The sequence below is a fragment of the Ictidomys tridecemlineatus genome, chromosome X (assembly GCF_052094955.1).
Source record: "Ictidomys tridecemlineatus isolate mIctTri1 chromosome X, mIctTri1.hap1, whole genome shotgun sequence".
NCBI lineage: Eukaryota > Metazoa > Chordata > Mammalia > Rodentia > Sciuridae > Ictidomys > Ictidomys tridecemlineatus.
The window spans coordinates 44,039,721-44,303,589 of NC_135493.1; the positions used below are offsets into that span (position 1 = coordinate 44,039,721).

The window sequence follows — 263,869 nt, forward strand, 5'->3', positions numbered from 1 at the left end:
AAGAACTGCAGCAGTATTCTCACCATAAACCATGCACACAAGAAAAGAGTAGAGTGAAATATTTAAAGAGTTGAAAGAAAATAAACTAACCTAAAATTCTATATCTGGCAAAATATCCTTCAAAAATGAAGAGGAAATAAAGACTTCCCCAGCCAAACAAAAACTGATAAAATTCAACACCAACAAAGTTGCCCTTCAAGAAATGTTAAAAATTTTTTTCTTTGGGCAGAAGAAAAAGAATATTGGTCAATGATTAGATGAACATAAAGAATGGAAGAATACTGGAAATGGAGTAAATGAAAGCAAAGTAACATTTTGTTATTCTTATTCTTAATTGATATAAAAGATAACTGTCTAAAGAAATAATAGCAACAATGAATTGAATGATTATAGAGTATGAAAAGAATGACATGATAAGTACTCTATATTAAGTCAACTGAACTACAAGCAGATTAAACAGAAGAGTATTATTAGAGAAATCACTAAAACATTTTTAAAGGAATAAAATTGAGATATCAAGAGAGGAGACAAAACAGAATCATGACAATACTCAATTAAGCTGGACACAATGGCACAATCCTGTAACCCCAGTGGCTTGGTGGGCTGAGGAAGGAGAATCATGAGTTTAAAGCTAGCTCCAGCAAAAGCAAGGTGCTAAGCAACTCAGTGAGATTTTGTCTCTAAATAAAATATAAAATTGGGCTGGATGGGAATCAACTTAATGAAAGAGGTGAAATATCTATACAATGAAAACTACAGAACCCTAAAGAAAGAAATCAAAGAAGACCTTAGAAGATGGAAAGATCTACCTTACTCTTGGATAGGCAGAATTAATATTATCAAAATGAACATAGTACCAAAAGCACTGTACAGATTTAATGCAATTCCCATCAAAATCCCAATGGCATTTCTCATAGAAATAGAAAAAGTAATCATGAAATTTATCTGGAAAAATAAGAGACCCAGAATAGCTAGAACAATCCTTAGCAGGAAGAGTGAAGCAGGTGGCATCAGTATACCAGGCCTTAAACTATACTACAGAGCAATAGTAACAAAACCAGCATGGTATTGGCACCAAAACAGACTGGTAGACCAATGGTACAGAATAGAGGATACAGAATTACAATTATCTTATATTAGACAAAGGTGCCAAAAACATACATTGGAGAAAAGATAGCATCTTCAACAAATGGTGCTGGGAAAACTGGAAATCCATATGCAACAAAATGAAATTAAACTCATATCTCTTACCATGCACAAAACTCAACTCAAAGTAGACAAAAGACCTAGGAATTAAACAAGAGACCCTTCATCTAATAGAAGAAAAAGTAGGCCCTAATCTTCATCATGTGGGATTAGGCCCCAAGTGCCTTAACAAGACTCTTGTGGAGCAAGAATTAAAATCAAGAATCAATAAATGGTATGGACTCAAACTAAAAAGTTTCTTCTCAGCAAAAGAAACAATCTGTGAGGTGAATAGAGAGCCTACATCTTGGGAGCAAATCTTTACCCCTCACACATCAGATAGAGCACTAATATCTAGGGTATATAAAGAACTCAAAAAGCTAAACACCAAAAACAAAACAAAACAAAAAAAAAACAAAAACAAACCACATAACCTAAACAATAAATGGGCCAAAGACCTGAACAGCTACACAGACACTTCTCAGAAGAGGATATACAATCAATCAGCAAATAGATGAAAAAATGTTCATCATCTTGGGGCTGGAGCTGTGGCTCAGCGGTAGAATGCTTGCCTAGCACATGTGAGGTGCTGGATTTGATCCTCAGCACCACATAAAAAAATAAATGAGTAAATAAAATAAAGGTATCATGTCCAACTACAAATAAAAATATTTTAAAAATGCGTATCATCTCTAGCAATTAAAGAAATGCAAATCAAAACTACTTTAAGATTTCATCTCACTCCTGTCAGAATGGCAGCTATTAAGAACACAAACAACAATAAGTGTTGGCAAGGATGTGGGAAAAAAGATACATTCATACATTGCTGGTGGGACTGCAAATTTGTGTAGCCAATTGTGAAAGCAGTATGAAGATTCCTTGGAAAACTGGGAATGGAACCACCCTTTGACCCAGCTATCCCTATCCCTGGTCTATACCCACAGGACTTAAAAACAGCATACTACAGGGACACAGCCACATCAATGTTTATAGCAGCACAATTCACAATAGCTAAACTGTGGAACAAACCTAGACGCCCTTCAGTAGATGAATGGATAAAAAAAATGTGGCATACACAATGTAATATTACTCAGCAATAAAAGAGAATAAAATCATGGAATTTGCAGGTAAATGGATGGCATTGGAGAAGATAATACTAAGTGAAGTTAGCCAATCCCCCAAAAAACAAATGCTGAATGTTTTCTCTGATGTAAGGAGGCTGATTCATAGTGGGGTACGGACAGGAGGCATAGGAGGAATAGACGAACTCTAGATAGGGCAGAGGGGTGGGAGGGGAAAAGAGGGGCTACGGGGTTAGAAATGATGGTAGAATGTGATGGACATCACAATCCAAAATACATGTATGAAGACACATATTGGTGTGAATATACTTTATATACAACCAGAGATATGAAAAAATGTACTCTATATGTGCAATATGAATTATAATGCATTCCACTGTCATATATTAAAAAATAAATAAAAATAAATTAATTAACAAATAAAATATTTTTAAAAATTGGGCTGGGGATGTGGCTGAATGGTCAAGTACCCCTGAGTTCAATCCCAGGTACTCCAAAAAATAAATTAAAACCAGAGAAGATAGATGAAGAAATGTCTGGTAACAGAAAACATTTATAAACATGGTTGATATTAATCCAGATATATTAAGAATAACTTTGAATGAGAATGTCTAGATATACAAATTAAAACCAGAAATAGTCAATGTAGAAAAAAATAAACAAGACCCAAGGGCTGGTGTGGTGTGTAGCTCACTGGTAATAAAGCACATTCCTAATATGTTCAAGGCTCTGGATTTGATCACAGTACTAAAAACAAAGAGCAACAAGTTGTCTATAAGAAGCCCACTTTAACTATAATACCTTGGGAGGTTAAACATAAAGTAATGGAGAAAGATATATCATACTATACCATTCAAAAGAAAACCGGAGTACCTATATAATATTTGAATGAGAAGATATCAGAACAAAAAGTATTAGGGTTAAAAAGGGACACTACATAATAATGAGATTAATTCTCCAACAACACATCATAATCCCAAACATGTATACACCTAACAGAGTATCAAAATATGTGAGGCAAAACCTGATACAACTGAAAAGATATACACAAATCCATTATTAGAGTAGACAACTTCAACACCCCCCTGTCAGTAGCTGATAGATTAAGTAGGCAGAAAATCAATAAGGATATAGTTGATCTGAACAACACTATCAATCAACTTGATCTAATTGACCCTTGGCCTAATTTATAGGATAGTCCATCCAACAGAAGAACACTATTCCCCCCACCAAGCTTACATAGAACATTTGCCACCAAGAGAGACCATGTTCTAGGCCCTAAAATACACCATAAGAAATTAAAAAGAAAGGAAATCAAGAAAGTATGCTCTCAATGTTACTAAAAATCAGTAATATTTAATGTCTGAAAATGAAACAAACTTCTTCATAGTATGAGTGAAAGAAGAATTCCCAAGAGAAATGTAAAAGCATTCTGAACTAAATTAAAACATATCAAATTTGTGGGATATAACAAAAGCAGTGCTTACAGGATAATTTCTAGCTTAAATGGATATACAAGAAAAGAAGAAGGATCTAAAATCAATAACCAAAGCTTTCACCTCAGGAAAGTAAAGTTCAAAGAGTAATATAAGATATAATGACAATTAGAGAAATCAATGAAATTGCAAATAGAAAAACAATAGAGGAAAGCAATGAAACAAAAAACTCGTTCTTTAAAAAGATTAGTAAAATTGATACATCTCTTCCCAGGCAATCCAAGAAAAAAGAAGACAATCTAAATAACTATATCAGAAAGAAAAATTGGGGGTTATCACTACTGATTCCATGGACATTAAGAGGATAATGAAGGAATACTATGAACAATTCTATGCTTATACATTTTTTAACACATATTAAGTTCACCAATTCCTTGAAAGACACAGATTACCAAAACTCACAAAAGGATAAGTAAACCACCTGAATAGACTATTATCTATCAAATAAATTTAATCAATAATTAATAACCTTCCAAAATAGAAATTGCTGGGACCATAAGTTTCAACAATGAAAACTACCAAACATTTAAGAATTAAATAATGCCAATTCTCCACAGTTTCTTACATAAAATAGAAGCAGAAAGAGCCATTCTTTGAGGCAAGCAGATAAAACATTACAAAAAAGGAAAACTACAGATGAATCTGTCTCATGAAAACAGATGTAAAATCCTCAACAAAATACTGACAACTCAAATGTATAAGAATTATGCTAGGCATTTGGAAATCAAACAATATGATCATAGAATAAAAGATGAAAAAGATATGACCACATCACTTGATGAAGACAGAGCATTTGACAAAATTCAATACAAAATTCATGATAATAACACTCAAAAAAATAGAATTAGAAAGGAGGTTCCTCAATGTGATAAAAACATCTCCAAAAAACTATGGCTAACATCAAAATTAATGGTGAGAAAGTGATCCTCTTCAACTTAAAATTAGGTATAAGGGAAACATTGGTGTCCTTTTTCATTGCTCCAATTAAACATAATACTGTAATTCCTAGCTAGTATAATAAGAAAATTGGAAATAAAACATATATAAATAGATCAGAAGGAAATAGAACTGTTTCTATGAAGATGATGGGAAATGCCAAAGAACTGACAAACTCCTGGCTTCAAGTTTCCAGGATAAAGGTTAATATACAAGTCAATTGCTTTCCTATATACAACCCCCCCAAAAAAACAGTTGGAATTTGAAATTTTAAAATACCATTTATGAGTGTGGGGCTCACATCTGTAATCACAGCTACTTAGGAAGCTGAGGTGGGAAGATCCCAAATTTGAGGTCAGACTGGGCAACTTGGAAAAATTCTGCCTCAAAATAATAAAAAATAAAAGGGCTGGGATGTATATTTCAGTAGAGATTTCCTAGCATGTCTGAGGCCCTGGATTCAATCCCCAATACTGCAATGAACAAATAAAGATCATTTATAATAGGAACCCCCAAATGTAGAATGTGACAAAAGAATCTAAACATCTTACAAATGTATGCAACAATCTCACTGAAAGGAATTGGGGAATAATGTACTGACATGTAAATTTGGAAATGAGTAGCATCTGTAAGACTAAAGGCAAAAGAAACAACACATAACATTTTATTCTAGGTGGTAAAGTTGTTTCCACAAGGGAAACAATTTGGAAACTGTTATGCATGAATACTGAAATTGAATAATTAACAAAAAACATGATGGAGAGTAGGAGACAGGTTTCTTTAAGTGGAAGGTTAAAGATAAAGGAGCTTAGTATGATCCATGTAGTAATGGATTGCTGTAGAAATACTATTATAAACTTATATTTAGATGGTTATATAGAGAAATATTTAAAATTTTCTGTATGTTTTCTGTGTAAACATAAAGGTATACACACACACACACACACACACACACACACATATAGGTTACTATATACATATATATTTGCTTGTTCTGTTAACATAAACAGCCTAGAAGCAATGATATCCCTACAGCAATGGTTATGCCAAGTACTCATACCTTGCTTTTATTTTTCTTCTGCAATGGGGATTGAACCCAAGGGTACTTTATCACTGAATTACATCCCCAGTTCTTGCTATTCTTTATTTTGAGATGGGGGAGTCTCCTTAAGTTGGCCAGGCTGGCCTTGAACTTGTGATTCTCCTGCCTCAGCTTTCTGAGTAGCTGGGATTACAAGCATGCATCATGGTGCCTAGTTTAGATGTTGCTTCTTTTTTTTTTTTTTAAAGAGAGAGTGAGAGAGAGGGGGGGACAGAGAGAGAGAGAGAGAATTTTAACATTTATTTATTTTTTCTTAGTTCTTGGCGGACACAACATCTTCGTTTGTATGTGGTGCTGAGGATCGAACCCAGGCCGCACGCATGCCAGGCGAGCGCGCTACCGCTTGAGCCACATCCCCAGCCCACTAGATGTTGCTTTTAAAATACCATTTTCTAACAAAAGTTACCAGGGCTTCTTGAAGAAATGGCTGATTCCAGGAACAGGGCATAAAATATGCAAGATAAGGCTGGAATATCTTTTAGTGCCAGAAAGTACTAAAAACAAAAACCCCACACAATACAATGATGGAAATATGTCAAATTAATACAGGAGCCAACTGATAAAGCTCCCAATTGTCAAAGCAGGAACTATTTGAGCAACAAAATGTGAAATAGTACTGCATCATAATTCAAATGATATAATAAATATTTATGCATCTATACTGATATAAATAAACTGAATAGACAAATAAAGGAGCGTAAAATATCCTATGTGTTAGAATTAGTCATGATTTTTGTAGCTACTATTATCAAGGAGGTGGAGCATAAGTGTGTGATGCCAATAGTGACTATTCCAAAGAGTAGTTTGGAAAGGGAGAAATGATATAGCAACTTTTCCAAGGAGAAAACTGACAAGTACTACCTCAGCCAGGTGAACAAGTTTAACATCAACAGTGGTAAATAATATTGAATAGTTTGTACCCTTTATATGATGGAATGAGAATGACATTTTTCCTTTGTGATTTTTTTCCCCAAAACATGTAACATCTGTATAACCACAAGAAGAAAATTTAGCAAATCCAACCTGTGGCATTAAATACATGATCATTGTTCTCAAAAGTGTGAAGGTCATCAAAAACAAGTAAAGTCTAAGAAATTCTCACAGCCAAGAGGAGCCTATGGGAGAGATGATGACTAAATATAATGTGGTAACCTGAATGGGATTCTAGGATAGAAAAAAGACATCAGGGGAAATCTTAATGAAGAATACACTTCAGTTAATAATAATTTGTCAATATTGGTTCATTATGACAAATGCAAAACACTAATGTAGGTTGTTAAGAATAGGGATACTGGGTATATGGAATATATAGAAGCTCTATATTATCACTGCAATAATTCTCTAAATCTGTAACTGTCTTAAAATAAAGGTCATTTCAAAAACACTGTAAGCAAATAAAAGGCTAACGAAAATCCAGGGGGCAAAAAATTACATAGGCAGAACAGTCTGTTGAAATAGTAAGGTAGGGCTTAACAGGAATTTCCTGGGAGACAATTCCTAAGGGAAAAATAATGTCAGCAGATCGGAGATTACCAGGTGAGAATAGCACAGCATCTGCTCTCTCAGATTTGTTTTCCTGGCTCAATCTCCAGTATCTAAATCCTGAGGAGATAACTAAATCAACAAAAAGTATGGAAAGGAGTGTTTTATATGAACTTTATAAAGTATCAAGACCCAAATGACAATTGGGTACCCATCTGGGTTAAGGTGACTCTGTTGTAGGTAAAGAAGAATTCTCCACCCTGTTGTTGGGACACCGTGTTGCTTTAGTTAATCATTTCCAGCCCACCACCAGCAGAAGGGACTTCAGGGAGGTTTAAGTTTCCATGAGAAGAGGTACAAACCCAGGAGACATGACACTACCCAGGGGACACTGGTACTCACCTTTCAGTTGTCTGGATTTATTCTGGACATGAATGAGACCTGTGAGACCTCCCTCAGTTCTCCACCAAGTATCTGTTAGTATTGGTTCTGTTAGTGCAGCAGAAAAGGTAGGAGCCAGCCCAACATACTCAATACCTCATTTAATTTTGTACACAAGCCTGGAAGACAAGTTTTATTCCCATTTCATAGATGACAATCCAGTCCTTTACAACAATGGACATGTAGTAACCATTAGATTGCTCCAGAATGGAGTCCCAGAGGTAACACAATTTTTGTCTGTTATTTTACATCCTGATAACAGAATTTTAATGTCGTCACTGCCTTTATAAGTTTACTGGACAGTTTTTTTATTAGTTATGTATTATTTCCCTGATTTTATCTTTTATTAATTTTATGACAACATTAATCTCTTTTGGGAGACAGTGGACAGATGAACAAACAAAAAAGAACAGAAAATCACCACAAATAACCAGTTAATTGTTCAGTGAATACAACTTTAAAGTTGTTTTCTCTACGTAGTTTACTATGTAAATATCTTTGTAGATTTACATAAGTGGGTTGATGCCATATATATAGGGTTCTGCAAGGTTTTTTTTTTTTTAGATTTACAAAGGAACTATAAACATTTTTCCATGCAGTGAATGAAAATCTGCTACTGACACATAGAATGTTGCAGGTGGGTCAAAGGGCTGCTGGTAACAGGAGGGATGCCTAAAGGAAAGTATTAGTAAAAGATTAAAGCACAGGACCTGGAAAATGTTTGCTAGGGATGCTACACATAAGGAATGTCTTCAAGGTCCCTTCGTGGGGCCCTGCAGCCACCCCTGAATTCCCTTGGGCCCCTTGGGTAGAAGGGGTCCTCTAAATTTCTTTGCATCCACAAAAGCCTCCCTAATTTCTGTCTGCTTTTTCTCATGTCATCCTCCACCTTAGCCATACTGTCAAATTCTCTTATCATATCCTCATTGCTGAAATTCATATCATGTATGGACTCTTTATACTCTTTAAGGTAATGAGCCAGCCCCTTGTTGGTTTTTCTTTTGGCTTTCCTGGGTATGTCATCCTCAGCGGGGCGCTTTCCTGCAGCCCTTGTTTCACTCTCTGGCTTTCTCTCCTCTTGTGGTTTTCTCTTGCTTTCTGGCTTTCCTTCCTCTTTTGCTGTTCTCTCACTCTCTGGCTTTTCCTTGTCATTCAGCATTTCCTCATCTGCAGTCTTTTCCTCGTTTTCTAACATTTCCTTGTCTTTCAGAGTACAGGCTTCTTCTGGCTTTTCCTCATCCTGTGGCTCTTCATCTTCCCTCTTTCCTTTGTTGGAAGGTGTTCCTTCATTTTCACTGTAAAGTTCTTCCATGACACGATTCCCTCTCCCTCTCCTGTCCTGGGAGTGGAGGTAGAGAGAAGAGAAGACAAAGAGGATACTTGGGAGACTGAAGGATGGGGATGGGGGTGGGACGACGATGCAGGTCCATAAGGCATTGCATCTTGCCCTTCTGAGGGTTCCCCTAAACTGGCCCGGCCCTCCAAGTGTGCCTGTGAAGACCGCTTACCCTAGATTCCTCCCTCAACACTCCCTGGCAAGCCCTGCCACCTTCTCCACGCATCAAGGTGCGTGTTTTCCATGTGGTGGGGGCGGGCGGTGAGGCTCCACACTCTGCCTGAGGCCATGTCCTCTGCACTCTCACCCCTTCTGGGTCCAAGTCCGTGCTGCCCCCGCCCCCACCCCAGCAATCACCTGCAAGGATCCTGGGCGGGTTGCTCCTCTCTTCAGGCCACACCGAGCGCTGGGAACAACAGACGCACAGACCTGCAGAGGAGACGCGAAGGCGGAGAAGGCGGTCTCAGTGAATTGACAGGTCCCTATCCTGAATCTAGGCCCTCCTCACCCAACCTTCCCCTCTACTACCCGCTCCCGCACCCCAGCCGCCATTTCTTTTCAAGCCTCGGGCGCCAGACTACGATGTTTTCCAAACTACATTTGGGTCTGCGTGTCCTCCTGCCTTGGACACAACTTGCATTCCCACCTTCGCGATCAATATTCTCCTCTACGTACGGAATGGTAGAGGGGGGTTATTTCCACTATCTCACTGCTGGGGCGCTTCACCGGCCCACCATCTCAGACTCCAAAATGGACGGAGGGCAGAGGAGGTGCCTAGAAATCCGGCAAGAATACTTGGGGTATTCCTCTTTTCTACCCTCTGCCCACAGGCTGCAAGCTCCCCTTCAGCCAACGTTTTCCCACTGCCATCTCTATCTACACTCGGGCCAATTTCCCGTCACCCAAACCCCACCTCCACCCTTCCCCTCGTCGGTACCCACCCTGGGGTCCCGTTAGCAGGGTGCAACGCCCTCACTCTGACCTGAAAGAAGCTGAAGCAACAATTAGGAGACCAGAACGGAGCGGATGGCTCCCGGGCAACACCGAAAGGAAGAAGGGCGGGCACCACAACTGGCAGGTCACGTGAACTTCCCAGCCCCAGAGTTGGAGCTCGACACACCCCGCCTACTAACTGACGTCTGCTCGCCACCCACTTTTCTTGAGCAGGTATCCCCTCACCTCTCTGAACTCCTTTGTCATTTTCCTCTTGTTGAGAAGTTGGTAAAAAAAGAATTTTAATGAAAACCACAAGGGTTTATTTTGTGTGTTTGTGTGTGTGGGGGTGGGTTTGGGCGGTCTGAGGGAGGAGACTTGACAATGTTGCTTTTAAATACCGTTGCAAGAATGTAAACCCAGCCAACTGAATGGAATGAATGCTTAAATATTGTATGGAGGGTTGACTACAGCATTTTAGAAAAAAATTAGGACATTTTCCCCAAATAATGGAAACTTCTCCTTTTTCTGACACACAGAAATATTTTCTCATGAATAAAAAAATGAAACTATATTTGAAGCTGAATAAAAGAATGATTAATTTATCTTCCTGAGAAACTGAATGTATAAGGGATAATGGGCAGACCATATGACAATAGAACTTTAACCCATAACCTTTGCAGCAAGCAGTCCAGACAGCCAAATCACAGCCTCTGTAGCAATCTTTAGGATTTAAATACTGATGAACTTCCAGACTTCCCATTCCTTGTCACTGACGAACAAGAAAAATAACAAATGTGTACCGTTAACACAGGATGCCCCACTTGTAATTGGCCTTCCTCTTGCTTCTCCATGAAACAAACTCAGGTCAGATCATTCCTGAAGTCTTCCTTCTTTGTTGTTTTGTTTTTATTTTCAATGCATTAAAAGATAAATGAATAAATTACTGCTACAAACAATGAGATAAATATAACACTTAATACTTTCATTGTAATCCATCTACCTCCCCCCTGCCCATCAAAATTAGATTGGTTTGAGAACACAAGAAAGAATTCAGGCAGAGAGAAAAGCAGAAGCAGCCCTCAAAACTCAACCTCATGGCTGACACCTCTAGCTGTTGGAGTTTGTTAGGAGAACAAAAATGTACTTATATTTATCATTTGAATTAATCACTCAAGTAGAGATTAAGGTAACTTATGCAAATGAATAGTACATTTGAATTTATTTTAACTTATTTCTTATCAAGGAGGTTAATGCATAAAAACACAGTTTCTATGATCATCTAACAGGTTCAAACACCTAAAAGCTAATGCTGTGTCTGATGGATCAGACACTGAAGTGAGATTTAGATCAACCTGGGTCTTAGTGTTCAATTTAGCCCAGTAGTGATATAACATTGGGTAAGTCCCTTCACTTTTCTGAGAGGATTCCATCTGTGAAAGGACTTTCAGTTCCTAGAAGGAATAGAATTCATTATGCCAGGCCAACTATTTTCAACAAGCACAATAATTATGTATCTTATTTGTTTTTAAGACAAAATTCCCAGTGGTATGTGACAAAATACCTGGTCAGGTATCAGGTCTGCCTGTTACTAACTCTGAGGGTTCTGGTGTTCTCTATCAGATGAATCAGGTAAAAAGGCACATTGGCACAGACACAAGGCTTTTTATTTTTACGCTTGAGCATAAGGGAGGTGGCATATGGGGGACAGTCATCCCAGGCTGACTCCAACAAAAAAATGAAGGTTTACAGCTTTTATGGGATCTGCAGGATAGGCAGAGACCCAGTCTCTTAATGTCATTATACATATAAATAGGAGTTTTAGCTGTGCCTGGGGTTTTCTTTAACATGCTTCCTCAATCAGTGTGTGTCTTACTACCACTTTAAGTCTCTACTTCAGCATGTGATTTTTACTAGGCTAAGAAAATAAGGGTAAATGTAGGTTATTCTAATGAGTAATTTATGTATGGATTTATCCCTACATAAATTTGGCCCTTACCTGGGAAAGTTTCTAATTGGATCTCAGAGGAGGGCAGATCATTTCCCTGCCTCAGTGTGTTTCATTTTAATGATCTTGTTTTTCTTGGTTTTGTCTTCTTTAAATCTATTACGATCACATAGTCTTTGAAGGCTGAACTGACTTCCCATCCTCCTATCTCCTGGTGTGTTGTCTTAATTTTATAGCATTAAAGACAAGTCTACTTTTTAAAAAAAATTTAGTTGTAGTTGGACACAATGTCTTTATTTATTTTCATATGGTGCTCAGGCTCGAACCCAGTGCCTCACACATGCAAAGCAGGCACTCTACAGCCCCAGCCCCAAGACAGGTCTACTTTTAAACTCCCAATTTTATGGTATGTTTGTCAACCTTGGAAGCCTTAGAACTATCTTATCTGTCTCATACCCCAAATCATATGTTCTCTGCCTAATTTCATTTACTGGGAGACACTGTTATCCATACTCACCTCTGCATGGGAAAATCTTGGAATCAAAGGCAGTTAAATTCTGATTTGGGGGGCTGGGTTTGTGGCTTAGCGGTAGAGCACTCACCTAGCATGTGTGAGATGCTGGGTTTGATCCTCAGCACCACATAAAAATAAATAAAATAAAGATATTGTGTCCAACTACAACTAAAAAAAATATTTTGAAAAAGAATTTCATGGTTACAGTAGAGGCCATGATGGACAAAACTTGTCTGTTTCAACCTTTATTTGGATGCAAGGGCAGGATTGATGACCCAATAAGCAGGAGTCTTCATGTTTTCATGTTCCATTAATGTCCTCCTCAGGGGTTGGTCAGAAATTGAGAGTGATTTGAGATTTATATTTAAATTCCTTCCTAACAAGAAAAAAGGGTAAGCCACGTACAGTGGTGTGTACCTGTAGTCTCAGGTACTTGGAGGCTGAAGTGGGAGGACTGCTTAACTGCAGGAACTGGAAACCTCAGTAATATAGCAAGACCTGGACACACACACACACACACACACACACACACACACACACACACACACACACACACACATACACACACACAAAAGAAGGAAGGAAGTGTATGTGGGTGAATGGCATTTTTCATGCTTCCTCCTCCCTATACCACACTCCTTCTGGACACCATCCTCATTCTTCTCATATCCAGGAATAACTGACCACAATCAATCTGGAATAACCCTACTTTATTGACCACTAAACTGGTGTCTGGCATTTCATCTTGCCAAAATAACATGGTAAGTTTTATTTTTAGACAAAAATGCTCAAAAATGAAAAAAAATCCAAATCCAAATAGCTTGAATGCAGGGGAGGATAAGTCACCTGGTCCACCCCCACTGCTCTTGTGCTGGGGATCAAACCTAGGGCCCCAAAGCACACCAAGCAAATGCTCTACCAATGAGTTACATACCCAGATTTCTTCTTGTTCTTAGTTGGTTATTATGTGCTACAGTTTTAATTGTATCTTCTCAAAAATTCATGTTTAGACAGTCCCCAATGCAGTCATGTTAAGGAGCTTCTAGGAGGTGATTAGTCCACAAGGGCTCTGGCTTCATGAATGTTGTGAATAACATGATAAAAGAACTAGGTCCTTTTTGCCCTCTGTCAAATGAGGATACAGCAAAGACTGGGATCTCACCAGACACAAAAAACTGCCGGCACCATGATCATGCACTTCCAGCCTTCGTAACTGTAAGAATTAATTTTTGTTCTTTAAAAATCACCCAGTGTTAAGTATTTTGCTATAACAGCATGAATGGACTAAGACATCCAATTCTCTTAATTAAGATGTAAGACAAGAGATGTCTACTACGTTGCCCATTTGCCCTGGATTCATATGCTTAAATTACCATTATTGGAAGCAAAGGTTTTCACAATTAAGCAATAATCTAATGACAGGTAATGACACACCAATTTTCTCTACCAAAGGTTGAACATTCCCATGAAAGCTCTTATTGGATCATCCTGGGTCACCTCCTCACACTTTGGGCAATGTCTGTGGCTCAGGGGCTGCAAGTCCTTCATTGACTGAACCAGAGGGAAGTGGAACATGAACTACTGTAATTGGCTTCTCCCCTTGTTCAGTCATGCACAGTTTCAAGTTGCAGGTCATAAAGATTTGTGTGTGCACGTGTGCGCATGTGCACATTGGGGATTGAACCTGGGGGTGCTTTATCATTGAGCTAAATCCCCAGCCCTCTCTATTTTTATTTATTTTGAGACAGGGTCTTGCTAAGTTGCTTAGGGACTTGCTAAATTGCTGAGGCTGGCTTTAAACTTGTGATCCTCCTGCTTCAGCCTCCCCAGTCACTGGGTTTACAGGTATGTGCTACTGTGCCCAGCCAAAAATTGTAAGATTTGTGTTTTTAGAATTGATCTATTATAGACTGGAAAAGAATAGAATTTAATAAGTCTGAATGAAATAGAATAGTAATTTCAAAGTCAAGGGAGCTTGGTAATTTTTTTGACATTTTAAAATTTATGTTTCTGTACTATTTGTTTCCATTATATAGTGTGTGTGTGTATATATATATATATATATATATATATATATATATATATATATATATATACACACAAGTTTATGGTCTTTTTATTCCAAGACACTATTTTTGCCAGGTTTCTGTTTTCAATATATTACTTGCATCCATTAAAGCTGTTTCTCTTAATGTTTTTCATAAAACAGAAAATTAAAGCATGACTGCTTGCTTAGTCTCTTTGTTCCTCATTTTCCCACCAGGTTAATAATCAGATGTATCAATTGGCCCTTTTGGTCTTTTAGCATCAAACCTTATGTTTTTCTCTACTTAAAAGATTCATCTGTCTTAATTACCCCTGCACTTTCAGCCAAACTATGGTGCATTTTTAATTTCTTTTGCTAATGGCCAAAAATGGCCAAAATACTATGACTATCCTAATGGATTTGATATATTAAAATACCTTTTCACATAATATAATCTGTATAAGACCAATATGTTAGAATAACTTTAGTAAAATATTTGTTAGCATACTGACACATTGGCACTTTGAAGCACCAACAATTAGTATGATATAAATTAAATGACTTAATGAATTATTGTTTCCTCCAAGCATGTGGCAGCTCTTTATCTAGACACATACAAGGCTCTGAAAAAAGCCTTTGATTTCACAAAATTTTATTACAAATGTGTGAGTCAGTCATGTGATACTCCCTTAGGGGATTTACTTGCAAATGATTTTGTGATAGTTTTCTTTAGTTCTTCTTTGCAATAAAATCATTTTCAAGGCCTTTTATTAAAAAAAACTAATATACCAGTTAATGATAAATAATAGTCCTGATGATAGGGCTCATTATCACTTAGTCCTGATTCCGTTGATGGTAATGCTACAATTTCACCATGAAACAAACATTATCCATTTCATCATATTAACAAAGGAATTTAAAGTGTGTACTGAGAGTAACTGAAGACTTTTCGTTGTCCTTTAACATTCATCAGATGAATTCTATTTGTATTTTACTAATACATATTTGCATTCTTTGATGGATCTTGATTTGTCCTTTTTGGTTAATCTTTTATTGTGACTCCAGACATAATTGTTAATATTTTAAATAGGACTTTAATATCTTTATTTATGAATGTGAGTGCTCAGGATTCTTCTTGCATGCTTTCTTCACATTTTATTTTCTTCAAATAAAAGTGAGATTTTTTTCCCTCATAATCTGACATCATCTAATTAACAGGAAAAAAACCACCTCTTCTTTAATGATATGACATGTAGTACTTTTCGAAGCCTGGCCATTTAAGATAGTAACTCAATGATTACCTCAATTTTTCCCATTTTCTTTGTCTTTAAGTCCCTTTTTAGGGGAGAAGGTGAGTTTAATTTCTCTGGTTAATTTTCCCCACAAATTCATATATTTTAATCAATATTTTCAGACATACTATCATAGACATTTGAAACAGATCATTGTTACATTGAATATTTCCCATGTTGTCCCCTTTTTCTCCCTAAGGAGACTACTTAGATGTGTCATTTAATATTTGTTTTTAGCCAAGAGCTCTTATACTCTAACATTTGTTCACAAATTATATGGTTTAGGGTTTTTTATTCCCTAGGACCTAAGATTGTTGTGAAGGAAACAATTTTAAACTCTTAATGTTTAAGGATATTTTACATTTTAATAAACCTATTTTGTTTGTGTTCTGTGTTCAGAGACTGATTTCACCATTTTTCCCTTTTTCTGATGACTGAGGTTTTTCAAGGCCTTTTATTAAAAAAAAAAAACAAAACTAATATACCAGAATTGGAAGCAGTGGCCAGTCAGCCAAGCCTCTTGTTTTCCAGGAGTTCCTCCTCCATATCAGAGAGTTCCTGGTTAAGCCAGAGTGGCTTAACCCTGGATGACATTAGAGTCTCTATTGTTCGACAAATACCCAAATGTTGCCAGTGTCATTTCTCTGGGCCTCATGGACCATGGTTAAGGAGGTCAGATTCTCTCAAGGAGTTGCAGCTAAAATTTCTGCAATTTAAGTACTGTAGATGGCATCTTCAAAGTGCTCATGATAGAGCCTACAGGAAGCTTTCAGTATGCTTGAATACTCCATGCCTTCTAATTGGATAATGGCTTCATTGCATTTCATGCAATCAGACATTGTATGCAAGACTTCGATTGACTACAGGGCCTATAAATGAGCAACACTCTTTCACCAATCAGCATCCCCTTTAATTCCAAGCTACTGAAAAATATGTCCATCATGGCTGACCATTCTTCTAAATCTGTCTTTATCAAGAAGTGCTTTAAGGGCTGGGGCTGTGGTTCAGCAGTAGAGCTCTTGCCTAGCACGTGCAAGGCCCTAGGTTTGATCCTCAGGACCACATAAAAATATATAAATAAAATAAAGGTATTGTGTCCAACTACAACTAAAAAATAAATATTTAAAGAAAAAGAAATGCTTTAAGAGCTGGGCACAGTGGCACATGCCTGTAATCCCAGTGGCTCAGGAGACTGAGGCAAGAGGATCAACAGTTCAAAGCCACCTTCAGCAACCTAGAAATGCCCTAAGCAACATAGTGAGACATTGTCTCAAAACTAAAAAAAATAAAAATAAAAATAAATGGCTGGGGATGTTGCTTTGTGGTTAAGCACCCCCGGATTAAATATCCAGTATCAAAAAGGGGGAGATTAAGAAAGGCATTAGACAATTAGACATTAAAAAACAAACAAACAAAAAAACGGAAGGGGAGGATGTGAAAAGATGCTGCCAAGACAAGTTACTCCATCTATGTCTAAAAGTTTCTGATGCAGGTATACCCTCATTTTGCATTTCATTAGATGTCATGTATATCATGAACTATTTTCTTATTGACATCTTCAGTGCATCGCCAACAAGGGTAGCCACCTGACCCACCAGACCAAGTGCTCAACCATCATCTCCAGAAATACAGACAGCCTGTATTTCTGGAGATCCTGCTGCCCAGGGAGAGCATGCTGTGTCCAAACCAATGACTCTTTTCCAAGCCACATAGTTTTTCTGAAAAAAAAAATTATTCCAGTAAAATTGACGAAATTTAGTTATTGAATTGTGGTCTCCTGATAATTTTAAAATATTTGTATAACAAACTAAATAATATCAAATTTAGTAGAGCTATAAACCCATTTGCTTAAAAATTAGGTTTTGCTTGATAATGTTACATTATACTACTTTACTAAAGAGTAATTTCTTTTGGTTATTTTTCTAGGTGAATTTTCATGGGATCTGTAAGACAATGTCAAATTTACCTTTTCTACTCTAATTAATTCACAGCTGTATGGTGAAATTTGCCAGACACATATTATGTATGGTATGGCAACAGATTAAGTGCACGAACTGATATAAGAATCCAACAAACTTCTATTAGGATAGATATGAAAGATATTTTCAATTTTAAAAAAATATCATGACTGTTTTTGAAAATATATTTTTCATGTGAATGTGTTATACAGTTTTATGTGATGAAATGAATATTGTGTTGTAGGCTTTAAATGAACTAAAATAATAAATATATCAAAATTTCTCAGTTTTGATATCTAGTATAGTAAACATTGGCAGATAAGACCACATAAAAATTTAAAACTCCATTGTTTTTAAACTGAAAATAATTAGCCCCTTTCTTAGAGTTGTTTTTCCCCAGCAGAAGGGAGGGGCATCCCTTTCTCTTGTTGACAAACAATATTTATTCGAATTTTTATAGACAAGGGTTATTTCCAATGCTCTAATTTACCTCTTACAGAGTTATAAGATAGTCCTCATTGAATCAGAATCCTACATCTAGGAGGGTGTTCTATAAATAACACATAATTTTCCATTGAAAAACACTTTTAATCTATAGTCTCCTTTTTTTTAAATACTGGGGATTGAACCCATGAGTGCTGTACCACTGAGCTATATCCCCAACTCTTTTTAGTTTTTATTTTGAGATGCAGTCTTACTAAGTTTCTGAGAGTCTCACTAAGTTGCTAAAGCTGGGATCCTCCTGCCTCACCCTACCTTGTCACTGGGATTACAGGCATGCACCATCGTGCCTGGCTTAGTCTCTCCATTTAAAAAAAATTTAGTTGTAGATAGACACATACCTTTATTTTATTTGTTTATTTTTATGTGGTGCCAGGGATTGAACCCAGTGCCTCATGCATGCTTGACAAGTGCTCTACCACTGAGCCATAACCCCAGCCCCAGTCTCTCCATTTAAAAAAAGTTTTTAAAAGTATTTTTTAGTTGTAGATGGACACAATACCTTTATTTTATTTATTTTTATGTAGTGTTGAGAATCAAACCCAGTGCCTCCTCCATGTGAGATGAGCACTCTACCACTGAGCCACAACCTCAGTCCCTAGTCTCCATTTCTTTAAAAAATATTTTTAATTGCAGATGGACACAATACCTTTATTTTTATATATGGTGCTGAGGATCAAACCTAATGTCTTATACATGCTAGGCAAGCACTCCATCACTGAGCTACAACCCCATACCTCTCCATTTCTGATAAACATTAATTTCAAAGAACAGTTATTCCTGACCACAAAATAAGGTTGAACCCATTAGATTTGCATTGATTATTTACATAAATGAATTGGAAATGCTAATTTACTATGTAGCTCTTCTTAATTTTCTTTGCAGAGAGTTTTCATTACAATCATACTTCTTATTGTGATAAAATATACATGATTTAAAATTGGCCATGTAAGCCAATTTTTGGTGTACAGTATAGTGACATTAAATATATTAGCACTGTTGTGCAAACATTACCAACACCTATCTCCAGATTTTTAATCTTCCCAAACTGAAACTCTACCCATTAAACAATAACTTCCCAAACTCCCTCTCTCCAGCTCCTGATAACCACAGTTATACTTCATTAATTTGACTACTCTACATATCTCATATAAATGGAGTCAAACATGACTGCTTTTTCTATTTCTATGAGGAATGTCATTGAGATTTTAATTGTAACTGCATAATATCTGTATAGTATTTTTGGTAGTATGATCATTTTGATAATATTAATTCTTCCTATCCAAGAGCAAGGTAGATCTTTCCATCTTCTAAGGTCTCCTTTGATTTCTTTCTTTAGGAGATTCCTGGGAAAGCTGGGAATGGAACCACCATTTGACCCAGCTATTGCCCTTCTCGGGTTCTGTAATTTTCATCATATAGATATTTCACCTTTTTCATTGATTCCCAAGTATTTTATTTTATTGTTTTGAGGCTATTGTAAATGGAGTAGTTTTCCTCATTTTCCTTTCTGAGGATTTGTCACTGATATACAGAAATGCATTTGATTTGTGGGTGTTGATTTTATATCCTGCTACTTTGCTGAATTCATTTACTAGTTCTAGAAGTTTTCTAGTGGAACTTTTAGGGTCTTCTAGGTATAGAACCATATCATCAGCAAATAGTGACAATTTGAGTTCTTCTTTTCCTATGTATATCCCTTTAATTTCTTTTGTCTGTCTAATTGCTTTGGCCAGTGTTTCAAGAACTATATTAAATAGAAGTGGTGAAAGAGGGCCTCCCTGTCTTGTTCCAGTTTTTAGAAGGAATGCCTTCAGTTTTTCTCCATTTAGAATGATGTTGGCCTGGGGCTTAGCATAGATAGCCTTATTGATTTTGAGACATGTTCCTGTTATTCCTATTTTTTTCTAGCATTTTGAACATGAAGGGGTGTTGTATTTTGTCAAATGCTTTTTCTGTGTCTATTGAGATGATCATTTGATTCTTATCTTTAAGTCTATTGATGTGAACAATAGAGTACTTATCCTTTTGTGTCTGGTGTTTTTTATTTAGCATAGTATTATTAAATTTCATCCAAGTTGTAGCATGTATCAGAATTTTATTCCCTTTTAAAAAGCTGAATAATACTCCATTATATGTATATACTACATTTTGTTTATCCATTTTATCCCTTTATATGCACGTGGGTTATTTCCACAGTTTGGTTGTTGAGAATAATGCTGCTGTGAATATTGGCATACAATATCTATTCAAGCCCCTGCTTTTAATACTTTAATATATGTATTTAGAAGTAGACTTGGTGGATCCTATATTATTTGTATGTTTATTTTTCTTTGAAATTTTCATGTGGTTTTCTATAGTTGTTGCACCATTTTACATTCCCATCAATAATGTGCTAGGGTTCTAATTTTGCTACATCCTTCCAACATATATAATTTTCTGGGTTTTTTTTTATATTAGCCATTCTAATGGGTATGATCTGGTATCTCATTGTGGTTTTGATTTGCATTTCCCTAATGATTATTGATGTTGAACATCTTTATATGTGCTTATTGGCTATATTTGTATATTCTTGAATAGCCATTCATGTTTTTTTTTACCTATTTGTGTGTGTGTGTGTGTGTGTGTGTGTGTGTGTGTGTGTGCGTGTGTGTGTTGTACAGGTGATTGAACCCAGGAACACTAAGCTACATCCCCACCACTTTTTTGAAAATTTTATTTTGAGACAGGGTCTTGCTAAGTTGCTGAGGCTAACCTTGACTTGTGATCCTCCTTCCTCAGCCTCCTGATAACTTGGATTAGAAGCATGCATCATTGTTCCAAGAATGAGTTGTTTTTTCACTCAGCTAATAGTGTCCTTTGATGAACAAAAGTTTTTCATTTAGATGAAGTCCAATTTATCTATTTTACCTTTCATTGCCTATGTTTTTGGTATCATACCCAAGAATTCATTGCCAAATTCAATGTCATGAATCTTCTCTCCTAGGTTTTCTTTTTTAATATAATTTAATTTAATATTTTTATTAGCTACACATGACATTACAATGATCTTGGCAATTCATACACTTAATTCATTGGGGTATAATTTCTCATTTTTCTAATTATACAGATTGCAGGATCACACTGGTCATAGAGTCACCTTAGACACACAGCAATCATAATGTCTATTCTATTCTGCTGCCCTTCCTATCCCCCCTTCTCCTAGGTTTTCTTCTAAGAGCTTTATAGTCTTAGCTTTTACATTTCGGTCTTTGATCTATTTTGAATTCATTTTTGCATATCCTGTAAGGGAAAGTTCTAACTTTATTCTTCAGCATGTGGATATCCAGTTTTCCAAACACATTTGTTAAAAATACTGTCCTTAATCCATTGAATAATCTTGGCATCCTCATCAAAAATAAATTGATCATATGTGTGAAAGCTTATATCTGGATGGTCTATTCTATTCCACTTATCTATATTTCTGTTTTTTATGCCAGTACCACATTATTTTGATAACTAGATTTGTAAAAAGTTTTGAAACCAGGAAGAATGAGACCTCTAATTTTTTCTCAACATTATTTTGGTTTTTGAGGATCCCTTGAGATTCCATATGAATTTTAGGATGAATTTTCCTTTTTCTGAAAAATGTCTTTGAGATTTTGATAGGAATTGCATTGAATCTATGTATCCTGTTGGTTTGTACTAATATCTTTATATTATCTTCCAATTTGTAATTATGGGATGTCTTCAATTTCTTTCTGTTTCTTCCAAAACATTTCTTCCAAGAACATTTAAAATAAATGTAAAATAGTTTCTTCCAAAACATTTTGTAGTTTTTAGTGTAGATGTACATTGTCACCTTGGTTAAGTGTATTCCTAACTATTTTATTCTTTCTGATGCTATTGTAAGTGGAAATGTTGTCTTAATATCCTTTTCAAATTTTATATTGTTAGTGTATATAAATACAACTCATGTTTATGTGTTTATTTTGTATCTTTAATTTCTTTAATTTATTAGTCCCAACGTTTTTGGGGGGAGATATTGCAGATTGAACCCAAGGACACTGTGCTACTGATCCACATTCCAAGTCCATTTTATTTTTTTATTTTGAGATGGAGTCTTGGTAAAATTGCTTACACTGGTCTCAAACCTGGCCATCCTCCTAGTTCAGCCTCCCAAATAGTTTGTGTGTGCTCCACCACACCCATCCAGCATTTCTTTTATGGGATATTTTCTGTGTGTGTGTGTGTGTGTGTGTGTGTGTGTGTGTGTGTGTCCCCACCCCCACCCCCACCCCCGCGAGCGCGCACTGGAGACCAGACTCAGGGGCCTCATGCATGCTAAGCTTCTGTCTTGCCACTGAGCTACACTCCCAGCCCACCTTTAATGGAATCCTTAGATTTTTCTCATTATTAGATTAGATCATTTTGCCTGAAAACAGAGATAATTTTACATCTTCATTTCCAATTTGGACGCATTTTAATTTCTGTCTCTTCTCTAATTGTTCTGGATGTAGTTTCCAATACAAATTTGAATGCAAATGTCTTCTTTCTGATCTTAAAGGGAAAAAAATCAGGCTTTCTCCATTGATTATTATGTTAGCTGTAGGTTTTTCACATTGGATTTTTGAAAGCCTCTTATTATTTGCTTATCTCAGGGCTACAAAGGAAAGCCAAGAAACTGTCCCACCGTAATTCACTGCAATATATGTAATTTGGTCAATTGTTTCTTCTTAAGGTTTCCAAACTATCTCAGTGTTCCTATCCTGTCAACAATGACCATACTTTCTTGCCTATATGTGGGGACCATGTAAACCTAGTACCAAGCCAGTTTTCCTCAGTGGGTCCTCTAATGTCAACTTTAATTCTCTAACTGTAGCTGACTATGCCTGTTTTAATGAGTATCATTCTCAAATATGACATTGTGGGGAAGATCTTAGTTGCATAAACAAGTTTGCCAATTAATCCTGGTAGAATGGAGGACAGATTATTATGGAATCTGTACAGATAATTATATTTCCATGAAAAATAAAAATACCCAATTCAATTTTTTTTGAATTTTACATAGGGTGGAAAGGCAATGAGAACAAGTCTAATTTTCAAATTTTTCATTTCAGTTTACAGATGTCAAGTTTACTAAAGTCTTATGGGTTCAATATAGTATAAGAAAGACAGAGCTGCATTTTATATCCAGAATATAGAAGATTAAAACATCAACAATATTCCCCAAACCACCATACAGTAATTCTTCATCAGGTTGTTCAATCCTGTGGAGTTAATTCTTGCTCTGCTGGATTTTGGGTTAGCAATTTCCCAAGTGCATCTGCTTCTCAACTAAAAAGAATTCTGCAAGTCTGTGGTCCATTAGTGACTTCAGAAGCTAATACTCATGAATTTATCCTTTCAAGTGTCTGTGAGCTGACATGAGTAGCATAGTTCCTTTGGGGGGAAATAACTGCTTTTCAGCACTCTAACAACTTTGCATGTATCAGCATAGGCCATCCAGCCAAGGCTTGAACCACTGCTCATTCAAATCTTGGAAGAGTGCCTCTTGGTCCTCCTAGAGCACGAGAGCATGGCATTTTTCTGTGCAGCTATCACCACACCATTTCTTACTTGATTCAGTCATGAGAGTTTCTAATTGCCTCTTGAGTTCTGATGAGGTGTGATTTTTTTTTTGCCTCATTCATTTGGGGTACAGATGCAGGTTATAAAACTCTAGGTGAGGGACAAACTTGACTAGTCAGAAACAGAATATTCTATCATCCATGTTGCGGTTATTTGGCCTCTTTTGTTTTGCCCAATGCAAAGGACAAGAGTATTTGGCATTTGAGCCAAAGGGTATTACCTTTGGCTACTTATCCTTTTATTTTTATTCTGTATTTTTATGGCACTACTGAGGATTAAACCCAGGGACCTTGCATATGCTAATGAAGCATCTTACCACAGAGCTATTGTCTATAAAAGTAAAACACTCTCTGAATCCAAAAGAAACCCATTGTTTCTTTACTGGCCAAATCTATCAACCTGTAATTTGTGTGACATCCATTTCCACAGGGCTCTAAGACAGTCCTAGCTTATTGAAGGCACAAATTTGCCTGTTGCTGATTGTGGAGTCTTCAGGCAAGCATTAGAGTAAAGCAAAAACTATTTGTAAGGTGACAGAGAGTTAAAAATGACTGTGGTTAATTTATTGATAGTAATTTTCTAAATTAAAATTACTGATGATTTTATATAAGAAGAATAAAGCAAATGACAGGAAATTTGTTTCTGCAGCAATAAAGGCAATAAAACCAATCCACAAAATTTAAGACAAAATGTGTATAAATGATAATTATTATGCCTAATTTTGGTAACAGTGAATGTTATGTATTTTTACAAAAAATAGATTAACATTTTATAAAGGAAATATCTTGAGATATAATAATTCAGGAACATAACTTACCATGAGTATATTTAACATTCAGTAATAATATATAGCAAGAGAATATCAAGTGAAAAGATTATGTAAGTCTGGAATAGATTCTAAATATTTATGTATTAATAACACTTCATTAAAAAGTCTACAAGTATATGTAAACCTATTTAAATCGATGATACTGTGTAACTTGTAGTTTTTTAAAATATTTATTTTTTAGATGTAGATTTTGTTTCTAAGATTTATCTATATTTTAATAGCTGTAGCTTTAGTTTATTCATTTTTACAGATATATTGTATTCAACTGCATGATTGGAGTATGATTTATTTATCCAGAATAATCTGTTTGTGGGTATTTCAGTTGTCTTCAAATTTGTGATTTTTAAAAAGGTGGTGCAGAGGTCTTTCTTATACAGATCTTGTGCACATCTGTTCTGGATATATAACTGTGGATCCATTTGAGGCGTTACCAGATAAACATAACCAAAATTCTTTGCAAAGTTGATGTACCAGATCATATTCAATCATTTGTGTATAGGAGGTCCTATTGTTCCACTTTTTATATTGAAACAGGAGGCTCTGTGCTTGGTTCCATACACAGGTCTTTGAGTCAAACACATGGCAATTATGATAGCAGCTGTTTCTTTTAGTAACTGTGTGACTTTGAAACCCATAATTAGTCTCTTAGTGCCTTGTTCTTATAATCTGCAAAAAAATGATACTAACTAAATAGAATATCTAGAACACATAGGCAGTATATGTTTGTTTTCTCTTTATTCTTTCTAAGAGAAATATTATTTATTTTTTTTAAAGAGAGAGAGAGAGGGAGAGAGAATTTTTAATATTTATTTTTTAGATTTCAGCGGACACAACATCTTTGTTTGTATGTGGTGCTGAGGATGGAACCCAGGCCACACACATGCCAGGCGAGCGCGCTACTGCTTGAGCCACATCCCCAGCCCTATTTTTAAAAAAATTTTTATAAATGTTTTAAGTCATAGATGGACACAATACCTTTATTTGATATTTTTAAATTTTTATGTGATGCAGAGGATCAAACTCAGTGCCTCACATGTGTGAGGCAGGCACTCCACCACTGAGCTACAACCCCAGCCCGAGAAATATTATTTTAACCTCAAGATCATCACTGTGTCTTAGCATTTTGGGAAAGTTGAAAGAAGCAGGAAAATAAACACAATAATACATATTATATGACAGGTTCAAGGTCATTTCTGTGATAAAGAATGCTGTGGAAAGTGACCAATTAGTTCAATGTTCTGGAGTTCTGTTGTGTAATATACTGCATATCTGTAAATAGCAAAAAGAGAGGATTTTGAATGTTCTCACAAGGGAATGATAAAATTGAGTTGGTGAATATGACAATTATTCTGATCTGATCAAGACACATTGTATAGTTGTATGGAAATATTACATTATATTCCACAATTATTATCTGCCAAGTAAAAATAAAACAGAACTTAAAAAAGAATGCTTTAGAATGAGTTTTATGATGGAGAGGAGAAAGAGAAAAAAGATTAGTCTTTCCTGTTGAGTGCTTGTATCTTCTTTGTCGCTTTCTTGGGTTCAGTAATTCAGGTGGGTCCATAACCTAAGAGTCAGTATCTTCTTGGAGCTCCAGAAAAATGAGGCACTTGATGACTGTGGGTCTTTGGGAAGGAACACTGAAAGAAGATTCAGAAACTCTGACCAAATCTTAGTGCCTGAGCCCTCACTGTTGACAGCATCTTGAATGAATCATTTCCTCTTTCCTTTCCTCACCTACTAAGGTGGATTACACCAGGGAGCCAGGTTAATGGGAGCATGGTATCTAGACTGAATATTTACTATGCTACTCTGCCATTTTCTTTACTTGATTTCTCCTTTTTTGTCAAGCACTTTTGCTCAAATGGATTATATGGAGTGGAGTCAAGCATCCTAGAGAACAACATTTGGAGATATAGATGGGAGGAGGGCCCAGAAATCCCCTTTGAGAAATTACATTTTAATGGCAAGAGGAGAAAGCAATGCAGGCATTGGGGAGAGCATGTTCAGAATTTCTGTGGTTTGATGTAGCTTGGCCCATTTGGGATGGAAGAAGGCCACTGGAGCAGAGTGAATGCTAGAAGAATGGCTCCAGATGAGAGTAGTAAGGAAAGCAGGGTCCAGAGCACACAGGGCCCAGCAGGTTAAGGTCCATAGTTTGCATTTTACCTTCTGACCTCTAGCAAGGCACTGGAGAGTTTGTAAACAGATGTGATCCTGCTTGTTTTTGGCAACCTAAAAAAACTTTGGACTCTGATGGTAAAAATGCTATACCCAGAGTGGAATGGAGTGGAGCATCCATGTGAAGTGGCCTGAAGTAACAGAACATTAGATTTTCATTATAGAAACTTAATATGGGCCTGGTGACAGTGGTGATGAGGACACACGACAGGGCTTGGGGCTGGATGATGGGACTCTCTTAATTATTCTCCCAAGTGAATGTATTGCCTGAGGTGAAGAAGGATGAGGGATAAGTTATCCTTCCTGGTGTTCCAGTTAAGCAATCAGTCCCACTAAAGGAGGGCAAAAGTCACTGAGACATATGGCCCCAGTATCCTTGTATGGTTCTGAAACAAGCTAAAATATTTAGAAATCCTGGTTCTCTTTGTGACAAAAACTCCATATTTCCCCATGCCATTTTCCCTCTTACAATCATACCCATCAATCCATGATTCCTGACCATTTGCATGTTATTCAAGATATATTATTATTCACCAGAGCATAATGTTTTCCCTTGATGAGCTATAGTTTGGAAGGAACATAGATCACATTTATTTAAATTTTTAAGCTGTATCCCACTAACCATGATTTTATTTTTTTGCATTTTTACATCATAAACCATATGGAGCTAATTAACATTTCTATATCAGTTTTAATAGAACAAAGAATTAGATAAATGTGTTATGAGTGGATATTGAATATAAATTTTATTCTCTTCTGTACTTTACTGCTTGTTAGAATATCTTCCACACATGATTTTTTGAAATGGTTATAAATTTATAAATTTATGTGTCTTTAATGCCTCACAGCTAGTAAAAATCAAAACTCTTCCTGACCACCATTCCTCCATTCTATTCCCTGGAGGTAATCCCTGCTAACATTTGGTCCATACTTGAGTTTTTGGTCTGTACTTGGCATACAATTTTTCTATGCATGTGGAAATGCACATGCATGCAATAGATATATTGGCTTATTTGTTTATCATCATCATCATCATTATTATTATTATGATACCAGGAATTGAACCCAGGGGTACTTAACCACTGAGCAATATCCCCAGCCCTTTTTAATTTTTTTTTTTTTTTGAGAGAAGGTCTTACTAAGTTGCATAGGGCCTCGCTAAGTTGTTGAGGTCAGCCTCGAACTTGCAATCCTCCGAGTCGCACAACCGGACCAGAATTCCACCAACTTCCCGCATCCCAGACTAGTTTGTCTAATTGGCAGTCTCTTAGATGGTGGCCTGCAGGAGGAAGGATTTTGTTTGTTTGTTTTCTGAGAAGGTGAGGGAAGGACTTTGTGTAGGCATTTCCGGTGTGGGGGAAACAGCTTGCGTTTCGCCGTTACCACAGTAACCTGACGTCATCATGGCGACCAAGGCGACCAAGACGACTTTTTAAGACTAGGAGGTGATCTGGTGAGAGAAGAGCACGGCCCCGCCTCCAGGTGTTTGGACTCAGCTGAGGGTGTGGGTGCCCTGCGGGGGGGGGGGGGGAATTGAACTCCGCTGAGATGGGGAGATGAAGGGATCTCAGACCCAAGTCGCCTCATTCCCGCTCTAGGACTTGGTGCCCTGCTTAATGGAGAGGGAGAGAGACGTGGGACCCTCCTGGCACCAGGCAGCATGATGTTCTCTCCAAGGTGTCCTGGACCTACCTCTCATATAAAGGCGGGGCACAGGAGGGTAACACGGGGAATGGCCCTCTGTAGCCTAGCTACTCCTCTGTAAAATGGGGTTAGGAATGCTCTCTCACAGGCCCACCCTGCAAGCACATAGCTCTGTGGATTTTGTGGAATCATGAATGCCTGTATGAATTCAGGCCACTTATTCCTTTTCAAATTTGTTGTTAGGGGGCCTGGGATTGTGGCTCAGTGGTAGAGCATTCCCTAGCATGTGTGAGGCACTGGGTTCGACCCTCAGCACCACATAAAGATAAATAAATAAAGGTATTGTCCATCTACAACTATTTTTTTAAATTTATTGTTAGGGAATAGAGGAGGAAAGGAGAAGGAAAAGGCGTGGTGAGAATCCCATTGTACCCTCTGGTTGTTATGATCACTACCGAATTGTATCAATGTCATTGTTCAATGATCCAGTGCCTAACATGGTGCCAGGCATAGTTACTCTTGTAAGACAAGGTCATTTTTGGATTCTGTTTCTTTCCTGGAAGCTCCTCATATGGCTCATATCAGGTGTCTAAAGAAGACAGTTTTCTGAGGATGTGGGTCATGATTGCTGCTGAAGATCTGAAGGGCAACAGTGCTCAGGACACTCCCAACACTTCCATCCCTGGTAAGATATAATGCCTGGCTCAAGTGAGTTCATAGATCTGAATAAGAGTATATGGCAGAATAGCATACACAAGGTTCACAAAATAGTCTGAAAGTAGAGAAGCTACTTTGATCTCATCCTTGAAGAGGTTTTGCTGGTGGGATTTCATTCTTTCAGTAGTATGTGGTTTGTAGTAGTACTTAGGGCCCATGTTAGGAATGCCTTCTTTGTCACAAAGCAATGAATAGTTCAGTTGGGGGAAAATGATGGTTAATACGCATTTGCAAAACAATTTTTTTGAGGTGCTGGGGATTGAACCCAAGGCCTTACACATGCTAGGAAAGCACTCTGCCACTGAGCTACATCTCCTGCCCTTATTTATTTTGAAATAGCATCTCATTAAGTTGCTGAGGCTGGCCTTGATCATCTTGCATCAGCCTCCCTAATAGCTGGGATTACAGGCATGCACCACCATGCCTGCCTGCCGTTTTCAGCTGGCCATAAAGAAATTCTTTGACTTATCTTGTCTGATAATAGGTATTCTGACCCTCATGCCACTATGAGCCCTGCCCCATATCATTGAGAAAGGAATGCTTTAAAGAGAGGCCAAGAAAAATCTCAACAGACCTTGCTAGGTTTCCCCACCCAGACTAGTAGCATGAGATCATATTCTTTTGTTCAGTTGTTCATGCTTTGATTGTGCTTATATTATAAAGCCTCTATAAAAAACCCAAAGGGGCTGGGTTCAGAGAGCTTCTGGATAGCTGAACAGAGGGAGATTCCTGGAGTGTGGCACCTGGTGAGGGGATGGAAGCTCCAGGTCTCTTCCCCCATACTTGTCTTACATATTTCTACATTTGTGTCCTTTGTAATATCCTTAATAATAAAATGGTAAATGTGTTTCCCTCAGTTTTATGAGCTGCTCAAGCAAGTTAATCAAACCTAAGAAGGGGATCATGCAAACCCTGGTTTATAGCTGGCCAGTCAGAAGCACAGGCAAAACAACCTGGGCTTGTGATTGGCATCTAAAGTGTGGGAGGTATGGTCTTCAAGATTAAACCCTCATCCTTTGGGCTAAGAACTGAACTGTGTGTAAGAATTGAAGTAAATTAGAGAATACCCATCTAGTATCAACAACTGCAGCATTGCTTGCTTGGTGGATGGGATTTAAAAAAAAACTCAGGCTGAAGTTGTGGTTTCAGTGGTAGAGCACTTGCCTAGCATGTGTGAAGCACTGGGTTCGATTCTCAGCACCACATATAAACAAATAAATAAATAAATATTCATTAAAAAAAAACAACTCTGCATTCCTGGTTGAGAAGTCTATTGTTGAGTAAAAGTTTGGGAGGAAATTCATCTGCACAGATCATGTATTGTTCTAGTGGGTGTGGAAATATGCAATTTTAGGTCTTTCTAGCAATCTGAGATTATAATACTTCATTCCTGGTGACTGCATTTTTTTCTACTTTTTAATGAAGTTTTTAAAGCAAGAAGTATTCCAAATGTTAGTTAAAATGTTAGTTACTAGAAACTAATATTTGCAAAAATAAAAATTACTCTAAGTAGAGTGTGTTGTATTATAATGACACTAGGTCACATTCCCTAAGATAACCAGTTACTCTGAAGTATCATGATTATTTTCCTAGGATGCAATATTTTTATTCTTATACTTCAGAAGGAAGTGGGCATTAACTTTATTATCATATGATAACAAATGATCATTTCTATTGTGGTTATATGTAGCATGGACCAATTTGATCATAGTGCAGATCCATTAATATAACAAGAGAATAATAATAGAAGGAACCATCAGGCTGATTTATTTAATTACATCAAAGATTACTGTACATACTTAAAATATATGCTTTAGTAAGTTTTAACATACATGTGTACTGATAAATTCAGTATTAAAGTCAAGATAATAAAAATACTCATCACCTCAGAAATCTTCCTTATACCCCTTTATAATTCGCTCCACCTACCTGACTCTAGATTCCCTCTCTATATCACTTTGCCCCATTCTTAGGCAAACAGTGATCTTTTGTCACTGTAAATTAGTTTTCATTTTATATAAATGGAATCATACATTCCTTATTTTCTTTTTTGTCTGCCTTCTTTCATTTGACCTAATTACTTTAAAATTTATCCTTATTGTTGCATGTATGAATAGTTCTTATTTTTTATTATTGGATAAAATTCCATGACCTGGATATACTACATTTTGTATTATAATTGACTTTTTCCTATTTTGAGTCTTTTTAATTAATTAAGAATTTTGTTTTATTTTATTTATTTATTTCTGTAGTGCTGAGAATCAGTATCAGGGCTTCGCACATGCTAGGCCAAACACTCTATTACTGAGCTTCAAAACCAGCCCTTGAGTCTTTTTTTTAAATGAAAGCTGATGGGAACGTTTTTTAAAATGTTTTTTCATGAGCAATGATTTCTTTCTCTAGGGAAAATATTTTGGAATACAATCAATGACTAGAAAACTTGGTAAATGTAAGCTTAACATTGTAAAAATCTGTCAAATTGTTTTCCAAAGCGGTTATACCATTTTCCCCACACCAACACTGTGTGAGAGTTCCTTTGTCCATTACCTAGAGAGCACCAGCCATTTTTAGAGGGATATAGTGGTATCTTATTGTTGTTTTAATTTACATTTCCTAATTATTTTAAGCATATCTTCTTTTTTCCCCCCTCTTTTATTCTTTCTCTCTTTTTTTCTAGTATTGGGGGTTAAACCCAGTGGTTCTCTACTACTGAACTGCATTCTCAGCCCTTTTTATTTTGTTTTGAGTCAGGGTCTCACTAAGTTACCCAGACTGGCCTCAAATTCATGATCTTCACAGCTTCTTGTGTTGGCAAGTCTAAATTTCTGAGACCAATAGACTTCAGACTCTGGAAGGAGTTGAAGTTTGAGTTCAAAGGTAGTCTCCTACTTACTGACTAGGAAGATCCTATATTGCAGATGAAATCTGAAAAGTAAGCCAACAGAATTCCTTCTTCCTCCAGGAATATCAGTTTTTTGTTCTGTTGAGGCTACCAGATGAAGGTTGAGGCCCACTCACATTGTGGAAGGCAGTCTGCTTTACTGAGTCCACTAATTTAATGTAAATCTCATCCAAAAACACTGTCATAGAAACATCTAGAAGAATGCTTGACTGAACATCTGGGCACTGTGGCTTAGCCAGTTGAGACATATAATCAACCATCATGACATCCATTTGCCTGAATTTTTGTTATCAACTTTTAGACATCATTGGTAATATACTGAAATTAAGAAGAAAATATCCTTGACACAATTCTACAAGTCATCTCCAGAGAAATCAATCACTAAAATAAAATACTTTAGTAGCTATCAATATTTAGAATTACATTGTGGACTTTTCCTTTTTTATCCTTAAACAAATCTGCCTTGATGAATTCCTGGATTCTTGGGTGGTAAGAAAAAAAAAGGGAAGGAACATATATGTATGTATGTATGTAGACATGTATATATGCATAAAATATATATTTTGTGTATATTGCTGAAGCTGTGAGGTGTATTTATTGTGAGAAATTTTTGAGGTTAATTATTGCATGTTATGTCAGTTACATTCAATTCCTAGCACATATTAGAAAAAAAATAGAAGATTTTGGTTTTCTGATTTTTCTGCTTGGCCAGCATGGTTACCATGGTGATTCAGTGACTGCTGTGGGATTTGGTGCAAACTGAGCATCCATTTTTGATTCTTTCTTGAATCATTTCTTACTTTGATAATTGTGAAGCATTGGTTTTATAATTCTGTCATTCCTTCTGGATTTATTAATTGACTTTTGGCTATTAGAATTGCATTTTATTAATGACTCATAGATTGCTATTTTTATCAGAGTTAGCATTTATTATTATAGTTACATATTTTTTTTAAAGAGAGAGAATTTTTTAATATTTATTTTTTAGTTTTCAGTGGATACAACATCTCCATTTTATTTTTATGTAGTGCTGAGGATCGAACCCAGCGCCCCACGCCCGCCAGGCCAGCGCTCTGCCTCTTGAGCCACATCCCCAGCCCATAGTTACATATTTTGATGTTCAGGTTGTCCCAGTGTTTGCTAGTAGATATGCCTTCAATCTCAGTGTCTATTTGATGCCTCTCTGGAAGTCCTTGAGCATGTGCTTTGTTCTCTGAGCCTGACCATCTCCTTATCTGCAGAGAGGAATAAATGTCTGCCTACTTCATAGAATCACTTTAAAGATTTGAATAATGCAAGTCTGGAAATAACAAGTTACTCCATGTGGTATCTAGTAGGTCTTCAACAAGTGTTAGTTCTCTAGTTCAAATTTGCTTCGTTCTGTCATTGCAGTACCTCTAACTTTAACATAATATGTTTATTAGAGAGAATACTTAGAAATGTAATATCAAACAGAGATAAAATTATGAAACATTATGTTTTAAATACTTAATTGAGAAAGCTGGGATTACGGGCACATGCCACCATGCCCGGATGGATCTTTTTTGATGTAGGCATTGACTCCTATACATTTTCTTCTTAGAAATACTTCTGCATCCTATAAATTTTGGTATATTATATTTCCACTTTTCTTTGTCTTGATATATTTAAATTTTTTTCTTTTAATTTCTTCTTTGACTCATTGGTATTTGAGCATGTTTAATTTTCATCTATTTGTGAATTTTCTGAAATTTCTCCTGTTATTAATTTCTACTTTTATAACAGTGTGGTCAGGAAGGATACTTGATATAATTCAATCTTTATAATTTTGGGGGACTTGTCTTGAAGCCTAACATGTGATCCCTCCTGGAGAATGTTCTATATGTGCTTGAGAAGAGTGTTTATTCTGCTGCTATTAGATGGATTCCTCTTCACACTGGGTTTGGCTTGTGATTGGTGTCTGATGACTAGTGTCGGTGGAGCTTCCACGAAGCTGAAGCCTAAAGTACAAGCATACACAGAGGGGCTATATCTCTGAGATCCAGGGTGGTAATGGTCCTGACACCTGTTGCACAAGCACCCCCACTGCTGCACTGGTGGAAGTACAGAATGTGCAGATATTTGTGAAATAATCAGGGAGCAAAGAATGGAAGCACAGTGTGAACAAAGTGAGTGGCTCTATTATCAGGGCAGGGCCTTGCCCTCTGTGGTGGCTGAGCTCATACCTGGAACATGGTAATGCATTGCAAAGGCTTGACTATGGGGCCAAGATTATGGACTTAATCACTGTGGCAATGGCTCTGGTATCTGAGTTATGGGTGGGTACAATGTAGCCACAGAGCCTGGGTCTAGATTATTAGTAGTCATCGAATGACTATGGCCTTGGGTTTGGGACTGCTTGGGGTTGAGAAAGGTAATGGTTCTTTTCTCAATATAGCTCAACAGTGGATGCTTCTTGTGTGGCAAGGAGGGGCATGTATCTGTGTCTTATCTCAGGATTTCTCTTAAAAAGAATGATTGATACCTTAGTGGTGAGCAAGATTCTGGAGTTCTCAGTGGAGCTGGCCTCTGACAGTGATAACCTCTGACTTTCTTCTTTGCTCTTAGCTATCTTCAGGCATCTGAGGTATGCTAGTCTCGCCAGAGACCCTTTTTGATGTGAATATTCTTTTTTTTTCCTTTTTTTGCTCCACTTTGTTACTGACTGCAGATTCTTTAATGGACTTCTGAGCCCTCTCTGGGATGTTTTGGTTTGTGAATGGCTGTCTATATACTTTCATTGGGAGATGAAGGATGGTATCTCTTAATCTGCTATCTTGGTAGGCTTTTTATTCTTTAGACCTTTTTTATTGTTTCTCCTTAAATGAAATATTGTTTTGTTTCATGGTTTTGTCTGTAGATCCCCTACTGCCTCATAGAAAACCAGAGAGGAGGTAACATGAGGAGAACAAATGGACATTTTCATCTCAACAGTGGCAGAGTAAAGTGAGAATATGTTGTGAAACAACTTTCGTCTGATGACCTTCACTAAAATCCTGGGAAGTGGAGACGTGCTCTTGCCCTTTCCCTGTACATCTATAATTTCCCAACTGTACCCAACTGTGGCTGTCAGTGTAGGTAGATTTATATGTTAGTTCTGTGATGACCCTATTAGCTAATTCCCTTGATTTAGGGATGTTCTCCATTTGGAAACAGCCATTTTCCTAGGGGAAGAACTGGAGGTGTTTATTTTTTTCTCACTTCCAAAACCAAGACATTTTTGTTATGGATAAAAATGGAATTACATGAAAGGAAAAAACATCATTTAAAAAAACCTTAAAATTCAATTACTCATGAATAAACATGGATAAATTTTGAATATATGTATATTCAAAAGAGTTTGTCTCTCAAATGAACTTTTTGAATATATGTATTCAAACTTTTTTCACAAGTTTTTCTGTGCAAATGTAACTATATTTAAGAACAGGAATTTGATAACATACTACTTATACCCTTGTTAACTGCTTTTTTTGTGACAGACATCGAAGGGCAATCCATGTCCATCACTCTGAATACACATGACAATAAAAAAGGCCACTGAGACATTAGTAGTCAAATTAGATATAAAAACAGTGATTAAAATGGTTAATATTCATTGTTGACTTCCTATAGTTCCAGATACTATTATCAGTGTTAAGCCTGTCATTGTTCATTTAACCTTCACTACAACTGAGGAGGAGGGCCTATTGATGTTCCACTTTAACATAATGGAACTGAGGCACAGTTAGGGCAGGGATGTTGAGTGGAGAGGCTTAGATTTGAAAGTAGGCCATGTAGCATCCAAGCAAAGATACCTAACCAGTATGTGCTACTGCCTCTCATCAGACCAGATTTATTGTTAATTGGGCACATCAAAATGAATGAAGCGGAGGTAACTTGTTTTTTCTCAGTTGACTAGGCAGAGATTTAAAATATATATAAAAAAATCTTTGTGGTTTGGAATTTGGGGAAATGTGTCCTGTTATACTGCAAACAGTGCTGCTTGGCTCCTGTCTCCCTTCCTATGTTTTAGGGATGTTCCCCTTTTGCACCAAGTGACTTTCCTATAGGTGGGACAGCAAATGCTTATTTCCTAATTATTTTATTATTTTGTATATTTACAAGAGAAATAGATATGTATTATAGGTAAAAGTAGAAAATATAGGAAGTAATATAAAATAACAATCCCCAAACATAAAACCCAAGGTAAATCCTGCTAATGCTTTCATCTAATTATATTATTTCATAAGTTTTCTTATGCATGTGTTTATTTATACATGTATGGCTGACTTTTGGTATTTGTTTACATAACATAGGAACTTATTTTAGTTTTTTAACCTGCTTGTATTATTGTAGTGGGTTGAATGAATTACATCTCCCAACAAGATTTGTCCCAGACTTAGCTCCTAGTACCTGTGAAAGCAGCCCTATTGGGGAATAGGGTTTGTGCACATGTAATTTAGACTCTTGAGATGAGATCATCCTGAATTTAGGGTGAGCTCTAAATCCAATGACCTTTTTTTAAAAAAAAATATTTTTAATTGTAGTTGGACATAATAACTTTATTTTATTTATTTATTTTTATGTGGTACTGAAGATCAAACCCAGTGCTTCACACATGGTAGACAAGCACTCTACCACTGAGCCACAACCCCAGCCCCTGACCTCTGTTTTTGTATAAGAAATGACAGAGAACTTTGACACCTTCCCAGGCAGGAGGTCATGTGATTGAGACAGACATTAGAGTTCTGCTGCCACAAACCTAGGGAAATGGAAGCCACCACAAGCTGGAAGAGGTAAAGAAGGATCTTCCTCTTTAAGTCTTCAGAGAGGGTGAGACCCTGTCAACACACTGATTTTAAACTTCCAGTTTTCAGAACTGTACAAGAATAAATTTCTCTTTTTTTGCCATGAAGTTTATGGTAATTTGTTATGGCAGCCCTAGGAGATGAATATGCTCAGTAACAATTTATCTCCATGTTTTTGGTACTGGGAGTTGAACCCAGGAGTTCTTAACAATGGAACCACATCCCTAACCCTTTTTATTTTTTTATTTCAAAACAGGGTCTCACTAAGTTGCTTAGGGCCTTGCTAAATTGCCGAGATCGGTTTTGAACTTTTGATCCTCCTGCCTCAGCTCTTGAGTAGCTAGGATTACAGACATGTGCCACCATGCCCTGCAGTAACAACGTGTTACAAATGTCATTATGAATAAACACCAATCTGTACCCTATTTTATCATGACTGTAAAGAAAGTAAGATCAATAATGATTTGTAAAAACAAATTTTAAAATTGCCTAAAATTTCTTATGTATCATATCCTCTTTATGTATTGAGGCATTCAGTGCTTAGAGCACACTTACAAGATGGGTACTATTGTTAATCCTCGTTATATAGATGACAAACTGAAGGATAGAGACAATAAGGACTTGCCCAAGACTGCACAGTTGGGAAGTGAGACAGTTTGCATTTGTACTCAGTAGTCATGCTCAAGAGCCTGGTAAGTTATCAAAAGTTTATTGTTAAGAGGGCTGAGGTTGTGGCTCAGTGGTAGAGCACTTGCCTAGCATGTATGAGGCACTGGGTTTAATTCTCAGCACCCCATATAAATAAATGAACAAAATAAAGGTTCATCAACATCTAAAAAATATTAGAAAAATTCATTGTTAAGAGAGAGAAGCAGTTGATTCAAACGTGTATTTTAGGACATCATTAAAAATAATAGTCACTGTGTTAATATATTTATACGAACAATTGTATCTAGTGACAAGAAGGTGGTTTGTGACCTTGGAAAAATGTTCATTGCAGTTATGGGAATGGAAGCCAAATACAATGGGATAAGGAGTGAATGGAAAATGAAATTTATAAACAGGGAATGTAGAAATCCTTTTTGGACCTTTGATTTGAAGGAGTGGGGAGAGAAAGGAAGTTAGATATTGAACCTGTCACTGAATGGGTAATGAGATGCCCAGGAGGGATTATTGGATAGCTTTAATTTTTTGAAACTTACTTGACCAAGTTTATAAGTTAACGTTGAAGAATTACCTCATCTCAGATTTAAACCATCTCAGATTTTGACCTTAAAGTCGCCCATATATTTATTTCTCTTCTCACACTTTCATTTCCACTAAGGAGTTAATGAGATACCTCTAATGGAATAGTATAGGTTATGAGTACAATACATATTTAGTTATTAGCAAATGAAAGAATGGACAAATGTGTGAGAGAATTGCTAGTGAGTCTTGGATTTCTGTCTCTCCAGAAATGGCTGAAATCTTGGTGTCATGTGGTTGGATAATGCATCATCTGAGGACCTTGCACTGATGAGTTGCAGGATGGGTCTAGAAGTTTCCTATAAATACACGAACTGAGCAGTTCAGTAACAACCATTAGGCAAACACCATACCTTTCTTCCCACTGTGATCTGTCACTGAGCTCACCATATTAGGTCACAGATACTTCTATTTTCCTAGTGTGATGAACTAGATTTGGGTTTGCTCAGAGTTGTGTTGTGAAACAGCTCTTATCACATTATGAAATACCCAAGAAGGTAGATAAGCTCTGTCTCTAAAACTTTGAACTCAAGGCATATCAGAGCGAGATTTGCATTCTTATCTAGCTGCCGGTGTTCTCAGTAGGGGAAAGATGAGGAATGGTTTCACAATACCTACCTTAGTCCTACCTTAGGCTCAGCCAGATCCTGTTTTGTGTCTCAACTTTAAAGTCCTGTTCTATGTCATATTCTCTGGGAAGGTTTTCCTCAGGTCAACTGTAAAAACATACATTGTATATTTTTACAGTATTTACAGTAAGGATGGAATGGTCAGGCCCATTTCACAGATTACCAAGCCAAGCTTAGGCTCACAAAGCCTAAATCACTTCTTTAGGTAAAATGTAAGGACTGGTAGGAGGTTCTCTTTCTCACCCTCCCTAGAGGACTCTGAGCATCAAAGCTGAATTTTTCTCTCAGATCAGATGGGAGGCTGGAGCCAATCTCAGTTTTACATATCCTAGATAATGATGGATGCAGGATGATTCCTTCTGTTAGTTAAATAATTCCAGAAAACACTGGAATTAGGACCAAGCTCCCAACATGCATCACTTCCTTCCCCTTTTTGAGTCACTCAAAGTTACAATCTCCCTCATGCTATCAGATAATACCCATCTTTCTTTTCCTTCTCTTTTTCGAAATACTGATAATTGAACCCAGGGCCTAGCACATTCTTGGCAAGCTCAAACAAAAGCAAAAGGACTGAGCTACATTCCCAGTCCTTTTATTTTGAGATAGGATATTGCTAAGGGCAAGTTGCTTAGGGCCTCACTAAGTTGCTGAGGCTGACTTTGAAGTTTCCATCTTCCTGCCTCAGCCTTTTGAGTTCTAGAATTACAGGCATGTGCCACCACTTCCAGTCTTATGATAAACTCATATTTGTTACCCTGCAACATATACCTTTTCATGAAAAAAATGATTCTAGTTCTGTTTGGAAAATTCACATGTATATCAAAACAGTTCCATTTGCTGTTGACCCCCAATGTACATGGCATTAACTGATTTATCTCTTTCCCCTTGGTGTAGATTGAAGTGTCAACACTATAGAGGGTCCCCCAGTGACCAGGATCCTCACCATCCATTACCCCACCCCTGAACATGCTTCCCAGACCTTCTGACACCCACTCTCAGTCATCCCCTTTTGGTCACTTCTTGTTAGGTCTGTGCTGCCCTATGCTCACTGGTGAATGCCAAGGCATGCTAGAGCTATTTGGAATTTCATTGTATGTTTTTACAGTATTCTTTTACACTTATCAGTTTTGGGAAAGAAAAAGAATCATTCTATACAAGCTGGTTTCAATGGCGGTATCATTTTTTCTGCTCGTTGTGTAAACTGCTTTGTGGAGATATTTGATAATGGTGGTACGCTATTGCCACCTCGTGACAGAATTCTAAACTGCAGCTTTAAATTGCTATTCAGGAAAGTAGGAGGGTGTGGCTTGCCCAAACCCACTCTGCAAAGCTTTATGGAAAACTGGGTGAAAAAGGGGGCACTTCCAGTGTATGGGTATACTGATGATTCCAGACAAAAAGTGAAGACTCTCATTATTATGAAGAGAAATTCTATGTGAGAGAAACAAGTGATATCTTATTTTTATGGCTAAAATTCTCTGGATAAATAGAGACATATATGAGAAAATATAAATTCAGGTCACTGTGATCTTTGTAACCTGCCTTTACCTTCATTATGACAATATTTATATGTAAATACATTTCTGTGAAAATATTTTAAATTGCAATTTAGTTTTTGATTTACATCAAATGATCGATTCATCATATAGATGCTGCCAAGTATTTTACTTGTATTGTTGCATAAAAATTTACTTCCTTTACCATTTGTATTAGAGACTATAGTTTAATATCCTCAGACACAATATCTTTATTTTGACACAATATCTTTATTTTTATGTGGTGCTGGGCATCGAACCCGGTGCCTCACAAATGCTGGGCTAGCACTCTACCACCGAGCCACAACCCCAGCCCTGATGTATATTCTTTTAAAATATTTTTAGTTGTAGATGAACACAATACTTTATTTTATTTATTTATTTTTATGTGGTGCTGAGGATCGAATCCAGTACCTCATAAGTACTAGGCAAGCGCTCTACCACTTACAGTCCCAGCCCACTAATGTATATTCTTAACAATGTGGTATGAAAGTATCTGTTTCTTTACACATTGGAAATAATATGAATTATTGCTAATCTGATAGGTAACATACCACCTCTCACTATTGTTTTCATTATAACTTATTTTTTATTGCCCTCTAGAATTCTATCTTATGGATGTGATATTCACTTTTCATAATACTGTGTTAATTGGGGTGTTCTGATATTCCTCATTATCAACCCTGTGGGATGGCATTACACCACTTGAAGGGCACAGTGTGAGGCAGAGTTCACATGGCTGTTTGCAAGATGAGATGAATATGCTCTGTTTGAGCCCAGCAAACTGTCGTGGGAGAATTCTAGTCATACCAGAACCTGGTTTGTATGTGTCTGCATGCTGACAATCATGCTTCCCTCTGCTTTCTTCTGCCTCTTTGTGGCTTTGCCTCCTATTTAGCCTATCTTTCTAAATTCAGGCCCAGAAGAGAAGTAGAGGAAGGGAGTTCTCAGGATGGCAGTGTTTGTTATTTTTTTCTTGTTTTTGTTTTTTTTTTTTAGGTGTAGATGGACACAATACCTTTATTTATTTATATGTGATGCTGAGGATCAAACCCAGTGCCTCACACGTGTTAGGTAAGCATTTAACCACTGTGCTGTAACTGCAGCCCTTCCTTCTGCTGCCTTTTTTTTTTTTTTTTTTTTTTTGTAGCAGGGATTGAACTCAGGCCACTCAACCACTGTGGCACATCCCCAGCCCTTTTTGTATTTAATTTAGAAACAGGGTCTCACTGAGTTCTCAGGGCCTTGCGAAATTGCTGAGGCTGGCTTTGAACTCATGACCCTTCTGTCTCACCCTCCAGAGCTGCTGGGATTACAGGCGTGTGCCACTGCACCTGGCTTCCATTTATTAATATATAGTTTTGGGTTGTAGATAGACACAAGACACTTATTTTATTTATTTATTTTTATGCATTGCTGAGTATCAAATTCAGTGCCTCACATGTGCTAGGCAAACTCTCTACCACTGAACTGCAACCCCAGCTCTAGGATGGCAGCGTTTATAACCAGATTCTTATTCATGGCCCTTACTAGGTCCTGAAGATAGACTTCTAAAAGGGAAATTGTTGGTGCAAAGGGTGTGCACCTATGTGGCCCTTTGATTAGTACTGCTATCCTGACATTCATGAAGGAAGTTCTAATTTAGTCTCCCTAAAATGGAAGCATATGGAAAATAAAAGTATGGAGAGGCATGAGGAAAGTAATAATGCTGACTTCCTGTCATAGAGGGCGGGCCTTAGACTCTATTTTGGACCGATTCTTAAGTTATCATCATAGTTGGAAGATATGAAAGAGATCAGAGATAAATCAGGTTTTCACTACAAGGGCAACCTCAGGAAATTTTTTATTATTCTTGGGGTATAACAGAAGACCAGGGGATTGGGGTGTAGATCAGTGGTAGGGTGAATGCTTGGCACATGTGAAGCCAAGAGCTTAATCCCCATACCAAAAACAAAACAAAACGAAACAAAACAAAACCCTAGGCCAAAAATCACCTTTTAAAAGCTTTCTCGCAAATATAAAGACAATTAAAATCACACATTTTAAAGTTGGTAATTTTTAGTAAATAGATTGAGTTGTGTAACTATATCCATAATGGACTTTTGGATGTTTCTTTACCTGAGAAATTCCCATTGTGTTTCAGTGCAGTTAAATCTGCACCCACTCCCAGCCACATGAACTACAGTTATGCTTTTTGTCTTTATGGATTTTCCTGTTCTTAGCATTTCATGTAAATGGAATTATGATATTTGATCTTTTGCATCTGGCTTCGTTTACTTCAGATAATATTTTCAAGGTTCATCCATATTCTAGCATGTAGAATTCATTTCTTTTTATGGCTGAATAACATTCTCTTTTAAGGATGTACTGTGTTTTGTTTATCCATTAATCTTTGCATAATTTCCACTTTTTATTAATTGTGATTGATGATGCTGTGTACACTTATTAAAGTTTTGATGAAGACATGTTTTTATTTCTCTTGAGTATATACTTAGGAGTGGAATTGCTGGGCATATGGTGATTCCATGTTTATCTATTTGAGGAACTGCTAGAATACTTTCATGGCCCTGACAATCATGAGGCTTAGTCAGTTTTTCTCCATGTTAGATCATTCTATGAGTTTTGAGAAACAATACCACAGAGTTGGAGCACCCTTCTTACTACATCATATCTGGTACTACGTGATGCTCACATGACATAGTTTTCACTTGGTTAAGGCATTGTTTTCTTAAGTTTCTTCTAGCGTACAGTAACAATTTTCCATTTGCCTAGAGAGCATGTAGAGACAAGAAAGAAAATCCTGACATGTTTCTCTTTTCACTGTGAATCCATGTCATTTCTATGTGGTGGAATGAGTGCCCTAATAGGGAAGGGGGTAGGGAAGAAGGGAATTGATTATATCATAACCATTCATCTGAAGTCACTGTCTACCCCATTTCTTTATGTTTCCCAAATTTTCCTGTCTCCCCCTTTTATCCCCCTGTTTTACATGAGAAAAGCATATTTCCTTGAGCTCCTGAAGGGAGAGAGCAAATCTTCTTGCTGTGTATTCTGGAAATGATGCTGGAGCAAGACAGACAGATCTCCCTGGGCAAGCATTATATCCAAACCAGAAACTCTGGAACATTCTTGACTTGGGGGTAAGTCTCGTCACTCTCTTATCCTCACCTGGGAACACATGTATCTATTGTTTGTGAGCGTCTTTGCTTTGTGGTAGAGTGGTGACAAAGAAAATAGACAGGTGGGGACTAAGTGCTTGGTGAATGAATCAATACCCAGGGCATAGGCTCCAGTTCCTCTGTTTTGGATCCTATTCTCATGTTGAGCATGTTGAGCATTTATCATCTTTCTGTCCCTTCCCAGGGGTGACCTAGATGCCTACATTCTCTCTATGTCGCCTACTGTCACAAAGGGGTAGGAAAAATAGCAACAACAGAGAGAGAGAGAGAGAGAGAGAGAGAGAGAGAGAGAGAGAGAGAGAGAGATGGCCACTGGAGGACCTGCTGTTCTCCTGTGTCCTGGAGAAGTTGGGAAAAAAAGAAGAAAATCAGCATCCTGTTTCCTCTTGTTGTAGATACTATCATGTTCCCAATTTTTCAGTACACTTAAACTCATAGACCAGCCAACCCACTTGACACTATAGTTAGGCCTCATGGCACAAAGATTTCATCACTGCCACCATCTTTAACATGGGGGATTGTCGAGTGAGTACTTACATATAGGGCATAGTACTGGGAAAGTTGAAAATGACCATTTTCCAAATGGGAAGCTGCTTGTTCTTTTTCGGGGAGAGCAAGAAATGGAACCTCATTTTTATCCTGCCACGTATCTGGAGAGAGTCTTAGACTTTGTGAGGCTGAGCTTGGTCACATGCGAAATGGCACTCACCATTCCTTCACACTGACATCTGATGGTAAATAAGAAATGCTGAAAAGTACCCATGGGATACAGTGTGAGTCCTGTTTCCACTGCCTCCTCCCTCCCAGGGGGAGATGTCATTGGCCAAAGCTCAAAAGTGTAAATGCATAGAGAGCCTGTGCAAAGGGAGCAGCAAGCATTGAAATAGACCCCAGAATGTGTAAGCTTTGGGCCAGTGTGAAGCTGTAGTTTGTGTTACCTGATGGTTGGGACAGAGGAATAAATTATGACACCATTTCCTATTATTACATATGCTTGCTGTCCCCTTACTTTGCCATACTGTTTGATACCAGAGGAACAGTTTCCCATTGATTCTGAGGTAGAGCAGACAACATGGATGCTGGACCAAAGATGAGAGTCAAGACACTGGACTGGACACCTCCCTGACTGCAGATTCTTGGGCGAGTCACTTCCCCTGTGCTGGCCTCACCCTAGCACAGTGATGCCCTATAATAGTGGCCTGAGCTCTGGGTCAAAAACCAGTTTCAGTCTGGACACCACTGATGAAGTTGGAGTGATTTTTTAAAAAAATTTGTCTTGAATCTCCATGTGGTAGGCAGAATTCTAAGATGATATTCAATGACCTTCACCCTTGTATAATCTCCTCCTCTTTGAGCATGATTTGAATCTGTGAATATGATATGTGGGGCTGGGGATGTGGCTCAAGCGGTAGCGCGCTCGCCTGGCATGCATGTGGCCCGGGTTCGAACCTCAGCACCACATACAAACAAAGATGTTGTGTCTGCCAAAAACTAAAAATAAATATTAAAAAATTCTCTCTCTCTCAAAAAAAATATGATATGTGTTCCATGATTATGTTCTGTTATGTAGCAAAAGAGAGACTATTTGGGTAGGCCTGACCTACTCAGTTAAGCTCTTTTTTTTTTTTTTTTGGTACCGGGTATTGAACTCAGGGGCACTTGGCCACTGAGCCACATCCCCAGTCCTATTTTGTATTTTATTTAGAGACAGGGTCTCACTTAGCGCCTCGCTTTTGCTGAGGTGGGCTTTGAACTTGCAATCCTCCTGTCAGCCTCCTGAGCCACTGGGATTATAGGCATGTGCCACCGCACTTGGCCTCAGTCAAGTTCTTTAAAAGTAATTTTTCTGGCTGTTCTAAGTAGGGGAAGTCAGAGATTCACAACCCAGGAAGCATTCAATGTACCATCACTGGCTGGAAGATGAAGGTGGCTATACAGCAGAAAATTGGACTAGTCCCTAGGAGCAAGGAACCTTCATAGATGACAGCCATAAGGAAAATGAGGACTTCAGTCCAATAGTCACAAGTAGATTATTTCTGTAGCAACAAGCATGATTGATATTGGAATTAGATTACTCCCCAGAGGCTTCAGTTGAGACCTCAGTGGGACCTACACCAATACCTGGATTTTTCCCTAAGCACATAATAAGGTCATGCTGTGCCAGACCTCTGACCTATAGGTCTGTGATCTATTGAATGGGTGTAGATGTTAGTCCCTACACATGTGGGTACACAACTGCAGAAAATTCATCCATTCCAGTTAAACTGGATTCATACTCATTGCATATAGAGTGTATATGTGTGCAGATGATACTTGGAGAGAATATAACACATGATAACTTTTACTAGTGCACGGTGAAGCTGATGGTTATGGATATATTCATAGTGGTATCTGAATTCATTTTCCACATTTCCCAAGAGGATGATGGGCTACCTGTTAATCAGAGATAAATACAACCCAATAGAGTTTTCTTAATGTAAACATATTAGAATTCAGACATTTGAAAAGGTATAATAAATACCATAATAACCAGATATGTCCAAAACCAAGACTATAAAATTAAACATCATAGTAAATACACCTGGATGACTTTTCTGATGCCTCACCCCCAAAAGGACCCATTATCCAAAATCTGTTTTTGACATTCTCCTGCTTTGCTTCACGTTTTACCCCTGTGACTATATCCCTAAACAAAACCCATGGTTGCTTTACTTATTTTAAGCCCTTACATAAGTAGTATATTTATATTTATATACTACTTATTGATTTTTTCTTCACTGAACATAGTGTTTTTGAGATCTCTCTAATAATGCAGCTTTGGGGTTTTGATATTTTAGCTATGCTTGGTGACCTGCTTGCATATTTGTCTGAGGCACTGAGTATTCCAGTATTCCAACCACTAACAGGGCCTCACTTGGTGATTTACCCTTAAATGTTGACAAGTGTCTGCAAAGAAATTATATCAACTTGTCCTTTCCCAGGTGTATATGTAGTTCTCATGACTCCAGAATTTAGATTTAAACAGGACACAGTCTGAATACAAATTTAGTGGCCATATTTGTTTTTATTTGTTGTTTTTTTTTTTTATTTTTGGCTTTTTTGTTTTTTGTTTGTTTGTTTTGCCAAATACTACAATTATTCCAGGATATATTCTGAGGCATAAAGAGGGAATACTATCTTTGTTGTTAGAAATGCACATAAGTGAAGATTTGGGCCTGCTGTTTCTTCTTTTAGGCGCAGGGACTCTGTTCTAGTGCCTAAGTCTCTGATCCACTTTGAGTTGAATTGGGAAACACATTATTGCACAGATCTACAGAAACAGGTGTTTTCATCATGTAGTTTTTGGGATATACATTAGTGAAGAGATACTAAATTTTAACTAGATAGCAAATACTAAAAAGGCAAAGTGATCATTGTCTTTGACAAAATGTGATCATTGTCAGGACTTTTCTTCCTGATATGGACTGAGGAGCCCTCTTATTCATCACATTGCTTAGGGCTGAGCTGAGCGTTTTGCTAGCTAACTTGTTGCCTTGAGGTCCCCTGAACCTACTCCATCTACCCAAGCAGGAAAATTTGCCTCATGGCTGAGATAGACCATCCACAACCACCACTAGTGTTGATATGGGGCAGTACTTAGGTCCCTCCTTCTGGAAGGACCTGTAGATCTCCTCCCTCATCCATGTGTGGGAGAAATCTCCTTTCTTCTCCCTTCTCTGTATCCTTAGAGGCTGCTCTCCCCTCTCTGCCATGTACAAGCAGCCCAATTCTTTCCATGAGCTTAAGTTTTCATAAAAGAAGAAATCCTGACTTCAGACAGCTTCTGTTTCCATCTTGCCATAAACCTCCCCTAGAGCAAAAGGAAGGGGCACCAAGTCTGTCACTCTGTGGAAATGCAGCAAGTGTGATGATTTTAAAAATTTACTCTGTTTGGTTTATAGATTAAATTTGGGAAATCAACTATTTTGGGTGCCCCTTAAAAATACAAGCCTTTTGAAATAAAAACTTAGGAATAGGTGACAGTGTTTGTCTATATTATATTGACCATGGATTCTAGTTTTACCTTCCTAAAATAACTCAGATTCCCTGAATAAAATTTGTTTGGTAATCCTAGGTCATAGATTTGACCAATTAAGGATAGTCTCTTACTTTTCTACCAGATGGCTAACTGCTTAGAATGGTGTATTTTACATGGCTCAGCCATCTCCAAGACTCCTTGGAGCTATTGCTGGGTTTCTGTGTGCTGGGACTAGTCCCCTAGTGCCACTTTCAAAGCAAACACAATTCCTGATAACAGGGGCATGTGTTTTTCCATAAAACTGGGCAGAGTTCCCCAAAATGCCTGAGCCCCAGACTAGTCCCTCTAATTATTATATTTTCTCAGGTAGTGTCCTGAAGAGTGGAGACATTTTTTTCCTTAGTGTGAAAAGCAAGAAGACAAAGAGCCAAGAAGAAGCATTTCCAGTTTGATGGAACAGTCCGTGCTGGCGGTTGCTATAGTAACCTGACGTCATCATTGTGATCATGACAATTTTTCACTAGAGACTTCCATGGCCTGGCAGTAAAAGCAGGGCCTGTCTTCAGGTATTTGGACTCATAGAGGGTATGAACAGAGTTCTTCCCATTGCCTGAATCTGAACCTTGTTCCTCTAATTAGTGCACTTTTTCAGGTGGCCTGAAGGGTGAAGGTGTTTTTGATTTCAGAGAAAGACAAGGGGACTGAGAGGAGGCCTGTACAGAGGCATTTCTAGTGCTGAGGACAAATCTGTGTATTGTGGTTGCCATAGAAACCAGATGTCATTATGGCCACTATGGTGACTGTGATGACATTTTAAAGGAGACCCACTTGCTATGGTTGGAGAGCAATGTCCCACCTCCAGGTGTTTGGACTCAGCAGAGGGTGTGGGTGCCCCACAGTGGGGACTGAGGCATGGAGAGACAAAGGCATCTGAGACCCAAATCACCTTGTTCCCACACTGGGTCTTGGTGCCCTGCTGACTTAAGAGGGAGAGAAATATGGAACCCTCCTGGCTCCAGGCAGTGTGATGTACTGTGTGGATATTATAGGATCATAGATGCCTGTATAAATTAGACCACTTCTTATTCCTTTTCAAATTTGTTTTTAGCAGATGAGAGATAAGTAACAGAGAATAAAAAGGTCCTGGTGAGAAGCCCATTGTACCTCTGGTTGTTATAATCACTACCCAGTTGTACTAGTGCCTAGCATGGTACTAGGTACACAGTTCCTCTTATGAGGCACAGTGATTCTTGGGTTCTCTTTTTTCCTGAGAAATTCCTCTTTGGGCTTATTATATCAAGTGTCTGAAGGAGGCAGTTTCCGAGGATCTGAGTGGTGATGGCTGCTGAACTTCTACCCCACATGTAAATGCTGCAGTGCTCAGGAGACCCCTGGTGTGATATGAGTCTTGGTTCATGTGAGTTCATAGAGCTAAACTTAGTCATGTTGTTGAATATTGTCTACAAGGTTCACAAAATCATATAAAAGTAGACAAGCTCTTTTAACATCATCATTTGAAGAAGAAAATGGAGTTTTGTCCCATTGGCAACTTATATGCTTTGTTGTAGCCCTTGAGGCTCATTTATCCTAGAGATGGCTTCTTAGTCTGAAAGCAATGAATCCTTCAGCTTGTGGTAGGAACTTGATATTTAACAGGTATGTTCAGTAAATTTCATTTACTTTTGGATTATATGCATAAAAACTGATTCCTATCAAAATCTTCAAATGAGTATTGAAATATATAGTTGGTTAGAAGGCATTGTGAAATTGTAATATGGAATCGAATCATCCTTGGTAGCCAAGTTTTATGCATTCTTAAATTTTTGTAGAAACCAACAATTATCTAAGTATTAGTTTAATATAATAATTTTTATTATTTTCAAAACTATTAATTAAAATAGAATTTATCCTATTGTAATTCAGAGCTATGTTGTTTAAAATAACCAAATACACTGAATATCAGTATGATTATTTTATCAGGTTGTACCATTTCAGTTTTAGACTTCAGAAAGAAATGTGCATCACCTTTCCCTAAATATTGAGATAGACCTCATTGCAAATGATTGCTTCTATTTTGGTCATATGTTGTATGAAAAACTCAAAAAGACCTAGTGATTATCTGTTAATATGACAGGATTATCTTAGTGGAAATTATTCTATTTAAATGTATTTCACTAAATCTCTGAAGAATACAAGTATATTTCCAATGCTTTATTGATGTATGATTCATGTGTAATTCACTGTGCATATTTAAAGTCTTTGCTGAAGTATTGACATCTATATGCACCAATGAAGCCAACACTACAGCAAAGGAAATATATATCCATCCCCCCAAAAAGTGTTTTACTGCCCCTTTGCCATCCTGATATCCACATATCTCCTTCCAGCCTCCCTGCCTCTCCCACCCCTCCCCATTTTCAAGCAACTACTGTTCCCTCACTGTTGATTATTTTGCATTTCTTATAATTTTATGTAAACAGATTCATATATGTATTCACTTTTGTCTGGCTTCTTATATTCAACCTATTAATTTTAGATTTATCCATATTGTTGCATGATTAACTACTTCTATTTTAATTGCTGAGCACTACTCCATTATATAGATATGCCACAATTTGGTTTTATCTATCCATCTTATTATGGATGATGAGCTTTCATTGTGTATAAATTCTTTATATATATATATATATATGATTTCTTTGTCTAGAGTACATAACTAGGAGTGCAGTGGCTGGAGCCTATGATAGACATAAAATAATTATCGTCAGAAACTGCTAAAATCTTTTCCAAAGTGGTTGTATCATTTTTCATTCTCGTGAGCAATATATGAGAGTTCATTCTCCACAACTTTGTCAACAATTGGTATGGTCAGTCTTTTTTAATTTTAGCCATGTTCATGGGAGTGTAGTGGTATCTCATTGTAATTTTAATTTATATTTCTAAAACAATGATGTTGAACATCTTTTCATATGATTACTTGCTATTTATATATATTCTTTGGTGAAGTTCACATTGCTTTCCTATTTATTTATTGTGTCTTTTTTCTTTTTATTGATTTCTAATTTTCTGGATATGTTACTAGTCAGACATATTACTTTCATACACTTTTTTTTTCAAAGTCATTTTATTTCTTTATTTAATTTTGGTACTAGGTATTGAACCCATGGATGCTTTACCATTGAGCTACATCTCCAACCATTTTTTTTTTAACATTTTGAGACAGGGTCTTTATAAGAGGCCTAGGTTAGCCTCCAGCTTGCAATCCTCCTGCTTCAGCCTCCCGAATCATGGGGTTACAGACATGCATCACTGTACCCAGCTTTTTCACAATCATTGTTTCTCTTTTCATTATCTCAATCATGTTTTTGGAAGAGTAAAACTGTTTAATTTTGAGGAGGACCATTTATAATTTTCTTTCCTTAAAGTTAAGATGCTTCTATTGGTCTTATCTAAGTTTTACCTAACCCATGTTTATAAGGATTTTCTCCTGTGTTTCTTTACAGCAGCTTACACATTTAGGTTTTATCTTTAATTGTCAGATTCAGTTTGAGTTGTTTTTTATGTGGTATAGTATATGTACCATAATTCATTTTTGGATATCCATTTGTGCTAGAACCATTTGTTGAAAAGGCCTTCCTTTCTCCCTTCAATTCCTTTTGCTCCTTTGCTGAAAATTAGTTGTCCATCCAGGAGTGAGTCTATTTCTGGATTCTTTATTCTGTTCCTTTGATGTAACAGGATTCCACTTCATGCTTTGAGTGTAAACCTTGCTGCTGCCCCACCACCACAGGTGGATCACTTTAAAACTGGCATATTTTTTTTCTTATTTTTCCATTTTCTTCTTCTTTATCTTCTCCACATCCCTAATGGCAGGGGAAACAAGACCAACATTTTTCCCAGCCCACACTAAGCTATCATGTCCTTCACACCATGAACAATATCACTGCCCACAAGAATAAAGCAACTCCAAACCTGGGAGCTGGAGCAACAGCTCTCTCAAGGACATCCACTGGACACTAATTACTTAAATCTACTGATAATGTTTGTATCCCAGTTCTTGTGTTCCTCCCTTAAAATTCTGTGTTCCCACAGGCAGGGAGAATCAGCCTCTGGAACAGGAGTCCCCAGTGTTTCTACTTTGCTAACAAATCAATAAAATTTCTTCCTTTTTCTCAAAACCTGTCCTCATTATTAAATCATCAATGGAGACAAGGACCAAGCTTTGGTATCATACTTACCTACCTTGATGCCAAAACCACAGTTTGATTACTGTAGGTTTATAAGGAATCTTGAAATCAGGTAGTGTTTATCCTCTAACTTGGTTCTTTTTCTAAGTCATTTGTTATAGTCTAGGTCCTTTTTATTTCTACATGATTTTAACATCAGTTTATAAATTTCTTTTAATTTTTTGTAGGACTTTTATTGAGATTGTACTGAATCTGTATATTAATTTGAGGAGAAGAGACATCTTAATAATTCTGAGTCCCATGAATACCGTTTGTCTTCCACTTCTTTGAGTCTTCCTTAATTTTCTTGGCAATATTTTATAGTGGTATGTGTACAAATATTTTACACATGTGGATAGAGTATCCATAAATATTTCATACTTTGGTACTGCTATAAATGACATTATTTCTTAAATAGCACTTATAATTCTTATATGTTCACTGAACCATCAAAACAAATATTTAAAAATAGATATTGAGGAATCTTTTTGTTTGAAAGTATATACTATTGTAGGATACTGTTTGATACTTAATAGGCATGGACATGTATTTCCATACCATCTTCAGAAATCATTAGCCATACATTGAAATAGACAGAAAAATGTCCCAGAGACAATACTGCAAATCATTTTCTGAAATATTGACCACTAAAATAATATAGTTTAGTAGTTTTCAACTTTATATGTGCTATATTTGAATCTGTGAAAAATGTGAAGTTGTAACTTTTTCCCCCAGTAAATTAACCTCAGAAAAATTCTTGGAATCATGGATGATGAGGAGGCTGAGTCTATGTATTTGTGTATGTGTGTATATATAACTTTGTATATTGCTGAATCTTCTAGGAATGTGTATTGTAAGGTGTCCTTAAAGTTAATTACTGAGCAGTATGTCTGCCCTATATAGTTCCTAGCACATTTTAGGATCAAGATGAGGGTGTTGTTTCCTTTTTCTTGTACTTCTTATCTTTGGATACTTAGGTTTCTTTTATTCTTTTGCAATAAAAATAACATCACAGTGAATATATATTACATATATATATTCATATTTGTATCTATACCACAATTTTCTGTTATTGACAGTACACATACATGCACATTTTTTTTTAATTTCTGGAAATTGGTTTAGTGAGTCAAAGAATAAAAGCATATATAATTTTGGGAGATATTATCAAATTTCCCTTCATGGCAGTTACATTAGTTTCCTGTGTCTACTGTAACAAATCACCACAAACTTAGTTGTTTGAAGCAAGATAAATTAATTTTCTCAGAGATCTGGAAAGAGAAGAAGTTAGAAATTTGTTTTATTGGCCAAAATCAAGGTGTTAGCAGAGCCATGCTCCTGGGGGCTCCATGGAAGAATCTGCACTGTGCCTTTTCCAGCTTCTCATATCTGCCAGCATTCCTTGGCCTATTGCTGCCCCCTTACCAATTTCTGCCTGCATAGTCATACTGTCTTCTTTTCTACGAATGTCAAGCCTCCCTCTCTCCTCTCTCTTAAGGACACTTGTGACTATTTATAAGACCCACCCAACAATCTCATATGAGCTTCCTATTTCATCATGTTTAGCTTAATCACATTTTGAAGATCTTTTATCAGGTAAGGTAAGACTTACAGGTTCAACAAATTGTAATTGATAGCAATGGGAGCCATTATTAATCCTTTTATGGTAATCATATCATTTTGATCTCAATAGGCAGTGTAGAAAGTACTTTTTTAATTTCACATCCTCACCAACTGAATGTATTGACAGACTTTTCAATCTTTGTCAATTTAATATTGAAAAATCATATCTTACTGCAGTTTTAGTTGTATCTCTCTTATTTAAAGAAAGTTTGAGGGGCCAGGGATGTAGCTCCAAGGTAGTGTGTTTGCCTTGCATGCATGAGGCCCTGGGTTTGATGCCCCAGCACCCCCCAAAAAAGAAAGTTAGTTTGTGCCTCCTTTTGTAATTTTAAAGATAATTTAAATTTCTTGCTATTTATACCTTTTAAATATTGTTGATGGTAGTTTGGGATTTTTAATGTCTCTGTATCAGCTTTTATATAGATAGGAAATCAACACATTTTGGAGGTGTTAGCTGTCAATTTTCCCCCATTGTCTTTCTAGTGGCTATCATATTTTTGCTATGCAGTATTGTTATTTTTATTTTATATAGTCAATTGTATCAATATTTTTACTTATAGTCTTGGGTTTCAAGTCATAGTTAGGAAAGTTCTCCCCACCTCCAACTAATAGATGCCAACAGGGCTGGGCTCTCTATAGAGGCTTTAGGGGAGAATCTCTTCTTTGCCCCTTCTAGTTTCCAGATTATTCTAACAATTGTAAGAGTTTTAGTTTTGATATTTATATCTATACCATTTGGAATTTATCCTAATTAAAAACTTAGAAATTGGGCTGGGGATGTGGCGCAAGCGGTAGCGCGCTCGCCTAGCATGCGTGCGGCCTGGGTTCGATCCTCAGCACCACATACAAACAAAGATGTTGTGTCCACCGATAACTAAAAATAAATGTTAAAAAAATTCTCTCTCTCTCTCTTAAAAAAAACTTAGAAATTGGTCTACTTTTGCTTCTTTTAACCTTATAGCTATCTAGGTATCACCATAGCACACACTGCCACTGATTTGAAATGCTATTTGGATCATATTCTAAATTTCCAAATATAATTTAGCCCTTTGAAATTGACCACATATTCATTTCTTGTTGCCCATAGAACTCCTGAAACAACTCTAGTGGAATAGTATGTGTTATAAGTTCAGATATATATATATTTTCCAGGGCTTGAGACAAGCTCAGATTACACTGTTCTGCTATCGTGGCCTCATGAGCCCTACTCAGCAACCAATGAGGAGGAGATAGGAGAAGAAATCCTGCCCTTTTTGCCAAGATACCTGGGTGTAGGGCCACATGCCATGGTTGATCCCTGAAGCATGAGTGGGATCAGGAAGCAGCTCAGCTGTTGCCCTTGGGACCAGTAAGCTATAAAGAAGGAAAGTATGTAAACTAAACTGCTTAAAACAAATACTCTATTTCATCTCCTTTAATCTTAACTGCTACAGAGGTTTCCTGTTATTATTATCATTGTTCACATCAGGGTACTGGCTTCAGGAGAGCTTAAGTAAATTAGGAAAACCCTTTGTGATCTTCCTTTGGGCAGGTTCTCCTGTATTGTCATAAAGTCTTCCCATTTGGTCTTCATGCCCTCTGGGCTCTGAATGATTTAATCTTCCTGGGGGTGGACATTACATGTTCCTGGGATGTTCAACCATATTTAAAAAGTATGGTCTGTTACATTTTTAAGTCACAATATTATTGAAATTGTATAAAAAATATCTTCCTTAGCAAACATTATATGAAAACTTGGGAGAAACTGGTAAACTACACCTCAGATACTGGGTTAGTGTTCATGGTTTGTAAAATATACTCACAGATTTGCAAGCAAGTTCAACAGATAATTCGCATAAAAATATACATGAATGGGATCTATCTCCATTTTGCCTTTTCTTTTATAATGAAAGGAGTATATTTTGCAAAGAATTACATGTCTTAAAACAATTTGTTTAATATGATATGGGTTCTTCTTGAAAAGTTCATATGTATGTTAAAATAGTTTCATCTGCTGTTGACCCCAATCTACATGTCATTCACTGATTTCTCTGGAAGAAGGATCTTTCAGTGTATGTTAAGGTGTTCACACTGTAGAGGGGTCCCTCTCAGAGAACAGGGCCATCACTCTCCATTACCCTACCCCTACATAGGCTTCCCAGTCCTTCTTCTTTCATGCTCTCATAGTCATCCCCACTCCAGGACATTATGTACACAACTGCCCAGATGTGATGCAGGTAGTTCATCCTTTCTGCCACTTTATTATAGCCCCACCACTGCTTCCTGGTGTTTCAAGTTATAGATGCCCCTGAGCATGTCTTCACAGTCTTCTTTTTTTTAAAGAAGAGAGAGAGAGAGAGAGAGAGAGAGAGAGAGAGAGAGAGAGAGAGAGAGAGAGAGAGAGAATGAGAATTTTTTAATATTTACTTTTTAGTTTTCGGCGGACACAACATCTTTGTTTGTATGTGTGTTGAGGATCGAACCCGGGCTGCATGCATGCCAGGTGAGCGTGCTACCGCTTGAGCCACATCCCCAGCCCTTCACAGTCTTCTTTTACACCTACTAGGTTTCTGTGGCAGAATTAGAATCAGTCTGTACATAGATTCATAAGGTGATTTTTTCCAAGTTTTTTTTTTTTTTTAAATTGGTGCATTATAGTTGTTCAGATGGTGGAATTTGTTATGTACTCTTACTGGCACACATATAATAGTATAATTTGGGCAATATCATTCCCCAGTATTTTCCCTTTCTCTCCTTTCCACTATCCCCCTGTTCCCTTTCTGCTACCGATCTCCCTTGGATTTACATTCTGTCTTCATTGAACTTTTTGTATTTGTTTTTCCTTGCACCCACAGCTTTGTATAGAGGTTTGATGATGGAGGAACATTGATGCCACCTGGTGACAGAATCCTGAACTGCAACTTGAACACCCTTAAGCAGGTAGAAGGGAGGGAGAGGCTGTGGCCCAAGACTCTACCTACAGAACTTTCTGGAAGTTTATGTGGAAAGGGGGACATTCCCAGGATGCAAGTATACAGACAGCCTTCAGATGGAAAGTGCTGAAGAGAAAGCTCTATGTGAGAGGAACAAAAAGATCATTTAAAGTTCTATGCTTTGAGATCCTTTCATGAATAGCTAGAGATTTATATAAGAATAAATAGAACCAGGACATTTATTACCTTAGTAACCTTTACTCTTTTTAACATTTATTTTTTTAGTTGTAGTTGGACACAATACCTTTATTTATTTATTTTTATATGGTGCTGAGGATCACATCTAGGGCCTCTCATATGCTAGGCAAGTGTTCTACCTCTGAGCCACAACCCCAGCCCCTTCCTTTACTCTTATTATGACCATTTTTCCCCATTTCAGGGATGTTATACCGTACCCAGCTCTTTTGTAAGCATTTTTATACATAGTTCCTGAAAGTATCCTTTCAAACCACAGGCAAATATAAAATTTTGTACTAATATAAAGAATTCAAGATATGATTAATTTATATTCCTTATATTACAGTGAATAAATACCTGTATCTCTATGTTATCAAACTTTATATAAAGATGTGGATGCAAGGAGAAAAAAACTACTAAAACTCTCATAGAAGTCAGCAAATGAATTGCAGGGAGATTAGTAGTGTGTTTTAGTAGCACATTTCTATGGTAAAATGTGAAATTGCAAGATAATTTCAACATTTTCATATAAACCAGTGTTTCCTAATAGCATGCCCCAAATTTTATTTCATCAGTACCTGTACTGATGCACACTAATAAAAATTGATCAATCTTATTAAATAGTGTATATTAATGGTGTTAAATTTCCATGGTCTTTGATTAAGCCATCTCAACTGTGGAATTTACCTTCCTTATGTGGTAGGAAGAGTCCCCTGTCTTCACTTATCCCTGAAGTAGGTGGATACTTACAACCCCTTGGGGGAAAAAGGAAACTGTGGACTCTGACCTTTTGCAACTTCCTTAATCTGACAAAGTTCCCCTGTCTGCCAAAAGTAAGCCTGCCAAAAATATCTGACAAACTCTTCCCATGATGAGGCCCCGATAAAACCTATAAAACTCAGACTCTTGTTGTAGCCAGTCACCATTTTCCTCTTGAAAATGTGCCCCTCCACTACTTAATAAAGAATTGCTAGTCCATTGAGGTCTGTCTTTGTTTCTTTTCCTTTTTGCTTTCTCTTTCATTTGCTTTCAGTTCCATCCTGATAAGGGCAGAGAAGGCCACTTCCCTGGCTAACTCAGAGTCTTCAAGCCCCCTATACCTCAGGCATTGTTTTATAATGTAGTTTTTTAAAAGTAATTATTTAGGTATGGCAAGCCTAGGAGATCAGAAGACCTCTGCTGTGGAGAAGAGTTTGCTTCTCACAGTTGAGAGAATCTTCAAGCCACACAGGGAACATAAGTCCACATAGGGAAGCACTAGTTTAAGTCAGGAGGCAGAGGGAACAGGAGATAAGGACATTATTATGTTAAGTTCATTAGGAAGGGACTGAAATCAAAGTATACAAGTTTAGGGCTGGCTACATTTAATTTCTTTTGGCTGTGGGGTGGGGAGCTGTCATGATTTTTCTGTTTTAGTCACTAGGGTGATTAGGACAGGAAATTATTGGCCTGCAGTTTAAAAGCTCAATACCATATATATGCTTGAGGGAAGGCCTGTTTGTGTTGGTTTATATATGAAAGGCACACTCCCATGTGAGTTATGTTCTAGCTCCAGGAATTAGCTAACTCAGAAGGGCTTTCCTTCTCTTGTAAGCAAGGACTCAGATGCCATATCATCAAGTATGCAGTAAATAAGGAGAAATAGTTAATACATCCAGCCATCCCTTCAGTCAAACAGGAAAATCTGCCTCATGATTGAGATGGACCATCCACAGAGTCACCACAAGTGTTGATATGGGGCAGTGCTCAGGTACATACTCCTGAAGAGACCTTCAGACCTCCCCACTCATCCCTGTCTGGGAGAAATTTCCCCTTTCTCTCCCTTATCTGTGTCTTCTGAGGCCCTACCCCTCTCCACCACATACCAGTAGCTCATTATTTCCTTTAAGTTCATGTTTCTTTCAAGGGTGGAAGAAACATTGCCTTCAGACAGCTTCTGTCTCCAGCCCTGCCATAAACCTCCACTGAGGAAAAGGGAAGGGGCACCATGCTTGGTTCTCTGCTGCGGGGAAAGGAAACACAGGGGTAACAGAGATTAACCTCTTCTACAATGTGAGTCCTGACACATTTGCTGCAGACCTGCCACCAGCAACTCAAGGTGCCCAGGCTGGCAGGTTCTCTCCCTGAATCTGGGTAGTAGGCCTCTACCAGAGATGAACAACCTCTTTGTCATCTACTCTTGTTAGGAGTATATTCTTTGTATTCACACACGTCCCTAAAGAGGGTGCTACCCGTCACGAGGATTACATGCATCCATATACCCTAAGAGTGTAGCATTGGGCTCAGTTAAAAATCTGCTCCTAAGCTCTAGCTTATTTTCTCTCTAGAGCTAGAAACTCATATGGCTCCTTGAGTCCCGTCATGCAAATCCTCTTGACCAAGTGGCAGGTCTCAATCACATTGGCATGCCCTTCCCAATCCTCCCCTGTTGGTAAAGCTAATACTTCTTTATTTAAGGCTATTTAATAAATGACATCATAACAATATGGGCCTTAGAGAACTGATATACCCATTTGCCACCAGTAGTGTATCCATTGCCTCTTTATTCCACCAAGAAAAAGTGCTACCAGCTTTTGATTTTTGTGCCAATCCGATCTGCTTGTTTTCCCCTGTCCTGCCAGATTGCAAGAGTGCTCTCAGAAGGTTAATAAACTTGCATATTCACAGGCTTTATCCACTATAGTTGCCAGATTTAGCACATAAAAATAAAAGATACCTAGTTGAATTTGAATTTCAGATAAAATCACATTTCATTCCGCATTCACTAAAATTATTCCTTCTTTATCCAGAATTCATATTTAACTGTGTTTCCTCTTTTTCATCAGGCAACCCTCCATAGGGAGAGCTCTTTGTTTAACCAATGTGCTCCATGCAACCAGTAGCCCTAGATGGATTCAAAGCAGATGCCAGGACCAGCCATCATCCACATCAGGGAGCTCTCTGGATGTAACAGATGAGTGGAGCCTCCAGATGCCAGCAGCACTAGATGACAGACACCACATGTAGCAGAAAATGCCCAGTTGAGCCCAGCCACCAGAAACAAGCCACTTATAAGGAGAAAGAGGTGAATTAGCTCACAGTTTTGGAAGTTGAATGCACAACACTTGTAGTAGATTAGAACTGGTGAAGGTCCCATGGCAGATGGCAGTGGCAGGAGCATGTGCAGGAGCAAGATTACACCTGGAACAAGGAAGCAGAGAGCTGCATGGGCTGGGCTTGCTCCTTTATAGCAATCCTCTCCTAAGAACTCAAGGACTCGCACCTATGAGAAGGCACAGTTAAACCATGGCAGTTGGTGGAAAGCTCAGACTTGACAAGGAGAGTATTTAGTGGCCCCTTAAAGACCTGAGCCTTTAAAAGCAACACCATAGGAATAGTTAGGGAGTCGGCAGACACAGAAAGAGAGGAGTTGTGGGCCTGCCACCCCTGAAGAGCAGAACAGAAACATGCTCTTAAAGGGGCTGCTTACTAACAATGTTGCAGGGATGGGGTCTCTGGGAAAGCAAGGCAGTTCAAAGACCTCCCCTAAACCCAATACTTGCATAAAAGCCAGGATTATTTCAGACATGTCCCTCATATTAACAGGCATCAGTTTATTAGAATAGATGGGAAAGGGGATAAGGGAGCGAGCAGGTCCTCTTAATAAATGGATATCATGCCTCTTTTGCATTCCAGTTTTATTGAGGGATCACAAAGAAGTTTCCAGAGAGTCCCACCAAGGTTCACCTTTTGACTTTTGACTGACAGTAGAATAATATCAGACTTTCAAGTCTCTGCTGCCATGACAACAAGAGGTCATTTTGGCCCATGCTGCCTGGTTCCAACTGGATTCACCTTATCTCCCTGAGTTCCAGAATCTGGTGTTATAAAGATCACAGAAGTCCCCCCACTTCAGATTAGCTTGCATTCTTCTCATGGACATCATTTCAGACCTGCATTTCTTCTGCAGATAATAAGTAGTTTGCTAAGGAATGTGACATATCCTGTCCACTTAAGCCAGGCAGGGCTACAGGTAAATTGCTTCTGCGAAAATAAAGCATATGGGGGTCAAGCACATTAGACCCATTTTATAGAATTAGTCTCTTAACCTCATGTTCCCAGCACACACATCTGTCTGTCCCTATCATCAAGAGACTTAAAGGGATGGCCTGGATTGTGGGCTCCCTGTTTCTCTTTATAGTCTCAGCCATCATGTGAATCATTCTTGCCATACAACAGGAGTGGATGTGTACAGAGTTTAGATGTGTTTTAGTCATGGATGCTCCTCCACGTGGAAGAAAATATCAGGAATGGAGGATAAGAATTCCCCAGAATAAACTATTGTATGGTTGATTGCCGCAGCTTGCTGGCAGCTGGAAGTTTGCTGGCAGCTGGAAGTTTTCTGGGGCCCCTTCGGCTGTGGCTCTCAACAGTTGATTTGACTAGGATTCTGCCCGATAAATGCATATATCATTATAGATCTGCATCCCAGATATAACTTGAATGTCATTTTTGGTGTCCCTAGTTCATTTAGACCCATGACTATGGACAGCCTCTGAGTTTCTGCCACAGATGGCAAACTACATAGGATGGTATGTGAGTTTTATATGTTCCTCTCAGAAGGCTAGCTCAATTGCAAGAGCACTAGGAGACATCCATCCCTGTTTGTGTGTACTAATGATACTCTTCTAAGATAATTTTTAAAGCCAGTACAATTCCACAATTCTCTCATTATTATGTTTTCTCAGGAGTCCTAAATTGTGAAGGGAAGGACAAGGGAACAGAAGGAAGACTGACTGGAAGGAAGACAAGGAAACAGAAGGAAGACTGCTCTGATTCCAGAGCAGCGTCCTGGCTCCAGGTGTTTGGATTCAGCGGAGGGTGTGGGTGCCCTGCAGTGGTGGGTGATCCTCCCTGGGGTGTGGGAATTAAAGGGATCCCAGACCCAAGTCGCCTCGTTCCTGCTCTGGGACTCGGAGCCCCGCTGACTTGAGGGGGAGAGAGATGTGGGACTCTCTTGGCCAAAGGAAGCATGTGTGATAACTGAGGGATCTTAAATGTCTGTATGAATTTAGGCCACTTCTTATTCCTTTTTCAAATTTGTACTTAGAGTGGACCAGGGTGTCCTGTACCTCCTTAAGGAGTTGAATTCCTCTGAAAGAGTGGACAGAGTTTTTCCCATTGCCTGAGACTGAGTCTGAGCCTAGTTCCTCTAATTATTACAGTTTCTCAGGAGGCGACCGGAAGAGTTAAGGTGTTTTGCTTTTAGATAAGGGCAAGGGGACAAAGAAGAGGCCTGCCCAGAGGATTTCTGGTGCGCAGGACCCTCCTGCGCAGGTTCTGTGCACTGTGGTTGCCATAGAAACGTGATGTCATTGTGGCGACAGTGACAACATTCTGAAGGAGACGGAGTTGCTTTCTTGAGAAAATGCCTGACCCGCCTTCAGGAGTGGTCAGCAGAGGGTGTAGGTTCCTGGCGGTGGGGGCTGACCCTCCCTGGGCGGTGTGGGAAGACTAAGGTACCTCACACCCCAGTTGCCTAGTTCGCGCTCTGGGATTTGGTGCCCAGCTGCTGGAGGGGAGCGGGATGAGAGACATACCTGGCCTCAGGCAGCAGTGATGTCCTGCTACTTGTGCCCTAGACCTACTTTCTGTGAAAGGCGGGGTGCAGAAGGATAATACAGGGAATGGCTCTCTGAACCCAGTTTGCCCTGGGTAAATCGGGAGCAAGAATGCTCAGCTACAGGATTGCTGGGACCTTTAGTGATAACACACATGTAAGCCCCATTGCTCTGTGGTTATTTTGGGATCAGTAATGCTCACTTCAGTGCCTAGCATGGTTCCACGGATATAATTATTCCAATAAAGCATAGTAATTTCTGGATTCTGTATCTTCCTGGACAGCTCTTCATCTGGTGTTTGAGCTCATATCAGATGTCTAAAGAAGATAGTTTCTGAGGTTGTGGGTCATGATGGCTGCTGAAGCTTCTACTCCAGATCTGAAGGGTAGCAGTGCTCAGGAGACCCCAGACACTTACATCCCTGGTAAGATATAATGCCTAGCTCAAGTTAGTTCATAGATTTGAACAGTAGTATATGGTGGACTAGCACACATGAGGTTCACAGAATGGCCAGAAAGTAGAGAAGCTACTTTGATCTTATCCTTGAAGAGGTTTAGCAGGTAGAATTTGCCTTCAGCAGGTACCATACTTTGTAGTAGTCCCTGAGGCCCATCTTAGAGATACTTTTCTCTGTCAGAAAGTAATGAATAGTTCCCTAAGGTACACACTGTTTAACACACATATAAATATATTTTCTGGCTATTATAATCAACAAATCTCATATATCTCTCATATGGGTGTGGAAATATGTAATTGATTACAAGGAAGCTCTTTCTAGCAATTTGAGATTGTAACATGAATGCTTCCCAAGTAGCTACAGTTTTAACTATTGTCTAATGATTATTTTTAAGTCAGAAATATTCTAAGTATTAGCTTAAAATGTCACTTTTAAGAATTTTAAAAACATTTAAATAATTACTTGTGTATTTGTTCTGTCATAGTGAAACCCAGTAACATTTCAAATGACCAGATGCTTTTAAGTACTACTATAATTATATTCCCAGAACATCACATTTTCAGAACATTCTCTCCTTACCATGCTCTATCCCCAGCAACAACTTAATATTTTATTAACAGATTAGTTTTGATTTTTATACCTCCACATGAATGGAATCAGATTGCTTTTACTTTTTTGATCTGGATTATTTTATTCAGCTTATATATTTGTTTTAGTTTTTAAAATTATCTTAGCCATGAATATATGAATCAGCAGAAGCATTATTTCTGAATATGTGAGAAAGAATTTCTTGAGTATTCAGTATGTACTATCCACTAGAGGAAGACTTATGTATGGGAAACAGGGAAACAGGGGATTACCAGTTCTTTTGTCAAACACCTAAATATCCATTTTATATACACTGAAGGAAAAGCACTTAATAGGTTTATATTCAAATTTAAGATAATAATAAATATTTTACAAATGAATAAAACAATTTGGAGTTATTAAACTCCCCCCCCCCAAGGATACTATATGGAGGGAATAAATTTGTCTCCACCCTCTGAATTGATATGTTGAAGCCCTACTGCAGAGTTGGATATTATTTGTATGTATAAACTTTTTAAGAGATAATTAGGTTTACATGAGGTCATGAGGGTAGCCTTATAAGAACAGAGATGTGAAATATCTGTCATTCACTCAGCCATGTGAGGATGCCACAAGAAGACAGTATATGCAGACTAGGAAGTGGGCCTTTGCTAAATAAAAATACTGCGTCCACCTTGAACTCCAACTATCCAGCCTCCAGAACTATTAAAATAAATGTTTGTTCTTTAAAACAACCAGTTATGGTATTCTGTGATAGCAGCCCTGACTAAACCAAGGGATGATAACATAGTAATATTTTTCCCTATTATAAAGCAAGCTTTTGGGCTTTGATAATGATAAAAACCAAACCACAGTAATGGCTTGGGTCCTAGGTATTTTTTTTGTACCTACATATTTAATGTCAATAATGAGAAAGAAAGTGAATAAGTAAATAGTAATCACATGAATATTTTTATTTCAGTAATTAAAAGAGGTATTCCATATACACTAGTCTTCAGATATAATTTCTTCATTCTTATTTACTAACAATGTAAATTTCTATCCTACTTGCTGAAGAATTTAACAAATAGATCATTTTTTATCCCAAGGTAATGGCATCCAGGAGAATCTTTTGCTAGCTACTGTAGACTCCTTTTCTCAGATTTTAAGGGGTGGTTAGAATTCACAAAATATATTTTACAGTGTGACTTTGTACCATTATACAAGTCTGAGTTTTCTGTCTCAGATGACTAACTGCATAACACGGTATATGAGTTTTTCATGTTACCCTTAGAAAGCTGGCTCAACTCCAAGAGCCCCTAGGAGACATCCATCCTTGGGTCTCTATGTACTGATGATACTTCTTTTTTTTTTTTTAATTGTAGTTGTACATGGACAGAATGCCTTTATTTTATTTGAATATAGTGCTAAGGATCAAACCCAGTGCCTTGCACATGCTAGGCCAGCTCTCTTCCGCTGAACCCCAGCCCCAGCCCCTGATGATACTTCTTTGAGGTCATTTTTAAAGCCAATACAATACATACTTTGTTACAACAACCTGGGAGGAATGCTCACAATTTCCTGTATTCCTGCCTAGATTCTCTCATTAGTATATTGTTTTGGGTTCCCTGAAGGGTGAAGGCATTTTGACTGAAGAGAGAGATAAGGGGACAGAAGGGAATGTCTGCATGGAAGGCTTTTTCCTAGAATAGGAACATTTGATGCATTGTGGTTGCTACTGTGACAACATTCCAAAGGAGACACAACCAACTTGGAAAGCAGCCTACCACCTCTGGGTGTTTGGACTTAATGGAGGGTGTGGGTGCCCTTGTGGTGAGGGCTGAGCCTCTCTGGGGTGTGGGGAGATGAAGGGATCCCAGACGCAAGTTGTCTCATTCCTGATCTGGGACTCATAGCTTTGCTGACTTGAGAGGAGAGAGATGGGGGACCCTCTTGTCCTCAGACAGTGTGATGTCCTGCTCCGGGTGTCCTGGACCTACTTTCCATGTGAAGGGGTACAGGTGGATAAGACACGGAATTGCTCTCTGCAGCCAAGCTTCTCTGTAAAATGGGGCAAGAACGCTCAGCAACAGAATTAATGAGTTCTTCAATGATGATACATGGGAGAATCCCATAGCTCTGTGCTTTTTGTGGGATCATAAATGCCTATATCAGCCATGTGTGGTGGTGCATGCCTGTAATCCCAGTGGCTCAGGAGGCTGAGGTAGGAAGATGTCAAGTTCAAAGCCAGCCTCAGCAAAAATGAGGCACTAAGCAACTCAGTGAGACCCTTTCTCTAAATAAAATACAAAATAGGCCTGGGGATGCAGCTCAATGATTGAATGCCCCTGAGTTCAATACCCAGTACCAAAAAATTAAAAAAAAAATAATAAATGACTGTATCAATTTAGGCCCTTTTTATTCCTTTTCAATTTTATTTTTTTAAAATATTTTTTTAGTTGTCAAGGGACTTCATTTACTTATATGTGGTGTTGAGAATTGAACCCAGTGCCTAACACATGCTAGGCAAGTGCTCTACCACTGAGCCACAACCCCAGCCTTTAATTTTATTTTTATGAGATGATAAATGAGGAAAGAAGAAGAAAAAAGCCTAGGTGAAAAATTCATTTTCTGTTTTTTATGATCCCTACCCAAATGTACCAGTGCCATTGGTCATTGACCAGTGCTAGTGTGGTGCCTGGCAAATATTTACACCATAAAGCATAGTAATTCCTGAATTCTGGATAGCTCTTCATCTGGTAACTAAGCTCATATCAAGTGTCTCAAGAAGACAGTTTCTCTGGATGTGGGTCATGATGGCTGCTGAAGCAGTACTCAGGAAACTCCTGACACTTCCATGCTGGTAAAATATAATGCCTGGCTCAAGTAATTCTTAGATCAGGACCAGAGTACATGGTGGAAGAGTGTACATGAGGTTCATAATTTAGTCTGAAAGTAGAGAGACTACTTTTATCTCATTATTAATATGTGGATTTTCCTTCTATCACCTCTGCACTTTGTAGTAACCATTGAGGCCCATCTAGAAAGTTTCTCTTAGTCTGAAAACAATGATTTGTCCTGCTTAAAGAAGGTTGATCTTTCATGAACTTGTAGTAAATATATATATATTTTCTCTGCATGGAGTATAATAAGCAGTGGCTCCCAAGTATCTCTTTAGATCAGTGTTGAAGTGGCAGTTGCTTAGAGTCTTCCTTAGCAATTTGAGATTTTTAACATGGATTCTTCCCTTGTAACCACAGTTTTATTACAGAGTGAAATTTTTTTAAAGCCAGGAATTTTCCAAGTGCTATATCAATAAGTTACTTACAAGAATTTAAAATGTTAAAATGTTAATTAACCTATATATTTGCTTTCTTTTAGTGATAATCCAAAAGGTCCTTTATATTAACCAGATACTATTAAATATTATTAGTACTACATTCCCAGGACATCATATTTTTAGTTCTTTGTTCCCCACCCACCCTTCCCTTACCATGCCTGTTCCCAGGCATCCACTGATCTACTGTCAATAAATTAGTTTTTTTTCCTATAGTTTTCTATATATGGAATCATACAGATTGTCTCTTGGGATGGATAGGAGAAGGTCTTGCTTGTTTCATTCAGCATAATTTTTAAATTTAATTTTATTGTTTGTTTTATCATTTTAGACATAAATATATGAACAAATGACTAATTTCTGAACACTTAGCAAACTCTCAAGTACTTAATATATACTATCTGCTATAAGCAAACTTGTGTTTGGGAAATATGAAGTTTACTAATTCTTTTGTGAGTCAACAAATATCCATTTAATATACTCCAAAGAAGAAAAAACTACATATTCACTTTCAGGTTTAAGACTTTATTTTTGTTTAAGTCCACCCAATGTATGGTATTCTGTTATAACAGCTGTAACCACTAAGCCAAGGGACAGTAGAAATATTAATATTTTTTTCCATTTGTAAAGCAAGCTTTTCAGCTTTGAGGATGATAAAAAACCAAACCTTAGAGATGGGTTAGGTCCTAGACTTTTTGTTTCATACATACATATTTAACTCCAAACACAGATTTTGTTGAAAAGTAATAATCAAATGAATATTTGAAATTTCAGTAACTTGTTTTATAGTCATTTCATGTAATGTATCATTTTTTCTTTTTGGCACTGTGAATTGACTCCAAGGGTACTTAACTTCTGAGCTACATCCCCATCCCTTTTTGCTTTTTATTTTTACACTTTTATTTTAATTATTTATTTATTTTTATGTGGTGCTGAGGATCAAACCCAGTGCCTCACCTGTGCTAGGCAAGCATTCTACCACTGAGCTACAACCCAGCCCTTAGCTTTTTGTTTTGAGATGATCATTGTAAGTTGCGTAGGGCTTTGTTAAATTACTGAGGCTTCCTTTGAACTAGGCAGTCTTCCTGCCTCAGCCCTTCTGAGCCGCTGGTATGAAATGCATGTGCCATCACCCCAGGCAGGTAACATGTCTTTAAATGTAGTATCTTGCATATGCATGAGCTAATAAATGTATAATCTTTTTTCCCTATTTACTGAAGATGTTAATAGATTGTTTTATACCAAAATAATGTTAGTAAAGTGAAGCAGAACATTTGACTTATATAGACTGGTGTTTTTCAAAATATTTTTACTAGAATTCACACAAAATATACTTTATATTTTAATTTAATACAAATATGCATATTTATAACTGAAACCAATGAACAATTCCTGACTACTTGTGCTACAGTATATATTTATTTCATTCATCTTTAGCCTATGTTTAGTTTACTTTAAAAATAATGAAAATGACCTAATAAATTGATTTTATAACCCACTAGTGGGTTGCCACTGGCTCTGTGAAGACACTTCTAGACTAATCTTCAAGATACAGCTCAAGTTCAGATACCACTAGTTGATGGACCCTGCCTTCCTCCATATACGTAGGTGACTGAAAGTCTAGATATTCCTCCTCAGGGCTGCTATCAGCCATTTAAATGAAGGCATGCTTCTGTTAATAAACATTAACACCTACATTTTTGATCCATAGCCATAATTTTCTAATCACAAATAACTCTTTTCAGCTTAAACCCTTCACAATGCTACAAGATTTACCCAGTCTTCTTTGACTTTGTTTTCATTCTTATCTCAGGGAGGGAAATTCTGCTCAGAGATTTCCCAGCCTGGCTGCCTACTATTGCCTCTTCCTTCTTTTTTACAAGTTTTTATGGAGATAAAATTTATATAATATAAAATTCACCCTTTTAACCATATTAAATTGTGCAATTATGTGGGGTTTAGGATATAAACTGTGTTGTACAACCATTGCTACTATCTAATGTGTTAAGGAGTGTTTTATGGCAAAGAGTGTGGTCTTTATTTGGTGACTCCTCCAAGTGAGCTTGAGAATGTGTATTTAGCTGTCATTGGATGACGTATTCTGTAGTTGTCAGTTATATTCAGTTGAATTTAAATATCCTATAACTTGTTCCCTCATTCCTCTAATTAGTATGATTTCTCATTTGATAGTTTGAAGGGTGAAAGTTTTTTCTCTTAGTGAAAAGCAAGAATATAAGGGAATAAATAGAAGTATTACTCGTTTGGAAAACCAATATTCATATTTCAGTTGCCATAGTAACCTTCTTTCCATAGTGTGACCTTTATGCCTTTAATAGACACAGACCTAGCATGATAGAAAGAATAGGGAATCTCCATCAAATAGCTCAGGAAGTGGAGAGGTTACAGTAATCACTGGTCTAGGTCCAGGTCCTTGTGACTTAAGGTGACCTCTGCAGCACAACCTTGTTAAAGCTGAGGGGAATGTCTCACTGGTGGTCTTAGATATTCCTCAGTAAGTAGCTGAGTCTTGGGCCATAATCAGGTCTTATAGGAGTGTGTGGAAAAGGATGGAGGGAGCCCAGCCTGATTGGAATGGAGAGTGGGGGCCTCCCAGGAGAATAGACAGGGCTCTGAGATAATGGATTGGACCCTCTGTGGTGTGTTGTTTTGTAAGTGAAAAGATAAGCGCATTGAGCCAAAGTAACCAAGTATCCTAGGAGGTGATATTTACATTCTTACTATCTAGACTATGGGAAACATGTATACCCCATACCCCAGTGAGTGGGGTCTCTCTCATTGAGCGAGGAGGTCCACAGAACAGGGTAGAGGAGAATGTGGCTGTGGAGTTGCTAATTAAGACCTCCAGAGTCTAAGCAGGAAGCAGGTCTGATTTTATTGCACAGTTACCATGTATATATTCTCAAGTAGTAGATAAGCAGATTACAGACAGCCACCAGTGCAATCTCTGCTAACTGTCCTTGCAGCGACCAATTGAGGAGTGGGCTGTGGAGCAAGCACAGGGACTGCAACACATGGCCTCACACCCAGGGCTGTGCCTACGGGATAAGCTCACACACCTAGCACGAGGAGAGTCGGCCTGTCACTCAGACGCCCTTAACATATGCCATGTATGCAGTACTCCATTCACTTGTCCCCACACCCCAGGATATCTCTCATTCATTTATTGGTTTACACACATATACATGGTGAATTGGTGCCCTATAATGTGGTGAATGCCTTCATGCCAATTTCCTCTGCCATTGCCTTTATAAATGACAAGGTTGGCTTTGAATTTGTGACCCCCATGCCTCAGTCTCCTCTGTCCCTGAAATTACATATGATGGCCACTGTGTTCAGCTTAATGTGGCATTTAAATGCCTTTGTTTTAGGTATATGTCTTGAAAAGCAATTCTTTTAAATTTTACTTCAATAGGTAATCTGAAAGTCATTTACTTTTAATTATTAAATTATATCCATTTACATTTTTATGGATATATATATATATATCACTATATTTGAAAAAAACCAAAACAAAACAATATATTTGGTCATTTGTGTTCAAATCTGTTCTATTGTTTATACATACATAAATACATTATAGAACTTCACTGTCTTTTTGTATGCCATCTATTTTATTTATTTTTTGGTGCCATGGATTGAACCCAGGCCTCATGCATTCTAAGCATGTGCTCTATCTAATCATACTATACCCTCTGATCCAGGTCATCTGTTTTATTTGCTCTCTGCTTTTATGTATACCTCTCACATGGATATGGAAATATGTTGAATTTAAATATCCTATAACTTGTTCCCTTCTAGCAATTTGTAATTTTAATATGAATTCTTCTGGAGTAACTATGGTTTTATTTATTGTCTAATGGTTATTTTTAAGCCAGAAATGTTCCAAGAGTTAGCATAAAATGTCACTTTCATAAGAATTGAAAAGTTGTAAAATAACAATTACTTGTGTATTTGCCCTATTATAGGCAAATAGGGATACCCAGTTACATCTTTCAAATGATCAGATGCTTTTAAGTACTACTTTGATTATATTCATCCAACATCACATTTCCTGAACCTTCTCTCCTTGCTGTGCTCTGTCTCCAGGAAACTACTTATCTTTTGTTAATAGTTTAGTTTTGATTTCTTATACATTTATTTAAATGGAATCAGATGGCATGCACTTTTTGATCTGGCTTTTTTATTGAGCTTACATATTTGTTTTAGCTTTCAAGATTATCATACACATGAATATATGAAACAGCAGCATTATTTATGGAGATTTGGGAATTACTTTCCAGAGTATTCAGTACATACTATCTACTAGAGGAAAACTTGTGTATGGGAAACAGTTCTTTTGTGAAACATCTAAATATCCATTTTATATACACTAAGGGAAAAATTCTTAATAGATTCATCTACAAATTTAAGATTATAATAAATATTTTGCAAATTAATATGCCAATTTAGAGTTATTAAACTTTCCCCAAAATAGGATACTACACAGACTGAATGAATTTATCCCTATCCCTGAATTGATATGTTGAAGCCCTACTGCCCAGTGTAATATTATTTGGATGTGTGACCTTTAAGAGGTAATTAAGTTTAGATGGGGTCATGAGGTTAGCTTTATAAGAATAGTGTTATCTCATTGTAGTTTACATTAACATTTCATTAATTACTAATGATTGTTACTGTTTATATGCTTAATTGACACATGTATATCTTCTTTTGAAAATGTCATTTCAAATATTTGCCCATGTATTTATTACAGTGTCTATTTCATTCACTTTAGAAAGATTTTCTATGGTCTAGAAATATCTTTATAAGATATACAAATTGAAAACATTTTCTGCAGGTCAGTTGTTTCTCTTTTCATTTTTTTCAACAGTGTCTTTGGAAGAGCAAACATTTTTTAATTTGAGAAAGTTTAGTTTATCAATTTGTTCACTTATGGATTATGTTTCTGATATCTCATTTATGACATCTTAGACAAAAAGCAAAAGGATTTTCTCCTGAGTCTTCTGCTAAAAGTTTTAGTTTTATATTTACATCTGTAATCCAGAGTTACCTTTATATGTGGTGCAATATATGGATTAGAGTTAACTTTTGTCAGGCAAATATCCAAAATTTCTAGCATTATTTTAAAAAAAAATTTTAGTTGTAATTGGAAACAATACCTTTATTTTATTTATTTATTTTAATGTGGTGCTGAGGATCAAACATAGGGCCTTACACGTGCTAGGTGAGCGCTCTACTGCTGAGCCACAACCCCACCCCTCCATTATTATTTTTGAAAAGAGCATCCTTTATCAACTGAGGTGCCTTTGTATCTTTGTCAAATAGTTGTCCTTATACATACATGAGGATGGGCTTCTGAATTCCTTTTTCTTTTCCTTTGATCTACTCTTCTGTATTGATGCCAAGAGCATACTGTCTTGATTGCTATTGGTTTATAGTAAGTCTTGAAATCAGGAGCATTTGTCCTCTTTTTTCTTCAAATGACCTTTGAATTTCCACATTAATTTTAGAATTAGTCTATCAATTTGTTTCAAATTCAGGGATAGAGTTTTTATTGAGTTTATGTTGAATCTATAGAACAGATTGGGGATAATAGGCATCGTAACAGTCCTGAATCTTCTGGTTGTATGATAAATGTGCAATAATAACAAGAGACATTTATTCACCTTAAGAAGTGTTGTCCTGAAATACTCTCCTGCTTCAGGGGTAGCCCTTGGCAAGTTACTTTTGTTAGGCACACACAGACAGGACTCCTTCCATAGACAACTGATAAATATGCATTGCAGTCCTTGGCCTTTGTTAGTGCCCCAATATAGCATTGCTGGTTGGATAAATCTACCCAGTTCTGGGGATCATTGGTAGGAAGCTCAGGTGCAAGTAAACTAAGTCACATTCTCCAATGTAACCTTTATAGGAATAAAGTTCATATGATGATCTTAGTCTTTGGTCACATATCTCAGGTTTGAAGCATCAAATGTGTTTTTTGTGTGTGTGTGGGTGGTTTTTCACATTGAAGATTATCAGGGATGGAGATTAAGAATTCCTCAGGATCAACCTCTATATAGGTAACTTGACTAGGTTTCTGCATACTAAAGAATTATATCATTCTAGTCCTGCTTCCCTGAAATATTTTGAGATTCCCCAAATGACCTTTTTTAGGTGTTCCTAGATCATAGTTGAGTAATTATGGACTGTCTCTTACTTTCTACCAGATGGCTAACTGCTTGGAATGGTATATTTTACATGCTCACATACAGAGGGCTAGCTCATCTCCAAGAGCCCTAGAGCTATTCCCAGTTATCTTGTGTGCTGGTACCACTCACCTAGTGTCACTTTTAAAGCAAACACAATTCCTGACTAAATAGAGACATGATTTGTACCACCAAATTGGGCAAAGTTCTCTAGTCTTAATTAGAGGGACTAGTCTTCTCTAAGCCAAAGACTAGTCCCTCTAATTAATGTGCTTTCTCAGGTCGTTGCCTGAAGAGTGAAGGCATTTTTTCCCCCTTAGTGAAAAGCAAGAAGACAAAAAGCCAAGAAGAAACAATTCTAGTTTGATGTAACAGGCTGACCTAGTGGTTGCCTTAGAAACCTAACTTCATTATGATGACATTGACAGCATTCCAAGGAGACCAACTTGCTCTTGTTGGAGAGTAGAGCCCAGCCTCCAGGTGTTTGGATTTAGCGGAGGGTGTGGGTACTCCATGGTGGGGGCTGAGCCTCCCTGGGATGTTGGGAAACGAAGGGATCCCAGACCCAAGTCACCTTATTCCCACTCCGGAACTTGGAGCCCTGCTGTTTTCTATATATTGAATATAAACTTCTAATACTATGTTTAGTAGAAGTGTCAAAAATAGGCATTATTGTCTTGTTCCTGATGGAACAGTGCTTTGATAATTAACAAAATAAATGAGAACCCATAGAATGATGCTAGGTTCACGGTAATAGTTCAGTGACTGGGAGCCATTTTTATAAATACTTATAAGTAAAAGTTATACAAATTAGATAATTTCATAGTTTGTGTTTTTTAAAAAAGATTAATAGGACTGGGGTTGTAACTCAGTGGTAGATTGCTAGCACATGTGAGGCACTGGGTTCGATCCTCAGCACTACATAAAAATAAATAAAATAAAGGTATTGTGTCCTTCTATAACAAAAATATTTTTAAAAGATTAATAAAGTGGCTACAGAATTCTCTCCAGCTGATGTTTGTGTGTGTGTGTGTGTGTGTGTGTGTGTGTGTGTGTGTGTGTTACTGGTGATTAAATCTAGGGCCTTGCACATGAGCCTTTTACTACTGAACCCTTTTAAAATTTTTATTTTATGTTTAGACAGAGTCTCCTCTTGTTATGTTGCCAAGTTGTCCTCAAACTTGGTGATCTTCTTGCTTAGCCTCCTTATGAAATGGATTACGGTGCATGCCACAGAACCTGGCTCTAATTATCTTGATGTCCAAACATACTTGGAAAAACTAACCTTAGGAAAAAGCACTACCCTTTCTCTACATGATGGATCAGTATTCTATGGGGTTATCCTTGACTTACTAGTACATAATGGCGAAATCCTGCATTTATCAAGAGATGATAAATGTCTTGGGATGCTTTGTTTATTCTTACAGCAGTTATGCCCAGAAAATTCACATGTATGTTAAAATAGTTCCATTTTCTGTTGACCATAAATCTACATCATGTTCATTGATTTATCTGTTCCTTCCTTCCTTCATTCCCTAGTTGAGGAGTCCATACAGTAGAGGGGTCCCTCAGAGAGCAGAGGGGAAAACCCTCTGTTACCACATCCCATACAGGCTTCCCTGATCTTCTCTCACCTCCTCTCAGTCATCCCCTCTCCTAGACAGTATGGAAACATCTTCACAGACCCCAATGTGGTGCCCCATCCTCTGTTACCTGTTCCTACCTGCCCTGGACTGCCTGGTGCTTGCTGCTGACAGCCAAGGTGCCCTAAGGCTGCCTTGCTGTTTTACTGTATGGATGCTCCAAAGCTTAAATTCTTACAGTTTTCTTTTACATCTACCAGTTTTTCTGTCAAATAAAATTATTTTCTACTTAAGTTCATAAACTGCATCTTAAAGAAGGTACTGTATATTTTGCTCATTACATAAACATCTTCAGACATTCTATATGTTGACATGTTGGTGACACCTCATGGCAGAATGCTGAACTGCAACTTGAACATGCAGGCATGAAAAGTGAGAGGATGGGGCTGTGGCCAATCTAACAGATTTTTCAAATCCGAGTGGAAAGGGAAATCCTATGGCTTCCAGACAGAAAGTTCATTCTCTTTCTATGCCCAAGCAAAAGGTGTACATGACAGAAAAATTACATTTACTTTAATGGAGCATGAATTGAGAGAAAGATCAATGAAACAGAATATACTAATCAGATATAGACATATTTAGAAATTTATAATGTGACTAAGGCAGCATTTAAAATCATTAGAGATATAATGGATGATTTAAGAAGTGGTAATGTGTTAGCTAGAAAATCATATAGCTAAATCATATAGCTAAAACAATAAAAAAGACCTTTTTGTTTCACTTTACAGTAAGATCCAAATAGTTTTGAATTAAATCTGAAAAATATATTTAATTATTAGGAGAAAATGTGGGTGAACTCCTGTATAATTGATGAGAGGAGGCAACGTTCCTTAATATGAGTCAAATCCAGGAGCAATAAGTACAAAGATTGATATGTTTGATGCCTTAAAAATTATAACTGGGGGCTGGGACTGTAGTTCAGTGGTAAAGTGCCTGCCTCGTACATGTGAAGGTATGAAGCACTGGGTTCGAGCCTCAGCACCACATAAAAAATAAATAAAGATATTAAAAAATTTGTGACTGGGAGGGCTGGGGTTGTGGCTCAATGGTAGAGTGCTCACCTAGCACATGCAAAGCACTGGGTTTGATTCTAGTACCACATAAAAAGCAAATAAAACAAAGGTATTGTGTCCATCTACAACTAAAAAAATTTTTAAATAAAAAATTATGACTGGAAAATGAAATTCACCAAATTATGTTATATGCATGTTTCAATATATCACAATGAGTCCCAACATTATGTACAATTATATTGCACCAAAAGATCTTAGCAATGACAAAACCTGCATAGCAAAGACATGACCACCTATTAAAATGACACTGAGGAAGACATCTTCAACATAATGATGATATACTCTGTATAAATTCTTACCAATATAGAGGCATTAAAAAAGCAACAACCCTATCCAAGATATGTAAGAAATATAAACAGTCATTCACAGTGGGGCGCCTCTTAATCTCAGCAATTTGGGAGGCTGAGGCATGAGAATTGCAAGTTCCAGGCCAGTCTGGGGAATATATTAAGACCCTGTCTCAAAATAAAAATTTAGAAAAAGGGTTGAGAATGCATCTCAGTGGTAGGATGCTTCCAGTTCCAATCCTCAGTGCCGTAGGGGGTAGGGGAGGGGGTGAAGGGATCACATACACAACAATACATACCATTAACTGAAAAAAATATAACTTGTTTTTAAACAAAGGACCAGAGGCTTAAGCCTCTCAACTGTTATATTGGCAAAGATCCAATGTTTGCCAATACATACAGTTGGTGAGTCTGTGGAGAAACTTGTATTTTCATACCCCAACATGATATCAGATCTTAATCCTTAGAACCTTTAAATCCTAATTTATAATGATCTTGAAATCGGGAGATTATCTAGGTGGACCCTAAATGTAACTGGCAAGTGTCCTTGAAAGAGAGAAACAGAGGAAGGATTGACACAGATAAAAGAGGGAATAGTAATGGGATTAAGGTGCAGAGACTGGAGTGATACAGCCACAAGTAATGGAAGGCTAGAAGTCAGTGAAGGCTTAAAGAGGCAAGGAGGCTTATTATCTCCAGAAGGAGGTCAGGTTCAAGTACACCAATCAAAAGGTGTACATGACATAAAAATTATTTTTATATTTACTTTATTGGAACATGAATTGAGAGAAAGATAAATGAAACAGAACAGACTACCCAGACATAGACATATTTAGAAATTTATAATGTGACTAAATCTGAGTGGAAAGAGGGCCATCCACAGACCAAAGGAATTATCTCCAGAAGAGGACAACCCTGCCAACACTTGGATTTTGGCCCTGGAAAACTAATTTTGGACTTGTAGCATCCAAAACTATGAGAAAATCTTTCTGTTTATAATGACCCAAAGCTTATGGTAATTTATTACATGAGTCATAGGAAACTAACATAATCATTATGATGAGAAATTTGATAAATCATATCAATTTAACATATGCCCTTATACTATGACTCAGAAATATATATCCTGAAGATATGCTGGCACTGACACAAATAGATTATAGATATTGCACTGGCACTGACACAAATAGATTTAGATATTTTAGATATTGCATTTTAGATTTTAGAGTGTTGCACTATTTGAATAGCAAAAGCTTGAAAACTTAATTATTTTGCTCTAGCTTCCACATATGAGGCCTAAAGAGGAAACACTATCTTTATTGTTAGAAATGCACATATGTGAAATATGTCGTTTACATAAGATGGAGGAAAACAAAGAGCCGAGAAGAAACATTTCCATTTCCTTGAATCAGCCTGAACTCTCGGTTGCCATAGTAACCTGACGTCATCCTGGGGATTGTGATGGCTTTTTATTAGAGACTTCCATGACCTGCGGTAAGAGCCGACAGCCTCACCTTCAGGTGTCTGGACTCATCTGAGGGTGTGGGCAGAGTTGTCCCCATTGTCTGAGTCTGATCCTAGTTCCTCTAATTAGTGCACTTTCTCAGGTGGTGGCCTAAAGAGCGAAGGTGTTTTGATTTCAGAGAAGACAAGGGGACAAAGAGGAGGCTTTCGCAGAGGCATTTCTAGTGCAGAGGACCAAACTGCGCATCACAGTTGCCATAGAAACCTGATGTCATTATGGTGACTGATGACATTCTAAAGGAAACTGACTTGTTCTGGTTGTAGGGCGGAACTGAGCCTCCAGGTGTTGGATTTGGGGGAGGTTGTGGGTGTCATTTGTGGGAGTTGAACCCTCCTGGGATGTGGGAGTGCTCTGCTGATTCCAGATGGAGAGAGATGTGGATTCTCCTGGGCCCAAGGCAGCATGATATCCTGTTCCCGGGTGTCCTGGACCTATTTTCCATGTAAAGGCCAGAGGATAAGACAGGGAACAGCTCTCTGTGAGCCCAGCTTGTCCTCTGTAAAATGGGGTAGGAATGCTCACCCACAGGACTTTGGGGACCTTCAATGATAACACCTGCTTTCCTAATAGTGATTCCCATGTCTCTTAGATTGATGAAGAATATGTAGTTGGTTTGATGGTGGTCTTTACAATCTGAGATTTTAATATGACCATGCATTTTTTCATGGTCACCGCGTTTTTGTCCGTTTTGAACATTGAAGCCAGGAGTGCCTTGCTACTGAGCCACATTTTCCACCCTTTTTGTTTATTTATTTTTATTTTATTTTGAGATGGGGTTTCACTAAGTTGCTTAGAACCAGGCTAAGTTGTTCAGGCTGTCCTGGAACTTGGAATTCACCTGTCTGAGCCTCCCAAATGGACACTGAGACTGACTCACTAATGACATTTTTAAAGAAGCCAGGAAATAATCAAGTGTTATTTAAAATGTCAAGTATGAGAACTTAGTATTTTCAAAAATAATGCCATATATTTGCTCTATTATAATAATACCGAGCTATGGTCCTTAAAGTAACCAGGCAGATCTAAATATTATTCTTATTATTTCCCAGGACATAACATCTTAAGTTCTATAGTACCTAACTTTCATACTAAACCTAATGTCCTGTCCCCAGGCAAGCCAAGCTCTTCTGTTGCTATAGATTAGGTTTCATGTTCCAGAAATATATTTAAATGGAATTATGAATGTGTTTTTGATTTTTATTTGGCTTCTTAAACTCATCCTGTTTATTTTTAGATTTACCCATCTTCTTGTGTTTATTGATGGTTCATTCTTATTTATTTATTTATTTATTTATTTATTTATTTATTTATTTTCACAGTGCTGGGGATTGAACTCAGGACCTAATACTTGTTAGACAAGTGCTCCAACCCTGAGCTATTCTCCCAATATGATTCATTCTTTTTAATTGCCAAATAGTATTCCAGTATTTGGATATACTACAGTCTGTTTTATACATTTACCTGTTGTTGGATATTTTGGTTATTTCCAATTTGGGGCTTTTGTAAATAAAGCCACTGTCAGCACTTTTGAATAAGTAATTTCATGGAAATATGATTTTTACCCCTAGGGCAAATGTTTAGGAGTACATGAATGGATCATATTGTGATATAAGATTAGCATGGTAAGAAACTGCCAAACTGACTGCCGTGGTTATACCCTTTTGCATTGCCAGCAGCAGTGTGTGAGAGGTATATCCTCCACAATCTTGTCAGTGATTGGTATGCTCAGTCTTTTTAATTTTGGCCATCCTCCTGGGAAGGTACTTGTATCTCATTGTAATTTTTCTCCTATTTTGGCTAATGATTAATGATGTTGAGCATTTTTTTTCATACTTGACATTCATATGTTTTCTTTAGCAGAGTTCAAATATTTTGCCTGTCTCTCTTGTTGTGGGATGGAACTGGGAAGAGGGTTGTGCAGCCTTCAGTTGAATGAGTGGGAACAGGCAGGTTGTCACCACCAGATCCCATGTTTCATGTGCTTTCCCATCCTCATATGTTCCTCTATGTCCCATGTGCTTTATTTCCCTTTACTCTCCCTTCTAGAGTATAACATCAGAGAAGGGTGGGAATGCTGTACTCCAGAACAAGGGGCTCTTGGAGAAGAACCAAGTTTGCTATGGAATCTGCTGGAGAGGTTACTGGAACAAGAATGAAGAGGTCATAGGTACACAAAGGTATGTCACTTCCCTTCCACCAAACTTGTGTGTTCAACAGGATAACAATTCCCAACATTCTCAAACATCAGAAATACTCTGAAGTTGGGCTGTAGTTAGAAACCATAGTTGCTTGTTAGAAAGCAGCCAGAGGTCTCAGGTGGAGAGAGAAACCAGGGCACTGCCCAATAATTTCATTAACAGGGACACTCCAGATGTTCCAGAACATTTCATGGTAGGCACCAAATTAATGACACTTAAGATGGGCATGGTCGTGGACGCATATAATCACAGCTGCTTAGGAGTCTGAGGCAGGGGTATCAAGTTGAAGGCTAAATGGGCACCTTAGTGAGATACTTGTCTCAAAATAAAAATAAAATAAAGAGCCCTGCGGGTACAGCTAAGTAGTAGTGTCATGGCAGAAGACATGTCTTTGTAGATAGGTCCTAGGAGTTCCCAGAGGAAGGGGAATCTTGAGTCAGGACTAGCAGGGTTCTTGGCCTTCATGACTGAAAAGAATTTTTGCACATGCCAGTCTCCAGAGGGAGAGACAACTACCCATTGGTGTAGGGTGTTAATATTCATATATGGACAGTTCCTAGGGTGTGGACTAGCAGTGGAGCCAGAGTGGAACTTCATAATTTTGTGCCAGTTTTCCCTGTACTTGTGCATCGCCCACATGTTACAAGGGCACAGGCCAAGGGCATGTCACTCAGAAGTTACAATTGTTTGTTGTTGTTTTCCTCATTTCAATGGTTTATGGGTACTTCTTTTGAAACGCAGTATCTTTACTTTTATCCCCAAATTTCTGTCTCAGTAGAGCATTCCTGGGTTCAATCATATTAACTGTAAAAATAAGTGAATAAATAAATGAAATACCAAAAATTAAAAATAAAGTAAAATAGAAAACAATAAAAAAATTTAAAAAAACAATTGTATTTAAATGTCAGCTCTTGAGGTCAGACTTTCTTTAAAGTGTGGCCATTGACTACTTCATCAAGAACATCGAAGAGTTCTTGTTAAAAAATAGCAGATGTTTAGTTCAACCCTAAGTCTGCTGAAGCAAAACCATGGAGATGGGGTGGCAGGTCTACATTATCATCTTTCCTCTAGTTGCTTCTGGTATTTATGCAGGTTTTGAAAGCAATGCTGTGGACTTTCCAAAAATGTCTGCTAAACTTTTGAATCATTTAATGTCTAATTCCATTAATAGTTGCTGCTGCTACTCACCTTTAAATATCTGTGTCTTGTCTGTTCATCAAATATGTAGTACTTCCTTACTTTAAACAATAGTTATTCTGTAATTTATATACATGGCTCTAATATAGGTTCTGGGGAAACAGGCTCTCTGGAGCTGTCATTTTAGTTTGGGAAAACTGCTAATAGGGAAACAAATCAATAAGGGTAATTTCATACAAGATTCGTGCTTTGAATTAAATAAACACTTAGGTAGAAAAGAACCTGGACAGAGATCATGATAGATGGGGTTGTCAGTGAAGTTCCTTTTCAGAAAGTGGCATTTGAATTGAGTCCTAAATGCCAAGAGGAAGCCAGGTATGGAACAGGCCATTCTGTCCCTGTGTTTTGTGTGGATACCTGTTGATCCAGGATCAGAGTGAAAGCTCAGTGGCTGGATCCTGGTGGACAATGTGAAGACTGGTGAAAGGTGAGGTGGAGAGGGCAGCTGGAGCCACAGGGTTTGGGCTGAGTAAGGAGTATGGATTTTATTCTGAGTGTGGAGTGAGTATGGGCATGACATGATCTGTTTCTTTTTCTCAGGTGAGTCTGTGAATGGATTAGAAAGAGATTAAAAAGCCTGCGGTGACAATCATTTGGAGAATATTGCCCAAGTCTATGAGAGGGATGGGATCTGCTGTAGCTATATGCAGAGGGAGGGATACTCCTGGATAGGGTGTGTCCTGAGGTATGGCAGGAGGGACCTGTAGTGGCTGTGCATGGGGGCTATGGTAGGAATGAGACAGAATCAAAGAACACCGGTCTTATTTGGTCATGTGGAGATATGAATAGTGGTACCTCATCCATGCTTCCTTTCTTCCTTTCTTTTGTACTGGTGATTTAACTTCTTTACCACTGAGTCACAACCCTAATCCTTTATATTTTTTTATTTTGAGACAGGATTTCCCTAAGTTGCTGAAGCTAACCTTGGCCTTGCAATTGTCCTGCCTTATTCTCATGAGTCACTGGGATTACAGGTGTGTGCCATCCCGACTGGCTTGTGATTCTGTTTTTTGAGATCAGTTGCTCCTTGTGCCTGATATTCTGAGAATAGTTAGTTCAGTTTTCCAATAGTAGTTGTAGTGCTATTTAGTGATTTAATATTATGTGTCAGTTAACAAATAGATTCACGTAATGGTTGGGGTTGTAGCTCAGTGGTAGCATGTTTGCATAGCGTGTGTGAGGCAGTGGGTTCAATCCTCAGTATCACATCAAAATAAATTTAAACAAAAAGATAGTGCCCATCTACAACTAAAAAAATTGAAAAAAATCACTTGTAAGTCTATTGCCCTTTATTAAAGAGATTCAAACTCTAAAACCATCAAAACCATAGAAACTCAACTTGCAAGCATTTATGCAACAGCTCAGGATATTGATCATTTTTTTAGCTTGTAACCAGCACACTTCTAAGGGTTTTCAGGTATTACCTCAAGTAATTCTCAAAGTGACAATCTATGAGGTAAAGACAAATGTTTTCCCCTCATTACAGAAGAGGAACCTGAGGTACAGACCCAAGAGCACAGAGCCAGATGTTGCAAAATCTTTGCAGTAGATTTAAAAAAAAATAATAATGGCATCCCAATCCGTTTTCATAAAACAGAAAACAGAAAGTAACGTTTGTTTTCAAACATTTTGTCTTAAGTACTTAAGGATAAGTACTACATAATCCCAGGTTTGCAGAGGAGGCATTATAGTGACTACAAGGTTTACTAAAAATATTCAAAGTCATGCAGTTTTGTTTTGTTTTGTTTTTTAGGGATCTCTTATGCAGTTTTTAAGTAGCAGTCAGAGCTAAAATCCTAACCAGCACACTCAGGAAGAAGAAACACACCACAGTTGAACTCTGTCATCCTATTTTGGGTAATATTGGGTCAGGAATGTATGTCTTTGGGAGGATGTGGTGCTTGGGTAGCTATTGTGCCTTAAAGCAGATGGTGTTTGAGAAAATAAAAAGATAATAATTGTAAAAACAAAGGATAACAAATATTTTTAAAAGTAACACTCCTCACAGATATGCATTAAACAACTGACTGTTCAGTAATTCCTTGGACCTCCAAAGTGAATTATTTCCCCTTTATGAACTCAGTGATTTTTAAGTTGGGAATCACATAGTTTTGCTCTCTATACTTCCATGGTTGGGAGGCAGGGATGGCCTGACCCTCAGTGATGGATGAGCCAGATAAGGTATGTGGTGTCTTACGCAAGGTCACTTAGAGTTTGTGGATTGGATTGGCACTGTGGTCCAGGTATATCTGTTTTTTTCTCACATGTATATGTCTGTTGAATATGCCATTAGCATTGTTCCTGTATATGATAAATCACTTGTTAAGGGCTTAGAGGGTACATGTTCCTCTAATCTCAACCTGCAGGTAATACAAGAGGACCCTAAGTTCTTTAAATAAGGAAAATGTGTGTGGTTGTTCCTCTTCTTCCCCATACTCTATTGAGAGGGTAGGAGAAAATTCCTAAAATCATAGCATGTAGACTTTTTTTTTTTTTTTTGGTATTTAACTCAGGGACACTATTTAACACACTGAGCCACATCCCTATCCCTATTTTGTATTTTATTTAGAGACAGGGTCTCACTGAGTTGCTTAATGCCTCAGTTTTTCTGAGGCTGTCTTTGAAATTTCGATCCTCCTGCCTCAGCCAACCGAGCTGCTGGGATTACAGGTGGGCACCACCACGCCCAATGCCTGTGATCTTTTGTGTCTGGCTTTATTCATTCTTTATATTGTGTGTGATATTTACATTATTCTGAGAGAGGTGGGGAAAAAACCAAAAGTGTATTTTTCCTGCTCTCATGTTCAACACAGCATCTATGAGCACCAAGTTATGTGGGGATTTCTCCCAACCAATATTTAATCAATTTTGTATCAGATTTTGTAATAGACACCAGTCAGGTGTTTGCTAATTCTTTTCAATTCTCACACTGTTTACCTTGATATAGCATTAGATCCCACTGGTTGGTGGCTCAGGCCCACCTGTCTACACCCTCCTCACTTCAGATGTCAATTGTAAGCACAGGTCACACCAACGAAATATAAATTGGGGTTTCAATAACCTTCCTTGTGTTTGAATAATTTTCTAGAGCAATTCACAGAACACTGAGAAACAATTCACTGATGTTTACCAATTCATTGTAAAGGACATTTCAAAGGTTACGGGAGAACAGCCAAATTGAAGAGATGCACAGAACAAGGCATATGGAAAGGGGCACAGTATTTCCATACCCTACTCAGATGGACCAGCCTCCAGAAACTTTCATGTATTTTTCAACCAAGAAGCCCATCAGAACTCTGTTGTGATCTGGGGGTATTTGGAAGACATCATTGCATAGGCATGACTGAGTACATTATTGTCTATTGATGATCAACTTAACTTTTAATGCTTTTCCCCTGCATAAGGGTTGGGGGAGGGGCTAAAATTCCTAACCCTTCTAATCATGCTTTGTTCTTTCTGGATGACTAGCTGCTCTAGTTTGGATCTTAAGTGCCAACCAAATGCCCGTATGTTGAAGTCTTTGTCTTTAGAGTGGAACTACTGTGAGGTGTTAGGCCCTAGAGGAGGTGGAGTCTTGTGGTCCTTAGGTCAATGGGGCATGCTTTTGAAAGGGATTGTAGGACCACAGACTCTTCTTCTTTCTCTTTTCTCTCTGGCTTATGATGTAATCAGTTTTATCCTGTCACAGGTTCCCACCATAATGTGTTGCCTTACCATAGGACCAAGGCCATCAACTGGATCCTTGAAAACTGTGAGTCAAATAAACCATTTCTCCTTAAAAGTTAATTATCTCAGATTTTGTGTTATAGTGATGGAGAGCTGACTACCTGAAGCCATCCATGGGCTCTCAGCCACCAATCATGTCATTAGCACACAAAAGAATTATTTCTCAAGATTTCAAGAGATTTGGGAGCTTTTTGTCAGGATTTGGGTATTCTTCAACTTTTGACTTGTTATGAATTTTGGTCCTGTGGACATTCTTGTTTGTATTGATTTGGTTCAGGAATCACTAAACTCAAAATAATGCTCATTGGCAAACAGATTATTTTAACCTGAAGGAATGTGAGAAAATTATAGAAGCAGAAAGCTGTCACTTTCTTCTGCCTTTCTCCCCTGAAGCAGGTAATAAAATCCTCAGGTGAGACGTACCCTCTCTATTCCCAGAGGACAGTAGCATCTTTATTTGTGAAGGTGAAGGGCCTCAGAAGAAAGTCTGACCAGTGGTGCCTTGCTCAGTTTACTTCATGTTAGATCATTTCCTCTATCGCATTTCTCCACAGTTGTCTACTCTTCATCCAACCTCTCATAAAAGTATCAGATTTAACCCTTTATCTGAGTCTCCATTTCTTTATGAAGGCTCCCATTTCATGTAAAACATATATTTAATACTTGTGGATGTTTTTCTCTTGATAATCTGTCATTTATTATCTTCTGTTTGAGGGATCTCAGCCATGAACCCAAGATGGGTAGAGGAAAAGTTACATTTTCCTTTCATATAGTATGTTTCAGTGGACATGTATTTCATTTATCTTGAGCATGTACCTGAGTGGCATTTCTGTGTATGTGTACATTTAGCTCAGAGGATACCACCAAGCAATTGATCAAGGTGATTATTCCAGTCTCTACTCTATTCAAATCTATATTCCAGTCTATATTTCAGCCATGTGTAGAGTTCTGCTTGTTTCACTGCCCTACAAACCCTTGGTATTTTCCATCTACTCCATTGTTATTTTCCTAGTGAACTTATGGTGATATCTCAATATGATTTTAGTTTTAATTTGTGTTTATTCTCTCTCTGATGAATTAAGTATCTATTTATTCATTTGTCTTTTTATTTATTTTTTTTTTGTACCAGAGATTGAACCCAGAGGCACTTAACCACTGAGCTTCATCCCCAGCCCTTTTTAATTTTTTAGTTTGAGACAGGGTCTCACTAAGTTGCTTAGTACCTCACTAAGTTGCTGAGGCTGGCTTTGAACTTGTGATCCTTTCTTATTCTAAGTGTCTCTTAATCCAAATAAGGTCCATGCTTTTTTATTTAACCTTCCAATTTATTTGCTGAGAATATTCTTATCTTGTGGAGACTCAATTCTGGATTTTGCTGATTGAATCTGTATTGGGTTGTTATATCCCTCTGTCTCCTTCTATTTTACCTAAATGGATATGTAGGTTTAAGACTTTATTTTAGACTCAAGTGTTTGCACAAGGGGACCTCACATGTAGGGGTGTGTATTCTTGTAGGATTGCATCAGGAGCCACACTGTGTCTCTCCTGTGTATTGAGATTGGTTATAGGGTTCAGGAGTGGGCAGCTTCATCCATCCATTATAAAATTTTTCATCTTCCTTTCACATCAAGGTTCCCCCTGGTCTCTGATGATCATTACCTTGATCTGAATTTCATTAAATTTTGTGAAAATGATGATGTTCTAATTCTGATTTCTTCTGCATACATTTACTGGAATCTTCTATAAAAATTTTTTTCCCTCATCAAATATTCGGTTCCACTGGGGTATGGGATGAAGAGGAAGATAGGATGAGTTCTTTGTTTTTGTAGTATTTCCACTTTTCAAAACAATGAGTTGCACAATCAGGAGAATGCAAATCAAAACTACACTGAAATTTCATTTCACCCTAGTCAAAATAGCAATGATGAACAACAGAAATACTGAAAATTGTTGGTGATAATTTGGGGGAAATGATAGACTACTACATCATTGATATGGTTATAAATTAGTATAACAACTTTGGAAAGCAGCACAGAGATTCTTCAAAAGATTAGGAATGGAAACACCATATGACCCAGTTATCTAAATTCTTCGTTATTTATTCATTATTTAAAATCACCATACTGTAGTGACACATGCATATCAACATTTATAACTGCACAATCCACCATAGCCAAGTTAAAGAACCAGACTAGGTGCCTGCCCATCAAGAAAATGTGAGATTGATCTATCTATCTATCTATCTATCTATCTATCTATCTATCTATCTATCTATATGTGTGTATATCTCACACACACACACACACACACACACACACACACACACACAATGGAGTTATGCTTAGCCATAAGGAAGAATGAAATTATGTCATTTGTTGCTAAATTATTTCATCTCCCTGCATTCCAGGATCTGGCTTTTAAAAGAGTCACAAAAATAATCCCCTTCAGGGTAACTGGGGTTCTTCTCATGGATATTATTTCAGGTCTGCATTTCTTTTGCAGATAACAAGTAGTTTGCTGAGGAATGTGACATATCACTTAAACCAGGCAGGGCTACTGGTAAATTGCTTCTTGGAAAAAAAGCACTTGGAAGTCAGCACATGGACCTATTTTATAGAATTATTTTCTTAACCTTGTTTTTACCACTCACATCTTTCTGTCCCCTATCACCAAGAGGCTTGATGGAAGAAGGCCTGGCCTATGGGATCCCTGTTTCTCTTTACACTGTCAGCAATCATGTAAGTCATTCTTGTTATGCAGCAGGAGTAGGTGTGTATTAAGGCTAGATGTGTTTTATCGTGGATGTTCTTCCATTTGGAGAAAATATCAGGAATGCAGGATAAGAATTCCTGAGAATAAACTATTGTATGGTTAGATTGAATAGGTTTTTCCCTAATAAACGTCTATATTATTGTAGATATGCCTCCTTACAATAACTCAAATGGCATTTTGGGTGTTCCTAGTTCATTTAGTCCCATGACTACGGACAGCCTCTTGCATTTTCTGCCACAGATGGCTAATTGCATAGGATGGTATGTAAGTTTTGCATGTTCTCCTCTGAAGGCTAGCTCAACTTCAAGAGCCCTAGGAGACATCTGTCCCTGGGTTTCTATGGACAAATGATATTCTCCTAAGGTCATTTTTAAAGACAACACAATTCCTGATAGCAAAATATGCTTTATTCCAACAACCTGGCCAGAGCGTTCCCAAACCCGCAATCCCCACTTCTGTTATCTAATTAGTATGGTTTCTCGTGTATCCTGAAGGTTGAAGATGTTTTGATTTTAGAGAAAGCCCTAGGGACCGAAGGGGGAAAAAAAATGCTTGAACGGCATTTCTAGAGTATAGGAACAACCTGCACATTATGGTAGCCATAGAAACATGATGTCATCATATTGACAGTGATCACATTAAACTGTTGTCTCCTTTGAAAAGGAGACAAACTTGCTCTGGTTGGAGAGCAGGGCTGTGCCTCCAGTTTTCTGAACTCAGCATAGGGTGTGAGTGTCCTGTGGTGGGGACTGAGCCTCACTGGGTTGTGGGGAGAGGAAGGGATCCCAGAACTGAGTTGTTTTGTTCCTACTCTGGGGCTTGGTGTCTCTACTGACTGGAGAGGAAGAGAGATGTGGGACCCTCCTGGCCTCAGGCAGCATGATGTCCTGCCCCAAGGTGTCCTGGACCTACTTTCTATATAAAGAAGTGCTGGAGGATGAGACAGGAAGGGTCCTCTGTGACTCAGCTTCTCCTCTGTAAAATGGGGGTAGAAATGCTCACCCAAGGGATTACTGGTACTTTCAGTGATAAAACACAGTGCAAGCCCATATCCCTGTAGTATTGTAGGATCATAAATGCCCGTATGAATTTAGGCCACTTCTTATTCTTTTTCAATTTTATTTTTACAGGATGATAGACAAGGAACAGAGAAGGAACAGGCCATGGTGAGAAGTCCATTGCACTTTCTGGTTGTTACAACTACTATCCAATTATATAAGTGCTATTTGTCACTGACCAGTGCTAGCATGGTTCATGGCAAATATTTATCTCATAAAGAATAGTAATTGTTGAATTCTTTCTTCCCCTGGACAGCTCTTCATCTAGTGACTGAGCTCATATAAAGTGTCTAAAGAAGACAGTTTCTGAGGATGGGGTCATGATGGTTGCTGAAGCTTCTACCCCAGAGCTGAAGGGCGGCAGTATTCAGCAGACCACTGACACTTCCATACTGGTGAGATATAATGCCTGGCTCAAATGAGTTCATAGATCTGTACAAGGGTATATGGTGGAGTAGCACACATGAGGTTCACAAATAGTCTGAAAGTAGAAAAACTACTTTGATCTCATCCTTTAAGAGGATTAGCAGGTGGATTTTTCTTCCATCGCCAGTTCTGTGCTTTGAGTAGCATTTGAGGCCCATCTAGAAAGTTACTCTTAGTTTGAAAGCAATGATATGTCCTGATTAAGGAAGAACGTTTATATTATCATGAACTTGCAGTAAATATACCTATATTTTCTTATATAGATTATAATAAGCAGTGGTTCCCATATATCTCTTAGATGGGTGTTGGAATGGCAGTTGCTTAGATAGTCTTTTTAGGAATTTGAGATTATAAGATTGATTCTTCCCTGGCAACCACAGTTTTATCCATTCTATAATGAAAAATTTTTCAGTTTTTTTTAGACCTTTATTTTATTTCTTTATATATGGTGCTGAAAATCGAACCTAGTGCCTCACACATGCCAGGTAAGTGTGGTACTGCTGAGCCCCAGCCCCAGCCCTCAGTTTTTAATTTGTTGTAATTAGTTATACATGACAATAGAATGCATTTTGGTACATTGTACATAAATGGAGTATAACTTCTCATTCTTCTGGTTGTACATGATGTAGAGTTACACAGGTCGAGGGATCATATATATGCATAGAGTAATAATGTCTGATTCATTCTACTATCATTCCTAACCCCATATGCCCTTTTCTCCCTTCTGTCTAATCCAAAGTATCTCTATTCTCTGCCTCCCTTATTGTGAATTACCATCTGTGTATCAGAGAAAACATTCGGCCTTTGGTTCTTTTGGATTGGCTTATTTCTCTTAGCATGATAATATCCAATTCCATCTGTTTACTGGCAAATGCCATAATCTCATTCTTTAAGGCTGAGTAAATTCCATACCACAATTTCTTTATGCATTCATCTGTTGAAGGGCACCTAGATTGGTTCCATAATTTAGCTATTGTGACTTGAGCTGCTGTAAACATTGATGTAGTTGCATCACTATAGTATGCTGATTTTAAGTCCTTTGGATATAAACTTAGGAATGGGATAACTGGGTCAAATGGTGATTCCATTCCAAGTTTTCTGAGGAATCTCCATACTGCTTTCCATATTGGTTGCAAAAGTTTGCAGTCCCATTAGCAATGTGTGCGTATATCTTTTCCCCAACATCCTCACCTGCCGCAGTCTGGCTGGGCACAATTCAGGAGCCACTTGTCAAAAGAAATGAACTTTATTTTTAGACCACACCACACAGCTCCTCAGGAAAAACCCTCAGAGCCCAACTGCCACCACCAGCTTCCCACAAGCCTCTCAACCTCCCCCACTCCTCCTGCTCTTGAGGCCCATTGGCTGGGTCGTGTGGGCGGAGCCAAAAAGAGTCCCCCAATGGGCAGCTCTGTGATCTGAAAGGGCGGAGAAACAGTCCAATGAGCATCACCGCAGAGGAGCCAATCAGTTGGCAGCTAGAAGTTTGCTGGGGCCGCTGTGAGCCAATCATCAGCTGGCAGCTGGATGTTTGCTGGCAGCTGGAAGTTTGCTGGGGCCCCTTTGGCTGTGGCTCTCAACATCTCCCCTTCTCTGTTTAAACAACAAGCATGTGGCTTATGGACCGTGCCTGCCTTAGGTTGTCCAATACTACATATGGTCCTTACCTGTCATCAGATGAGCTGACCTCAAGGCATCAGCCTCCTGTCTTAGGTTGGTACCATTGCAATTGGATCTTACCTGTCATTGACTACCGGTCCAGCATACAGCCACACCTGTGGATAGTCTTTGTACCAGCGGTGGGCGGGGGGATAAAGTTCTTTGCCTCACTTCTGTTGGCCCCCAAATTTTAGCTGAACGACCATGACAAGCAGAAGGGAGGAAGATACACCAAGCCAATTGACAGCTCCTTTTGGAAAAATTGTACCACCGATGACACCATCAGCAAAAATACCCCAACACTACCACAAGTCGCTGCACCAACAGATAGTTCACAATGCATACAAGTGATACATAGTCCAGGCAAGTTCTGCAAGCAGTTCAGTGAATGTCATCGGGATTTTATTAGGAATTGCATGAAATCTGTATAACACTTTGGGTAGCATGGCCATTTGAACAATGATAATTCTGTCTATCCAAGAGCATGGGAGATCTTTCTATCTTCTAGGGTCGTCTTCTACTTCTTTTTTTAGTGTTCTGTAGATTCATTGTAGAGATCTTTTACCTCTTTGGAGGTTGTCACCACTTTTAGAGGTTTTTCACCTCTTTGTAGAGGTCTTTCACCTGTTTGATTGATTCCAAATATTTTTTTGATGCTATTGTGAATGAGGTAATTTCTCTTTCAGTGGATTCATTGCTGATGTATAGGAACACATTTGATTTATGGGTATTGATTTTATATCCTCCTACTTTGCTGAATTAATTTATTAGTTTAGAAGTTTTCTGGTGGAATTTTTTGCCTCTTCTAAATAAAAAAAAATCATGTCTTTGGAAAATAGTGACAGTTTGAGTACTTGTTTTCCTATTTGTGTCCCTTTAATTTCTTTTCTTCTGTATAATTTCTCTGGCTAGAATTTCAAGGACAATGTTGAATAAAAGTGGTGAAAGAGGGCATCCTTGTCTTGTTCCATTTCTTAGAGGGAATATTTTTAATTTTAATTCATTTAGAATGATGTTGGCCTTGGGTTTACCATATATAACTTTCACAATGTTGAGATATGTTCCTAGTATCCCTAGTTTTTCTGGTGTTTCGAACATGCTTTTGGCAAATGGTTTTTCTGCATCTATTGAGATGATCATATGATTCTTGTTTTCAAGTCTATTGATGTAATGAATGACGTTTATTGATTTCTGTATGTTGAACCAACCTTGCCCCTGGGATGAACCCTACTTGATCATGGGGCACTACTTTTTAATGTTTTTTATATGCAATTTGCCAGAACTTTATTGAGAATTTTTGCATCTGTTTTCATCAGGGATATTGATCTGAAGTTTTCGTTCCTTGACGTGTCTGTCTGATTTTGGTATAAGGGTGATACTAGCTTCATAGAATGAGTTTGGAAGGGTTCTGTCCTTTTCTATTTCATGGAATAATTTGAGACATATTGGTGTTAATTCTTCTTTGAAGGTCTTGTAGAACTCAGCTGAGAATCTCTCTGGTCCTAAGCTTTTCTTGGTTAGTGGTAGGCTTTTGATGGTGTCTTCTATTTCATTGCTTGAAATCAATTCTGTTTAAATTGTATATGTCCCCCTGATTCAGTTTGGGTAGGTCATATGTCTCTAGAAATTTGTTGATGTCTTAAAGATTTTTCTATTTTATTGGAGTTATAAATTTTCAAAATAATTTCTGATTATCTTCTGTATTTCAGTAGTGTCCAGCATAATATTTCCTTTTTCATCACAAATTTTACTAATTTGAGTTTTCTCTCTCTTTCTATTTGCTAGCTTGGCTAGGAGGTTATCAATTTCATTTATTTTTTCAAATAACTAACTTTTTGTTTTGTCAATTTTTTGAATTGTTTCTTTTGTTTCAATTTCATTGATTTCAGCTGTGATTTTAATTATTTCCTGTCTTCTACTGCTTTTGATTGATTCTTTTTCTAGGCTTTGAGATATAATGTTAGGTCATTTATTTGTTGATTTTTATTCTTTTAATGAATGAGCTCAATGTCGTGAACTTTCCCTTTAGCACTGCCTTCATAGTGTCCCATAGAGTTTGATACGTTGTGTCACTATTATCATTTACCTCTAAGTATTTTTTATTACATCCCTGATTTCTGCTTCTATCCATTCATCAATCACTGGCATATTATTTAGTCTCCAGATGTTAGAGTAGCTTCTGCTTTTTATTCTATCATTGATTTCTAATTTCATTCCATTATGACCTGATAGAATGCAAGGTATTATCTCTATTTTTTTTTATTTGCTAAGAGTTGCTTTGTGGCCTACGATATGGTCTTATGGTCCTTAGAGAAGGATCCATGTGTTGCTGAGAAGAAAGTGTATTTGTTCATTGATGGATGAAATATTCTACATGTCTGTTAAGTGTAAATTATTGATTATATTTTTTAATTCTGTAGTTTCTTTGTTTAGTTTTTGTTTGGAGAGTCTACCCAGTAGTGAAAGAGGTGTGTTAAAGTCACCTAGTATGTTTGTGATATGGTCTATTTGATTCTTCAAATTGAGAAGTGTTTTCTTTTATGTATGTAGAAGCTCCATTGCTTAGGCAATAAATATTTATTATTGTTTTGTCTTGCTGATGTATGAATTTCTTAAGCATCACAAAATGTCCTTCTTTGTCCCTTCTGATTAATTTTGGCTTGAAGTCCACTTTAATTTGCTGATATAGGATAGAAAACCCTGCAATCTATGTGAGTGATATGCTTTTCCCCATCCTTTCACATTCAGTCTGTGGCTGACTTTCCCTATGAGGTGAGTCTCTTGGAGACAATATATTGTTGGGTCTAATTTTTAAATCCAATCTGTCAGTCTGTGTCTTATGATTGTTGACTTTAGGCCATTAACATTCAAGGTTATAATTGAGATGTGATTGTATTCCTGGTCATTTTGGTTTATTTCTAGTTTTTAATATGAATCAATTTCTCCTTTGATTGACTATTCCTTTATTTTTTATTTTTTAATAAATATTTATTTATTTATTTATTTTTATGTGATGTTGAGGATCGAACTCAGTGCCTTATGCATGCAAATCAAGCACTCTACCAACTGAGCTACATCCCCAGCCCAACTATTCCTTTAGTGTAGTTCTTCTCTTTGGTGTTTTTCAGTTTATTTTTTCATTTCACCTTCATGTAATATTTTGTTGTGAATATTCTATAGTGCAGGCTTTCTAGTTGTGAGTTCTTTTAACTTTTGTTTATCATGGGAGTTTTTATATTTCATCTTCAAATCTGAAGCTTAATTTTGCTGGATATGGGATTCTTCATTGGAAACCATTTTCTTTCAGAGCTTGGTATATGTTGTTCTAGGGCCTCCTATGTTTGAGTGTGTTATGAAATTAGCTGAGGTCTGAATTGTTTTCTCCCTATAAGTAATCTGATATATTTTCTCTCTCAGCCTTTAAAATTCTATTCTTATTCTGTATGCTAGGCATTTTTATTATAATGTGCCTTGATGTGAGTCTGTTATAATTTTGTACATTTGGGGACCTGTAAGCTTCTTGATTTTCCATTTCATTCTTTAGATTTGTCAGATTTTCTCATTTAAAAAATTGTGCATTCCTTTGGCCTGCACAATCTCCGTGCCTTCATCTAGCCAGATAAATATTTTTTAAAATACATATTTTTTACTTGTATATGGACACAATGCCTTTACTTTATTTATATATTTTAGTGAAGCTGAGGATCAAACCCTGTCCCTTTCTCATGCTAGGCTAGTGCTGTACTGCTGAGCTACACAACTCCAGACCCCTGATAAATCTTTAATTTGATCTTTTCATGTTATCCCATAATTCTTGGGATTTCTATTCATGGTGTCTTAACATCTTCTCTCTATTGTCAACTCTGTTTTCAAGATTCTATATTTTGTCTTCATTGCCTGAGGTTCTATCTTCCAAGTAGTTTAGTCTGTTGGTGATGCTTTCTATTGAATTTTTAATTTGGTTTATTGTTTCCTTCTATTTGAGGACTTTTTGCTTATCTTTTTTTTAATAGAATCTCTTCCTCTTTATTAAAGTCTTTTGCTTTCTGTAATTTCTCTCTGAATTAATTCCTTTACTTCACAGATCAGTTTAAATCCTTCTCTGACATTTCTTCCACTGTGATGTCGATGTATCTTGGTTTGTTTGGGATGATTTGTTCCCTTGATTTTTCATGTAGTTTGTGTGATTACCTATCTAACACTATGAATCTGAGGCACTAGAGTTTCTACCCCATGTACTTATAGTGTCCCTGAAGGTTTCCAGTACCTCACTGTTTAGGGGGAGACAAATGATAACAACAACCAATGCAAACAATATACAGCATTAAAACAAATATTTCCTACTATGATGTCTACAAAGTTAATTATTACAATAAACAAAATGATATGATTAGTTATTGCCTATAATAAAATAGCAAGTTTGCAAAAGGGTTTACAATTTCAAATGGTGGACAGGGAGAGAACAGAAATTATATAGGATGTGATTATTATGAGGGAGGAGGAGAGAAGACAGAAGTAAAAGATTAAAGGAAGAGCACAAGAAAGAATAATAGAAATTGGCTATTAGCAGAAGAAAAAAAGAGAATCTGCTGAGAGCCATTGCCAAGTAGGAATGACGCATAGCAATTTCTTTGTCAGCCTACTCCATGTTGCTTAGAGGAAGGACTCTCCATTGTGGAAATGGGCTTGCCTTTGGACCAGGTCATTTGCAGTAACATTGCATGTATGCTTGAGTAAGGTGACCTTGCTCAAGGACCAGGGCGGTTCCAGGTTTAAGGTGTACCCTGCTGGGAATAGGACGTATCCTGCTGATTAGAGCCTGGTGGAGTACGTGGATTTGACCCAGAACGTGAATTTTGGCCCAGAACGTGGATTTTGCCCCAGAACGTGGATTTTGCCCAGAACCTGTGTGTAGAGTGCCAGTGACAGTTCGAGAATAAAGAGTTGCTGTTTGAATTCTGCAAGGTGTGAGTGGCTCGTGATTTTGTGCCCAGCCAGACTACGGCAAGAATCAACGAAAATAGCTATATTGCCTGAATAAATTTGTCCCAGCCCCCCAAATTGATATGTTGAAACCCTAATGCCCACTCTGATATTATTTGGAAGTGTAACCTTTAAGAGGTGATTAAGTTTAGATGAGGTCGTGAGGGTAGCTTTATCAGAATAGAGATGTGAATTATCTCTTACTCTCAGCCACATGTGAAGGCTACAAGAAAACAGTATATGCAAACTGGGAAGAGGGCTTTTACTAGATAAAGATACTGCCTGCATTTTGATCTCAAACTATCCAGCCTCCAGAACTGTTAGAAATAAGTGTTTGTTCTTTAAACCAACGAGTTATGGCAATCTGTGTTAGCAGCCCTGAGTAAGCCAAGGGACAGTAACAATATTAGTATTTTTCCCTGTTGTAAAGTCAACATGGGGCTTTGATAATGATAAAAACCAAACCATAGCAATGAATTGGGCATTAAAGTTTTCTTTTGTACCTATATATTTTTAAATTTTTTGTACCCACATATTTAACACCTAAAATAGGAAAGTATGTAAATAGTAAGTAAACAGTAATCACATGAATATTTTTATTTCAGTAATTTAAAAAGAGGTATTTCATGTAACAATAATCTTTTGATATAATTTCTTCCATACTATTCACTAAAAATATAAAATTACCAAAGATTTTAATAAATAGATCAATTTATATCAATTTAAGTGGTCTTGGTCTCCAACAATCTTTTAATAGCTATTGCAGACTGCTTGTTTCAGATTTTGAGGGGGTTTGGAATTCACAAAAATATAATTTACAGCTTGAGTTTAAACCATCATACATGTCTTGTATTTGAAAACAATATTATCTTTCTACTCAGTTTTCCGTGATTCCAGGAAAAGCAACAATGTGGGGATTTCTGCTCAGAGTTTATTCACAACTTGTCTATTAACATCAGTTCCTTCAGTTTTTTACCTTTTAAAAATTGATAGAAAATGCATATAACACAAAATTCAACATTGTAATTTACTTAAAGTGTACAAATAAGTGATTTTTTTAGCATGTTTCCTATTTTGTACAACCATTGCCACCATCTAAATTTGTTAGGGTGTATTATGGCCCAGGATGTGATCTTTCTCAGCGCATAATCTATGTGAGTTTGGGAAGAATGTGTATTCTGCTATTTTGGGATAAACTATAAATGTTCCTCATTTTATGATGGGGTTATATCCTAAAAATCCCTTTATAACTTGAAAATATCAGAAGTCAGAGATGTGTTTAATATAGCTAAGTTATTGAACATCATAACTTTGTCTAGCTATCTTTTTTTTTTTTAATAATAGAGATTGGAACCAGGGGTTCCACTGAGCTACTCCAGCCACCTTTATTTTTTTTTTTATTTTGAGCCAGAATCTCACTGAGTTGCATAGGGCCTTGCTAAGTTGCTGAAGCTGGTCTCAAAGTTGCAATTCTCCTGCCACAGCCTCCCTAGTCACTGGGATTACAGGCATGCACCCCAGGCCTGGCTTTGTCTAGCTATCTTAAATGTATGAAATACACTTATATTAGCCTATGGTTCAGCAAAACCATCTAATACAAAACTGCTTTTATAATAAGATATTGAATATCTCATTTAATTTATTGAAAACTGTACTGGAGGTATTATAAAAAAAACAGGACAATTGTATGGGTATGCTTTGGGGCCATCAAATAGTCAATTCAGAGATCAAACTGTTAAGTGGAGCAACCATCTGTATTCTACAGAGAGATTTCAATGATATCTAATAAACTGATGATGCTGTTGAATTCTACTGTGTCCTTACTGATGTTCTACCTGTGAGATCTGTCCATTTCTGATAAATAGGGTAATGTCTCCTAGTAGTTGATTCATGTGTTTTCCTTGCAATTGCATCTGTAATTCCCTCACATATTTTGTCACTTTTCTTATTAGTCATGTAAGCAATAAGGGTATTTATGCCCTTTTTGGAGAACTGAACCATATATCACCATCTAATGCCTCTTTTTATCCGTTATAACTTCCTTGCTCTAAAGTCTAATCTGTCTTAAATTAACATATCTTCTAATGCTTTCTTTTGATTACAGTTAGCATAATATATATTTTTCCATTCCTTTTAATCTATTGTGTTTTTATATTTAAAGTTGGTTTCATGTAAATAATAATTGATGGAATCTGGACATTTGATCCATTCTTGTAATTTCTTTTACTTGATATGTGTAAACCATTGATGCTTAAAGTGATTATGGATATAGTTGAGTGAATATCTGCCTTGTGTGCTACTATTTTATTTGTTACTCTTGTTCTTTGTTCTTATTTTTTTCTTCTACTCATTTTTTCCTATTTGGAGTTAGTTGACCATTTCTGATTCCGTTTTCTCTCTTCTTAGCATTCCGGGTATTTTTTTTTTTAATTTTTTAGTTGTAGATAGACACAATACCTTTATCTTATTTATTTATTTTTTAAAATATGATGCTGAGGATCTAATCCAGTGCCTCACACATGCAAGGCAAATGCTCTACCATCTGATACAACCCCAGTCCCTCCAGGTATTTTTTGAAACTTTTGTAGTGCTTGCTCAAGAGAACCTGCAATATACCTTTGCAACTAATGCAAGTCCATTGTCAAATAACAAAATACCACCTTAATTGTAGTGAAATCACCTTATAAAGCAAAGTAGTTACAATTCCTCTTTCCTGTCCCTCATGTCATTTATTTAACTTATACATAAGTATGTATATATATATATGTGTGTGTGTGTGTGTGTGTATGTGTTAGTATACATGCAAACATAAAGAAATCATTGTGGCTATTGTTTTGAACAAGTTTTTAAAGATTAATTAAGAATAAGAAAATTAAGCATTTTATTTTCCTTCACAAACTCCTCATCTAATGTTATTTCTTTATGTAAATCCAAGTTTCTGACCTAAAGAATTTTTTTCTAAAGAAATTAATTTAATATAAGGCAAGTCTTCTGGTAGTAGATTCCTTAAAATTTAGTTGTCTGAGATAGTCTTCATGCTGCCTTTACTTTTGAGGGTTAATTTCACAGGGTACAGGATTCTTTATTGGTGGCTTTTATCTTAAACATTTAAGCATTCCACTTTATTCTCTTATGTTTTGCATGGCATTTTGAAGAGAAGTCAGATGTAATTCTTATCTTTCCTCCACTACTGCAGGATTATAACCTCTGTATACATGTGTGTATGTGCGCGCGCTGGGCATTGAACCCAGAGGTGCTTTATTACCACTGAACTACATCTCCAGCTATGTCTTGTGAAAGGGTCTTTCTAAGTTGCTGAGGCTGGGCTCAAACTTGTCATCCTCCTGCCTCAGCCTCTGGAGTCACTGAGATTATTGGTATAAACTGCCATACCTGACTGGATTATATCACAATTTTATGTTTTATCTTTTCTTTAGTTTTCTACATTTTGAATATGAACTTCCAATACTACATTTAGTAGAAGTGGCAAAAATAGATATTGTTGTCTTGTTCCTGATGGAACAATGCTTGAGAATTGATACTATAAATGAGAACCCGTAGAATAGTGATAGCTACACAGTAATAATTCAATATTTAGGAGCTGATTTTATGAATACTTTAAAAGTTTATATAGATTGCATAATTTCATAGTTCACATGTTGTTTTTAAAAATTTAATAGTCTTACAATGACTTCTATCCAGCTGATGCTGTGTATATGTTGGTGTGTGTGTGTGTGTGTGTGTGTGTGTGTGTGTTGTATTGGGGATTAAATCTAGAGCCTTGCATATGATGCTCTCTACCGCTGAGCTACATTCTCAGCCCTTGTAAAATTTTTATTTTATTTGAGACAAAGTCTCCTCTTGTTATGTTGCCCAGGTTTGCCTCAAACTTGGCAACCTCTTGCTCAGTCTCCCTGAGGAGCTGGGATTACAAGAGTGTGCCACAGCACCCAGCTCTAAGTATCTTGACATATCCCAAAAGTACTTGGAGTAACTGATCCGAGAAAACAGCATTACCATTTCTCCACATGGTCGAACAATCTACTGAGGGGTGATCCTTGATTCTCTAGTATATAATGTTGAAATCCTATTTGTCAAGGACTGATAAATGTCTTGGATGATTTGTTCACTATTACAGCAGTTATGCCCAGAAAATTCACATGTATGTTAAAATAATTCCATCTTTTATTGACCTCCAAGTCTACATCATATCATTGATTTATCTCTTTCCTCCTCAGTGTTGTTTGAGATGTAAGCAGGGTCCCCCAGACAACAGGGTGGAAAACCCTCTGTTACCACACCTCTGTACAGGCTTCCTTGACCTTCTCCCACCTGTTCTCAGTCATCCCCTCTCCAGGACACTGTAGAAACAACTGATCATGCCCCACTGTGTACCCCATCCTCTCTATCATCTTCTGCCTTTCTGGCTCTGCCTGATGCCTGCTCCTGCAGGGAGGGTGCCCCAGGGCTCCCTTGCTGTTTCATTGTATAAATGCCCCAGAGCATAAGTATTTGAAGTTTTCTTTACATTTACCAGTTTTTCTATTAAATAAAATTATTATATATGTAAGTTCATAAAGTGCATTTTAAAGGAGGTACTGTAGTTTTTTCTCATTGCCTCCACATCTTTGTAGACTTTCTATAATGTTGGCATGTTGGTGCCATCTCGTGACAGAATGCTGAATTGCAACTTGAACATGCAGACATGAAAAGTGAGAGGGCGGGGCTGTGGCCAACCTAACAGATTTTTCAAATCCGAGTAGAAAGAGGGCCATCCACAGACCAAAGGAATCCTATGGCCTCCAGACAGAAAGCCCAGTCTCCTTCTATGCCAATGAGAAAGGTGTACATGAAGGGAAAATATTATTTTGACATTTACTTCATCGGCCTGTGAACTGACAGAAGGATTAATGAAACAGAATGCCCAGACATAGACATATTTATAATATGACTAAAGCAGCATTTCAAATCAGAAAGGAGATATCATGGATGATTTAGTAAGTGGCATTGTGATAGCTAGAAAATAATTTAGTTAAAAAATAAAAAGGGATAGGGATCCTTTTCTCCATTTTACAGCAGGATAAGACCCAAATTGTTCTAAATTAAATGTTCAAAACAAATCTTTAAAGTTTTAGAAGAAACAATGGATGAATTCCAAAGATTGACTTGTTTGATGACATAAAAATTATGACTAGGTAATTAAATCAACCAAATTAAGCTATATTCATGTATGAATGTATCATAATACATCCCAACATTGTATATAATTATAATGCACCAATAAAAATTAATAAAAAATTAACAATGACAAAACTTGCATGGCAAAAACATGTTAGATGATTGCAGTGACACTGGGGAAGACATCTTCAACAAAGCATTGATATATCTTTGTCTAAATTCTTACCAATATAGAAGCATTAAAAAAAAAAAAAAACCTATCAAAGGTATGTAAGAAACAAACAGCCAGGCATAGTGGGACACTTCTGTAATACCAGAAACTTGAGAGTCTGGGGCAGGAGAATTGCAAGTTCCAGTTTGGGTATATAACTCAGGTAGAATGCTTCTGAGTTCAATCCCCAGTATCACAGGGGGAAAATACACACACACACACACACACACACACACACACACACACATTTATACACGTACACACATATACATAAATACATTTAACAGAAAAAAAATGTAACTTGTTTATAAACATACAAAACCAAGTTCAAGACCAGCCTGAAAAATTTAGTGAGGCCTCAAACAACTTAGCAAGACTCTGCCTTAAAATAAATTATAAAAATGGCTGAGGATATAACTCATTGTTAAAGCACTCTGCATTCAATCCCCACTACCCACCCCACCCCAAATAAGGGTATAAATTGGGCATTTTCTTTCAACTATGCTGAGCTCTGCTGACTTGGTGGATGATCTATTGATGGGCAAATGGGCATTTTTTAACTGTTTCAATGTGACTGTTCTTTGTGCTGACATTTGTCTGAGAGTATTTTTACTTCCTCCCTGATCTCTGGAGTTCTCATAAAGGCTTCTACAACTATGTATTGTTGTAGAGTCTGTGTCTTTGGACTTCCTATTTTGGCTCTTGCTCCAGGAGGAATCCCTCATTTCATTGGAGTCTAGGATGTATGTGAGCTGTCAATTACTCAACTAGCCCCTTTGGGTGGTGAGCTTTCTTAATTTTAGGCTTCTGTTGTAATGAAACCTTCTTTTAGTAGTAGCCCTGTGTTTTTGCCTTTTTGTGTTTTTGCATTGTATCCTTGGAATAGGAGAGATTTGCTGATTTCAAGAATATATTCCTGGGGCTGGGGTTGTGGCTCAGTGGTAGAGTGCTCACCTAGCATGCATGAGGCACTGAGTTCAATCCTAGCACTACATAAAAATAAAATAAAGGTATTGTGTCTACCTACAACTAAAATATAAATATTTAAAAAGAATATATTCCTGTGTAATTTTACTAGATAATATCAAATGCCAACCACAAAGGTTGTAAACTTTTACATGGACCTCAGCTGTTATTATATATGCCAGGTTGAAAATTTCCAAATTGTTCTTCTATATTTCTGGGGGTGTATTGTTTGTTTTTTTACAATGATGGTTCTTATGAAAATCTCAAATTTTACTCATGGTCAGGGTCCTAGGATTGCTTGTTGCTCCTGTAGTGCTCATTGTTCTCATTCTTATCAGGGCTTGGAATCAGTAAGTATCTATTATGTTTCTAAGAGAGTGAACATCATCTGTCTCCACCCTGGGCTGCTTCACCATCCCCTTATAGCCAATCTTTTTTTTTTTCAGTTTTGGTTTCAACTGTCTAATTTTTAATAAGATAATCAAACATGGTATGTATTAGCCCACCAGTAAAAGGTAGCATGTTCTACACCAGCATTGTCCAATGTAAATTCCTTCAGAAATGAAAGTGTTCTCTGTCTGAACATTCTCTATCCAAAGTGTGCAAGGTGATTGTCACTGGCTACCTGTGACTATTGAGCCCATTATACATGGCAAGTGTGACTGAGGAAGTGAGTTATAATTTAATTCAAATTTGAAGTATGAACTTCCATATTTATATTATGGCTTCTTTTTAAAACGATTTTAAGCTTTTTAAATTGTAGATGGAAACAGCACTTTTAAAATTTTTTATGTGGTGCTGAGGATGAACCCAGTGCCTCATGCTTCCTAGGCAAGCGCTCTACCTCAGAGCTACAACCCCAGCCCAATTATGGCTTCTTATTGGACAGCTGCAGCTAATACTTTTTTCTGGATCTTGTTTTTTTTTTTTTAAACCTAACAATGAATCCCGAAGATCACTCCATAGCAGCAAGAGAGGGATTCTGCATTGTTTTTTATACCTGCATAGTCCTCAGGTTTATAGTAGATTATTTCACTAGCCTCCTGTTTGTGAATATCTGTTATGTTTCTAAACTTGTGCTGTTATGAATTCTCCCTTATCTTTTTGCATTGCATCTTTGACATAGATTCTTAGAAGGCACATTACTGTTTCCAAGAGTGTCTGCCTTTGTAATATTGCTAGATAGCATCAGATACACTCCATGAAGGTTGTGCCATTTGACATTAGCTCCTGTAGGACATGAGAATGCCTACTTTCTCACAACTATCCAAGGGGAACCGAGGGAGGTGAACATCATGTGAGAAGTCTGTGAAAACCATTTCACTAAATCAGAGAAATTGGATGTTTGGACAGGGTTCCCAGGCCTGTGCTTGTCTTTTTTAAATTTTTATTTGTTCTAATTAGTTATACATGACAGTAGAATGAATTTTGAATGCATCATACATAAGTGTTGTACTTGTCTTTGAAAATTTGTTCTCTCCTCTTTTTTGTCTCTGTGGCTCTGGGTCCATGTTCCCAACTGGGGGAGGAGGTCTTAATGAAACAGAAACTCTATGTCACCACAGAATAGTAATTAGGAAGGGCCTCCCTGCTAGGGAAAAGATGGGCACAAAACTAGTTTGGCAATTTACCAAACCTGCCCTAGCACAGGGCTAAAGGAAGAATCTATAGTTTCCTGCTCATGAGAAGAATCAAGACTGAAGCCACATGAGGGTTTCACCTTCCTTCATTCCATATCTGTGAGTGAGGAGAAGGTAGCATATTAGCACCAGGTACATCAGTTTCCCAAGTTTCATCCTCTCCCCACACAACTGTACTATGTCTTGCTCAGATGCTGAGTTTCCAAGATTCAGGGTGACTGTTGGACTCTTGTTGCCTGAAATGCAGTCCATTAAGATAATACAACATAGCAGACCCTTTAATATCCATGTTGCTTCCTTTGGAGATATCCTGTTGTACAGGTCTAGAGAAAAAGAGAGGAGTGTGGGATGTGCATGTAGAACTGACCTGGCAGTGCCCAGCACAAACTAGACACCAGTATATATTTCAAAAATTTATTACTTAGGGCTGGGGTCATGGCACAGTGGTAGAGCACTTGCCTAGCATGTGTGAGGCATTGAGTCCAATCCTCAGCACCACATAAAGAATAAATAAAGTTATTCTGTCTAATACAACTAAAATTATTATTTTTTAAATGTATTACATGTAGGCATAGGAATAAGCAGAGAATGAAACTATGCATGTGTTCTTTCAGCTTTATACACATGGAAAGTTTTCAGTGAGAACTGAGTTCACACACTTTGTTGTTTCATAATCTGCTTTGAGGAAAAATTCTATTTCTGTTTATAGAAATGATACCTTTCCTTGAGGTAGAAATGACCTGGAAAAGATGGAGAATGATGCCACCTGGTGATGGGAGTCTGAATTGTAGGAGTGAAAGTGTCCAGCAGGAGGCTTGCACACAGGTATGGGATTTGTGGGCTGTGAGGAAGCTGCCTGGATTTATTTGTACATGCCAAAGTTTTCTGGACTTTTCACACATTGGAGGTGATCCTACTATCTTTATTCCCACCCTAGGATCTTTTACCGTGGTATTAAAAGTCTAGCCTCTGTGTGGACTGAATAGAAAACTGCTCGACTTTATGTGAGAATATTATTGCAAAGAAGGTTGAGACATAGAAACATAGGGTCACCCACATACACAGAAACACTGTCAAATAAATTGATTTGATCTACTTCTTTTTAACACATAAAACAGTATACTATGACCATGTTTCCAAAGCAGTGATTATGTGGGCATCATATGTATAATCAGTTCACAATCATTTTCTTTTGAACATTTTAAACAATAAGGTTCTCATATTTAAAATACTATAGTTTACATATTTTTAAAATATGCTTAATTTTATTAAATTATTATTTTTGTGCAATTTGCTCATGTATATGGTCATGATTCTTAGTCCATTAATGTGTTTATGAACTTCCTTATTTATGAAACTTTATCTCAATCACTTTGCCACACTACCAGTTAATTTATTTTGTTATTTAAGACATGTAAAACAAGGCTGGGGATGTAGTTCAGTGGTAGAGCAAATGCCAAGCATATGTGAGACTCTGGTTTCAATCCCACATACACACATGTAGGCATGCACATGCCCAAGACATATCAAACATAATTGAAATGTATATTAGTAATTAAAATTATTTTGTCTCCTCTTTCTTTCCCTATAATTTTCTCATCCTTTAATGCAAAGAGAGTTTCCATTGATTAGTTCTTACTTGTTCTCTAGGCTTTCTCTTTCTATGTAATACTATAACTTGTATTTAATCATCTATATATATCTATTAGCCTAGGTTGATAGATGTAGTTTTTTCTATAGTGGGACCATATTTGACCTTATATTTTGTGACTTGCCTGATTGGCTAAATATGTTTACTTTTGGTGTTTTTCCAAGTATTTGTTTAGGATTTGATTTTGCTTTTTATGTGGATTATCTCTTGATATAATTAACATATGTCAGTTGTTTAAGAATATTCCACACATCAGGGCTGGGGTTGTGGCTCAGTGGTAGAGCACTTGCCTGGCATGTGTGAGGCACTGGTTTGATTCTCAGCACCACATAAAAATAAGTAAATAAAAATGAAGGTTCATCCACAAATGTGTGGTGTGTGTGTGTGTGTATAGAGAGGGGGGAATTTTATGCATCATGGGTTACAAACTCATGATTGAGTATAGATTAGAAATAGTTTCTCCCATTTGCATACTCTGTTTTGTACTTTACCTACGTGAATAGAATTATATATTTTATAATTATAGTTATTATTTTAAAAGTACTTCAGCACATTGTCTTTATGAAAACAACCAAATTCCAGTGAATTCCAATGCTTTGTATATCAAATGTCTATCTCAGCTTAGAGTTCAGAGGTGACAAATTTTAGTGTTTTGAATTATTTTAGATTTTGAGCCCTAGAACATTTATTAATAGGGTTGCTTCCCTAGGCCATGTTACCTAACTTTCAATTTTTGTTGCCTGATCTAAGTAATGGGGATGATTACTAATTCTAGCTAGAATTATTACAGTTAAAATAAGATTCAGGTTTCCTTTCCAAATGCCAACAACTTATGCTGCTTCCAGGGTACAGTTCAGTATGTCAGAAATCAGATAATCCGTATGGAACCCATACCCAGGCCTCTTGGCCACAGGGCAGGATTCCATACCCACCATCATCTTTATCAATAAAAGGGGAGTGATTACCAAGGGGACATGACATACTCAGGCTTAATATTGAGTGAGTTTCTCACTGCCAGCCCTGAAGCACTGGAAACCCATGTTCTAAATGGAAGGCAGCTTGTTGGGCTCAGTAGAAGGTGAGAGATTGATGTTCCACCCTGGAAATGGACATATATTCTGTGAATCTGAACTTGTTTGTCTGTCATATGGGCCCCAGGGTGCTTTCCTCACAGAATTATTGTAATAAGAAAAAGAAAGGCCCACAGAATGTCTGGCATATGTTAGGATTTTGACATATGTTACTGCCAGTCCACCCTGTTTCCTGTGTTCCATAACAGAAGATTTGAGGCATCATCTGGGAAAGTAGATAGAAGAAGCAGACTTGGGTCCCACCTCATCATATCCTTTCTTTCCTGTCTTCTTACTTTTCATCTAGTTGGAAAGAATTACTGGATCAAGATAGTTTGTCACTTCTTACCCATTTCTTTATTGAATCAGACATTTGTTTATATCACTTTGGATTTATGCATGCATATTGTATAACTTTTGTCATTTCACATGAAAGAAATTTCCAGAATCTTGATTTTTGTGGTGCAGTATGGAATGTGAGTTTCCGGGGAGAAACTATATTTAGTATACACCTGGGTTCTATGGTCATTTTTAAATGAAAAAAAAATCTGTTAACAGACTTGTGCTTTGTTCCAACAACCTGTGCACAGTGTGCCAAATTGCCTGCATCCCCACATACTTTTTCTATTAGTATGCTTTTTTAAATTAGTATGCTTTTTTTCAGGTGGCCTGAAGGGTGGTGAAGGTGCTTTTAAGTGAGAGACAATGGTACAGAAGGGAAGACTACATGGAAGGCATTTCTGGAATACACTAACTTCCTGCACATCTTGGTTGCCATAGGAGCCTGGTGTCATTAGGGTGACCATGGTGAGAGTAATGACATTCTAAAGGGGATGGACTTAACTCTGCTTTGGGATCAGGGCCCTGTATCCAAGTGTTTGGACTAGGCAGAAGGTGTAGATGCCCCATGGTGGGGGCTGAGCCTACTTGGGGTGTGGGGAGATAAAGAGATCCCAGACAGTCACTTCACTACCACCCTGGGACCAGAGCCCCACTGTCATGAGAGGGAGAGAGATGTGGGACTCTCCTGGTCCCAAGCAGTGTGATATCCAGCTCTAGCATATCCTGGATTCACTTGCTATGTGACCTCATGGTGTGGAGGGATAAGACAGGAAACAGCGCTTTGTGACCCAGCTTGTCCTGTAAAATGGGTACGAGAATGCTCACCCATGGGATTGCTGGAACCAGCAGTAATAACACACATGTAATCCCATAGCCCCGTGGTTATTGTGGGTTCATGAGCTCACTTCAGTGCTTAGCATGGTTCTATGTATACAATTATTCCAATAAAGCTTAGTAATATTTGGATTCTCTGTCTTCCTAGACTGCTCTTCTTCTGGTGACTGAGCTCATAGCAGATTTCTGGAGAAGATAATTTCTGAGGATGTGGGTCATGCTGGCGCTGAAGCTTCTACTCCAGATCTGAAGAGTAGCAGTTCTCAGGAGACCCCCACACTTCCATTCCTGGTTAAAAAAAATATCTCTCTCTCTCTCTCTCTCTCTCTCTCTCTCTCTCTCTCTCTCTCTCTCTCTCTCTCTCTCGGCTCAAGTGCATTCAGAGATCTGAACTAGAGGATATGGAGGAATAGCACACAGGAGATTCACAGATTAGCCAAAAATTAGAGAAGCTACTCTGATCTCATCCTTGAAGAGGCCCAACAGTTAGAATTTGCCTTCAGCAGCTACCATGCTTTGTAGTACCCCTTGGCCCATCTTAGAGATACCTTGCTTTGTCCTAAAGTAATGAATAGTTCCATAGGGAACTTGCTGTTTAACATGTATATGCAATGTATAATGAAAATATATTTTTTTCACATGAAAAAATAGTAATCAACAAATCTCTTATTGGTGTGGAAATATGTAGTTGATTCAATGGTCAATTTTCTAGAAATTTCAAATTCTTTCATAAATTCTTCCTGAGTAGCTACACTTTTGTCTATTGTCTAATGATTATTTTTAAGCCATAAATAGCTCAAAATCTCACTTATAAGAATTTAAAAATTTAAAAGTAACAATTACTGTGTATTTTCCCAGGAACATCTTTCAAATGACCATGTGCTCTTAAATACTATTATGATTTTATTCCCAGAACATCATGTTTTAAGAACATTCTCCCCTCACATTTCTTTGTGCCAAGGCTACCACACATCTTTTGATAACAGATTAGTTTTGATTTCTTATAATTTTATTTAAATGGAATTAGATGGCTTATACTTTTTTGGTCTGGCTTGTTTTAATCATCTTACATATTTGTTTTAGTTTTTAAAATTATCTTAGCCATGAATATATGAGACAGCAGAAGCATTATTTCTGAATATGTGAGAAAGAATTTCTTGATTATTCAGCACATACTATCCACTAGAGGAAGATTTGTGTATGGGGAACAGGGAGATTACCAGTTATTTTGTGAAGCACCAAAATATCCATTTCATATACACTGAAAGAGAAACACTAAATTTATCTTCAAATTTAAAATTAGAATAAGTATTTTTAAAATGAATATAATAATTTAGATTTATTAATCTTTCCCTAAAAATGGATGCTATATGGACTGAATGATTTTGTCCCACTACCCAAATTGATACCCAGTGTGGTATTATTTGGATGTGTGACCTTTAAGAGGTGATTAGGTTTAGATGAGGTCATGAGGGTAGCCTCATAATAACAGAGATGTGAATTATCTCTCACTCTCTCAGCCACTTGAGGATGCAGTAAGAAGACAATATAATCAGAGTAGGAATAGGACCTTTGCTAACAAACCATCCCGTCTCCAGAACTGTCAGTAAAAAAAAAAAATGTCTGTCTTTAAGACAACCAGTTCTTTATCTGGAGACAAACAATCCCGTCTCCAGAACTGTCAGTAAAAAAAAAAAAAAAATGTCTGTCTTTAAGACAACCAGTTATGGTAGGTAATCTGTGTTATCATCCCTAAGCAAGCCAAGGGACAGTAACAATATCAATATTTTTTCATGTTGTAAAGCCAGATTTTGGACTTTGATAATGATAAAAAATAAACCATAACATTGGCTTGAATCTTAGATATTTTTGTTATTTTGTACCTACATATAAAAAATTAACACCAAGAATAGGGAAGTAAGTAAATAGAAATCACATGAGTATTTTTTTTCAGTGGCAGGAAAGAACGATGGCAGAATGACAGAGAGGCCAAGCTGCCAAGCTTTATTTATATCGATAGGTTACTTTAGGTCAGTGGCATAATTAGTATATATTGTTCATTGTATTACTAGGCAGGTTACAGACTTAACCACATTATGCAGCTTATTCCTCAGTTACATACTAAGTTGCAATGTGTAATATGATGAGCTTTGTGTAGCTCTCAAGAAATTCCATTGTATAAAGTTACTGTTATGTGGACAGGTTGAGGCTCAGTGAAACATTGTGGTCGTCTAAAAAGAGAGTTTCTTTATTCCCAGGAGTTGTGTGCCTGAGATCAAGGTCAAGGCTGATAAGACTCTAGCAGCATTGCCACAGCAATTCGACATAGTACAGGATAATATAAGTATACTGCATAAATCTAAGGTATCTAGATAAACCCAGGCACAGAGGCACATGCCTGCAGTCCCAATGACTAGGGAGGCTAAAGCAAGAAGATTCCAAGTTCAAGACTATCCTCAGAAACTTAGGAAGGCCCTAAGAAATATAGTGAGACCCTGTCTCAAAATAAAAAATAAAAGGGGCTGTTGGTGTGGTTCAGTGATTAAGTGCCACTTGGTTCAATCCACAGTACTTAAAAAAACAAAAGATAGCTAGAAAGTTATGATGTTAAGTACCTTAACCACACTAAATGCATCTTTGACTTCTGATATTTTCAGCTTCTGAGGGTTCTGTGTTTTTGTTTTGATTTATTTTGTTTTTGTTTCAAGCTTCCTATCCCTAGAACTTTCTCAGGCAAACTGGGAAAAATGGTTGGCTCAAGGTTTGAAGTTGTTTGGCCCTGAGAAAGAGAAAATTGATACAACGATTTTTTGTTCCGTTTTTGTTTCATTCTGTTTTGGTTTTGTTTTATGTTATCTTATTGAGTTGTGTTACCTTTATACTAGATTAGAAATTAGTAAAAAAACAAACCGAAAGACTGTTAAGTAAATTGTTAGAGGTCCAGACTATGGTAGAAAACATGTTAGGTCAAGCAAAAGAGAAGATCTCTCGAGCAAGTCAGATAGAGGAACAAAATTTAAAGGAAGAAAGCTTAGAGGAAAAACAACCATCAGGGGGGGAGCTACAACAGGAGGCTGTATATTCTACAGATAGAGATGAATCGAATCTAGTCAATTACTGATGCTGTTGAATTCCACTGTGTCCTAAATGATTGTCTACCTGTTAGATATGTCCATTTGTGATATCCCCAAATACAACAGTTGTTCCATCTGTTTTCCTTACACATGGATCTGTATGTCCTTCCCTCACATATTTTGACACTCTTCTTATTGGTCATGTAAGCAGTAAGGATATTTGTGCCTTTTTGGAGAACCCACCCCTTTATCATGACATAATGTTTCTCTTTATTTCTTATAAAGTACCTGCTCTGAAATCTGCCCTGTCTTAAATTAACAAGTCTTCTAATGCTTTTTTTTGAGAGAGAGAGAGAGAGAGAATTTTTTAATAATAATTTTTTAGTTTTCGGCAGATACAACATCTTTATTTTTGTATGTGGTGCTGAGGAATGAACCCAGCACTGCGTGCATGCCAGGCAAGTGTGCTACCACTTGAGCCACATCCCCAGCCCTTCTAATGCTTTTTTAAATTATTGTTAACATGATACATATTTTCCCATTCCCTTTATATATGCTTTTATATCTAAAGTGGATTTCACGTAGACTGCATGCAAATGAATCTAGACATTTGATCTACTCTCACAATTTCTTTTACTTAGTATGTGTTTAATGGTTGATGTTTAAAGTGATTATGAATATAGTTGGATGAATATAGGCTATGCATGCTACTTTTCTATTTGTTACTCTTCTTTGTTTTTATTTTTGTCTTTTACTCATTTTGCACCTATTTGGAATTAATTGACCATTTCTATGATTCCATTTTCTCTCAGCATTTCAGGCATTTCGAAATATTTTTTATTGCTTGCCCAAGATAATTTGCATTATACATTTATAACTAATGCAAATCCACTGTCAAATAACACAATACCACTTTAAATTTAGTGCAATTTACCTTATAAAACAAAATAATTCCAATTCCTAGTTCCTGTCCCTTGTGTCATTTATTTAACTTATACATAAGAATGTGTGAGTGTGTGTATGATTGTGTGTATATGTGTATACATAAAGAAATAATTGTTGCTATTATTTTGAATAAACTTCTCTTAGATCAATTAAGAATAAGAAAATTAAACATTTTATTTTCCCTTATACTCTTCTCTAATATGCTTTCTTTATGTAAATCCAAGTTTCTTTTTTAATATTTATTTTTTAGTTATAGGTGGACACAAGATCTTTATTTTATTTTTATGTGGTGCTGAGAATTGAACCCAGTGCCTAATGCATGGTAGGTGAGTGCTCTACCACTGAGTCACAACCCCAGCCCAATAAATCCAAGTTTCTGATATAAAGAATTTTTTTTTCTAAAGAAATTAATTTACTATTTCTTACAAGGAAAGGCTCCTGGCAGTAGATTCCCTATATTTTTGTTTTCTGAAACAGTCTTCATGCTGTTTCACTCTTGAAGGATAATTTCACAGGGTACAGGATTCTTTATTGGTGGCTTTTATCTCTAAACACTTTAAGTGTTTCACTCTATTCCCTTCTTTTTTGCATCAAATTTTGAAGAGAAGTCACATGTAATTCTTCTCTTTCATCCACTATTATCAAGGGAATATATATATATATATATATTGCCTCTTTATAAGTGTGTGTGTGTGCACGTGCACACACTACTGAGCATTGAACACAGAGGTGCTTTACTACCACTGAACTACATCCCCAGCTATATCTTGTGAAAGGGTCTTCCTAAATTGCTGAGGCTGGGCTCAGACTTGCCATCCTCCTGCCTCGGCCTCTGGAGTCATTGGATTTATTGGTGTCATCTGCCATACCTGGTTGGATTATTTCACAATTTTATCTTTTCTTTAGTTTTCTACAGTTTGCATATGAACTTCCAATACTACATTTGGTAGAAGTGGCAAAAATAGACATAGTTGTCTTGTTTCTGATGGAACAGTGCTTGAGAATTGGCACTATAAACGAGATCCCAGAGAATAGTGGTAGATGCATAGTAATGATTTAGTAATTGTGAGCTGTTTTTATAAATACTTATAAGTTGAAGTTCGTACAGATTAGATAATTTCCTAGTTTGCATGTTTTTAAAAGGTAGTCTTAAAATGGGCTTCTATCCTGCTGATGGTGTGTGTGTGTGTGTGTGTGTGTGTGTGTGTATGCCGCAGTCTGGCTGGGCACAATTCAGGAGCCACTTGTCAAAAGAAACAAACTTTATTTTTAGAACACATGCCAAACCACACAGCTCTTCAGGAAAACCTTCAGAGCCCAACTGCCACCACCGGCTTCCCACAAGCCTCTCAACCTCCCCCACTCCTCCTGCTCTTGAGGCTGATTGGCTGGGTCGCGTGGGTGGAGCCAAAAAAAGTCCCCCAATAAGCAGTTCCGTGGTCTGAAAGGGCGGGAAACAACCCAATGAGCATCACCACAGAGGAGCCAATCAGTGGGCAGCTAGAAGTTTGCTGGGGCCAGCTGTGAGCCAATCATCAGCTGGCAGCTGGAAGTTTGCTGGCAGCTGGAAGTTTGCTGGGGCCCCTTCGGCTATGGCTCTCAACAATGTGTTCCTGAGGATTAAATCTAGGGCCTTACATATGAAGTTCTGTACCGCTGTGCTACATTCCCAGCCCTTTTAAAATTTTTATTTTGTTTCATGACAGTTTCCTCTTGTTATGTTGCCCAGGGTGGCCTCAAACTTGGCAATCCTCTTGCTCAGCCTCCTTGAGTAGCTGGGATTACAGGCATGTGCCATAGCACCTGGCCCTAATTAATCTTGACAGATTCAATTTATCTTGGAGCAACTTATCTTAGAAAACAGCATTACTATTTCTCCACATGGTGGAATAGTATGCTGAGGGATGATCCTTAATTCTCTAGTACATAATGGTGACACCATACATTTTGCAAGGAGTGATACATGTCTTGAGATGGTTGTTTATTATTATAACACTGATGCCCACATGTATGTTAAAATAGTTCCATTCCCAAATCTGCACTTATTATCTCTTCCTTCCTCTGTGTAGTTTGAGGAGTCCATACATAGCAGGGTCCCTCAGACAGGAGGGTGGGAAACCCTCTGTGACTACATCCCTATACAGTTTACCTGACCTTCTCTCACTTCCTCTCAGTCATCCCATCTCCAAGACACTATGAACACGGCTTCCCAGGCTCCATTGCATACTCAATAAATTGTTTGAACTTAACTATGTAAAAAATAAGTTGGCATTTCTTTTTTTAATATTTAGTTTTCAGTTGTAGCTGGACACAATACCTTTATTTTATTTATTTTTATGTGGTGCTGAGAATCAAACCCAAGGCCTCACACATCCTAGGCAAGCACTCTACCACTGAGCCACAGTCCCAGCCCTAAGTTGGCATTTCTTTTGCTATTAAAAAATTCCTCAGCCAGGCATGGTGGTGCATGCCTGTAATCCTAGAAGCTTGGGAGGCTGAGGTAGGAGGATTGCGAGGTCAAAGACAGCCTTAGCAACTTAGCAAGGTGCTAAGCAACTCAGTGAGACCCTATCTCTAAATAAAATACAAAATAGATCTGGGGATGTGGTCAGTGATCTAGTGCTCAAGTTCAATCCCCAGTACATCCCCCCAGCCGAAAAATTCCTGAAACACCAGTTGTCCTTCAAATCAAGATTCTTTGGGGACCTCATATATAAAGTTATTATTTTGTGGAAGGAGTTTTATAATTTCTTTCTGAGTGTAATTCAAAGATTGTTTAGTTTTTCCTGCCTGTTGGCCTATCTGAAAAGCTAAGAATGCTAAAATATATTATTTGGTTCTATTAAGTGTTCCATAAGCCTAAGCATTCTGTAGATCGTGCCCCTGGCTTTGTGTGACCCCCTCATACCTCTGTTCTATTTCACCTAGATCCCTTAGAAAATGGGAATGGATCTTGGATGTGGGCAGAAGAAACTCAGGAAAAATAAGCAGTGCTCATTTTAGCAGAAACTGTTACACTTTAATTCAAATCAATTGGATTATCTTATTTTGTTAGTCTACGGTGAACTGTGTTGACTCTTGTCTAGTCTTTATCTGTTACCCTTGGGGAAATTCTTTTGAAGACTATTGCCTTAGAATGCACTTCTTGTTTTTTATTCCCTTTTGTCAATAGGTTTTGATTAACTATATTAAATCTAATTTTAACAAGAGGCAGGCTATAAATGAATATACACACATTGCTAGAAATTCAACCTTCCTCAGTAGCTCAGCCCAATCCTTCTGTGGATGGGGCTGGGGTAGTTTTGAGCATTCCATTGATGCCAGGGTGTCAGAACTTAGCATTTGTAAAATTCAGCTTTTTATTTCATTGACTGATCAATTTATGAACTATAGGATAATTAATTGTCTTTTAGTTTCTACTTCTGAATTTAGATGGGGTGTTAGTTTTCTGTCACTATGACAAAATGACTGAGAAAATCAACTTATAAAGCAGAAAAAATTATTTTGGCTCATGGTTTCAGTCCATGGTCACTTGGTCCCTACTCTTTGGCTTGTGCTGAGGCTGAACATTGTGGTGGGGAGCATGTGGTGGAACAAGCTGCTAACATTATGGTGACCAGGAAATAGGGAACAAAAAATGAGAGAGAGGAAGGGACCAGAATCCCAATATGCCCTTCACTGTCACACCTTCAGTGTATAACTTCCTTCCACTAGGCTCTACTTCCTGAAGGTTATACCCACCTCCAATAGTACCACAGGCTGGTGTCCAAGAGTCTGGCACATAGCTTTTGGGGTCATTTCAGATCCAAATCATAACAGGTGGTAAAAAGAACACATAGGAAGAGTTAAAGTCTGAGTGTCCAAAGATACAGAAACACTTTCACAAATGAACTTCATTGTAGGCAAAGCAATGTAAGCCAAAAAAGGGGGGAGTAGTGGGCAAGTGAATATTTCTTTGAAATCCTACCTAATTTGTTCCAGTTCCCACTGGCCAAACTGGGAAGCTAGCAAGATGGATATTTGCTCAATCTTTTGTGACAAAAAGCAAGTGGATCCAGCACACTTTGCCACACTTATTACCTATGTTGTAAACACCTGCAGAGTTCCCCTGTTCAGAACACTGGACACATCTGAATAACCGTGAGTAGTCACTTTCTGGCCAGGAGAATGAAGCTTGGGCATATAGCAAAAGCCTCGTCCTAGTGGTTTGCAAAACAAATTATGAAAATGTGGGCACAAGTGATTGAGGCTAGATTAAATCACTTGAAGCCTTTCCCTGTACAGCAAAATCTTTGTACAACTGTAGAACACTCTTTACAAATGTAACGTGGATCCTTGATGTTCAGATCTCATATGTTGTACTTCTTTTTAAAATTTATTTATTTGTTCTAATCAGTTATGCATGACAGCAGAATGCTCTTCAATTCATTGTATACAAATGGAGCACAGTTTTTCACTTCTCTGGTTGTACACAAAGTAGGGTCACACCATTAGTGCAATCATACACACCCCTAGGGTAATTGATGGTCATATCATTCCACCATCTTTCCTACCCCCCTCCCCCTCCTCTATCTTCCCTCCCCTTTGGCCAATCCAAAATTCCTCCACTCATCCCATGCCCCCCCAATTATGGATTAGCATTCACTTATCAGATAAAACATTCAGCTTTTCTTTTTTTTGGATTGGCTTACTTCACTTAGCATGTTATTCTCCAAATTCATCCATTTACCTGCAAATGCCATAATTTTATTATTTTATTGTGGATTAATATTCCATTGTGTATATATATATATATATATATATATATATATAAATATTCCATTATATATATATAATATTCCATTGTGTGTGTATGTGTATGTATGTATATATATATATATATATATATCCACCATAGTTTCTTTATCCATTCATCTATTGAAGGGCATCTAAGTTGGTTCCATAGTTTGACTATTGTGAATTGTGCTGCTATGAATATTAAAGTGACTATGTCACTATAGTAAAAATATGGAACACTTCATGAATTTGCATGTCATTCTTGTGCAGTGGCCATGCTAATCTTCTCTGTGTTGTTCCAATTTTAGTATATATGTTGCTGAAGTGAGCACTTAGCATGTAATTTCAATAGAAAATTCATATAAACCATATTTTAACAATAAACATGTTAAAATATGCCAAAATCAGAATTATTAACTCAAACATTATTTCTTAAAAAAACTCTGAAGCCACTAACTGGAAAAGGCAAAGTGCAAATGAAGATGATTACTGTGACTTCGCTTTTGGAAAATGCTGTGTGTATGTTTTGTTTATATGATTGTGTATACCTAACCTATGGGGACACATCCACAGAGCATGTAACATTTTATTAACAACAGACCCCTTTGGATCAGGAGATAGATGTGAGGTCAGTGAGAAATGCAGTTTGATTGAAATTAATAAATGCTTCTGTGTATTGTTTGAAATTTTTTATTCAGAAATAAAGGGAATTGGATAAAAATGTAAACCAAAACACATGTACAAAATTGACAAAAGTTAGGGGTACATATATTCCATTCTTTGGAAAAATATTCATTGTATTTAATTTCATAAGGGGAATGAAGTAAATAGAGAAATGGGACTGGCTCTCTGTGTGTGTGTGTTAGCTCCTTTAGCTACCACCTTGAGTAGAGCTCACAGTTACAGCTTTATCTTCAGTTCACACCAGAACTGAAGTTCAATCTGAAAATGAGATATCCCAGAAAATGTGCTTTATTGTATTCCAGGAAAATACAGAGGTAAAAATATATTCCAAAACAGCTCTACAGTTATGATCCAGTCAACTCAAGTTCACAGCCTGCATTCTTCCCTCCCAGCTACTTCATTCTGGCCAAGAGGTGGCATTGGAGCTATGTCCATATGTAATTCATAATGAAGGCATACATTTAAATGACCTGAAATGATTGAATTTGAAACTTGTTCTGTTTAGGAGCTTCATTTGTATTTCAAAGCAGCTCCATTTGCTCTTGACCCCAAATCTACATGGCATTCACTGATTTCTCTCTTCCATCTCAGTGTAAGTAGAGGTGTGTGTACTGCAGAGGGGTCCCTCCCAGAGAATATAGTCTTTGCCCTCCATTACTCCACTCCTGTACACTCCTCCCAGACCTTCTCCCTCCACCTCTTAATCATCCCTTTTCCAGAACACTGGACACAGCCCAGACCCTGCTTTAGTAGCCCCATTGTCTCAGTCACTTCCTTCCTGCCCTTCTTTGCCTCTTGCCCACTGGTGACTCCAAGGCACATTAGAGCTATCTGACATTTCGTAGTATACTTTTTACAGTATTCTTTCATGGCTTCGCTTTTTTTTTTTTTTTTTTTTAAGAATTAGAATCACTGTGTTTATAGGTTCACAAACTGGGTTTTAATTGAGTTTTCTTCTTCTTCTGCTCCTTGTTGCAGCCACTTTTTCTTTTTTTGGTAACCAAAGTTCTTTTTTTTTTTAGTTTCCCAATTTAATTTTTTATTTAAAAAAAATAAATGACAGCAGAATGCATTACAATCTTATTACACATATACAGCATGATTTTCATATCTCTGATTGTATATAAAGTATGTTGACACCAATTCCTGTCTATCACATTCTACCATACTTGGTAATCCCTTGTCCCCTCCCTTCCCCTTCCACCCCTCTGCCCTATCTAGAGTTCATCTATTCCTCCCATGTTCCCCCTCCCTACACCACTATGAGTCAGCCTCCTTAGAGAAAACATTCCGCATTTATTTGCCAGAGGGAGGGGGGGATTGGTGCAGCCACCTCTTTGTAAACACAGACTTTTGATAATGCAGGTGTGTTGGTTCCACCTTGTGACAGAATCTTGAACTGCAACGTGAAAATGGCGGAGCAGGAAAGTGGGAGGGAGGGAATCTGACCAAGCACATCCTATAGAACTTTCTGGAAGCCTGTGTATAAAAGGGGACATTGCCAATGTGTAGGTAGGTATACTGAGGACCTCCACACAGAAAATGAAGTCTATCATTATTGGGAAGAGAAAGCTCTATGTGAGAGGACCAAAAAAAAAAAAATGTTGTTTTTATACTTTGAAACTTCTGGATAATTAGCTGGAGACATACAAATAAAAAAGGATTCACACTAATTATGATTTTTGGAAAGCAAATTTCCCCTTAATTAATATAGGCATCATTCCAGGAAGATATATTTCAGATTGCATTTTTAATTTTCAACAAAATTTTAGGCTTTCCCCCCACTGACTGGGTTTTTCATTGTGTGGATACCCCAGAATTGTTAGGATCAAAGTAATGAAAATTTAGTTTCTTTTACAGTTTTCCAATGACAAATGATAGTGTACCAAACACCCTGTTATCACAATATATGTACTTACATACACCACATAATACATGTATACCTATGCAAATGTTTGTAAGCATTTCTGTTGACATAATGACTTGTAACTGTTCTTATTCATTTATATATCTAACAGTGAAGCATAAAAGTACCTATGTCTCCACACATGAGAGACAATGAAAATCATTGCTAATGTAATAGTGAAAGGATCTTGTGTCATTGTTGTCATTATGACTTGTTTTTGCTACCTTATGGAATTCATTCCTATGCATGTAAAATAATATTCACAATGCTGAATTATTTAGAGTGTTTTTATAGTTCCTACTGTCAACCCTGTGTGCATTGCATTTTCAGAATATAATCTGCTTAAGGGCACAGTTTAAGGCACAGTTCACACCATCGTTTGAAAGGTGAGACAAATGGGTTCTATGTGAGCCTAGCAAACTGTCTTGGAAGATTCTCATATGATAACAGTTTGGGTTTTATAGGAGTATGTGTAAGGTGTGTGTGTGTGTGTGTGTGTGTGTGTGTGTGAAAAAGTGTGTGTATGCATCAGCAAGTGACACTGTGTGTTTGTGCATGCACGCATATGGTGACAACCACATTTCTGTATTCTTTTTCCTTCTTCATAGATTTGCATCCTGTTTGGCCTCCCTTCCTACATTCAGGTCCAAAAGTGAAGGAAGAGAATTCTCAGCATGGCATCCTTATAACCTAAGCCTTATTGACATCCTTCATTCCATCCTGAAGATGACTTGTGAGAGAGAAAGTGTTGGTACAACGTGTGTGCCACTTTGGAGCCCTCTAATAAGTGATACCATCCTAACATTCATAAAGGTAGTGCTGCTTGAACTGCCCAAGGCCACGGAGGAGTAAAGAGAGTAACAGTACTGATAGTCTGTCACAGAGGACAGGACTTGGACCCTGTAGAGGACCCACTATCAAACCTGTGCTGCAGGTGGAGGTGATGAGGTGTAAATTAGCTTTTATGCAAATGAGCAACCCAAGGGAGCATGGGTGGTGGGAAGGAGGGGGGACAGTCATTGTTTGGAGTTACACAGGACATAGAGTCATCAGGGTAGAATACAGCACAGTATTATAAAGTACATGTGCATTAAACAACTTGCTAAGAGCCAAGTTTGAGTGTTATTGTGATACAATGGAAGCTCAGATCAATATAGTATTTTTCACAACATTCTTGCAATATAATTTGAAATTCAATTACCCATTTACCCATTTTAAGGATACAGCTTGATGGTTTTCAATATATTTATAAAGTTGAGCAACCAAGTATTAGCTATTTCCATCACCCTATAATATAGCATTGTGCTTAGTTAAAAACTGGTCCTCACCACAGCCCCAGGAAATGCATGTTTGTGTCTCTGGATTTGCCTGTTCCATACATTTCATATGAATGGAATCACACAATATTTGGTATTTTGCATCTGGATTTTTCACCTGTTATCATGGTTGATCCCTAGTACATCAGGTTATTTCTACTTTTGGGCTGTTGTTCAAGATGATGATGCTACATATATTCCTGTTCCAGTTTATATGTAGACATGGGTTTTCATTTATCTTACTTGTGTACCTGGGAGTGTAATTGATGACACATATGATAACTCCCTGTTTAATGGTGAGAAGAAATGCCAAGCCATTTTCATGACCTTGGAAGGCTTGAGGATCACCTGCTGAGCCTGTTATTTTCTCCAATTAGACTGTAATCATGGGTTTTGAAGCATTTTGAAGATTTGAAGCATCTTCTCATCGCATTCTTTCTGGGAGTATAGGATATCCATGTGACATCACTGGTGACACTAAACTTCATCACTTGGTTAAGGTAATGTTTGCCAAGTTTCTCCAGTGGACAGTGACTATATTCCATCTGCTTACTGTCATGTTTGTAAGGGAGACACTAAGTTCTGCCCTCGGGGATTAGGATCAGAATTAATCTTTACCTCATGGAGGGCAGGTAACTGTATATGTAATTTGGAATTATTGGATGAAGATAATTTGTCTCCTCTTATCCATTTCTTTACTGATTCAGACATTTTTTATATCACTTTGGATTTATGCACATTATTGTAGAGGTTATGTCACTTCACTTTAAGGATATGCCATTGTCCTGAGTTTGTGGTGCAGTCTTGAATGTGAGTTTCCAGGGAGTTCAGAGCACTTAGATTCCTGGCAGCATCAGGACACAAAGCTTTTGTGAGATTCCAGGCTTCACTACTGAGCAGACAGTAACAATGCATATTCCCTGATTTACTTAAGCTTTCCCAACTTCCTATAACCTGATCTAACTGTAGATTTAATAACAAATTACTTAAAGATTCAGTTTGGAGGAGATAATATTTAGGGTGTCATTTGGTTACATTAGTTTAGATATTTTAAATCTTATCCTCCAGATTATCTGTCATAGAGGAAACACTTGTTATTCAGCCATTGTCTGTCTGTCATCATTAAGCCTCGGGGGCCCATCATCAACACGAAGTCACTGGGAATATAACATTTTTTAATCCTTATTTTATTATTTCCCCATAAAGAGGCTTTTTAGACATTTTCCCCCTCACACATCTTCTGCCCAGAATATAAAATGTTGAGATCATACAAGGAGAATTAAGTATGTGTTGTGTTTCTTTGTAGTGTCACAAACTATTGTAATATGTACCATATGCCTACCCCTGAACACCAGTTTGAAGTATCTTATGAGCAATATTGTCCCCTTTGAGAATGCATGTAACGTTTCAATGACAGCAAACTATGGAAACTATGGAATATTCCTGCCTCCTACCTGATGTGTGATGCTGAAATCCTTCCTTAACCTTTGTCAGTCTGAAGTTGTTCATCTATTAAAGGGGACTCACCATGCCCTCCTTACAGAACTATAAGGGACAAAGAGAAATCCTCTTCAGAGCACCTGGTGTGGAGTGAGATTTCAACCAGAGTTTATCTGGCTGAACTTTCTCTTTTCCCAGAGAAGTGATAACAGTTACCTAAATGAAAGGACACACCCGCCCTGGAGACCACCTGGAAATGTATCAGAAAGAAGCAGCATGTTTTAGTCAACCTTTCACTGCTATGACTAAAAGATCTAATCAGGGGCTGGGGATGTGGCTCATGCGTGCGGCGCTGGGTTCGATCCTCAGCACCACATACAAATAAAGATGCTGTGTCTGCCGAAAACTAAAAAAAAAACAAAAACAAAACTCTCTCTCTCTCTCTCTCTCTCTCTCTCTCTCTCTCTCTCTAAAAAAAAAAAAAGATCTAATCAGGACAGTTGTAGAAGAGGAAAATTTTATTTAGGGGCTCACAGTTTCAGAGATCTCAGTCCACAGACAGCAGGTGCTATTCCTGGAGGTGATGCAGAACGTCATGGCAGAAGAGTGTAGCAAAGGGAAATAGCTCACAGGAAGCAGAGAGAGAGAGAGAGAGAGAGAGAGAGAGAGAGAGAGAGAGAGAGAGAGAGAGAAGAGAGAGAGAGACCCTCATCAGATAAAAATACATACCAAATAGCCACACCCCCATTGAACCACTTCCTCCAGACACACCCCACCTGCCTCCAGTTCCACTGAGCTGATCCCTGATTTAATCAATTAATTGATTAATTCACTGATTAGGTTAATGCTATAACCCAATCATTTCTCCTCCAAACCTTCTTGTATTGTCTCATACATGAGCTTTTGGGGGACACCCCACATCCAAAGTATAACTTGGCCCATCTTCACATTTACACTGTGAATCATACTTTGGGGCTATCTCAGTGTTGCAGGAGGGCTTTGCTGAGAGAGGAAGAGTATTAAAACATTTAATTTCAAAAATTCCTCATTGTTTTCTGTCCCCTTATTTGATATTTTAATTTGATGTTGGGGAACAGTTTCACATTGATCCCCAAAAGAACAAAGAGTGAAGATAAAGAGGAAGCAGGAATTATAAACCCTTGACCCTCATACTAGTCCCATTACCACCCACAGGACCCTACACTGGGATTTCATCTGTACCAGCAACTTCTTCAAGAGGGGTTGTTGAATGAGTATCCGCTTGTACACAATATTATTATCATTATTTTCCATTCTGAGACTTCATTGAGGTATTGAGGATGCCTTTGAATTGGGGATCCTCTTCCCTCTTCCTTCCTAGTAGCTGAGATGTTGGTAACGGACACCTGCTTTGTTCCAACAACGTGGGCAGAGCAGTCCCAATTGCCTCCATCCCCACATATTTTCTTCAATTAGGGAGCATTCTCTAGTCTCCGCAATGGTGTAGGCGTTTTGCTTTAAGGGAGAAACAGACTTAAGAAGAAATAGTGCAAGCATTTCCTTAGTACAGGAACAGCCTGTCCACCACTGTTGCCATAGAAACCTGACATCATTATGGCAACCTTAGTGACCCTGACAACACTCTAGAGGAGACTTACTTTCTCTGATTCAAAAACAGGGCCCAACATCCAGATATTTGGACTCAATGGAAGGTTGAGGCTGAGCCTCCCTAGGGTGTGGAGAGATGTAGGTACACCAGACCCAAGTTGTCTCATTCCTGCCCTGGGACTTGGTGCCCTGCCCTGCTAACTGGAGAAGGAAAGGGATGTGTGACCCTCCTGATCCCAGGCTCCATGATGTCCTGTGTGATAATTGTGGGATCATAAATGCCTGTATGAATTTAGACCACTTCACATTCCTGTTTAGATTTGCTGTTAGAGGACGACAGATGAGTAGAAGAGAAGGAAAGTTCCTGGTGAGAAGCCCATTGTGTCCTCTAGTTGTTATGATCACTACCTAGTTGTACTAGTGCCATTGGTAACTAGGCCAGTGATTCATTCCAGCTTTGAGACTTGGTTCTTCAAGTAATGGAGGGAGATGTGAGACCAGTGAGTGTGATATCCTGAGCCTGGTTGTCCTGGATCTACTTCAGGAATTTGGACTCATCTGAGGGTGTGGGTAGAGTTCTTCCCATTGCGGGAGTCTGAGCCTAGTTCCCCTAATTAGTACATGTTCTAAGGTGGTGGACTTAAGAGTGAAGGTGTTTTAATTTCAAAGAAAGACAAGGGACAAAGAGGAGGCCTAACCAAAAGCATTTCTAGTGCTCAGGACTAATCTGTGCATCGCGGTTGCCATAGAAACCTGACGTCATCAGGGCGACTGTGACGACATTAGAAAGGAGACCGACTTGCTCTTGTGAGAGGAGCAGAGCCCCTCGTCCTGGTGTTTTGACTCAGCGGAGGGTGTGGGTGCCCCCCGGTGGTGGCTGATTTTCCCTGGGGTGTGGAAGATGAAGGGACCCAGACCCAAGTCGCCTCGTTCCTTCTTCTGGACGCGGAGCCCTGCTGACTCCAGAGGGAGAGAGATGTGGGACCCTTCTGGCCCCAGGCAGCATGATGATCTGCTCCCAGGTGCCCTGGACCTACTTTCCAAGTAAATGCAGGATGAGGGAGGGTAAGAAAGGAAATGGCCCTAAGCCGGGCGCGGTGGTGCACGCCTGTAATCCCAATGGCTCAGGAAGCTGAGGCAGGAGGATCATGAGTTCAAAGCCAGTTTCAGCAACAGCGAGGTGCTAAGCAGCTTATTTAGACCCTGCCTCTAAATAAAATACAAAATAAGGCTGGGGATGTGGCTAAGTGGTCGAGTGCACTGGAGTTAAATCCTCGATACACCCCCACCCCCCAACAAAAAAGAAAAAACAAAGGGAATGGCTCTCTGTGAGCCCAGCTTTTCTTCTGTAGAATGGGGTCAAGAATGCCAACCCACAGGATTGCTGGAACCTTCAAGGATGACATAGGTGTAAACCCCCATTGCTCTGTGTTTATTGTGGGATTACAAATGCTCACTTCAGTGCCTAGTATTTTTCCATGGATGTAGTTATCCCAATAAAGCATAGTAATTTCTGGATTCTGGTTTCCCCTGGACAGCTCTTCCTCTGGTGACTGAACTCATATCAAGTGCCTGAAGAAGTTTCTCTGAATGTGGGTCATGATAGCTGCTGAAGTTTCTACTCCAGATCCAAAGGTCCACAGTGCTCAGGAGACCCCTGATACTTCCATCCCTGGTAAGATATAATGTCTAGCTCAAGTGAGTTCATAGATATGAACAAGGGTATATGGTGGAATAGCACACATGAGGTTCACAAAATAGCTGGAAAGTACAGAAAACCCTTTGATCTCATCCTTTAAACAGCTTAACAAGTGAATTTTCTTTCCAGCTCTATGCTTTGTAATAGCCCTTGAGGCCCCTCTAGAAAGTTCCTCTTAGTCTAAAAGCAATAATTTTTTCTTAAGGAAAGAAGAAGATTTTCACAATCTTGCAGCATATATATATATATAAATATATATATTTTTTTTGAAATTTTTTTTTTTGGCACCGGCAATTGAACTCAGGGGCACTTGACCACTGAGCCACATTCCCAGCTCCATTTTGTATTTTTTTTTTAGAGAGAGAGAGAGAGAATTTTTTAATATTTATTTTTTAGTTTTTCGGCAGATACAACATCTTTGTTTGTATGTGGTGCTGAGGATCGAACCCGGGCCGCATGCATGCCAGGTGAGTGCGCTACCGCCTGAGCCACATCCCCAGCCCAATATTTATATATTTTCTCTGTAGAGGGTATAAAAAGCAGTGGTCCCCATATTTCTCTTAGATGGGTGTTGAAAATTGCAGTTGCTTAGGAAAGTCTTCCTTAGCAATTTGAAATTATAACATGGATTCTTCCCTTGCAACTACAATTTTATCCATTCTAGTATAAAATTTTTTAACAGCCAGGTATAATCCATGTTTTATATAAATAAGTCACTTATAAGATTTTAAAATGTTGAATATTAATTACCTATGTATTTGTTTTATTTTAGTGATAATATGCAAGTTCCTTTATATTAACCAGACATTCTTAAATATTATTAGGTTTATATTCCCAGGACATCATATTTTCAGTTCTGTGTCCCCCAACCACCCTCCCCTCACCATGCCTGTCTACAAGGCAACCACTAATCTTCTGTCAATAGATCAGTTTCATTTCCTATAGTTTTATATATGGGATCACACAGGTTGTCTCTTGGGATGGATAGGGGGAAGTCTTGCTTGTTTCATTCAGCACATTTTGTTAATTTAAATTTTGACTTATGTTTTTAGAAATATGAAACAACAGATGCATAATTTCCTTAAAACTGTGAACCTCTTAAATATTTAATATCTACTATCTGCTATGAGCAAACTTGTGTTTGGGAAATCTGGAGTCATTCTTTTGTAGATCACCAAAATATCCATTTAATATGCTCCAAAGAAGAAATACCCACATATTTATGTTCAGTTTTAGGATTTTAATAATATTTAACCAATGAATACAACAAGTTGGAGAGATACATCTCTGCCAGATAAGAATGCTAAGAATTAAATGTGTGTATCTTCCAAATTCACATGTTGAAGCTCTAGTCCCCAATGTGATGGTTTTTCCAAGTGGGACTTTTGGGAGGTCATTAGATGTTAGATGAGGTCATAAGTGTAGAACTCTTTTAATGGCATCAGTACCCTATTATAAAACTCATAAGGGAGAGAAATCTCTTTTTCTGTGTCTCCACTATGTAAAAATACAGCTAAAAGGACCTGTCTATAAACCAGGAAGGGAACCCTCACCAGACCAAATCTTCTAGCACCTTGCTGTTAGATATTTCATCATTTAGAACTGAGAAACATCTGTTTCTTGTTTAAGCCACACACTATATAGTGTACTTATAGCAACCATAACTGATTAAGTCAAGGAACAATAGACATGTTAGACTTTTTTTTCAGTTGTAATCAAGCTTTTGGGCTTTGATGATGATTAAAAAAAAAAAAAACCTTAGACATGGATTAGGTCTAGACTTTTTGTTTCATACCGACATATTTGACTCCAATGATAGATATGTTAGTAGAGCCAGGCATGCTGGTGCATGCCTGTAATCCCAGTGGCTCAGGAGGCAGAGATAGGAGGATCGCAAGTTCAAAGCCAGCCCCAGCAAAAGCGAGGCACTAAGCAACTTAGTGAGAATCCTGTCTCTAAAAAAAATATACAAAATAGGGCTGGGGATGTGGTTCAGTGGTTGATACCCCTGAGTTCAGTCATGTGTATTCTCCCTCACCCCCCCCCCCAAAAAAAAAAGTTAGTAGAAAAATAATAATCACATGAATATTTTTAATTTCAACAACTTATTTCATTTTATAGGTATTTCATGTTTCCTGCCCTGCCCTGCCCTGCCCTGCCCTTCCCTTCCCTTCCCATAGCTGGTGCCCATTCCTGTGCCTTGGTTTCTTATTTGGCAATATATCCTAAGGACAAGTGTACAGTAGATGAGAAAGGAGGGAGTCTTCCTGGCTTATTATACCTGCATAGTACTCTAGCATATAGATGTGCCTTAGGTTATTCAATCAATCCCTTCTTGGTGGATGTCTGCCGCAGTCTGGCTGGGCACAATTCAGGAGCCACTTGTCAAAAGAAACTAACTTTATTTTTAGAACTACAAACGCCAAACAAAACAGCTCCTCAGGGAAAAAACCCTCAGAGCCCAACTGCCACCGCCGGCTTCCACACGCCTCTCACCCCCACACCAGCCTCTCCACCTCCCACAATCCTCCTGCTCTTGAAGCTGATTGGCTGGGTTGTGTGGGCAGAGCCAAAGAAGTCCCCCAATGAGCAGCTCCGTGGAGGAGCCAATCAGCTAGATGTTGCTGGGGCCGCTGTGAGCCAATCATCAGCTGGCAGTCTGAAGGGCAGGGAAACAGCCCAATGAACATCACCGCAGAGGAGCCAATCAGCTAGATGTTGCTGTGGCCACTGTGAGCCAATCATCAGCTGGCAGTCTGAAGGGCAGGGAAACAGCCCAATGAACATCACCGCAGAGGAGCCAATCAGCTAGATGTTGCTGGGGCCACTGTGAGCCAATCATCAGCCAGCAGCTGGAAGTTTGCTGGCAGCTGGATCATCAGCTGGCAGCTGTCTTATTTCTAGTTTTCTGCTGCCAGCAAAGACCTTATGCTTATGCCTGTTTGTATTTTACTTTTATGCTTGGCATAGATTCTTAGAAGAGGAATTGCTGATTTCAAAGGAACATATCTGTATCCCATAAAAGAGAAGATTTAAAACATAGAGCATCTGGAATGTAGTAGAAGAAGCTAATGTTGTTCTTATTTCATTCTTAGATTCCATGTGCTTTCTGCTCTCTTGTAAGAATGAATTAGCTAGACTGATGCTGGGAGTCATCCAGCATGCATCCTGGATGCCACAGCCATCTACTGACCATAAGACCTTAAGTGAGTCCTTTCACTTTGTTGACTTTTGAACTAATAGAGAAAGACACTCTGTATAGAAAAAGTGATTAGCAGCCTGGCCTTTGGGGTGAGGGGACCTGGGTGCGACCCTGGAAACTACTACTTGCTGTTTGTGTGATCTAAATCAAACAATTTATTTATTATGTGCCCTAATATGACATCTTGTATTTACTGATCATCATCATCACCCTCATCCTCATTCCACCACCCATCCAAAATGTGAATGATAAGTGTGGAGATTATACTACCAGGTGTTACAGAGGTGTTACCACAAACATTTGATTTTATAACTGTTGGATTGTGTAGTGTACATAGAGATTAAATGAAGTCTATAGAAAGCTCATAAGAAGATGCACACATATTACTTACTATGCTACAAATATGGAATTTCAAGTCAGGCACATCATTCAAGAAATGGGACTTGGCCAGGTTGGTTGGCATATAACTGCAATCCCAGCAACTCAGGAGGATGAGGTTGCAGGATCTCAAGTTCAAAGAGAGCCTCTGCAACTTAGCAAAACCCTGCCTGAAATAAAACTAAAATGGGCTGGGGATGTAGCTCAGTGGTTAAATGTCCCTGGGTTCAACCAATCCACATATCCAAAAACAAGAAAAGAAATGATGCTTGATCAGCTGGTACAAGATTCATTAATAGGAAAATTAGACTATATCTTACACCTTGTTGTATAATTAGAATGCTTCCTCTATGTGTTAGTACTTAGCATAAAAGTTCAGATAAATGTTAAAAAAAACCCAGAAAGACAGAATACAAGCTATATATATGTGCATATATATATAGTATTATAGTAGTTATATGAAATGTAACATATGAATATATATTATATTTGCATATATGTCTGCATAGAAAAAGAACAATATAATTAAGTAGCATAATGTAAATTTCAATGACAATGGGAATGCTGGGTGCTGCGCCCCTCCCCTGACTCAGGCAATGGCAAGGCCCTACTGAGGTGGATGGTGCAAGGCGTCCATCCTCTGGAGGAGTGCAGTATGTTTCTGGGAATGGGCTGATTTGTTTTTGTATTCCTTTAATAAGTATAGTTGTGACCATTAAGTATGAAGGAAAAAACATGACTTTCCCAATTAATGCAACTACTTCTAAAGAATAGATCTCTTTGCTCTAAATGCAATGATTCAGCTGTGGAGCGTAAATTGTTAATGTCTAATGAAAAACTCCCTGTATTCCTGTCAAGGAAGTTTTTGAGAAATTAAATTAAAATCTAGAGAAGAAAAATTAATGTTAAGAAGACAGATTAGTGCTTAATACTGGGCAACTTGTTCTTCTTCCTGTGCACAATGGTTTGTGCTCTTACTCTTGTTTGATTAAAATTAATAACAAGTCAACCACTTGCTGTAACCATGGCACCGGTTCCAGTCAGTAAGTCAAGAAAGAATAGTCAAGGTATAGGCCAATAGTTTGGGACATTTCTAATTATTATTAAAAGTTAACTAAGCAGAAACAGCTCAAAGCAAAACGCAAACTGAAAGTACAAATGCTTGCTTATGCATAAGCCAAGATACATTCTTCTATTCTAATTGTAGCTATGTAATATTTTGTTTCTTTGAATAATGATTCCTGTTTTGTAACCACAAAGTACTGTGAGCCTGCCAAAATGAAAAGTATATATGATCAACTTCACAAGTAAAGATTGGGATCAGCACCTTCACTTTGGTGTCTGTGTTGTTTCTCCACCCGCCTTTCGCCGACTCCTCACCATCCGTTCGTCTCCTGAGACCCCTGTTGGAGCTGGTCTCCGACAGCTGGGTATTAATATTCTTAACATCTGCACATGACTTACTATTAAACATTAGCAATGAAGAGAAGAAATACCCACATATTTATATTCAGTTTTAGGATTTTAATAATATTTAACCAATGAATATAACAATTTGGAGAGATACATCTCTGCCAGACTGGTGGGAGGTGAGGTGGAGAGGGCAAATGGAGCCACAGGGTTTGGGCTGTGTAAGGAGTTTGGATTTTATTCTGAGTGTGGAGGGTTAGAGTATGGGCATGACATGATCTGGGTCTTTTCTTACTCAGGTGACACTGGCCTCTCTGTGAATGTATTGGAAAGGGACAACTGTCTTGTGCCGACAACCACTAGGAGAATATTGCCCAAGGCCATGGGAGGGATGAGGGAAGATGGGAGCTGTGCTGCAGCATTGTGCAGAGGGAGGGGTATGCCCAGACAGCGCATGTCTGGAGGAAGGGCAGGAGGGACCTGCAGTGGCTGGGCATGGGGGTGGTGTGAGGATAGGACAGAATCAAAGGCCCCTGGGCTTGTTCGGCCACGTGGAGACATGGTGGTGCTGTTTTCTGAGATCAGTTGCTCCAAGTGCCTGACATTCTTTGGTTATCCAATAGTAGTCATAGTGAAATTTAGTGATTTAATATAATGTGTCAATTGATGAATAAGATTCAGTTCTAAGTCTGTTGCCCTTTAATAATGACAGATGCAAACTCTAAAACAATCAAAGCTGTAAAAATCTCATCTTGTAGGTATTTATACAACAACTCAGGATATTGCTCATTAACCTTTTACTTAACATTATTCTAAGGGTTTTCAGATATCACCTCAAGTAATTCTCAAGGTAGCAATCTATGTCATAAGGCAAAAATGTTCCCTCTACTTAACAGAAAAGGAAACTGAGGTACAGACCCTAGTTTATGAGCCAGATATCCAAATAATGTTACATTTGATTTTTTTAAATAATGGGATTTATATGCATTTGCCTGTGCCAAAATAAAACAGAAAGTAGTGTTTGTTTTAAAACAGTTTATATTCCAGGGTCATACTGCTAATCCCCATTTTGCAGAGGAGGTATTAGAGTCATTATAAAGCAAACTAAAAATATTCAAATTCATGTAGTTTGTTAGAAGCAGTGTTTGTCCCTAGCCTGTGTCTGGTACCACACTCCTAAACTGCACACTCAGGAAGAAGAAACACATCCTGGTTGAACCCCATCAGCCCATGGCAGGTAGGCTGAAGTAGGCTGTGGCTGTGACTTACATTCACTGATTGATGGTGGTGTTGTTCACATATATCCTCATTATTTTCTACCTGCTTTCCACAACTTTCCTTTTCTTGTAATGAGGTGTTGAAATCTCATTTATGACAGTGGATTCATATGTTTCTTCTGAAATTTTATCAATTGTAGCCTCATGTTTTTTAAAATATTTTTTTAGATGTTGATGGACCTTTATTTTATTCATTTATTTATATACAGTACTGAAAATTTAACCCAGTTCCTCACACATGCTATGCAAGTACTCTACCACTGAGCTACAATCCTGGCCCCATGATTTTGACACATACACAATGAGGATTATAATGTCTTCTTGAGAAATTGGCCTCTTTATCACTATGTAATTCCCATCTTTATCCATGTAAACTTTCTTTGTTCTGCAATCAGCCCACCTTGAAATTCATGAGTGTATTCTAGCTCTCATTTGATTAGTGTTAAAAGTAAAGAGATGGAGAAAGACATACCATGGTAATATTAGGCATTTTTTAATTTATGTGAGTTTCTCATAGACAGAATATACTTGGGGTTTGGATTTTTGATCCCCTCTGATAATCTTTTACTTGGTTTATTTAGACCATTGATATTCAAAGAAATATTGATATGATTGCATGAACATCTATTTTATTTGTTCCTGTTCTCTATTTGTTGCCTTTGTTCATTGTTCATACCTGTTTCCTATTCTTTTTCTACATTTTGTGGTAGAAAGTGCTTTATATGCTTACACTTTCTATTCTTTCTCACTTTTTAGTTATACTTATTGATGCATTTTTTAGTGTTTACCCTATAGTTTGCTGTATATGTTTATAAATAATACAAGTGTACTTTCATATTCCATACTGCATTACAGGTAATGAAATTAATCTTATGTTAAAAGAATAATCCTAGGGCTGGGGATGTGGCTCAAGCGGTAGCGCGCTCGCCTGGCATGCGTGCGGCCCAGGTTCGATCCTCAGCACCACATACAGACAGAGATGTTGTGTCTGCCGATAACTAGAAAATAAATATTAAAAAAAATTCTCTCTTCTCTTCTCTTCTCTCTCTCTCTCTCTCTCTCTCTCTCTCTCTTTAAAAAAAAGAATAATCCTAGTCCTTCTCTCATGTTCCAATATCATTGCTATCATTCATTATACCTACACAGAAGCATACATTATCATACATACATATACACATATAATCAAAAACACTGTTGCTATTATTATTTTGAGCAATCTGTAATCTGTTAGATCATTGCAGAGAAATATGGGACCCTCCTGGCCCCAGGCAGTGTGATGTCCTGCTCCACTTTATCCTATATCTACTTTCCATGTAAAGGTGGGGCCAGGAAGAATAAGACAGTGAAAGGCTCTCCCAGCCTAGATTCTCCTCTAAAAATGAGGGTAAAATGCTACATCCTAGCTCTTTTTATTTTATTTTATTTTTTTTTGTACAGGAGATTAAACCCAGGGGCACTTAACCATTCAGCCACATCCCCAGTCTTTTTTAATATTTCATTTAGAGACAGGGTCTCACTAAGTTTCTTAGTGTCTCACTAAATTGCTGAGGCTGAGTTTGAACTCACAATCCTCTTGCCTCAGCCTCCAAAGTGACTGGGATTACAGAAGTGTACCCTTACACCCGACTGTTGTTATTTTGACCCCAATGCTAATCCCATTACCTCCTATAATACCCTGTAGTGAGTTTTCATCTGCACCATCAACTTCTTCAAAGTTACAGGGGTTTTTGAATGAATACCTATGAGAGCTCAATACTAAAACTGTAGGATTTTAAGTCCTAGATGGTCACAATGTATAAGGGAATCTACTGAGTGTCCTAAGGGAAAGGCAAGAGTTAGAATCTCATTTCTTACTAGATGACTCTGGAGTATTATTTGTCAGTGAGTTTGATTTTTCATCTATAAATTGGGAGTAATGATGCCTTTGTCATAGAATCTTTGTGAGATTACACCAAAATGCATTTAACTATAAACCTGTAAGTGACATTATATAGTAGCTTCCCCATTTGCAACCATTTTTCCTGTAAAATGTTTCTGAGATTTCTCTAATGATTTGATCTTGTTTTGTTTTTATAATCTTAGCCATACTGCATGATCATACTTATGCACATGCCCTAGACTTTCTGCAGACTAGACCTAAGAGTACAGCAGCTGGCAGGGCTCTCACTTGCTTCTTGCTTACATGTTGGTAAGTGTCTACACAAAGAAGTTATGACAATCTTTTCCTGTCTCAAATTGTATGAAGTTATCATGGCCCCACATTTTCCATTTAAAGGCAGTGCAATGTAAACACAAAATCACTGATTTGGAATTGTTTTCAAACATAGAATTATTCCAGAACATTATGAGGCTGTGGCAAGCCAGGCCTGGGCTGTGTGTGTGTGTGTGTGTACTATGAGCATGAGTACATGAATGGACTGGACTGACATTGCTTGTCTGTTTGGGCTGGCAATGTCTGTGTCCTTTTTGCTTGCTCTGCCTATGATTCCCACACAGCACATGGGATGGGTGTGGCCTTCGAAGATGTTAGTCAATCTGCTGACCACAAGATATCATGAAGCTGGACACAATCCTGTGAAACTTGACCCCTCCTCCCGCCATCATTGGGGTGGAACTTTCTCAAGTGTTTTCCCCTCAATAAAAAGGAGCTTCACAACATCCTCTTCCACTTTTTAGTCTGTCTCCCTTGTGGGAGCTGGAGGAGAGAGGCTGTCACTGAAGAACACCGAGAAAAAGGTATTTTCTCTGTCTCAGTGTGATTATTTCGTGCCAGCCTAGTTCACCTGAAGTGACCCTGAATAACTTGGTTGTGTGTTGCAACACAAGATACAAAGTGAGATCATTGTCCTTGCATTTAGAAACCCACATGTGAAATATGCTGCTATATTTTGCATGTTTGTCCCCTCCAGAACCCATATTAGGATTTGATTGCCATTCTGACAGTATTAGGAAGTGAAATTTCTGAGAATGGATTGTACTGTCAAGTCCCTGCCCTCAAAATGAATCACTACTGTTATCACAGGGATGGGTTCATTTTAAAAGCATGGGTTTGACTCCCTTTTGTTCTTTCTCTCTTTCCTGCCATCTTACTCTCTGCTATGTGATTAGGCAGCAAAAATAGCCTCACAAGATATAAGCATGTTGAGCATGGACTTTTCAGGCTCTAGAAATGTGAGGAAATACACTTATGTGGTTTACAAACTGCCCAGTCTTACCAGAGACCTTGCACCTAATAGAAGAAAAAGTAGATCCAAATCTTCATCATGTTGGATTAGGTCCTGACTTCCTTAACTATACTCCTAAAGTATATAAGAAATAAAATCAATAATTAATTAATGGATGGATTAAAACTAAAAATCTTCTTCTCAGCTGAGGAAACAATAATGTGAAGAGAGAGCCCAAAGAGTGGGAGAACATCTTTTCTACATGCACATCAGATAGAGCACTAAAAGTAGTATGGAGATTCCTTAGAAAACTTGGAATGGAACTACCATTTGACCCAGCTATCCCACTCCTCTGTCTATGCCTAAGGGGCTTAAAGTCAGAATACTATAGTGACAAAACCACGTCCATGTTTATAACAGGTGAATTCACAATTGCTAAAATGCGGGACCAAATTACATGCCTCTAGTCTAACAATTTATATATTTATTACATGTATGCATGCATTGGTTTATTTTTGGACATGTTTCTGAACATACCATAAATTCATTTTTGAAGGGCTTTCACAGTGAAATGTCCGTGATAAATGCTTTTGAAACCACTCTTGAAATTCAGAATCTATTTCCAATACTTTTCATAAGATGAGCCTTCATTGCAAGCATTCATGCTCAGTAATTGAGAGGACTTTAGTACAAGCTGTTCCCTGAGCCAAATAAAAAAAAACTATATCTTTAGCAAGTTTTGTGATTAGTGTGCAGTAATGACAAGGAGCATTTGTTCACCATAAGAAGTGTTAAAATGAAACATTCTCTCCTGCTACAGGGGTATCCCCTAGCAAGGAAGTCACTTTCATGAGGCACACATAGACAAGAATCCTTCAGTAGACAGCTGGTAGCGATGCCTTGTAATCCTTAGTCTTTGGAATTATCCCAACACAGTACTGCTGGGTGGATAAGTCTGCCCAGTTCTGGGGGATCATCAGTAGAAAGCTCATGTGCAAGCAAATCTAAGTCACATTCTCCAAAATCACAGGAATAAAGTTGATGTGATATTTTATTATTTGGTCACGTATCTCAGAATGGGAGCATAAGTCTCTTTTGGATGCCCCTTAAAGATACAAACATTGTAGTCGGATGTGGGGGCACATTGCCTGTAATGTCAGAGGCTTGGGAGACTGAGGCAGGAGGATCACAATTTCAAAGTCAGTCTCATCAACAGTGAGGCACTAAGAAACTTAGGAGACCCTGTTTCTAAATAAAATATAATACAAGAATGGAGATTTTAAAAAAGACACAAACATCATGAAGTAAAAACAGGAATACTTGGAGCAATAAAAGTTTAAAAAGTGGGCTAGGGATATTGTTCAGTGGCAGAGTGTTAGTTTAGCATGTGCAAGGCCCTGGGTTTAATCCCCAACACTGAAAAATAAAGAAAGAAAGGGACAAAAACAAAAGAAGAATTGTGGGCTCATTTTAAGACTCACATTGGAGGGTAGAGCAGAACAAGTGCTCCCAAGAGGCAAGTTACTACCAAGAATTTGAGTGGAGAGGGCCTGGATGTGCAACCCGTATTTATCCCCCCCCCAAACTAAGTCAATCCTGTGATAAAGAAGGAGTGACTAAATAGAGAGGGAGATGTGTTTTTGTCATGAGTGTCTTTCTACATTGAAGAAAATATAAGGGATAGATTAAGAATTCCTAAGGTCAGTCAATGTATGGATGACTTGAGTAGGTTTCTGCCTACTAAATGACAATATTATTCTACTCCTGCTTCCCTGAAATAACACAGATTCTCCAAATGACATTATTTGATATTTGTAGATCACAGAGTTGATTATGGAGAGTCTCTTAGCTTTCTAAGAGATGGGTAACTGGTTGGAATGGTGAATTTTACATGCTAAATTACAGAGTGCTAGCTCATCTCCAAGTGCCTTAGGAGTTATTCTTGTGTCTCTGTACTAGTACTACACCCCTAGTGTCACGTTTGAAGCAAACACAATTATTGAAAACAAGGGCAGGCTTTTTTCCCACCAAACTGGGCAGAGTTCCTAAATTAGTGCACTTTCCCAGGTGGTGGCCTGAAGGGTGAAGGTGTTTTGCTTTCACAGAAAGGCACAGGGACATAAGGAGGCTGCCTTAGAAGCATTTCTGTAACCAACTGGCCCCTCGGGGTTGCCATAGAAACTTGACATCATTATGGCAACTGTGAAGATATTCTACAGGAGACCCACCTACTGTGACAGCTGGCCAATTGGTCTTTGGACTCAGGGGAGGGTGTGGGTGCCCCCCACTGTGGGGCTGAGCCTCCCTGGGAAAGGGGGGACACGAAGGGATCCCCTACCCGAGTTGCCTTGTTCCTGTTCTGGGACTTGGCGCCCCGCTGACGTGAGAGGGAGGGAGACTGGGGTCCTCCTGACCCCAGGCAGTGCAATGTCCCGCTGCAAGGTGTCCTGGACCTCCTTTGCATGTAAAGGCTGGATGCAAGAGGGTAAGACCTGGAAGCGTCCTCTGTGACCCACCTTGTCCTCTGTAAAATGTGGGTAGGAATGCTCCCCCACGGCACTGCTAGAACCTTCTGGAATAATACAGGCATAAGCCCCATTGCTCTGTGGTTATTGTGGGATCCCGAATGGTCACTTCAGTGCTTAGCATGGTTCCATGGATATAGATATTCCAACAAAACAGTAACTTCTGGATTCTGGTTCCCCTGGGCTGCTCTTCATCTGGTGACTGAGCTCATATCAAATGTCTGAAGAAGACAGTTTCTCAGGATGTGTGTCATGGTGGCTGCTGAAGCTTCTGCTCCACATCTGAAGGGCAGCAGGAGACCCCTGACACTTATATCCCTGGTAAGATATAACACCTGTCTCAAGTGAGTTCAGAGATCCGAATGAGAAAGAGTATATGGTGGAATAGCGCGCGCACACACATACACACACACACACACACACACACAGACACAGTGTTCAAAAAATAGCCAGTAAGTAGAGAAGCTACTTTGATCTGATCCTTTAAGAAATTTTAGCTGGTGACATTTACCTTCATCAGCTATCATACTTTGTATTAGCCCTTGAGGCCCATCTTAGGGGTTCCTTTTTTGGTCACAAACTCATAAATAGTTGGTAAGTAACTCTCTATTTAACATGCATATGCAGTACATAAATTTTCTATTAATCAGCAAATCTCGTGTTGGGTATTGAAATATGTAGTTGATTACAAAAAAAAAGTCCTTCTAGCGATATGAAATTGTAACATGAATTTCCTGAGTAGTTAGTTTTATTTCATTGTCTAATGATTATTTTTTTAATTTATTTTACACATACATGACAGTAGAATCTAATGATTATTTAGCCAGAAATGTTCCAAGGGTTAGCTTAAAATGTTACTTATAAGAATTTATAATTTTAGGGGCTGGGGTTGTGGCTCAGGGGTAGCATGCTTGCCTGGCATGCGTGAGGCACTGGGTTCGGTTCTTAGAACCATATACAAATAAATAAAAATTTAAAAAAATCTACAAATAAAAAATATGTTAAAAAAGAATTTATAATTTTAAATATTGTGTATTATACAAAAATATTGTGTATTCTTCTATTATTGTGATATCTAATAACATCCTTCAAATGACCAGGTGCTCTTTAGTACTATTCTGGTTATTTTCCCAGAACATCATATTTTTAGAACATTCTCCCTTCACCATGCTCTTTCTCCAGGCATTCACTTATGTTTTGTTAACATATTAATTTGATTTTTATACTTCTATTTAAATGTAATCAGATGGCTTGTACTTTTTTTGATTTGGCTTGTTTCATTAAGCTTACATATTGGTTGTAGTTTTCAAAATTATCTTAGCTATGAATATATAAAACAGCAGAAGCATTATTTCTGAAAACTTGGGAAAGACTTTCTTGAGTATTCAGTACATATAATCCACTAGAGGAAGATTTGTGCATGGAAAACAAGATTACCATTTCTTTTGTGAAGCACCAAAATATCCTTTCATATATGCTGAAGGAAAAATACTTAATAGGTTTATCTACAAATTTAAGAATATAATAAATATTTTACAAATGAATATAACAATTTGGAGTTATTAAACTTTTCCCCAAATAGGATGCTCTATACACACCTCCTGTCTTGATAGGTTGAAGACTTCCTGCCTGATGAGAGATATTATTTGGATGTGTGACCTTTAAGAGGTAATTAGTGGGCTGGGGTTGTAGCTCAGTGGCAGAGCACTTGCCTCTCATGGCATGAGGCATTGGATTCGATCCTCAGCACCACATAAAAATAATAAATAAAGATACTGTGTAAAAAAAAAGAGTTAAAAAAGAGATAATTAGGTTTAGATGAGGTCATGGGAGTAGAGAACAGAATAGTGTTATCTCATTGTAGTTTTTATTTACATTTTGCTAATTTCTAAATGATTGTTACTGTTCATGTGCTTATTTGACACTTTTATATCTTCTTCGGATAATGTCTTTCTAAATATTTGCCTGTATATTTATTACAGTGACTAATTCAGTGACTTTTAAAAGATTTTCTATCATTTAGAAATAAGTCTTTTATCAGATATATAAATTTCAAACATTTTCTTCAAGTCAGTGGCTTCTCTCTTCATTTTTTTCAACAGTGTCATTGGAAGAGCAGGCATTTTTACTTTTGAGGAAGCCTAGTTTATCAATTTGTTCACTGTAGTTTATGTTTTCATCTCTCATTTATGATGTCTTTCTTAGGCAAAAGGATTTTCTCCTGAGTTTTATTCTAGAAGATGTATAGCTGTTTTATTTTATATTAAGGTCTATGATCCATTTTGAGTTACCTTTATATGTGTTGCAATATATGGATCAGAGTTTATGTTTGTCATTCAGATATTCAAAAATTCCACCATATTTTTGAAAACAGTTCATTTCTCAACTGAATTGCCTCTGTATCTTTGTCAAAATTAGTTGTCCTTATACATACCCAAGGATGTGTTTCTGATTCTTTGTTTTTTTTTATCTGCTTTTCTGTATTGATGCCAAGAGCACACTAATTGATTGCTGTTAGTTTATAGTGAGTCTTGAAATCAGGTTTAGTTTTGTCTTCTCTTTGTGCTTTTTCAAATTTATTTTTCTTAGTTTAGGGCCTTTGGATTTCCATATGAATTTAAGACTCAGTCATCAATTTCTTTTTTAAAAGATTGATAGAATTTTTATTCAGTTGACATTTAATCTATAAATCAGATTGGTAATAGTAAGCCTCATAACAATCCTGAGTCTTCTGGTTGTGTGATGATTGTGCAATAATGATAAGGGACATTTATTCACCTTAAGAAGTGTTGTCCTGAAACACTGTCTTCTGCTCTAGGAGTAGCCCTTAGCAAGGAAGTCGCTTTCATTAGGTTCACACAGATAGGACTTCTCCGGTAGACAGCTGGTAGGGATACCTTGTAGTTCTAGGCTTTCATGACTGTCCCAAAACAGCCCTGCTGGTTGGCTAAGTCTTCTCAGTTCTGGGGATCATTAGTAGGAAGCTTACTTGCAAGCAAATCTAAGTCACATTCTCCAAAATCAACTTTATAGGAATAAAATTGATATGATGCTTTATTCTTTGGTCACATGTCTCAGATTTGAAGGATCAGGCTATTTCAGGTGCCCCTTAAAGACACAAACATTGTGAAGTAAAAACAGGAATATTTGGAGCAATAACAAGATGAAAAGTGGGCTGAGGATATAACCCAGTGGTGGAGTCTAGCATGCGCAAGGCTCTGGGTATATTCCCCAATACTGAAAAAGAAAGAAAGAAAAAAAAGAAGGAACGAGAGAAGAGCTGTGGGCCTATTTTTCAGACCCACCTCAGGGTAGAGAAGAACAAGGGCTCCTAAAGGGCAGTTTACTACCAAGAGTTTGGAGGGGGAAAGGGACTAGATGTGCAACCCCTATTTATCCTCACAAACTAAGTCATACCTGTGATAGAGAAGGCATGGATATATATAGAGAGAGGGAGATGTCATGGGTACCTTTCCACATAGAAGAACATATCAGGGATAGAGATTAAGAATTCCTGGGGCTGGGGATGTGGCTCAAGCGGTAGCACGCTCGCCTGGCGTGTTTGTGGCCCAGGTTCTATCCTCAGCACCACATACAAACAAAGATGTTGTGTCCGCAAAAACTAAAAAATAAATATTAAAAAATTCTCTCTCTCTCTCTCTCTCTCTCTCTCTCTCTCTCTCTCTCTCTCTCTCTCTCTCTCTTAAAAAAAAGAATTCTTCAGTATAGGGGCTGGGGCTGTGGCTCAGGGGTAGTGCACTTGCCTGGCATATGTGAGACACTGGGTTTGAATCTCAGCAGCACCTATAAATAAATGAAATAAACGTCTATCAACAACTAAAATAAAATTTTTTTAAAAAAGAATTCTTCAGTATAAACCAGTGTATGGGTGACTTGACTATTATTTTAGTCCTGATTCCCTGAAATAGCTGACATTCCCCAAATGTCATTTTTTGGTGTTTTAGTTCATAGAATTGAGTAATTATGAGCAGTATCTTAGTTTTCTAAGAGATGGCTAAGTGTTTAGAAAGTGTATTTTACATGTTTACCTAAAGAGGGCTAACTCATCACAAAGAGCCCTAGAAGATATTCCTGGATCTTTTTGTGCTGGTACTACTACCCTAGTGAAACTTTCATGTTATTTTTTTAAGGACAAGTTCTGTTTTTTTTTTTTTTTTTTTTTTTTGTGGGTGTGATTATTGTTATTTTCTTTTCGTTGCCAGTTTTGGTACAGAGGATTGAACCCAGGGGTATTAACCTCCAAGCCACATCCCAAGCCTTTTTTGTGTTTTACTTAGAGACAGGGTCTCACTAAGTTGGTTAGGCCATTGCTAGGTTTGAGGCTTACTTTGCACTTACGATCCTCCTGCCTCAGTCTCCCTGAGCTGCTGGGATTAAAGGCATGCTTCATTGGGCCTGGCCTTAGTTTCACTTTTAAAGCCAAAACAATTCCTGAAAACAGGATCATGCATTTTTCCACCAAATTGGGCAGAGTTCCTAAAACTGCCTTAGCCCCAAGCTAGTCCCTCTAATTAATATGCTTTCTCAGATGGTGGCCTGAAGTGTGAAGGCATTTTTGTTTTAAGTTAAAAGCATGAAGACAAAAAGCCAAGAAGAAACATTTCCAATGTGATGGAACAGCCTACTGTGGTGGTTGCCATAGTAACATGACATCATACTGGTGACTCTGATAACTTTTTACTAGAGATTTCCATGGCCTGATGATAGGAGCCGGGCCCTCCCTTAAGGTGTTTGGACTCATCTGAAGGTGTGGACAGATTTCTCCCCATTGCCTAAGTCTGAGCCTAGTTCCTCTAATTAGTGCACTTTCTCAGGTGGTGGCCTTAAGAGTGAAGGTGTTTTGATTTTAGAGAAATACAAGGGGACAAAGAAGAGGCCTGTGCAGAGGCATTTCTGGTGGGGAGGACCAATCTGCACATCATAGTTGCCATAGAAACCTGAAGTAATTATGGCAACCATGGCAAATGTGATTCCATTCTTTTTAAAAAAATATTTATTTTTTAGTTATAGGTGGGCACAATGTCTTTATTTTATATTTATGTGGTGCTGAGGATCAAACCCAGTGTCTCATACATGCTAGGTGAGCGCTCTACCTCTGAGCCACAATCCCAGCCCCGTGATGCCATTCTTAAAGAGAGTAAGTTAGTCTGGTAAGGAGAGTACCATCCTGCCTCCAGGTGTTTGGACTCAGGGAAGGGAGTGGGTGCCCCCCAGTAGAGGCTGAGCCTGCCTGGGGTGTGGGGAGATGAAGGGACCCAAGACTCAAGTTGCCTCATTCCTCTCTGGGACTCAGTGGCCTGCTGACTGGAGAAGGAGAGAGATGCAGGAACCTCCTGGCCCCAGTCAGCTTCATGTCCTGTGTGGGATTGAAGGGTCATAAAGGCCTGTATGAATTTAGGCCACTTATTACTGCTTTTCAAATTTTTTGTTAGTGGAAAAAAGATGAATAAAAGCAAAGCAATAGGCCCTGGTGAGAAGCCCATTGTAACTATGGTTCTTGGGATCACTTCCCAGTTGTACCAGTGCCATTGGTCACTGAGCCTGTGTCTAGCATGGTGCCAGACACATAGTTACTTTGATTAGGGAGAATGATTTCTGAGTTCTGTTTCTCTCTGGGAAGCCCCTAGTTGGGTTTATATCAAGTGTGTGAAAGAGGCAGATTCTGGCAATCTAAGTGGTAATGGCTGCTGAAACTTCTACTCTACATTTAAAAGCCACAGTTCTTATGTAGACCCTGACACTTCCATCTCTGGTGGGATATGACTTCTGGTTCAAGTGAGTTCATAGAACAGTTATAACCATGTTGTAGAATAGTGTCTACCAGGTTCAGAAAAATCTAAAGTAGACAAGCTCTTTTGACATTGTCATTAGAGAAAAAAATGGAGTTTTGTTCCATTGGCAGCTTATATGCTTTGTTGTAGCCCTTGAGGCTCATCTTAGAGATGGCTTCTCAGTGTGAAAACAGTAAATACTGCAGGTTGTGGTAGGAACTTGATATTTAACATATATTTTCAGTAAATGTCACATATATTTTCAATTGTATTCTTATGTAAGATAATGGCACTGCAAAGAGATGAGTGGCACTTGGAGATGAAGAAGAGTGAGGTTTATTCAGCACTGGTTCAGGCTAAGTAGAATCTTCTCCAAAAGCTAATCACAGACTTTGTTCTCAGTATCTTTTATACAGTACAGAATTCCAGGTTTTAAGTCTTTCTCATGTAAGTAGTCCTGATCCATTTTTTTCTCTTTCTAGGCAGCTCTCGTTCCTGCCACAGCTGCTAAACAAGCATGATTACAGAAACAGAAACTAGCAGGTTGCAGTTATTAACAGATATTAAAGGAAAATGAAACATCTTAGGAAGGAGTTGCTGCTTACTTTCCCCCTCTTGATTCTCAGGATGCATCTACAACCTTCAGAGAGCATCATTTTTTTTCCACTTAATGGTATCCTCTCATGAATAATAGGTGAGAGGCTGTATTTTTTTTTAAACTGTCACTGTCTCTATAAAACCTCTTATAATACTGATTTGGAGGATCAGGAGGCAAGGAATAAGTAGGCACTGAATAAATGTGGCCGTAATCACCCCAATCATTGTCATCATTCCACCTATCTAAGAGAAACCATCCTCTGAAGAGGCTGAGTCCCAACCTTTCTAAGTCTGTACAGGCACATGGGCAATTTTTACAATACAATCTGTGATCTCTTTTATAAATTTCCCTGGTTATCTGTTTATAAGTAACAGTTACTCAAGTTGAATTTTTTCACAGACCCATCCCTCAGAGGCAAGTAAGTTGTCCAAGGCCAAATTGTTCTTGTAAAGGGGTTTCTGCATCTTAGTTTGTTGATGAACCAATATATTAAGGGCCTCTGCAGATTCATTTTTTATGATTTCCAGAACTGCCTGTAATCTTATAATGCAGTTTATCATATAGATAAGGGTACAGTATTCCCAAGACCCATCTTCTGCCCAAGTGGCAAGTCCATAGTACTGAATAATGCATTCTGGGGGCCACTTATCCTTCCAGTCAGCAGTTAGCAGGTCCATTCGGTTTCTCTTGGTGCCCCGTGTTTTACATATTGGAATTCCCAATTGTTCTCCTTTTGATAATGGGAGCAAGGAGAAACATGGTCATATTGTCCCTAATACACATACCTCAGAGCAGTTAGGAGGGAGCACAGAATAGGCTGTCTTTCCACATATCCAATATAATGCTTTGGAGGCTTGGCATTGGAGTCTGGCACTGACATCACCCCATGCCTGTTGGAGGTGAGAGAAATTAGGGAGGGGGTTAGGATTAGGCTCCCTGTATTTTGAGGAACCCCAGGATTGGGTTTTCAGAGTTGTCACATTATAGTACCTGTGGCCTAAACATATTAGTCTCCCAACAGGAACACTGCATTGCTTTTCTCTTTTGGCAAGGCAGTTTCTGCCTATGATGGACGTTTTGAGGAACCATATTCCATCGAGACATTGGAGGTGCCTGGTCTCATTGTAAGGCTCCAGTGGGTCTAATTCTGTAGCCTGACAATGCCATTGGTCTCCCTTATCTGTTCCCCCACATACATAGCAAGAAGAGACCTTTAAGGTTTGTGCAGTGGTCTCTGCTAAGGCTAAGAACGAGTTCTTAGTTTTGACAAATATTGGTGGTAGGGTGTTTCCTTTCTCATAAAATGAATGAGTGATCTGGTGAGAGGCAGTTTGGAGTGTGACTGTAACCCTTTGGAAGTATAACAGAATTCCAGGGTCAGTACCCCACCCATGTATGCGTATGCCAATCATAAAGCCCTCCTTCCATCTGGGTTCATTTGTGTTATAAATGGTGAAATTAACTGGGTTACTGGTTTTAGTTGTGCAGTCAGGAGGAGCTGTGCCCTTTTGAAGGATGGCTACTTTGTCTCCTTTATCCCATGTAGTCCAGGACTCACATCCCCAATAGGGACAATAGAATTCATCCATAGCCCTGCATCTGGCCCAGAAGGATGTGTGTTACTCACACATATATTTATGTTGAAACCTGTATGTTCGTTCCCATGATAGGCTTCCACAGGGTGTTGTCCCCTCCTGTAGTAGTATCTCATTATAGTTTTAATTTACATTTCTATAGCAATTAATGATTTTGAACATTTTTTCATATGACTATTTGCCACACACACACATATATATATACATATGGAGTTGTATCCCTCATGCTCCCTAGAGGTCACTGACAGCTTCCCTGTTAGATGATGAGCTCACATTGCACTCTCCTGCTATTGTGGCCTCATGAGCCCCACTCAGCAACCTCTCTTGGCGATGAAGATGAGAGAGGAGATGAAATCTTGCCATTTCTGCCAAGATACCTGGGTGCAGGGCCACATGAAGTGGCTATAATTCCTCAAACGTGAATGGAGTCAGGAAGAAGCTCAGGTGTTGCCCTTGGGACCAGTGAGGTAGAATGATGGAAAGTGATATGAACTAAACTACTTAAAGCAAATACACTTTATATTTCATCTCCTTTAATCCTGCTGCTAGGGGCTAGGGTGGTGGCTCGGTGGCGGGTGGTGGCTCGGTGGCAGAGTGCTTGGTGTGTGAGGCACTGGATTTGATTCTCAGCACCACATATAAATAAACAAAATAAAGGTCTATTGACAACTAAAAAATATTTTTAAAAAATATTAACTGCTAGACAGGTTACCTGGTATTGTTATCATTGTTCATATCAGGGTACTGACTTCAGGAGAGTTTCAGTAAATTAGGAAAAGCAGTTATCTTCTTCTAGGCAATTTATCCTGAATGGTTCTATCTAAAGTTGTCCCATTTGGTCTTCATGCCCTCTATCCTCTGAAAGATCTAATCTTCCTGGGGGTGGACATTACATGTTATGGGGTGTCCATCTTAAAAAAAAAAGGTCAGATATATTTTTAAGTTACAAGTTTATTGAAATTGAAAAAAAACACTTAACAAATGTCATGTGATAATTTTGGAAATTGGTAAACTACACCTCAGATACTGGGCTAGTGTTTATGGTTGGTAAAATATACTAACAGATTTGCAAGTGTTTTCAATGGAAAATTTATATAAAATATATGTGAATAGGATCTTAGTTTTTTTCTTTTTTAAAGAAAATAGTATATTTTGCAAATAGTTACATTACTTAGAACAGTTTTTTTTTTAATATAATAAGGGATGTGTTTGGAACAAAAACAAAACAGCTGGGGAAGCAGCTCAGTGTTTAAGTGCCCTGAGTTCAACAAACTACAGTTCCAAAAAAAGAAAAAAAAAAAAGTGGGGATTGTTCAGCTGGTATAAGCTTCACTAATTAAAAAATATTAGATTATATCTTATACCTTGCTCATATAATCAGAATGCTTCATTATATTTTAGTATTTAGCATAAAAGTTCATATGAAAGTAAAACAAAAGTATCAGAAAGACATAATACTAATCTATATATTAGTATATATAGATTAGTATTATATATATTATTATATATTAGTATATATATAATATAGTATATATTAATATATACTATATATTAGTATTATATATATTAGTATATATATATTAGTATATATCACCACTGTATTTCAGCAGTTATATGAAATGTAACATATGGATAGATGTTATATTTGCATATATACAGACATTTTTAATTTTGAGGAAGTCCAGTTTATCAATTTGTGATTTTGGTGTCTCATTTATGATATCTTCACTTAGACAAAAGGCAAAAGGATTTTCTCCTTAGTTTTTCTGCTAGAAGTGTTAGAGCTTTCAGTTTATGTCTGCAGTCCATTTTGAGTTATCTTTATATGTGGTGCAATATATGGATCAGAGTTCCTTTTTCTCATTCCAACATCCAAAAGTTCCAGCATCTTTCTTCTTATTATTATTTTGTACTGAGGATTGAACCCATGGGTGCTAAACCACTGAGCTACATCCCCAGAACTTTTAATTTCTTATTTTGAGACAGGATCTCGCTAAGTTTCTTAGGGCCTCACTATGATGGTGAGGCTGGCTTTGAACTCACAATCCTACTGCTGCAACTTCCCAAGCCACAGGGATTATAGGCATATGCCACTGTGCCTGGCATCTGGCATCAATTTTGAAGAGAAACCTTTCTCAACTGAATTGTCTCTGTATCTTTGTCAAAAATAGTTGTCCTTATACATACCTGAAGATGTGTTCCTGGATTCCTTTTTCTTTTTCTTTGATCTGCTTTTCTGTATTGATGCAATTGCTCTTGGTTTATAGTGAGTCTTGAAATCAGGTAGTATTTGTTCTATACTTTGTGCTTTTTCAAATTTATTTTTCATAGTTTAAGACTTTTAAATTTCCATATGAATTTTAGAATCAACCTATCAATTTCTTTAAAAAAAGATTGATAGAATTTTTATTGAGTTTATATTGAATCTATAGATAAGATTGGGGATAATAGGCATTGTAATGATCCTGAGACTTCTGATTGTGTGATGGGTGTGCAATAATGACACAGGCATTTATTCAACTATTTCAGTATTGTCCTGAAAAACTGTCTTGCTACAGGGGTAGCTTTTGTCAAGGAAGTTACTTTTTTGTTAGACATACACAGCCTAGACTCCTTCATTAGATAGTTGGTAGGTATGCACTGCAGTCCTTGGCCTTTGTGACTATTTCAAAACATCCCTGCTGGGTGGATAAGTCTCCCCATTTCCTGGGGATCATTATCAGGAAGCTTATGTGCAAGCAAATCTAAGCCACATTCTCTAATATCACCTTTATAGGAATAAAGTTGATGTGATGGTCTTATTTTTTGGTCACATATCTCAGTTGTAGTCCAGCTCATATTTGGAGCATCATGCTCTTTTGGGTGCCCTTTAAAGCCGCAAGCATTGTGAAGTAAAAGCATAGGCATATTAAAAACACAAAAAAATAGGCTGTGGCTGTGGCTTAGCAGCAGAGCACTCACCTGTCACGTGTGAGGCACTGGGTTAGATCCTTAGCACCACATAAAAATAAACAAATAAAATAAAGGCATTCTGTCCATCTACAACTACAAATTTTTTTAAAAAAAATACATAAAAAGTGGGCTGGGGATATCGATCAGTGATAGGTTGTTTGTCTAACATGTGAAGGCCTTGGGTCTAATCCCCAATACTGAAAAAGAAAAAAAAAAAGGAAGAATGAAAGAAAGAAGGACAAAACAAATCAAGGAAAGAGTTGTGGACCTAATTAAGATTCACAAGCAGAACAAGTCCTCCTAAAAGGCAGTTTACTACCAAGATTTTTGAGGGGAGATGGCCTGGATGTGCAACCCCTGTTTATCCTTCCAAAGTCATTCCTGTGATAGAGAAGGAGTGGATATATAGAGAACAAGATGTGTTTTTGTCATGGATATCTTTCCACCTTGAAGAAAATATTAGGGATAAAGGTTAAGAATTCCTTAGAATCAATCAATGTATGGGTGACTTGACTAGGTTTCCACCTACTATATGAATGCATTCTAGTCCTGTCTCCCTGGAATAACAGATACCCCAAATGACATTTTAGGTGTTCCTAGATCATAGAGTTGAGTAGTTATGGACAGTAGTTTTCTACCAGATGGCTACGTGGTTAGAATGGTATATTTTACATGCTCACCTGCAGAGGACTAGCTCATTTCCAAGAGCCCTAGGAGTTATTCCTGGGTGTCTGTGTGCTAGAACTACTTCCCTAATATCATTTTTAAAGCAAACACAATTCCTGACAATGCAGTCATGCTTTTTTCCCACCAAACTGAGCAGAGTTCCCAGAATTGCTTGAGCCTCAGCATAGTCCCTCTAATTAGTATGCTTTCTCAGGTGTTGACATGCAGAATGAAGGTACTTTTTTTTTCTCAGTGAAAAGCAAGAAGCCAAAGAGCCAAGAAGAAACATTTACATTTTGATGGAACAGCGTGAGTTCGCTGTTGCCATAGTAACCTGAAGTCATCATGGTGACCTTGATGTTTTTGACTAGAGACTTCCATGGCCTGGACTTAAGAACAGGGCCCCACATTCAGGTGTTTGGGCTCATCTGAGGTGTATGGGCAGAGTATTTCCCATTGCCTGAGTCTGAGCCTAGTTCCTCTAATTAGTGCACTTTCTCAGGAGGCTGCCTGAAGAGTAAAGATATTTTAATTTCTCAGAAAGCTGGAAGAGGAGGCTTCTGTAGAGTCATTTATGGTGTGGGGAACCAACATGCTCTTTGTGGTTGCCATAGAAACCTGATGTTATTAAGGCAACTGTGATGACATTCTAAAGGAGACTGACTTGCTTTTATTGGAGAGCACTGTTTCATCTCCAGATGTTTGGACTCTGTAGAGGGTGTGGGCACTCCATGATGGGAGCTGAGCCTGTCTGTGATGTGAGGAGACAAAGGGATCCCTAACCCAAGTTGCCTCATTCCAGCTATGGGATTTGGAGCTCCACGGACTCAAGAGGGTGAGAGATGTGGAACCTCCTTGCCCCAGGCAGCTTGATTCCTCTGTGTTTTTTGTGGGGTCACAAATGCCTGTATGGATTTAGGCCACTTCTTATTCCTTTTCAGATTTGTTATTAGAGGATGAGAGATGAGTAGAAGAAAATGAAAAGGTCCCTCCTTCAGGCTTTGGGACTTTGTGGTCCACTGTCAGGTAAGGGAGGGATTTTTCTAACTAGCGAGTGTGGTGTCCTGGGACAGGGTGACCTTCTTTCCATGTAAAGGTGAGTCAGGGATGTTTATCCACAGGTTTGCTGGGACCCTCAGTGATAATGTCGGCTTTTATAATAATGATTCCCATGTCTCTCTCAGACTGATATTGAAATGGTCAGCTGATTTTATGATCTTCCTTGCAATTTGAGATTGTAATATGACCATGCAATTTGTTATATTCACCACATTTTTAACCATTGGTTCTGGAGATTTAACCCAGAGGTGCCTTACCACTGAGCCATATCCCCGATCCCTTTTATTTTATTTTATTGTTGAGACAGGGTCTCACTAAGTTGCTTAGGACCTCACTATGTTGTTGAGGCTGGCTTTTAACTTGCAGTCCTCTTGTCTAGTCTCCTGAGTCACTGGGATTATAGGCATGCACCACTGAGCCCAACTCTATAATGAATTTTCTGAAGATGCCAGGATATTATCACATGTTACTTAAAATGTCAAGTATAAGAATTAGGTATTTTCAAAAATATAATTCTCTAATATAATAATAGCTGGCTGTGGTCCTTAAAGTAACTAGGTAGACTTAAATATTGTTCTCATTATTTTCCAAGACACAACACTTTCTGTTCTCTAGAACCTAGCTTTTATACCACACCTAATGCTGTGAACCTAGGCATATACAGCACTATAGCACTAAGTGCTAATCTATAGCACTTCTGTTTCTATAGATTAGGTTTCATGTCCAAGAAATTATTTAAAATGGAATCATGGAGGTGTTTTAGTTTCTTTTTTTTTAAATTTGACTTCTTTCATTCATCTTATTTATTTTTAGATTTACCTATTTTCTTATATTTATCAATGGTTCATTCTCTTTATTCAATTTTTTGCCCTGCTGGGAGTTGAACTCAGGACCTTGTACTTGTTGGGCCAGTGCTCCACCTCTGAGCTATATACCACTACCCTCTTCATTCTTTTTTATTTCCAACATAGTATTTCAGTATATGGCTATACATTCACTTGCTGTGGATATTTGGGTTGTTTCCAATTTGGGGTTCTTGTAAATATAGCTCCTATCAGCATTTCTCTTTTAAAAGAAATAGATTTCTCTCCCCTAGAATAAATATTTAAGAATACACAATTGGATCATATTTTAAATGTAAGATTATCCTAGTAAGAAAGTGCCAAACTCTTTGCTGTGCTAGTACCCTTTTCCTTTGTCACTAGGAGTATATGACAGTTGCATTCCCTTACCATCAGATCAGTGCTTGGTATGGTTGTTTTTTTTTTAATTTTTAATTTTAATTTTTATTTTGGCCATCCTCATGGGAATGTACTAGTATCTCACTGTAGTTTTTTTTCCATTTTCCTAATGGAGCATTATTTTGCATACTTGACATTCTTATATCTTCTTTAGTAGAGTGTTCAAATATTTTGCCCATCTCACTTGTAGGGTGTCTTATTTTCTTTTTAATAACTTTTGTGGATTTTCTGTATTCTGAATGCAAATCCTTTTATTAGATATTTGCTTTTCAAATATTTTCTCATAGCCAGGTGCTTGTCTTATCATTTTTCAATCATGAATTTGGGAGAGCTGAAGTTTTTAACTTTGAGGAATTCTAATTTGTTGTTATGGATTGTGTTTGGGGATCTCATATGAAATGGTTGCCTAATCGAGAGTCACAAGGAATTTTTCCTAGAAGTTTTATAGGTTTAGGTTTTATGTTTATATTTATCATCCATTTTGAGTTGACTTTTGTATATGGTATGTTATATGGATCATGGTTTATATTTACACATATGGATATCCACTTTTCCTAGCACCATTTGTTAAAAAGACTATCCTTTCTCCTGAATTACCTTTCTATCTTTGTTACAAAAAAATCAGTTGTCCATATATATGTGGGTGTATTTGTGGACTCCTTATTCTATTCCTTTTATGTGCTTGTCTATCTCAATGCCAGTCATATGCTGTCTTGGTTACAGTAGGTTCATAATAAGTTTTGAAATCAGGTGTATTGTTCTTTAACTTTGTTCTTTTTCAAAGTTGTTTTCATTGTCTGGATCTTTTGTATTTCCATCTGAATTTTAGAGTCAGCTTGCTGGTTTCTTTAAAATTTTTGATAGGATTTTTGTTGGGATTGCATTGAATCTGTAAATTGGTTTTGAGAGAATAGACCTCATAATCATACTGAGTTTTCTGTCCTGTGAATAGTTTATCCTCCATTGGTTTCCCTAAATCTGCATTGATTTCCTTAAATTTCTCAACAATGTTTGTGTTGCTTAGTGTAGAGGAATTGCACACCTGTGGTAAAATATTTCATAAAATTTACTACTTCTTTTACACTAGGAATTGAATCCATAAAGACTCTACCATTGAACTCCATTCCTAGCTCTTTTGTTTATTTATTTTTATTTTGAAGCTGGGTCTTGATAAATTTCTGAGATTGGCCTAAACTTGCCATCCTCCCGCGGAGTAGCTGGTATTACAGGCTCTGTCACCATGCCTGGCAATATTTCATACTTGTCAATGCTGCTGTATTGACATTATTTTAAAAATAAAACATCTAATTATGATATTTACAGTGAACTGTCAACATTCAAATTCTACCTCTGAGGGATCTTTGGTTGAAAGTGTACATTAGTCTAGGATGGGAAAGGTATTTGATGTTTAACATGTTTTACCAGTATTTCTACGTCTGTTTTTAGAAATGATTGGCAGTATATTTAAACTAGTGGGGAAAATGTTCTAGAGACTATTCTGTAGTTCATCTTCAGAAAAATTATACTAAAAGCACATAGCTTAATAACTTTCCTATTTACATAAATGGGTAGAAATGAATCTGTTGAAATATGGGTTTTAATTCTTTACCTCCCAATAAGCCCATCTTAATGAATTCCTGGTATCCTGGGTGGGGAGATAAGGTATGCATGTGGATGTATGTTTTTGATTCTATGTGTATATGTGTATGTCCCTGAAGCTTCCAGGAATGTTTGTTGTAAAGGATACTTAAGGTGGCAGATTGATTACATTGGACAGTTTCCATCATGGAAGTGGCAGTATTTTATTCTCACTGGAAAAGTTACTCTGAATGTGGATTTGCATTCCCATCACACCGTGTTTCTGCCACAACTACCATCTGTAGACTTACATAATGTTTTATCCACCATAATGATATTTCCTGCAATGTTTCTTCTGATCAAGGAACTCACTTCACAGCACATGAGGTGAAGAAATGGGCTGATGTTCATGGAATTCTCGTATCCTACCCTGTTTCTTACCATCTGGAAGCAGCTAGCTTAAATGGATGGCCTTTTGCAGACTTGATTGCAACACCAGTTAGGTGACTTTGAAGAGTTAGAGCAAACTACATTTTCATATAAGTTAATATAGAGCAATGCATCAAGACCTTTGAATTAAAATAGTTCATTTCTCTGGTACAATAATAGATGACCAGGCCAATATCATATTTTAAGCACTTCTTGTAGTACAACTTAGAAACCATAAAATTCAAACATTTTAAGGGTATTTTGAGTAAATTTACAGCATTGTAAAACCATCGCTATAATTGAGTTGTTTGTTTCCATCCTCCCCAAAGTCCCACCATATTTGAATATATTTAATACCTGCATACACACAATTGAATATAGTTAATCCCTGAATCCACACCTAGCTCTAGGAAATCATGGAAGTATTTTTTTTAAGAGAGGGAGAGAGAAGAGAGAGAGAGAGAGAATTTTTAATATTTATTTTTCAGTTTTCGGTGGACATACATCTTTATTTTTATGTGGTGCTGAGGATCAAACCCAGTGCCCTGCGCATGCCAGGCAAGAGTGTTACCGCTTGAGCCACATCCCCAGCCCCAGTATTTTCTATTCAGCATTTTCTCACTCTTCTTATTTCATATATATGCAGTCCTTCAATGTTTAGTTTTTTGTGTGTCTGTCTTCCATCACTGGAATATAATGTATTTATGGTTTCACCTATATTCCAGCATGCATCAGAATTCCATTCCTTCTAATGATTGAAAAAAATCTATTGTAGAGATATATCATATTTCATTTATCTGTTCATATTTTTATGGACATGAGTTGTAACATTTGGTAATTATGAATAATGATTCTTTATGCATACGTATGTTTTCATGTAAATATATGCTTTCATTTTTCTTAGGAATGTACCTTGGAGTCAAATGGCTAGACTATTTGATAATTTCACGTTTAATTATTTGAAGAAGTGTTGTACTATTTTCATGACCTTGACAGTGATGAGAAGTACAGTCTTCAGCTTGTCTTCTCATGATTAGATTAGTTTTAATAGGTATTAAGAAGGAATAGCAGTTGGAGTACTTTACCAGTCATATCATATTTGTGTTTACATGACATCAATATAGGATCACTGGTAACCTTAACCTTTAGTACGTAAGGTGGTATTTGTCAAATTTATCAAATGTCTGTTTTACATTTGCGTGATGTAAGTCTGGCCTGCCCTTAGGTGGTGTGAGATGGAATTAAATGCCACCTCATGGAGAGAGGGTATCTGTGTGTGTGTGTGTGTGTGTGTGTGTGTGTGTGTCTTTATATATGTAAAGATAATTTGTCTCCTCATACCCATTTTTTGTTATACACATTTACACATTCATTTCTGTAAGTATATGTTTATGTATGTTTATTAGATTGAGTTATTTTTCTGAATGGATAGATACCAAAAAAATCTTACATGATTTTCTGTGGTGCAGTCTAAAAGTATTTTGACTTAAAATCAGGGAATTACAAAAGAGTTTAGTATCACCACCATAACATTCTAACAGTATTATATTTTCTAGTTGTGGTGTATTAGACAATATTTGTAGATGATACATTTAATCATGGCAACTGTGAGACAACATGATGATTTCATTGAATATTTAGAAATCTTGTGAGAAATAAATAAAAACAGAGAATACAGAGATTACTAAAATGACCTTGATAAGGGAACATGGGATAGGAGCAAGGGAGGGAAAGAGGAAGTACTAAGGACTGAATTAGAACAAGGTATCATTATGCCAAAATGAACTATAACATTAAATATAACTAAAATGAACAAATAAAAAATCGACCTTAAAAATTATTGCTACCATTCAGTATACCTATTTGCAAAAGTTTCTTTCAGTGAAGCCCAAGTATGTGATTTAGGAGAATGTGTGAGCTGCATTTGAAAGCAAATTGTCGGTAGTTTAGCCTTCATGTTATCAACCTTTAACACTGTGTAAGCCTTTTCACAACTCTTAACTTTCAGATAATGAGAACATTGCATTATGATCTGACTGGTAAGGTACTCTAACTGCTATTCCTTCTTAAGACCCATTAGTACTAATCTAATCATGAGAGAGGGTATCTGTGAGAAGTAATCCTTTCCAATACATAAGAAAATAAACAATTTTTCAAGGAGGAAAATATTTTTCTTCATTTGAATGTGTTTTTCAATATTGTTCATCTATAAATGTTACATAAAGTTGATTATTATCTTTGGCAAAGTTTATTTCATTGGGGTGGTGGGGGAATAAGGCCCCATTAGAGTGGAATGATAACTGAATTGGGAGGGAGGTGCAGGGAGATATGAATTTGGTATTGAGAATTCCTTATATAACTTTGGTTGTAAAGAGGAGAATATATGTAAATAAGACTATAACTAGAGATGTAGAGAGGAGTCCATGACATCAAATTACACTCTACAATCATCATTTTTAAGAGACATGATCAGGTTGAAATATTAATGGAAATGAGTCACATCTTCTTAGACATAATATCTGAATTTACCACACTACTCTTTCCACACTTGTTTCCTTGGTCCATTCTGGAGAAACCTTAAACTTATCTAAATGGACAGTGTGGAGTTTGGCTTTATGCCTTTTATGTACTAAACAAAAGGATAGATGAATGCATGATGTGTCAAAAATGTGCTAGTAATTAATGGATTTTTATCACAAATAAGCAGGAAAGCAAGATTTACTTGATTATACTATGATGTGCATCATACAATCTGCACATGGACATCTAGGGTGCCAGTCTCTGCTTTTTTACTTAATAGCAAGATGACTCCAGCCAGGTTAGTTAACCTCCTGGCTTCATTGCTGTTCCTGCTACAAAATAGCATAGAGATCAGGAGCTGGGGTTGTGGCTCAGTGGTAGAGTGCTCGCCTCTCACGTGCAAGACCCTGGGTTCGATCCTCAGCACCACATAAAAATAAGCAAGTGAAATAAGGGTTAAAAAATGATCTCCATTAAAAAAATAGTATAGAGATCAAATCCTCTAATTCTTAGGAATGTTGTAGGAATTACATGGAATACAAAAGTACCGATACTCAGGTACTCATAGCACTACAAGGTGAGTTTCCTGTACTTCTATGAGACGTTTAGGTTCCAACTAATGGCTCTACAATCATCCCTTCTCAACAAAATTAGCATCTGTCCATGTTTTCATGGCATTTCACTAGTGAATATGTTTCTAAATGTTTCTTGGGCATGTACGTTGATTGCTCTTTAATTTGTGCATATATCTATGATTTATTGTTAAATAATAAATTGCCCCAAAATTTCACCATTTGAATCAGCAAGTATATTATTAATAGACACCAGTTCTTTGGGTCTGAAATTATAGCATGAAAGCCAGGCAACCTTCTTGACACCCACTCTGTGATTAGGAAGCTCGTGCTTTGTATTCAAACACATTTATGAAGAGAAGATAACTATACCTCACTAGTAGGGTTGTCATGAGATTAAATCCAGACACTGAAGAACTTGAGATATACCCCTCTTCTGCTTCATAAACAGTAGCTGTCCTTCCTCCTTGGAGCAGGGAAATCCTTGGCAACTTGACCTGTCCCCTCAGCCTGGTCCCCTTCACCAGAATACACATCAAAATTACCTTGATGAGTTTTTCTAAACCCTTATCAGAACTCCTTTGTCAGTGGGAATAGGATTTCTGATCCAGAAAGCTATTCAAGTTATTAAGTTTTAATAATATGGGCCTCAGAAACAGATACACCTATTTGGTACCAAGAATGTAGGTAAATGCCTGTTTCCTCTATTCCACCAACCAGCTTTTGTCTATTTGCAGATATTTTATTTTGTCTTATTCTACTAGTAGATTTTATCTTTATTTCTCATTTGATCATTTTATTTTTCTCAGACTTGCCCCAGAGGAGTGTCATCTCAGATGATCCTTAAACTTACACATTCTGAGGCCACCACATAGTGTCGTCAGATATGGCAAGCAAAAATACAGGATGCTCAGGTGAGTTTGAATTTAAAAAAAAACATAAAATTTTATTGCTTGCCAAATAATTATACTAAAATGATTTGTTTATGTGGAATCGATTTCTTTTTTCCTCATTTTTATTGGCACATTATAGTTGTACATATTGATGTGATTTGTTGTTATTTATTTGTACATGCACACAATATAACAATATAATTTGGCCAATATAACTCCCCAGCACTTCTCCCCTCCCTGCCTCCCACCCCTTGGTCCCTTTCTGCTACTGATCTCCCTTTGATTTTTAGAAGATCCTTTGTTTTCCTTTTTTTTCTCTCTAGCTTCTGCATATGAGAAGACACATATGACCTTTAACCTTCTGAGTTTGACTTATTTTATTTAACATGGTAGTCTCTGGTTCAATCCATTTTCCTGCAAATGTCATATAATTTCATTTTTATTTATGGTTGAATAAAACTCCATTTTGTATATACATAGGACAATTTCTTTATCCAATCATCCATTGATGGACACTTAGGCTGGTTCCATAATTTGGTTATTGTGAATTGTGCTGCTATAAACATAGGTATGCATGTATCATTGTAGTAAGTTGCCTTTAATTTAGGTTAAATACTGAGAAGTGGTATAGCTGGGTCATATGGTGGTTCCATGCCTAGTCTTTTGAGGAGCCTCTATACTGATTTCCATAGCAGTTGTACTAATTCACACTCCCACCAACATTGTAAAAGAGTTCCTTTTTCTCTGCATCCTCTCCAGCATTTATTATTATTTGTATTCTTGATGACTGCCATTCTGACTGGTGTGAGATGAAATCTCATTGTAGTTTTAATTTGAATTTCTCTAATTGCTAATGATATTGAACATTTTTAAATGTATTTGTTGGCCATTTGTATTTCTTCTTTTGAGAATTGTCTGTTTAGTTCATTTACCCATTTATTAATTCGGTTATTTGATTTGATTTTTTTTGGTGTAAAGCTATTTGAGCTCTTAATATATTCTAGATATGGATTCTCTGTCAGAAGAGCAGCTGGCAAAGACTTTTTCCCATTCTGTGGGTTATCTCTTCATATTCCTAATTGTATCCTCTACCGTGCAGAAGCTATTTAATTGGATGCTGTCCCATTCATTAATTCTTGGTTTTAGGAGTCCTATTGAGAAAGGCATTGCCTGTACCTAAAAGCTGGAGTGTTGCAACTATGTTTTCTTCTAGGAGTTGCATAGTTTCTGGTCTAATACTAAGATCTTTGGTTCATTTTGAGTTGATTTGTGTGCAGGGTGAGAGATGAAGGTCTAGTTTCATTCTTTTACATATGGATAACCAGTTCTCCCAGTACCATTTGTTAAAAAAGGCTGTCTTTTCTCCAATATATGTTTTTGGCACCTTTGTCAAGGATCAGATAACTGTATCTGTATGTATTTGTCTGTGTCTTCTGTTTTGTGTGTCTGTTTTTATGCAGTACTATTCAGTTTTTGTTATAAGAGCTCTATATTATAATTTCAAGTTAGATATTGGGATGCCTCCAATGTTGATTTTTTGGCTTAAATTTGCTTTGGCTATTCTGGGACTTTTCTTTTTCCAAATGAATTTTAGGACTAGTTCTGTGAAGAATTTGTAATTCATTTCTAATAGGTATTGTATTTTATCTGGCAGTTCTACACCTGGGGAAATATATAGGGTAAAACCAAGTACTCCAGTCAACAGACCAGGCTGAACTCCCAGGAAATGCTAGTACCACTCATCATTAATGGAGGTGAGCTTTTTTTGGATGTTCCAGAAGAATGGAGCCTCCGGATGACAGAAGTAACACCACCAGGTGGAGAGGTAGCCTTAAATTACAGATAGCACATAGAGAAAATAAATGTCCAGTGATCCATGTTGATACACAGAATCCATAAAGATAATAAGTGGCTACTGTTTGGGGGGTTTTCAGCAAAAGTGGAAATCAGAAATCTGTGGTGTAGGTGTATTCTTCCGCTTTTTTGTTCTGTTCTCATTGAATAATATAGGGATTCTTTTATCTGAAGCCTTGGTAAGACTTTGTTATAATTTTGGCTAGAACCTTTATATCGTTTTATATGTGGATATCAGATTCTGGACATTTCCTAAATTCCTTCTTGAAGGGATTTCCAAAGGAATTTTATTTTAAAAATTATATATATATATATATATATATATATATATGTATTAGTTGTTGATGTACCTTTATTTTATTTATATGCAGTGCTGAGAATTGAACCCAGTGCCTCACACATACTAAACAAGTACTCTACCACTGAGCCACAACCCCAGTCCCCAAAGGAATTTTCTTGATAAACAATTTTCACACTACTCCTGGAACTTAGAACCTAAATCTAACCCTTTTTCATAAAGATGAGCACCCACTGCAGTTGCGAAAGTTGAGGAATTGAGATTCTCACATTACATATGGTTCCATTTGCCACATGGAAAGCAATATATGTACAAGTTTCTAGGAGAGTATACAGTCAGAAAAAGAGGTATCTATTCATTTTGAGAATTATCTTTCAGAGAAGGTTTCCTGAGACCCTGACTCCTGATACAGGGATAGCCTTGTAAGGAAGTTATTATCTTCAGGATTCCTTGAGCACAGGTAGACAGGACTTTCAGATAATTGATAGGATGTGCGTTGCAGTTCTTGACTTTTCTGATTGTCCCAATATAACACTATTGGATGGAGAAGTCTGTCAATTTCTGAAGTTCATTAACATTAAGAAGTGTCTTGCACTTGAAAAAAAAAAAAGGAAAGTGTCTTGCATACATTATGTAAGCTACTTTCTCCAGTATCACCTTTATATAGGGATTAGAGTGAATGGATTGTTTTCTTCATTGTTTTGTCATATTTCTTCGTTTATTTAGAGCTCAGACTTGGCATGGGGATGCTACTTCAGGCCCCCCTTAATGTTCCAGCTTTTCTGGAGCAGACTATAAGGAATAGGTGGGGAGAAAAACTATGGCCCCAGTGTAAGACCCACCCTTGAGGGGCAGGGCAGAACAAGAATTTAAAGGGTGAGGATCTGAGCTGTGTGAGTCTTTGTTCTTCCAGACTCAGTAATTGGGTAAGTGATTCTGGTTATAGAGGAGTAAATATTTACAGAGGGTCTAGAACCATTTTTTTTCTGGATGCCCTAACACACAGAAGAAAATATCAGGAGTAGGGGATAAGAATTCTCCAGGATATCCTAATATCCAGGTGAATTTAATTGAGTAAGTTTCAGCCTAATAAATAAGTATACTTTGGTAGCTCCACCTTCCTGAAATAACTGAGGTTACTTAAATAACTTTTTTAGTGCTTCTAAATCATTCACTCTCCTGATTATAGACAGTGTCTCAATTTTATGTCACAGGTGGCTAATTGATTGGCATGTTGTTAGTTTTATACAATCACCAGCAGAAGGATAGCTCATCTCCCAAAGCCCTAGGACACCTCCCTGAGTTTTTATAATTATAACACTCCTCTAACATAAGTTTTAAAGTAAATGAGGTTCTGGACAACAGAGACATAGCTTGTTCCAACAATGTGAGCAGAGTTTTATTGCCCATGCCTCAATCTGCTTGCCTTATTCAGTGTGTTTCCTTGGGTGGTAGTCTGAAGTGTGCAGTTGTTTTGTTTTCAAGAAAAGTTAAGGAGACAGAGGGATGTGTGGAACCTTTTCCAGTGTGTGTGTGTAGAGTAGAGATCAGGCCAGTGCTTCATTGTTGCCATAGAAACCTGATGTCATTATGGCAACAGTGATGACATTCACAGGAGACCACCTGATTGAGGGCAGGACCAGCTTCCAGACATTTGGACTCACCTAAGGGTGTGGGTGCCCTGTGGTGGATGCTGAGCCTCTCTGGGCTATGGGGAGATGAAGGGATCCCAGACCCAAGTTGCCCCATTTCTGCTCTGGGACTTGGTGCCCCGCTGACCCAACAGAGAGAGAGATGTGGGACCCTTTTGGCCCCCAGCAGTGGTATGTCCTGTATGGTTATTGAGGGATCCTAAATACTGGTATGAATTTAGGCCTCTTTTTATTCCTTTTTATATTTGTTGGTAGAGGAAGAGAGTTGAGTAAAAGTTCCTGGTGTGAAGCCCATTGTACCTTCTGGTTGTTGGGATCACTTCCCAGTTGTACCAGTGCCTTTTGTTACTGACCAAGTGCTTAGCATGGTGTCAGCCACACAGTTACTCTGATGGGGCACTGTGATTTCTGGGTTCTCTTTCTTCCTGGGAAGCTCCTGGTTAGGCTTATATCAAGTGTCTGAAGGAGGTGGTTTCTGAGGATCTGAGCCATGATGGCTGCTGAAACTTATCCTCCACATCTGAATGCTGCAGTGCTCAGGAGACCCCAGCGCTTCCATCTCTGGTGCGATATGAGCCCTGCTTTATGTGAGTTCATAGAGTTAAACATAATCATGTTATTGAATAATGCCTACAAGGTTCACAAAATCATATAAAAGTAGACAAGCTCTATCAACTCCGTCATTTGGAGAAGAAAATGGAGTTTTGTACCGTTGGCAACTTATATGCTTTGTTGTAGCCCTTGAAGCTCATCCTAGAGATGGCTTCTTAGTCTAAAAGCAGTGAATCCTGCAGCTTGTGGTAGGAACTTGATATTTAACAGGTATGTTTAATAAATTCTATATATTGTTTCTGATTATATAAATCAAAATCAGTGATTGTTATCAAAATCTTCAGATGGGTGTTGAAATATCCAGTTTGTTAGAAGACACTGTGAAATTCTAACATGAAATCTTTATTGGTAAAACTTCATAGCCACGTTTTATCTGTTCTTAAATTTTTGTAGAAACCAACAGTTATCCATGGATTACTTTAAAATATCATTAGTTTTTATTATTTTCAAAAATCATAATTATGCTAAATTTATTCTATTGTTATTCAGGGCCATGTTCTCTAAAATAACCAGATATACTGAAATATCAGTAAGATTATTTTCCCAGGTTGTAATGTTTTAGTATTGTACTTCAGAAAGAAATGTGCATCACCTTTCCCTAAATATTTATATCCCTATTGGAGATGATTTTTCTTATTTTGGTCATGTGTTTTGTGAATTTCACCAAATCTCCAAAAAAATACAACTATATTTCAAATGCTTTATTGAGGTATTATTTGTGTGTAATTTACTTTTCATATTTAAAGTCTTTAGTAAGTTTGTATGCACCACTGAAATTACTGTCAAGGATATCACCCTAAAAAATATTTTCCTGCCCCTTTGCCATCCTCATAGCCACGTATCTCCCTCCCGCTTCCCTGGCTCTCCCACACTGCCCCCCATTTTCAAGTAACCACTGTTCTCTCACTGTAGATTATTTTGCATTTCTTATAGTTTTATGTAAACAGACTCATATTTTTCTTTTTGTCCAGCTTTCTACATTTAGCCTGTTAATTTTAGATTTATCCATTGTGTTGCATGATTGACTATTTCCATTTTAACTGCTATGCAGTATCCCATTATATGGATATACCATGATTTGGTTTTATCCATCCACTTTCTTATGGATAATCGGTTTTCAGTGTGTGTAAATGTGTGTGTGTGTGTGTGTGTGTGTGTGTATACACACACACACACACACACATATACATACTTTGATTCACTAAATACTAGATGTGCAATGGCTAGAGCATATGGTAGACATAAGATTAATATTGTCAGAAACTGCCAAAATCTTGTCCAAAATGATTCTACCATTTTTCATTTCCATGAACAGTATATGAGAGTTCTATTCTCCCCAATTTTGTCAACACATAGCATGATCAGGCTTCTTAACTTTAGCCATTTTCATGGGAGTACAGAGGTATCTCATTGTTGTTTTAATTTACATTTCTATAACAACTAATGATGTTGAACATCTTTTTATATGATTGCTTATTATGTGTGTGTGTGTGTGTATATATATATATATATATATATATATATATACATATATATATATATTCTTTGGTGAAGTGCCTGTTCAAATTCTTTTCCCATTTATTTATTGGTGTCTCTTTTTTTACATTTTAACTGATATTTAAATGATTTAATATTTCCTGGATATAAGTCACAATTCAGATAATATGATTTTCAATGCTTTATTTATTTATTTATTTATTTTTGATACTGGGGATTGAACCCAGACATGGTCTACCTTTGAAGTATGTCCCCAGCCATTTTTTTCTTTGCTGTATGTATGATTTTATTATTATTATTAAAAACAAGAATATAAAATGTTTATACCAGTGCCATTTGTCACTGACCCAGTGCTTAGCATGGTGCCAGCCACACAGTTACTCTGATGGGGCACAGTGATTTCTGGGTTCTCTTTCTCCCTGGCAAGCCCCTGGTTGGGCTTATATAAAGTGTTGATAATAAACACTTGTTATGTATTTGCACACCAAACAATCAAGGATTACAAGATTTAAATGAAAACATGTCATTATTTTCTTTCTAAATTCAGAATATCATCTGTAAGCTCTAAACTGGATTCTTTTTTTTCTTTTTTAAATTCTAATTTATTATATATGATAGCAGAATGCATTACAATTCATATTACCAGTTATTTTTTGAAAGTATTTTGAAATAGGGTCTCACTAAGTGGCTTAGGCTAGCCTTAAACTTGCAGTCGTCCTGCCTCAGCCTCCCAAATTGCTGGGATTACAAGTGTGCACTACTGTGCCCAGCTTTTTTTGCAATCATTGGCTTATCTTTTCATTATCTCAACCATGTTTATGGAAGAGCAGAGCTTTTTAATTTTGAGGAGGACCCATGTATAATTTTCTTCATTTAAAGTTAAGAGGCTTCTAGAGGTCTCATTTGAGTTTTATCTAACCCATGTTCATAAGGATTTTCTCCTGTGTTCCCTTACAGCATCTTACACATTTAGGTTTTATGTTTAAGTATCAGATTCACTTTGAGTTGACTTTTATATGTGGTACAATATATGAACCACAATTAATTTTTGTATATTTAGGTATCCCTTTGTGCTAAAACCATTTGTTGAAAAGACTCTCCTTTCTTCCCTTAATTGCTTTTGTTTCTTTGTTGAAAATCACATCTAGGTGTGAGTCTCTTTTTGGACTCTTTTTTCTTCTCTTTTGTTATAACAGGGTTCTACTTCATGCTTTGAGTGTAAACCTTGATTTTATTTTTCTTTTTTCTTCTTCTTCCCCATCTCCATCCCTAATGGCAGGGGAAACAAGGCTAATATTTTTCCCTACCCACACTAATCTATCATGTCCTTCATATTCGGAGGGATATCACTGCCCACAAGAATAAAAAAACTCTAAACCTGGGAACTGGAGCAATGGTTCTCTCAAGGACATCCACTGGATACTAATTATTTTTATCTACTGATAATGTTTGGATCTTAGCCCTTGTATTCTTTAAAAATTCCTGTGTAACTCCATGGCAGGGAGTATTACAGCCTCTGGTACAGGAGTCCACAGTGATACTACTTTGCTTACAATTCAATAAAACTCTTTCCTTTTTCTAAAAACCTTGTTCTCATTTTTAGATCGTCAGTGGAGACAAGGACCAAGCTTTAGGTATCATACTTGTCTATCTTGATGCCAACACTACTGTTTTGATTTGTATAAGTGTATAAGAAATCTTGAAATCAGGTAGTGTTTGTCCTCTAACATGATTCATTTTCCCAAGCTGTTTATTATATAGTCTATATCCTTTTTATTTCTGCATGATTTTAACATCAGCTTATACATTTCTTTTAATTTTTTGTAGGACTTTTGTTGGGATTGCACGGAATCTGTATATTGATTTGATGAATATAGACTTCTTAGTAATACTGATTCCCATTAACAAAATTTGTCTTCTACTTATTTGAGTCTTTCTTAATTCTTTCAGGAATATTTTGTAGTGTTTAGTGTACAAATATTTCACATACATGGACAAATTATTCATAAATTTCTCATACATTTTGTTTTTTGTTGTAAATGGCATTTTTTCTTAAATAGCATTTGTAATTATTATATGTTTACTGAACCATCAACTCAAATATTTAATAATAGATATTGAGGAATTTTTTTGTTTGAAAGCATAGGCCACTGAAAATGTAAAGGATATTCATACTGAACATGCATATATGTGTATTTCCATATCACCTTTCAGAAATCATGAACAATGCATTGAAACTAGGGAAAAATGTCCCAGAGACAGTACTACAAGTCATCTTCTGAAAAATAAACTGCTAATATAATAGTTTAGTAGCTTTTCTACTCTATGTGTGCTGTATTTGAATGTTGAAAATGTGAAGCTGTACTTGTTTACTCCCAGTGAATGTACCTCAGAAAATTCCTGGAATCATGGGTGGTGAGGAGGCCTAGTCTATGTATTTGGGTATGTGTGTATGTATTAATTTATATATTGTTGAAGCTCCCAGGAATATGTATTGTGTGGCATCCTTAAAGTTATTTATTGTGTGTTATATCAGTTCTATTCACTTCCTAGCCCTTTTTTTAGGAACAAGTCAAGAGGGTGGTTTACTTTTTCCCAGATTCTCCCAGCCAGCATGTTTACCATGGTTACTCAGTGATTGCTGTGAGATGCAGTGCAGACTAAACCTCCATTTAGGATGTTTTCCCGAATCATTTGCTACTTAGCTGTCAGTGAGTTCAATTCTGCTATTCTTTCTAAGTGTATTAGCTGGCATTTGAAAACAGGGCAGGAGTTTTATCTTTTTGTTTTCTTAATTGATTCATATATTTATATCTGTATGAGTCTGAGATTCCAATTTTTCTCCAAACATTACCCTTCTGAGATTTGGTGAGGATATACCTTTTTATATATTTCTTTGGATTTATTTTCTTATGGGAGGTGGGGCATGGAAGGAGGATGATGTCACTTAAGTGTCAGGTGATGGTGAAAATTCACGTTCTGTACATGGCCTCCTCTGACTCTCTGAGGTGGGAGGCTCATTTCTGCCAAATGAGGATGAATATCATGGTTCTCTGCTTGGCCTTCTCTGACACCAACCCAGAGAGTGGGTCATATTGCTTCATTAGCGTCATCTGAGAATAGAAGTTCATACTCCCTATTTAACCTTTGTTTGCAATGACAAAGGTAGTGCTGTTGTCTTTTTCTATGGTGTTTGTTTGTGATAGGACAATTTTATATGAAATCATTCTCTTTACTGCCTTCCCTGCTTTTTGTCCATTGGCTGGGACAGCAGGCTTTTCTTGCAGTTCTTATTGTCTATTGTTGATGTTTCTGGTTTGCATTGCTTCTCTGGAATGCAATCTGGAATATAAGACACAACTCACAGTTTGATATAAGTAAAGGTGAAGTTATATTCCATACTTTGGAATAATATTTATTGTATTTAATTTCAATGAGAAAATAAAGTAGATAGAAAAATGGAATTCACTGTGTGTGACAGTAGCTCCTCTTTCTCTAAACCTCCAGTGGAACTCACATTTATAGCATTATCTTCAGTCCACATTAGGACCAGCTTCCAATCTCAAGTTGAGATATCCCAGAAAAATGTGCTGTCTTATATTCCAGGAAAATCTTGGATATGGAGGTAAAAAAATATTCCCAAACAACTATATAGTTATGATCCAATCAAATCAAGTTCACAGCCGGCATTCCTTCCTCCTGTCTGCTTTACTCTGGCCAAGTGGTGGCATTGAAGCTATGTCCATATACATTTTAAAGAATAGGCATCCATTTTGCAGAGTAACAAATATTCCAAAGTGGTTGAATATGATACTTGTTCTGCTTAGGAACTTCATGTGTATATCAACACAGTTTCATTTGCTGTTGATCCCAAATCTACTTGGCATTCATTGATTTATATCTTCCTCCTCAGTGTAGGTTAAAGTGTCTACACAGCAGAAGAGTCCCTTTCAGAGAAAATAGGGTCATTGCCCTCCATTACCCCACCCCTTAACACTCCCTTTAGACCTTTCTCACCCCTTCTCTGTCATCCCCTCTCCATAACACTGGTCACAGCTACCCAGACCTGGCTCTGTTGCCCCCATGATCTCAGTCACCTTCCACCTCTCCTTTATTGCCCTATGCCTTTGGTGACTGTCCATGCACGCTAGAACTACCTGGAATTTCATGATTAATTTTTTATAGTATTCTTTCATACCTTCAAAATTTTTTAGGAATTAGAATCATTCTATTTATGTGTTGAGAATCTTGGTTTTAAGTTATTATTTTTCTTTTTGCAATTGCCACTTTGTAGACATTTGATAGTGAACATGCATTGGTGACAGCTGGTGAAAGAATCTTGAACTGCATCTTGAAAAAGGGGCTGAGCAGTAATGCAGATGGAAGGGACTCTGACCAAATTCATCATACAGAGCTTTCTGGAAGTCTGTTTCTTTATAAAAGGGGACATTATAAAAGTTACAGGGATACTTAGTGCCTCCAGACAAAAAGTGAAGTCTATCATTATTGTGTAGAAAAAGTTCTACATGAGAGGATAAAAAAATCCTATTTTTATGATTTGAAACTTCTGGATAAATAGCTAGAGAAATACAAACAAAAAGGTTCCACATCAATTATGATTTTTGTAACAAAACTTTCCCCTTAATGAAGGCATCTTTCCAGGGAAATATATTTTTATGATAGCATTTTAAATTTTCATCAAATTTCTTTTTTTTCCCCCTTGATTGGGTGTTTCACTGTGTGGATGCCACACAATTTTATTAGCATCAAAGAAATGAAAATTTAAAATTTAGTTCCTTTACATGTTTTTCTATGACAAATAATACTATATTTAATACCTCCCTTCTAACACTAAAAATGCATACACACATATATCACATATGCACAAACACTTATAGAAATATATTTGGAAGCATTTCTATTAACATAATGACTTCTAAATACTGTTACTAATCTAATTCCTAACATGGAAGCATGAGAGTACCTGTGTTTCCACATATGAGTTAAGGGTAATCATTGCTAATCAGATAGGGAAGGAATCTTATATCATTGTTGGTTGTCACAATGACTTGGTTTTGCTGCTTTCTAGAATTCTATCCTGTAGATAAAAATAATATTTACAACACTGTGTTATTTAGAGTGTTTTGATAGCCTCTGTTTGTCAACCCTGTTCTATGGCATTTTCAGAGTATATACTGCTAGAGGGTGCAGTTTGGGGATAGTTCACCTTGTTGTTTGAAAGGTGAGATTAATGTATTCTGTTTGAGCCCAGCAATTGTCTTGGAGACTTCTAATATGACAACAGAACTTGGTTCTATAGGAGTGTGTGTGTGTATGTGTGTGTGTGTGTGTGTGTGTGTGTGTGAGAGAGAGAGAGAGAGAGAGAGAGAGAGAGAGAGAGAGAGAGAGAGAGAGAGAATGAATATGCTTGGATGAGAAAGATTGAAAGAGTGTGTGTGTGTGTGTTTGTGCACATGCACACATATGGTGACAACCACAGTTCCCTACTCTTCTTTTTGCCCCCTCCCCTCATGGCTTTGCATCCTATTTGGCCTTCCTTCCTACATTCAGGTCCAGAAGTGAAGGAAGGGATTTCTCAGCATAGCATCCTTCATTCTCTCTTTCGACTTTTGAAAGAGAAAGTGTTGGTACAAAATGTGTGCACCTTTTGAGCCCTCTAATGAGTACTACCATCCTGACATTCATAAAGGTGGTGCTGCTTAGACTACTCAAGTCTATATATGCATACACACAAATCACATGCACACCCACACTTATGGAAATATACTTGAACGTATTTCTATTAACATAATGACTTCTAAATACTCTTACTATATTTATATTCCTAACATGGAAGCATGAAAGTACATATGTCTCCACACATGAGGAGTAAAGAAAGTAGCAATGCTGATAGTCTGTCATAGAGGATAGGCCTTGAACCCTGTAGTGGACCCACTATCAAACCAGACCGCAGATGGAAGTGATGAGATGTAAATTGGCTTTTACGTGATTGAGCAACCCAAAGGAGCATGGGTAGTGGTGGGGGTCAATCATTGTTTAAAGTAACATAGGACATAGAGTCAACAGTGTAGAATGCAGCCACAGTTTCATTAATATTCATGTTTTTCAAATACTTGTGCATAAAAAACTTAGTAAGAACAAGTTTGAATGTTATTGTGATACAACAGATGCTCAAATCAGTATTGTATTTTTAACAGCTTTCTTCCAATATACTTGAAATAATACAATTACCCATTTATCCATTTTAAGGGAACAGCTTCATGGTTTTTTGTGTATGTATAGAGTTGAATCTATGTTTGAGATATTTCCATCTCCCTAAAATGTGGCATCGTGCTCAGAGCAGTTAGACCCTGATCCTAACCTCAGGTCAGGGAAACACGTTTGTGTCTCTAGATTTGTATATTCCAGATATTTCATATGAATGTAATCACACGATGTTTGGTCTTTTGAATCTGTTTTCATGCTTCATCCCTATTAAAACATATTAGTATTCTTTTCCTTTAACTGATGAAACATACAGTACCCTATTTTATATAACATTCATCAACAGGAAAGCCCATGGGTTATTTCCACTTTTTATATGTTGTGAAAGGTAATGCTACATAAATTCCTGTGCCAGTTTATATGTAGACAAGTGTTTTAATTTATCTTGGGTATGTACCTGGGAGTCTAAATGATGACACATATGTTAACACCCTATTTAATGGTGAGAAGACTGCCAGATTGTTTCTATGACCTTGGCAGCCTTGAGGATCACTGGCTTAGCCTGTAATTTTTCTCCTGATTACACCATGACTATGGGTTTTAAGAGGAAACACCAGAGATTTTTGAAGCACCTTCCCTTCACATTCTCTCCATGATATCCAAAATTTGGGGTTCATTAAGAAGACCCCATGTACCATCAAGTCTAAGTCACATTATTCAATGTCAGTTTTAAAAGGAATAGTATCAATGTGCTGTTCTCCTTGTTCATTGGTCATATTTTTTAGTTGATTTAAACCTCAAATCTGGAGCAGGGGATTCTTTGGGGGCCCTTCAAAGACCCAAGCATATTGGAGGAAGAACATAAGAATAGTTGGGGAGCCAGGGAGAACAGAAATAGGAGTAGAGTTGTGGAGCTATTATAAGACCCACGCCTGAGGAACAAAGCAGAAAAATGCTCCTAGTCAGAAGCTTACTACCAAGAGGGTTGAAGGAGAGGCTGGCTTTGAACTTTTGATCCTCCTGCTTCAGCCTCCCAAGCCACTGGGATTACAGGTCTGTAATATTTATTGACATTAATATTTAATGCTTTAAAATGTCTTCAGACAGCTTCTCTAGCTAGATTCTGCATGTTGTAAATTGTTTATTTTCATTTTTATTTACATTAATATTTAATGCTTTAAAATGTCTTCAGACAGCTGCTCTAGCTAGATTCTGATATGTTGTGAGTTTGTAATCATCTCATCAAATTCTGTAATTTCAATATATTTTCAATAAGGCCCACGATTTGTTTATCAACCTCAGATACAGTTGGTTTTCATGAATGTTCCATGCAAATCTGGAAAGTAGGGATATTATATCAGACTTCAAATGTCTATATGTCCCTCCATAAATTCTGTTCTTGGGATTATATTGTTTAGGTCTTTTCTTTACTTACTAATATTTTCCACTTGAACATTTTTTACACAGGTAAATATTGTGTGATTTGGCATATATGATTTAATATCTCACATCTTCCTTTTAAACTGTGGTCTTTAGTAATCAGCTGCATTTTTGTTTATTTAATCCCTATGGCTCACAGCTCTACTCAGCTAATTATCAAGATTATAATCCCTTCTTTCTTATTTTTTGTCAATTTCATTGTATATATCTACTTAGTTTTAAATTAACTTACTTCCTTTGTATAAGGTACATGTGTTTTAAAAGCACAGCTTTGGATTTTGCTTCAGAATAAAATCTGGAAAAATTTTATTAGATGAATTAAGCCTCTTTACCTTCATTGATACAATGATTCTTTGGTAATTGGAAATCATCTCCATGCTACTGATTATAAACACAAAGAAATGACAGTCTTTCATTGTCTCAAGTGTTTTATTTTCTCTCCCTTTTTATTTAGTATTTAGTATTTACTATGGTTATTGTTTTGTTCTAGTGGTTATTTTTATAGTAAATTGTTAACTATACTACTTAAAATCCTTAACATGGAATGAAATCCTACTAATGAATATAAAATTGGCCAAATAATGTAAACAGATTATTCACATTAAAAAACAATGTGTTGGGCTGGGAATGTGGCTCAGGCGGCAGCGAGCTGGTCTGGCATGTGTGAGGCCCGGGTTGGATCCTCAGCACCACATACCAACAAAGATGTTGTGTCTGCCGAGAACTAAGAAATAAATATTAAAAATTTTCTCTCTCTCTCTCTCTCTCTCTCTCTCTCTCTCTCTCTCTCCTCTCTCTCTCTAAAAAAAAAAAAAACAATGTGCATGTTCATTGAACTTTCAAAAGTATGCCAAGTTACAATAAAGAAACTAACACAATTCAGTATCCTAGGCTATTGTGCTGAAAAGACCAAGGTGCTGAAAAATATTTATGATGTGGTAATTTGGGAAAAGGATATATGTTAAAGGACATGTTTTTATTATATAGTAATGTGTAGAATTTCATCCTTGCTTGTGGTTAGATATGTGTGGCCCTGTAGTGGTGAGTTTCCCTTAGTGAACCTGACTTTGCTCATGTTCAAATTGGACATATAGATATTGAACTTAGAGAACTGAGGAATAGGAATGAGCAAGCCTGCAGAAATGATCTGGAATGTAACAGCTTCATAAATGTACACATGATGTCCCCTCTCTTCTCCCATCCATAAAAGATGACTTAGAAATGAACATCTCATAGTGATCATTTGGATTTGAGGCAGCAGGAAAGTAAATGTATACATGTGTAGATGATGTAAAACATTTGGTGCCATTTCTTTGTAGGATAAGACTCCTAAATATGGGGTTAAAGAAGCAAATCACTGTCTCCTTACTGTTTACTTGCTATTTTCTTCTCTGCTTTTTTATCTTCTATATTGACACCAGAATAGGAACCTTCCATTGTGGTTCAGAAAGGTGACAGTAGAGAATAACAGAGTGTGAAGATGGGTCTACTAGACAACAAACTAAAATCAAGAGACCTGTGTCAGCCCTCATTCAGAGAAACTTTGCACATCGGATATTCATATTGGTATGAATATATGTTTGCAGGGATATAAATATAGTAAGGATATATTTAAGAATATAAATCATTAAAAGTCTGCTACCTGTGCAGAAATACTGAAAACAATTGAATACACACATATATATATATTCAATATATTCATATGTAAATATGATCATGTGTATTTATGAATAGCAGTGAGATATGGTATCTTACAGCTTTCCAAACTACATTTTTTGACACACATCATAATATAAATGTTAATCAATTCCAGTCAATATATGCCCATCTAATAAAAGTGGCAATATTATAAAACTATTAAAAGCTTAGTATTTTTTTGCTAATTTTCTCTGTGCCCAACATTATTGTAAGTGTTCAACCTACACTCTCTCATTTAATCATCACCACAACCTGTGAGGAGGAGATATCATTGCCTGACTTTGTATATAGGGAAGTGAGACACAGCAGGGGCAGAGCTAGCAGTTGGCAAGGCTTAGATTTTTTTTTTATCAGCCATGTGGCTCCCAGGTAAAAACATCTGGCTGTTATGTGCTACTGCATATTGTAGAATAACCTCACTATTAAGCAGGTCACAGCACAATAAACAAATTAAGCTTCCATATTTTTCTCAGGTAACTTAACAGGTGTGTAAAATATTGGTGGTAAATGTGTGGGTTTTAATTTGACTGAAATATGTGTGGTAAATCTGTGGAGAGTGCTGCCCAACATCTTGCCTCCCTTCCTGTGCCTCAGGGATGTTCCTATTTTACAATGAATGGCTTTTCTGTGGTTGAGACTGAGAATGCTTATGTTTCTCATCCATTTTCATATTTTAATACTTGTAAGCATAGGTGTTTATTATAGGTAAAAATAGATGACACAGAAGAGGACATAAAGAATACCCAAATCTTATCTTCCAAAGGGAAGCCCTTGTAATGATTTCACCTGTGCTGTATTCTTTCTGAAGTTTCCTTTTGCAGGTAAATATATAAAATACCTGCAAATATGTGAATATTGGTATGAATATATGTTTGCAGGGATATAAATATAGCAAGGATATATTTAAGAATATCATTTGTGTGCTATAATATGGATTTACATGTATTCATACAAATGATACTTCCTCTTACATTTATATTTGTAATTTGCTGGTCTCACTAAAGTGTGTTGAGTTGTGTCTTTCCCCAAATGTTTCCCATCTTAACCCCTCCCATACCTTATTTGGAAATTGGATCTGTGCAGATATAATTAGGCTGGAAATCTCTAAGGCGGCGCCAGCATCAGCCATCAGCCATGTGAGGGAATTCTCTGGATATAACAGATTAATTGGTGCAACCTCCAGATGACTGAAGTTCTGGGAGACAGATACCACATGGAACAGAAAATTTTCACATGAGCTCATTCAGCTAATTGACTCCCAGGTGGTAATCAGTAACTATTTGAGTGTATCAGTTAAGCAGAAATAGAAATGCCAAACATTATGGTTTGTAAAAGTCCCCTCTTTTTCTGGGGTCTTTTACAATTGGATAAGAAAGGGATTCTCTTATTTTTGAAGATTTGGTGCAACATTTTTATAATGTTGACTATAATCTGCATATGAGTATGTATATATAAGGTTCTGACATTTCATAAAGTTCTACTTGAAGGAATTTCTCAGGAAAATTATCATCATGTATGATTTTCAACCCACTCTTGCAATTCCACACAATTCCACACTGCAGTCAGATGCATTAATATACCAACGGGGTGTTGTCACAAACATTATCCTGAGGGAAACCTCAGAGGTAAGTTACCTTAGTGTGTGTTCATTCTACACAAGGGGGTTTTATTCACAAACATGTCCTGAAACACTCTTTACCTGCTATAGGGATTGTCCTTGACACAGAAGTCAGTACCTTGGGCACACATATATGGGGCTCCTTCAATAGACAGCAAGTAGATATGCATTGCAGTCCTTGGCCTTTCTTACTGTCCCAATGATACAGTTGGTTACCTTGACAAAGTCCTTGCTTCCCTGAATGCTGAAGTATAACACCAAAGAAGCATGCTGAGGCAAGTGTAGAGTGTAAAGTAAAAAGCTTTATTAAAGGACAGCAGAAGACTCCCCCACCCCAGAGGAAGAAGGTGACCTAGGGATGGGTAGTCCTCATCCCTTTTATATCTAAGGTGTTCTTTTGTCCTCCTGCATTCCTGTCCTTTGTCTTGGTTATTTCCCTGCACTTCACGGGAGGCAGGTGGGAAGGCCAAAAGGTGGAAAACAGGTGGGCCTGTAGGGCAGGGGAGGAGTGATCCAGGCAGGAAGGGCCTAGGGCGAATTGATTAGCACCTTCCTATTTGCTGGGAGCTGCTTCATTAACAGTTCTTTAGGATAGGCTTGGGTCTTGGGAACATTAACATTAACATTTCAATCTCCCATGGTGTAGTTTCTGATTTCCCAGACTCAGATCTGACTCCATTTTCTTTGTTAGACTTTACTCCATTTTTCTCTATTACTCCATATCAGACCCAAATTACCTAGCTACACTAATTACCTATCTTTAAATCTGGCTTCACCAACTCAGCACTATGCCATATGTGTCTGCAATTCTAGAATTAATAAGGAGCCCACATAGAGAGCAAATCTGTCACATTCTCTAAAATCACTCTTATAAGGAATAGCATTCATGTATATTTACCATTTTGTCATTTTTTAGTTGGTTTAGAGCATAGACTTTGAGAGAGGTATTTGAGGAAACTCATTGAAGAGGTTATCAGAGACTCTGTGTCTAATAGAAGAAAAAGCAGGCCCTAATCTCCATCATGTTGTATTAGGCCCCAGCTTCCTTAGTAAAAGACTCCTGTGGCACAAGAATTAAAATCAAGAATCAATAAGTGGGATGAACTCAAACTAAAAAGCTTCTTCTCAGCAAAAGAAACAATCTGTGAGGTGAATAGAGAGCCTACATCTTGGGAGCAAATTTTTACCCCTCATACATCAGATAGAACACTAATCATTAGGGTATATAAAGAACTCAAAATGTTAAACACCAAAAAAAAAAAAAAAACACTAACCCAATCAATAAATGGGCAAAGGACCTAAAGAGACACTTCTCAGAAGATGATGTACAATCAATCAACAATACATGGAAAAATGTTCATCATCACTAGCAATAAGAGGAACGCAAATTAAAACCACTCTAAGATTTTATCTCACTCCAGTCAGAATGGTAGCTATTATGCATACAAACAACAATAATTGTTGGTGAGGATGTATGGGAGGGAGGTACACTCACACTGCTGGTGAGACTGCAAATTGGTGCAGCCATTATGGAAAACAGTATGGATATTTCTTCAAAAATTGGGAATGGAACCACCATTTGACCCAGCTATCCCTCTCCTGGGTCTATACCCAAAGGACACTACAGCATACTACAGGGACACAGCCACATCAATGTTTATAGCAGCACAATTCACAATAGCTAAACTGTGGAACCAACCTAGATGTCCTTCAGTAGATGAATAGATAAAAAAATGTGGCATATATACACAATGGAATAGTACACAGCAATAAAAGAATAAAATCATGGCATTTGCAGGTAAATGGATGGTGTTGGAGAAGATAATGCTAAATGAAGTTAGCCAATCCCCCCAAAACAATTGCCAAATGTTTTCTTTGATATAAGGAGGCTGATTCATAGTGGGACAGGGAATGGAAGCATGGGAGGAATAGAAGAACTCTAGATAAGGCAGAGGGGTTGGAGGGGAAGGGAGGGGGCATGGGGTAATTAATGATGGTGGAATGTGGTAATCTTACTACCAAAGTACATGTGTGAAGACACGAATTGGTGTGAATATACTATGTATACAACCGGAGATATGAAAAATTGTACTCTATATATGTAATAAGAATTGTAATGCATTCTGCTGTCATACATAAATAAAAAATTTACATTAAAATAAGAACTAGGTTAGTTGTAGGGAAACTTGCTGAGACAGACACTAAAAGGACAGTAGAGCTATGGGCCTACTATAAGACCCATCCCTGATGGCAGAGCAGAAAAGTCCTTCTGAAGGGGAGTTTACTACCAAGAGACTTGCAGGAAGAGGAACTGGGATGTGCAAACGCTGTTTCTCCTTCCAAACACACAAATAAGGTAAGACATTCCTGCCATAGAGCAAGAGTGAGTGTCTAGAGAGGCTAGTGGTGTTTTGGTCATGGATGTTCTTCCCCACAGAGGGGAAAATGTCAGGAAAGGAGGATAAGAATTCCCCAGGATAAACTATTGTATGTTGAATTGATTGGTTTCTGCCTACTAAATTATTAAATATTCTAGATCTGCCTCCTTAAAATGACTTTGAGATTACTGAAATGATGTGTTTTGGTATTTTTAAATCATTTAGTCACATGATTATAGGCAGCAATCTTGTAGGGGACAGACAGGCAAGGCACTGAAGATAGCAGGGAACAGTTTTATTTGGCTGCAGCCAAGTTCAGAGGGCACACCTTTTGCTGTAATCAATCAATCCCCTGAAACTCGAGTTTCCAAATTTTATACCCAGTGTGTGAGGGGAGGTGCTCAGAAGTTCTCAATCTGCAGAAGTTCATATAAAAGAAGCTTTTTCTTTCACTGTTTTGGACAAGTTAACCCACCTGAGAGAGAGAGCTTCTTCTCCCCTTTCTTTCCTCCCCCTGCCAGGTGTTACCACGGAGCCCAACTGGTTACTTCTCTTATCTTAGAAATGCAGACATCTCTGTGAAGCTCCAACTCAAGGCCAGATGCCTTGTTAAAGGATTTGTCTTTTTTTTTTTTAATCACAGTTTGCATTTGCAAACACACTTCTAAACTACTATACTGGATATATGTTTGTGAAAAACTAGTAAAGGGTGTCCAGCACCTGTGGTGCTGGAATCTTCCCGGCCAGTGGCCAAGTAAAAGAGGGCAACACGAAAATAGGAAGTTTACCTACATTGAACTCTTATGGTGAGGATTTCTGGAGAAGCTTAGTTAATATTTTCTGTGGAGGAGGGGATGCCACTATAGCACTTAGTTTTCTGTTGCAGATGCTTAGCTGCTTAGCATCATTTATGAGTTTTACATGCTGAAAATGATCACTTGAAGATAGCTCATCTCCAAGAGCCCTAGGGTGCTTTCCTGATTCCCTGCGTACTGATAACACCCTCCTATCACTTTTTTTAAAAACCTTTTTTAGTGTTGATGGACCTTTATTTTATTCATTTATTTATTTGTGGTGCTGAGAATTGAACCTAGTGACTCACACATGTGAGGCAAGCACTTTACCACTGAACCACAACCCCAGGCCCTCCCCTGTCACTTTTAAAGCAAATGAAATTTCTGATGAAAGGGACATTCTTTGTTCTACTAAACTGGGCAGAGTTCATCGCATTGCAAGTGTCTGAGCCTAGTTCTTCTAGTTAGTGCACTTTCTCAGGTGGCCTGAAGAGTAAAGGTGTTTTTATTTCAGAGAAAGACAAGGATGCCTGTGCAGATTCATTTTGGGTGCAAAGAACCAACCTGCACATCACAGTTGCCATAAAAACCTGATGTCATTATGGTGACTGTGATGGCATTCTAAAGGAGACCAACTTGCTCTGGTTGGAGAGCAGGGGCCCACCTCTAGGTGTTTGGATTCAGTAGAAGACGTGGGTGCCTTGCAGTGGAGGCTGAGCTACCCTGGTATGTGGGAGATGAAGGGACACCAGACCCACACTGTGTCATTCCTGCTCTGGGACTAGGTGCTCTGCTGACTCAAGAAAGAGATGTGGGACCCTCCCCATCCCAGGCAGTCTGATATCCTGTGTGGTTATTATGGGATTCTAAATGCCCAGATGAATTTAGGCCACTTCTTATTCCTTTTCAGATTTGTTGTTAGAGAAGAGAGATGAGTAAAAGAGAAGAAAAGGCACTGGTGAGAAGCCCATTGTGCCTTTTGGTTGTTATTGTACCAGTGCCCAGCATGGTACCAGGCACATAGTTATTCTGATAAGGCATTGTGATTTCTGGGTTTGGTTTCTCTCTGAGAAGTTCCTCTTGGGCTTATATAAACTGTCTGAAGGAGGCACTCTCTGAGGATCTCAGTGGTGATGGCTGTTGAAGCTTTTACCCCAGATCTGAAGTGTAGCACTGCTCAAGAAAACCCAACAGTTCCATCACTGGTGGGATATGACTCCTAGTGCAAATGAGTTCATAGAGCAATCTTACCCATGTTTTAGAATAGTGTCTACCAGACACTATCACACAACCATCTAAAAGTAGACAAGCTCTTTTGACACCATCATTGGAAAAGAAACTTGAGGCTTTCCAAAGGGCACTAACTAGAGGAATTAGGCTCAGACTCTGGCAATGAGAGGAACTCTGCCCAGTTTAGTGGAACAAAGAAGAATCTCCCTTTCATCAGGAATTTTATTTGCTTTAAAAGTGACAGGGGAATATTATCAGTACACAGAGAATCAGGGAAGCATTCTAGGGCTCTTGGCAGGTTATAGCTTTGTTTTAGTCCTGGAGGCAAATTTTAGAGATGGTTTCTTAGTCTGAAAACAATTAACCTTACAGCTTGGGGTTTGGGGATTTAGCACAGTGGCAGAGCGCTTGTCTAGCATGTGCAAGGCCCTGAGTTCAGTCTTCAGCCCTGAAAAAATAAATAAAAGCAAGGAATCTTGCAGCTTGTGGTAGGAACTTGATACTTAACATGTATTGTCAATAAATTTCATATATTTTTTTTCATTTGTATAAATCAAAATTGGTGATTGATATCAAAATATTTAAATGCGTGATATGCATTTGGTTAGAAGACTTTATATAATTGTAATTTGGAATCTTCCTTGGTAGCCAAATGTTTATGTGTTCTTAAATTTTTGTAGAAACCAGTAATTATCCAAAGATTAGTTTAAAATGTCATTCATTACATTTTTTATTATTTTCAAAAATATTAATTATAATAGAATTTATCCTATTGTGATTCAGATTCATGTTCTTTAGAATAACCACGGGCCTGGGGGATATAGCTTAGTTGGTAGAGTGCTTGCCTTACATGCATAAGGCCCTGGGTTCAATCCCCAGCACCACAATAATAAATAAATAAATAAATAACCAGATATACTTAAATATGAGAATGATCATTTCACCAGGTCATAACATTTCAGTTTTATACTTCAGAAAGAAAGGTGCACCAACTTTCTCAATATTTAGATAGACTTCATTGCAAATATTTGAGTCTATGTTGGTCATATGGTGTGTGAACAACTAGATATGACATAATGTCCAGGATCATCTTAATGGAAATTGTTCTGATTAGCTAAATTTCCCAAATCTTTGAAGATACAGTATATTTCCAATGTATGAGGTATGATTCATGTGTAATTCACTTTGCATATTTAAAGTCTTTGTTGTAGTAAGTTTTGGCATATGTATGCACCAGCAAAACCAACACTACAGTGAATGAAATAAAAATCCATCACCTAAAGTGTTTTCCTGCCCCTTTGCCATTCTCACAGCAACATATTTCCCTCCAGGCTCCCTGCCTCTCATACCCTCCCCCCATTTTCAAGAAACCACTGTTCCCATGCATATAATATTTATTCCTTCTGTGTCTCGCTTCTGACATTCAACCTGTTAATTTTAGATTTATCCATATTGTTGCATGATTCACTACTTTTCACTGCTGAGCGGTATTCCATTATATGGATAGACCACAATTTGGTGTTATTCATCCACTTTCTTATGGATGATGGGTAGTTTTCAATGTGTGTAAGTGTCTTTACATATACATATGCTTTCATCCTCTAGAGTAAATACTAGGAGTGCAATGGCTGGAACATATGGTAGACATAAGATTTATATTGTCAGAACCTGCCAAAAATTTTTCCAAAGTGGTTCTACCATTTTTCATTCGAATGAGCAATAAATGAGAGTTCCATTCTCTACAACCTCGTCAACACTTGGTATGGTCAGTCTTTTTCACTTTAACAATTTTCATGGGAGTGTAGAGATATATCATTGTTTAATTTACATTTCTATGACAATAATGTTGAACAGGGGCTGCAGTTGTGGCTCAGTGGTAAAGCACTTGCCTAGCAAGTGTGAGGCAATGGGTTTAATCCTCAGCACCACATTATAATAAATGAACAAAATAAATATATTGTGTCCATCTATGTCTCTGAGAAGACATAAATCCAGTTCACCATGCAGGGAAGGAAGAGTGAAGAGTGTCTTTGAACTTACCTGGTAAGACCTGTGCTAGACTGCACCAAGGAATTAAGGCATATTGGTTGTCTAATGATTGATCCTGGATTGCTCAACATGATCATAGAGGTGTTGCCAGAACTGGGGCCCCCAAATCATGCATAAACCAGATTCCTTATACCAGGATCTCAGCCACCTGCTGTCTCTCTGGGAGGCAAACATCTAAGAGATAATACCATTTCTGTGACACACAATTATCAATTCTTTCATTCACTAACATTAATCTAAATATGTATTTGAGCTTATAACACATACTTTTAGTGGAAAAAGTATCTTGAGCTCTAAGGTGGAAATAATGAGGGCAATGAAAGATGAATATATGGTCACTTTCAAGGGGTTAAATTATATTTGTAAATTTAGAATATGATCCAAACAGCATTTCAAATCAGTGGTGATAAGTGCTATGATGGTACCTAGATAACTATATGGTTAAAAAAGTAAAAGTAGATCAATTTCTATGTTTTTAATTAGGATAAATTTCAAGTAGCATAAATATAAATATCAAAACTAAAATCTTACAGTTGTTAGAATAATCTATTCTAATAATCCTGAAATTGGAAGGGACAAAGAAGAGATTCTCTTTAAGGAAACTTTAAAGTGTCCTTAATTAATTAACCTTAATTAACTTTAAGGACACCTTACAGTACACATTCCTGGCAGCCTCAGCAATATACAAATTAATATGTACAGACTCTGACTCCATATCATTCATGACCCAGGAATTTTCTGAGGTGAATTTATGGGGGTAACAAGTACAACTTCACATATTCCACAGATGCAAATATAGCACACATAAAGTTGAAAGCTATTAAATTATATTAAGATGGTATGGAGCTAGGCACAGTGGCACACACCTGTAATCCCAGTGGCTCAGGAGGCCGAGGTAGGAGGATTGCAAGTTCAAAGCCAGCCTCAGCAAAAAGTGAGGCATTAAGCAACTCAGTGAGACCCTGTCTCTAAATAAAATACAAAATAGGGCTGAGGATGTGACTTGATGGTAGAATACCCCTGAGTTCAATCCCCAGAACCAACAACAACAAAACAATATGGTATAGAATTAAATGTATGCATGCTAAGTAGCAAGTATCTTTTATATCCTACATTAGTCTATGCTTTCAAAGAAAATGATTCCTCAATGTCTATTATTAAATATTTGTGTCGATGGTTCAGTGAAAATATAATAATTACTAATGTTTTTTAAGAAAGAATGTCAAGGGGCATGAGGTTAGAAATGATGGTGAAATGAGGTGGGCATCATTATCTAAGGTACATGTATGAAGACATGAATGATGTGAAGATACTTTGTATACAACCAGAGATATGAAAAATTGTGCTCTATATGTGTAATATGAATTGTAATGCATTCTGCTGTCATATATAACAAGTTAGAATAAAAAAATTTAAAAAAGAATGACATTTACATCAGCACCAAAAAGTATGAAAGATTCATGTCTAATTTGTCTACATATGTGAAATATCTGTCCATGTAAAACTACAAAATATTACCCAGAGAATTAAGGAAGACACAAAGAAGTGAAAGACAAATTGTATTCAAGGGACTCAGTATTGTTATGATGTCTATTCTCCTCAAACTAATATACAGATTCAGTGTAACCCCAATAAAAGTTCTACAAAATATTAAAAGAAATACATCAGTTGATGTTAAAATCATGCAGAAGTAAAAAGGACCTAGAGTATAACAAAGAACTTAGAAAAGTACTAAGAGGACAAACACTACCTGATTTCAAGTAGTCAATCTGTGGGGTTGGCATCGAGATAGATAAGTATGATACCCAGGAGAAACACTGGGGACTCCTGTTTCAGAGGCTGATTCTCTCTGCCTGTGGGAACACAGGAATTTTAAGGGAGGAACACAAGAACTGGGATACAAACATTATCAGTAGATATAAGTAATTAGTGTGTTGCAGTAATTCACTTGCAGGTCAGCATGGGAAAACAAAGAAGAAGAAGAAGCAGAGCAAGCAAAGCAGCAGCAGAAAAAAAGTCCTTTATTGTGTACAAGCAATCTTTTTATAGTATTGTGAACAAAAAAGGCAGCCTTCCAACTTCAATAAATCAGGTCTTTCAGCTAATTAAACATAGCACACAGAAGTTTTACTTTCTAATCAGAAGTGACCCGCTTCTCATGGCTAATCTACTCTCGGCCTGGAGTATGCTGAGCTCTGCTCTTTGTTTAGAACAGATAAAAAAATTTTTCTCAGTGCCCTCCTAGCCCACTTGGCAGAACATCCCGTTTGCAGGCAAGTTCTCCCAAGGTCAGCAGACACCTCGTTTTCAAGCATGTTTGTTGTTACCTATCTAAACTTTGAAGAAGCCTCTCGTTTGCGAGCAGGCCCTCCCAAGGACAGCAGACACCTCATTTGCAAGCATGTCCGCTGTTACTTATCTATACCTTGACAGAATATCCCGTTTGCAGGCAGACTCCATCAAGAACAGTAATAGTAACGCAGTTACATTTGATTCTCTACATCTCCCTCCTTTTGTTTTTGTAAATGAGCCTTAGCAGAAGCGACAAGAGAGGTTTCATGTTTCAGTTGCTTTTGCTTTTTCCAGCATTGGATGACTATATACAAAACAAAACATAAAACAAAAATTATTACAGTGTTACCTAAAGAAGTTGACAACAAGGTAGAGAAATGACTTAAAGGATTTAAATTAGCAATACTTGAAGACAATTTTTGTAAAATGTCAGATCCTGTTAGTTCAGGTAATGTCTTACTAAAGGTGACCATAATAGTCTTTTACAAATTCATAATTTCTAAAGTTAAATTTTGATGTCCATTTAACCATCCTTTAACAATTTCCCAGGAATCACTGGTATTATATGGCACAGGAGTCACACAAATATGAGAAGAATTCCAGTCACACTTCAGTACACTTCTGGTAGCCAAGATAGTCACTTGATCGCCAAGCCAGGAAACAGTATGTTGTAAATTGATCACATCTGTAGTTAATTGAGAGTTAAGTCCTTTTTGTTGTTGCCATATTAAATGAGCATCTTGATGCCATGTTCTCATGAAATTCGCAGTTTGAATGTCTTGATGCAAAGCAACACTAGCTATCGCAGCAGTGGCAGTTACAGAAGCAACTGCAAGGAATGAAGCTATAACTATTCCTATTAATTGTAGTGAGCAATATAACAAAACTTGAACAGCATTGTACAAATGAGTAACAGACAATGAATCAGAGCAAGGATGAGTCAACTTAACAGGCACCCACAATTCTGTGCGAGCTTTAACAATAACTAAAGAATAATTATTAATTTCTATTAATTCCCAATTAGTTCTATTTCCACATTGAGTAAGATAACAGTTTATACATGATATTGTTCCCCAAGTTACATTCCCAGTTTTCAATCATAAGAGAATAAGGGAATTTAACACATGTAGAAAAATAAGTCAGATTATTATGTAGATGTACTTCAAAAGGAGAGGAATGGGATACATCTAACTTGAAATTTCCAGTCCATACAGTGAGTTTCCCAGATACTGCCCATAATTTCCATATATCCCCTTGAGTATTGGAAAACCTTACATCCTGTAACATTGGAGAGACCAAAGCATAATGTTGCATTTTGTCTCATTACCCCAAGCATTTATTGTCCCATTATGTCGATGCCATCTTAAAGTACGATTTGACCAACTTTTTATAAATTTAGAATGATTAAGACTCCACCCAACTATAGTGATATTTTGATATTTGACTACTGTTTTAGGGTGATGATCATGACTTTTTTTTTTTCACTTTAAATGAGTTAAAAATGTTTCAAAATATTTAGCTGAACATAAAGGAAGATGAGTTCTGACAAAACATTCTTCAGATAATAGTCATGATTGATTAACATACATACTAGAGGTATTAAATCCTCGGGAAGATATGACAGTAAAAACAGCAGTAGGGTAACTATGATAATTAACTCCCCAACTAATATAAGAAAGAGTTGTTATGTGCTATAAGAGGCAAACAGAAAGAACGAGCCCCTATACACAATGGGACTCCTTCAACAGCTACAGTTATATTAGAAATATTATACAGATTTTTATAGAATGGAATATTTTTAATTCCCCCACATACATGAGGGAGGGAAATTAGTATTATTAATACACACACGAACTTCAGGTTTTCCCCAGGAAACACTGTGCACCAAAGGAGGGTTAGGAACATAGGCCCAATAAGCAAAAGAATGAGCAGAAACTATACTTACCTGGCAATTAATAATGGCAAGCATAGCTAATAAAAGATTAACAGGATTTAAAGGCTGATTTGCCTTTTGAAGGTTTTTTTTTTTTTTTTTTCAGCTTCTTGAATCAACTTTTTTATCTGTCCCCATGTTGGGGGGTCCGCTGTTCTCGTTGCCATTGTAGAAGCTCTCTGCATTGCCAGCTCCTGAAATTGTCTGACAAATGGGTCACTTATTCAGCAATTTGATAAGTCTTGAAGGTACCTAGAAAGGTGTTTTACCTGTAGAAATAAGAGCAAACCCCCTTCCCATGTGGTGCAACAACCTAGAAATCCATTCTTTATTTTCATCCCTGTTCCACATAGGTATTTCCAATTTGTAGAAATAATGGCTGAGATATAAATGTAGAGAAATGTTGCTGGGCTGCAGGAACCTTGGAAGTTGACCAGACATTTAAAAAATTTAAAGTTAGTAAAGTTTTATGAAGTATATTTTGAGGTATATAAGCCATAGCCATATCCCCCCTTTTTATTTTTAGTATATATTTTCTTAACGTATGATTTATCCTTTCTATAATAGCTTGACCCTGACTATTACAAGGTATGTCAAATGTATGTGTAATGTCATGAATGTAATTTTTGTGAGGTATATGTAGGTGCATTGTCAGTTTAAGTTTTTAAGGAATTTCCATGATAGCAAAACAAGATAATAAATGAGAAATGATTGCATCAGCCTTTTTTTTTTTAAGATAAACTGTGGCCCAAGAAAATGAGTATTAGTGTCAATAGTATGATGTACATATCTAGTTGTCCAAATGACTGAATTATAACAACATCCATTTGTTAAAGGGCATAAGGATGGAGTCCCCTTGGATTAACACCAGGAGGACAGTAAGGAATATTAAAAGAAGCACATGATGAACAGTTATTTTGTATTTATTATAAAGTCCTTTAGTGTTTGTATAAAGTAAAGTATGTTCTAGATGAGCCTTTTGTAAGGGGAATAATAGTTAATCAATATTTTGATTTTTTTTTTTAATTAATGGTCCTGGCAGTGTAGAATGTGCTCTAATATGAGTAAAATATTCTGAAATTTGGCCTACTAATTTTGTTGTTATTTTTACATGTAGTCAGATAGGACATAGAGTCTTATCTTAGGTAAGTAGGGCTATCTTTATAAATTAAGTAAAGTGTTGTAGTTTTAAAGTTTATTTTATTTTTTATTTATTTTTTTTAATATTATAAATTTTATATATAAATAATTGTTTAAGTTTATTTGAGTAAAAACTAACACAATATGATAACACATCTAAAACATGAAATAAAGAAAGGCTGAAAGCTTTTAGCCTTATTTAGAAAAATAGAAAAATGTTCTTGTGTTTTATAATATTAACCTTTATGTAGATAAGGCTCTCATTAATTTAAAAAATACATTTAAATTGTACCTCAGTGTTGTAAAAAGTAACATAAAACTTTATATATCTTATTGATAATAGGCCCAGTTATAGAACATTAAATGATATAAATATTTTTTAGTATGTTATTTTTATAAGCCTAAATTACCATGCAACCTTTTGGAGAACACCAGCTTGATGTAATTTTTTTTTTTTTAAAGCTTTTATCTTAATGACTTGTATACCTGGAAAATATGAACACATTTAATATACAAAGAAGAGTAATAGTACCATAATTACTATTGATGTTTTTATATTAATTAAGTTTAGCTCTTAAAGAAATAACATATTAGAATATTGTAAAATAACAGTTGTTGTTTAACCATATCTGTATAATCCTTAATTTTTTCAAGATTATTTGTTCAAAAATTTACATATATAGCCAACGTACACAGACCTTCTTTATCACTTACTTAAAACTATATAGCCAACATACATAGACCTTTTTTATCACTTGTTTAAATCCTTTTATTTACTCACTTCCGGAAACACATTTTTTTTTTTAAATCCATATCTAGAAACTTTTATTTATTTATTTTTTGTTAACCCCTTTTTTATTTATATTTTGAAATAATCTTTGTAAATTTTTGAATTTAGGCAAATTATTCCATTTTAATAAGAGATATTTTGTTATTTGTAGTATACAATTAATCACATTTGTTTACCATATTATGAAAATATAGTGTCTAAATATTAGGGATGATAAAGGACCATTTATTTATTTACTTATTTATATTATTTACCAACTTAAAAAATTATTAATAATGTTATCTAATGTAATTTAAGGAGTTAAAAGCATTTAATGGTATATTTAACATTTAGCATATTAACCTTGTAAATCAATCAGATATTTAACAAATATTTATAAACAAATAATCTTATGTCTAATTAATTTACTTATTTTATCAAAACATTAGACAAGTATAATGAACCGTGTTAGCCATTTTTTTTTGTTGTTGTTGAAAAAAAAAAATCCTAGAACCAAAGCATATCAGTCATTAACATGTTAAAGACGTCTTATTTTTATCTGTTTACCCAATTTAAATTGAACAATTTAAATCAGTGAATTAAAAATATTTGGATCCATTTTTTTTTTAATTTTTATGAGCGCTCTTTACATATATATCAATCTTTATATCATGTACATGACATATGGACATACACACACAGACATACAACATATAATACAAATGTGCACACATAACACAATAAAGGCCTTATAGCTATTTTAGGTGAAATTTCCATTGTAATGTTTAAATATTTCACAGTTGATCAAAAATGGAACTGATCAGAAAAACATTAACTTAGGTCTGTAGGGTCAAAATTATGAGCTCAAAAAAATACAGAATCTAGGAAAAGGTAAGAGTCCTAGAAAAATGACCAGCCAGTAATTAGAAAGTATCATAAAATTTTATTTATATATTTTATTTTATTTTTTACAATCCCTTTTAAAATGACCTGTTTATCCACAATTGAAACAAGTTCCTGATTTATTGGGTTTAAGGGCTCCAGCCATGGCTGCAGCAAAAACAGAAACTTTGATGTTCAATTTCTCCCACTCCAGCACAAGCTCACATATTTACTCAATGAGACGTTTTGCCCTTTTAATGGCCCCAAAATATGCTTACATTTAGGATTTGCATTTTCAAATGTTAATGTTTCTAATAATACCTTTGCTATTTGATCTTGACCCATTGCCTTCATAACAAAAGTACGTGGTCTTGCAAGAAAATCAGTGTAAGTTTCAGTAGCCCCTTGTATAGATTTAGTAAAGGAAGGTTGTGCCTGACCAGTGGGTATCACACATCTCTAAGCTCTTAAGAAAACCTGTCAAACTTGTTGAAGATCTGGATCTGTATATAGAGCCTGTCTCTAAACTTGTTGAAGATCTGGATCTGTATATAGAGCCTGTCTCTAAACTTGTTGAAGATCTGGATCTGTATATAGAGCCTGTCTCTAAAGGCAGGGTAATTACCTTCCCCCATTAACTTATCCTCCTTGGGTCCTGGGGGATTTTGAGCTTCACTCTCTTCAGCTTGTTTTTGTGCCTCATCTTCCCATCAACTTCTCAACTGTAACCAATTGAGATCCCTCCAAAACTTTTTTGGCTAATGCCTCCCAATCCAAAGGAATAAGTAATTTAGAAGTTCCCAAATTTTCTAACATCCCTAGCACAAAGGGAGACTGAGGGCCATATTGAAAGGCTGTAGCTTATAAATCCTTTATAAACTTGTATTCCATAGCAGTATAGTGAACATCAATCATTAGGGGATTTTGAAGGTTTTGTTGTCTAGTTATAGGAAACAAATGTAGTGGATCAACAAAACAACCAGGAGGGGCTGCAAGATCATCATCATCATCATCATGTGTCATAGTAAGAGGAAATGAAAAACATTGTTGTTTTCTACCCACATTAACTCTATACTCTGTCATTGGAAAGAGAGAAATATTAGAAGGAGTAGTAGGTTTAAGAGAGGACCTTTGCTTTTTAAATTTCATATTATCCACTAAGGCCCTCCATAATTTCTTTCATACTGGAGTCACTATCTGAACTTTCTGAATCTTCCTCATCACTCAGATCTGATTTAGGAGAGTCATCTATAGTATCACAAATATTTTCTTTGGGCTCCGTTTTGTTAACCTTATTATCAGATTCTGATGTATTAACTTGTCTTTTACAAAGAGAGCCCTTTTTATTATTGCTGTCTAATAATTATAATGCTTGAGTAATAGCGCTACACAATGTTCAAATCTTCAAAGAAATAAGATTCCCAGCCTGATGCTGCTTACGGAGCTCTTTTTGAATCAATTTCTATTCCCCTAAATTTAACTGGATCTTAGTTTGATATTGGAACCAGTGACAATGACATTCTATAATTTAAATAACTCCTTGAGTCTCTTATGAGATGTTTTCACACCTATGGAATATAATAATCCTTGTAGTAACTCCACATATTGTTCCTTTAAAGACTGGGAGTTTCCCATGTTAGTTCTGAAAGTTCCCCCTAAAGTTTCTTTCAACTTGGGGCGATACCTTTCGATATTTGTTAGTTCTGAAAGTTCCCCCTAAAGTTTCTTTCAACCTGGGGCGATACCTTTCGATATTTGTTAGTTCTGAAAGTTCCCCCTAAAGTTTCTTTCAACTTGGGGCGATACCTTTCGATATTTGTTAGTTCTGAAAGTTCCCCCTAAAGTTTCTTTCAACTTGGGGCGATACCTTTCGATATTTTTTGAATCCCGAAAGTCCCCCTTTCGTTTTCTTAACCCGGGGTCCTTAACCCTTTCGGTGCTGGATCCTGCCGACTACGCCAATTGTTGCAGTAATTCACTTGCAGGTCAGCATGGGAAAACAAAGAAGAAGAAGAAGCAGAGCAAGCAAAGCAGCAGCAGAAAAAAAGTCCTTTATTGTGTACAAGCAATCTTTTTATAGTATTGTGAACAAAAAAGGCAGCCTTCCAACTTCAATAAATCAGGTCTTTCAGCTAATTAAACATAGCACACAGAAGTTTTACTTTCTAATCAGAAGTGACCTGCTTCTCATGGCTAATCTACTCTCGGCCTGGAGTATGCTGAGCTCTGCTCTTTGTTTAGAACAGATAAAAAATTTTTCTCAGTGCCCTCCTAGCCCACTTGGCAGAACATCCCGTTTGCAGGCAAGTTCTCCCAAGGTCAGCAGACACCTCGTTTTCAAGCATGTTTGTTGTTACCTATCTAAACCTTGAAGAAGCCTCTCGTTTGCGAGCAGGCCCTCCCAAGGACAGCAGACACCTCGTTTGCAAGCATGTCCGCTGTTACTTATCTATACCTTGACAGAATATCCCGTTTGCAGGCAGACTCCATCAAGAACAGTAATAGTAACGCAGTTACATTTGATTCTCTACATAGTGTCCAGTGGATGTCCTTGAGAGAGCTGTTGCTCCAGCTCCCAGGTTTGGAGTTGCTTTATTCTTGTGGGCAGTGTTATTCTTCCTGGAGTGAAGGATATGATAGCTTAGTGTGGGCTGGTAAAAATGTTACCCTAATGTCTTGCTGTTAGTGATGGGGAGAGAAAGAAGAAAAGGGAAAACGAAAATCATGCCAGTTTTAAAATAACCACCTGTTGTCACAGGTAGTTTACATTCCAAGCAGGAAGTGGAACCCTAAGTCATCAAAGGAGCAGAATAAAGAGTCCAGAAATAGAGTCACTTCTAGAGGGACAACTAATTTTCAACAAAGGAGCAAAAAGAATTGAAGGGAGAAAGGAGAGTCCTTTCTACAAATGGTTCTAGCACAAATGGTTACCCAAATATTAAAATATGAATTGAGATCCATATACTTTACCACATAAAAAGTCAACTCAAACTGAATATGAGACTTAAAACAAAAATGTGTGAGCTGCTGTAAGGAAACATAGGAGAAAAATCGTGAACATGGGTTAGGTAAAACTTAGACAAGACCTAGGAGCATCTTAATTTTAAATGATGAAAATTATAAATAGTCCCCTTCAAAAAAAAGTTCTGCTCTGCTAAAAACATGGTTGAGGAGCTGGGGGCTGGGGTTGTGCTCAGTGGTAAAATGCTTGCCTCACACATGTAAGGCACTGGGTTTGATCCTCAGCACCACATGAAAATAGAGGTATTGTATCATCTACAACTAAAAATATATTTTAAAAATGTGGTTGAGATAATTAATGAAAAGATAAGCCAATGATGTGAAAAGCTAGGCACAGTAGTGCGCTCCTGTAATACAAGCAACTTGGGAGGCTGAGGCAGGAGGATTGCAAGTTCAAAGACAGCCTCATGAGAAATGTTGTTGAACAGCTCTTATGTGTCACTGAAACATCCAAAAGTATAGAAACTTATTCACCTGGAACTTTGATGAGGCCTATCCATATGTGGGAGGGCAAGCTACTTTACTCAGTCCAGCCATTCAAATTTAATATCACCTAGAAATACTTTACACTAACATCGAAAATAATGATTGACCCAGTGTCTGGGCACTGCTTGGCCCAGTGATGTTGACTTGACACATAAAAGACCTCCCAACTTATTTGCTTAAGAATCTGGACCTTTTGCTGTGTAGTTTGCATTGTGGATTTTGCTGATTGTATCTTAGTGTCATGTTCCTTTGGTCACTCCTTCACCCTTTAAGTTTGTATTAGATTAATTGACTACACTAAATACAGTTTTTTAGCAAAGGTACCTCAAATATGGTGCTGTTCATTACCGTGGTCTTAGCAGGAAGCTTATTATGTCTAGTTTTATTTCCTCTTCAGATATTATGACTGATCACTAGGTTCAGGTGCGATAGTGCCATCTTGTGACAGCATCTTGAACTGCAGTGTTAAAATTGGAGGAAAGTAGGAGGGAAGGGCTGTAACCAATTCCATCCTACAGAGCTTTCTGGAAGTCTGTTTATAAAGGGGACATTGCCAGTGTGTAGGGATACTGAGGGTCTCCAGACAGAAAGTGAAATCTATCATTACTAGGAAGAGAAAGGTCTATGTAAGGATATTTAAAAAATCCTATTTTTATGCTTCAAAACTTCTGGATAAATAGCTGGAGACATACAAGTATAAAAGGTTCCACATCAATTGTGATATTTGTAACAGTTTTCCCTTTAATACGGGTATGTTTCCAGCAAAATATATTTCTATGGTCACATTTTTAATTTTTAACAAAATTTCAGATTTTTTCCCCTTTGCATGTTTCACTGTGTGGATGCCCCAGAATTTCATTAGTATCAAAGTATTGAAAATGTAGCTCTTGTTCCAGTTTTTCTATAACAAATAATACTGTAACTTACACTCTGTTAATAATAGACACTCACACACTACATATACATATACACTTATGTAAATATATTCATAAGCATTTCTATTAATATAATGACTTCTAAATGCTGTTACTAATTTATGTTCCTAACATGGAAGCATGAAAGTACCTATTTCTCCACACATGATAGTGAGAATTATTGCTAATGAGACCAGGGCAAAGGATAGGTAGCTGATTATCAAAGAAAAAGGAAATGGGTAGATAGCATTTCCCCATCAACTGGTTGAGGGGAAGGATTGCACTTTCCAACAGACGCATTTACCCCCCTGGACAGCTCTTTTCCTGTCTTTTGGGCAGGTATGGAGAATAGGGAGAGGTAACCCTTGGGTGGCTCTTTTCATACCTTTTGGTTAGGCAAGATAGGAGGAGGAGGGGGCATGAGAGGAAAGGAAACCTGGGGTCTATAAAAATCTAAGACGCCCCCACTCCTATGGGCCCCAGCTCTGGGTCTACAGCTCTTCTCTGGAAGAATCTCTCCTTTCTCCCCCCCTTTCTGTTCTGTATCTTAAATAAAATTTGCTTTCTACTCTTGCCTTGGCAATTTTCAGGTGTTTAATCTTCAACACTGATGGAACAAGCCCCTGATCCTGATTTTCAAGACCAGTATCACTAATCTGATACTGAAAGGATCTTACATCCTTGTTATCAATATCACTTATTTTTGCTACATCCTAGAAATCCATCCTACAGATTTAAAATAATCAATGGTCACGACACTCTGTTATTCAGAGTGTTTTCATAGTCCCTGTTTTCAACCCTCTGTGTACGTAATTTCACAGTACATACTGCTAAAGGACACAGTTCAGGGCAGAGGTCATGTCATTATTTGCAAGGTGAGATGAATGTATTCTATTTGAGCCCAGCAAACTCTCTTGGAGAATTCTAATTTGAGCTTGGTTTCTATAGGAGCTTGTTTATGCAGGAAGTTTACTTATGTGAGTAACTGAGAGCGCCTGTGCACTGCACACATGTGGTGACAATGACATTTCCCTAGTTTTTGTGCCTTCATGACTTTGCATCCTATTTGGCCTCCCTTCTTACATTCAGGTCCAGAAGGGAATTCTTGGCATGGCATCTTTAAAACCTGAGCATTATCAACATCTTTTATTCCATCCTGAAGATCAACTTCTGAAAGAGATAGTGTTGGTGCAAAATCTGTGCACTTTGGAGCCCTATAATAAGTACTGCCATCCTGACATTCATAAAGGTGGTACTGCTTATACTGCCTAAGGCCACAGAGGAGTAAGGAAAGTAACAATGCTGATAGTCTGTCACAGAGGATAGGCCTTGGACCCTGTAGTGGACCAGCTATCAAACCAGTGCTGCAGGTGGAAGTGATGAGACATAATTAGCTTTTGCACAAATGAGCAACCCAAGGGAGCATAGATGGTGGGAGGGAGTGAGGACAGTCATTGCTTGGAGTTACGCTGGACATAGAGTCATCATGGTAGGATACAGCCACAGTTTTAGTCATATTCATGTTTATCAAATAAATGTGCATAAAAAACTTGGGTAAGAAAAAGTCTGAGTGTTATTATGATACAACAGAAGCTCATGGCAATATTGTATTTTTCACAGCTTTCTTGCAATATAATTTGAAAACAATACAATTACCCATTTACCATTTTAAAGGTACAGCTTAATGGCTTTTAGTATATGTATAGAGTTTTAGCACCTGAATTTTAGATATTTTCATCTCCCTAAAAATGTGATATTGTGCTCAGAGCAGTTAAACCCTGATCCTAACCTCAGCCCAGGGAAACAAAACTCTGGATTTTCCTATTCCAGACATTTCATACAAATAGAACTACACAATATTTGGTCTTTTGCATCTGACTTCTTCACCTTTTTTATGGTTGATCTTTATTATAACATATTAGTATTTCATTCCTTTAATTGATTAAAAAATACAGCGCTTCATTTTATTTATCCATTCACCAAGATGGAAACATATGGGTTATTTCCACTCTTTGGTTGTTGTGCATGTTGATGATGCTACATACATTCCTGGGCCAGTTTATATGTAGATATATATCTTCATTTATCTTGGGTGTGCACCTAGGAGTGTAATGATGACACATATGAGAACTCCCTGTTTAATGGTGAGAAGAAATGCAAGACTGTTTTCATGACCTTGGCAGCCTTAAGAAGCATTGGCTTAGCCTTTTATTTTCACCAGATTAGACCAAGGTCATGGGTTTTAAGAGGAAACACCAGGATTTAAAGTACATCCTCATCGTATTATATCTGGGAATAAGGATATCCATGTGATATCACTGGGGATGCTAACATTCATCACTTGGTTAAGGTGATGTTTGCCAAGGTTCTCTAGTGGACAGTGACTGTGTTCCATCTGCTTACTGTCATTGCAAGTGAGCTACTAAATCAGTTCTGCCCTCAGGGGTTGGGATCAGAATTAATCTTCACCTCATGGAAGGCAGGTAGCAGCATATGTTAATGTGGAATTATTGAATGAAGATAATTTGTCTCCTCTTACCTATTCCTTCAGCCATTTGTTTATATCACTTTGGATTTATGTGCTATAATTATATAGGTTGTGTCATTTCATTCAAAGGAAATGCCAGCATCTTGATTTTTGTGGGGCAGCCTAGAATGTGAGTTTCTAGGGAGATCAGAGCACCCAGATTCCTGGCAGCAGCAAGACACAAAGCTTTAGTGAGACTCCAGGCTCCACTACCAACAAGTATTAAAAAGTTTCCCTGATTTACATAAACATTTCCAACTTCATATAACCCAATTTAAACTGTAGATTTAATAACAAATCACTTAAATGAAGATTCATATTAGAAGAGATATAATAGTTTGGTTATATTAGTTTAAACACTAAACATCTGGGGGCTGTGGTTATAGCTCAGTGGTACAGCACTTGCCTAGCACATGTGAGACACTGGGTTCACCATATAGAAAATAAATAACATGAAGGTATTTTGTTCATATATAATTAAAAATACTAATCATCTGTTCTAGATGAAATACCTGTTATTTTGATTCAGCCTCTGTCTGTCTGCTATCATTAAGCCTTGTGGCCCATCATTGACATGAAGTCATTGGGGATATTAAACTTTTCATCATTTTATTGATGAAAAGCCCCATGAGGAGGCTTTTAAAACATTTTCCCCTCATACACTTCCCAGAATATAAAATGTTGATATCATGGATGGAATGTTAACTGTGTGTTGTAGTTCTTTGTAGTGTCACAAACAATTATAATATGTACCATCCCCCTACCCCTGAGAACCAGTTTGAAGCCTCTTGTGGGCAATATCATCCCTGTTGAGAATGCATGTAACATTGAAATCAGAGCAAAATATGGAACCCTATTCCTGCCCCTTAGTTGAGATGTGGTGCTGGAATCCTTCCTTAGCCTTTGTCAGTCTGAACATGGTCATCTGTTTAAAGGGAGTCACCATGCCCTCCTTACATATTTGTAAGGGTCAAAGAGAAATCCTATTCACAGTGTATGGTGTGGAGTTAGATTTCAACCAGCGTTTGTCTTGGCAGAAATTTCTCCTCTCCCAGAGAAGTGATGAAAGTTACCTAAATCAAAGAGCACACTTGCCCTGGAGGCCACCATCTGGATGTAGCAGAAAGAAGCAGCACATCCCCCATTTACATTATGAATCAAGATTTGGGGCTTCTCAGTGTTACAGGAGGGCCTTGCTGAGAAAGAGGAAAAGAGTTGACCAATTTCATTTAATTCCTCATCATTTTCTGTCCCTTTGATATTCTAATTTGATGTTGGGGAAACAGTTTCCCATATAGCCTCACTGGAAAGGAAAGTGCAGATAAAGAGGACGCAGGGATCCTAAAACCTTGACACTAGGTCCATTACCACCTACAGGACCCTACGCTGGAATTTCATTTGCACCATCAACTTTTTCAAAGAGGGGTTCTTGGAAGAGTACCCACTTGGACGCTGCTATTATCATTATTTTTCAGTTTGAGACAGAGGCTCTCTAAGTTGCTTAGGGGCTTGCTAAGGTGCTGAGGCTGCCTTTGAATTTGGGATCATTCTCCCTCCACCTCCCCAGTAGCTGAAATCTTGGTAATAGCCACATTCTTAGTCCCAACAACCTGGGCAGAGCGCTCCCAATTACCAGCATCCTCAAGTGCTTTCTCTAATTAGCATGTTTCTCAGGTACCCTGAAGGGTAAAGGCATATTGTTTTAAAGGAGAAACCGGGGGACAGTCAGGAAGACTGCGCAAAGCATTTCAGATTTTAGGAAGAGCCTGCGCACCACTATTGCCATAGAAACCTGATGTCATTATGGCGACTTTGGTGACTGACGACATTCTAAAAGAGGCCAACTTGCTCGGGTTCGAGGGCAGGGCGCCTCCTTTAGGAGTTTGGGCCCATCTGAGTCTCAGCCTAGTTCCTCTAAATAGTGCACTTTCCCAGGTGGGGGCCTGGAGAGTGAAGCTGTCCTGCTTCCAGAGAAAGGTTAGGGGATTAATAGGACACCGGCCCAGAGGCATCTCTGGGGCGGGACCAACCAAAATCGCGGTTGCCATAGAAACCTGACGTCATGAATGCGACTATTCGAAAGGAGACCGACCTGTTATCCTGAGAAGAGCAGCGTCCAGCCTACAGGTTTTGGTTCTCCGAAGAGGGCGTGGGTTTCTCCGGGTGCGGGCTGAGCCTCCCTGGGGTGTGGGGAGACGAAGAGATCCCTGGCCCAAGTCGCCTCGTTTCCGCTCTGGGTCTTGGTCCTTTGCTGACCGGAGAGGGAGAGAGACTTGGGGCCTTCCTGGCCCCAGGCAGCGTGATGTCCTGCTTCAGGGGTGGCCTGGACCTCCTTTCCATGTAAAGGCAGGGCACGGGAGGGTAAGACAGGGAAGCACCCTCCACTAGGCTTCTCTGTAAATTGGGGGCAAGAATGCTCAACCACGGGATTGGCAGAACTTTCGAAGATACCACACGTATAAGCCCCATTGCTCTGTGGTTATTGTGGGATCACGAATGCTCACTTAAGTGCCTAGCATGGTTCCACAGATATAGTTATTCCAATAAAGCATAGTAGTCATTTCTGGATTCTTTCCTTCCTCTGGGCAGCTCTTCCTCTGGTAACTGAGCTCATATTAATTGTCTGAAGAAGACAGTTTCTGAAGATGTGTGCCATGATGGCTGCTGAAGCTTCTACTCCAGATCTGAAGAGCAAGCAGTGCTCAGGAGGCCCCCCAACACTTCCATCTCTGGTAAGATATAACACTGTCTTAAATGATTTCATAGATCTGAACAAGAGTACATAGTGAAATAGCACACATGAGGTTCACAAAATATCCATAAAGTAGAGAAGCTATTTTAATCTCTTCCTTGAAGAGGTTCAGCAGGTAGAATTTGCCTTTAGCAGGTACTATGCTTTATAGTAATCCTTGAGACCCATCTTTGGAATGCCTTTGCTTGTCACAAAATAATGACTAGTTTAGCTAAAGAACGTGCTGTTTAACACGCATTTAAATATATTCTCTATTAATGATAATGAACAAATCTCATATACTTCTCATGAGTGTGGAAATAAGTAGTTGACTGCAAGAAAGACCTTTTAGGAATTTGAAATTGTAACATGAAAACTTCCCAGGTAGCTACAGTTTTATCCACTGTCTGATTATTTTTAGGCCTGAAATGTTTTAAGAGTTACCTTAAAATGTCCTTTATAAAAATTTAATAATTTTAAAATAACAATTCCTAGTAACATATACCAAATGACCAGGTGCTCCTAAATCATTATATCCCAGAATATCACATTTTCAGTTAACAGATAAGTTTTGATTTCTTGTAATTTCATTTAAATAGAATCAGATGGCTTGTACTTCTAAGATCTCACTTGTTTTATTCAGCTTACATATTTGTTTTAGTTTTTTAAATTATCTTACCCATGAATACATGAAACAGCAGAAGCATTATTTCTCAATACTTGGACAGGATTCTTTTAGTATTCAACACATACTATCCACTGGAGGAAGACTTTTGTAGGAAACGGAGATTACCAATTCTCTTGTGAAGCACCTCAATATCCATTTTATATACACTGAAAGGAAAATATTTAATAGATTTATCTACAAATGTAGGAATATAATACTTTACAAGTGAATATAACAATTTGGAGTTATTGAGTATGCTGCAAGAAGATAGTCCATGTAGACTAGGACAAGGGCCTTTGCTAATAAAAATCCTGCCTGCACCTTACTCTCCAACCACCCTGTCTCCAGAACAGTTAGAAATGAATGCTTGTTATTTAAGCCAACCAGTTATGGTATTCTGTGATAGCAGCCATGACTAACTAAGGAACAATTGCAATATTACTATTTTTCCCTGTTGTAAAGGAAGTTTTTGGGCTTTAATGGTGATAAAAATCAAACCATAGCATTGGCTTGTGTTCCAGATTATTTTTGTTTTGCACCTACATATTTAGTACCAAGAATAAGAAAACGTGAGTAAGTTAATAGGAATCACATGAATATATGTATTTCAGTAATTTAAAAAGAGGTATTCCATGTAACATAAATCTTTACATGTAATTTCTTTCATTCTTATTCACTAACAATATAAATTTGTATCCTAATTACTGAAGATTTTAATAAATAGATCATTCTATATAGATTTAGTGATAGTGGTCTCCAGCAGAAACTTTTGCTCTCCTTTGCGGAGTATAGTTTTCAGATTTTAGGGGGTGGTTAGAATTCACAACAATATATTTTTAAAATATTTTTTAGTTGTAGATGGACACAACACTTATTTTAAAATATTTTTTTAGTTGTAGTTGGACACAACACTTTAATTTTTATTTATTTATTTTTATGTGGTTCTGTGGATCGAACCTAGCACCTCATATGTGCTAGGCGAGTGCTCTACCGCTGAGCCACAGCCCCAGACCTGGACACAGTACCTTTTATTTATTTATTTATTTATTTATTTATTTATTTATTTATTTATTTATTTATTTATATGTGGTGCTGAGGATTGAACCCAGTGGCTCATATGTGCTAGTCAAGAACTCTACTGGGTGCAGCCAATTTTGAAAGCAGTATGGAGATTTCTTGGAAAGTTGGGAATGGAACCACCATTTGACCCAGCTATTCCCCTTCTCGGTCTATTCCCTAAAGACTTAAAAAGAGCATGCTACAGGGACACTGCTGCATCGATGTTCATAGCAGCACAATTCACGACAGCAAGATTGTGGAACCAACCTAGATGCCCTTCAATAGATGAATGGATAAAAAAAAATGTGGCATTTATACACAATGGAGTATTACTCTGCATTAAGAAACGACAAAATCATAGAATTTGGAGGGAAATGGATGGCATTAGAGCAGATTATGCTAAGTGAAGCTAGCCAATCCTTAAAAAATAAATGCCAAATGACTTCTTTGATATAAGGGGAGTAACTAAGGACAGAGTAGGGATGAAGAGCAGGAGAAGAAGATTAACATTAAATAGGGATGAGAGGGGGGAGGGAAATGGAGAGAGAAGGGAATCTGCAAGGAAAGGGAAGGTGATCCTCAGGGTTTTATAAAATTACATACAAGAGGAAGTAAGGGGTAAGGAAGAAGTACACAAGTGGAATAAATGTTTTACAGTAGAGGTGGTCGAGAGAGGAGAGGGGAGGGGAGGGGAGGGGTGGGGGGATAGTAGATGATAGGTTAGAGAGCAGAATTCATCAGACACTAGAATGGCAATGTGTAAATCAATGGAAATGTAACTGATGTAACCGATGTGATTCAGCAATCTGAATACGGGGTAATAATAGAAGTTCATAACCATTCTGAATCAAATTGTGAAACATGATATATTAAGAAAGATGTAATGTTTTGAAAGACCAACAATAAAAAAAAAAAAAAAACTTTAGCCAACTTAAAAAAAAAAAAAAAAAAAAGAACTCTACTGGGGCTGGGATTGTGGCTTAGTGGTAGAGCGCTCGCCTAGCATATGCGAGGCCCTGGGTTCGATCCTCAGCACCACATAAAAAAAAATTAAATAAAGATTGTGTCCAACTACAACTAAAATTTTTTTTTTTAAAAAAGAACTCTACCACTGAACTACGACTCCACCCCCACAAAACAATATTTTTTACAACTTTACTTTGTTGCACTATACATGGCTTGCATTGGAAAAAATAATATCTTTCTACCCGGTTTCCTGTGATTCCAGGAAAATGCTATAATGAGAGGATTTCAGCTCAGAGTTTGTTCATATCTTGGCTACCATCACCGCTTCCTTCAGTTTTTGCATGCTTTAAAAATTGAGAGAAAATGTACATAACATAAAATTCATCATTTTAACCATTTTAAAATGTACAATTAAGTGTTTTTTAGTATAATCACCATTTTGTACAACCATCACCACCATTTGAATTTTTTATGGTGCATTATGGCCCTGGATGTGGTCCGTCTTGGTGAATGTGCCTTGTGAGCTTGAGAAGAGTGTGTATTCTGCTATTTTTGGATAAAGTATAGATGGTCTTCAATTTATGATGGGGTCATATCACAATAAACCCTTCATAAGTTGAAAATATCAGAAGTCAAATATGCACTTAATATAACTAAATTACTGATCATCATAACATTGTCTAGGTATTTTTTTTTTGCAGGGGTGGGGGTTGTACTGGGGATTGTACCAAATGGCACTTAATGACTGAACTTCATCCTAAACAACTTTTATTTTTTATTTTGAGATGGGGTTTCACTAAGTTGCTTAGGGTCTTGCTGAGTTTCTGAGGTTGATCTTGACTTCCAATCCTCCTGCCTCAGGCTCTCTAGTCACTGGGATTACAGGCATGCACCACCATTCCTGCTTTGCCTAGCTAACTTAAAAGTGTGCACTACACTTATATTAGCTTAAAGTTCAGCAAAAGCCATCAAAATGTTTTTATAATAAGATATTGAATATCTAACATAATTTCATGAATACTATATAGAATGTATTTTTAAAAACCCAGAATGATAGTATGGGTATGCTTTTGGACCATCAGCTGGTCAGTTCAGAGGTCAAACCATCATAATTTCAGAACATCTATATTCTACAGGTCCATATCAATGATAGCTAGTCAGTTGGTGGTGCTGTTGAATTCTACTGTGACCTTACCAATCTTCTACCTGTTGGATCTGTCGATTTCTGATAATGAGGGTGTTGTTGACGACAGGGACATTCTTTGTTCCACTATGCTGGGCAAGAATTCTTCCCATTGACTGAGTCTAAGCCTAGTTCCTCTAATTAGTAGACTTTCTCACCTGTCCTAAAGAGTGAAAGTGTTTTGCTGTCAGAAAATGGCAGGGGACAAAGAGGAGGACTGTGCAGAGGCATTTCTGATGCCTTGGTCCATCCTGGGAATCACAGTTGCCCTAGAAACCTTATGTCATTATGGCAACCATGATGAGCATGCTGAAAATTTAAAGGAGATCAACTTTCTCTGGTAGAAAGAGCAGCGTCCTGCCCACTGGTTCTTGGACTAGGGTCTGGGTTTGGGGAGGTAAAGGGATCTCAGACACAATTTGCCTTATTCCTGTAATGCACTTACTTGAGAGGGACAGAGATGTGGGACCCTCCTAGCCGAAGGTAGTGTGATGTCCTGTGTGGATACTGAGGGATTGTAAATCCCTGTATGAATTTAGTCCACTTCTTATTTCTTTTCAAATTTAGAGGATCAGAGATGAGAAAAAGTGAAGGAAAAGGTCCTGGTGAAAAGCACACGATACCTTCTGGTTGTTATGATCACTACCTAGTTGTACCCGTGCCATTGGTCACTGAGCCAATGCTTCCTTCCAGTTTTGAAACTTGGTGCTTCATTGGGAAGGAGATGTGGGGCTAGGGACTGTTATGTCCTAGACCTACCTTCCACATAAAAGTGGATCAAGAATTCTTACCCTTTGGATTGCTGGGACCCTCAGTGATAACACATGCTTCTATAATAGTGATCTCAAGTCTCTCTCAGATTGAGGTTGAACTATGCAGTTCATTGGATAGTCTTCCTTGCAATTTGAGATTTAATGTGACCATGTATTCTTTCATGGTCACCACATTTTTGTCCATTGGTACTTGAGATTTTACCCAAGGACACCTTATTTCTGAGCCATATCCCCAACCCTTTTTAGTTATTTTATTTTATTTTTGAGACAGGGTCTCACTAAGTTGTATAGGATCTCACTAAGTTGTGGAGTCTGGCCTGGAACTTGTAATCCTAGTTTGAACCACATGAGTCTTTGGGAGTACAGGTGTCTACCATCCTGCCAGCTCTTTTAAAAGAATTTTTAAAAGAAGCCAGGAAGTTATCAAGTGTTAGTTCGAATGTCACGTAGAAGAATTCACTATTTTCAAAAGTAATATCATATATTTGTTCTCTTATAATAATACTAGCTATGAACACTTAAGTAACCAGGTAGACCTCAATATTATTCTCATTATTTTCCAGGACATAACATTTTCAGTTCTGTCGTAGCTAGCTTTCATACCACACTAATGCCCTGTGTCCAGGCAAGCACAGCACTTTTGTTGCCATAGATTAGGTTTCAGGTCTAAATGGAATCATAGAGGTGTTTGTGTTTGTGTTTTAATTTGGTTTCTTTCATTCTTGCTGTTTATTTTTAGATTAATCCATTTTATTGTATTTATAAATAGTTCATTATTTAATTTATTTAATTTTTTATATTGGTGGGGATTGAATTAGGATCTTGTGTTTGTTAGGCAAGTGCTCCATCTTTGAGCTATACCCCCAGCCTGTTCATTCTTTTTTATTGCCAAATAGTATTCCAGTATGTGGCTATCCCAAAATGTTTTATATATTCACCTATTGTTGGATATATTTTTTCCAATTCAGGGCTCTTGTAAATAAAGTTGCTTTCAGCACTTTTGAATAAGTAATTTCATGTAAATATGCTTTTACCCTCCAGGACAAATATTTAGGAGTACCTGACTAGATCATATCTTAGATATAAGATTAGCATGGTAAGAACCTATCAAACTGTCTGCCATGGCTATACCCTTTTCCATGGCCACCAACAGTGTATGAGAGTTGCATCATCCACAATCCTGACAGTGCTTGGTATGGTCAGTCTTTTTAATTTTAGCCATCCTTATGAGACTGTACTAGTATCTCACTGTAGTTTTTTCTTCCCTTTTCCTAATAATTAATGATGTTGAGATCTTTTTGCACATTTGACATTTGTATATCTTCTTTAGCAGAGTGCCTATTCGATCTTTTTGCCCTTCTCTCTTGTGAATTACTATCTCAACCAAGATCTGCAATCAGACCTGTCTCCAAGGGCCCCTGGTTCCTTTTAGAGGATATGTTTAGAGGATTCAATCTGGGTAGTAGAGTTACTCATGACTATTTGGTTGCTTGATATTTATTATTCAAGTCATCACATGGATCCAGTAAGTATAATATTTTTAGGAGAATGCCACAGTCTGGCTGGGCACAATCAGGAGCCACTTGTCAAAAGAAACGAACTTTATTTTTAGAACCACACACGCCAAACAAAACTGCTCCTCAGGAAAAACCTTCAGAGCCCAACTGCCACCACCGGCTTCCCACAAGCCTCTCCACCTCCCCCACTCCTCCTGCTCTTGAGGCCGATTGGCTGGGTTGTGTGGGCGGAGCCAAAAAAAAGTCCCCCAATGAGCAGCTCCGTAGTCTGAAAGGGCGGGGAAACAGCTCAGTGAACATCACCGCAGAGGAGCCAATCAGCTAGAAGTTGCTGGGGCCGCTGTGAGCCAATCATCAGCTGGCAGTCTGAAAGTTTGCTGGGGTCCCTTCGGCTGTGGCTCTCAACAGGAGAACATGCATCATTGATTTATCATTTTAACCTTAGAATTTTAAAAATGTAAGAAAGTATAAAGTTTATATGAGTCATATTTCAAAGGTAAAATGTAGTATATTATACATTAGTCCAGTAGAGTTTCTACAGAGATGGAAACGTTTTGTATCTACATTTGTCCAACACAGCAGCCACTAGCTCTCTACGGCAATTGAATACATAAAATGTGATGAGTATGATAGAGAAACAGAAGTGTTAATTTCATATATATTTAACAACCTAAATAGCCAGGTGTGGTCAATGTATATGAGTTCGGACATGAACTGCTCCACATATTTTTCTATGCCTTGGTTTCTTACTTGGCAATATACCCTACTATCGACTGTAGAGTAGTAGATAACAGGAGTCCTCCTGGCTTATTATACCTGCAAAGTACTCTAGGATATAGATGTGCTTTAGATTATTAAGTCAATCCCTTTTTAGAGCATTCAATCTGGGTACTAGAGTTACTCATGACTACCTGGTTGCTTGATATTTCTTGTTCTATTTATCACATGGATCCAGGAAATATGTTTGAGAGAATATACATCATTGATTTTTTTTTATTTTAGCCTTAGATTTTTAAAAATGTAATAAACTATAATATTTATTTGATTCTTCTTCTAATTCATAGGTAAGAAGTAGTATATTGATAATTAGTCTGAGTTTCTATAGAGATGAAAATATGTGTGTACATTGTCCAACACAATGGGCACTTGACATCTGTGGCAGTTGAATACCTAAAATGTGATGAGTGTGATTGAGAAACAGAATCTTTAATTTAATATAAATTTAATCAACTTAAATACCCAGTTATAGCTGGTGCCTATATGAGATTGGACAACAGATGCCCTACACACTTTCTTGTGCCTTGGTTTCTTATTTGGCAATATATCCTAAGGACAAGTGTATAGTAGAAGAGAAAGGGAGTCTTCCAGGCTTATTGTACCTGCATAGTATTCTAGGATGTAGATATGTCTTAGATCATTTAGTCAATTCCTTCTTGGTGAATGTGTATCTTATTTCCAGTTTTCTACTGTTCTGATTTGTTCTGCCAGGAAAGACCTTATGCTTATTCCTCTTTCTATTTTGCTTGCATGCATGGGATAGATTCTTAGAAGAGGAATTGTGCTGATTCCAAGGGAACATATCTGTACCCCAGAAAAGAGAAGATTTGAAGCTTAAAGCATCCGGAATGTAGCAAAAGAAGCATATGTTGTTCCTATCTCATTCCTTAGATTCCATGTGCTTTCTGCTCTCTTGTAATAATGGGTTAGCTAGACTGATGCTGGGAGTCATCCAGCCTGCATTCTGGATGCCACAGCCATCTATTGACCACAAGACCTTAGCTGAGTCCTTTCACTTTGTTGACTTTTGAACTGACATAGAAGGACACTGTATATAGAAAAAGTGGTTAGCAGCCTGGCCTTTGGGGTGAGAGGGCCTGGGTGTGACCCTCTGAACTACTACTTGCTGTTTGTATGATCTAGAGCAAGCAATTTATTTATTATTTGCCCTAATATGACATCTTGTATTACTGATCATCATCATCACCCTCATGCTCATTCCACCACCCATCCAAAATGTGAATGATAAGTGTGGAGATTATACTACCATGTGTATACTACCACAAAATTTGATTTTATAACTTTTGTATTATGTAGTTTACATAGAGATTAAATGAAGTCTCTAGAAAGCTTATGAGCAGATGCACATATATTACTATGCTATAGATATGGAATTTCAAATCAGGCACATTGTTCAAGAAATGGGGCTTAGCCAGGCTAGGAGGCACATGCCTATAATCCCAGAAACTCAGGAGGCTGAGATTGTAGGATCTCAAGTTCAAAGCTAACCTCAGCAACTTAGTAAGACCCTTCCTGAAATAAAAATAAAACAGGCTGGGGATGTAGTTCAGTGGGTATGTGTCCCTGGGTTCAACCAATCCGTGTATCCAAAAACAAGAAAAGAAATGGGACTTGATCAGCTGGTACAAGACTCATTAATAGGAAAATTAGATTATATCTTATACCTTGTTGTACAGTTAGAATGATTTTATTTTAGCTTAAAATTTCAGACAAATAAAAAACCCCAGAAAAACAGAATACTATATATATAAATAATACTAGTTATATGAAATGTAGCATATGAATATTTGCATATATGTCTGCACAGAAAAAAACAATGTAATTAAATAGCCTAATGTAAATATCAGTGACAGTGAGAATGCTGAGTATTCATACTTTTAACTTCTTTACGTGATTCTGTATTAAACATTAGCAATGAAGAGGAGAGATTATATATGTTAAATTTATAGTTCCTAAAATATCTGTTACTATTTCAGGAACAGAGAACTACAAAATTAATCCAGGTAAATAAAAAATTATTACTCCTTAATTACATCCCTTTCTTTCTCTCATAAAGATAATCACTATTCACAATGAGATGATTATCACTCCTGTGCATAACTTTACCTTTTACTCAAAGAACTTTCTAAATAAAATACCATTATTTTTCTGCAATACACATGGTATTCTTATCCAGCTTGCTAGTTTACTTGACATTTTCTCTGTGTGTATGTTGATTGTAACTGATTGTTTCAGTCAAGGGACCCTTGTGAGGAGTTCATGGGGTAACCTTCAATCTCAGCATGGTATTTGGTTCATCATCCAGAAAGCCAGTGTTTGTGTCCTTTATATTCCAACTTCCCAAGTGCACCGCTCTTTAATGGGGTTATTTCTTAGCCTTAATGAGAATTGCTATACTTTAATGAGAATTTGAGAATGCTAGAAAGGTACCACACACACTCATACATATTACATAGGGAATTCAGTGCCATCTCTGTGCTGTGCAGTGTGATAGAGTTGTGATGGAAAAATTCCTCACCCTTTCATTGAATAATTATCCTCTTCCTGTATTAGTTGGGGCACTCTGTATTTACATCCATTGTGCACATGTCTTGCAGCTCGAGTACCTTCTTGGAGCTCCAGAAAAAAGTAACACTGGATCTTCAGAGAGGGACACCAAAACAAGAGTGAGAAGCTCTTCCTAGACTGTGCCTTAGCTGCCCCAGAGTGAGTTCCTTCTCCTGTCTTTGCCTACACTGTCATATAACTATTTCCTGAATTCTTGTTCTTCTTCACATCTTTAGTAGCTGAGGAGGAGGAGAGGTCTCAGTGATGATTGGTCCAGTTCCAGGTCCTTTTGGAAGTTCTGGTGACCTCTGTAGAGTCACTTTGGTATATAGGAGAAGAAGGCCTGACTGGACTTACCAAATACTTCTCAGAGTAGATCTGGTTCTGTTGCCCTGGTATGGACTTAAGGGCACCTATAACTATTATGAGGACCTATAAGTAGTCCCTTGACTCTCTAATTAGTATGCTTTCTCAGTTGGTAGCCTGAAGAATGAAGGTATTTCCTTTCAGTGAAAAGCAAGAAGATAAAGGTCCAAAGGTATTACCAGTTTGGAAGAGCATTGTTCATATTGTGGTTACCATAGCAACCTGACATCTTCATAGTGACTATGGTGACCTTTTAATAGAGACAGATCTGCCATGACTGGAATGGTAGGGATCTGTTTTTAGGTATTTGGACTCACATAAGATTAGTGGTGCCCTTAGGAGGGTGCTGAACCTCTGTGGTGTGTAGGGAGGTGAAGGGATCCCAAATCTAAGTCCATTCATTTTTGCTCTGGGACTCAGCATCTCATGAAGGAGAAAGATGTGAGCATTCCTGGCTGAAATGAATGTGGTGTCCTGCCCCAGAGTATCCTGGAGCTGTTTTCCCTGTAAAGCCAGGACACAGGAGGATAAGACACGTAGTAAGTCTCTCTGAGTCCAGCCTCCTGGTCCTACAGGATTGCTGTGACCTTCAATGATAATACCTTCTCTAATAATAATTAGTGATTCCCATGTATCTCTCTGATGAGTGTTGAAATATAAGTTGATTACAACATCTTCCTAGCATTCTTCCATGAAGCCATGTTTTTAATGTACTTTATAATGTTTTTTTAAAAGAATCCAGGAATTTATACATAGTATTAGCTAAAATTATTAAAATGTCATATATAAGAATTCAGTGTTTTCAAAAATAATGATACCATATAACATACCCTACTATAGCTCCTAAAATATCCAGATAGACCTAAATATTGTCATTCCCTAGGACATAACATTTTCAGTTTTGTAGTACCCAGTATGCATACCACTCACACTACCCTGTGGTTAGGCAGACAGACCACACCTTTTACTACAGAGTAGATTCAATGTCCTAGAAATTCATTGAAAATGAATCCCAAAGGTTTTTTGTTTGCTTGTCTTTTGATTTTGTTGATTTGGATTCTTTCATTCATCCTATTTTGGGATTTATTCATTTTGTTACATATATCAATGGATCAATATTTTTTGTTGATTCACGTAATCCAGTTTATGGATATAGAATAATTTGTTTTATCCATTCACCTGCTGTTAGATGTGGGGGTTGTTTGTAATGTGGGACTCTTGTTAATAAAGGACTTAAAAGCATTTGTGAATAAATATTTTTGTGAAATTATGCTGCTTTCTTTCACTAGTTAAATAATTAGGAGTTCAATGTCTGGATCATAACATAGATATAAGATTAACATGGTAAGAAGCTTCCAAACGGCAGTGGTTGTACGTTTTCATTGCTACTAGTATTGTATGAGGGTTGTATCCTCTAGGACTTTTCCGGTGCTTGGTGTGCTCAGTGTTTTTGACCTTAGGCCTTGTGCTGTGTTGTAGATTTCATTGACCTTTCCCCAATGGTAAAGTATGTTGAGTGTTTTTTCACAAACTTGATGTTTGTATATCTTCTTTATTGCCTTATCTATTCAAATCTTCTGGCTATTTCTCTTGTGGTGTCTTTATTTTCTTTTTATTAACTACTATGAGATTTTCAACATTTTTAGATACAAATCCTTTTACAGATATGATTTCTTAATATATTTTTCTCAACTGATGACTTGTGTATTCTCTCTTCCAACCACAAATTTGGAAGAATTGATGTTTTACATGATTTTTTTCATGTTTTCAGACACTAATATATTCTTGTTTCTATTTTGTTTTTATTTTATTTTACTTTTTTTCAAACTTTTTAGTTGTAGATTGAAAAAATACCTTTATTTTATTTATTTGTTTTTTTTAATATGGTACTGATAATCAAACCAGTGCCTCATGCATGCTAAGTGAGCACTCTACCACTGAGCCAAAACCACAGCCTCTTGTTTTTATTTTTTTTTATTTATTGGTTTGTTTTTGAGACAAGACCTCTCTACATTGCTTAGGGCCTCTCTAAGTTGCTAGTGCTGTCTTTGATCTTTTGACCCTCCTGCCTTAGCCTCCCAAGCTGCTGGGATTACAGGCTTATGCTACTATCCCCAGCAGAGCTATAGTTTTTAACTGGGAGTAATTCTAAATTCTTAAGTTTTTCAATTATTGATTATTATTGTGGTGTCTCATCTAAGATATCTGTTCCTAATCCATACTCAATAAGGATTTTCCTCTGTGTTTTTTGCTAGATGTATTGTAGGTTTAGGATTTATGTTTAGATATATGATCCATTTGAGTAGAGTTTTGTATATATATAGTATATAGATCTCAGTTAATACTTGCATATTTGGATATCCATTTTTCCCAGCACATTTTGTTGAAAAGATTGTCTATATTCTCTACTAAATTGCCTTTGTATCCTTATGAAAAATCAGTTATCCATATATGTATTGGTGTATTATTTGTAGACTCTCTGTGTTGTTCCTTTGATATACATACTTGGCTAACCTGATGCCAAAAACTTACTGTCTTGATTACTGTAGGTTCATAAAATTTTTTGAAATTAGGTAGCATGGTTCTCTAACTGTCCTTTTACAAAGTTTTTCTTTTGTATTGATCCTTTGTATTTTCATATGAGTTTTAGAATTAGCCTTCTAGTTTTTTATCCATTTTGTAGGATTTTTTATTAGGATTGCATTGAATCTATAGATTAGTTTTGGAAGAATAAATAATACTAAGTCTTATGACCCATGAAGATGGTATGTCTTCCATTTATTTAGATCTTCTTTAATGCTCTCAGCAAATATTTGTGGTATTCATTGTATCAGCATGGCACATCTGTGATCAGATATTCATAAATTTTCATAATTTTTGATGCTACCATACATGGAAATATTTTAAAGTATAATCGTTACGATATTATCATTGTACTCTCAACTACCAAATGCAACAATAGTAGTGAATAATCTTTTTGGTTGAAACCACAGTCTGGTAGTGCAGGACCACCCCTTCCGAACAGCAGACTACCACGGGAAGTCAAGCACGGTGAGCGGTCAAGACCTGTGGTTCAGATCCACCCACATCAACTTGCACAGAACCCAGATCCAGATTACAGTATCATTCATTGAGGGACCCCAGCAGGGTCTGGAAGCCCAATGTCAAGGTGAGGTACAGACAACCTGCACAGGTACTACAAGAATATAGGGAAGAAACTGTAGTATCTCAGATCCACACTGCAAGAAAGGAAGACACATAGCAACATGAAAAAACAAGGGAGGAAAGTGCCCCAAACAAACCAGGACACTATAATAACAGAACCCATGGACAGCAAAGTTGATGAAATGTCAGAGAAGGAATTCAGAAGGTTTATACTTAAAATGATCTGTGAATTAAAGAATGACCTAAATGAGCAAATACAGGCAGAAATTGGTCACTCCAACAATGAGATAAGAGAGCAAATACAGGTAGCAAATATTACTTCAAGAGAGAGAGAGAGACTCTAAAAAAAGTCAGAAATCCTTGAAATGAAGGATACAATAAATCAAATAAAACACTCAATAGAAAGCATAACCAACAGACTAGATCACTTGGAAGAAAGATCGCCAGATAATGGAGACAAAGTATACAATCTGGAAAATAAAGTTGATCACACAGTGAAGATAGTTAGAAACCATGGACAGAATATCCAAGAATTATGGGATAGTATCAAAAGACCAAATCTTAAGAGTTATTGGGATAGAGGAAGGCACAGAGTTTCAAACCAAAGGAATGCACAATCTCTTCCATGAGATAATATCAGAAAATTTCCCAAGCATGAATAACGAATTGGAAAACCAAACACAAGAGAATCTTACAGGACACCAAATGTACAAAATTACAACAGATCTACACCAAGGCACATTATAATGAAAATGCCTAGCATGCAGAATAAGGATAGAATCTTAAAAACTGTAAGAGAGAGGAATCAGATCACATATCGGGGGACACCAACTCGTATCTCAGCAGATTTTTCAACCCAGACTCTCAAATCCAGGAGATAATGGAACAACATATTCAGAGCTCTGAAAGAAAATGGATGCCAACCAAGAATCTTATATCCAGCAAAACTAAGCTTTAGATTTGATGATGAAATAAAAACCTTCCATGATATACAAAAGTTAGAAGAACTTACAAGTAGAAAGCCTGCACTACAGAACATCCTCAACAAAATAGTCCAAGAAGAGGAAATGAAAAACAATGATGAAAATCATCAGAGGGAAGGATTACACTAATGGAACATCTAATCAGAGGAGAAACCAAGTCACATTAATATCAAAAATAAACAAATGCCTGGGAATACAAATCATGTCTCAATAATAACCCTGAATGTTAATGGCCTAAACTCACCAATCAAAATACATAGACTAGCAGATTGGATAAAAAAAAAAGACCCAACAATATACTGCCTCCAAGAAACTCATCTCATAGAAAAAGACATCCACAGAGTGAAGGTGAAGGGTTGGAAAAAATCATACCACTCCCATGGACTGCTAAAGCAAGCAGGAGTTTCCATTCTCATATCAAATAAAGCAGACTTCAAGCTAAATTCAATCAAAAAGGATAAAGAAGGACACTATATATTGCTTCAGTCTGGCTGGGCACAATTCAGGAGCTACTTGTCAAAAGAAACGAACTTTATTTTTATTTTTTTATTTTATTTTATTTTTTATTGGTTGTTCACAACATTACAAAGCTCTTGACATATCATACTTCGAACAATAGTTTCGAACTTTATTTTTAGAACACACACACCAAACCACACAGCTCCTCAGGAAAAACCTTCAGAGCCCAACTGCCACCACTGGCTTCCCACAAGCCTCTCAACCTTCCCCACTCCTCCTGCTCTTGAGGCTGATTGGCTGGGTCGCGTGGGCAGAGCCAAAAAAAGTCCCCCAATGAGCAGCTCCGTGGTCTGAAAGGGCGGGGAAACAGCCCAATGAGCATCACTGCAGAGGAGCCAATCAGTTGGCAGCTGAAAGTTTGCTGGGGCCGCTGTGAGCCAATAATCAGCTGGCAGCTGGAAGTTTGCTGGCAGCTGGAAGTTTGCTGGCAGCTGGAAGTTTGGGGCCCCTTGGGCTGTGGCTCTCAACATCTCCCCCTCTCTGTTTAAACAACAAGCATGTGGCTTAGGGATCATGCCTGCCTTAGGTTGTCCAATAGTACATATGGTTCTTACCCATTATCGGATGAGCTGACCTCAAGGCGTCAGCCTCCTGTCTTAGGTTGGTACCATTGCAATTGGATCTTACTCGTCATTGACTACTGGTCCAGCATACAGCCATACCTGTGGATAGGTCTTTGTACCCGGGGGGTGGTGAGGTTCTTTGCCTCACCTCTGTTGGCCCCCAAATTTTAGCTGAACAACCATGACAAGCAGGAGGGAGGAAGCCAATTGACGGCTCCTTTACCACTGATGACACCATCAGCAAAAATACCCCAACACTACCACAAGTCGCTGCACCAACTATGTATCTCAGCATACAAGTGATACATAGTCCAGGCAAGTTCTGCAAGCAGTTCAGTGATGGCTATTGCAGAAGCTGTAGATTGGTTTTATCTTTGTCTTCACTGGCACTGGGATAAAGATAGGAATTCTGGCAATAATGGCTAAAGATAAAATTATGTAACATTCCAGAAGGCACTAAAAGAAAACAATTTTCTTAACAATTTCCATTATCTTGAAGAGAATTATTAAATATAATGAAAAGGAAAGGTGAAAGTAAACAAACAGATCTGTTAACCTCCTTTTTTGTTCACATATTAAAACAATCCTCAATAGCTGTTTACCCAATTTAAATTAAACCTTTTAAATCATGTGAATTAAAAAAAATTTGGATCCATTTTTTCATGAGCGCTCATCATGTATGATATATGGACATACGTATATACAAACATATAACATAAAACACAAGTGTGCACACATAATATAATACATACAATACATAACATAATAGTAAAGGCCTTATAACTTTTTACAGGTGAAATCTCCATTGCAATGTTTAAAAACTCTATAGTCAAAAAATAGAACTGATCAGCTAAACATTAACCTAGGTCTGTATGAGCTCAAAAAACAAAATAGAACTTCATGATGTGGGAAAGGGTAATAATAAAATAGACATAGAAAAAAGCATCCTGGTTCTGTCGCAGATGTAAGGATAGTCAAACTGGAGTTTTGGATATCAGCTGTTATAGATTTGAGCCAAATCATCCTCTTTTTGGTCTGTAGAAATTGCTTTAGTTAATCTCCTTGGAATTCAAATCGACTGCTATTCTCCCTGTGGAAACACATAAACAGACCCCTGACTCTAGACAATTACTGGGTCAGGACCTTTCCATTGTCCTGTTAGAATATCCTTCCAAAGTATTTTGGGCTTATGTACATTTTTTTGGACACATATGCCTTTCCGCAGCACTAAGTCCTGATGAATCCAAATTTAAAAAGTTTAGAGTAAAAAGGGTTATTTTAAGTTTATTTTTGGGGAATATATATCCCTTCCCAATTCCCTCTTTTTGCTTTAATAAGTACATTTTATTAGTTTGATGAGCTCTTTCAACTATGCCTTGTCCCTGTGGATTGTATGAGATTCCTGTTATATGAGTAATGCCAAATGATGAGCCAAATTGTTTAAAAGAGGTAGAAGTATAACAAGGGGCATTATCTGTTTTTAACTGTTTTGGAACGACCACAGTGGCAAAATTGCTCAAGGGAACCATACACCAACAAGACTTAACAATTATGAATGTATTTGCCCCAAACAATGGATCATCTATGTTCATCAAACAAATTCTTCTCAAGTTCAACAGTCAAATAGAACACAACACAATAATTTTGGGTGACTGTCACATACTTCTTTCATCATTAGATAGATCTTCCAAACAAAACTGAACAAAGAAACTATAGAACTCAATAATACAATCAATAACAGACTTAACTGACATATATAGAATATTTCACCCTTCAACAAGAGAATACACTTTCTTTTCAACAGCACATGGATCCTTCTCTAAAATAGACCATATACTATGCCATAAAACAAATCTAATCAAATATAAAAAAATAGAAATACTACCCTGCATTCTGTCAGATTATAATGGAATGAAATTAGAAATCAATGATAAAATAAAAAAATAAAATCCATTCCAACACCTGGAGACTAAATAATATGCTACTGAATGAACAATGGGTTACAGAAGACATCAAGGAGGAGATTAAAACATTTTTAGAGGTGAATGAAAACACAGATACAACATATCGAAATCTCTGGGACACTATGAAAGCAGTTCTAAGAGAAAAGTTCTTTGCATGGACTTCATTCCTTAAAAGAAGAAAAAGTCAACAAATAATTGACTTCACATTACATCTCAAAGCCCTAGAAAAAGAACAAATCAACACCAAAAGCAGCAGAAGACAGGAAATAATTAAAATCAGAGCTGAAATCAATGAAATTGAAACAAAAGAAACAATTGAAAGAATTGACAGAACAAAAAGTTGGTTCTTTGAAAAAATAAATAAAATTGACAGACCCTTAGCTACGCTAATGAAGAGAAGGAGAGAGAAAACTCAAATCACTAACATACGTGATAAAAAAGGAAATATCACACCAGACACTACAGAAATACAGAAGATAATTAGAAATTATTTTGAAAACTTGTACTCCAATAAAATAGATAACGAAGCCATTGACAAATTTCTAGAGTCATATAATTTGCCCAAATTGAATCAGGATGATATCCATAATTTAAACAGATCAATTTGAAGTGATTAAATAGCAGATGCCCTCAAAAGTCTACCAACCAAGAAAAGCCCAGGTCTGGACGGATACACAGCAGAGTTCTAGAAGACCTTTAAAGAAGAACTAATACTAATACTTTTTAATTTATTTCAGGAAATAGAAAAAGAGGCAGCACTTCCAAACTCCTTCTATGAGGCAAATATTACTCTGATTCCAAAACCAGGCAAAGACACATCAAAAGAAGAAATCTTCAGACTTAAATCTCTAATGAACATAGATGCAAAAATTCTCAATAAATTTCTGCCAAATTGAATACAAAAACATATCAAAAAATCATGAACCATGATCAAATAGGATTCATCCCAGGGATGCAAGGTTGGGTCAACATACGGAAATCAATAAATGTAATTCATCACATCAATAGACATAAAGATAAGAATCATATAATCATCTCAATAGATGCAGAAAAAGCTTTTGACAAAATACATCACTAGAAAAACTAGGGATAACAGGAACATATCTCAACATCATAAAGGCTATTTATGCTAAGCTGCAGGCCAACATCATTTTCATTGGAGAAAAATTGAAGGCATTCCCTCTAAACACTTGAACAAGACAGGGATGCTCTCTTTTACCACTTCTATTTAACATAGTTCTTGAAACTTTGGCCAGAGCAATTAGACAGATGAAAGAAATTAAAGGGATATACATAGGAAAAGCAGAACTCAAATTGGTACTCTTTGCTGATGATACGATTCTATACTTAGAAGACCTTAAAAGTTCCACCAGAAAACTTGTAGACCTAGTAAATGAATTCAGCAAAATAGCAGAATATGAAATCAACACCCATAAATCAAAGGCATTTCTGTATATCAGTGACAAATCATCAGAAAGGGAAATGAGGAAAACTACCTAATTTTCTATAACCTCAAAAAAAATAATAATACTTGGGAGTCACTTAATGAAAGAGGTAAGATATCTATATCATGAAAATTAAAGAACCCTAAAGAAAGAAGTCAAAGAAGACCTTTGAAGTTGAACAGATCTACCTTGCTCTTGGATAGGCATAATTAATATTATCAAAATTACCATACTTCCAAAAGCACTATACAGATTTAATGCAATTCCAATCAAAATTCCAATGACATTCCTCATAGAAATAGAAAAAGCAATCATGAAATTCGTCTGGAAAAATAAGAGACCCAGAATAGCTAAAGCAATCCTTAGCAGGAAGAGTGAAGCAGGTGGCATCACTATACCAGACCTTAAACTATACTACAGAGCAATATTAACAAAACCAGCATGGTACTGGCACCAAAACAGACTGTAGACCAATGGTTCAGAATAGAGGACACAGAGACTAACCCACAAAACTCAGTTATTTTACATTAGACAAAAGTGCCAAGAACATGTATTGGAGAAAAGATAGCGTCTTCAGCAAATGGTGCTGGAAAAATTGGAAATCCATATGCAACAAAATGAAATTAAAACCCTGTCTCTCACCATGCACAAAACTCAACTCAAGATGGATCAAGGATTTAGGAATACAACCAGAGGCACTGTGTCTTATAGAAGAAAAAGTAGGCCCTAATCTCCATCATGTGGGATTAGGCCCCAACTTCCTAAATAAGACTCCTGTAGTACAAGAATTAAAATCAAGAATCAATAAATGGGATGGACTCAAACTAAGAAGTTTCTTCTCAGGTGAATAGAGAGCCTACATCTTGAAAGCAAATCTTTACCCGTCACACATCAGATAGAGCACTAATCTCAAGGTATATCAAGAACTTAAGAAGCTAAGCACCAAAACCCCAAATAACCCTATCAATAAGTGGTCCAAGGATCTGAACAGACACTTCTCAGAAGATGATATAGAATCAGTCAACAAATACATGAAAAACTGTTCATCATCATTAGCAGTTAGAGAAATGCAAATCAAAACCAATCTAAGATTTCATCTCACTCCAGTCAGAGTGGCAGCTATTATGCATACAAACAACAATAAGTGATGGTGAGGATGTGGATGAAAAGGTACACTCATACACTGCTGGTGGGACTGTAAATTGGTGCATCCAATATGGAAAGCAGTATTGAGATTTCTTGGAAAATTGGGAATGGAACCACCCTTTGACCCAGCGTCCCTCTCCTCGGTCTATACCCAAAGAACTTAAAAACAGCATACTACAGGGACACAGCCACATCAATGTTTATTAAAGCAGCACAATTCACAGTAGCGAAACTGTGGAACCAACCTAGATGCCCTTCAACAGAAGAATGGATAACAAAAAATGTGGCATATATACACAATGGAATATTACTCAGCAATAAAAGAGAATAAAATCATGGCATTTGCAGGTAAATGGATGGAGTTAGAGAAGATAATGCTAAGTGAATTTAGCCAATCCCCAAAAACCAAATGCTGAATGTTTTCTTTGATATAAGGAGGCTGACTCATAGTGGGGTAGGAGCATGGTAGAAATAGAGGAACTCTAGACAGGCCAGAGGGGTTGGAGGGGAAGGGAGGGGGCATGGGATTATTAATGATGGTGAAATGTGAGGATCATTATTATCCAAAGTACAGATATGAAGATACGAATTGGTATCTTCAAACAGAGATATGAAAAAATGTGCGCTATATGTGTAATAAGAACTTTAATGCATTCTACTGTCATATATAAATAAAATGAAAGAACCCAGAACATCAGTAAATATGTTTTAAAACAATTATAATGTTTTAAAAATGCATATCTGTGGCTTATAAATATGCACAGACATTATTTTATTTTCCTGATTGTTTGAATATGCACAAGACTTTATTTTATTTTCCTGATTGTTCAATAAGCCTGGTTAAACAATTTTTTAAGGTATTGAATTTTCTTAGAAGGACCTTCTTTTAGAGACTATTCTACTCATTGGACAAAATGGTTAAAAATAAAATCATTTGTCAACAATCATTCTTTAAAAACAAACAAACAAAAAAGAAATTAAAAAAAAAAGAAACCACAGTCTGCTCCTGGATTGAAAAGATGGTCAGTGTTTAATATTGTTTTTCCTGTATCTCAGCATGAGATTTTAAACTTCATTGGAAGTGTATTGAAACTAGTGAGGAAAAACTCTCCCAGAGGCAATTCTATCAGTCATTTTCAGAAAAATCACACTTACATAAATAGTCTAGAAGATTTCAATTTTAAATTTGTGCTTAGAAATGAATCTCTTGAGCCAGGCACAATGGTGCACACCTGTAATCCCAGTGGCTTGCGGGGCCGAGGCAGGAGGATTATGAGTTCAAAGCCAGCCTCAGCAAAAGTGAGGAGCTAAGCAACTCAGTGAGACCCTGTCTCTAAATAAAAATACAAAATTTAGGGCTGGGGATGTGGCTCAGTGGTCAAGTGCCCTGGAGTTCAGTTCCCGTAAGGCCCTTTGCCCCCCCCCCCAAAAAAAAAAGAAATGAATCTGTTAAATGTGTGGCCTTTTTGCTTTAGATCCCAGCAAATTTACCCCATTGAATTCTTGGTATCTTGGGTGGTGAGATAAGGGGAAATAACATGTGTGTTATGTGGATATGTGTGTGTTTATATATGTTTGTGTATGTCCCTAAGGCTGCCAGGAATTTATTGTGAGTGATAAATGGAGTTAGATAATACAGTCTTGTCTGTCCTCTTTGTTTTCTGGAATATTTTAGGAATAAGATCAGTGTGTTAGTTGTTTATTCCCATCTTTGCTTGACCAGCATTGTTACTGTAGTGACTCATTGATTATTATAATATTGATACAGAATGAGCATCCACTTATGTTACCTACCATAATCAATTATTACAACACTAGCTGAAATGTTTGCAATTCTTTTATTCCTTCTAGAATTGTGAGTTGGAATTTTAATTCCATGACAGTGCTCTGTGTTCCCCAACTTCTTATTCATGTATTATTTTATTTTAATTTTTTTTATTGTTGGTCGTTCAAAACATTACATCTTTCTTGATATATCATATTTCACAGTTTGATTCAAAAGGGTTATGAACTCCCATTTTTACCCTGTATACAGATTGCTGAATCACATCAGTTACATCAATTACATTTCCATTGATTTACATATTGTCATTCTAGTGTCTGATGAATTCTGCTCTCTATCCTATCCTCTACTATCCACCCTCCCCTCCCCTCCCCTCCCCTCTTCTCTCTCATGTCAGTATTACTTAGGCATTCCTCCTTTTCTCAAAGAGTTTGCTTCTGTTATTATAATTGTATATTTTATGCTCCAGTTGTCCCCAACTAGCCCAATGGAAGGTCCTTTAAATTGGCCTCAGTGTTCATTTGATACTTTGATAGAATTCCCTTGAGTATGCACTTTGCTCTGTGAGTCTTATCATCTTCCTCTCTGTAGAAAGGAAGTCATGAAGCCCACCTCAGACCACCACATTGAGCATTAGGAGTGCCCAAAAACCTCAACCCATAGCCTGTGACATCTAGTAGGATCTCAACAAGTTTCCCATTCGAACTCAGCCTCTTTCATTGTGTCGATGCAATGCCGCTGACACTAACAATGGCATGGCTACAGAGAGATGACTTGGAAATGTAACAAACAAGAGAATGTTCACATTTCCATTATGAGTGGCCTTCGTGGTCAAAGGTATGTGGAGGAGGGTTGTGGGATGGAGCTGGGAAAAGGACAAGTATCATAGCATGGTTTCCAGTCAACCCTGTGGGGACAGGCAAGACATGGCCACCCCATCCACTGCATTTCATGTGTTTTCCCTTCCTCTTACTTTCCTCTCTATTCCATATGCTTTCTTTCTCCTCTCTCTTCAAGTTAAACATTGGTGAAGGATGTGGATGCTATACATAACCAGGAGCTCATGGAGAGGAAGCTAGTGTGGTGTGGGCTGTTAGAGGAGCTATTGGAAAAGAGTGGACAGGACACAGGGACACTATAGGTAAGTAACTTCCCTTTTACAATATTTGTTTATTCTCCAGGATAAAAATTCACATTCCTCTGACCAGGAAATCTAGAGTTTGAATGTGATCCTGTGTGGTCTCAGGTCAAAGGAAAGACCTGGGCAATTTGGAGTAATTACATTAACAGAGACACCCCAGATATCCCAGGAATTTTCATGAGTTTCAATGGAACAAATTTGAGCTGATTGGTTAGCATTTTTCCAAGTGTGGTTCATGAATCGATCACTTCATCAAAATCACCAGGGGTTGCTTAATGATATGGCCAATTTTTGATTCCACATCAAGTGCTGAATCAAAACCATGGGGGAGGATAGGAAGCATCTACTTTATTAGTATTTCTTCATTTGGTACTGGTTTAAAAAAAAATGGTGCTATGAAGTTAAACCAAGATCCTCTAATATTTTGATATGTTTGATGTATAATTTAATTGTTGGTCTTTCCTGACTGTTGACTTAAGATGTCTGTGTCTTCTCTATTGTATCAAACAGGTTGCAAATAACTCATCTAGTTAAGTACTGTTTATTCACTGATTTGTGTTCAAGGCTCTGGGGAAACAACACAGATTAACAAGATAGGCAGGCTCCTTGGAGGTGTCATTCTCATTTGGAAAACTGGCATTAAGCAAGAAAACATTAATAAGCAGACTGATTTCATATAAGGATTTTTGCTTTGTTGTAAAAAAAAAAACAGTAGAAAATGACAAGGATTATGATTGAAAGAAAAGTGGTGCAGGACTAATCACACACACCTGGGATAAGAAGCAAGTTTATTGTCAGGAGCCTGACAAGGCTGCTCTGCACAGAGAGACAGCAGCAGCAAGCAAGGAGAGCAGCAGCAACTCCCCCTTGAATGTTTCCTTTTATAGGCTAGAATCATGGCCATGTGCTAGGGTGGGTTTAGTCTTGACTGACATAGTAAGCATCCCCTGATCTTGTGGAAGGCAAGTTTGTTTTGTGGGAACAGAGATAGGCAGTTTTCCTATCTCTCGGTGCGGGGCGGGGGGGGGGGGGGCGGCGGACAGGGAAAACAGAACGTCCCTTAATCTTCTCAAGAAGAAAACAGGGAAACCAATATGCCCCCATCTCAGAGGCCAGTAAGTTGTCTCCTATCTTTCAATGAGAGATCAGGGAGAGACCGGCATGTCTTTAGGCTGGTAGGTTTTATCTTGGGCTACTTTCTATTTCTTGGGAGTAAGAATAGTATTCATAAAGTGGGGGTGGAGAAAAGGAAGATGGCTGCAATCATGCTAACAATGATAAGGTATGTTACTAATGAAGTTTTTTCTCAAGAAGGGACATTTGAACTATGTCCTGAATGACAAAAAGAAGCAAGGCATGGACAAGCCATTCTGTCAGTGTATCTGCAATGTGTAGGCACCAGTTGAATCAGGATCAGAGTGCAAGCTCAGTGGCTGGATCCTGGTGAACAATGTGCAGACTGGTGGGAGGTGAGGTGGAGAGGGCAAATGGAGCCACAGGGTTTGGGCTGTGTAAGGAGTTTGGATTTTATTCTGAGTGTGGAGGGTTAGAGTATGGGCATGACATGATCTGGGTCTTTTCTTACTCAGGTGACACTGGCCTCTCTGTGAATGTATTGGAAAGGGACAACTGTCTTGTGCCGACAACCACTAGGAGAATATTGCCCAAGGCCATGGGAGGGATGAGGGAAGATGGGAGCTGTGCTGCAGCATTGTGCAGAGGGAGGGGTATGCCCAGACAGCGCATGTCTGGAGGAAGGGCAGGAGGGACCTGCAGTGGCTGGGCATGGGGGTGGTGTGAGGATAGGACAGAATCAAAGGCCCCTGGGCTTGTTCGGCCACGTGGAGACATGGTGGTGCTGTTTTCTGAGATCAGTTGCTCCAAGTGCCTGACATTCTTTGGTTATCCAATAGTAGTCATAGTGAAATTTAGTGATTTAATATAATGTATCATTTGATGAATAAGATTCAGTTTTAAGTCTGTTGCCCTTTAATAATGACAGATACAGACTCTAAAACAAAGCTGTAAAAATCTTATCTTGCAAGTATTTATACAACAACTCAGGATATTGCTCATTGACCTTGTACCTAACACTCTGCTAAGGGTTTTCAGGTATCACCTCAAGTAATTCTCAAAATAACAATCTATGTTATAAGGAAAACATTTCCCCCACTTAACAAAAGAGGAAACTGAAGGACACACCCAAGATTATGAGCCAGATAACCCAATACCAATACTTGATTTTTTAAATAATAGGATTTATATGTATTTGCCTGTGCCAAAATGAAACAGAAAGTAATGTTTTAAAACATTTTCTCTTCCAGGATCAGTACTGCATAATCCCAGTTTTTCAGAGGAGGCATTAGAGGGATGATGAGGTGAACTAAAATATTCAAAGTCATGCAGTTTGTCAGAAGTTGTGTTTGTCCCTAGCCTGTGTCTGGTACCACACTCCTAACCTGCTTACTCAGGAAGAAGAAACACACCCTGTTTGAACCCTGTCAGCCCATCTGTGGGTAGGCTGAAGCAGGCTGTGGCTGTCAATTCTATTCCATTGATTGATGGTGGTATTGTTCACCTATGTCCTCATCATTTTCTGCCTGCTTTCCACAACTTTCCTTTCCTTGTAAAGAGGAGTTGATGTCCCATTTATGACAGTGAATTCATATATTTTACTTGAAATTCTTTTAGTTGTAGCCTCATGTTTTTTTATTATTGTTTTTGTTGTTTTTATATTTTTCTAGATGTTGATGGACCTTTATTTTATTCATTTATTTATATGTGGTGCTGAGAATAGAACCCAGTGCCTTACAACATGCTAGGCAAGCACTCTACCACTGAGCCACAACCCCAGCCCCAAGTTTTTGACACATACACATTGAGGATTATAATGTCTTCTTGAGAATTTGGTCTCTTTTTCTTTATGCAATTCCCATCTTTATTCTTGTAAACTTTGCTTTTTCTGATCTCACCCACCTTGAAATTCATGTGTCTATTCCAGCTCTCATTTGAGTATTGCTAAAAGTCAAATGATGGAGAAAGATATACCATGTTAATATTAGGCCTTTTTATATTTAAGTGAGTTTCTTATAGACATAATACATTTGAGGTTTGGATTTTGGATCCCTTCTGGTAATTTGTCTTTTACTTGGTTTATTTACACCATTGACATTCAAAGTGATATTGATGTGGTTGAATGAACATCTATCTTATTTGTTCCTATTCTCTATGTGTTGCCCTTGTGCAGTGTCCATATCTCTATCTCCCACTCTTTTTCTACTTTTTGTGGGTATAAGTAATTTTTTTTAACCTTTATTTTATTTTTTTATGGTGCTGAGAATTAAACCCAGTGCCTCATACATGCTAGGCAAGTGTTCTACCATTGAGCCACAACCCCATCCTGTAAGTACTTTTTATACTTATATTTTTATTCTTTCTCACTTTATCAGTTTTACTTATTCTTGTCCTTTTTAGTGTTTACACTATGGGATATTATCCACTTGCAGCCAATCCAAGTGTACTTTCAGATAATTGCAAACTGAATCATAGGTAGTGAATTAACTTTATATTAACAGGTTAATCCTAGTCCCTGTCTCACATTCCAGTATCATTGCTATCATTTATTTCACCTATACAGAAGCATACATAATCATACATACAAATACACACATAATCAAATACACTGAGTAATCTGTAATCTGTAGGATCATTGCAGAGAGATGTGGGACCCTTTTGGCCCCAGGTAGCATGATATCCTGCTCCAGGGATTCCTGGACCTACTTTCCATGAAAAGGAAGGAAAGGCTTTCTGAGCCTAGCTTCCCCCTCTGTAAAAAGGTGGTTAAGATGGTCACATATTCCGAGCTTTTCAAAGTTTTCTTTTTTATTTTTATCTTTTTTTTTTCATACTGGCAATTGAACCTAGAGTCACTTAACCACTGAGCCACATTCCCAGCCCTCTGGTATATTTTCTTTAGAGTCAGGGTCTCACTGCATTGCTTACTGTCTCACTAAGCTGTTGAGGTTGGCTTTGAACTCAGAATCCTCCTGCTTCAGCTTCCCAAATTACTGGAATTATAGGTATGTGCCACTGTGCTCAACTATTTTTAATTTTTGACATAGGATCTCCCTAAATTGCTTCGGGCCTCGCTAAATTGCTTAGGGCCTGGCTAAATTGTTGAGACCAACTCCTGTCTCTGTCTCCCATTTTGCTGGGATTACAGGACCATGCCCCAGCAATATACTCTATAGTGAACTCTTTTAAAGAAGCCAGGACACCATAAACATACCTTGGAGAAAAGAGACCCTCTTCAACAAACTGTTCTGGAAAAACTGGAAATCCATATAGAGCAGAATGAAGTTTAAACCCTGTCTCTCACTCTGCACAAAACTCTGCCTACAGTAGATCAAGGTCCTAGGCTTTACATATCTAGTCTACTAGATGAAAGTGTAGCCCCAACACTCCAACAAGCACTCCTAGTTGCTTAGGATTCAACTTCCTCAACAAATCTCCTAAATTGCAAGAAGTAAAATCAAGAGTCAATAAATGGGATGGTGTCAAACTAAAATGCTTCTTCACAGCAAAGGAAACAATCAAGAACTTTAAGGGAGAGCCTACAGAATGGGAGAAAATTATTGCTCTATCTGTACCTCAGATAGAGCTTTAACCTCCAGGATATACAAAGAACTTAAAACACTTAATACCAAAACAATAAATAACCCAATCAATGCATGGGCAAAGGAACTGAACAGGCACTTCACAGAAGAAGAAATAAGAATCAATAACAAATATGTGAAGAAATGTTCCTCTTGCAATTAGAGAAATGCAAATTAAAACTACACTGAGATTTTATCAACTCCAGTCAGAATAGCAACAATTAAGAATACATACAACATCAAATGTTGGTCAGGATGTAGGGATAAGGGTATACTTATACATTGCTGATGAGACTGCAAATTGCTGCAGGCACTCTGGAAATCTGTATATAAATTCCTCAGAAAACTTGGAATGGAGCCACCATTTGACCCATTTGGTACCACTCCTTCGTACATATCCAAAGGAGTTAAGATCAGCATATGACAGTGACACAGCGACATCAATGTTTATAGCAGCTCAACTCATAATTAACAGCTAACCTATGGAACCAACCAGTGTGCCCTTCAACTAATGAGTAGATAAAGTGGCATATGTACACAATAAAATATTACTCAGCCATAAAAAGGATGACTTCATGATTTTTGTTGGTAAATGGATGGATCAGGAGACTATCATGCTAAATGAAATAAGCCAATCCCAAAAAAACAAAGGTCAACCATTCTCTATGATATGCAAATGCTAACACACAAAAGGCAGAGGGGAAGAATGAGCCTTTAGTGGATTAGACAAAGGGGAATGAATGGAAGGGAGTGGGGATGGAAATAGGAAAGACAGTGGAATGAATCAGACATAACATTCCTATGTTCATATATGAACACACCACAGTGAAATTTCACATCATGTACAACCACAAAAATTGGATCCTAATTAAAATAACTTATACTCCATGTACGCAATATGTCAAATATACTCTTTTGTCATGTATATATAAAAAGAAAAAACAAAAAAAATAAAGAAGCCAAGAATTTTTCAAGTATTAGTGAAAATGCCAAGTGCAAGAATTCAGTATTTTTAGAAATAATGTCACCTATTTTCTCGATTATAATAATACACAGCTATAATCCTTAAAATAATGAGGTAGACCTAAAGTTTTTATTTTCCAGGACAAAATACTTTCACTTCTATATTCCTAGATTTCATATCACACCTAATGCCCTGTCCCCAGGTAAGCACAGCACACCTGTTGCTATACATATATTTTATGTCTAAAAAAATTATTGAATTGGCATCATGAAGGTGGTTTCGTTTTTTTTTTTATTTAGCTTATTTTGTTAATCCTGATTATTTTTAGATTTATCTATTTTATTATATTTAACAATGGTTATTTCTTTTTTATTTATTCTTTATTGTTTTTGCTTTTGCAGTTTGGGGGGTTAAACTTAGGACCTTGTACTTGTTAGGCAAGTGCTCCACCCCTGAGCTATGCGGCCCCCAACTTAGTTCATTCTTTTTTATTCCCAAATAGTATTCCAAGGTATAGCTGTAGCACAATGTGTTTTATATTTTTACTTGTTGATAGATATTTGGAATGTTTCCAATTTGGGGACTTTTTTTTTTTAAATTGGACTGAGGATTTAACTCGGGAGTGCTTTACCCTTAGCTCTTTTTATTTTTTATTTTGAGAAAAGATCTCACCAAGTTGTTCAGGTCTCACTAAATTGCTGATGCTGGTCTTGAACTTGTGATCCTTTTGTCTCTGCCTCCAGAGCTGGTATGATTATAGATATATGCTACCATGCTGGTCTCAGTAGGGACTCTTGTAAATAAAACTCCTATCAGATTTCCTCATAAGTTTTTTTCATGGAATATGTAGTTTTTTTTCCCCTTTGAGTAAATGTTTAGGAATAGATGACTGGATCACATCTTAAATATAAGATTAACATGAATAGAAACTACCAAACTGTTGGCCATGGTTGTACCTTTTCCATTGCCACCAGCAGTATATGAGAGTTGTGTCTTCCACAATCCTGTCAGTGCTTGGTATGGTCAGTCTTCTCAATTTTGTCCATCCTCATGGGAATGTGCTAGTATCTCATTGTTATTTTCTCTTCCCTTTTCCTAATGATTAATTATGAGCATCTTTTTGCATACTTGACATTCATATATCTTCTTTAGCAGTGTGTCTATTCAAATCTTTTGCCTGTATGTCTTCTGGGGTGCCTTATTTTCTTCTTTTAACTTCTGTGGGATTTTTCCTATTCTAGATACAAATCCTTTATTAGCTATATGATTTTCAACCATTTAATCACAGCCAGGTGTTTGTCTTATAATTTTTTCAACTGTGACTTTGGGGAGATAGTTTTTTTTTTTTTTTTTTTTTTTTTTTTTTTTTTTTGTGGGGAGAGGTACCAGGGATTGAACTCAGGGGCACTCTACCACTGAGCCACCTCCCCAACCCTATTATGAAATTTATTTAGAGACGGTGTCTCACTGAGTTACTTAGCACCTCACTTTTCCTGAGGCTGGGTTTGAACTTGTGATACTCTTGCTTTAGCCTCCCGAGGCACTAGGATTACAGGGGTGTAACACTGTGCCCAGCTAGAGATTTTAACTTTGAGGAATTCCAAAGTGTTGAGTTTTTCTTTATATTTTTCTTTTCTTTCTTTCTTTTTTTTTTTCTTTTTTCTTTTGTAGTGCTAGGGATTTGAATCCAGGGCCTTGTGCATGTGAGGAAAGCACTCTACCAACTGAGTTATATACCCAGCCCTGAGTTTTTCAATTATGAATTATGGTTTTGGTGTCTTATGTATGAAATTATAATCTAATCCAGAGTCACATGGACTTTCTTCTTTTTCTCCTAGATGTTTTATAGGTTTAGGTTTTTATGTGTACATTTATCATCCATTTTAGTTGATTTTTGTTTATGATATGGCATATGGATCATAGTTCATATTTATACATATGGATATCCAACTGTCCTAGCACCATTTGTTGAAAAGACTAATCTTCTTCCTAAATTGCCTTTCTCAATTTGTGAAAAATCTGTTGTCCATGTTGATGTGGGTGTATTTCTCCACACTTCATTGTGTTCCTTTGATGGATTTGTCTATGTTGATGCCAGTGGTGTGCTGTCTTGGTTACTGAATGATCATAACAAGTTTGAAAATCAGGTGTATTGCTTTTTAACTTTGTTCTTTCTCAAAGTTGTTCTCATATTCTGGATCTTTTGTATTTTCACCTGAATTTTAGAATCAGCTTGCCAGTTTCTTTAACATTTTTGGTAGGATTTTTATTGGGATTGCATTATATCTGTAAATTGGTTTTGAGAGAATAGATCTCATAATAATACTAAGACTTACATCGTATGAATATGGTTCCTCCACCATTGATTTAGAGTCTTTTTAATTCCCTCAGCAATATTTTGTGTTATTCAGTATACAGGCATTGCACATTTTGTGGCCAAATTTTCATAATATTTTATACAATGTTGGCACTATGTATTGAACACAGAAGCTCTCTACCACTGAATTATATCCCCAGATATTTTTTACTTTTTTTATTCTTTATTTTATTTATTTATTTTATATGGTGCTGAGAATCAAACCCAGTGCCTCACACATGCCAAGCAGGTGCTCTACCACTGAGCTACAATTCCATCTACTTTTTTTTTTTTTATTTTGAAGCAGGTTCTTTCTAAATTTTTGTGGCTGGCCTACAACTTGCCATTCTCATGCCACATAGCTGAGATTAGAGGCCTGTGTCACTAAACATGGCAATATTTAATTCCTAATTATAGTATTTTCTGTGAACTGTCAGCATCCAAATGTTAATTCTACTTGTGAGGGATCTGTTTGGTTGAAAATGTAGGTTAGTCCAGAATAGAAAAAGTATTTGATATGTTTTAAAATTTCTAGTATCATAATTTAAAAGTAATATGTCTCATTATATGAATTAATTAATCAATATCATGGGCAGAATTGTATATGAACACTTGGAGAGATTTGTACATTCAGATTCCCGGTGGCTTCAGGAAACAATAGGAAAACCTTTAGTGAAATTTCAGGTTTTATTACTTCTCTTGTCCATCACTCTTGTCCATCATGAAAATGATGCTTTCCTGACAGAAACTATAGTAAAGGGTAAATAAGATTCCTATTATAGAGCATTCAGCACATAGTAGGTCTTCAAGAAATTTCCATCCTGGTCTGGGGTTGTAGCTCATTGGTAGAGCATTTGCCTAGTATGTGTGAGGCACCGGGTTATGCTTAGCACTACATGTAAGTAAATAAAATAAAGATCCATTGACAACTAAAAAAAATTTAAAAAAATAAAAAGAAATATCTACCCTACCCACCTTTCCCCTCGTTCCCAGAAAACTAATGACAGGTACCTAAACCCAGCAATATAACTGTCCCAGAGACCACCATGAAATGTGGCAATAAAAAGTAGCATATAAGGACTGGGGTTACAGCTCAGTGGTAGAGTGTTTGCCTAGCATGGGTAAGCAACTGGGTCCGATCCTCAGCACCACATAAAAATAAATAAATAAAATAAAGGTCCTTTGTCCATCTACCTAGGAAAATATTTTTTAAAGGAACTAGCATATACTCACACTTATGTCATGAATGAAGCCTTGAGGACATTATGTGTCTGTCTTTATGTGTGGTTTTTCTTTTTTCTTTTTCTTTTGGTACCAGGAATTGAACTCAGGGGCACTTGACCACTGAGCCACATCCCCAGCCCTATTTTGTATTTTATTTAGAGACAAGGATTCACTTACTTGCTTAACATCTCGATTTTTGCTGAGGCTGGCTTTGAACTTCTTATCCTCTTGCTTTAGCCTCCCGAGCTGCTGGGATTGCAGGTATGCTCCACCATACCTAGCTATGTGTGTTTTTTAAAATTTTTTTTAGTTGTAGATGGACACAATACCTTTATTTTATTTTTATTTTTATGTGGTGCCAGGGATCGAACCCAGTGCATCATGCATACTAGGCAAGTGCTCTACCACTGGGCCACAAGCCCAGCCCTATGTGTGGGTTTTGCAGGATACTTTCCTGAAGGATTTCAGGAGAGAAAAGATCATGAAACAGTTCCTTTAATTCTGTTTCATTTTCTGTCCCCTTTTTGATATTCTAGTTTGATATTGGAGAAACTATTTCCATACTGATCTCCAAATTAGAAAATGAAGATAAAGGGGAGAGGCAGGAATCATGAGCTCTTGACACTGATGCTAGTCCCATTACCTCCTATACTGCCCTGCAGTGAGATTCCATCTGCACCATCAGCTTCTTCAAAGTTATTAGGGTTTTTGAATGAATACCTACAAGGGCACAATACTAAAATAATAGTTTTTAAAACCCTAGATGGTCACGATGTATAAGGGAAGGTACTGAGTGTCCTTAGGGAAAGACAAGAGTTAGAATCTCACTTCTTACTAGATGACTCTGAAGAACTGATTGTTGATTGTTCATCAATGAGTTTGATTTTGTCATCTGTAAATTGGGAATAATGATGCCTTCCTCATAGAATCATTGTGAGAAGATTACATCAAAATGCATTTAGCCATCAACCTGTAAGTGACATCACAGAATAGGTTCCCCATTTGCAACTGTTTTTCCTGTAAACTGTTTCTGGTATTTCTTTAATGAGATGATCTTGTTTTTTTTTTTTTTTTTTTTTTAAATAATCTTAGTGATGCTGCATGACCATACTTATGCACAGGCCCTAGACTTTCTGCAGACCAGACCTAAGAGTACAGCAACTGACAGGGGTCTCACTTGCTTCTTCCTTAAATGTTGGTAAGTGTCTACACAAAGAAATTGTGACAATCTTTTCCTCTCTCAAATTGCATGAAGTTCTCATGTCCCCACATTTTCCATTTAAAGGCAGTGCAATATAAACACCAAATCATTGATTGGGTTTGTTAAAATTATTCCAGAACCTTACAAGGCATAGATGGGACCCTTGTCATTGAATTTAGGTACCCACGTGTGAAGTATGCTGCTATGTTGTGCAAGTTTGTCCCCTCCAGAAGCCATGTTAGGATTTAATCGCCATGTGACAGTATTGGGAGGTGAAACCTCTGAGAATGGATTGTACTGTGAAGTCCCTGCCCTCAAAATGGATCATTGCTGTTATCACAGGAGTGGGCTCCTTATAAAAGTGTACGTTTGGCTCCTTTTCACTCTTTCTCTCTCTTCTGCAATCTCACCTTCTGCTGTGTGATTAGGCAGCAAAAATAGCCTCACAAGATATTGGCATGTTGATCTTGGGCTTTCCAGCTTCTAGAACTGTGAGGAAATAAATTTCTGTGGTTTATAAGTTACCCAGTCTTAGGTATTTTTTATAGCAGCACAAATGGACTTAGGCCATTTATATGGAAATATGATAAGGAAAATGAAAATCAATCTAAAATTCCAACAAAAATATATCAACAAATCATAATATTGCAAAGCCCATTGTTTGCAGAGATCTAGTAAAATAGGTACACTTATTTTTGGTTCGCACACATTAGAAATGTTATACCAAGACCCTCAAATAACTCTCAGACCACACATTTCCACAAATTAAGCATTTAATGCTGTCCAGAGGTGGACAGTCTGCTCTCCAAAGAACGAGATAATCATAGTGGTGTGCCTACCTTCAGTTGGCCTCATATTTAAGCCAAAAAACCACAAAAGGAACGTTTAGGGGTTTAGCAAATGGAATCAAGTGAGTATAGAAGCTGAATTGAGCAGCTAATGAGACAAGGCAATGGGCACATTGGTATTTCCTACAGGACTTTCCAGGTTGGACTAGCAGCAAGCAAGCAGAAGGGAAGTGGGTCAAAATGACAATAGTTGAGTACAAGTTAGAAAATGGTTACTAACATCTAGACAATCTCTGACAAGGTACATTGCCCAAGAAAAATGGAAAGCAAAGAGAACCATTTTACATTGTATAAGAATTACTATTTTGTGTTGCCAAGTATGTTATGCTAGGTAACTATTAATGGGTACAGAAGTGAGGCTTTCCTACGGGAGAAGCATTTCTTACATGATATGGAGTCTCAGGGTAAAATGGAGTCTGTTTGGTCATTGCCCATATAGCCTGGCTCATAACAGTAAAGAGATTTTAAAGTTCAATGAAACCTGTTATAATATGTATGTCCTTTAACAGTCTCAGTTGTGGGAACCTAACCACAAGATACTGGCTAGTGTGACTTCTGCCATGATCATTTTATGTGTGCACTGCGTGGGTCAGAGATGACCATTTTCCTAGCTAGATCAGTGCCTTCAGGACCCCAACCATGCTACATCCTTCCTTCCATCCAAAAAGGACACTCTTTCTTATGGATGGATTTCCAGACTCCGTGAACGTCCCAGAGGCCTCCAAGCATTGATATGAAGCCATACTGAGGTCTTAGAGTCAATTGTAGACCTCCAATTCCATCTCTATGTGGGGATAATCTCCCTTCCTCTCCCCTCTCTGTTCTTAGAGGCTCTTCCCTCCCTACCAATTCCAAGCAGCTCATTTTTCCCCAAAAGTTTAAGTTTCTATAAAGGATGGGAGAAACACTGCCTTCCAACAGCTTCTGCCTCCAGCACTGCCGTAAAACTACTCAGGAAAGGGGAAGGGGCACCAAGAATGGGTCCCTGCTTCAGAGTGGGTAAATACAGGGAGTACACAGTTTTACCTCCTCATTTGTATGTGTGCCAATATATTTACTAAGGATCTGCCACCAATCACTTAAGTTGTCCAGGCTGTCAGTTTCTCCCTGGATCTGGCAGTGGGCCTGGTGACCAACCTTCTTGACACCAGCTCTGTGGTTAGGAGCTCATGCTTGGTACTCAGATACATTCATGAAGAGAAGATATCCATGAAACACTAGTAGGGTTATCGTGAGATTTAATCCAGAAACTGAAGAACAAGAAGAGGACCCCTCTTAAGAATCTGCTTCGTAAACAGTAGGTGGTTTCCTCCCTGGAGAAGGGAAATCCTGTGGCAACTTGACCAGGTCCCTTAGCCTGGGCCCCTTCACCAAAATACACATTGAAATTACCTTGACAAGTCTTTTCTAAACCCTCATCAGGACTCCCTTGTTGGTAGAAAATAGGATTTCTGATTTACAAAGCTATTCAGGTTATTAAGTTTTAATAATATGGGACTCAGAAACAGATATGTCCAATGGGTACCTACAATGTAGGTAAGTGCCTTTTTCATCCTACCAACTAGTTTTGTTTTTTTTTTTTCCATAATGAGGATTGAACTCAGAGGCACTCAACCACTGAGCCACATCCCCAGCTCTGTTTGTTTTTAATTTAGAGACAGGGTCTCACTGAGTTGCATAGTGCCTTGTCATTGCTGAGGCTGGCTTTGAACTCTTGATCCTTGTGCCTCAGCCTCCCAAGCCACTAGGACTAGAAGTGTGCACCACTGCTCGCGGTGCAACTGGTTTTTTTCTTTTTTAATATTCTTCTTACTTGTGGATGGACACATTATCTTTCTTTATTTTTATGTAGTCCTGAGGATTGAACCCAGTGCCTCACATTTGAGAGGCAAGTGGTCTACCACTGAGCTAAGCCCAAGATCCCCAACTAGCTTTAAAAAAAATATATTAGTTGTAAGTGGACACAATACCTTTTTTTTTAATTTTAATTTTTTTTTCTGGTTGGATATAAAGTATATCCACACCACTTCATGTTTTCATACAACATGTACTTTGGATAATGATGTCCATCACATTCCACCATCATTGCTAACCCCCTGCCCCCTCCCTTCCCCTCTCACTCCTCTGCCCTAACTAGAGTTCATCTGTTCCTCTCATGCTCCCCCTCCCTACTCCACTATGAATCAGTCTCTGTATATCAGAGAAAACACTCTGCATGTTTTTTTTGGCGGGGGGCAGGGGGTGTTGGCTAACTTCATTTAACATTATCTTTTCTAGCTCCATCCATTTACCTGAAAATGCCATGATTTTATTCTCTTTTATTGCTGAGTAATACTCCATTGAGTTTTATGTGGTGCTGAGGACAGGACCCAGTGCCAACATATGCTAGGCAACCTCTACCACTGAGCTACAATTGCAGCCCTCCATTAACCAGCCTTTGTCAGTATTTCCAGGAATATGATTTTGTCTTGTTTTGCTAGAAGATTTTTTCTTTCTCATTAGATCATCTTATTTTCCCTAGACCTGTCCTAGTGAAATTGACATCTCAGATGACCTTTAAACTTACACATTCTGAGGCCATCACATGGAATTATCAGATGTAGCAAATAAAAATACAGGAAGCTAAGGTAAGTTTGAATTTAGAAACAAACAAATTTTTTTGAATGTCAAATAATTATACTAAAGTGATTTGTTGTTTATCTTCAATTCATTTCTAATAGGTCTATTTTATTTGGCAGGCCTGCACATGGGTAACATATAGGGTGGAACCAAGGTGCTCCTGTCAACAGCCCCAACTGACCTCCCAAGAAATGACATCAGCACTCATGATCCATGGAAGTGAGCTCTCTTGGGTATTCCAGATGAGTGGAGCTCCAGATGACAGAGATGACAACACCATTTAGCCTTAAATGACAGATACCACATAGAGAAAAAGTACCCAGTTATCCTTGTCAATACACAGACTCCAGAATGATAATAAATGGGTATTGCTTGAGAGTTTTAAGCAAAAATGGAAATCACATTCTTGTGGCCTAACATGCAGTCTTTCTTTTTTGTGTGTGGTTTGCTATCATTGCACAATATAGGAATTCTCTTATCCCTGAAACTTGGCTATAACTTTGGCTATAATCTGTAGGGCAGTTTGTGTGTAGGTGTCAAGTTCTGAACATTTCCTGAATTCCTCTGTGAAGGAATTTCCAAAAGAATTTTCTCTATATGATTTTCACACCTCTACTGAAGTTTGGAACCTAATTCCAACCCATCTCCATAAGATGAGCATCCACTGCCATCACTCATATTCAGGAATTGAGAATATTTTAGTACAAACTGTACCCTGAGCCATATGAAAAACTATCTTTAGCAGGTTGTGTAATGAGTGTGTAACAATGACAAGGGACATTTATTCACCTTAAAAAGTGTTGTCCTGAAACACTGTCTCCTGCTACAGGGGTTGCCCTTGGCAAGAAAGTCACTTTCATTAGGGGTCACACAGGCAAGACTCCTTCAGTAGACAGCTGATAGGTAAGTATTGCAGGCCTTGGCCTTTGTGACTGTCCCTAAATAGCCCTACAGGTTGGATAAGTCTGCCCCATTCTGGGGATCATTAGTAGGAAGATGACTGGCAAGCCAGTCTAAGTCACATTCTTCAATATCAGCTTTATAGGAATAACGTTGTTATGATGTTTTATATTTTGGTCCCATATCTCAGATTTGGAGCATCAGTGTCTTTTGGGTGCTCCTTAAAGACATAAGCATTGTGAAGTAAAAACAGGAATATTTGGAGCAATAAAACAGAAAAAGTGGTCTGGGGATATAACTCAGTGGTGGAGTATTTATCTAGCATGTGAAGGCCCTGGGTTTCATCCCCAACACTGAAAAAGAAAAAGGAAGAAAGAAAGACAAAACAAATCAAGAGCTGTGGGCCCATTTTAAGATCCACCCAGAGGTTAGAGAACAAGTGCTCCTAAAGGGCAGGTGACTACCAAGAGTCTTGAGGGGAGAGACCCTGGATGTACAACCCCTATTTATCTTCCCAAACCAAGTCATTCATGTGATGGAGAAGGAGTGAATATACAGAGAGGGAGATGTGTTTTTGTCAGGAATGTCTTTCCACATTGAAGAAAATATCAGGGATAGAGATTAAGAATTCCTCAGGATTAACCAATATTGAAAAGAGTATTGTTTCTCAACTGAAGAGATTGTTATTCTACTCCTGCCTCCTTGAAATAAATCAGATTTCCAAATGATAAATTTTGTGTTTTTTAGTTCATAGAGTTGAGTAATTAGGAGCAGTATCTTAGTTTTCCAAGAGATGGATAACTGCTCAGAATGGTGTATTTATGTGCTCACCTACAGAGGGCTGCCTCATCACCAGGATCCCTAGGAAGTATTCTTGGTAATCTGTGTGCTGGTGCTATTTCCCTAAGTATAACTTTTATTTTAAAAGTTCTCTTTTTGTGTGTGTGTTCTTTTTTATTTTTAATTTTTTTGCAGGGTACTGGGGATTGAACCCCAGGGGTGCCAGCCCCTGAGACAAATCCCTAGCCCTTTTTGTATTTTGTTTAGAGACAGCGTCTTGCTAAGTTGCTTAGGGCTTTGTTAAGTTGCTGAGGCTCACTGTGAACTTGCAATCCTCCTGCCTCAGTCTCCTAAGCCACTGGAATTTAAGGTGTGCGCCATCGCACCTGGCTTTTAAAGCCAAGACAATTTTGGGCATCAGGAACATGCTTTTTTTCCACCAAATTGGGCAGAGTTCCTCAAATTGCCTTATCCCAAAGTTAGTCCCTCTAATTAGAGTGTTTTCTCAGGTGGTGGCCTGAAGTGTGAAGGGATTTATTTTTTTCCTCAGTTAAAAGAAAGATGACAAAGAGCCAAGAAGAAACACTTTCAATTTGATGCAATGGTCTGCACTGCTGGTTGCCCTAGTAACCTGATATCATCCTGGTGACCCTGAGGACTTTTTACTGGTGATAGGAGCTAGGCCCCTCCTTAAGGACTTTGGACTCCTCTGAGGGTGTGGACAGAGTTCTTCCCATTGACTGTATCTGAACCTAGTTCCTCTAAATAGTATACTTTCTCATGTGCTAGCCTAAAGAGTGAGGTATCTTGCTTTTAGTGAAATATAAGGGGACAAAAAATGGGCCTCTGGAGAAACATTTCTGGTGGGAAAGACCACAGATGTCATAGAAAACTGATGTAATTATGGTAGCCATGGCAACTGTGACGCCATTCTTAAGGAGAAAGAGTTGGTCTGGTGAGCATCCAGCCTCCAAGTATTTGAACTAAGTGAGGGTGTGTGTGTCCCCTGGTGGGGGCTACCATACCTGGGGTGTGGGGAGAATGGGACACAAGACCCTAGTTGTCTCATTCCTGCTCTCAGACCTGCTGCCCCACTGACTCGAGAGGGAGAGAGATGTGGAAACTTTCCTGACTCAAGGCAGCATGCCATTATTGAGGGACCATAAATGCCTACATGAATGCAGGCCACTTATTCCTTTTCAAAATTTTTTGTTAGTGGAAGAAAGATGAGTAAAAGTGAAAGAATAGGCTCTGGTGTGAAGCCCATTTTACCTTCTCACTGCTGTGATTCTTACCTAGGTGTACCAGTGCCATTAGTCACTGAGGCAGTGCCTAGCATTGTGCAGGCACATCATTAGGCTGATGAGGCACAGTGATTTCTGGGTTCTGTTTCTCTCTGTGAAGCTCCTACTTGGGTTTGTATTAAGTGTGTGAAGGAGGGGGTTTCTGAAGATCTGAGTGGTGATGGCTGCTGAAGCTTTTCCTCATCTAAAGGGAGCAGTGCTCAGGAGAACCCAACACTTCCATCCCTGGTAGGATATGAGTGAGTCCTGGTTTAAGTGAGCTCATAGATCATTCATAACCTTGTAGTAGAATAGTATCTACCAGGTTGACAAAATCACCTAAAGTAGAACATCCCTTTTGACACTGTCAAGGGAAAAGGAAATGGAGTTTTATCCCATTGGCTTCTTATGTGCTTGGTTGTGGCCTTTTAGGCTCATCTCAGAGATGGCTTCTTAGTCTGACAGCAGTGAGTCCTGCATCTTGAGGTAAGAACCTAATATTGAACATGTAATTTAAATAAATTTCATATATTTTTATTGTATTGTTACAAAAATACAGAAAATTATGCAACTGGAAAAAGACAAGCAGCATTTGGAGTTGCAGAAGAGCAAGGTTTATTCAGCAGTGGTGCAGACTCGGTGGAGGCTTCTTCTAAAGCTGAGCACAGCCCTTTGTTCTCAGTGTCTTTTACACAGAACAGACTTCCAGTTTTAAGACTTTCTTGTGGAAGTAGACTTGATCCTTTTTCTTTCTTTTCTGGCAACTCTGGTTCTTGCCACAGCTGCTAAGCAAGCATGATTACAGAAGCTGAAACTATCAGGATGCAGTTATTAACAGAGAAAGAAACATCTTAAGTAGTTGCTGCCTCATTTCCCCCCTCTTGATACTCAGGATGCATCTGCAGACTTCATGAGCATCTTTTTTTTTTTTTTTTTCATGTGATGGGATCCTCTCATAATAGATGAGAGGCTGTCTGTTTTTAACTTTCACTGTCTCTATAAAACCTCTTATACCACCGATTAGGAGGGGTAGGAGGCAATGAATATGCAGGCACCCAATAAATATGGCCATCATCACATAACTATGATCATCAATCATTGTCTTAATTCCACCTATCCAAGAGGACCATCTTCTGAAGAGGCCGAGTCTCATCCTTTCCAAGTCTGTACAGGCACATGGGCAATTTTTACCATATGATCTGTGATCTCTTTTATAATTTTACCTGGCCATCTATTTGTAAGCAGCAGTTCTCAAGTTGAATTTTTCACAGACTCCTCCATCAGAGGCAAGTACATACTCTAAGGCTAAACAAAGGGTTCTGGTAAAGGGCATTCCACATCTAAGTTTGGTTTTGAGCCAATATATTGAGGGCCTCTGCGGATTCATTTGGTAAAGTGCCTGTTATCTTATAATGCAGTTTATCATATAGATAGGGTACAGTATTCCCAAGACCCATCTTCTGCCCAAGGGGCAGGTCCATAGTACTGAATACTACATTCTGGGGGCCACTTATCATCCTTCCAATCACCAATCTGCAAGTCCCTTTGGTTTTTCTTGGTGCCCTGTGTTTTACATATCGGGATTCCCAATTGTTCTTTTTTTGATAATGGGAGCAAGAAGAAACATGGTCGTATTGTCCCTAATACAAATGCCCTAGACAAGTTACAAGAAAGCACAGAATAGGCCATCTTTCCACATATCCAATATAATCCTTTGGAGGCTTGGCATTGGAGTCTGGCACTGACATCACCCCATGCCTGTTGGAGGTGAGAGAAATTAGGGAGGGGGTTAGGATTAGGCTCCCTGTATTTTGAGGAACCCCAGGATTGGGTTTTCAGAGTTGTCACATTATAGTACCTGTGGCCGAAACATATTAGTCTCCCAACAGGAACACTGCATTGCTTTTCTCTTTTGGCAAGGCAGTTTCTGCCTATGATGGACGTTTTGAGGAACCATATTCCATCGAGACATTGGAGGTGCCTGGTCTCATTGTAAGGCTCCAGTGGGTCTAATTCTGTAGCCTGACAATGCCATTGGTCACCCATATTTGTTCCCCCACATACATAGCAAGAAGAGACCTTTAAGGTTTGTGCAGTGGTCTCTGCTAAGGCTAAGAACGAGTTCTTAGTTTTGACAAATATTGGTGGTAGGGTGTTTCCTTTCTCATAAAATGAATGAGTGATCTGGTGAGAGGCAGTTTGGAGTGTGACTGTAACCCTTTGGAAGTATAACAGAATTCCAGGGTCAGTACCCCACCCATGTATGCGTATGCCAATCATAAAGCCCTCCTTCCATCTGGGTTCATTTGTGTTATAAATGGTGAAGTTAACTGGGTTACAGGTTTTAGTTGTGCAGTCAGGAGGAGCTGTGCCCTTTTGAAGGATGGCTACTTTGTCTCCTTTATCCCATGTAGTCCAGGACTCACATCCCCAATAGGGACAATAGAATTCATCCATAGCCCTGCATCTGGCCCAGAAGGATATGTGTTGCTCACACATATATTTATGTTGAAACCTGTATGATCGTTCCCATGATAGGCTTCCACAGGGAGTTGCCCCTTCCTGCAACCAAGATCCATCCATAGCTTCACAGGCATCAAAGAGAACTGACACTGGTAACTTTGGGTTGGTGATTAGCGTTCGAGTGATTAGAGTCCCTTTCATGTAACGGCGCCGCATCTCTAACCACTCCTCATTTGGTGAGTATTGTGGGTCAAAGCATGTATATTGGTCCCCATGTTTACAAATGGAATAAATAGTTCCATTGTGAATACAACCCTCCTGAATTTCTCCTGGGCAGGAGAAATGGGTGGAATAGAGGAAGGTCCATGCAACTCCCTGGTGGGATAGAGTTACTTGGATACATGGGTCACATGAGGAGGGGGAATCTGGCAGGACTGTGGGGGACCAGATGAATAACAGCAAGCAATAGCAATAAGCATACATGCTGAGAAAAGGAAAGCAGTATATAACAGTAAGGAAATATTTGTAGAGAAAAAAATCAGTTTGTGTATTCACCAGGTGATTGACACCTCAGGCTTCAGCCGTGCGTTGACTGACCAGCTTCCGGTGTGGCCAGAGCAGGGCCTTGGGATCGTTGTCTCCTCCTTTGTAGTGTCAGGTGCAGGGGTCTCTCTGGATAAGGACTGTCCTCGAGCTCGTCTGATCCTCAATTGGGCCAGCAGGTTTGACTCTGGAGTGGTGGATCCAGGCTTCTACTCCTGTTACGTTGAGAGCAATAGAAATGGTTAAGATTACAGTGTAGGGCCCCTTCCACGTTGTTTTTAAGGGTCCCTTTTTCAGTCTTGTATCTATACCTGGTCCCCAGTTCTGCAGGGGTGAACAGCTATACTCAAGGATATGGGTATTCTATCTGTGACCTACTTGTATATGTGAGAAATGGGGAGCCCCATCCTTGTAGATGCTTATGTAAATCTAAGTCTCCCAATTCTCTTATGTCTCACCTTAAGCTGATGAGCAGGGGCGGTTGCCCATATAGGATTTGAAATGATGAAAATCCTATACTTGCCAGGGGTGAACATGTCAGTTTTAAGAGGGCCTTGGGTAACATGTCTATCCAGGACAGGCCAGTTTGTTGACATAGTTTAGCTAAAGTTATCCTGAGGGTTCAGGTCACATAGTTTCCAATGAATTTTAAAGCCCTTGCCATCTGCTGTAGAGTCTCAGCCACAAACACTGGTCCATGTTTGACCCTATGGTTAGTGGCATCCTGTATCTGGAAATAATGTTCCTCAGGAGAGACTTAGTGACCTCCCTTGCCTTTTCCATTTGTGTTAGAAAACCTTCCATCGACCCTGAGAAGGTGCAGACAGAAGCTAATAAATATTTATATCCTGGGCTTGGGGTGACTTCAGTGAAATCCACTTTCATATATTCAAATGGGGACAGTCCACAAGGCTGTGTTCCTGGTGGATTTCTGGGTCCCTGGGGAGTGTTTTTTTTGTCAGCAGGTCATGGGTCTCTGGGAGACAGAGGAGCGGAGTGTTGGGAGCTGAGCCATGAGGTAGTACCGGCCTCATAAGGATTCCATGGCAGTTGTCCTCATGTGGGATAGTTCATGTTGTTGGTGGAGCAGACTGGAAGCTCATTGTTCTGGAATATCAACTCAGTGGTCTCTTGTGAGCCCACAGCCTGTCTTGGCCTTATTCCCCCCTTCCTTTTTTATCCATTCCTTTTCCATGGGAGAGTACCTGGGTATAGGCAGCATTTCTGGAGAAAGCAAGATTTGGGTATTTCCTGCAGCAGCTCCTAGGCAGCCTGTTGGGTGGCAGCATCAGTGTGGTGGTTCTGTCTTACCTCTGGGTCATCTCTCTTTTGGTGGCCCTTGCAGTAGACTACTGCCACCTCCTTTGGCCCCCATACCAATTCCAGAAGTTTTAAAATTTTAGCTTGGGGTTTGATTCCTTTCCCTTCTGCAATGAGAGCCCTCTTTCCTTGTATCTAGCTCTGTGGGCATTTAGAGTAGCACAGGCATACTGCAAGACAGTGTAGGTGCTGACCTGCTGGTTTTGGCTGAGTTCCAATGCCTTAATTAACACCCTCAATTCCATTCTTAGAGCTGACCACCCTTGAGGATGTGCTTCTGCCTATACTATCTTAGGGTCAGACAGCACAGCATACCCAGCCATCATCTTTCCATCTTCCATAGAACTACTTCCATCAGTATATAGGATCCAGTCTGGGCTCTGGAGCAGTCTATCAGTCGAGTGTGATCTGCTGGAAAATATTTCATCCAGGACTTTTACACAGTCATGTTCAGGGAGCCCTGCTTTTTCCAGAAGATGACACCTGGGTTTGGGCTTCGAACAGTTTCCATTTTCACACATGGATTCTCACATAGCAACAGTTGATATTGAGTCATTTGTGCATTTGTGAGCCAATGGTGACCTCTGTGGTTCCTCAGGCTTATAAGTGCATGTGGGCCTTTGAGATTGAGCTTTTGTCCCAGTGTCAGCTTCCCTTATGAGCAAAGTAGTGGCTGCAGTGTTCTGAGGCATGGTGACTGGCTGTAGGTGACTGAGGCAGTACTTTTAGATAAACATGCCACTGGCCTTTGCCAAGGTCCAAATTTTGGGGTTAGGAACTCCTAGTACCCTTCGGGTTTTAATGAACAAAGTGCTTGAACTCTCTGGTTATATTAGCATGTCCTAGGCCTGGGAACTCAGAGAGTTTGGCTTTATTGTCTGAAGGGCCACCTCCTAGTTTGGTCCCCACTCAAGGGGGCCTCTGGTTGTAAATCATTTATAATGGGAACATGATGTTTGGCTAGGCCTGGGGGACTCCCCTCAGCCCACACTAGTGGGTACTCAATTTCTAATTTAGTAGGAATGATTCTATCCTGCAGAGGGAGTATAGACAACATTGTCTTTCTCTGCTCATAGCAAGAGTCATAATTAAAGGGGAGGGTGGTCTTTCTAATTCTAACTCAGCTGATCCATCAGCAGAGAAGGAAATTTGGGTCCCCTTTTTGGCAAACAGCCCTCTCCCATCAAGGGGAGAGGAGAGGCTAGTTGGGTAGGTAAAGAGATTCATGCACCACTTCATGGCCTCCTAACTGGCATCACCAGGGGCCACAGAAGGGCCTACATGTCTGAGCACCTGTGGCCCTGAAGATTGTGGATTCCTCCCCTGGGAAGGGGGATACATATTGGATGATCATGATTTTTTACAGCCAGTGTCTACCATGAAGTCCATTGGTTGCCCATATTCTAATCCTTCCTTCCGTCCTTCCTTCTCTCTCTCTCTCTTTCTTTCTTCCTTTCTTTTTCTTTATTTCTTTCCCTCCCTCTCTCCCACATCTCTTTCTTTCTTTCCCTCCCTTCCTCCCTCCCTCCCTCCCTCCCCATCTCTCTCTCTCTCTCTCTCTCTCTCTCTCTCTCTCTTTCTTAGTTACATGACAACAGAATGCATTTCAATTTATCATACACAAATGGAGCACTACATTTCAATTATCTGGTTGAACATGGTGTAAGAGATGCACCATTCCTGCAGTCATACATGTACTTAGGGTAATGGTGTCCATCTCATTCCACCATCTTTTCCCTACTCTAATTCTGACCACAGGCTCTCAGGGGACTAATTGGAGAGAGTCAGTTTTCCCCTAGTTGGATTCTGTCCCAGCTAGGCTGATCAGATTTTTGCTGGATTTTTCGGGTTGATAATGGCCTGGTGGTTCAGTCGTTTTAGTCCTTCTCTTTGGGTGGTTAGGGCAATCATTTCTCCCTTTTACATGCAACATAAATATTGATTGCATCCAAAGGGGTTTCTCTTTTCTGTTGTGGGACCCCTTGACTTATGGGGTGGTCTTCCTGGGTTACAGGTCTTGACAGGGCAGCTACTAGAAGCACAGCTTTCTATTTCATCCATTTTTTTTTAACATCTTGGCAAGCTACTTGGTTGCAATTGAGAAAAAAACAAATTAGCTACTTTTAGTAGCTCTGTGGCATTTTTACCTGAAACCCCTCTAACTTTTGTAATTTCTTCTGGATGTCTGACTGAGCTTGCCCCACATAGGCTGCATTCACCATTCATGGGTTCTCAGGGGCCTCAGGGTCAAAGAGGGTACAAACCCTAAAGGCCTCAAGTAGTCTCTCATAATAGTCAGCCGGACTTTGATCTGGTTTCTGTAACACCTCAGTGGTCTTGGCTATGGTAGTAGGTTTCTTAGCTTCAGCTTTTATTCCCTGCAAGAGGGCTTGCTGATAACTTTCTATCTGGCTTCTTCCTCGCTCTATGTTGAGGTCCCACTGAGGCTCCTCCTCGAGGAAGGCTCCTCATGCTCAGCTCTCTACATCTAGTTGTCCTCCTGGGGCTACAGTTTGGAGCCATTTTAGAACCTCAGCTACCATTGATAAACCCAGCCTAATTCCCTCTTAAGATTGGGAGCCATCTTGCCACAACGGCATGAAAAACTAATTTTGGCTTTACTATAAATTACAGTGATTTCTAAACTTGCTTCGAATGCCTGCCCATACCTTGAACTCACTCATGCCCGGCTTTCCCTGACCAGATAACAACCCTCTCTGAAACTTTAGTGGCCCTCATAAATTTGGCTTTCCCTGGCCAGATAAGGACCTTTTCTGAAACTCTAATGGTGCCTCATAAATCCCATGCTGAGATCGACTACCTGCCTTTGTGTTATGCTTGTCAAAATTTTGTTATCTGTAAGTTCTCAAACCCCCTTTTGTGTAACGTTCTGGGCTATAAAGCTGCACTCCTAAAGAGCTGTGGGCTGTCTTCTGTTCCTGTGGTTTTGGGAGAGGCAGCCTGGCTGGTCGAAATTATAGCTTGCTTTAATTTGATTTCAATTGGAGTTGGTGGTTTTTTCTTTGTGTCACTGGTCTAACACCATTTGTTGTTGTTCCTCGTTGTTGAACAAGGTGAGGAGGAGCTGCTGACAGTCCACCTAAGTAGGGCAGTGAGTTTGGAGAATATATTCCAAGAGATCAGTCAGCACTTGGGGCTTTTCAGAGTATGAGGGGGTGTGATGTCCCCAGTCAAGGTGATCAGTTGAGGAAAAAGGCTGGTAGTAATAAACAGGTCCTGCTCCCTGTAGGGTTCCATCACTAGCAATGTACTGTGGGCCTCTGGCCCTTCATAAGGGCATTTGAAGTTCTGATGCCACAGCTCCGTGTGCCAATTAGAGGTGCCTACTCAGTGGTTCTAATTGGAACCTGGTTGTGGGGGCACAATGGCCTCAGGAGCATTAGTAGAGGTGAAACAGAAGGAGGTGGGCTGTCTGGCAACCATGGACTTCCTCCTTCTGGTGGGGGATCCATTGACACATAGGGTGGTGGGGAAAGGAGTGGATCTTCAGATTCCCCTTGGACAATGGTGGCTCTCTCTCTTGGTGTGTAGTCTTTTTGCCTGATTGAGCTACTAGGACCTTGCACCATCCCTGACCTATAATGCAGAACCAAACCCAAGTCTGCCTCAGCTCCAACCACTGATCTATATACAGAAACTGACCCTGATGGCCAGGGTCTCCTGTTACTACTTTATGTACTGTTTGAACAGTGGCCACATCTAAGGTTCCATCTGAAGGTCACCCAACCCCAAAAGAGGGCCACTGTAGAACACCAAAAGTATCATTTCCAAAGCTCAGTTTTACGCCATAATCTCCAGAGAAAACTTTCTTAAAGTTTTTAACCATACATTTTAAGACAGTGTGTTTTAGTTATGAGGCTGAGCTACCTGTTGTATGAAAGTTCCCATCCTAAGACAGCGTTTTACAAGTAGAGGGGAAAACACAACTTCATCTGCCTGGCCACTCTATTCACAGAGATTTAGGTGTCTCATAGCATCAATGGAGGTTAGTATAATCCTCTGACCCAGATCAACACCATAAGGTGGGACTTTTTTGCGGGGGGAGTACTGGAGATTGAACTCAGGAGCACTAGACCAGTGAGGCACATCCCCAGCCCTTGTATTTTATTTAGAGACAGGGTCTCACTGATTTGCTTAGCATGTCACTTTTTGCCAAGGCTAGCATTGAACTTGTGATCCTCCTGCCTCAGCTTCCCCAGCCTCTGGGATAACAGATGTGCACCAATACACCCAACTATAGGAGGGACTTTTTTAATTTTATTTTTTTAGCTTTTTGGGTGGACACAATATCTTTATTTTATTTTTATGTGGTGCTGAGGATCTAACCCAGCCTCACGCATGCCAGGAGAGTGCGCTACTACTTGAGCCATATCCCCAGCCCCTAGGAGGGAATTTTGATACCCAAGGGGTTGACTCTGCTTTAAGCTTCATGAAGTCACCACAGAATCACGGGTTAGGACTCATTTAGACTCCATGGTCCTAAGACAGTGGAGCACAGACTCTCATTCATTCCAATCAAGTGCATGCATACACACGCGCACACACATACACACAAACTGAATTGACAGACAGACGTCCTGAAGATGCAGACCCTTCCCTGTGTGACAACACAATAGTCACTGGTCTCTGGGAAGTGATCAGTTTCCCCTTCCACCATAGGGCAGGACCTGACTCAGGCAGATGCCCCAGGGGGACTCACCAGTCTGATGTCCTGTTCTGAAATCTGCTTTGGTTCTCCTTCTGAGTCTGTTGGGGAAGAAGTAAGAGCCAGGGCCAGAACACCTTCAGTCAGAGTCGGGATCCAACAATCATCCAGGTGGAACCTATCTGGCTGTCACCAGGCTGGTGGCCATGGCTTTTTCTAGTTCTCCAACAATGCTGGCACAAAGTGCCAGCTCAGTTGTCCGTTTTCCCAGCCAATGCACCAAAATGTGTTAGGCAAAAATATAGAAAATTATGCCACTGGAAAGAGACAAGCAGCCCTTAGTGATGCAGGAGAGCAAGGTGTGTTCAGCACCAGTGTGGGCTAAGCAGAGTCTTCTTCAAAAGCTGAGCACAACCCTTTGTTCTCAGTATCTTTTATACAGGATAGACTTCCGGATTTTAAGACTTTCTTATGTAAGTAGCCTTGTTCTCTTTTCTCTCTTATCATGTAGGTCTTGTTGCTGCCACAGCTGCTAAGCAAGCATGATTACCCAGCAGAAACTAGCAGGTTGCAATTATTAACAGAGGTGAAAAGGAAAAAGAAACATCTTAGGAAGGAGTTCCTCCTTTAGCATGAATAGAAAACAGTGATTCCTATCAAAATTTTTAGATGTGTTGAAATATGCAGTTGTATATTATTATATTGTATATATATTATTGCATATTGTAGAAGGCATTATGAAATTGTATTATGGAATCTTCCTTGGTAGCCAACTTTTATTTGTTTTGTAGAAACCAACAATTATCCAAGGATTGGTTTGTCATTAATTTTTTATTATTTTCAAAAATATTGATTGTGCTAGAATTTATTCTATTGTTTTTCAGAGACATGTTCTTTAAAATAACCAGATATACTGAAATATCAATACAATTATTTTACCATGTCATAACATTTCAAATTTGTGCTGAAGAAAGAAATGTGTATCAAATTTCCCTACATATTTAGATAGACCTCATTGCAGTAAATTTTTCTATATTGGTCATCTGTTCTGTGAACAAATACATAAACATAGTGATAGTCTGTTAATATGACAGGATCATTTTAGTGCAAATTGTTCTGATTAACTGAATTTCATCAACTCTCTGAAGAATACAAGTATATTTCCAATACTTTATTGAGGTGTGATTCATGTGTAATTCACTGTGCATATTTAAAATCTTCACTAGTTTTGACATCTGTATACAGCAATGAAACCAACACTACAGATAAGGAAATATATATCCATTATACTAAAAAGTGTTTTCAGCCCCTTTGCCATCCTCATACCCACATATCTCCCTCCAGCCTCCCTGCCTATTCTACCCTCCCCATTTTCAAGCAACCACTAATCTCTCACTGTAGATTGTTTTGCATTTCTTATAATTTTATGGAAAGAGACACATATATCCCTTTATCTGGCATCTTGCTTTCAACCTATTAATTTTAGATTTATCCAAATTGTTGCATGATTGATTATTTCTTTTTAATTGCTCAGCAGTATTTCATTATATGGATATACCACAATTTCGTTTGATCCATCCACTTTTTTATGGATGATGGGTAGTTTTGTGTGTGTAAATGTGTCTCTCTCTGTATGTATGTATGTGTGTGTATGTATATATATACATATTATATATATATATATATGCTAGTATTTATTTTTTCAGGCAAATACTAGGAGTACAATGGCTAGAGCATATTGTAGATATAAGATTAATATTGACAGAAACTAACAAAGCTTTTCCAAAGTGTTTCTATGAGTTTTCATTCTCGTGAGCATATATGAGAGCTCCATTCTCCCCAACCTTGTCAATACTTGGTATGGTCAGTCCTTTTAACTTTAGCCATTTTCTTGGGTGTAGTGGTATCTCATTGGAGTTTTAATTTACATTTCTATAGCAATTAATGATTTTGAACACCTTGCCATATGACTACTTGCTATTTATATGTGTTATTTGGTGAATTGTCTGTTCAAGTTGGCTTCCCATTTATTCATTAGTGTGTCTTTTTTCTTCTTACTTCTAAATGATTTTATATTTTCTGGAGAGAAGTCACTAGTCAGATACATGATTTTCAGATACCTTTATCATACTCATTTAATTATTAATTTATTTTTTGATGCTGGGAATTGAACTCAGGGTTACTTTACCACTGAGCTACATCCCCAACTACTTTAAAATTTTTGATAGTAGGTTTAGCTAAGCCGTCTAGGCTGGCCTCCAACTTGCAATCCTCCTTCCTCAGCCTCTTGAGTTTCTGCGATTACAGCTGTGCAGCAATGGGCCCAGATTTTTCACAGTCATTGGCTTATCTTTTCATTATCTCAACCATGTTTTTTTGAAAAGCAGAACAATTTTTTTTTTATTTTGAGGGGAACCATTTATAATTTTAATCATTTAAAGTTAAGATGCTTCCATTGGTATCACCTAAGTTTTATCTAACCCATGTTTCAAGAATTTTCTCCTGTTTCCTTACAGCAGCTTATACATTTAGGTTTTATGATTAAGTATCAGATTCAGTTTGAGTTGATTTTTTATATGTGGTACAAGGTATGGACCACAATTCATTTTTATATATTTGGATATCCATTTGTGTTAAGCATTTGTGGAAAAGACTCTCCTTTCTCCTCTTAGTTTCTTTTGTTCCTTTGTTGAAAATTTGTTGTCCATCTAGGTGTGAGCCTATTTCTGGACTCTTTCTTCTGTTCTTGTCATGTCACAGGGTTCCACTTCATGCTTTGAGTGGAAATCTTGTTGCTGGAGCACAGGTGGGTGATTTTAAAACTGACATATTTGTCTTTTCTTTTTCCCTTTTCTTCTTAACCTTTCTCTCCCTAACAGCAGCATGTGCAAGGCTAACATTTTCCCCAGCCTACGCTAAGCTATCGTGTCCTTTACACTGGAAAGAATATCACTGCCCACAAGAATAAAGAAACACCAAAACTGGGATATGGAGCGATAGCTCTCTCAAGGACATCCACTGGACACTAATTATATCTACTGATAATGTTTGTCTCCCAGGCCTCTATTCCTGTTTTAAAATTCTCATGTTCCCCCACCAGGGAGAATCACAGAATGTGGGGCCGGAATTCCCACTGTGTCTCCTTTGCTAACAAATCATATAAAACATTTTCCTTTTTCTCAAAACCTGTCCTCATTTTTAGATTGACAAGGACTGAGCTTTGGTATTATACTTGTCTACTTTGATGCCAACACCAAAGTCTGATCACTGTAGGTTTATATGGAATCTTATAATACTTAATCAAGTGGTGTATGTCCTTTAACTTGGTTCTTTTTCTAAGTTGTTTGTGATAGTCTAGGTCCTTTTTATTTCTACATAATTTTAACATCAGTTAATAAAAGTTTTTGCAGGGCTTTTTGGGATTGCACTGAATCTGTGTATGAATTTGAGGAGAATAAAGATCTTAAAAAATCTGAGTTCCATGAACACAACACTTCCTCCAATTCTTTGGGTCTTTTTAAATTCTTTGGGCAATATTTTATAGTGTTAATACAGAGATTTCACATATGGACAAGTAATTCATAAATAATTCATATTTTTGATGCTGCTATAAATGACATTTTTTCTTAAATAGCATTTGTAATTACTATATATTCACTGAACCATCATCACAAACATTCAATAATAGATATTGAGGAATCTTTCTTTTTGAATGCATAGGCCATTGTACAATGTAAAAAGTATTTGATACTTAATGTGCATATACATGATTTCTTTATCAGCTTTCAGAAATCATTAGGAAAACATTGAAACTAAGGAGAAAAATGTTCCAGAGATAGGATTACAAATCATCTTCTGAAAAAATAACCAGTAAAATAATATAGTTTAGTAACTTTTAACTTTATGTGTGCTGTCTATGAATCTGTTCAAAATGTGAAGTTATTCTTGTTTACCCCTGGTAAATTCACCTCAGAAAATTTCTGGGTCATGGGTGGTGAGGAGGCAGAGTCTCTGTCAGGATGTATATCCTATTTCACAGATGGCCCAACTCAGGCATCTTTACAGAGCCTAAGTCACCTCTCCAGACAGATGTCAGGACGAGTAAATTTGTATCCCTCATTCTCCCTAGAGGTCAGTCACTGACAGTGGCCCTTTTAGAAGATGGGCTTCCAGGGCTTGAGACATGCTCACATTACACTGTTCTGCTATTGTGGCCTCATGAGCCCCACTCAACAACCACTCTTGGTGATGAAGATGAGAGAGGAGATGGAATCCTGCCCTTTCTGCCAAGATACCTGGGTGTAGGACCACATGAGGTGGCCGATCCCTGAAGTATGAGTGGGATCAGGAAGAAGCATGCATGTTGACATTAAGACCAGTAAACTAGAAAGACGGAAATCATGTGAATGAAACTTCTTAAGGCAACAGTTTATATTTCATCTCCAATAATCCTCACTCCTACACAGGTTACCTGTTCTTATTATCATTGTTCACATCAGGGTACTGGCTTTAGGAGAGTTTAAGTAACTTAGGAAAAATCCTTTGTGATCTTCCTCTGGTCAGGTTCTCCTGAATTGTTCTCAAGTTTTCCCATTTGGTGTTCATGCTCTGTGAGCCCTGGATGATAGAATTTTCCTGGTGGAGGACATTACATGTTTGTTATTGTCCAACATTTTAAAAAAATAGCTGATTCTAGTTTTAAATCACAAGATTATTGTAATTAATAAGAGTCTTATTTAATTAACATTAAGTGATAATTTTGAAGAAACTGGTAACCTCAGATACTGGTTGTTCATGGTTTGTGTAATATACTAACAGATAACATATTTGCTAGTATTCTTCTAGCAGATAATTTACATATATATATATATATATATGATCTATTTCCATTTTGCTTTTACTTTTATAATTAAAAGTGTATATTTTGCAAAGAATTATGACTTAGAACAGTTTGTTTAGTGTGATGAAGTTTCTTCTTGGAAAATCCTTAGTGTATGTTAAAGTAGTTCCATCTGCTGTTGACCCCTAATCTCCATGTCATTCACTGATTTCTCTCTTTCCTCATCAGTATAGTTTGAGGTATCAACACTGTGGAAGGGTCTCTCTCAGGGAACAAGGCCTTTACCTTCCATTATTCCACCCCTACACAGGCTTCCCAGTCCTTCTTTCACCTCTCATAGTCATACATGGTGCAGGACATTATGTACACAACTATCAGACATGATGCAGATAGCCCATCCTCCCTGCTACTTCATTATAGCCCCAGCACGGCTATCTGGTGTTTCAAATTGTAGTTGCACCTGAGCATGTCTTCACAGTATTCTTTTACACCTACCAGATTTATGTGGCAGAATTAGAATCATTCTGTACATTGATTCACAAGCTGGCTTTTTTCCATGTTTTTATTTCATTGGTGCATTGTAGTTGTACACAACAGTGGGGATTGTTGTTATGTATTTGCACATGCACAAAATATATCAATATAATTTGGCCAATTTCATTCCCCAACATTTTCCCTTACCCTCACGTCTGCCCTTCCCGTGGTTCCTTTCCTCTGCTACTGATCTCCTTTGGATTCATAAGCTGGCTTTCATGGCAGTTTTTGTATTTGTTTCCTCTTTGCATCCACGACTTTGTATAGAGGTTTGATGATGGAGGAACATTGATGTCACCTCTTGACAGAATCTTGACTATAGCTTGAACATATTTAAGCAGGAAGGTGGGAGAGAGAGGCTGTGGCCCACGCCTACCCTACAGAGCTTTCTGGAAGTTTATGTGGAAAGGGGGACTTTCCCAGCACACAAGGATACTGGTGGCCTTTAGACAGAAAGTGCAGTCTCTTACTATGCTGAAGAGAAAACTCTATGTGAGAGGAATAACAAGATCATTTAAATTTGTATGCTTCAAGGGCTGGTGTTATAGCTCAGTGGTAGAACACTTGCCTGGCATGGATGAGGCACTGGGTTTGATCCTCAGCACCACATAAAAATAAATAAGATATTGTGTCCATGTACGACTAAAAATATTTTTAAAAATTCATATACTTTGAGATGTATTCATGCATACCTGGAGATTTATATAAGAAAACAAAATGGAACCAGGCCATTTATTAACTTTGTAACCTGCTTTTACCCTTATGATGACCTTTTTTTTTTTTTCATTTTCATTTCAGGCATGTGCCACTGTGCTCAGCTTTTTTATAAGCATTGCTTTATACAAAGTTCCTAAAGTATCCTGTCAAGCCACTGGCAACTTTGAAATTTTGTATTAATGTAATAAATTCAAGATATTATTTATTTCTATGCCTCACATTAAATTGAATAAGTACCTGTATCTTTATGTTTTCAAACCTTTATGTAATCATGTGGATACAAGGAGGAAAAGAATACAAAAATTCCCATAAATGTCAGCTTATGAATCAAAGAGAGATCAGTAGACTAATGTGCTTTAGCAATATATTTCTATGATAAAATTTGAAAATATAATTTCAATATTTTCATATAATCCAGTGTTGCATGATATGGTCCCTGATATTTTACTTCATAAGTATCCTCATCCAGAAAAATTTATTTTCCTTATCATCTTCCATTACAAACAATAATGTACTTAACACCTTGTACATCTATATGTAAATACCTTTGTTAGCATTTGAATTCCTCACCTCCCTCCCTCCCTCCTTCCCTCCACCCACTCCTCTTTCTTTCTTTCTTTTTTTCTACTGGGGATTGAACCCAGGGGTTCTCTACCACAGAGGAACATGCCCAGTCCTTTTATTTTATTTTGAGATAAGGTCTTGCTCTCTTTCCAAGGCTGTACTTGAACTTGAAATTCTCTTGCCTCAGCCTCCTGACTCCCTGAAATTACATGTAGGTGCTAATGTGCCCAGCTCTTTTGTAAGCATATCTTTATATAAAGTTCCTAAAAGTATCTATAAAATTTCACATTAATTTAATGGATTAAAAATGTGATCAATTTATATTCCATCCATTGCTATGTATATGCACCTACACATCTACACATGAGAAACACTGGCAATGATTGCTAAATCTGATAGGCAAAAAAATTTACCTTTCATTATTGTCTTTATGTGAACTCATTTGTACTGCCTTTTAGAATTTCATCTTGTGGATATGACAATCAATTTTCACAGCCCCATGTTATGCAGTGTTCTCATTTCCTCTATTATCTATACTCTGTGGATAATATTTTTTTAAAAGTGTGTACTAATAGAGCTCACAGATCAGAATAGTTGTCACAAGGCTGTTTATGCTGGTGAGCAAATATGTCTTCTTTGAGCCCAGCAAACAGTCTTGGGAGAATTCTAGCACTGTGTTAGGGGAACTGGGTCAGTGTATAAGAGAAAGAGAGGCCTGTGTGTGTGCTGACTACCACAGTTCTCTCTGTTCCTTCTGCCTCTACATAACTTTGCATCCCAATTGTCCTCCCTTTCTGAATGAAGGCTGGAAATGAAGGAAGGGAATTATAACCAAATGGCACTCCCTATAATCAGAGCCTTGTCAACACCCCCACACTACATCCCAAAAATGGGCTTCTAAAAGGAAAATTGCTAGTGTAGAATGTATGGAAACTTTGATTAGTATTGTCATTCTGACCCTCATAAAGGTAGTGCTATATAGTCTCCCCTAGTACAGGCCTGTGAGAAAGGCTACAGAGGATTGTAAAATTAAAAAAAAAATAGTGTTGATATCCTGTCACCGAAGAGAGGGTCCTGGATTCTGTTGTGGGTCTAGATTCCACACACTGCTGCAGTTGGAAGATGTGGAAGTGATCACATGCAATTAAACATTGAAAAATAAGTTGTTAAAGAAACAGGTAAATTATGTGAGGAGGCTTGAAAGATAAGAGTTATTTAAACAAGTTCTATACAGAATTCTTTCAGTCTGGACTTCTTGTCCATGAGGACAAGAATATTATTCCTTTTGGTAGAGGGAAGCTGTCTTTCACGTGGAAATTACATCCCCTGCTTTTAAGAAACAGAAAAGAGATTAGAATAATCTTCTCATACATACTGCTTTAAAAACAGCAATATGCCCTTAATTCAAAACAATCAACATGCCCAAGGGGAATATCCCAACTCCTTCAATATAAAACTGTATCTACATTCCAGGCCTGCGGACTCTGTGTCCTGTGTTCCTCTGAGTGAGGACCTTTTCCCCCACCTGCCATCCTTGGCTACCTCAGACTATCCTTGTGTGCAACAGTCAACTTGCATGTGATCACTTCCACATCTTCCAACTGCAGCTTTGGTTTTCTGTGCCAATCTGATCTGCTCATTTTCCTCTGACCTGCCAGGTTGGAAGAGAGCTCTCTAAGGGTGAATAAACTTGTACATTCACAGGCCTTATCCACTACAGTTACCAGATTTAGCAAATGAAATATAAGATGCCTCGTTGAATGTGAATTTCAGATAAACAAAATTACATTGCATTCCACATCCAGTAAAAACCTATTCATTTTTTTTAAATCCAGAATTCATATTTAACTGCATTTCCTCTATTTCATCTGGCAACCCTGCATAGGGAGAGCTCTTTTTCTAACCAAGGTGCTCCATGCAACAGTCCTAGCTGAACTCAAAACAGACGCCAGCACCAGCTGTCATCCATGTGAGGAAGATCTCTGGATGTAACAGATGAGTGGAGCCTCCACATGCCTGAAACACGAGGTGATAGACAGCACATGTAGCAGAAAATGCCCAGTTGATCGCAGTCACCAGAAATAAGCTACTTACAAGGAGAAAGAGGTTAATTTATCTCATAGTATTGAAAGTTGAAAGAATGGCACTTCTTACAGATTTGTATTGGTGAAGGTCCCATGGCAGATGGCAGTGGCAGGAGCATGTGCAGGAGCACGATTACACCTGGAACAAGAAAGCAGAGATTGCTGCATGGGCTGGGCTTGCTCCTTTATAGCAATCCTCTCCTAAGAACTCAAGGACTCACACCTATGAGAAGGCACAGTTAAACCATGGCAGTTGGTGGAAGGCTCAGACTTGACACAGGAGAGTATTTAGTGGCCCCTTAAAGACCTGAGCCTTTAAGAGCAACACCATAGGAATAGTTAGGGAGTCGGCAAACACAGAAAGAGAAAAGAGTTGTGGGCCCACCACCCCTGAAGAGCAGAACAGAAATGTGCTCTTAAAGGGGCTGCTTACTAACAATGTTGTAGGGATGGGGCCTCTGGGAAAGCAAGGCAGTTCAAAGACCCCCCCTAAACCCAATACTTGCATAAAAGCCAGGATTATTTCAGACATGTCCCTCATATTAACAGGCATCAGTTTATTAGAATAGGTGGGAAAGGGGATAAGGGAGCGAGCAGGTCCTCTTAATAAATGGATATCATGCCTCTCTTGCACTCCAGTTTTATTGGGGGATCCCAGAGAAGTTTCCAGAGAGTCCCACCAAGATTCACCTCTTGACTTTTGAATGACAGCAGAAGTACATCAGACATTCAAGTCCCTGTTGCCATGACAACAAGAGGTCATTTTGGCCGATGCTGCCCGATTCCAATTGGATTCACCTTATCTCCCTGAGTTCTAGAATCTAGTGTTATATAGATCACAGAAGTCTCCCCCTTCAGGTTAGCTTGCATTCTTCTCATGGACATAATTTCAGACCCTCATTTCTTCTGCAGATAATAAGTAGTTTGCTAAGGAATGTGACATGTCCGATCCACTTAAGCCGGGCAGGGCTACAGGTAAATTGCTTCTGCGAAAATAAAGCATGTGGGGGTCAACACATTAGACCCATTTTATAGAATTAGTCTCTTAACCTCATGTTCCCAGCACACACATCTGTCTGTCCCTATCATCAAGAGACTTAAAGGGATGGCCTGGATTGTGGGCTCCCTGTTTCTCTTTACAGTCTCAGCCATCATGTGAATCATTCTTGCCATACAACAGGAGTGGGTGTGTACAGAGTTTAGATGTGTTTTAGTCATGAATGCTCCTCCACGTGGAAGAAAATATCAGGAATGGAGGATAAGAATTCCCCAGAATAAACTATTGTATGGCTGAATTGACTAGGATTCTTCCCAATAAATGCATATGTCATTATAGATCTGCATCCCAGATACAACTCAAATGTCATTTTTGGTGTTCCTAGTTCATTTAGACCCATGACTATGGACAGCCTCTGAATTTCTGCCATAGATGGTAAACTACAATATGGTATGTGAGTTTTACATGTTCCTCTCATAAGGCTAGCTCAACTCCAAGAGCCCTAGGAGACATCCACCCCAGTTTGTCTGTATACTGATGATACTCCTCTAAAGTCATTTTTAAAGTTGATACTATCGCTGCTCACAAGGACATCATTGTTCCAACAACCTGGGCTGAGCGCTTCCAATTGCCCGGATCCTACCAATGTCCTCTAATTTTTAGGTATCCTGAAGGGTGACAGTGTTTTGCTTTAAGGGAAAGACAGAGACAAAAGGAAAGATTTCATAGAAGGCATTTCCTAAGTACAGGAGCAGCCTGTGTGTTCCAGTGGCCATAGAAACCTGACTTCATTTTGGTGACTGTGACGACATTCTAAAGCAGATTGACTTGCTCTGGTTTGGGAGCAGTGTCTAGCCTCAAGGTGTTTGGACTCAGCAGATAGTGTGGGGTCCCCAGGGTGGGAGCGTAGCCTCCTTGGGGTGTGAGGAGATGAAGGGATCCCAGACCCAAGTTGTCTTGTTCCTGGGGACTCACTGCCCCACTGAGATGTGGGACCCTGCTGGACCCAGTTAGCATGTTGTCCTGTGTGGTTATTGTGTAATCCTAAGTGCCTGTGTATTTAGAAAATAGAAGGAGACACAGTAGATTATAATCAGGAGACTAAGGGTTAAGAGGAAGAGAAGAAAATGAAAGAACTGGGGAATAGAGTTGACCAAATTATGCCATGAACATGCATGAATATATAACAATGCATTCCAATTTCATATGTAATTGTAATGCACCAATTAAAATAAATAAGTCAATTTAAGGAGGACAATAGAGTAAAGGAACAGGCTGGGGGAGTGAGGAGGCATGAAAAGGGGATAATGCTGGGATTGAACTACAGAGAACTGTTTGATGTGTTCATGAATATGTGCAAATGAACACCACTATTAAGTATAACTACAATGCAGTAAAATTTTTAAAAATTAGTTTTCCCCCAGAGTCCTCCAAAGGTGAATATTGAGCTTGTTTTTGTGTGTTTCAATTTTTATTATGTTACTAGTAACATCATCAACTAGTACATGCTTATGTATTTGATATGTTTTAATTCATTGTGTTCATTATTTTCTGTTATGTTCAAAATGAAATGTTTGTCTGGTAGGAACCATTTCAGCTTTCTTACCTAGTCTTTGTGATAGAATCTCTAGTGTGATAGTTTGGTCCAGACTCATCTAGTATAATCTCAACCCCAGATGTAGAGTCAGCCATTTCCCCACAGGGCCTGGCTCCTTTTAGTGGGAAATGGTTTAGAGGATACTGTCAGGGTCCTTAAACTGCTCATTGCTCCTGTGTTGCTCATTGTTTCTTTTCCTTTACAGAGCTCATAACCAGTGAGTGTCTATTACGTTTTTAAGAGAGTGGACATCATCTGCTACCATCCTGGGCTACAGGTAATCATTTTTTGCAGCTTTGATTTCAACTGTACAATTTTAATAAGATAATCAAATGTAGTATATATATTAGTTTTCTTTATTCACAGGTGATTGGTGGCATATTCTACTTTTTTTTGTACCAGGGATTGAACCCAGGAGCCCTTAACCACCAAGCTAACATCACCAGTCCCCACCCCTCTTTTTTTGAGACAGGGTCACGCTAAGTTGCCTAAGGCCTCATTAAGTTGCTGAGGCTGGCTTTGAATTTGTGATACTTCTCCCTTAGCATCCCAAGCCACTGGATTTACAGGCATGCCCTGCTGAAACATGGCATATTCTACTACTTGAGCATTATCCAATGGAAATTTCTTCAGAAATGAAAGTGTTCTCTATCTGAACCTTCTGTATCCAAAATGTGCAAGGTGATTTTCACTGGCTGTTTAGTCTACAAATCATGATGAGTGTGACTGAGAAACTGAATTATAATTTTATTTAAATATGAGGAGGATTACAATTTCAAAGCCAGCTTCAGCAATTTATCAAGACCCTATCTCAAAATAAAGTATAAAAAGGACCGGGTATAGGGCTAAGTGGTTAAGAATCCCTTGGATGAATCCCTAGTACCATGAAAGAAAAAGAAAAAGAAAGAAAGAAAGAAAGAAAGAAAGGAAGGAAGGAAGGAAGGAAGGAAGGAAGGAAGGAAGGAAGGAAGGAAGGAAGGAAGGAAGAATTAGAATCACTGTTTATAAGTTCACAAGCTGGGATTTAAGTGAGTTATTATTTTCCATAATGCAGGTGTGTTATTGCCATCTTGTGACATAATCTTGAACTGCATCTTGGAAACAGCTGAGGAGGAAGGAAAGCAAGAGAGACTGGCTCTGGCCAAACATATCCTACAGAGATTTCTGGAAGTTTGTGTATAAAAAGGGGCATTTCCAGTGTATAGGGATATTGAGGGCCTCCAGACAGAAAGTGAAGTCTATCATTACCGGGAGGAGAAGCTCTATGTGAGAAAATAAAAAAGATCCTGTTTTTGTGCATTGAAACTTCTGGATAAATAGGTGGAGATATACAGACAAAAAAGATTCTATACCAATTATGATCTTTGTAACACAATTTTCTCCATAATATGGGTATCTTTCCAGGAAAATATATTTCTCTGATTGCATTTTTAATCTTCAACAAAATTTCAGGCTTCCTCCCACTTCGTGTGTTTCATTGTGGATGCCCCAGAATTTCATTAGTACGGAAGTAATGAATATTTATTTCCTTATGCAATATTTCTATGACAAATAATAGTATAACTGACATGCTATTAACACTACATATACACATGCACACACTATATATGCATGTATGCCTAGGCTAATATATTCTTAAGCATTTCTATTAACACAATGACCTCTAAATGCTCTTACTAATTTATATTCATAACAGTGAACATAAAAGTATGTATTTCTCCACACATAAGAGATAATGGATTCATAGCTAATCTGATAGTAAAGGAATCTTACATCATTGTTGTTATTATTACTTGCTTTGCTTCTTTGTAGAATTCTATCCTACGGAAAAAATAATATACAACACTATGTTATTTAGAGTGTTTTGTGGGGGGGTGTATGTTTATTTTTTATTTGTTCATTTTAGATACACATGACAGTAGTGTACTTTGACATATTATACATACATGGAGTAAACTTATTCTAATTAGGATGCCATTCTTTGTTGTGGAGTTCCATTGGTCATGTATTCACATATGAACATGTGAAAGTCATGTCCAATACATTCTACTATCTTTCCTGTTGCCATCTCACTTCCCTTCCCTTCATTCCCCTTTGTCTAACCTGATAAACTTCTGTTTTTCTATCCTTCACCCTTATTGTGTGTAAACGTCTACATATCAGAGAGAATATTTGACCCTTGATTTTTGGGGATTGACTTATTTCACTTACCATGAAAGTCTCCATTTACATCCATTTACCAGCAAATGCTATAACTTCATTTTCCTTTATGGCTGAGTAATATTACATTATGTAATATTTATCCATTCATCTGTTGAATGACATCTAGGTTTGTTCCATAGTTTAGCTAAGGTAAATGGATGTAGCTGGAGAATATCATGCTAAGTGAAATAAGCCAAACCCCAAAATCTAAATTTTTTTCCTCTGATAAGCAGATACTAATCCATTATGTGGAGGAGGATGAAGGAATTTTGGATTGTCCAGAGGGGAGTGAAGGGAGGGAGGGAATGTAGGAATGGGCAGGACAGTGTTATGAGACAGACATTATTAACCTATATACACGTATGATTACACTACCAGTGTGACTCTGCACCATGTTCAGCCAGAGGAAGGAGAAGTTGTGCTCCATTTGTGTACAATGTGTCAAAATGCATCCTACTGTCATATATAACGAATTAGAACAAACTACAAAAACAATTTAAAAAGGTTACTCTCCAATTATGATCTCTGAAATTCAAATTTTCCCTTAATATGGGTATCTTTCCAGGGAAATCATTTATATGATTGCATTTTAAAGTTTCAACAAAATTTCAGGTATTTTCCCCCTTTCACTGGGTGTTTCTCTGTGTGGATGCCCCCAAATTTCATTAGTATCAAAGTACTGAAAATTTAGTTCCTTTACCAGTTTTTCTGTGAGAAATAAGAATATATATATATATAATCATAATGATAACAATGATGTAACTATGTGGTTATTATATGTAATATATTGCATATAATATATGTAATTAATAAGATATATAATATATTATTATATATGTAATATGTATATTATATATAACAATATATTACATATATAATATATATTATATATGTAATTATATTATGATAACACTATATATATTACATATATATACACACAGCAAAGATAACCCATAATACATATACATATATACATTTATGCAACTATATTTGTAACCATTTCTATTATCAAAATGACTTCTAAATACTCTTACTCAGTTATATTCTAAACTGGAAGCATGAAAGTACTTATTTCCCCACACATGAGGGATAATGGGAATCATTGCTAATCTGATAGTGAAGGAATCTTACATCATTGTTATCATTATGACTTGTTTTTGCTACCTTCTAGAATTCCATCCTGTGGAAGTAAATAATCAATGTTCAAACTGTGATATTTAGAGTGTTTTGATAGTCCCTGTTGTCAACCCTGTGTGTGTAGCGTTTTCAGAGTGACATTGCTAAAAGGCACATTTTCTGGTACAGTTTACACCACTGATTGTAAGGTGAGATGAATGTGGAGCGCAGCAAACTGTCTTGGAGAATTCGAATATGACAACAGAACTTGGCTTCAAAAGATGCATGTGTGTTCCATATGTATATGTGCGTGTGTGTGTGTGTGTGTGGGGGTATGTGTCCACAAACACATATGGTGACAACCACATTTCCCTAGTCTTCTTTTTGTCCATTCATGGCTTTGTGTCTTGTTTGGCCTCCCTTCATGCACTCAGGTACAGAAGTCAAGGAAGGGAATTCTCATCATGGCATCCTTATAACCTGAGCCTTATTGACATTCTTCATTTCATCCTGAATATCAACTTCAGAAAGAGAAAATGTTGGTGCAAAGAGTGTGCACCTTTGGAGCCCTCTAATAAGTGATGCCATCCTGACATTCATAAAGTTGGTGCTGCTTGGACTGCCCAAGGCTGTGGAGTAGTAAGCAAAGTAACAGTGCTGATAGTCTGTCACAGAGGACAGGCCTTGCACCCTGTAGAGAACCCACTGTCAAACCTGTGCTGCAGGTGGAAGTGATGAGGTGTAAATTGGCTTTTATACAAATGAGCAACCCAAGGGAACATGGGTGGTGCGAGGGAGAAGGGACAATCATTGCTTGGAATTACACAGGTCATTGAGTCAGCAGGGTAGGATACAGCCGCAGTTTTATTTATATTCATGTTTATCAAATACATGTGCATCAAAACATGGTAAGAACAAAGTTTGAGTATTTTGCAATACAACAGAATCTCACGCCAATATTGTATTTTTAACAGATTTCTTGCAGTATAATTTTAAAACAATATAATTATCCATGTACTCCTTCTAAAGGTACAGCTTGATGGTTTCTGGTATAAAGTTGAGGAACAAAGTGTTAGTTTTTCCATCACCCTATAATGCGGCATCATTCTCAACACAGTTAAACCCTGATCCTAACCTCAGCCCCAAGAAATGCATGTCTGTGTCTCCAGATTTGCGTATTACATATATTTTATACAAATGGAACCACACAATGCTTGGTCTTTTGCATCTTGTTTCTTCACATGTTTTCACGGTTCATCCCTATTATAACACATTAGTATTCCATTCCTTTAATTGATGAAAAATATGGTACTCCATTTTATTTGTCCATTTATGAAGAGGAAAACACACGGGTTATTTCCACTTTTTGGCTGTTATGAAAGATGATGATGCTACATACGTTCCTGTGCCAGTTTATATGTAGACATGGGTTTTCATTTATTTTGGTTGTTTGCCTAGGAGTGCAATTGATGACACATGAAAACTCCCTGTTTAACGGTGAGAACCACTGCTAGACTGTTTTCATGACCTTGGCAGCCTCAAGGATCACCAACTTAGTCTGTTGTTTTCCTCCTGTTTAGACCATGGTCATGGGTTTTAAGGGGAAATACCAGAGATGTGAAGTGCCTCCTCATCACATTCTCTCTGGGAGGACAGGATATTCACATAATATCACTGGTGATGCTAACCTTCATCACTTGGTTAAGGTGATGTTTGCCAAGGTTCTCAAGTGGACAATGACTGTGTTCTATCTGCTTACTGTTGTCTTCACAAGTGAGTCACTAAGTCAGTTCTCCCCTCAGGAGTTGGGATGAGAATATAAAGGGCAGGCAGCTGCATATGTTATCTGGAATTATTGGATGAAGCTAGTTTGTCTCCTATTTCCCATTTCTTTATTAACTCAGATATTTGTTTTTATCACTTTGGATTTATGCACTCTTATTTTATGGGTTGTGTCATTTCACTTGAAGGAAAGGCCAGCATTCTGATTTTTGTGATGCAGACTGGAATGTGCTTTTCCAGGGAGATCAGAGCACTCAGATTCTTGGCAGCATCGGGACACAAAGCTTTAGTGAGATTCCAGGCTCCACTACTGAGCAGGCATCAACAACACAGTTTCAATGATTGAATTGAGCTTTCCCAACTTCCTACAACCCAATCTTGTTACCATAATTACAGCCATCTTCCTTTCTCCCACATCCACTTTATGAATACTGTTCTCATTCCCAAGATATCGAAAGTAGCCTGAGATAAAACCTATCCACCTGGAGACATGCTGGTTTCTCCCTGTTCTCTCATTGAGAGATAGGAGACAACTTACTGGTCCCTGAGATGGGGACATTCTGGTTTCCCTATTTCCCCTCTGAGAGATAGGAAAACTGCCGGTCTCTGTTCCCAAGAAACAAACTTGCCTTCCACAAGATCAGGGGATGCTTACTATATCAGTCAACACTAAACCTGCCCCTGGTGCGTGACCATGATTCTAGCCTACAAATGGTAACATTCAAGGGGGAGTTGCTACTGCTGTTCCTCGCTTGCTGCTGCTGTCCCTCTCTTTGTAAAGAGCAGCTCTGTAAGGCTCCTGACAATAAACCCACTTTCAATCCCAGGTAAGTGTGTTATCAGTCCTGAGTCACTTTTCTTTCAAATCTGAAGTATAGATTTAATAACAAATTACTTAAATAAAGATTCAGGTTGGAGGAGATAATATTTAGGGTATCATTTTGTTATATTAGTTTTAAAAATTTAAATCTTATCTTCCAGATCATCTGTTTAGAGGAAACACCTGTTATTCCGATTTACTCTCTGTTCAATATCATTAAGCCCTAGTGGCCCATCATCAATGTGAAGTCTTTGGGGATATAACACTTTTCATCCTTTTATTATCTCCCCATTTAGACATTTTCATCTTTGTAAACATTCTGCCCAGAATATGAAATGTTTATCATAGATGGACTGTTAACTACGTGTTCTGGTTCTTTGTAGTCTCACAAAACATTTTAATATATAGCATCCCCCTACCCCTGAGAACCTGTTTGAAGCCTCTTGTGTGTAGTATCATCCTTATTGAGAATGCATGTGACATTTAAATGAGAGTAACTGTGCAATCCCATTCCTGCTACTTACTTGATGTGTGGCACTGGAATTCTTCCTTAGCCATTATTGGTCTAAACTTGATCATTTGTGAAAGGGGACTCACCGTGCCCTCCTTACAAAATGTGTCAGTGAGAAATCCTCTTTAGAGTACATGGTATGAAGTTAGATTTCAGCCAATGTTTGTCCTGCCTTAAATTTCTCCTCTCCCAGAGAAGTAACTACAGTTACCTAAACCAAAGTCCACATCTTCCCTGGAGACCACTGGGAAATTTAGCAGAAAGCAGCATTAAATATTCACATTTACATCATGAATCAAGCTTTGGGGCCATCTCAGTATTGCAGGAGGGCCTTCCTGAGAACCAGAAAGAGGATTAAACCATTTAATTTATTCTGTATCATTTTCTGTCCACTTATTTGATATTCTAATTTGATGTTAGGGAAACAGTTTCCCACTAATCCCCAAATGAAAGAAGAGTGAAGATAAATAGGAGGCAGGAATCATAAACCCTTGACACTCATGCTAGTCCCATTACCACCTACAGAAGTCTAAACTGGTATTTCATCTGCATCATCAATGTCTTCAAAGGGAGGTTATTGAGTTCTCACTTGGACACAATGTTATTATCATTATTTTAAATTTTGAGACAGAATTTCACTCAGTTGCTTAAGGCCTGGCTAAGGTGCTGAGGCTGCCTTTGAATTTTGGATTCTCCTTACTCAGCCTTCATAGTAGCTGATATCACAGTTATCCACCAACGACTTTCTCAAGTGGTGGGCTGAAGAACGAAGAACGAGTTTTGCTTTCAGAGAAAGGTGAGGGGTATAAAGAGGAGGCCTGTTTTGCAGTATTTCGGGGGCTACAGGTGGAGCTCAGTGGTAGAGCGCTCACCTATCACGTGTGAGCACTGGGTTCCTTCCTCAGCATCACATTAAGATAAATAAATAAGTATAGGTATTATGTCCATATACAAGGATATATATATATATATATATATATTAGAAAGAGGCATTTCTGGTAAGGTGCACCAACTTGAGCATCATGGTTGCCATAGAAATCTGATGTCCTTATGGTGACTATGACGACATTTTGAAGGAGACGCACTTGCTGTGGTTTGGGAGCAGGGTCCTGCTTCTAGGTATCTGGACTCAGTGGAGGGTGTGGGTGCCTCTTGGAAGGAACTGAGCCTCCCTGGGGTGTGGGGACACAAAGGGATCACAGACCTAAGTTGCCTCATTCCCGCTCTGGGCCTTGGTGCCC

At 37.8% G+C, this 263,869-nt stretch overlaps 1 protein-coding gene, 4 long non-coding RNA genes and 1 other non-coding gene across 46 annotated transcripts; 2 read left to right on the plus strand and 4 right to left on the minus strand.

Moving 5' to 3' along the window:
• Positions 1-7,810: 7,810 nt before the first annotated feature.
• Positions 7,811-10,187, minus strand: Tceal4 (transcription elongation factor A like 4). 4 transcript variants are annotated; one of them, XM_005323411.5, is made up of 3 exons: positions 10,043-10,187; positions 9,418-9,489; positions 7,811-9,063 (listed from the first exon to the last, which is right to left on the minus strand). In XM_005323411.5, exon 3 carries the CDS (start codon positions 9,034-9,036, stop codon positions 8,458-8,460), a length of 579 nt encoding a protein of 192 aa, XP_005323468.1. In that variant the 5' UTR covers positions 9,037-9,063; positions 9,418-9,489; positions 10,043-10,187; the 3' UTR covers positions 7,811-8,457. The 4 variants fall into 4 exon arrangements, with proteins under 4 accessions (XP_005323468.1, XP_005323469.1, XP_021580916.1 ...); XM_005323412.5 differs by having other exon boundaries at positions 7,811-9,058; positions 10,043-10,100; XM_021725241.3 differs by having other exon boundaries at positions 7,811-9,058; positions 10,002-10,100.
• Positions 10,188-28,118: 17,931 nt separating this feature from the next.
• LOC110597942 (uncharacterized) lies at positions 28,119-115,908 on the plus strand. 28 transcript variants are annotated; one of them, XR_013431732.1, is made up of 18 exons: positions 28,164-28,337; positions 29,063-29,184; positions 34,997-35,082; positions 41,332-41,406; positions 43,332-43,472; positions 56,213-56,297; positions 59,353-59,591; positions 61,255-61,367; positions 62,411-62,551; positions 79,275-79,405; positions 81,521-81,597; positions 82,377-84,374; positions 87,024-87,087; positions 88,252-88,287; positions 88,436-88,574; positions 103,952-104,067; positions 106,628-106,770; positions 107,288-111,176. It is a non-coding gene; the product is annotated as an uncharacterized LOC110597942 (long non-coding RNA). The 28 variants fall into 28 exon arrangements; XR_002483740.3 differs by having other exon boundaries at positions 28,209-28,337; positions 82,377-82,480; positions 84,312-84,374; positions 87,024-88,287; XR_005733354.2 differs by lacking the exon at positions 87,024-87,087 and having other exon boundaries at positions 28,218-28,337; positions 82,377-82,480; positions 84,312-84,374.
• Positions 115,909-116,098: 190 nt separating this feature from the next.
• LOC110597944 (uncharacterized) lies at positions 116,099-233,312 on the plus strand. 11 transcript variants are annotated; one of them, XR_013431747.1, is made up of 14 exons: positions 116,099-117,210; positions 117,984-118,910; positions 119,133-120,340; positions 124,406-124,542; positions 124,963-125,033; positions 127,662-127,772; positions 156,334-156,438; positions 196,316-196,458; positions 206,018-206,126; positions 218,919-219,042; positions 221,367-221,420; positions 229,334-229,439; positions 232,812-232,917; positions 233,029-233,312. It is a non-coding gene; the product is annotated as an uncharacterized LOC110597944 (long non-coding RNA). The 11 variants fall into 11 exon arrangements; XR_013431749.1 differs by adding an exon at positions 205,397-205,423 and having other exon boundaries at positions 116,108-118,910; XR_013431743.1 differs by having other exon boundaries at positions 116,110-118,130; positions 118,855-118,910.
• LOC120891265 (U6 spliceosomal RNA) lies at positions 116,160-116,266 on the minus strand. Its single transcript, XR_005735637.1, has one exon. It is a non-coding gene; the product is annotated as a U6 spliceosomal RNA (small nuclear RNA).
• Positions 181,764-189,373, minus strand: LOC144371709 (uncharacterized). The gene is made up of 2 exons (XR_013431741.1): positions 188,708-189,373; positions 181,764-184,191 (listed from the first exon to the last, which is right to left on the minus strand). It is a non-coding gene; the product is annotated as an uncharacterized LOC144371709 (long non-coding RNA).
• Positions 233,313-236,384: 3,072 nt separating the features above from the next.
• Positions 236,385-245,403, minus strand: LOC120889450 (uncharacterized). The gene is made up of 2 exons (XR_013431753.1): positions 244,919-245,403; positions 236,385-239,093 (listed from the first exon to the last, which is right to left on the minus strand). It is a non-coding gene; the product is annotated as an uncharacterized LOC120889450 (long non-coding RNA).
• Between the last annotated feature and the right edge of the window lie 18,466 nt (positions 245,404-263,869).

Excerpts from the sequence above, each read along its gene's own strand:
- Tceal4 (XM_005323411.5), bottom strand. The coding sequence starts at position 9,036 with ATGGAAGAACTTTACAGTGAAAATGAAGGAACACCTTCCAACAAAGGA.